This window comes from Emys orbicularis, chromosome 2 (genome assembly GCF_028017835.1).
Source record: "Emys orbicularis isolate rEmyOrb1 chromosome 2, rEmyOrb1.hap1, whole genome shotgun sequence".
Classification (NCBI taxonomy): Eukaryota; Metazoa; Chordata; order Testudines; family Emydidae; genus Emys; species Emys orbicularis.
The window spans coordinates 77,056,538-77,344,895 of record NC_088684.1 but is presented as its reverse complement, the minus strand read 5'-3'; the positions used below and the strand labels follow the sequence as shown (position 1 = coordinate 77,344,895).

General features: G+C 42.4%; 4 protein-coding genes across 4 annotated transcripts; 3 read left to right on the top strand and 1 right to left on the bottom strand.

Moving 5' to 3' along the window:
* Positions 1-87,073: 87,073 nt before the first annotated feature.
* On the top strand, positions 87,074-89,461 carry CATSPERD (cation channel sperm associated auxiliary subunit delta). The gene has a single exon (XM_065397692.1). It carries the CDS (start codon positions 87,074-87,076, stop codon positions 89,459-89,461), a length of 2,388 nt encoding a protein of 795 aa, XP_065253764.1.
* A 16,673-nt stretch (positions 89,462-106,134) lies between these two features.
* On the bottom strand, positions 106,135-214,837 carry TRAPPC8 (trafficking protein particle complex subunit 8). The gene is made up of 29 exons (XM_065398689.1): positions 214,681-214,837; positions 202,461-202,655; positions 188,998-189,087; positions 186,095-186,269; positions 184,657-184,810; positions 183,327-183,414; positions 177,951-178,207; positions 175,771-175,886; positions 173,482-173,632; positions 171,851-171,951; positions 170,945-171,050; positions 167,136-167,267; positions 160,673-160,897; positions 154,281-154,389; positions 149,620-149,814; positions 149,268-149,398; positions 147,744-147,815; positions 147,127-147,253; positions 144,009-144,166; positions 142,927-143,369; positions 139,829-139,973; positions 136,292-136,388; positions 135,296-135,364; positions 135,117-135,157; positions 126,404-126,583; positions 124,025-124,126; positions 111,277-111,422; positions 108,775-108,864; positions 106,135-107,244 (listed from the first exon to the last, which is right to left on the bottom strand). The coding sequence occupies exons 1-29, from the start codon at positions 214,835-214,837 to the stop codon at positions 107,010-107,012; spliced, it is 4,287 nt and encodes a 1,428-aa protein (XP_065254761.1). The 3' UTR covers positions 106,135-107,009.
* An 11,424-nt stretch (positions 214,838-226,261) lies between these two features.
* Positions 226,262-243,875, top strand: RNF125 (ring finger protein 125). The gene is made up of 6 exons (XM_065398311.1): positions 226,262-226,407; positions 232,132-232,285; positions 239,104-239,198; positions 239,733-239,823; positions 242,632-242,739; positions 243,783-243,875. The coding sequence occupies exons 1-6, from the start codon at positions 226,262-226,264 to the stop codon at positions 243,873-243,875; spliced, it is 687 nt and encodes a 228-aa protein (XP_065254383.1).
* Positions 243,876-262,439: 18,564 nt separating this feature from the next.
* RNF138 (ring finger protein 138) lies at positions 262,440-273,864 on the top strand. Its single transcript, XM_065398810.1, has 8 exons — positions 262,440-262,507; positions 263,182-263,308; positions 264,377-264,542; positions 265,933-266,048; positions 267,553-267,624; positions 268,109-268,214; positions 269,065-269,172; positions 270,929-273,864. The coding sequence occupies exons 2-8, from the start codon at positions 263,202-263,204 to the stop codon at positions 270,995-270,997; spliced, it is 744 nt and encodes a 247-aa protein (XP_065254882.1). The 5' UTR covers positions 262,440-262,507; positions 263,182-263,201; the 3' UTR covers positions 270,998-273,864.
* Positions 273,865-288,358: the final 14,494 nt, after the last annotated feature.

Below are 288,358 nucleotides of genomic sequence, written 5' to 3'. Positions count from 1 at the left end.
TCACCTGGTTGAAATAGGGGAATTTTTGTAAGGGAACAGTAAAAGGACCCCATTCATGCTAGGCTGTTTGCGATTGGCTAAAAGGGATCATCCCTGAGAATAGCCACACAGTGGGGAGGGGAGGGTGAAGGGATCATCCCAGAGAATAGCCACGCATAGGAGGAGGGGTGTGCTGCACATCCACCCCAAAACCAAAGCCCCTCCTTTTAAATGGCAAACCCAACCAGCATTGCTTGCTATGGGAAGGGAGGGTGCTTCAGTTTGAAACCATTCCCAACTGTTATGAAGGCGGAAGAAGCCAACCCCGCGTACCCTTTGGCTTACCATGGCTGCCTGGAAACTGAATTCTGTTGCCCAGCTGTGTGTGATGTGTCACCATACCTGGAGGCGCTCAATATAAAAGGCAAAATGCGACCTTGTACCTAAAGCACATGTGCTGTCTGCTGTGAATTGCTTGATTCACTGTGAAAGAGTCTCCCTTTTGTTCGCAGAAATCTTACATTTTACTCTCCCTTTTTATCTCCCTGCAGGTGCAAATGTTTCTATGCTCCCCCTATCATCTCCCTCCCTGAGGTTATCGCAAATTAGAAGGCGAAAAAAAACACACTCACGATAACATGTTTTCCTCCCGCACTGATAGGGCACAGCTGAATGCATGGAGGCATTCAGTGACAGAGGCCAGGAAAGCATTAAGTAAGAACGATCAGAAGACACAGGAGGCGATGCTGAGGCTAATGGGGGAGCAAACAGACATGATCAGGCATCTGGTGGAGCTGCAGGAAAGGCAACAAGAGCCCAGACCACCGCTGCATCCACTGTATAAGCGCCTGCCCTCCTCCCCAAGTTCCATATCCTCCTCACCCAGACGCCCAAGAATGCGGGGGGCTCCAGGCACCCAGCCACTCCACTCCAGAGGATGGCCCAAGCAACAGAAGGCTGTCATTCAAACAGTTTTGATTTGTAGTGTGGCTACAATAAGCAATGTGGCCTTGCCCTTCCCTCCTCCCCCACCCCACCTGGGCTACCTTGTCAGTTATCTCACTTTTTTAAATTAATAAATAAAGAATGCATGGTTTCAAAACAATAGTGACTTTATTTCCTTTGCCAGCTGTGATCAAAGGGGGCAGAAGGGTTGGCTTACAGGGAATTAAATCAACAAAGAGGGCAGGTTTGCATCAAGGAGAAACACACACAACTGTCACACTGTAGCCTGGCCAGTCATGAAACTGGTTTTCAAAGCCTCTCTGATGTGCAGTGCGCCTAGCTGCGTTCTTCTAATCGCCCTGGTGTCTGGCTGCTCAAAATCGGCTGCCAAGCGATTTGCCTCAACCTCCCACCCCACCATAAACGTCTCCCCCTTACTCTCACAGATATTATGGAGCACACAGCAAGTGCAATGACAATGGGAATATTGGTTGCGCTGAGGTCTAACCTTGTCAGCAAACAGTGCCAGCGAGCTTTTAAATGTCCAAAGGCACATTCTACCACCATTCTGAACTTGCTCAGCCTATAGTTGAACTGCTCCTTACTACTGTCCAGGCTGCCTGTGTACTGCTTCATGAGTCATGGGAACAAGGGGTAGGCTGGGTCCCCAAGGATAACTATTGGCATTTCAACATCCCCAACGGTAATTTTCTGGTCTGGGAAGTAAGTCCCTTCTTGCAGCTACTCGAACAGACAGGAGTTCCTAAAGATGCGAGCGTCATGCACCTTTCCCGGCCATCCCACGTTGATGTCCGTGAAACGTCCTTTGTGATCCACCAGTGCTTGCAGCACCATTGAGAACTACCCCTTGCGGTTTACGTACTGTTTGGCAAGGTGATCCGGTTCCAAGATAGGGATATGCGTTCCGTCTATCACCCCACCACAGTTAGGGAACCCCATTGCAGCAAAGCCATCCACTATGACCTGCACATTTCCCAGAATCACTACCCTTGTTAGCAGAAGGTGAGTGATTGCATTGGCTACTTGGATCACAGCAGCCCCCACAGTAGATTTGCCCACTTCAAATTGAATCCCGACTGACCGGTAGCAGTCAGGCATTGCAAACTTCCACAGGGCTATCGCCACTCACTTCTCAACTGTCAGGGCAGCTCTCGTCTTGGTATTCCTGTGCTTCAGGATGGGGGAAAGCAACTCACAAAGTTCTAGGAAAGTGGCCTTACGCATGCGAAAGTTTCGCAGCCACTGGGAATCATCCCATACATGCAACACTATGTGGTCCCACCAGTCTGTGCTTGTTTGCCGGGCCCAGAATTGGTGTTCCCATGTGTCAGCCTGCCCCACTGCCGCCATGATGTCCCAATTGCCACATCCTGTGCTTTCAGGAACGTCTGTGTCCATGTCCTCATCATAATCGTCTTCGTGCTGGCTGCTCCTAGCTAGGCTCTACACATACTGCAGGATAATGTGCGAGGTGTTTACAATGCTCACAACAGCAGCGCTGAGCTGAGCGGGTTCCATGCTTCCGTACTTTGGCATCTGCATGGGTAACCCAGGAAAAAAGGCGTGAAATGATTGCCTGCCGTTGCTTTCACGGAGGAAGGGAGGGAGGGAGGGGAGACTGACGACAATGTTTTTGTCCCATCAGGAATTGGGAGCTTAACCCAGAATTCCAATGGGCAGCGGAGACTGCGGGGACTGTGGGATAGCTACCCACAGTGCACCGCTCTGTGAGTCGATGCTAGCCATGGTATTGAGGATGCACTCCGCCGACTTAATGCGCTTAGGGAGACATACACAATTGCCTGTGTAAAATCGCTTTCTAAAAATCGACTTCTATAAAATCGACCTAATTTCGTAGTGTAGACATATCCTATGCCATTATCTAAATCATTGATGAAGATATTGAACAAAACCAGACCCAGAACTGATCCCTGCAGGACCCCACTCATTATGCCTTTACAGCATGACCGTGAACCATGATAACTACTCTCTGGGAATGGTTTTCCAACCAGTTATGCACCCACCTTATAGTAGCTCCATCTAGGTTGCATTTCCCAAGTTTGTTTATGAGAAGGTCATGTGAGACAGTATCAAAAGCTTTACTAAAGTCAAGATATACCACACCTACTGCTTCCCTCCTATCCACAAGGCTTGTTACCCTGTCAAAGAAAGCTATCAGGTTGGTTTAACACAATTTGTTCTTGACAAATCCATGCTGACTGTTACTTATTACCTCATTATGTTGTAGATGTTTGCAAATTGATTGCTTAATTATTTGCTCCATTATCTTTCCGGGTACAGAAGTTAAGCATTATGTTAAGTTAAGAATTATGTACCAAAAAAACTGCATTCAAAAATAAAACAATGTAAAACTTTAGAGCCTACAAGTCCACTCAGTCCTACTTCTTGGTCAGCCAATCACTCAGACAAACAAGGTTGGTTATAATTTGCAGGAGATAATGATGCCTGCTTCTTGTTTACAATGTCACCTGAAAGTGAAAACAGGCGTTCGCATCGCACTGTTGTAGCTGGCGTTGCAAGATTTTTATGTGCCAGATGCGCTAAAGATTCATATGTCCCTTCATACTTCAACCACCATTCCAGAATACATGCATCCATGCTGATGACGGGTTCTGCTCGATAACGACCCAAAGCAGTGTGGACTGATGCATGTTCATTTTCATCATCTGAGTCGGATACCACCAGGAGAAGGCTGATTTTTTTTTTTTTTTGGGTGGTTTGGGTTCTGTAGTTTCCGTATGAGAGTGTTGCTCTTTTAAAACTTTTAAAAACATGCTGCACTCCTCATCCCTCTCAGATTTTGGAAGGCACTTCAGATTCTTAAACCTTGGGTAGAGTGTTGTAGCTATTTTTAGAAATCTCACACCAGTACCTTCTTAGCATTTTGCCAAATTCTGTCAAATTTGTGAAACTGTTCTTAAAGCGAACATGTGCTGGGTCATCATCTGAGACTGCTATAACATGAAATATATGCAGAATGTGGGTAAAACAGAGCAGGAGACATACAATTCTCCCCCCAAGGAGTTCAGTCACAAATTTAATTGACGCTTTTCGTTTTTAAACGAACATCATCAGCATGGAAGCATGTCCTCTGGAATGGTGGCCAAAGCATGAAGGGGCATACGAATGTTTAGCATATCTGGCATGTAAATACCTTGCAACACAGGCTGCAAAAGTGCCATGTGAACACCTGTTCTCACTTTCAGGTGACATTGAAAATAAGAAGCAGGCAGCATTATCTCCCCTCAATGTAAACAAACTTGTTTGTCTTAGCAATTGGCAGAATAAGAAGTAGGACTGAGTGGACTTGTAGTCTCTAAAGTTTTACACTGTTTTGTTTTTGAGCGCAGTTATGTAACCAAAAAAAATCTGCATTTGTAAGTTACACTTTCACAATAAAGAGATTGCACTACAGTACTTGTATGAGGTGAATTGAAAAATACTATTTCTTTTGTTTATCATTTTTACAGTGCATATATTTGTAATAAAAAATAATAATATAAAGTGAGCACTGTGCACTTTGTATTCAGTGTTGTAATAGAAATCAATATTGAAAATGTAGAAAAACATCCAAAAATATTTAATAAATTTCAATTGGTATTCTATTGTGATAAGTGCAATTAATCGCAATTAAAAAAAATTAATCACGATCAATTTTTTGAGTTAATTGCATGAGTTAACTGCAATTAATTGACAGCCCTAAATTAAATTATATCAAATCAAAGTCAGGATCTTGTTTTTCTAAATAGCTATCAGTGGCCAATTCTCATAACATATTTTTAGAACAAGAGTGGTCTTAACTTTAACTTCCCAACATTCTTTGTTACATAGCTGTAGGCAGTGAGCCACACTCTACCCAAATGGCCTGCACTGGCGTAAATAGTACCAGGCTACATCTACACTACGGGGGGGGTCGATTTAAGATACGCAAATTCAGCTACGCGAATAGCGTAGCTGAATTTGACGTATCAGATCCGACTTACCCTGTTGTGAGGACGGCGGCAAAATCGACTGCCGCGGCTCCCAGTCGACGGCGCTTACTCCCACCTCCGCTGGTGGAGTAAGCGCGTCGAGACGCGATAAGTCGATCTCCAAGAGATCGATTTCTACCCGCCGATTCAGGCGGGTAGTGTAGACCTAGCCCCAGATTAGATATGCTATTTTCATTGTTTCACGTGGAGAAAAAAAAAAAAGACACCTCTCAGTCCACAGAGATTTTTATACCATGTCCACCAGCAAAGTAGTTGAGAGCTTTACAAAAGATGGAGGCTGCATTCAAAATCAGCCATGGGACTAATCTCCTCCCTACTTTTTTCCCTGGCAATCAGAGCTATGACTGCCTGCCTCCAACAGCAGTTAAAAACATGAATAACTTTCTGTGGTACCATAAATGGTAGCTGGGGCAGCTTTCCAGCTAGAATAATAGAGGATTCAGGGTTACTGCTTGAGCTGGCAACATTTTGACAAATGTTCATTTAAATTCAAAGGGAAATTTTGTTTAACCTTCTTTACGCTCCTTTTGTGTTTGCTTCCCCATGAATACTAAAGCACTGGAGTTTCTGTAGCATAAATACGCCCAAAAAGTGATTTAGAGAGCCACATCCTCAGATGATCAGTACAGCTTCACTGATTAACTTCAACACATTCACTTGCTCATAGGCACCAGCTGAGGGTCAGGCCATTAAAATACTTGTGAAAAGTAAGTTTTGAATTGCATATTTGATTGGTCAAAGCAAAGTTTGCAATTTATGCTACGTTGGTTAGTTACATCCAATCAGAGACAGACATAGGGCAGATTGCAAATATGTAAACAATATGCAAACCAAGAATTATTCACTGAAGACATTTACAAACAATTTCAAATAATGAATCATTTCATTATTTCGCAGTCTGTTCACTAACAGGGAAAAAAAAGAATTTCTCAAATAATTTGCTCCTTTCTATTGCCAACAATTTTCCTCTGAATGTTCAGATTAGTAGAAACTCTAATGTCCTGATTAGTCCCTGTATGTTGCTTAGGGATGGCAGCAGATTATGTTTGCAGTTGTTCAACTGAACATTGTAATTAATGTCAAAAAACAATTAATTTGACTCAGGGCCGAAAAATCTGATTTAGTTTGGGGAAATTAGATTCTGTTTGTCACTAAGGGAAAGGGTAATAATATAAACAGAGTTATATTGTCAAATAAATTATGATAATCTTTGTTGAACAAGGATATTCTAGAAGTAGTTTTGATTCCAACTAGCAAGAGGTTTTCCACTAATGACTGAATAATTAGCAGTATTTGCAAGTCAAAAAATACACAGTTGCTTTGCTTGATCACTGAAGCATCTCTGCCTGAAGAAAAGCAACTCCCAGGAGTTTTATATGCAGTATTCTCTAGGCTATATTATATGCAGTATTCTCTAGGCTATATCAGACACAAGATTTGAAGCCCTAATGTATGGAGGCAATGCCTATTTTGAAAATGTATTTTCTTTATCATCCTCACCATCTCCAGAAAGTAACACTAGAGTTCAAGCCATGGATCTCTGTCTTTCAAAGCTCTGTAGTCCTAGGAGACAGAATGTGTTTCAACTATGAAAAGACTATATGTACAGCTAAAGCTGAAACTGTGTGATCCATCATCAGTTTCAGAAATGGAAAGAGATGGAGGCAAGAGACAAGTAAATAAAAATCTAGGCTCTAGTGGGAGCTAGCAGATAGCTTATGGCAGAGACATCTGTGACTGACTCACTCTCTCCCATATGCTCACTGAGATAAATTTACCAAGCAAAGATTTTTAAACTGCAAATGTGCAGTTATAATATTGATGGAATTTTAAACCTGTTAGAAAAATATCAAATTTCATTTACTTTTTTTTCATTATGGCAGTATCGTAGTGTTATGCTGCAAGGTATTAATGTCAGCCATCAATCACAGACCTGGTAAAAGTCAATAGGTGTACTAAGCACCCTTCATTCAGGTAAATGAGAGAACAATTAAATGCCCCCTTTGTTTGGTGACAGCTGAAACCAAAGAAGCCACCACCCAAGGCAGGGGCCAGCTTGGCAAAGACCTGAGCATAACCTAAGTCATGAGACCTAAGGGATTTTCCTAGAGACTGATTGCAAATGCAGGGGCTGCTACCTTGATTGGCTGCAGGAGCATGACAGTCAGAGAGAGAGAAAGAGAGAGAACCAGAACGCAAGGAAAAAGCCAGCAGATAGTGGGAGTAGCAGTGGTGCCTGGCCCCGGGAAGGAAGCCAAGAGACAGAGCTTCTTTGGGGGCAAAGTGAGGGGTGCCAGAACAAGGGAGACTATGGGACCATGGCCCTCCCACTTTTTACTGGGCAAGCAATGGAGGACAGGGGGTGGGGCCTCAGAGGGAAGGGGCAGTGCAAGGGGACGGGACCACAGTTTGGGTGCCAGTGGCCCCTCCATTTTTATGGACTTTCTGCCGCTTGCACTTAGGCCATTCCCTAAGTGCAAGTCCGGTTTAACCGACCACAGAAAGATCACGGCAGTGGAGAGAGACCTTCAGGTGGACAAAGAGCAGCAATAGCAGCATTTACAACACTCGGCTCCCTATGTGGCTGCAGCAGGGGAATGGGGTGGCCGGCCAGGACTCCACTATACTCCTGTGATCATTGGCAACCATGGTGGCCCCTTCAGGCAAAAAGCTGCACCATTCAGAGGAGCCTGAAGACCACTCTTAGCTGTGTGGGAGATCATTTTGGTGCAGATTGGCCCAGGACTGGGAAACCACTGAAGCAACCTACAGCCACCCTTGCACACATATACCACCACCACCACCCCCCACACGGCACACAGAAGCTGCAACAAGAGCTCTTCAGCTGCAGCCGTGACTCTGAGCCTAGAGAGGAGCCTGACCTGTCACAACAGATCCCAACCCCTCCCTCTGTCCTTACAAGCTGAACTCTGATAGAGTTAAAACCTGGACAGGCTTAGGGGTGTCTTATCCCATAGAGGGCATGGTGCTGTGGTTAAGACATTGGATTGTGATTCAGGAGAACTGAACTCAATTCCCAACTCTGCCACAGACTTCCTGCGTGATCTTGGGCACGTCACTAAACTTTGTGCCTCAGTTTTCCCCAACAATAAAAAGGGGATAACAGTAGTAACTTTCCCCCGCCCTTTGTCTGTCTGGTCTATTTAGGTTGCACACTCTTTGTGCCAGAGGCTGTTTCTAACAAGGTGTTTGTACAGAGCCTAGAACAAGGGGGTCATGATCTCAGCTAGGGCCCCTAAATGCTACTGTAATATAATTAATAAATAAATGATCACAGTATGGAGTTTTTTCAGCCACATGAAGCTACTCTGTGAGGACTTAACTGTACCTGGAACAAGATAACATCAGCAGCATAGCATTGCTAATACATGTTCTACTGTATTCTATTCCAACTTGATTCCCATAAGGCCATGCAATTGGCAGCTCTTTGTGAGTGTCACAGGATTTGTACTCATCAACATCACAGTCAGGTTGTGACTTTTGAGCTGCAGCCTTCCTTGAGGGTGGCATGGAGGTTCTGCACTGCATTGGGTGCTGCTGAAGGAATTTTGGCTGACTTAGCCAGAATACTCTTCCACAGGACACAGCGTACACTCATATCCCCTCTGTGCCTGGCCACTAGCTATGGCTGTGACACTGCACCCCATAATCTTCACAGTGATATTATTAGAATATGAGTATGGCATAATTATAATGTATTTGATGCAAGATAAGTCATGTGAGATGTCATTGGAAAGGTTATGGTTAGCTGAATGATTATCCTATTTGTAGGCATGTATCATTTTTGTATCTGAAGTTATGAATATTGACTATGTATCTATTTCAAAATGTAGTTACAGCTGGGCAACACCCCCTAGGCAAAATGCTCTCAGTCTCGATAGCTGGCTGGGAAGGGCCCATTCAGCTTAATGAGCCATTAGAAGAAACAATAGGCCTTAGAAGCAGCTTAGCTCCCACCTGGGGAGCCTTACTGAGGATGCTACAGACAGCCTCCAAGTAATGGCTGCTGTGACACTACAGGACTGTAACCAGGTCACCTGGGGCTGGACTCCATCTTGGGATGTCAGTATTTTGACACTGACTGGCATGGGAACCAAGGTTTGAAACAAAAGCTATATAAGGCAGGGGTATGACATCAACTTGGTTCTTCACTCCCCACCCAGGAAGACTCGTGGAAACACCTAAGGAACAAAGACTGAACTGGGGGAAGTGCTGGACCCAGGCTAAAAGGATTTTTAGCCTGTGAATGGAACACCTGGGGATTCCAAGCTGTAAGAAAGTGCAACTTGCCCCTTAAGAATCTGCAGCCTGCTTGTATCATCACTTTGGATATGAATAGCAGATCCTCACCCTAGCTATTTAATATATTAAGCTTAGTCTGCATTTTTTGTTTATTTGCTGGGTAATCTGCTTTGATCGGTTTGCTATCCCTTAAAATCACTTAATATCTATCTTTTGTAGTTAATACAAAGCCAGTGTTTGGGAATCATAACTCAGGGGAGAAAGCTGTTGCATATTCCTCTCCACATTGAGGGAGGGGGCGAATTTTATGAGCTTGCGCTGTACAGTTCCCCGTGCAACGCAAGGCGGTATAATTTTGGGTTTATACTCCAGAGGGGGTGTGTGCCTAAGGATCTAGGAGGTGCCCTAGCTGAAGCCTTCCCATGCAGGGGCTGGTCAAAGAGCCTGCCTGCATGTAACTGCAGCTGGATGTGTCCCTACCTGTATGTATGCTGATGAGAGTGCAGGCTGAAGCCTGGAGGGCTTGGCAGCTTGTCACAACAGTACAGTGTAAAAGGGAGCCCAGGCTGGTGGGTCAGAGGGACTCAGTAGTACCCCAGTTCCAGGTGGCACCCGCGGTGGGAACCCATCACAATGGCAGATGTGGAAAAATGGTCCTGCACACCTTTGTCCCTTCCCTTTACAGTAGCTAGGGCCCACCTGGGCAAGAGCAGGGATCAGCACCTGCACTCTCCATCAGGATTGTGCCTTCCCACTTATGTCACTCCTCCTTGCATGGGTTTAGCTTCAGGCAGCCACTTGTCCTCCAAACACTGAAGGATAAATGCCGGCAGCAAGAAGAGAGTGGGAGGGAAGTGTGGCATAAGTCACACATGAAAAACAAAGGAAATAAAGTGGGCTTCATTGCAGGAGGAGGAGATGGAAGAGGAAGCCTTGAGGAACAGATATATGAAAGTGCATGTGGTGCCTGAAAAAGCTAGTATGTGAAATACATAGAGTGAAAATCCTGGTGTGTGGTGCGGGGAAAAGATCTAAAGGGTGTGTGTGACATTCCCCTGGTGTTACCTAGACTGGTGATCTGCTAGGTCACTCCAATCCTCAACTCTGGGAGCCAGCCTTACCCTGCTCTGCTGTAAGAACCCCCACTCCTGGGCTGTTGACGCACAGCCTCTAGCATGTAAGCTGCTCCCAGCTACATGAGTGAGCACTTTTGGCCAGCCGCTGCTTGGATTGTGCAACCGAATGACACTAGCCAATATCTCCAGTCCTAGACACAACCCTAGGAACCTCCGTCTTGCAGTGTCCAGTTATGCCCGCTGGATGCTGCAAGCTTATATGAGTTCGTCAATTTAACAAAGAAATTGATATGTACCAGGCTTATCCCAAGGGGAGTCTCTGACACACTTCAAACTAAACACACTGCTTCAGGTAGAACAAAAACAAATTTATTAACTATAAAAGATTTTAAAGTGATTATAAGTCAAAGCACAAGAAGTCAGATTTGGTCAACTGAAATAAAAACAAAAACACATTCTAAGCTGATCTTAACACTTTCAGTGCCCTTACAAACTTAGATGCTTCTCACCACAGGCTGGCTGGTTGCCCGTCAGCCAGGCTTTCCGCTTTGATCAGCACTTCAGTCGCTTGGTGGTGGTGTCTGTAGATGGAGGTGGAAAAGAGAGAGCATGGCAAACGTCTCTCCCTTTTATCATGTCCTTTCCTCCCTATTGGCTTTGCTCCCCCCCCCCTTCAAAGTCAGGTGAGCATTACCTCATTGTAGTCCCAAACTGACCAAGGAAAGGGAGGTGACTCACTCGAGAGTCCAACAGATCCTTTGTTGCTGCCTAGGCCAATGTCCTTTGTTCCTGTGAGGCTGGGCTGGGTTTGGTTTGTCCCATACATGCCCTGATGAGATGTTAACTACCCCTCTGCTCCTAGAGAGTTTTGCCTGGGCTTGTTTTAAGCCATGAGGACACATTTTCAGTCTCATAACTATATACATGAAATTACAACCTATAACATAACATCACTATAACAACAATGCTCAGTGCATCATGAGCCTTCCAAAGACACCCGACATGACAAACTTTGCATTGGATACCACACAATCATATTATAGGGATGAACATGGCGGTGCAAGGTGTTCCCCCGAGGTACAGAGTGTCACAGAGTGAAAGCCAGGAAGAAAAGCTCTGCATCCTTTTCCCTACTACCTCCCCCAAAGAGTTTGAAAAATAAACCCTGAACTTTCCACTGAAATTTAACATTCAAAGAGTATTTATTTGTGCCTAGTGGATCTGAGCGAAGACATTGTTATAACAATTTAAACAGTTGCTTCCCCTGCCCCATACAGTAAGACCCAGTAGTACTTTCCCCACACTCAAAATTGCACAATTTCATTGACTTATAGAGGGATCTGATTCCAAATCCTCTGTACCTTGACTGAGCCTCATTCCAAAATGAAGTTGTTTTTCCCCTTGGTTTTATGAAGTTGGGAGCCAAACAGTCTCTAAAGAGAGAGAGTTACTGACTGTAACTTCAATTCTACTCCCAATGATGTTAATGACAGAACTCCCTCAACTCCAGCAGCGTAGGATCAGATCTTATAGTGACTGTAAAAATTTATATACCTCATCACCCTGCTTGTGTACCCACCGGAATTACCACCGAAACATCTGTTTTCTCTTGAAAGACTCTGTACATTTCCCCCCATATTGTACAAGTTTTTCTAGCAGTTCAGGGGCCATTCAAATCAGAAGTGGGATCATTTCTGCTTCTCTCAAGACTAAACATGCCTAGTTTTTGTAACCTTTCCACATAGGGCAGGTTTTCTAAATCTTTTATCATTTTGTTGCTCTCCTCTGAACTTTCTCCAGTTTGTCCACATCTTTTTTTTAAAAAGTGTAGTGCTCAAAACACAGTACTCCAGCTGAGGCCTCACCAGTGCAGAGCAGAGCAATTATGTCTTGTGTTTTACCCATGACATTCATGTTAATACATTCCAGAATGATACTAGCCTTTTTTGCAACTGCGTCACACTGTTGGTTCAGATTCAATTTGTGATCCACTATAACCCCCTCATCCTTTTCATCAGTGCTACATCCTAGCCATTTTCCCCCATTTCATATTTGTACACGGATTTATTTTCTTCCCGCATGTAGTACTTTGCACTTGTCTCTATTGTATTTCATCTTGATTGATTGATTTTAGACCAATTCTCCAATTTATCAAGGACATTTGAATTCTAATCCTGACCTCCAAACTGCTAGCAACCCCTCCCAGCTGGGTGCCATCCACAAATTTTATAAGCGTACTCTCCACTCCATTATCCAAGTCATTAATAAAAATTCTGACTAGTACTGGACCCAAGACTGACCTCTTCGGGACCTCATTAGATACATCCCTCGAATCTGACAGTGAACCATTATTAAATCTTTGAGCATGATTTTTCTACCAGTTGTGCACCCACCTTATTGTAATTTCATCTAGACCACATGTCCCTAGTTGCTTACAAACAAAATGTTATAGATTCCCTTTCCTTGATATGTTGGGTGTTATAGTGTCTGTTATTGGGAGATTTTCCATTCAGGAAGGTGCTTTTGAAGGTTATTTACAGATTTTCATAGATATCAAATATGCAAAATAAAATCATCACAGAACAATGGTATACAGAAGCACTTCCTGTAGCTCTAGCCCTTGTATTCCGATTCCTCTTGTTATTTGGTTGTACCTAAAGAGTATTCCAGTAATGGACAATGTTTTAGGGAAGACTGTGATCTGCTTATTCACACTATTGAGCACAAAAGTAGTCCCACTGAAGTCAATGGGATTTCTCATATGAGAAACTGCTCACCAATTTAAGGAGGAGGTTCACTACCATCTGGCCCTTTAAAATCACTGGCATCTTCCAAGAGCCTTTAATTTCTGAATATTTTAGGGTAAGAGGCTCAAACACTTTTTCTCCCCCCTGTATAAACAGATTTTTAGCCAACACATTGCACAATGGACTTTTTTTTCCCCCCCACATAGCAGTGTTGCAGAGTGGAAGATTGAGATTGGGCATTTGACCAGTCCGAAAATAAATTGATCAGTTGACTGATCAAACATTGGTCAAATATTATCTAATGATGTCAAAAATGTTCAACTGTTTTAAAGCACTAATTTATTAGAACTGTAACAAAAAAAGAGTAAGACTTTATGGTCTCTAATAGGCTTAGCCTTAGATAAATACTTATGCCTAATTGCATAAAACAAGTGACTTTACTGAGATATTTTTAACTCAGAAAAATGCAAAACAAGTGACATATTGTTCTAAAAAACTAAATTATCTATTTTAGCAATATTAGGTAAGCATTTAAATGTGAACATTATTGAAGATGAAACCATTGCAAAAGAAAAGAAAAATGTAATTAAACAGAAACAAAACCATAGCAACTATAAAAGAAAAGTCAATTTTTAAATGTATTTATGCTAGGTAGGCAGCAGGCCAACTCTTCAAGCACCTTGCTTTTCATTATCTGTTGGGGGTAGGATAGATCTTCTTTTGGCTGGGGATACAGGTGTATGGAGGAATATGAAAGATTTTCCTTGAGAGAGGAAGAGTGAGAATTTATACATGGGCATTTAATGTGGGTTGTTTGCTTTGTTGAGCGTGGGGAAAGTGTTGGGGGGGGTTAACAGCTGTGATACTTTTGTTCTGGAGAGAGGTTTACTGACTGCACATCTTTGGTCTTTGTGTTGAGGGAGGAGGTTTAATGGAGTCCCTCCTCCACTCCCTTCCATTCTTCATCACTGAGCCTGCCAGTCCACAGGCTGCCCAACAGGATGGGATGGGACCAGTGCTTAATTTGTGACAGGGCTTGCCAGGGCTCAGCCCCTGCACCTCTAGTTTCAGCCGTTTATAGCCCCGGCACCTCAGGGCTTGGCGCATCAGTTAAGAAAGTAACAAACTGCTTAAGCCGCAGCACCCCTTTCATTACAAATTCCGCACTGGACAGGAGGCCTAGTCAGCACACACAGAGTAATCCCAGACTCTCTGCAGGACCTACTCACAACGCAGCACTATACTAGGTCTGCTACAAGAAATTATTGGCAAAATTTCTGGTCTTGATCCAAAGCCTGGACTGAATTCTAGAGTACCATAACTGAGTCATTCTCACTTTCCTGCTTTTTCTTTGGAAGACTGAGTCAGCTGGTTTTCTTTGAAAAATGGATCCCAAAACTATCAGATTAAATGAGAAAGGTGACCCAGTTCATATAGAAACAGGGTACAGAGAAGTAAGAGTGCAGCAAGGCCAATTCAAACAAATTTGGGGGCTTTGAAAGCCATTCAGTTTGGTCTCTTTTTGCACAGTTCACAATTCAGCATATGTCCCTCTCCCACCAACCTACCTCAAACAAATGAATTATCACAGCTAGAAGATTTAGATCCATAGGGTGGGAATGTATCCAGGATATTTCCTCCACGTGAGCATGTTATCTCCACAGAACTCATTTACCACAGAAAACAGCTTGTACCTTACGCTAAGTTCCATTGGAGCACGGGTGGCAAATATCCCACTGTCATTTCAACCTCAGACTGATAGAAAGAAGCCCCAGTGACTTGTGTGTCCCCTGCAGCTACAGGTTTGAACTTTCTGAAGGTACAGCACTTTCTGAACTTGCCTTGGGTACAAGTCACAAATACATGAAAACACTAAGGGTATGTCTACATTGCAATAAAACACTCTGGCTGGCCCGTGTCAGCTGACTCAGGCTCACGGGGCTCGGGCTGCAGGGCTATAAAATTGCAGTGTAGACACCTGGGCTTGGGCTGGAGGCTGGCTCTGGGACTTAGCTGGAACACCCACACAGCCCAAAACTTTGACTAGCCATTCAGGTCAAAAAGAGGCAACAGATGCATATAGCCAAGAGTGGTGCCCAAAGACATCGGGGAAGGCAAGGAAAGAGACAGGATAATCAGTAGCTTAGGCCCTGATCCTGCAGACATTTAACCTTCTCTAGATGACAGAAAATATTTTCAAAAGGCACCTAAGTGACTTAAGCCCTCAAGGGGGGCCCCATCTACTTTGGATCTGTACTATACAGAATTTACTCAAAACATCACTCTAGTAAATCTTCTCTTCACCACTGTATTGGCATTAGTGATGTGAATGATTTGCTCATTGCCTAGTTTACTCTCCTTTTCTGCTCACAGAGTAACCGCATGAGTAGATCACTTTCCTCAAAATTGTTATTCACATTTATTTGGTGAATATCTTTTCAATGGCCTACTCTATGAGCTGATTGCAATTGGTCACAATATGTTGTTTTCTGCAACCCTCAAGGAACCTTTTATTATGTTACGCATGAACCAGCCCATTTGAAATAGCTTTCTCTTGCTAGTAGGGCATTCCCATCCACTCACATGCTGTATACCCTGAACAGAAGCACTTTACTTCAGTTTGCCTGTCATCCTACAGCTTGGATATGGTCAGGCTTAAGTCCCATATGGGAATGATTAGGTTTTATTCTTCATTAGACTTTTTAATGGTGCATTGTTAGAGCTCTGTTATCTACGCCGATTGTATTACAGGCTGTAGCGGGAAGGTCTGATGACCGGCTGGCCTAATGGTCAGCTCATGGCCTTATGGTTTCTGCCTGTCTAGTCATCCAAGAGGGCCCCCAATGGTGACTTCAATCACCCCCTCATGCTCCGATTGCTCCCCCCAGAGCTCAGTCACTACAAAGGAGTGGGGCCAGCAAGGTAGGGGGACCCAGACCCACACACTCCACCAGGTCCCAACCCAGGGCCCTAGCGGTTTATCAAAGTGCCCAGCCCAGTTACTGAGCTACCCCAAATTATGTTTCCCCCGGGTCACTTCCTACCAATCTGGAGCTCCCTGGCCAAGCCAGCAACCATGCCCCCAGCTGACTCTCCTCAATCTCTTAGTGTCCAGTTCAGTCAGTCACTCTCTCTTCGGGCTTTCAACTTCCAAAGAAGGGGGTGGAATCCAAGTATCTGCTGCTCAATCTGCCTTCACAATGCAGTACCCACTCCTGTAGACCCCATCACACAGCCCAATCCTGGTTGCTGAACGTCCCACTCCACTGACTTACAGGGAAATTATAGGCGTTCGGGCCTTAAATCACAACACTTATTTTGCTGCCTAACTTCAGACACCTACTTTTGAAAACTTTGCCTTGAGAAACCATATTGTGTATCATGGCATATCTCCTTATGAAAAACTATGAGAGCAGAAGGAGATGACAGCAAATCATCAATTCAGCTATTTCACATTGCTAACTATATTCCTGTCACATAGTTTGGAGAATACAACATTCAGTAAACTCTAACTTGAGAAATAAAACAATCTGGACTCACATCTGACATACCACTACAGCAGACAGTTTATAAGGATACCTTTTCCTTTTTTTTTTTTTTTTTTTTTAATACAGCCTTCAACATTAAGTATCAATTGCAGTTGAACATGAGTAGAGACATGTTTGTGCTGATTCTACAGCTTTATTTATTGCGCATCTCTGTAATATCTTATATAGAAAAAGCCACTTGAGAGAAAGTGAAGTTTAAGTAAGGCCTTGTCTACATTAGCATTTTGTCGAGAAAAAGTTATGGCGATGACCAAAAAGCTCTATAATAACCTTGCTATTGCATGTTCACACTATGCTCCCTCTGGCAGCAGAGCACGTCCACATTTGGTGCTCTAGCGTCTACAGTCAGAGCAGTGCACTGTGGAAATCTATCCCATAGTGCTGCTTGCCACCTTCTGCTGTGGTCCATTCTTACAACCCACAAGCCCTAACAGCAGATCATAGGTGAGGGCTCAATGTCCGATGATGCATTGTTTTCTGTCCCAGCATTCTATGCTCTTCTGACTGCTGTTCACGGCATTTTTCAACAGCCCGTTTACTGTGCACCCGCCATTTCTGAGCAAAACAATGGGTCCTGCATTGCTCTGTTAACTGACATTAACACATCACGGATTTCAGTGCAATTAATCATGAGGTTCCTATCGGAAGAGGAGTTGGTTGCCTGACCTACTGTGTGCCATGGATAGAAGCAACACCAGATTACTTTTGGCATTCAAAGAGCAGCTGCACAAGGTGGGCCGTCGCTTTTGGGCTCATGAAACAAGCACTGAGTGGTGGGATTGCACCATTATGCAGGTATCAGATGATGAGCAATGGCTGCAGAACTTTCAGATGCAGAAAGCCACTTTCCAGAAAAGTTTGTGTGGAGCTCACCCCAGTTTTGCCAAGCATGGGCACCAAAATGAGAGCAGTCCTCTCGATGGAGAGCTGTATAGCGATTGCATTGTGGAAGCTAGTGACTCTTCACTTCTACCAGTCGGTCACGAATCAGTATGGAGTTGGAAAGTCGATGGTTGAGGCTGCACAAATGCAAGTGTGCAGGGCCGTTAATCGCATCCTGCTGCAAAGGACTGCGACTCTTGGCAACGTGCATGAAATAATGGATGGCTTTGCAGAAATGGATTTCCCTAACTGTAGAGGGGCAATAGATGGCACGCATATTCCTATTTTGGCACTGGACCACTTTGTAAGGGAGTACATCAATAGAAAGGGGTACTTCTCTATGGTATTGCAGGCACTTGTGGATCACTGTTAGCGTTTCACAGACATCAAGGCAGGGTGGTCTAGGAAGGTGCATGACACACACATCTTCAGAAACCCTGGTCTGTTCAGAAAGATACAATCAGGCACTTTCTTTCCAGACCAGAAGACTACAGTGGGGGATATTGAAATGCCACAGTGATTCTGGAAGACCCAGAATACCCCTTATTCCCATGGCTCATGAAGCCATACACAGGAGACCTGAACAGCAGCAAGGAGCACTTCAATCATAGGCTCAGTAGGTGCAGGATGACCATGGAATGTGTGTTTGGCAGATTAAAAGGTACGCTCAAGATGCCTTTATGGTTGGTTAGACCTCAGTGAGGAAAATAGTCCCATGGTCATTGCCACCTGTTGTACATTGCATAACATTTGTGAATCTCAGGTTTGCTCAGGGTTTGAGCACTGAGGCAGATAACTTGGTGGCTGATTTTGAGCAGCCTGACAAAATTAGAGCGTCACAACAAGGGGCAGTTTGAATCAAGGAGGTTTTGAGGCAACATTTTGAGAAGGAAAACCAGTAATGTATATTTCTATGCAGCAATCTGTCATGCTTCATTAAATTTAGTTTTGTGATGATTTGTGGGCTAGGTTTTCAGTGAGCAAATGATTTAACTGCCTGTATGTGTTATATTGCCTGCTGCTATCACAATTTGCAAGACATAATTAATCTTTATTTATCTTTCAGATACTTTGTTTTTATTACACACACACACACACACACACACACACACACACACACAGGCTTGGTGGGAAGGGAGGTTTCAGTGAAAGGCACACTTTCATAGCTGTGTGTAAATCTAGCGATCATTTTGGAAGCTGTCCGAAGGGATGGAGTGAATGGGAAACTGAGAAGTGCTAGAAACTTAAAAGAAAAGTGTGGGAGGAATTTGAGGGGGGCATGGAAAACAGCTGTACATGGGCTGTGGGGGTTGGGGGTGAGAACCCGTCTGTTCTGACTGCAGAATGATTAGGGACTTCCATGTCTGTTTGCTCCTCCCTTAATTTTATCATCTGCTCAGTGGCCTTTTGAACGATCTCCCTATTTTCTTTTCTGTCCTGCCTTTCCATTTCTCTCCAGTCCCTGAATTCTCTTTTCTCTGCATCAGAGAATTATCTCTTTAAAATTATATTATGCATATCAAGTTAGTTCAACAGGATCTATTTCCCATAAACCCAGGTTGATTGGCATTAATTACATTAGCCTTCTTTAGTTCTTCATCAATCAAGTCCTGTCCATTATCTTGCCTGGTATCAATGTGAGGCTGACGGGCCTATAATTACCCAGGTCATCCCATTTATCTTTTTTAAAACTTGGCACAACATTAGCTTTCTTCCAGTTTTCTGAAACTTCCCCAGTGCTCCAAGATTTATTGACAATCAACCTTAGTGAGCTTCCCAGACAGCTTTTTTAAATCAGAAGTTATCTGGACCTGCTGATTTAATAATGTGTAACTTCTGTTTAACATCCTTTAGAGATACACGTGGAATGGAAAGAGTGTTATCACCATATGATGGGACTGCACCACCTGTTTTTCCCCATATACAGAACAGAAATATTTATTGAACACTTCTGGCTTTTCTGTATTATTGATAATTCTACCATGTCCTTCTATACCATTGTCAGAATTTGTTTTGTTCCTAATATATTTTTAAAACATCTTTCTTATTTTCCTGAGCAATGCTGGCCGTAGATGTCGCCTTGTGTCCCTTGGCTTCCCTTATCAATTCTCTACAATTCCTAACTTTGTATATATATTCATTATTATTATTACCTTCCCCATATATATAAAATTTACAGCTGTCTTCATTTTCCCTCTAATCCAGCTTGTTTTTTTAGCCCACACAGCCTACTCCATGGAGATGCTGGCAGATTTACTAATGAAGCACTGGCAGAGAGATGATGCTAGTTGCCTAGTATTAGGATATTTCAGAAGCTTGACATAAAACATGGGTCTTCTGAATGTCTCAAAGTTCCATTTTATTCCTTAGTACTTCCTCAATTATGAACCTACATAAAAAGATTTTTCTAAGATAAGCCCGAGCCCAAGATTTTTTGTGTGAACACTTGAAATATTTTGGCCCAAATAACTACGTTCATGAGGTCTTTTGAACAAAACCTTCCTATTACAAAAACAAAAAAATGTGACTAAGCAATCACAGAAAAAGCCTCTTACACAGGCAGCTGTCTTGGAATTTCAACAGAAGTGTTAGAAAATAACTCAGGAATAAAAAAAAATAAAAATAATTAAAAAAAACACACAACAACAACAACAACAGATAGATGGACATTATAAGGACCATAACAATGATAATCACAAAAAAGTCTCCATAGCTAAAAGGTTGCCTAAAAATGCAGAATTAAGAGAAAATAATAAACCTATTCAGTAGCCCACAGCAATTCCACTGGATACTGCTGGGCTGCCTCATTATGCCTTCTTGCACAATACATTCCCAAAGGAGCTAAAACAGAAAGATGGATGAGATACATACACCTCCAAAGGAATATTGACAAGGGACTCTAGTGAGCCATTGAAATTACATTGGAAGAGACCTATTGGACTATACAGTCCATTCCATTCCTAACAGGATTCAAGTACATTTGAATGCTTTGTTCAGTCTAGTTTTAAATCAATGAAGTGAAAATGAGGTTTTCACTGCTTTCTTGGGGAGACTATTATACAGCTTAAAAAAAAAGTTCTTGTACAATTGTTTCTTGTACTTCCTAATTATGCAGCTTAGAGCACCATATACATTTTCTCAGTCCTTTACAAATATTTGTTGATGGTTATCACCTTAACCTTTTATTGCCATTTGGCCAAAGTATTCATATTTAGGGCCAAATACTTCCCTTCTAACTCATCTGAGCAGCTCCATGGACTTCAATAAATATATTTGTATGAACAACATGAGCAGGATTCAGCCATTATTTCTTTTGACCTTTCTTCACATCGAGAGAGATTTTGTGTAATTTCCATTGTCTCTCTTATTGGAAATAGATTATTTATTATTCAAATTATCTCTGCCTTTAGATAATTCCTCTGTGAATTAGCCTACCTGACATTCCCTGTGGGAAATCAGAAGCAGAGTGGGATAGAGTAACTCTAAAACAGTACAGATGGTAAAGAAGTAAGTAACATATCAACTATATCAGCAGCAGGTAGGTGTGAGTCTAAGCTACAAAATTTGGATGTGGATCCAGATATCAAATACTACAAAAATGTGAGAGCTTTTGGGTCTGGAATTTTGGTTTGGCTCATTACAGAGGTACAGTGCAGCTGCAAAATTCCTGTCCTGATAACGGTTGGGGCTCCAGACACCAAAGTTTAGGGGTATTTGGACCTGGGCATTGGGTTAGGGTTGTCATCTAGCAGCAGTGGAAGAATAAGCAGGTAGGGAATAGAGTGAAGTGACTGAGGTCACAGAGCATGGGGAATGAGTCTTAATGAAGAGACTAGAGACCCCATACCATGATCTCCCTCTCCCCCAATCAGGAAACTAGTCTCTTGTAGGCTCATGGCTAGAGAATGACAATTTTATTTCATAGCTTTTGAAGTCTGGACATTTGTTTTCATTCCACCTTGGAATAAAACCAAAAACCTTTCAAATGCTTTTGCTAAATGGAATGGTCTCAAAATGTCCACTTTCAGAATTAAAAAGTCAGGTATTTGAGTCTCTCCCTTCCAAAATGTAGAGAGTCCACCCTGGACCTCAGAAACCTCACTGAAATCTATGTGTCTCCATGAAATATTTTGTCTTAGATGAAACGGCATATTTCAACAATAAAAAGGCATCAAAAGTGTTCTGATCAGCACTACTCGTGACATACCCCATTTGTTTCGAGGTACTTAGGTTGGGGATAGCTTGCTAGAGTTCCCTACTTTGGGGGTTTCAGTTTGCTGTGGCCTAGATTTTGTGAGGATTCCTAATAATCTAGGATACAGGATGTGACAAAACCAATCCCTAAATATATCACCACCAATTTCCGCCCCAACCCCTAACCTCTCCATACCTGAATGGTTTAGAGGGTGGAAAAGGTTGGGCCTGAGACACTGAAACCAAATTGGCCCCTCAGAGGTTTAGAGTCCAGTTCAACACCAAAGCTTGCACTAAACTTGAAGGTAAGGGGCAGTTAGGAAAAGAAAATACCACAAGAGCTGTGTTCTTAACTGTGTTTTTCCAAGTGCAACATGTTGAAAGCTGAAGTCCTGCTAAGCCCTCTCTTCTCTCCTCCAATGAAGTATTTTCTTGTTACCCAGGCCTAGATTTTATACCAGACTCTTTGCTGCCCTTCATTCCACATAAAGAGGCACATGGCAGTCCTGTCTCTTCTTCCTCTACAACATTCATGAAGTGTACTCTTTCCTTTCTGCCCCCACTGCTAGAACCTTTGCTAGCCTGGGTTCTCTCCTCTTTCTGGTCCTCCTTTACGCAGAGCCCACAGCTGAAATCATCTTCCCGTCTAACCCTTTTGCAAATGCCAGTCTCCAAGAGCCCTCCCACACACACCGCACAAATCCCTCCATTCACTCAGTTTCCTTTTGCCTCCAGTTCAAAATTCTCACCTATAAGGCCCTACACGGCTCTGCCCTAGCTTATGTCTCAGCTCATTTCCTCCTACACCTTCTCTTGTATTCTAAATGTAAGCGGGGGAATGGTCCCGCTATTGTGGGGAACTTTCCTGGCTTCTGCACTACCCCGGTGAAGTGGGCTAGCGAAAGGATCCGAGTCCTCGCTCCCACTTCCTTTACCCAGAGGCCTCCCTGCCCTTGAGGACTCCCCTTCCACTCTCCTGTCTGGCAGAGTCCTCGTAAACCCCGACAAGGCTGGGCCCAGGATTCCTGGGGGGCTTGACCCCCAACCCTGCTGTGGTCACCTAGGACAGAGGCTAGGGTGTCCCCACTCCGCGGTACTCTCTCTGCACTGGGCACCTCCCTGACCCACTGATCATTTCATACAATTTAAAGCAAATACAAGTTGTTTAATTAGCAATTACTTTTAAAAAAGAATAAGGAAAAATGGGAAAGGTTAAAGGAAAACTCATCACCCCGCTCTGTGGCAGGGAACATCACAAACAGTGTCTCTGGAACGTCAGGGCAGGTCACAGTCTGTTCCTTGTAGGTCCCGGGCCTCCTTCTCAGGCCCTGGCTGTGCTGCAGAGACGCTGCGGGTTGGACACTTGCTCTGGCGGTGGCCACACGCTCTCAGGCTCTGGGTGGCAGGACCCTTCTTCCCAGCGTCGCCCCCGCCCTGTCGGGGTTACGATCCCCCTCCGAGTCTGGCCTGCAGAGCCTCTTGGCTGAGGCGTCTCCCTGTGCTGGGCCCACTGCCAGGGTCCCCCTCACTCTCCCCAGCTGCTCACCGCACCCGGCTCCGGACTGCTCCAGCCCCAGCTCCACTCTGCCTCAGCACGGCTGCTGCTGCTGCTCTGCCTTCAGCTCCCTGGGCTGCTTCTCTGGCCTCTCTGGCTCTGGTTGCTACAGCTCTCCTCCCATGGCAGGTCTGCTCTGCAGGCTGCTTCTGTGACTCTGCTCCCAGCTCTGACCTGCTTCCTGGCTGTTTGTCTGGCCCCTCTGGCTCTGGTTGCTGCAGCTCTCCTCCCAGGGCAGGTCTGCTCTCTCTGGGCTGTGCTCTGGCTTTGGGCTCTGCGCCCAGCAACTTAGCTCGGGCCCCTGCTCTCTCCTTAGCTTGGCCCCACTCTGTCTGACTCAAGCCATTCCAGTTCACACGGAGGACGGGACCCCCCTGGCCTCCTGATTCTCTGATTAGCCTGCCCGCCCTGTCAATCAGGCTGATCTGGAGCATTGGCCTCTCCCCATTGTTCCTGGGGACTGTCAGTCTCAGGCTCCTGATTTGCCATCGACCCTTCCCCTTTTAGTGCTGGGAGCTAGCCAACCAAAACACCCCCACTGAATGTTAGTAAGGGGGCAACAGTCCCCTTACATAAACTCTGCCCACTCCTCTCTCTGTAACACTGCCTTTCCCACCTTCTGCCACTCTGTACTCTGCCTTCCCATGCACACCTCCACCTGGACCATCCTCCTCCTGCTTGCAAACTGAGACACTCCTCCTCCCCCAAATCCATCCTCAGAACTTGTTTCTCTTGGCTCTCTGTCAAGAATCTCTGCTCTGGCACCATCTGCTCCTTCTCCTGTGCTTGAGAATTTTAGAACTAAAATAAAAACCAATCAAAGAACAAAACAGAACCAAATAGGTGATCTGTATCCTTTGTAAAGAATGCTCTGCCAAGAAAAGCATTCACTATCCCCTTGTTTTCATTTTGTCATTTCTTATTATCCATCCAACTTGGACTAAGTGCCACAGGGCAGGGATCAGATCACAATTATGAATTAGCAGTTTAAATTGCAATAGTCCCCAAAGAATTCAATGCACAGTAGTGGAATATAAAACACTGTAATTCTACATTCAAGAGAATTGCACTACCTGTGAAATCTGCACAACCTATTTTCCTAGGCAATGACAACACAGAAAGCAAACATTCCAAAGAGAATCCTTTCTTGAAACAGATTATAATCAGTAGCATAGCTAGGGGGGGTGCAGCCGTTCCCCCTGAGCACATTTTCCAAAAGTGGCACCTTTCTGCGTAGCCAGCACTGGGCTCCGGACTCGGAGTCCGGAGACGGGTTTTGCATGCGGCCGCCGGCTGGCTCTCGGCTCCGCACCGTCCTCCCGCATCCCCAGCCCGGCTCACTTGCTAGCTCCGGGGCTGCAGGTGGCAGCGGCTGGTTGCCTGGCTCCCCGGCAGGAGGAGGAGGAGGTTCCCGCCCGCCTGCAGCTGCCCAGCTCGCTAAGCCGAGCCCCGCTTGGCGCACGCCGCCCAGGCAGGGGTGGGCTCTGCCGGGAAGGGAAGGGGCAGCAGCACAGCCCCCCAGCACGGCAGGGGAAGGGGGAGCTGAGGAGCAGCAGCCCCGTTGGCCCCCGGCAACCCCATGAAGAGCGAGGCGGCCGCGCGGCAGGGAAGGCAAATACCTCCTGAGCCGTCCTGGGTGAGCTCTCGCTTCTGGGCTGGTGATGCAGGAGGCCGAGACCTTCCCTCAGAGTCAGTATTGAACCAGCGCCGAAGCATGATGCTCAGGGGACACTGTGCCGCCATCTCTCAGAGGAAGCTTAAAGCCAACGTCCTGACCATGTGTGATCACTAAAGAGTCCACTTCCTCACTGCTTAACCCTCCTGTCCTGGCCAGCGTGGGCAATTGCATCCTGCTGAGCCATCTTGCCCCTGCAGTTGTGACAGGAGGAGACATTTTTTCACTTTGTCGCCTCTGTCACACCATTGTGGTGCAAATTGGCTGCCAAGTTCCACCCCAGAAGCAGCTGCATTTAAGGCTGGGATGAATGGTCTCTCTGTCTGTACGGATGTATTCTATAAAGCACAACGCATGAAGTGCATCAATGGCAAGTACTGGTATCCTGCTGGCAAGATAGCCAGGGCACCATGACACTGTGTTGCATTGTTTGCATCTTTAGTTGTGATGATGCCTCACTGCAGGACACTATTGTGTGTCCTGGGGCACAGTCATTGTGTGACACCATCACAATGCACTACATTAACATGCAGCTCTTTAATGGCTCATGCTCATGGGACACGGGACATTTACAACAGTAGAATCATAGGACTGGAAGGGACCTCGGGAGGTCTTCTAGTCCAGTCCCCTGCACTCGTGGCAGGACTAATTATTATCTAGACCATTCCTGACGGGTGTTCGTCACTGGAGATTTTTAGTAAAGGTTAGACAGTGATTCCACAACCTCCCTAGGCAATTTACTCCAGTGCTTAACCACCCTGACAGTTAGGAATTTTTTCCTAATATCCAACCTAAACCTCACTTGCTGCAATGTAAGCCCATTGCTTCTTGTCCTATCCTCAGAGGTTAAGAAGAACAATTTTTCTCTCTCCTCCTTGTTACAACCTTTTATGTACTTGAAAAATGTTATCATGTCCCCTCTCAGTCTTCTCTTCTCCAGACTAAACAAACCCAATTTTTTCAATCTTCCCTCATAGGTCATGTTTTCTAGATCTTGAATCATTTTTGTTGCTCTTCTCTGGACTTTCTCCAATTTGTCCACATCTTTCCTGAAATGCGGCACCCAGAACTGGACACAATACTCCAGCTGAGGCCTAATCAGCCTATTACTGTCCTGAGACCTCCAGATGAAGCGGCAATCCAACTGTATGGAAGCAGGAGACATGCATTCAATTCCGAGCTCTGCCAGTGACTCCCTGGGTGACTTTGAACAAGTCACTTAGTCTGACTGTGCCTCTGTTCTCCATCTGTAGGTAAGTCTACATTGGAGCTGGAGGCGTCATGCTGAGCTGGAGGAGACATACTGGTGCTAGCTCGGATCAAACTAGAGTGCTAAAAATAGAAGTGTAACAGCATGAGCACCAGGAGGGGCTAGTCACCTGAGTGCTTATCAAGGGTCTCAGGTGGGATCACACTCAGGATGGTGAGCCCCTTGCACCACTGTGGCACCGTTTCTATTTTTAGCACACTAGCTTGATCAGCGCTAGCACGGGTATGTCTACACAAGCTGGAAATTACACCTCCCTTTTTCAGAGTAAACATACCCCAAATCATGGGGATATTTCCTTTCGTCCACCCTCTAAACTCTTTGTACTCTATATGTACAGCTTATAGCACAGCGGGACCCTGACTTCACGTGAGGCTTCTAGGCCCTACTGGACTTGTTATTAATAATAATTAATATGCCACCAAGAAATAAGAGAACCATTGGCTGGAAACCAAGCATGCAGAACTACAGTAGGCACCTGTCACTTGGAAGTTAACACGGCTTCCAAGCTTTCAGTTTTCTCACATCAGGACATCCAAGGAGACCTCGATAGAACAGCACAAAAGCCACAATCTGGTGGGCAGAACTCCTGGTGGCTCTGAAGCCCAGCTGGTGCCAGTGGAGAAGGTGGAGAAGGAAGGAAAAGGGGGGGGGGAAGAGAGGGAATGTTTTTTTCGCGTGGTCTCTCTTCAGCGGTGTCTTTTCTGTGCGAGCAGCGGCAGCCCGGGGAATGACTCTGCCGCAGCCGAGCCGCCGCTCTGCTCTGGGGGCAAGGGGTGACAATTACAAACTACTGTATTCTGTGATTTACTTTCTAGAATCTAAAGTATATCTAAGTATAATCTAAAGTTCTCCTGTGAAATGCTGGCTGTGCAAACCTTCCATGGCTGGATCATTCTTGTGTTTTTATTTTATGTACAAATAAATATGTATAACAAATTTAAAAGTATGTAATTAGTAATTTGATATGTTGGGTGGCGCCTTTTTTTAATGTGTTCGCTCCCCTTGATGTTAGAACCTGGCTACACCACTGACTATAATCCAACAGAATTGAAACACAAGTTGGGATGAGACAGCCATATTGCTTGTAGAGTAGTATCTATTGTCCTTCCTTAGCCAAAAGAATAACTCAGGTCTTTTGACAGACCACCACCTCTCATCTCAATAACCATTTTTACTGTGACTGTAGCAGCTTTCTTCCCTAGAGTTGTAAGAAATACTCTTAGACTTCCCTAGTACCTTCTATTGCTGGCCTACCAAGTATGAAGCCAAAGGTATATCTAGACTAGAGTTTTCACAAGTCAGCTTACATTAACTAATACCTCTGCAAATGCTAATCTTGGCTTTGCCTACACTAAAGACATAAAGGTCTGATATTAGCTAGCCGTAACTAACATGCTCTAAACACCTTCTAAATCTCTAGTCAAGACAAGGCAAGCTGTACTTTTGCACATGCTAACTCAACTAGTCTAGCACATGCTAAATTACAACTTGTCATGTCTTGACTAGAGATTTAGAAGGTGTTTAAAATCTATCTTTAAATACTACATCTAGACAAAGTCTCAGATGGTACATTCTTATAACTAGCTAGTTATAATTATTGTAAGGGTTCTTATTTGGTTAAGAAACACCCAAACCCATTCCTAAGTGTGAATTAAGACTTTTGTGGGTTCCCCACCACCACCAATTTTGGTCTAAAACTAAAGTTGAGATCTGTGACATCATGGCTTGAAAACCTCCCACAATTCCTCATGCTGGTTTTCAGATTTTTTTCCCCTATAGCAGAGAAGGTATAATTTGAATAGGACAGTGAAATGTGGGAATTGAGCTAACTCAGAATGAACCAGTTTTATTTAAGGTATTCTTTGTTTTCCTCAAAGGTGAATAAAAGTAAAGTGCATTGGGGAGTCTGTCAGTTTTGTACATATGAAACAGACAAAGATGAATTAAGTGTCATACAGCACATAACTATAAGTGAACTGATGTATTTTCAAACATTTAGATATGCTACTTAGAGAAATACCATATGCAGAATATAAAAATATATGTGTGACGGTTGGATCACAGAAACCCCCTTGGGAGCTGCCGCCTAATGTACCAAGACTACTTCTATTCCTGTTTTCCCTGCCAGCTCAGGACTCCAGCACCCTGTCTTGCTGAGCCGGACACTCCCGACTGCTCCAACACAGACCCAGGGTCTGAATTACTTGCCCCAGAGCTGCAGGCTTACCTGAAAACAGCTCACAGAAGTGTGCTTGTCTTTAGCACTCAGATGCCCAACTCCCAATGGGGTCTAAACCCAAATAAATCTGTTTTACCCTGTATAAATCTTATACAGGGTAAACTCATAAATTGTTCGCCCTCTATAACACTGATAGAGAGATATGCACAGTTGTTTGCTCCCCCAGGTATTAATATATACTCCGAGTTAATTAATAAGTAAAAAGTGATTTTATTAAATACAGAAAGTAGGATTTAAGTGGTTCCAAGTAGTAGCAGACAGAACAAAGTAAGTCACCAAGCAAAATAAAATAAAATGCGCAAATCTATGTCTAATCAAACTAAATACAGATAATTTCACCCTTAGAGATGCTTCAGTAAGTTTTTTCCTCAGACTGGACACCTTCCAGGCCTGGGCACACTTCTTTCCCCTGGTACAGCTCTTGTTCCAGCTCAGGTGATAGCTAGGGGATTCTTCATGATGGCTCCTCTCCCCCCTTGTTATCTTCCACCCCTTTATATATCTTTTGCATAAGGCGGGAACCCTTTGTCCCTCTGGGTTTCCACCCCCCCCCCCCACTGGAAAAGCACCAGGTTAAAGATGGATTCCAGTTCAGGTGACATGATCACATGTCACTGCAAGACTTCATTACCCACTTGCCAGCACACACATATACAGGAAGACTTACAGGTAAAACACAGGTTTCAGAGTAGCAGCCGTGTTAGTCTGTATCCGCAAAAAGAACAGGAGTACTTGTGGCACCTTAGAGACTAACAAATTTATTAGAGCATAAGCTTTCGTGGGCTACAGCCCACTTCTTCGGATGCATATAGAGTGAAACATATTGAGGAGATATATATACACACATACAGAGAGCATGAACAGGTGGGAGTTGTCTTACCAACTCTGAGAGGCCAATTAAGTAAGTGAAAAAAACTTTTGAAGTGATAATCAAGATAGCTCAGTACAGACAGTTTGATAAGAAGTGTGAGAATACTTATAAGGGGAGATAGATTCAATGTTTGTAATGGCTCAGCCATTCCCAGTCCTTATTCAATCCTGAGTTGATTGTATCTAGTTTGCATATCAATTCCAGCTCAGCAGTCTCTCGTTGGAGTCTGTTTTTGAAGTTTTTCTGTTGTAAGATAGCCACCCGCAGGTCTGTCATTGAATGACCAGACAGGTTAAAAGTGTTCTCCCACTGTTTTTTGAGTATTATGATTCCTGATGTCAGATTTGTGTCCATTAATTCTTTTGCGTAGAGACTGTCCGGTTTGGCCAATGTACATGGCAGAGGGGCATTGCTGGCACATGATGGCATATATCACATTGGTAGATGTGCAGGTGAACGAGCCCCTGATGGTATGGCTGATGTGATTAGGCCCTGTGATGATGTCACTTGAATAGATATGTGGACAGAGTTGGGATCGGGCTTTGTTACAAGGATAGGTTCCTGGGTCAGTGTTTTTGTTCAGGGATGTGTGGTTGCTGGTGAGTATTTGCTTTAGGTTGGGGGGTTGTCTGTAAGCGAGGACAGGTCTGTCTCCCAAGATCTGTGAGAGTAAAGGATCATCTTTCAGGATAGGTTGTAGATCTCTGATGATGCGCTGGAGAGGTTTTAGTTGGGGGCTGAAGGTGACAGCTAGTGGTGTTCTGTTATTTTCTTTGTTGGGCCTGTCTTGTAGGAGGTGACTTCTGGGTACTCGTCTGGCTCTGTCAATCTGTTTTTTCACTTCAGCAGGTGGGTATTGTAGTTTTAAGAATGCTTGATAGAGATCTTGTAGGTGCTTGTCTCTATCTGAGGGATTGGAGCAAATGCGGTTATATCTTAGAGCTTGGCTGTAGACAATGGATCATGTGGTGTGTCCTGGATGGAAGCTGGAGGCATGTAGGTAAGCGTAGCGGTCAGTAGGTTTCCGGTATAGGGTGGTATTTATGTGACCATCGCTTATTAGCACAGTAGTGTCCAGGAAATGGACCGCTTGTGTGGATTGATCTAGGCTGAGGTTGATGGTGGGATGGAAATTATTGAAATCATGGTGGAATTCCTCAAGGGCTTCTTTTCCATGGGTCCAGATGATGAAGATGTCATCAATATAGCGCAAGTAGAGTAGGGGCGTTAGGGAACGAGAGCTAAGGAAGCGTTGTTCTAAGTCAGCCATAAAAATGTTGGCATACTGTGGGGCCATGCGGGTACCCATAGCAGTGCCGCTGACTTGAAGGTATATATTGTCCCCAAATGTGAAATAGTTGTGGGTGAGGACAAAGTCACAAAGTTCAGCCACCAGGTTAGCTGTGACATTATCGGGGATACTGTTCCTGATAGCTTGTAGTCCATCTTTGTGTGGAATATTGGTGTAGAGGGCTTCTACGTCCATAGTGGCCAGGATGGTGTTTTCTGGAAGATCACCGATGGATTGTAATTTCCTCAGGAAGTCAGTGGTGTCTCGAAGATAGCTGGGAGTGCTGGTAGCGTAGGGTCTGAGGAGAGAGTCCACATAACCAGACAAGCCTGATGTTAGGGTGCCAATGCCTGAGATGATGGGGCGTCCAGGATTTCCAGGTTTATGGATCTTGGGTAGCAAATAGAATATCCCTGGTCGGGGTTCTAGGCATGTGTCTGTACAGATTTGTTCCTGTGCTTTGTCAGGGAGTTTTTTTAGCAGATGGTGTAGTTTCTTTAGGTAATCCTCAGTGGGATCAGAGGATAATGGCCTGTAGAATGTGGTGTTAGAGAGCTGTCTAGCAGCCTCTTGGTCATATTCCAATTTATTCATGATGACGACAGCACCTCCTTTGTCAGCCTTTTTGATTATGATGTCAGGGTTGTTTCTGAGGCTGTAGATGGCGTTGTGTTCAGCATGGCTGAGGTTATGGGGCAAGTGATGTTGCTTTTCCACAATTTCAGCCTTTGCACGTTGACGGAAGCAATCTATGTAGAAATCCAGTCTGTTGTTTCGACCGTCCGGAGGAGTCCACGCAGAATCCTTTTTTTTGTAGTGCTGGTAGGGGGGATTCTGTGGGTTAGTATGCTGTTCAGAGGTATGTTGGAAATATTCTTTGAGTCGGAGACGTCGAAAGTTGGATTCTAGGTCACCGCAGAACTGTATCATGTTCGTGGGTCTGGAGGGACAAAAGGAGAGGCCCCGAAATAGGACAGACTCTTCTGCTGGGCTAAGAGTATAGCTGGAAAGATTAACAATATTGCTGGGTGGGTTAAGGGAACTACTGTTGTGGCTCCTTGTGGCATGTAGCAGTTTAGATAGTTTAGTGTCCTTTTTCCTTTGTAGAGAGGCAAAGTTTGTCTTGTAAATGGCTTGTCTAGTTTTTGTAAAGTCTATCCATGAGGAAGTTTGTGTGGAAGGTTGGTTTTTTATGAGAGTATCCAGTTTTGAGAGCTCATTCTTAATCTTTCCCTGTTTGCTGTATAGGATGCTGATCAGGTGGTTTCGCAGTTTCTTTGAGAGTGTGTGACACAGTCTCTCAGCATAGTCTGTGTGATATGTAGATTGTAATGGATTTTTTACCTTTAGTCCTTTTAGTATGATGTCCATCTGCTTGCATTTGGAAAGGAAGATGATGTCTGTCTGTATCTGTACGAGTTTTTTCATGAAGTTGATGGATTTCCACTCCATACGGCTAAATGCAGTGCCTTGCATAATGACAGGTTTCAGAGTAGCAGCCGTGTTAGTCTGTATCCGCAAAAAGAACAGGAGTACTTGTGGCACCTTAGAGACTAACAAATTTATTAGAGCATAAGCTTTCGTGGGCTACAGCCCACTTCTTCGGATGCATATAGAGTGAAACATATTGAGGAGATATATATATACACACATACAGAGAGCATGAACAGGTGGGAGTTGTCTTACCAACTCTGAGAGGCCAATTAAGTAAGTGAAAAAAACTTTTGAAGTGATAATCAAGATAGCTCAGTACAGACAGTTTGATAAGAAGTGTGAGAATACTTACAAGGGGACTCCAACGAGAGACTGCTGAGCTGGAATTGATATGCAAACTAGATACGATCAACTCAGGATTGAATAAGGACTGGGAATGGCTGAGCCATTACAAACATTGAATCTATCTCCCCTTATAAGTATTCTCACACTTCTTATCAAACTGTCTGTACTGAGCTATCTTGATTATCACTTCAAAAGTTTTTTTCACTTTCCAACTCTGAGAGGCCAATTAAATAAGACAACTCCCACCTGTTCATGCTCTCTGTATGTGTGTATATATATCTCCTCAATATGTTTCACTCTATATGCATTCGAAGAAGTGGGCTGTAGCCCACGAAAGCTTATGCTCTAATAAATTTGTTAGTCTCTAAGGTGCCACAAGTACTCCTGTTCTTTTTTAGGTAAAACACAGCCATCTGCAGACAATGGTCCTGGTTAATGGGAGTCATCAAGATTCCAAACCACCATTAATGGCCCACACTTTGCATAATTACAATAGGCCCTCAGAGTTATATTTTATATTTCTAGTTTCAGATACAAGAGTGGTACATTTATACAAATAGGATGATCACACTCAGTAGATTATAAACTTTGTAATGATACCTTACAAGAGACCTTTTGCATGAAGCATATTCCAGTTACATTATATTCACTCATTAGCATGTTTTTATAAAACCATATAGACTGCACAACATCACAATATGAAAGTAACTAGACATAAGTGCTCCTATTCATGTAGCCCCATCCAACAGAATATCAGGTCTATTGCATGTAGACAAGGAAACAGCTGTTTAATTTTATACAAGTCTAATGTGGGGGCTGGGAATGTTCGGTATTCCCCACTCCTCACAGCATGATTGTCTAAACTAGGATAAAAGGTTTATTTATAAAATGTATTAGCTAACACATTAAAAAACTCTAGTCTAGACAGGGCAAGTTGTATCTCAGCATATGAGCGCTGTAGAAATAAATGCTACACTCCCCCAAGTCAGGATTAGCCTGTGTGTGTGGTGGGTCAGTTAATGTCTGACCTCATGTTGGCTTCTTTTGTTAATCTAGACAACAAAGAGCAAAAAGATACCATCTATCAGAATTATTTTTATTTTGGTTTAAGAAATCAAAACAAGAATAAAAATAGTAAGAGAGAAAAGTCTCCATGAAAGAACACACATCTTCTCTGACACGCTGTACTGAGCTCGGAGACCAAAATGGCTACTGAATTTTGCAGAGGAAGAGTACTAAGAAACTAGAATTACACAGAAAACAAAAAGGCATCACAATTACATAGCTACATACACCAAATATGAGGTGAAGGGCAAGGATTATGGATGTTTATGAAGGGTCAGGGAAAGAAGGCAGCTGCTGGGACCAGGAAGAGCAGCCAGGTGACTATGACTTCCAGGGCAGCACTGGAGAGTACAGGTGCACCAGGAAGTAGCAGTAAGACTCCTGGGTGGGAGGGAACAACATACTGCCTAGGAGCTTATTTATTTGTAAACAAACAACAGTAGTAGAGATATTGAGTTATCAATGCAAAAGGAGATGGTCTTGACAGAAAAGTGCATTTCCCTTAAGCCCATCACCACAAAGAGTTTGGTGAATAATTTAGTACAATTAGGCAAGCCAAAAAAGAATTTAAAAAGCAACTAGCAAAAGACACAAACTAAGAGCAAAAAAAATTAAGTACTTCAGAAGTAGGAAGCCTGCCAAATAATCGTTGTGGCCATTGGCTGATCAAGGTGCTAAAGGAGCACTCAAGGAAGACAGGGTCATTACAGAGAAGCTAGATGAATTCTTTGCATTGATTTCACGGCAGAGGATGTGACGGAGATCCCGACACCTGACTCATTCTTTTCAGATGACAAATCTGAGGAACTGTACCAGATAGAGGTGTCAATAAAGGAGGTTCTGGAACAAATTGATAAATTAAACAGTCATAACTCTCCAGGACCAGATGGTATTCACCCAAGAGTTCTAAAGGAACTCAAATATGACATTGCAGAACTATTAACCATGATATGTAACCCATCACTTAAAATCAGCCTCTCTACCAAATGACTGGAGAACATCAATTTTTTTTTTTAAAAAGGGTCCAGAAGCGATCCTGGCAATTACAGTCTAGTAAGCCTGACTTCAGTAGCAGGCAAATTGACTGAAATTATAGTAAAGAACAGAATAACCAGTCACATAGATGAATGTGATCATCAGCACCTGCCATCAAAATAAGTCAGTGGGCACTCGTCAAGGATAAGCGACAGAGTGAAGTTGACTATAGCTGTTTCACAGGTCATTAGAACAACCCCATTTAAAGAGATTGGCCATACAGTTGCCTGGTCTTGTTGAAAACCAGTTCAGAGATGGACCACAGATCAAAACCTGGTGACCAGATGGTTGGGTCCATAACAAGAGAGTGATTAACAGCTGTCGTCACTAACCACTTGTTGTGCCAAGCAGGTTCCACTATCATATCCTGTGGTGGCCTAAATGACCAGAAAGGGTATCTAGAAGACAGGTGAGCTGGCAGGTGGTTGAAGAGGTCTGCGTACAAAGACGGGTCACTATTCTCACGGACCTTAGCCAGCAGCAAGACAGAGGCTCTCTCACAGCGAATATGGGGCAGTTCTATGTTACCAAGTATCAACAGCCATGGCAACGGAGTTGCACCTGATGTCCCAATAACAAAAAAATTAAAAGGTTCTGATTCCACTATACAAAAAGCAAAGAGAAACAGAACATAAGGAAATTCATGGAGAGGGGTATTCAGGTGGATCTTCTGGCATTAAGTCATGTTGTTAAGTTAGGCCCAACCACCACCATAAAAACATTAGTGTTCAAATCCTGCTACTTCAGGCCATGTAAGTGTGAATAGACAGACTTGTCATTACCTCTAGAACTTTAGATATTCCATTTTCCTTATGTTCACTAGATGGCACTACAACAGCCGATTGTTTCTTTAAATATTTTAGCACCAAACCTTTTAACACAGGGAAAATACATAAATAAAAACCATCCCAAACCTTTGACCATCCATTGAAATTAATTTTCTTTTTTTAATTTTTGTTAGGGCAAAAAAAGAAAAGACCCCCTCACTTTCTGTGAAATGTGACATTTGACAAATATCTGATGGCCTTAGGCACCTACAGACAGACACAGTTCAACAAGATGGGGTCATAACTCACACAATGTTCTCTTCTTTCTTCATTGGCTGCAAGGACACCTCACACTGATGTACAGAGAAGTTTTGCAAAAACAAACAATAGGACACATGGGCTGACATTTCTTTAGCATCTCTTCTAGGATGATAATTCTCTCTAGCCCTTGCATAGACCTCTTCCAGGTAAAAAAAACCTGCAGAAGGGAAAAGCATACTTGAACTTTGGTGCTTTCTTCCTCCCAAATAACCATCACATCATGCCCTGGAGATCATGAAACAGGCTGGAGTGTGGTCTGGAATCCACAGTGACCTGAGATCTCCAGAGAATACTTTGTCATCCCAAAAGAACAAAGTTTAGCACTCTCTCTGCCCCAGCCCTGGCATCATGACTGTCTGGCTCAATTGCTGTGCTGCTGTTTGCTCTCCAAAGACAGGTGCACTCTGATCACTGTGTAAAGAATTGCGTGTTTTTGCCACACCAGAAGTGAAAAAATGCTATACAGAACAGCTATTCCTCAATTCCTCTGACCAGCCAGCCATACTCTCCATTAAACGCAGAGCTCCAGCTGCATAATGCCACCATTCCCTCCATGTTGGTAACTACATAGTAGTGGCAGCATGTTATACCACCTAACCCTGTGTACTCTGTACGTACCACTCTTTGCTCCATTGCTTGAGATTTTAGAGCCTCTGTTCTCCCCCATGTTGCATAATGGAAGGGAGCATAGAGCCCAACTATGATAATCTTTGGTTGTAATAAATCTATATGTAACAGCCACAACTATATACAAGTCTCACACACAGTTTAGGAGCTAGGATTAGAATCTTGATCCTTCAGCTCCAAAAGACAAGTCTCTACCACTTGAGCTACAAGATCTCTGAAATGGGTATTGTAGCAAATTGTATTAACATGGAGGTGTCTTGCCAACTGGGAATGTGGTGGTGGACATCCTAGAGATAGGATAAACAAATTGCTGGGTAGAAAAGCTGTTTTGATGGGAAGTTCAGCACAAGTCATACTTTTTGGATGGGAAAAAAAAATGTGAATCAATCAACAGATGCCAATATTGCTTGAACACCAGTCCTGTTTGGTAGGAATGCAGATCAGAAAGCCCCACCAACATGAGTTATGCAGCATACAGGGAAGCAGATGGGACAAAATCTCATGGAAACTGAATGAGGAATGCACAGCCAGAGCTGCAAACAGATGAAAACTCAAAGGGCATACATAAACTGTTGACTTCAGCACACAGCTCTGCCAACACCTTATGGCTTATATAGCCCAGTGGGTAGTTCATCAAAAAAGGAAAGTCTAGTGAGCAAAGCCAGTGAATTTATAATAAAGGGGAAACGGGTATAAAAAAAATTAGGCAAGTAGAAGAATTAATGCAAACCATAAAAACTCAGCTCTTTGTGGTTTATTTGTATGCAGTTGCACCTTATGGCTACTCTAAAAATCAAATCTTAGAATACTATATCAATAAGTTATTATCTCTAAGGACTTCAGAGAGCAATTTCTGCATCTCAAGTGATATCTTTTTGACAGTTCCTAATCTCCACAAAACACTGGCAAAGTGGCTTTAAGCCTGTTTGTCATCAGTGGCAACTGTCAGTACTCTAAATACATCATTTATTGATCCTAAACAGGGGACTATCAGTAGACCCTGAAGTACATGGCAGGAAGCTTGTTTGCAAACCTACAATAACTCAAATATTATACAAATACATTTTCAGCAATACATGAATAAGAATTACTAACCTAGTTTTCTGCACATTGGCCTGAAAATTTACCTTATGTTGCCAAAATCTTCATTGTAATAAACCAAATATTTCACCATCAAACCATAAAGTGGATGAAATTGCATCTATGTATGCACACCAAGCAGCCCATTAAATACTATGCATCTTAATTACATATACACAAGAGCATAATCCAGCTCTTTGTGGATGCAATTTAGGTGACTGGTTTTGAAAAAAAGTCATCCCGTAATATTATCGATAACTGGTTCAGTGAAATCCTGGGCCCCCATTGAAGTCAATGGGCATTTTGACATTGACTTCAATGGAGCCAGGATTTCATCCTTTGTGGATTTTTTCCCCTCAAGGTTCCCCAAGGCCTCCATTTCTCTAGACATTTCCTGCTTTTCCCCCCATTTCTTCCTTATGTCTTGATTGATTACAGAACTAAAAAGAGAAATGAAAAGATCAGAACTAATCAGTTTACTTTTCCTCAAGCCTTCCCTAATGTTCTCTCATGCATAAGGCCCAATCCAACTCCTGTTGAGGTCAGCAGGAAGATGACTTCAATGGAAACTAACCATATCCAGATTCTGTTGTCTTGAGTTCTGTTTTAATAGAATCTCTTTTAGATACATCCTGTTGAAAAAGTGTATTCATACATTTCTATACTGAAAGTATTTTATTGACTTTGAAAAGGGCTTCCTCTCTCCAGTATAAATATGAGCCAATATAAATGGTTGAGACCTTGGCTGCCATGACCCATGCAATCTAGGCTCAATTAAAAGGCCTTAAAACCAAAATTCACCCCTCAAGAGGCTCCATACTATACCCCCGCTTAAGGGCTGTTTTAAGAACTTAAGAGGAGCATAGTGCTGGCTCTGCACAGGACTCAATTTCGAGGACACAGCAGTGAAGGGTTAGAGCCTACACATACATGTAAAGGGTGTGGTTGAGCATTGTTAACACAGGACTGGAAGACAAAAACCTCCCAAATTCTAATCCTAGTACTGACTTCTGGTTCATCGTTTGGCAAACCACTCAAGACCCAATTAGATACTGTAGTAGGGAGTCTGGAGGAAAGCCACTGTGTAGTGCTCTAAATCTGTGGAGGAAAAATAAGCAATACTTCATATTCAATTTTAAAAAAAAATGAAGCCCCAATCACACACAGCTCTTGTAACTCAGTAGCAGAAAAGTTAAGGTCATCCACAGGAAAACTGAGCTGCTCATGGGTTGACCAAGCTTGCATGGGGCCTTATTTTCCAGGAGTACTGAAGACCTACAATTTCCCAATATTGCCGGTCCCAAACTTCAAAAATCATGAGTCAACCCCCACCCAAGTCATGTGGTTAGCCCAACAACAGTGTTGCCAACTCTCTCAAGCTTAATTAATTTGATTTTAATGCATGTGATTTTGGTCCCTGATGCAGGAGCTCTTGCTTGAGGATACATTTGAGACTAAGGCTCCATTGTGTTCAGCACTGTATAAAATGTTCCCCGTCCTAAAGAGCTTGCACATTCTAGTGCAAAGTATGGTGGTGAGCTTGTGATGTGTGTGGTGGAACCAGGACCCAAACTCCTCTTATATGGCAACCACCAAACATCCATTAGACAGGAACGACTTTTAATTCCTGCTGAGCTGGGCAGGATTCAAATTGGTCACCTACAGGTGACAGCCTCAATTGCTCATTAGCAGGGCTTGGAGGCATCAAGTTTCCCTATGTGCCAGAGTTACTCCTTAGTGAATGAGATTGCTTTCTTAAAATACAGGTTTATTAAAACAAGCTCTGACCTTTCTGGAGTTGACACAGGCAGGGTCTTGCAGCCTCTGGGCTCAGCAAAATCTCCCGCTGTTCTCTCAGTCTCAGACATAATCCACAGAAAGTGCCACATACTGTCTAACATTGCCAATCCCAGACATTCATAAATGAAAACCCAGGCCTTGAAAAAAAAAAAAAATATATATATATATATATATATGGTTCTTGTTATTTGTCTTCTAGACTTAGAGCCTTTGGGGTACACTCAGGTCATGTTTTCAGGCTTTTCTCCATGTCACGAGGGCTAGCAACTTACTGTTTTTTAAAAAGTGAAATTTGAGTCTCATGTAATCACCTGACTCCAGCAGCTGAGTCTTTCTTAAAGACCAAATATTGTGACTTTTTTATTTTTTGGAAGTTGCACAAGAGTTGGCACCACTGCTGTTCTTGATGACTACAAACACTGAAAATACAACAGCAAAACAATTATTAGCACAGCATCCACATTCATTTCTAAATACAATGTTGCAATGTAAAGTCATTCCAGCTATTACTCCTGAGATCTTGAACGAAATTTTATACATATACCTATTTCCCTGCCCGCCCCCTCCCAAGGCTCATCAGCAGGGTTTGAAACCACAACCTTCAAACAAACAGCAAAGATCATTTCTACTACTCTTGTGGTAGGTCTAAGTGGGGGAGAAAAAGCAAACTATTATGCTCTATGTGGAACAGACCATGGAGATAGAAAAACATACACGTCAGTGGATTATAAAAAGAGGTTGAGAGAGACAGCAGTAGAATGAGGAGCATCAGGATTCTTGGTTTCTGTTCTTGATGCTGGAAGAAGATTGCTGTCTGTAATCACTAGAAAAGCCACAAAGTCAAATGTAACAGTGCCCCTCATTGGGTCATCGGCACAGATTGTACGTGGGACCTCTTGATACAAAAGCATAAACCTCTCTGCTGGAGCTAACAAACCAGATTTCCTAGCACAGAAGTAGCAGAATCATAAATCTCTCTCTATGCTCTAGCTACCTGGCATTAGTACACAGGTTAAAGCGGCCTGTGATTTGGCCTGCTCCTTCCAAATGGCTGTGAGACAAAGTGGTTGAGACTTGGCACTGTTCTATTAGACAGCGGGGCTATTCCCAGCTCCGTGGGAAGTGATCTGAGAGCTTGCATGAGTTTTTCTATTTGTAATGATAGTTATTCTGCAAGATACCTGAATGGCTCATAATAAGGATTGTAAAAGGCACAGAACTATTAACCACAGTCAGTGGAAAAGCTGGGACTAGCCCTCAGTCTCTGGGTTGGCAGTTTAAACTATAAAGTCCTCCCCTTCCAACTCCAAGGCAAACAACTGTTCATACTGAAATACAGGTCTGTCTCATCTTATGCTGGGGTTACGTTCCACGGTCAGCGTGTAAAGCAAAACCCGCGTATAGTCAAAATTACATTGAGTGCAATGGCGGGCGGAATCGCCCGCACTACAGGAACAGTATTTAAATTGTTCTTTTTCTCTCTTTTTTTTTTTTTTTTTTTTTTGCCGACTGCGTAAAGCTGATTCACTCATGTTAAATGTGCGTAAGATGCGACAGACCTGTAGTCCTTTGCCCTCCTAGGGCTCAATAACCCTTCCCCCTTTCTAGGCAAAATAACCTTACCCTGCTGACACAGTACCTTAACCGCCCAGGACTCAACAAATCGAGTCCTTCCCTAGGGCCAGACTTAGTCCTCCTCTCTTGTCATTGCAGGCTGGGGTGGGGGAGATGAACTTTTTCCTGCCCTCCCCAAAAGTTGCAGCCTGGGGCCCCTAAATAAGGAGCAGCACCAACACTAGGCCTCCAGTCCACCACAAAGCCATATTGCCCCAGGCATTTTTCTCCTTGTTTCACTTCTTATATGGTCCTTCTATAGCCCACCTCCTCACAAACTTTTTCACATCCTTCTTTGGATAGTGCTTCTCTGGCTCTAATTGTGGAGAGCCCCACACCAGATCTGCTCTCTTCAGTGCAGCTGCAGGTCTCCCAGATCTCATTCCATACTGAGAAGAGGCTGCCCCTTATAACCTAGCTCCTCTCCCATCATGCATTGCCTGTAATTCCCAAGCCTACAGGGAAATACTACTTACAGAATTCCCTTGTTCTTTCCGGAATCCAAACCAGGCCATGCTTGCCCTGTATGATGTATACAATAAAGGGCCAGTTTGTGCCTTATTACAGCATATAATTGCCAATAGGTCAATATGCTTTGACAGGCAACTACTCTGAACCCTTTGTTCCAGTGCTGGAAATTGTATGCCTTGATGCACTGCAAATAGCAACTTATAACAGTAATTGCAGAAAACATAGGTGACTCAGGAGGTCCACCTGTTGCTCTACTATATGTAAAAACAGGTTGAATTTACTACCAGCCTCTCCCTGGGTATCATAACTTCTAGAGTGTATTGGAGTACAAGCCGCATTGCAATCAAACTAGCTGGAAGTGGCACAACAGTATTGTCATGGTTGTGCTGTCTCTCTGAGCACACTGTACTGTGGACATATGGGCATAGCTTTACGCATCCACTGCTTAGACACTCTCTTTCTGAGCCATTTCTCATGGAGATTACATCCTCCCATAGGAAAGTAAGTGTGCCCATGCGTGGCAGGTATCATAGGCTGGCGTAGGTTATGCCTCCCCAAACAGCCTGGTTTGCCCCTGCCCCCCAGGCTTCCCTCCTGCAGTTCCCAGCATTCTGTCCTGACCCAGGCTGGCTGGCTCTGGCTGGCCTGCCATGGGGACTGGGGGCGGCTTGCACTGGGGCTGTGCTGCCTGCCCAGCATAGGTGCTAGAACTAGAGGTGTGGAGGGTGCTGCCACACCCCCTGGCTTGAAGTGGTTTCCATTATAGACAGGGTTTACAGTTTGGTTCAATGGCTCTCAGCACCCCCACTATTAAAATTGTTTCAGCACAGCCTGCCACCCGGACCCAGCCACCTGGCGCTCCGGGAGCTCTGTGGGAAAGGGTGGAGAAGAGGAGATGGAGGGGCAGGACCTCAGGCACAAGGGGAGGGGCTGGGAGCTAGCCTTCCTCCAACAGCCGGGTCTCCAGCCACCCATGCATGTGCCCATGATGTCACAGGTAATTCTGCTTGGTGGGTTGTGGATGAATTATACCAACTATCTGCAGCTGGGGGCCTGCTATGCTCAGTTACAACTTGAAGGAACTTTTCCAGGATGGGGCAAGCACTGTGTAGAAACGTACAGTGCCATAGGATGGAGAAGAAAGGGGTTGGAGACAGAATGCACCTATTCTCTGCCCATGTCTGTCTCCTTTTGGTAGATGACATTGCAGAGATCACTTCAGTGCAGGGGCAACAGTGATGTCTCTGCAAGCCTATTAGTACACATGGAATAGCTCTTACTCCATGAAGACCAGATCTTCCAACAATGGAAGTGCTGCATAATACCCTTATTTACAGGATACTTGGGCACATTGTCAGGGTGACTAAGTATCAAATTGGGCTGTAGAGATAGACAAATATTAACAATTTCACTTCCACAGTATTTGTGCCCTTTCGACTCTTTTCCTCAAGAACAATTATCTGAGCAAAGTTTTGTTTGTACGACTGTTCACAAAAGAGCAAGTTTTGGGCTTGCAGCTGAGATTTATGTAATCACTAAATTAAACTTGTTTCTTAGCTAAGCTACATTTAGGTTACAACAGAAGCAGCTTATAAAGGTTTGGTCATTCAGTGAGGGACACAGGCGTGCGCACAGGGTGTGCTGGGTGTGCCCAGGCACACCCTAATGCAGGGGTGGGCAAATGGCTCCACTCCCCGGCGCGGCAAGCTGTGGGGTCCGCGCTCCCGGGCCGGAACGCCCGGCCGAGCGCAGCAAGCCACCGGCCCCTCCCCCGCCTTCCTCCCTCCCCTGGAGCCATGCTGCCGCACGCGCAGCGCTCTGCGGGCCAGGGCTCCGCACGTTCCCGCAGGGCAGTGTTTGGCTCCACGGGGAGGCTAGCAGCCTCATCTCATGGTAAGGGGTCGGGATCCCGGGGGGTGGTCGTGGTTAGGGGCGGGGGGTCTTTGGAGGGGGCAGTCAGGGAGCAGGGGGGATTGGATGGGCATGGGAGTCCCGGGGTCTCTCAGGGGGCGGGGGGTGGATAGGGGTCAGGGCAGTCAGGGGACAGGGAGCACGGAGGGTCCTGGGGGGGGTCTCTGGAGGGGGTGGTCAGGGGACAAGGAGCTGGGAGGGGTTGGATAAGTCAGGAGTTCTGGGGGGGCAGTCAGGAGGCAGGGGTGTGGAGAGGGGTTGGAGGAGGCAGGGACTGGGGGGGTTGTATGGGTTGGGAGTCCCGGGGGTCCTGTCAGGGGGCGGGGAGCAGTTGAATAGGTGTGGGAGTCCCGGGGGTCTGTCTGGGGGCGGGGGTGTGGATAAGGGTCAAGGCAGTCAGGGGACAGGTAGGGGGTAGGGTCCTAGGGGGGCAAGTCAGGGGACAAGGAGCAGGGAGGCTTAGGTAGGGGGTGGAGTCCTGGGGGGCAGTTAGGGGCAGGGGTCCCAGGAGGGGGTAGTCGGGGGGGGACAAGGAGCAGGGGGGGTTGGGGGTTCTGAGGGGGGGGAAGTCAGGGGACGGGAAGTAGGAGGGAGTGGATGGGGGCGGGACTAGGGCAGGGCAGGGGAGGGGCTAGGGCGGGGCTCCCTGGGTGTACACCCTAATGAAATAGGCTGTGCACGCCTATGGTGAGGGAACAAACAAAACAAAACAAAAAACTTCCCCCATCAATCCACAAATCAAATATCAAAATTTGTTATCAAAAAATCCAAGGAAGAATCCGAGCAAACAATTTCTTAGTTTGTCAGAGGCTGAAGTGTGTTTATGAAGAGGTACAAATAATTGCAAAGAGAACAAATCAGTACAAACCCCAAACATTCAAAAATCATGACGTCCATCCCTCCTTAAAATAGATAAACAAAACAAACATAAGATTGACTTAAAAGTCATGAGATTCTAAAATAATCAATTCTGGGCTCTCTCTTTGCCTTATTTTTTTTTTTTTTGAGACAGTTGGGGTCATGTTTTCAAGCCTTTCACCAAAACCACAAGAGCTAGAATTTATTGTTTGTTTGTTTTTTAAATGAGAACTGAGAGTCTCGTAATAATTTGAATCCAAGAGCTAGAGCATGAAGTAAAATACCAAATATTGGGAGACTCAGGAGAGCAGGCAATGCTGAGCACCTTCACAAGCAATCCACAAATAGAAAAAAAACCACCAGTCCAATGTTATTAATAAACTGTCTGTTGCAATGTTTTTAATCTGGCTCTATCATCTGCTTTAGTTTTCCCATTTGTAAAATAGAGATAATATTTTGTCTCGGGGTTGTCCTAAGAATTAAAGTGCATGGAAGATGAAAAGTGCTCCGATATTACTATTGTAAAATATGTCAGTAAGGGTATAGGGATGACACTTTACTCAATGTTTAGTCAGTAAAAACTGGTGGCAATGTCTGAATGGGAAAACCATGGAAATTACAGCCCGGGAGGTTCAGTGTTGGCATCTGTTACTGTACATAGATCTTTTGCAATACTACATATGTATTATTCATAGAGTGCTATAGGTATTCATTTTGCAAACCAGGAGTTTACAGACTAACTGCCTGACCCTACAAACACTTAACTTTACTGCTGCAAGTAGTTAACCCATGCAAGTTTACAAAATTGAGCCCCAAGTTGAGGATGACAAAAAAAGATTGAAGAATTCGTGTGGTAATAACAAAAGACCCAAATAAACACACACATCTCCCCTTGCAAATGTAGATCAGAAATGCTGAACGAAGTAATACAGATAACATGTTAAAGAAATTAATTCTATATCTCTTGAGATCTTCCTGGTCTCTCATGCTAGGTCTCTGTCCTCAAGTGGGCCTGGGCAATGGTGGGGGCGGGGGAGAATCTAAAACTATTAGGACAAGCCAGACTAGATGTGATTCAGGTGAGGAGGTGCTGTCCTTTGCTTCTGTAGTGTAAACAAACATTAGAGGGAAGAACAGGAGTACTTGTGGCACCTTAGAGACTAACAAATTTGAGCATAAGCTTTCATGGGCTACATCCCACTTCTTCGGATGCATAGAATGGAATATATATATATATATATATATATATATATATATATATATATATATATATATATACACACACACACACAAAGAGCATGAACAGGTGGGAGTTCTCTTACCAACTCTGAGAGGCCAATTAAGTAAGAGGGAAAAAAATATCTCCTCAATATATGTTCCATTCTATGCATCCGAAGAAGTGGGATGTAGCCCACGAAAGCTTATGCTCAAATAAATTTGTTAGTCTCTAAGGTGCCACAAGTACTCCTGTTCTTTTTGCGGATACAGACTAACACGGGCTGCTACTCTGAAACCTGTCATTAGAGGGAAGCGCTCTCAAAACCTCACATGCTGCAAACTAAGAGCAACCGCCAAGCTTAAGGTTAGAAATACAGTATGTGATCAAGCAAGAAAGAGCGCTCCGGGACCAAGTTCCGTGGTCCTTGGAGAAGTGCAAGAGAGACCAGGCACAACGCTCCTGATCTAGCCAGTAGCCTTTGGGTGCCCTGCAGCCTGCGGGGTGCCCTTTAATCTGTGGATCCCCTTAACCCATCCACTCCCCAGAGCCTCTCCCCTGTCTCGCAAGTACAGTCACAATCACTGCAATCCGCCGCTCAGGTCTCCCCGAGGAGAAGCGTGTCTGGATAAGCAGGACTGGTGCTTGCACCCCTTTGTCTGCACCCTCCCCTGCCCGGCTGGGAGGAACTAGACCCCCTTCGCCCTGCCACCAGGATCCCCGGACCCGCGGTAAATCTCCCAGCACAGCCGCTATTAGCTGCCCCCTCCCGTCGGTCCTCACCTCCTAGCCCGGCCAATGCGGAACTCCCGCTCCTGTTTCCACCCGTGTTGCTGCACTTGCTCGGCTGCCAGTGCCTGTTGCGGGGGTCCAGCTGCCCGGCCCCAGCCAGCTCCCAGCCGCCCGCCAGGCGCGCTCCGGCCGCCGAGGACCTACCTTGGCCGGAGCCCGGGGGAAGTTGGCTAGAGGCGCCACATCCTCTCCGCGGGCGCGCACGCGGCATGCGAAGGGGCCTGTCCCAGCCCTTGCCCCAGCGACGGAGCTAAGGCAGCGGCCGCCGTGCAGGGACACCGCCGGCAGCAGCGCACAAAGCCACTGAAGGACTTTCCGCTTCTTCCTCGGCTTCCCCGGCTCCTGCTGGCGCGGGAGGGATTGCCATGGCAATGGCAACCCCAGTACGTCCCGCTCCGTCTAGGGGACTCCTCTTATAGCAGAGCGACGTGCGCAGGCTGGGAGGATCTGGGGGGAGTTTTCCGGTCTGCCCCCCCACCGCCACCACCCTGGGCTGACACTCAGAAGCCCCCGCGGCTTGCAAGGCGGCAGCGGACGGTGCCTGTGCCCTGCCTGGCTTTTCAGGCTTCGCTTTGCGGGAGGCGAACGCTGCGTTCACCTGGATGCCGACGGATCCTGCGGCTTGTCGGGCTCCAGCCTCCGAAGTGCGACCGACAAAATACAGGGGCGAGAGCGGCTTCTACTGAGCCCGAAAAGATCCAGATCCTGGCTTCAAGAGCCTGGGCGAGCGCTAGTACCCAGATCTGATACCTGCAGCCTGGCAATTGGAGACTCCCTAACCCAAATCGTACCATTTAAGTAGGAAACGAGGGTGGCCGCTCTTCTTGCGCTGAAAAATATCTGGACCTTTCTGCATCCTGCTGCCACAATAGCACTAGAAACACACACAAAACCCAGATCCTGCCAAATATTAACCCTAATCCCACGAAGTGTATTGTATTTAGGGTGGGGGACGGGGGAGGAATACAGCTGCTCCAACTACCAAAAAAAAAAAAACCCACGCGCACACACCCCAAATTCTATTTGGAAACGGGCACAAGAGTTTCACAATTCCACATCCATCGACCCAGCCTCTGGCTCCTGCTGGATCCAGCTCGCGTGGTTGGTTTGTGGTTTGTTTTGATGTAAACCCAAAGACCAGGGCCGGCTCCAGGCACCAGCTTACCAAGCAGGTGCTTGGGGCGGCCACTTCAGAGAGGGACGGCACTTCCAGCTGTTCCGCGGCAATTTGCCGGCGTGCTGTCCCTCACTCCTGCTCGGAGGGAAGGACCTCCCAGCCGCATTGCTGCCGCAGATCGGGATCGCGGCTTTTTTTGTTTGTTTGTTTTTGTCTTTTTTGTTTGTTTGTTTGTTTGTTTGGCTGCTTGGGGCGGCCAAAACCCTGGAGCCGGCCCTGCCAAAGACCCTACCAACTAAACAGAGAAGAAGGGCGGTTGCTCCCATTCCAGATCTCAATGAATTCCTGCTCAATAGCACTGCAAAGACACCTGGAGCCTGTCATTTTTGGTCCGAAGGCTTCATATTGTATCAAAATAGATAACACTTGCTGCTGCTCTTATTTGAGCACAAAAATTCAGGCTCCAATATTGGTGCAAGAACGAACACATTTCTGGCACCTAGTTCTTGCTGGATCCAGCTATTTAGTTAATACAGTATAATGTAGAGGTTTATGGTAGTAACAGAAGTCAAATGTAGCTGCATTTACTTATAAACATCCGATCCCCATACTAGAGATATGCAGTGGCTCAAATTTTTTTTACTGGTGACCCCTTTCACACAGCAAGCCTCTGAGTGCGACCCCCTCTTATAAATTAAAAAGACCTTTTAATATCTTTAACACCATTATACATGCTGGAGGCAAAGTGGGATTTGGGGTGGAGGTTGACAGCTCACAACCCCCATGTAATAACCTCGCGACCCCCGGTTTGAGAACCCCAATGGAAGATGTGTTCTAACTACTCTAGACTGCTGTGGGGAAAAAGTCTCCAATGAGGAGTTCATTAGCTAAAACCATATAGAATGATCGGCTACCTTCCTTTCACTGCCAAATCTCAAGTTTATGGTCTGAAATATGAAAATATCTAGGAAGATCAAGATGCCGTACCTGGATTACTGTGGCTTCATAGAAACTCAGTGCATTGGGTACAGATGGATTTGATGTAAAGGGATGACTACATCTGCTGTCTAGCCACAAGGTGCACCAGGGATGTGTTTTGCCTGGACTACTGGGACAGGATGCACCAAGATCCAGCTTTTCCACTGCAGGAGGAACAGTTAGAAAACAAGCATATTTACGTTGCACAATTTGGGACTTGCGGCCAAAAATCAAGCTGGATCCAGATGCTGGCGCTGGGTTTTGTAGCGCTTATGCTGTATCAAGTGTGTGATGTACCACGGGCTGGAATGTTGGAGGTGCGATGGGAGCAGCTGCACCTGTTCTCTATTCATGCCATGGAAGTTGGAGGACGAGGACCACATTGTTGGATGAATTCAGTAGGATCCACGCGCCAACCAGAGCGGGGGTGTTGCAGCATGATGGGCCAGCAGACGTCAGGGGCGGCTTTTAAGACTTGTTCTCAGTTTATGCACTAGTTTCTGCCGACAAGATTTGGCTAGGTCTAGGTGCCAGATCCAAGTTTTTGCAAGCGCTCATGCTCGGGGAAGCTTCATGGTCTGGCATTGTTTAGTGCAGGAGCAGCTGCTAGGCTTGTGCTCTGTTTGATTAAACGGTTTGGGAAATAGGGACCAAAAATAGACAGGATCCAGGCCAGGTAGCCACAACTTTATTCTTTTTCACTGTTTTTGCAGGCAGTGCTGCCCAGGCTCCTGTGCGGTCTCATCCCCCGCAGCTTCCCTTCTCCTTGGGGCTGCCAAAGACACTGGTTGCGCCTAATGTTTAAGACCATTACAACAAGCAAAGGGGTTTTTCCGGGGGATTTCCCCCCCCCACACACACTTTATTGCAAGAGCGAGAGGAGAGGTGGGGGCGGGCTGCAATCGGAGTTACAGACAGGGTGATGCCTGGAGGCTCTTTTCCTTGCAAGTATCAGAGGGGTAGCCATGTTAGTCTGAATCTGTAAAAAGCAACAGAAGGTCCTGTGGCACCTTTAAGACTAACAGAAGTATTGGGACCATAAGCTTTTGTGGGTAAGAACCTCACTTCTTCAGATACAAGACATCTCTTGCATCTGAAGAAGTGAGGTTCTTACCCACGAAAGCTTATGCTCCCAATACTTCTGTTAGTCTTAAAGGTGCCACAGGACCCTCTGTTGCTTTTTCCTTGCAAGTGGCTTTCGGCCACAAGCCCAGGATCCGCGCCAGGTAGACCTGAGAGGGGGAGCCAGCGATCGGTTGAGGGGAGGAAGGGAATGGATAGAAAGCAGAGCCAGGCAAAAAGAAGGTCGCATTCAGGAATGTAACGTCCACCACATTCCCCCGAGCTTTGCCAATAAGGGGCCGCTCCAGCGGGGAGCTGCCGGGGGATGGGTTGTGTGAGAAGCAGACACTGGGGGGGGCGGGGGAGAGCAGGCGCATGAAGCGTTAACATGCCCGGGCCCAGACTCCGCCACGTGAGGAGCCGCACTGCTCCCTCCCCCCCCCCCCCCCCACCCGGAAACACCCCGCAGACCCCGGTTGTCTCCACGTGCCTCGCCCGCCCCCGGGAGGGATGACGGCAGAGACACCTCACTGCTCACGAGCCGCCTCGCGCTAGCGCTGCGCGAGCCTCGCACACACGCTCGGGGAACAGGGGCGGGTTTGAGAGCGGCACAAGGATGCAACCTGCTGGCTCTGGGCAGAACCACCTGCGGCTCGCTGCCTGCCCGGAGCAGCACCGCCGGCCAGAGCCAGGGTGCCTGGCCTCCTTGGGCTAGGCGAGGCTATGCCTCAGAGCCTGGAGGCTCAGCCTACACCTCCCCACCTCAGTTGCCTTTCCAGATATTAGAGAGCCAAGGTAGGAGAAGAGAGAAGAGAGAGAGCTTTTCTTGGACCAACTTATGGGGAGAGAGAGAGAATGAATAGCTTTCCAGCTATAGAGCTCTTCTGCAGGGCTGGGAAACTCCGGGTCACTGCTAAATACAAGGTTGGAACAGATTGTGACTACTTACACTGTGACTAAACATATTTCAAGGGACCATTCAAGGTGAAGTGGCCAGTTAACACCCCTCCAGACATAGAGCGGAAAGGAAGGAGAAGCATGGGAGGCTAGGGGCAGTGGGTTACACGCTGTTGCAACAACTATAGGTCCAGATATTAATACTTGGTTGCTGGTTCCAGCCCTGCCAGGTGCTGTGCCCTGCACGTGAGGCTTTCACTCAGAGAGAGATTTGGTGCAAGTGATGGGTAACTTCGTGTTTCCTCCAGGCCTTAGTGTTCCTTTCCCAACACAGAGCAGCAATTCTGGCAGTGTCCACACCTACAGAAGCGCTTCAGGGGCCAGTGTGTTGTTCCAATGCAGAGTCAGCCAGGGGAATATGAAAACTGCTTAACTGTTCACATTTCATAGCAAAGCCATGAGGTGTATTTTCATTTCACTTTCACTAAATTATTCACTTGTCATAAAGCATCAAGAGAAATGTGTTGGCCTCCAAAGTATGTGCAAGAGAACTGATTTTGAAAGGATGCCAAAGGTATTGTGGGGGAAAGAAAAACAAACAAACAAAAACAAAAAACGCCTACATACAACATCCTAAAATGAAGTCAGTTACAGTACAGTTGCCTTTATTCATTTGCTCTAAATCCCTAGGAAAAACAAATGTAAAAAGAAGAACCACACATTATTAAAGTGAGCTCAACAAATCATTGGTTGCTCTTTATCATTTGTTATGGTGAAAGGGAGAAAAGTGAACAGAAAAATTGTGTGAACAAGCTGTGTTTCAGCATGAAGTCAGTCATTTTCAAAAGGACAAATGGGAAGAAATAGAAGCAACACAAAAAAGAAAAACAAGTCCTCTGAACACACTTTCTAATGTTCATATATGATGGAATGAAAATTAATGTTTATATCATATCACCATTTTTAAGTGGTTTTAGGCACTAAAACTAATTAAACACTGTCTTTTACAAACACACACACACACACACACACACACACAGTAAAAATGAATTAAGAGTAGACAGCCTACATATTCTTAATGAAATTCAAATACATTGTATATATTGCAGTATTGCCAACAGATACCACCATTCATTCAAACACAAGATTCACACACAAGAAAATAAAGGTCACGATCTTGCAAACAGTTAAGCACATGCTTAACTTTACATTTGAGAGACAATGGGACTGCTCATGTGCATCAAGTTAAGTGTGTGTCTACACTAGAAACTTCAAAGCGGTGCAAGAACTGATCTGACTGAGAGCAAACTAAGGAGGGTTGGTCAGTAGAAACTGAGCCCCCTCTCCATCCGAGGAGTGACAACGAGTAAAGGGTTGCAGGATCAGAGATATAATTGGCAAGTCAAACACTGAACATGAACTACCACCCCTTATTAAACAAGTAGCCGTATGCCTTCAACATGGCTGCTCAGTTCTTAAAGAGCCACTAAGGCCTGGTCTACACTAGGAGTTTATGTCGAATTTAGCGCCGTTACATCGAATTAACTCTGCACCCATCCACACCACGAAGCTATTTAGTTCGACATAGAGGTCTCTTAAATTTGACTTCTGTACTCCTCCCCAACGAGGGGAGTAGCACTAAATTCGACATGGCCATGTCGAATTAGGCTAGGTGTGGATGGAAATCGACGCTAATAGCTCCGGGAGCTATCCCACAGTGCACCACTCTGTTGACGCTCTGGACAGCAGTCCGAGCTCGGATGCTCTGACCAGCCATACAGGAAAAGCCCCGGGAAAATTTGAATTCCTTTTCCTGTCTGGGCAGTTTGAATCTCATTTCCTGTTTGGACATCGTGGCGAGCTCAGCAGCACTGGCAACGATGCAGAGCTCTCCAGCAGAGATGGCCGTGCAATCTCAGAATAGAAAGAGGGCCCCAGCATGGACTGATCGGGAAGTGTTGGATCTGATCGCTGTGTGGGGCGATGAGTCCGTGCTTTCCGAGCTGCGCTCCAAAAGACGGAATGCAAAGATCTACGAGAAGATCTCTAAAGCCATGGCAGAGAGAGGATACAGCCGGGATGCAACGCAGTGCCGCGTGAAAATCAAGGAGCTGAGACAAGGCTACCAGAAGACCAAAGAGGCAAACAGACGCTCCGGATCCCAGCCCCAGACATCCCGTTTCTACGAGGCACTGCATTCCATCCTAGGTGCGGCCGCCACCACTACCCCACCACTGACTGTGGACTCTGAGGATGGGATATTGTCGACGGCCGCTTCCTCGGACATGTTAGCGGACGGGGAAGATGAGGAAGAAGATGAGGAGGACGAGGCAGTCGACAGCGCTTACAAGGCTGATTTCCCCGACAACCAGGATCTCTTCATCACCATTACAGAGATCCCCTACCAACCATCCCCAGCCGTTAACCCGGACACGGAATCAGGGGAAGGATCAGTCAGTAAGTGTTTAAAACATCTAGACATTTATTTTTTACAGAACAGGAATATTAACAATATTAACAATGGGTTTTGCATGATTACTTTGCCCTAGGCGCTTAACGGTTCAGTCCCTGGCAGTGCAACTACTAAAAAAAAAAATCTAACAATGTCCGGTTTAGCATGATTGTTCTGCCCAAGCCGCTCTACTGTTTAGTCCCTGCCAGTGCAGCTACAGTAAAATCCTGTCTATATGTCCGGGGATAGAGCAGAAATGGACATCCATGGACATCTCCACGAAGCTCTCCTGGAGGTAATTGGAAAGCCTTTGCATCAGGTTCCTGGGGAGAGCGGCCTTATTCGGTCCTCCGTAGTAGCAAACATTTCCGCGCCAGGAGACAAGCAAGTACTCCGGGATCATTGCCCTGCAGAGCATGGCGGCATACGGCCCTGGTCTTTGCAGGCTTTCCCGAAGCATCCTTTCTTTTTCCGTCTCTGAAATCCTCATCAGAGTGATGTCGCTCATGGTGACCTGCTTTGAATTAGGTAGGGGAATGTTAGTATTGGGACTGCTTGCCTGTTCCTTTACAGAACTGTAACCGGCGGTTTACAGCCACGCGGTGGAGGCGGGAGAGGGGCAGCATACAGGGATCTTTCCCTGGGACAGCCGTGAGGGGGTGGGGCAGGGGCAGAGTTCATGCTTGCCGGATTGCTGGCAGCAGGGACTGGCATTGCTTTCAATGTGAAAGGAGGCCAGTGCTACTATTAAAGTTTTAAGCAGCCACAAGTCTACGGCTTACCATGTCGGCCTGCTACACAAATTCCGGTGTCCTGCCCCGCTTCTCTGATGTGCACTGCAAGACCCCAGGCACTGAATGCGAAGGCCGAAAATTCTACCTTGTCCTGAGTGCGCATGTGATAGGTGCTGTGCATGGTCTTGTTCACAGAGAAAGACTATGTTCTTTGTTCACAACGAAATTTATCTTTCTGAGGAATTCACTCCCTTTTTCCCATTCCACAGCTGCGACTGTCTCCCAACCCAGCCTGGCATCACACTCCCAGAGGCTAGCGCAGATTAGGCGTAGGAAGAAGAGGACACGGGAGGACATGTTCTCGGAACTTATGGGCTGCTCCCGAGCCCAGGCAGCCCAGCAGACCCAGTGGAGGGAGAACTTGTCCCAAATGCACCGATCACACATGGAACGGGAGGAGAGGTGGCGGCAGGAAGACCAGCAGGCGACTCAAACGCTGCTTGGACTAATGAGGGAGCAAACGGACACGCTCCGGCGCCTTGTGGATGGGGGGGAGGGATAGCTCAGTGGTTTGAGCATTGGCCTGCTAAACCCAGGGTTGTGAGTTCAATCCTTGAGGGGGCCACTTAGGGATCTGGGGCAAAATCTGTACTTGGTCCTGCTAGTGAAGGCAGGGGGCTGGACTCGATGACCTTTCAAGGTCCTTTCCAGTTCTAGGAGATGGGATATCTCCATTAATTATAATTATTATTTATTATATTATGTTCTGCAGGACCGGAGGCAGGAGGACAGAGCCCCGCTGCAGTCTCTCTCTAACCGCCCTCCCCCACCACCAAGTCCCATACCCCCCTCACCCAAAGTCCAAAGAAGGAGGGGCGGCAGAGTCCGTGAAAACTCTCACTCCACCCCTGCAGACTGCTCTACTACTAGAAGGCTCTCATTCCCCAAAATTTGACAAGTCCTTTCCTTCCCGCCTCACCCAAGCCCCCGTCCAAGTTTCACCCCCCAGTTTCATGTGTAGTTGCTAATAAAAAATACGTTTCTGTTAATTACGGTTTCCATCATGTTCTTTTAGAGGAGAGTCTGTCTGAAGGGGGGAAGGGGGTTGGTAATTGGACAGGACAGTCACCTTTACCAGGGTACAGAGGCGGGGGCAGGTTCAGCAGCAGGGCACACACACATTGCAGTCACTAGTTACCCTGGTCAGTCTGGTAGGTGGTTTTAGTGTTCTGTGGTGGGTGGGGGGTGCTCTGTGACTTTGTGGCGGGGGAGGGCAGTTACAGATCTTATGCAGCGGTCCTTATCCTGGATCACAGAGCCACGCAGCAGGGGATCTGTAACCGTCCTCCCCCTGCCACAAAGTCACATAGCCCCCCCACACACAGAGTCCCGAACAGGAGGGGTGGCAGGCTCCGTTGAAACCACCAGTCCACCACTGCGGAGCCTGTCATTCCTGGAGTTTAGAAGCGTCATTTGCATCACTACACTACACCCGCTCCCCACCACAGTCTGCGTCCCAGTTTCAACACTTTCCCACGAAAACAGTAATAAAGAAAACGGTGTTCATTAACAAAATTCAAGTGATTTTATTTTTAAACGTGTGTTGTAAGGGGGGGAACGGGGTATGTAACTGGAGAGGATACTGAACATTTAGTGGGTAAAGAAACGGGGGCAGGTTCAGCTTCTCTGTACACAAACTGAAAAGTCACAGGTTACCCTGCTCACTCAGGAACCTAGCTTTCAAAGCCTCCCGGATGCACAGCGCGTCCCGCTGGGCTCTTCTAATCGCCCGGCTGTCTGGCTGGGCGTAATCAGCAGCCAGGCTATTTGCCTCAACCTCCCACCCCGCCATAAAGGTCTCCCCCTTGCTCTCACAGAGATTGTGGAGCACACAGCAAGCTGCAATAACAATGGGGATATTGGTTTCGCTGAGATCACAGCGAGTCAGTAAGCTTCTCCATCTCCCCTTGAGACGGCCAAAAGCACACTCCACCACCATTCTGCACTTGCTCAGCCGGTAGTTGAAGAGTTCTTTTTCAGTGTCCAGGGCGCCAGTATAGGGCTTCATGAGCCAGGGCATTAGCGGGTAGGCTGGGTCCCCGAGGATGACTATAGGCATCTCCACATCCCCAAGAGTTATTTTGTGGTCCGGGAAGTAAATACCTTCCTGCAGCCATCTAAACAGACCTGAGTTCCTGAAAACACGAGCGTCATGAACCTTGCCCGGCCATCCGACGTTGATGTTTGTAAAACGTCCCCTATGGTCCACCAGTGCTTGCAGCACCATTGAAAAGTAGCCCTTTCGGTTGATGTACTGGCTGGCCTGGTGGTCTGGTCCCAGGATAGGGATGTGAGTTCCATCTATAGCCCCACCGCAGTTTGGGAATCCCATCGCGGTGAAGCCATCTATGATGACCTGCGCGTTTCCCAGGGTCACTACCTTTGAGAGCAGTACCTCAACGATTGCGTTGGCTACTTGCATCACAACAACCCCCACTGTAGATTTGCCCACGCCAAAGTGGTTCGCGACTGACCGGTAGCTGTCTGGCGTTGCAAGCTTCCAGAGGGCTATGGCTACTCGCTTCTGGACAGTCAGGGCTGCTCGCATCCGGGTGTCATTGCGCTTCAGGGCAGGGGACAGCAACTCACAAAGTTCCATGAAAGTCCCCTTCCGCATGCGAAAGTTTCGCAGCCACTGTGATTCATCCCAGACCTGCAGCACTATGCGGTCCCACCAGTCCGTGCTTGTTTCCCGGGCCCAGAATCGCCGTTCCACAACATCAACATGACCCATTGCCACCGTGATGTCCTTGGCGCTGGGTCCCGTGCTTTCTGACAGGTCTGTGCTATTCTCAGACTTCAGGTCCTCACCGCGGTGCCATAGCCTCCTCGCCTGATTTCTCTGCATCTGCCTCTGGGAAAGGTGGATGATAAGCTGCGAGGTGTTGACAACGGCCACAACTGCAGCGATGGTCGCAGCGGGCTCCATGCTCGCAGTGCTGTGGCGTCCGCGCTGTCACTGACCAGAAAAGTGCGTGAACTGATTTCCCGCCGGCGCTTTCAGGGAGGGAGGGCGGTAGTGACGGACGGATGACGACAGTTACCCAAAAGCACCCTCGACACATTTTTTTCCCCAGAAGGCATTGGCGGCTCGACCCAGAATTCCAATGGGCAGCGGGGACTGCGGGAACTGTGGGATAGCTGCCCACAGTGCACCGCTTCCAATGTCGACGCTTTCCCCGTTAGTGTGGACTCACAAAGTCGAATTACTGTCCTTAGTGTGGACACACACGTTCAACTTTGCAATATCGATTCCACATATTCGATTTAAGTAAAATCGAACTACTCTCGTAGTGTAGACATACCCTAAGAGTATGAATGACAAGTGGCTGTGTGATTATTCTGGTTAGTTTTTGCTTTTAAAGATGTCGAATTATATTGATAGAGATGTTGAGGATGACAATTTTGGCTTCTGAATCTATTTCTGTTCTAAGCTTGATGTTTATTCCCCCATTAAAAAAGAAACAATTTGATGAAATCATTTTCTAATTATGTGTTCTTTAGACAATTATATACACTAGCTAAACAATCTAGCCAAATGTTTGTTTTCAAAGAGAACTATATATCAGTTGTCAAGCTTGTTCCTGTTTTCATTTAATTCAGTGATGACAAAAAAACACCAAACTTTTACTTCAATGAAGTTAATGTCAAATGTTAATTCAGTAATTATCACAAACCTATAACAAATTAGGTGGTAAGAAAGTGGGTCCCTCTTCCTACTGTGGAGATTATTGATGTTATTTCAACCTTTTCATAACTGGTGTATGTATTCATAGACTTAGTTTATTCTGGCCCTGGTGGCTTACTAGTCATATGGGATGTTCTCTTTACAAACATATACATAGACCATCATACAGGTCTCTAAATAAAACAAATACATGACCTAATAGCAGGAGGTCAATATTAGGTAGTCTACACCCATCTTCAAAAGCATTTTACTAGCCAAACTGAGAGAAATATCTATATTGTACCAACCAGGAAACAGTCTTCCATATTTTAAGTAAAATTACACAGATATTAAGACATTGCTTAACAGATGTTGTCAGGAAGCCATCATGTGGAGCAGCCAATGATTTCTGCACCTGCATATAAATTGTTAGGCCCTTTCCTTATGCCAGCCAGAGCTCTTCACTCTACAAGAACTCTCCTCCCTAGCCGAATTCTTGAGCTTGACTCTCACACCATGTTCCTTTCCTCTGCTCAGCTAGGCTTAAACACCAATGCCTCTTCCCATTCTATCTGCCCTCAGATGACTGGCTGAATAGGATGTGAACAGATAAAAAATTAAGCTTTTTGTATTCCTTCTACCAAGCCATCTTTAAGTAGGCAACACTTAGAATTCAGAAACTGCCAATCATTCAGGAAATTTTAAAGCTAGAATATTGCATGGATAGCAAATTACTCCAAAACTATGGACCGTGCCTACTTTAGCAAGGAGATCTGAAAACAAAAGTTTGAGTCACAAACGAATGGACTATCAGTACACCTAAGTGTATTTAAATGAAAGCACCAAATACCAGATAATTGGTACTTGGTCCACTTGGTGCCCTAAAAATCTACTGGTTGAATAGTCAGTATCCCAAAGATTTACAGATCCCTGGCTTTTGGAGTCTGAGAACCATAGGCATAGTTCCCTCTATTGTTACGCATTGTGGGGCCCAGTATTGGTCAGTTTGCCACCAACTACATTACAGTTGAGACAAACTGTCCATCTAGGGTACTTGTGGCTCCCTTTGCAGTAGGGTCTGAGCACCTCACAAATCTTTAATGTATTTATTCTCAACATCCTTGAGATGTAGGGAAGTGCTATCATTCCCATTTTACAGATGCGGGAAACTGACCGAGAGACCAAGTGAATTGCCCAAAGTCACACAGGAAGCCTGGGGGAGAGCAGGGGACTGAAGCCGTGTCCCAAACTAGGACATTAACTACTGGACCATCTGTACCCAAGAACCCCATAATGCCAACTGGTAAGGAAGTTACAAGAATATCTTGATTCTGGGGTATGCATTCTGGTTCAGCAAAGAATGTCATATAAGGTCTTAAATGAAAGCTGGGGTCACATTGGACATTTATAACAATATTAATGAAATTTATGTACAGGTATTATGTAAGGAGCTGTAATTATACAACACACACACATACACCAAAAATATGTTTAAGGCTATATCAAGGCATTAATCACCAGCAGAGGTGAAAAGATATTTTCCTCCAGACAGGCAATCAGAAGTCTAGATTTCTATCAGCACATAAATTAAGCATTGTAAAGTAACAATGGATGTCCATTTACACACAGGCAGATGTTTACAAAGAAATGTAAAGTCAACAAGGAAGCAGTACTCAAAAAAAAACCCTAGCCATGTGTGGTTATCCTGTCTGAAGGCAGACAATGAACTTTGGGAGGTATATATAGGAGTCAGTGCTTAATTTGTAGTGAAAGAGGTGCCAGGGCTCAAGCAATCTTTTTACATTCATAACTGATGCAGCAAGCCCAGAGGTACCAGGGCTATGAACTGCCAAAACTAGAGGTGGCAGGTTTAAGCCCCGGCAAGTCCTGGCACAAATTAAGGACTGGTAGGAGGTGAAGAAGACACCCCCTCATCCTGCACATAGGAAGTAAAGAGACAATGTATTTACATTCATGAAGAGAAGATCCCAGCCAACCTTGGTTGAAAACGCTGCAAAGGACTTTAAACAAGACGATAACCTGTTAGTTAAGTCCAGTCTCTAGAAAGCATGTTTTTAATGTGTTTTATATACAACCTTTTGTTTCCAATACCCTTACTCATTATCACTTGAATCTTGTATACTAGACTTATCCATGTTTTCACTATAAATAGATCGCAACGCAGTGATTTTATGCAAAGTGCTGGTCCTGAGCTGACTCTTACAAGCTGATGTGTACTGTTCCTTTGGGGAGAGCAGAGCTGTTATTCTGTGGGTGTTCAGTGGAGACGGGGCTGGACACTACAAAGGGATTCAGGGATTGGGGTGTATCTTTTGTTAGCCTGTGTGACGCATGGCTAGAAAGGGTTAAACATCCTGCAAAATAAATAACCCTCAAAAAGACAAGTAGGGAGATAATGTTTGTTTATTTACATATGTATGAGTAGGGTCCACAATGTAATCAACAGTCCCTGTCTATGCTGTATTTGGATATCATTTAACTGAATTGTAACATGGGATCTCTCAGGATATCTCGGTATTCATCTCTCTCTTTGAAATGTACTGTGAATGGTGGAGGAAAAAGCAAATGGCCTTATGTTAATTCATATAGCTAAGTACCGGTGATGAATTTCCTTCAGTCATCCTAATTACCCTTTGTTCCCTGAGGAAATCCCAACTTGTCAAAGAGGACATGAAATTGTATAGAAGATCCTTGGGTCCTGATTCTGTCATCTCAGATCTGCTTAGACTTCATCAGGGGAAGTTTGAGTCACAAGACTGAGGTCCCAGTTATTCTGGTACACCCTGAATATGAGATTTGAACATTGGACTATGACCTATGAACTGAATTCTAAAGGAACTCTTCGCAACTACAAAGCTCACCATCTCTGCTATGAATCTGCACCTCAATTAATTGAGCGCATGTCTGTATGTATATTGATCTTTTAACCATACTCTTTTGTGTTTTTTAATAAGTTTTAGTTTAGTTAATAAGAATTGGCTGTAGCATGTATTTGGGTAATATCTGAAACATTCATTAACCTCATTCATTAAAAAGTGTCCGATCCTTTGGGATTGGTAGAACCTTCTCTTTTATATGATGAAATAAGATTCACAGAAATTATCATATTTGACATGGGTACCCGGATGGAGGCCAGAGGCTGGATCACTTTAAGGGAACTGTGTTGTTTGGACTTCTGAGTAACCAGTAAAGGTAATAAAGAAGCTGTTATATGCTGGGTTAGTGAATTTAAGTATTGGAATATCCACCAGCTTTTGGGGGGTTGGCTGCCCCATTATTTGCAGTTCACCCTAATCGAGTGACCACAGCTGGCTCCCCACTGGGACCCCGGGTCAGTCTGCAAGACAAAATAATGGCTGGCAGAGGGCAGAGACGAGTGCTTGAGTGGCTAATGGGCTGCTGGTGTCAGGGAGCAAACACCCATCTAAGCACAAGCAAGACACTGCCCTGGTGACAAGGTGACTCTTAGCCCTGGGTACCCTGAGACCATCACACCATCCTTCCTCTCTACTCTCTCCACACCAGCTACCTGCAGCTGAGCCAGCTTCCTCAGCTGAGCAGCCAGAGGATCAGCTTGACTAGAGGTTACAGTCTCACGTCTAAATAGCTGAAGGGCAGAGCGCTCCAGTGGACTAGATACAGGATTGAGAACACTACATCCTGCACTCTAACCCTGGCTTTGATACGGACACTTTTTGTGGGATCAATCAAGTTATTTAACCTTCCTGTCCTCCTTTCCTCAGCTGTAAAATGGGGGAGAGTAGTATTTACACACTTTACAGCCCTATTCTAAAAATTCACTAGGATGTACAGTCACGCCCAATCTAGCCACCAAGAAAATGCTGAGATGCTGGTGGCCCACAAATCCTCAGCTTAATTGGATAACTGTCCTTTTCCATTTTTTTTCTAAATGTGGGTAACTATGCATAGAGTCCAGAGTAAGTAGCCTGGGCTCCATATCGGAACTACCATACTGAATCAGACCTAGAGTCCCCCTAGGTCAGTGTCCTGTTTCTGGCAGATGCTTCAGAGGAAGGAGTAAGAATCTCATGGTAGGCAGATGTGGGATAATCTGCCCTCCCACATTAAATCTCATCCTTATTTCTCAGATATGGAGATTAGCTTCAACCCTGAAGCACTACATAGCTAGCAGGCCTATATGGGGCCCTAAAGGTTACATATACTACACAAAAAAAGTGTCTGAGTGGGTTAGTTAAGTTTGGGGAAGATCACAAGAATCAGATCACTAATCCACATCAGAAGCATCAGGCCATCCTTATGGAGAGTAGCATGATCATAGTGGACAGGAGTGGATACAATTTGGTTGAAGGCAGCAAAGAGATTTGTTTTACAAATGCAACCAAAAATTCTAAGTTCCCCACCAGATCTGGCCTAAGGTAGGAAAACACCAATTTTTGCCAGAGTCTGCCACACGTGATTTGATTTTCTTGTAGACAAAAGAGTATTTTTCTTGAAGTCTGTGGACATTATGTAACTTTTTCCTATTGACGTAACATAGGGTTTCATTTTCTTACACATCTCAGCTCCACTTAGAGTGTATATGGGGAAAAAAGTCAAACTACCCTATTCAGATGCTGTTCAGCATTCAGTAATGTGATATGATAGGCTACAAATGAATTCTTGGCTCATGTGCCTTGGCACCTATTTATTGTGTTTTCTACGTGAAATGCTAGAAAGCCTTTAAAGAGAAACATTGCAGGTGCCTCATGGTTGTTTCTATTGTTGACCCTTGTGGTGTTACTCTCACTCACATTTCCTGATGTCCCATGAAGATCAGGGCCGGCTCTAGGTTTTTTGCCGCCCCAAGCAAAAAAATTTTTGGCTGCCCCCCCAGCCCACCAGTGCCCCCCCCACCCGCACCCCCTGCTGCCCCAGCACTGGGCTCTCTCTTCCCCCCCTGCACCCCTTGCCACCCCAGCACTGGGCTCCATCCCAAACGTGGGATCCGCTACCAGCACACGGCGGCCAAGCCCTGGCCCAGCCGTGACTGTCCCCATGCGGGTGGAGCTGCTGGGCGGCGCGGAGAGGGAGTACTTCCAGGTGGCAGTGCAGCTGCGGGGCAGAGCGGAGAACACGGCCCCTCCCTGGGCTTCGCGGCGCTGCTGGTGGCCAAGGTGGATCAGTTTGTGCTCACCGCCCTCACCCCTGACATGCTGGCAGCCGAGGACCTGGAGAGCCCCCCGGACCTGCTGCTCTTCAGCCTCACCGCGCCCTGGCCCAGCCCCGGCGGGCGGGAAGGCGAGGATCTCCGGCTGCAGGGTTACCTGCTCAGCACCGACGAGCCCAGCCGGCCGCTCACCTCCTCACACACTCCGGGAGCCCCTCTCACCGCCGCCGCAGCCCGGGCTCGGCTCCAGGGTTCCCCGCTTCCCTCCCTCCCCGGCTCCTCACACACTCTGGGCAGGGCTGCCCAGAGAATTCAGGGGGCCTGGGGCAAAGCAATTTCGGGGGCCCCTTCCATAAAAAAAAGTTGCAATACTATAGTAAAAAATAATTTTTGAATCTATTTCACTAGTTAATTTGTAATAATTTGAAAATACACTAAATACATTATTTAAAAACATTAAATGCTTTAATGGTATGTATACATTTGCAATTACATAATGGGCTGTTGCTGGGTGATGGTGATGGTTGGTGCCAATGGGCTGTCACTGCCTGGGGGTGGTGCTGCTGTTGCCCAGGGCTGGGTGGGGAGCTGGGCTCTGGGTTGGGGGGTACCCGGCTCACAGGGGCTGGGCTCAGGGCTGTGGGGAGATGGGGTCGGGGGGTGTCCGGCTCAGAGGGGCTGGGCTCGGCCCTGGGGGTCAGGGCTGTGGGGGGGGGATGGGGATGGGGTCGGGGGGTGTCCGGCTCAGAGGGACTGGGCTCGGAGCTGGGGGTCAGGGTTGTGGGGGATGGGGTCAGGGGTGCCCTGGCCCCTTACCATGCCGCTTACCCCTCTCCCAAACATCGCTGTAGCTGCCTGGTGTCTCCAGCGGGGCCTGAGTTCCCGCCGCTCGGCCGCAGCTTGCAGCCCCGCCCCCTTACCGGCTGAGATGCCGGGGGATGGGGGAAGACTGAGGCGGGGGGAGCCTTGGACATACTCATGGGGGCCCCTGTGGGGCCCGGGGCCAATTGCCCCACTTGCCCCCCCCGGGCGGCCCTGACTCTAGGAGCCCCTCTTGCCGCCACCGCAGCCTGGGCTCAGCTCCAGGGGGCGCCGCTTCTCTCCCTCCGCGCTCCTCACACACTCCGGGAGCCCCTCTCGCGGCCGCTGCAGCCCGGGCTGCAGCGGCCGCGAGAGGGGCTCCCGGAGTGGGGGGGGGAAGGGAAGCGGCGCCCGGGATGCAGGGAGGGAGATGGGGTCCTGCTGCCGCTGCTGCGCCGAGTCTCCCCAGGGCAGCGCTGTACAGGGCGCCGCCGGGCTGGGCAGGGGGTGCGGATCCCAGCTCGTGCTGGCAGCAGGGCGAGTGGCTGAGCCAGGGCCGGCTCCCGGCAATGCCGCCCCAAGCAAAAAAATAAAAAATTAAAATAAAAAAGGGGGGCCGGAGTGCCGCCTCTTAGAAAGTGCCGCCCCAAGCACGTGCTTGGAGGGCTGGTGCCTAGAGCCGGCCCTGGCTGCCATCAAGTAGGTGTTGGATCTATAGACAACCAAAGGCCTTGTTAAATCAGGTGTGTGCGCTAAGCACTCTGATCAGACTAAAAGGAGAGAGCAGTTTAAATGCCACTATATAGTGATGGCTTCTGTTGTTTCCAGCCACAGGCCAAAGCATTGGGATACATGGCAAGGTCTGGTCAGAAGCTAAGCTATGTGGACGGAAGGGATTAGCTGGGACTGGTGGCAAACACAGGGGCTAGGGCAGTGTTTTCCCCAGGAATTGAAATTAAGGGGCGGGGGGTATTTGAATTTAGGGGGGGGAAGGGGTCAGACCGTGAGGGTGAAGGTGGGCTCTATGGCACCATAGTAAAAACTGAAAAATGTTTCATGACCATTTTATTAGATTTAACTCGTTTTAAAAATCACACACATTAAAGTTGGCTACTCAAGCCTTCTATGAAGCACTACATCTACATCCTTCTTGGTTTCTTGTTATAATTTTGCACAACTCTGTTAAACTTCTTGAATGCAGTGAGTTCATCTTTGGTGGCTTCTCATGTGTCCGGTACTTCCATTCCTTCAATTGATATGCTCATTAGATCATTCAGATGATCAGGCAAAGGGCAAGTTCTTTCAGAACACAAAATTCTATTCAATGAGGCAAAAGAACGCTCACCTGTAGCTGTTGTGAATGGGAGTAGCAAGAGATGAATTCCTACTTCTTTCATCCCAGAAAACAGCATAAAGATTGGGTCAAGCCACTAGTGATGATAAAAAAAGAAGTTAAAGTCAAATCTTCATTCATTCATCGTATGATATTCCACTCTGTGTTCAAATTCTCTATTCTGTCCTGAGCACATGGCAGCCCCATTGCTGGTAGTGCCTCACTCCACTCAGTTGTCAGTGTTTTATAGGACAGGGACCTGTAAAAGCTACGTAGAGGTTGAATAGAATTTATAAGTCGCTGTTGTAGATTTTTTAAGAATCAAGTCTGTACTTTTTCAGTGGTCTTAAACACTTAAGGATTCAATATAAATGCCTTCATTAGTCAACTTCTGGACTGAAGTCTTTGCTTCTTTCAGTACTTTTTCAATGGATAGCTCTCTGATTGATCCAAATGTAGCTTCTATTGCTGGACAAAGATCTACTACTGTTGTAGCAGATGCCTGGATGGCATTGTTTAATGACCCAAGTGGTTTCAACAGTAGACTTACAAGAGAGAAAGAGAAAGGCAATAGTCTTCTGTGAACGTAGTAGAGAAAGTAATCCACCAGCCTCACTACTTAGATCCATCCCATCTTGGTAGATACTTTCCAAAGCCAGTAATAACGGCTGGAGTAATTTTAAGACAACAGCCAAGGATCGCTCATGAGAAAGCCAGAGGGTTTTCCAAGATTGGACTAATTTGAACTTCAGTCCCAGTGTATCTTTTATATTTTCCAAGATATTCAGTCTTTTTGGACTCTTGCTGAAAAAAGAATATAATGAAGACATTAAATTTATAGCTTTTTAATGTCTTTTGAGGAGTCTGCAGCTCGTACTAGCGCTAGTTGGAGTAAATGGCCTCTGCAGTGTGTATAGGAGAGATTAGGGTTACACTTTTCTCTGAGCAAAGCTTGTACTCCACCATGTCTTCCAGAGAAGTTTGCAGCTCCATCAAATGCACAAGCAGCCATTTATTTGGGGTCCAATTGACAAGCATTTAACTCTTCTAAGATGTGGGTTGTCACAGATACAGCCAATGTGTCTTCTATAACTTGAAGATCTAGAAATGCCTCTACTGGCCTACCGCTGACATCAAGATAATGTACACAATGACTTAATACTTGATGCCCATTTCCATCAGTGCATTTATCAGCCATGTATGCAAATTTTTTTTGTGGAGAGAGAATTCTTCACTTTTTCAACTGTTGAGTCTTTCACTGTTGCACCACATGCTTCTAGCCAGTCAGTTGAGTTTCTTGCAGAAAGATAGCATTTGCTGGGCTTGTTCAGAACCAGTGTTCAACTTCAGGATGAACAAGTGAGAATGCACTTAATATTGGCCTCCAGTTTGTAGTGTGTGGTATCTCTTGCATAAATAGAAAGTATGATGCCACAGCCATGTTTGTTCGCATGAACTGTGTTGTGTCTCAAGCATTCTTAACATCCTCATTAACACTCACCGGTGTTGTCCTTGGTCAGCAGAGACTCAGAGTTCAGAGGTGCTTTCACATGAGTTCACCTCCCAGGTGGGGGGCAAGAAGGCACCTTGCTAGTTCCTCCAGCTGCTCACTGTTTGCTCTGGCCACTGTTCATTGTGCCACCGTTCACTCCATCATTCTGTTGCCAATGGCCCTGCGCCATCACCTTCTGCTGCCACCTGCCACTGTGACCTCTGCGAGTTGGTCTCTTGAGGTTCCACCCAGCTCTCAGTGATTTCAGCTGAGCTCTCAGTGGGGGAACCTCACTGCTAGTGCAGACTGGGCCGTCTCTTCCACAGAAACACTGTCCCACAGCAGGTCTAAGCACTTAGACCTGATTTAAGCTGTAGTGGTCACTTAACCATAAATAGTCTTTTGTTTTGAGCCTAATCAGCTCTGTCTTTAAACAGTGGAGAGGGGCAGGTCAAATAGTACTTGTGACTCTGGCAGACCATCAAGCAAAAACACCTGTCCCCACCCTCTCTCTTGATGCCCTCAATCAGCACAGGCTAAGTACAGTTCTACTGCCCTTTACTCATACAATCAGAACAACATTACATTACCCCCCACCCCACATTCAAGTGATGTGTAACCCAACCCCAGCCAAAAATCTATCACTTGGGCAATGCAGCTCTGTTTGCTGGATACCTAGGTAGATTAGGTGTGAATGTAAATACAATCTGGTCCTAAAGTCTTTTCCCCCAGCCTTTAGCTCATCTCTAGCCGTCAGGGAGAGCTCATTTAGACTTTGCTTACAAATCATAATTTGAAATTATTATGTTGGCCAGTGTCCCTGAAATGACTGCACTGACATTGTCATAAAAAACAACAGCTGTATAAGGGAGCTAGTCTATGTTTATACTTTTCAAATCTATTATACTTTTTCAGATACATGTATTTTATCATACACTGTATATGCTTTTAAAGTGTGTATTAATGTTTCAATTTCAATTCAAATTTCCAAACAATCACTAAACTGGCAACACTGCATGTAACTAGTTCACATAACTGGGGGAGGTGTTGAGGAAATTCGGGGGGGGGGGGGGTGTAGGGAAATCCCTGGGCTAGGGGGTTATTTGGTAAGCTATGTGTGAGAAAGAAAAAGCTAGCCAAAAGTGAGAGGCAGTGCTGAGCATGACCCTGAGAAGAAGCCAAGAGACAGAGTTTCTTGGGTACAGAACTGACTGGAAAGGGAGGTTTGGTAATTTGAGCAAGGAAACTGTTTCTACTGTATTCAAGGAAGCAGGACTTTGTGTATATTCTTTGTAAAAATACACCTGACTCATCATTCGTTTCTCCTCCTAGCAAAAGGAAATCCTGGAAGGCCCCAAATACTGGCCAACCACTTGGACCCAAAAGGAGCATCTATATTGACCTTTAGAAATCAGTGTTCTCCTCTGTCCTCCTTGCTTTTCAGAGATTTGTGTCACAAAATTCAGCCTGACTGTCCATGATCTGCAGGATAGAGTTGCTAGGATACCAGATGTAATTATAGCTATATGATGCTGCCAGTTAGAGTACTGAGGCTTTGAGTTTTGTTTCTTGAATCAACTTAGATTGTATTTTCCATCATGAAGCTTGAAATGAAAAGCTGATTTAACAAAAGGTTTTTAGTTTGTGTTTTCCCCCCACCTAAACATTTTGCCGGCTTTGCAAACAAAATTATGTGAACTTAGATCTACCAGATCCACAGACAAACACCATGTAAGTTTCTGCACAAACTCAGTAGAAATATTTACATTTTATCATGGTCAATTCACATTTTGTTGGTACACTCTTTGATATGGATTTCCATATCAGACATCATTGCTTTGGGTTACCGAATGCAATTTTGTTCTGTAATGGAAAGATAAATAACTTAATCTATTTGGTCTACCTGGGTATTAAATAACCCTTTCATCATAGCAACATCTTTAAAAAAAAAATGTAAGTAGAGTTAACATATTTTGGACAAATTCTGCATTCAGATAAGTCACTTAGGCCTGGTCTACACTAGGCTTTTATGTCGAATTTAGCGCCGTTACATCGAATTAACCCTGCACCCGTCCACACCACGAAGCTATTTAGTTCGACATAGAGCTCTCTTAAATTCGACTTCTGTACTCCTCCAAAACGAGAGGAGTAGCGCTAAATTCGAAATGGCCATATCGAATTAGGCTAGGTGTGGATGGAAATCGACGGTAATAGCTCCGGGAGCTATCCCAAAGTGCACCACTCTGTTGACGCTCTGGACAGCAGTCCGAGCTCGGCTGCTCTGACCAGCCACACAGGAAAAGCCCCGGGAAAATTTGAATTCCTTTTCCTGTCTGGGCAGTTTGAATCTCATTTCCTGTTTGGACATCGTGGCGAGCTCAGCAGCACTGGCAACGATGCAGAGCTCTCCAGCAGAGATGGCCGTGCAATCTAATAGAAGGAGGGCCCCAGCATGGACTGATAGGGAAGTCTTGGATCTTATCGCTGTGTGGGGCGATGAGTCCGTGCTTTCAGAGCTGCGCTCCAAAAGACGGAATGCAAAGATCTACGAGAAGATCTCTAAAGCCATGGCAGAGAGAGGATACAGCCGGGATGCAACGCAGTGCCGCGTGAAAATCAAGGAGCTGAGACAAGGCTACCAAAAAACCAAAGAGGCAAACGGACGCTCCGGATCCCATCCCCACACATCCCGTTTCTACGAGGCACTGCATTCCATCCTAGGTGCGTCCGCCACCACTACCCCACCACTGACCGTGGACTCTGAGGATGGGATATTGTCCGCGGCAGGTTCCTCGTCGGACATGTTAGCGAACGGGGAAGATGAAGAAGGAGATGAGGAGGACGAGGCAGTCGACAGAGCTGGCACCGCTGATTTCCCCGACAGCCAGGAGCTCTTCATCACCCTTACCGAGATCCCCTACCAACCGTCCCCATCCCTTACCCCGGAGACAGAATCAGGGGAAGGATCAAGCAGTAAGTGCTTTAAATATCTAAACATTTATTTTTACAAGAACTGAAATATTTATAATATTAACAATGGCTTTTTCCTAAAATGCTTAAACATGTAAACAATAATCTGCAAAAAAACTGGAATATTTACAATAGTAACAAAGGGTTTTTCATGATTTGTCTGCCTTAGGCTCTTCACAATTTAGTCCCAAGTATTTAAAAAAATTTTTTACAATGTCCGGTAAGTCATGATTCTGCTGCCCAAGACGCTCCACTCTTTAGTCCCAGTGCACCTACGCGAAAATCCGGTCAATATGGCCGGGGATAGAGGCGAAATCCTCATAGGAGAACTCCTCGTAGGTCTCATGAAGTTACATTTCCAGCCTGTTCATCAGGTTCCTGGGTAGGGCGATCTTATTGGGCCCTCCGTGGTAGGACACGTTTCCGCGCCACGACACCATCAGGTACTCTGGTATCATTGCCCTGCAGAGCATGGCGGCAAACGGCCCTGGTTTCTGAAGGCTCTCTCGAAGCATCCTTTCCCTCTGGGACTCCGAGATCCTCAGCAGGGTGATGTCGCTCATGACGCCCTGCTTTGAATTAGGGAGGGGAATGTTAGTATTGGGACTGCTTTACAGCCACGCGGTGGAGGGAGAGGGGCAGCATACAGGGATCTTTCCCTGGGACAGCCGCGAGGGGGTGGGACAGGGGCATAGTTCATGCTGTCCTGATTGCTGGCAGCAGAGAGACTGGCATTGCTTTCAATGTGAAAGGAGGCCAGTGCTACTAGTACAGTGTTAAGCAGCCAGAAGTCTATGGCTTACCATGATTGCACGCTACAGAAGTTCAGGTGTCCTGCCACGCTTCTCAGATAACTGCAAGACCACTGCAAGACCCCAGGCACTGAAGGCGAGGGCCGAAAATTCGACCTTGTCCTGAGTGCGCATGTGAGAGGTGCAGTGCATGGTCTTGTTCACAGAGAAAGACTAGGTTCTTTGTACACAACTTCATTTATCTGTCTCAGGAATTCACTCCATTTTTCCCATTCACACAGACACATCTGCGACTGTCTCCCAACCCAGCCTGTCAGCACACTCCCAGAGGCTAGCGCAGATTAGGAGGAGGAAGAAGAAGACGCGGGAGGACATGTTCTCAGAACTAATGAGCTGCTCCCGAGCCCAGGCAGCCCAGCAGACACAGTGGAGGGAGAACTTGTCACAAATGCACCGAGCAGTCATGGAACGGGAGGAGAGGTGGCGTCAGGAGGACCAGCAGGCTACTGAAAAGCTGCTTGGACTAATGAGGGAGCAAACGGACACGCTCCGGCGCCTTGTGGATCTTCTGCAAGACCGGAGGCAGGAGGACAGAGCCCCGCTGCAGTCTCTCTCTAACCGCACTCCCCCGCCACCAAGTCCCACACCCCCCTCACCCAAAGTACAAAGAAGGAGGGGCGGCAAGGGCCGTTAAAACTTTCAGTCAACCCCTGCAGACTGCTCTAGCACTACAAGGCTCTCATTCCCCAAAATTTCAAAAGTCCTTTCCTACACACCTCACAGAAGCCCCCGTGCAAGTTTCAACCCCCACGTTTCCTGTGTGGTTCATAATAAAATATTCGTTTCTGTTAATTACTGTTGCCATGATTTTCTTTTGGAGGACAGTCTGTCTGAAGGAGGGGAAGGGGCTTGGTAATTGGACAGGACAGTCACCTTTACCAGGGTACAGAGGCGGGGTAAGGTCCAGCATCAGGACACATACCCAGTGCAGTGACTAGTGACCCTGGTCAATCTGGGAGGTGGTTTTCATGTTCGGGGGGGGGGGGGGTTGCTCTGTGACTTTGTGGCGGGGGAGGGCAGTTACAGATCAAATGCATCACAGAGCCGCGCAGCAGGGGAGCTGTAACCCTCCTCCCCCTGCCAGACAGTCACATAGCCGACACATACACGCTGTCCCGCCCAGGAGGGCTGGCAGGCTCTGTTGAAACAACCAGTCCACCACTGCGGAACCTGTCATTCCTGGAGTTTAGAAGCATCATTTGCATCACAACACTAAACCCGCACCCCGCCACAGTCTGCGTCCCAGGTTTAAAACATTCCCGCGAAAACAGTAATAAAGACAACGGTGTTCATTAACAAAACAGAACAGATTTTATTTTTTGGGAAGGGGGTATGTAACTGGAGAGGATAGTCAACGGTAACTGGGTAAAGAAACGGTGGCAAGTTCAGCTTCTGTGTCCACAAACTTAAAATTCACTGGTGACCCTGCTCAGTCTGGAAACTGTCTTTCAAAGCCTCCCGGATGCACAGTGCGTCCCGCTGGGCTCTTCTAATCTCCCGGCTGTCTGGCTGGGAGTAATCAGCAGCAAGGCGATTTGCCTCAACCTCCCACCCCGCCATAAAGGTCTCCCCCTTGCTCTCACAGAGATTGTGGAGCACACAGCAAGCTGCAATAACAATGGGGATATTGGTTTCGCTGAGATCACAGCGAGTCAGTAAGCTTCTCCATCTCCCCTTGAGATGGCCAAAAGCACACTCCACCACCATTCTGCACTTGCTCAGCCGGTAGTTGAACAGTTCTTTTTCTGTGTCCAGGGCGCCAGTATAGGGCTTCATGAGCCAGGGCATTAGCGGGTATGCTGGGTCCCCGAGGATCACTGTAGGCATCTCCACATCCCCAAGAGTTATTTTGTGGTCCGGGAAGTAAATACCTTCCTGCAGCCATCTAAACAGACCAGAGTTCCTGAACACGCGAGCGTCATGAACCTTGCCCGGCCATCCAACGTTGATGTTAGTAAAACGTCCCTTATGGTCCACCAGTGCTTGCAGCACCATCGAAAAGTAGCCCTTTCGGTTGATGTACTGGCTGGCCTGGTGGTCCGGTCCCAGGATAGGGATGTGAGTCCCATCTATAGCCCCACCGCAGTTTGGGAATCCCATCGCGGCGAAGCCATCTATGATGGCCTGCGCGTTTCCCAGGGTCACTACCTTTGACAGCAGTACCTTCACGATTGCCTTGGCTACTTGCATGACAACAACCCCCACGGTAGATTTGCCCACGCCAAACTGGTTCGCGACTGACCGGTAGCTGTCCGGCGTTGCAAGCTTCCAGAGGGCTATGGCCACTCGCTTCTGGACAGTCAGGGCTGCTCGCATCCGGGTGTCATTGCGCTTCAGGGCAGGGGACAGCAACTCACAAAGTTCAAGGAAAGTCCCCTTCCGCATGCGAAAGTTTCGCAGCCACTGGGATTCATCCCAGACCTGAAGCACTATGCGGTCCCACCAGTCCGTGCTTGTTTCACGGGCCCAGAATCGCCGTTCCACAGTATCCACAAGACCCATTGCCACCGTGATGTCCTCGGCACTGGGTGTCGTGGTTTCAGACAGGCGTGTGCTACTCTCGGAGTTCAGGTCCTCACCCCGCTGCCGTAGCCTCCTCGCCTCATTTCTCTCTATCTGCCTCTGGGAAAGGTCGATGATGAGCTGCGATGCGTTGACAACGGCCACAACTGCAGCGATGGTCGCAGCGGGATCCATGCTCGCAGTGCTGTGGCGTCCGCGCTGTCACTGAACAGAAAAGTGCGCGAACTGATTTCCCGCCGGCGCTTTCAGGGAGGGAGGGAGGGCGGTAGTGACGGACGGATGAGGACAGTTACCCAGAAGCACCCTCGACAAATTTTTTTACCCAGAAGGCAATGGCGGCTCGACCCAGAATTCCAATGGGCAGCGGGGACTGCGGGAACTGTGGGATAGCTGCCCACAGTGCACCGCTTCCAATGTCGACGCTTGCCCCGTTAGTGTGGGCTGACAAAGTCGAATTACTGTCCTTAGTGTGGACACACACGTTCGACTTTGTAATATCGATTCCACATATTCGATTTAACTAAAATCGAACTACTCTCGTAGTGTAGACATACCCTTAGTGTTTGTTTGGTTTCTTTGTTAGAATGGCAGTGGGAGAAGCTGATAAAACATGTAGTTGAGAAGCCATGGGATTCTTTCATCGTCTGAACAGTTGTTTAGGGACAGATTTTAAAGGTATTTAGGTGCCTAAAGATGCAAATGGGTACCTAGTGGAATTTTCAAAACAACTCAGAAAGTTAGGCACCTCCCTAATTCGCCACATCTATGGACGCACAAATTCTGTAACTGTCCATAAAACCAAACACTTTGGGTACTTAGAACCTTCCAGAAAACTTTCAACACGTATTTTTCTTGAAGAATCACCCTCTTGTTTTAGAGGACACTTCCAGAAGTCTACCAATCAGTGTTTGATATTTACTCAGACTATAAATAGTAGCAAGGAAATGCATAATTATAGTCACAAGAAAGAAAAAAAAAGAAAAAGAAAAAAAACTCCATTACTACAATGAGGTATGGAACAACAACAGCCCACAACAAAATGGCAGGATGTTCCTGCAATGCCACAGAATAAGAGAGACGAGGTTGTTCCTAAAACCAAGGTGTATATTACACATTAAGACAAAGATTAACAAACATTTCCCAAAATGACAAGTCTCAAGAATTTCTGCAATATAAAAATTGATTAAAATATACCCAAGTAGAAAAACCTCTCAACATCCTTGCCAATATATTCCACAGACTTTGCCTCACCAGGCCATCATCAGTCCAGCAATACCAACTCCTTCATTGATGCTGTCCACCCTACAGCTACCTGAGAGAGGGAAACCTGTATTACAAAGGCCACAGCCTCCTCTCCTTTCCCAGCTTGGTTTGCTATGGGGAGAGGGATGGACAGGCCTTCCCTTCCCCCACTCTTAACAGAGTGGCTCCATCATTCACACATTGTTAATTCCCAGAACCCGCTTCCTAGTCTTTTCCTCCCCTGAAAAACAAACAGTCTGCTACCACTAAGGAAAATAGGAGTCCTGACCCACTCTTCTCTCGGAATGCTAGTCTCAGGGCTCTAATAAATCATATACAGGAGAATAAGTCTAGCTTGCTATTAAGCATTGACTTCAAGACCCTTTCCTTATTCCCCAGTAAAAGCTTGTCTTAGCATAGGAAGAGATTGCAGCTCATATTAGACAGTCAAGACCAATGAGTTATGTATGCCATGCAAGAAAACAACAACAACAAAAACCCAACAGTGATTTTGGCTTCCTTGTAGTAAAAATATGTTGGTTTTAAAAAAATTCTGTAAGGTTCAGTTTTGCCAAAAACCCATAAACTTGGCAGCATAATGCCAAGAATTCAAAGTGTGGTGCCAATAATTTTCTTCTGAGTAGTTCTGCTGATATCAGGAAAAATAAGTTTCTTACCCTTTCTTTGCCACACTCTAGTCATAATAAATTCCTGGTATTGGGGTAATGCTAGAGTTACTAGAACTGTTCTAATAAACATAGTTGATAAAGAATATTTAAATTGGGGAAGATTTAAAAAAAGGTATTCAGAATATTTGCAGAGTAGATAATTGGGAGTCAAACTGAGTAAGGGAGTTCTGTAAACAAAAATTTATTCCCCTTCCATAGATTCCAGGATACCCAATTATTTTATATGAATGAATTAAGACATTTTCCATAACGTCAACTTTTTGATGAACAGCAATGTTATCTTCAATAAAACCCTCGCTAGAGATGAGTACATTCTATTTGCGACTGGCCTTTCATTCATCTTCTCTCCTCAATCTCTCTTATTTTTCCATCAGTGAAGTTCCTTTGTGCCAGATCAGGTTCTCTGATGAAACCAGATCCAAGCTGAATTCTAATTAGTTACATTTAGATTGATTGGCCTCCTCACAGAGCAGAAAGGCAACAGGTTATCATTCTAAGGATTTAAAAGAAGAAAAAAAAATCCCTCAGATACAGAAAGAAAATCCTAGAGAGGGATGCAGTGGGAAATCCACCCTCAAACATAAACAAGGAAAGAAGATTATGAATACACAATTAGTAATTAACAATCAGTAAATATAAACAGCTGTGGACAGTTTTAAAAGCATTGGTTAAGCTAAAGAGGTTATCAGAGAGCAAGAACATCTGTCATATCTCTCTCTCATTTCTAGATTTCTAAACCTTTCCCTTGCTTATCCAGACATCAGTGATGCACAGAAAATTTTATAATGAGAGGTACCAGCTGTTCCAGACAAGTTTTAGCCCAGGGCTAGAATAATTTGCTGCTTACACTCTTACCTACAGGGTTTTTTTTTTTTTATAATTACCACTGTCACTTTTATAAATACCACTTTTGAATCACCACTCTGAAGTAAGAGGATATCAGAAGAAATAATCATTGTCTGGTTCTGGGATATCATGTTTGCAAGGCAACACTTCTACTAAAGATGTCACACTTTGCTGGATACAGGAGTGATTTGGAAGTGTGTGGGGGGTGGGTGGGATGAACAGCAGGTTTTTCTAGTCATCACAGGTTAAATTCTCTGTTGGCATAAGTCCACTGAAGTCAATGGTGTTACATCCACAGAAAAAATGTGTTCACACATCTTTAGAGTCACTTTTTCTTCCTATTCTAATCAATGCTAAATATACCAAATAGAGCCTTTAGCATGAGAAATCTGAATTTGTCTGGTATTGGACAGTGTCTAAATGGGATACTGCAGAACGCTATATAAATACATAGTAATTAAAGGTTACACAAGTGTCATAGGGTTCATTACTCACCACTGTGGCACTTCCTTGGGGCCCACAGGGGGTGGGGTGGGGGGAATTAGTTCATGACATTCTGACACCTTCAGTTTTTTACCCCTTAGTGTGTCTCTCTCGAGTCAGGTTACTCTCTTTTCATAGCTTATGCCTCTGGCCAGATCACTATAGTCCTCCCCTCCTGGAATATCAAATTCCTACTGGACAAAAACTGTCTCAGGCAGTCTTCTGCTCCACTGCCCCATCTGTGTCACTTTCCCAGTAGCTAGCAGGGGAACCTGGGCCAAACCACTACTTCAGCTTCTAGCCCAGGGGCCCTATGCCCAGCAACCATGGTCTTTTCAAGCTCTGACCTAGTTGCTGTTTCCCTGGGCTATTTCCTACCTTGTCTTTCTATCTTCTGGCCTCTCTCTGGGCTACCTTTGGAGCTTCCTGTGGCTATTTCACCTCCTCTTGGGTTCTTGCCAAAGGCTATATTCCAAGGCAGGATCCCAGGCTTACACCACAGCTCCCACTGGTCTGTTGCTAACTTTTTTCTTTCCCTTTCTCTCTCCCTCTCTCTCATGATTACAAAGTTCTTTGCTACAGCCTTCTCCTACCAACTTCCTCTCTTTATGCCAAGCAAACTATCTCCCCACACTGGGCTTCATCAGCCATTAGGCCTTATCAGTCCTGACTCTCCTGCAGGTGCAGCCTGTCACAGGGTTAATTGGCCCTTTTTACCTAGTAAGGCCTTGTGTGGGATAGACACCCCATCAGAACAAATAATTTACAGATTTAAAGTAAAATGATAAATTATTTTGGATTTAGGGGGGAAAAAAGATGCAACAAATAGATGAGCTCAGGGACATGTCTTAGAGTAGTCATTTTAATTCCTGGGTTAGTTTGTCACACGGAAAGTGACCTCATAGTCACAGGCACTGACTTTTATTTTTCCCGGTGGGTGCTCCACCCCTGCTCTGCCCTGAGGCCCCGCCCTCACCCAACTCCTTCCCCCAAGGCCCTCACCTCACTCCATCTCTTCCTGCCCCCACTCTGTTCCCTCCCACAAGCGCCTCCCGCCAGTCACCAAACAGCTGATCGGTGGAGCAGCCAAACAGCTGTGGCTGGTGGGTGCTGAGCACCCACTTTTTTTTTTTCTGTGGGTACTTCAGCCCTGGAGCACCCGTGGAGTTGGTGTCTATGCTTATAGTGCAAATATAGTAAAGCAGCAGTCCTGCTCATAACATTAAGCCAGATGGAAGAATTCCACAGACCTTGGACAGAGTAGACAAATTTTTCATGGTCATCAAGGAGGCCTTGTTTTGTTCTAATACACACTGTAAACAATTTACTGAAGAGCCTTCACTGGCCAAGTTACATGCCTTGTAAAGTCAGAGCCCATGTATAGATCAATGGTTGGGTTTAACATGGTTCTTCCATTGGTTAATCTACCACAGAGTCATTGATGTATGGACCCCTGTGCACAAAAGCCAGCATGAAAAAAATTATAATTAAGTGTATTACAAGTACTGTCAAAAGCTGGTTCACTCCTTGATTGTTCCTGACAGTATTCTGGTATTATCATACAGTTATTACTTGACTATCATAAACTCTATCTTCTTTTTTCTATTGTATTTTTAAAAATCAGAGTAAAGACAAGCAGGGATGAATGCATAAGCTAACGTACAGAGCAGCGTTTCTCAAACTGGGGGTCCTGACCCAAAAGGGGGGGGGGGTCGCAAGACTATTGTATCGGACGGGGGGTTGCAAGAGCGGTGACTGCTGACCAGGCACCCAGTTCTGAAAGCAGTGCTGCCACCACCAGCAGCGCAGAAGTAAGGGTGGCATGGTATGGAGGGGGGTTGTTACAGCCTGAAATATTTTCAAAGGGGGTCCAGGCAAAAAACGTTTGAGAATCATTGGTATAGAGCTGCATGTACAGACAGATTCAAGTTATTTTATAAAAACAATGAGAAGTCCTTGTGGCACCTTAGAGACTAACAAATTGTGTTAGTCTCTAAGGTGCCACAAGGACTCTTCATTGTTTTTGCTGATACAGAGTAACACGTCTACCCCTCTGAAGTTATTTTATGTTGTTTGCGTAGACTTGGCAGAATTTGATTTTTTTGTATAACTTCAACAGATATCAATGTTTCTTCGTAAACATTTTTTCAGTTTTTAACCATTAAAATTTTTGCAGTTGTGCAAAATTGTGAGGTTTAAGCATTTTTTCAACTTTGATTTTAATTTTCACAGTTGCAGGAAATTATGGTGGTATCAGACAATATTAATTTATGACAGTAGACACTGAGATTAAAAAGTTAGTTTTATAATAATTAAAACACAAATCCATATCACATGTCAAAATATACAAAGTAAATAATCTTAAATCCAACTCTCATAACTTCTCAAGCATCTTTTTTCTTACTTTGCCTGTCTGAAATTTCAATTATCGATGGAAACATTTTTTCTTCGGGTTGTGTGTGTATGGTGAAATCGATGTTTACCAATAAAAATAAAATCCTTCCAAGCATGTTATGTTCAATTTAATAGCGAGACATCTTACCATAGACCTGCAGAACTAATGAACATATTTCCTCAAAACCGTATGAATATTACGATTTTTTTTTATCTTGCTTTCTTTTTTAAAGTTCTCTCTTATAACTTTGCAACTCCATGCAGATAATGGAACAAAGAAGCATAGTCTCATCACACAGAGGCATTTTCAGGATTTTATTACACTGAATTTCATCTCAACTACCTTCCTCCTCAACATATATTTTGTACTTTGGATTAAAAAATGAATATTCTTTTGGCACCCTTCTTTTGTGATTAAAGTTGAAACTATAGGCTAATGGCAAATCAAAACCATAGACGAGTTAGCTGTCATTAATATTACTGTATTATTTTGAGGCACTGACTCACATAACTGCCATAAATGAAAAACGATGTAAAGAGAAATGTAGAGATGAGTGGGAAAATGCTAGGGATGGATGGAGGAAGGAAGTCCATGTCTCGTTTTACTGTGCCAAATCCTGTAGACCTTACTCACTTTTTACTCAGGCAAATTTATTATATTAAATGCTAAGCTGATGTATTATTGTGGGCCAGGATTGTATGTAATCTCTCTAGGAGGAAAATGTGATGTGAGGCTCAGGAGTTCAAAGGACTATATTGAAATTGTGCCAGACAAGAATGGACTTTTGGGACAATAAGTGTGAAGTGAATTTCCAGGATCTTTGGAAATGGTACATTGGTTAAGGCATGTTGTGAAGCTGCTGAGTAGGGAACATCATGATGAATTAACACTATCATCATTAAGTATCCGTAGCTGGCTAAACACACCGGGCAGGCGTAATGACCTGTTTAACAAAAGGAATTGCCTAGGGCTGTCCAGTGGTTTCTTTAAACCGTTAATTCAGAGCATTCTCCATGAGGAAAGCCATATATTTGCTGGCTATGGGGATTTACTATTTAAGTGCTAGGTCTGAATGAAGATTATGGTCCAGATTCTGATCTTTCCATTTACCATCATGTGGAAGGGGAGTGCAGCCCTCCAAAGAAGTGTGTTCTTTTCTGGACCACTGGTCCATCTCTGTCTCTGGAGGCTGAGCTTGGTTGGAGAACAGCTGGCAGCGGGGCTGCTTATAGTTGTGGGGGACCAAGATCCACAGGAGCAAAAGCCTTCTCCCAAGATTCTCACCCTGCCCAGGCTCTGTCTTTCCAGAAGCTTGGCAAATGCCATCCAGCTGCCCACACCCTTTTGGTGGCTATTCAAGACAGAGAGGCGGAGCAACAGCTGTTTCAGGACAGCAGTAATTCATTATTAGTTTTGCATTGTAAATGTTCTAAGAGAGGTTTAAGAGAGGAAAATGTGCTGCTCCTCTGCTCCTGCCATTAGAGCCAACCAGCCACATAAAGGAGGGAGGTGGCACTGCGGTGAAGGATTTTTCTATCACGTAGCTGCCTTTCTGCCCTTATCCTGTTGCATATATGCTCCTGCGCACTGGGCAGCAAAGGAAAGAATACATCATTGTGTAAAGTCATCCAGAGCAAGGAGCGCAGACATCCTGTTTTAAATAGAAGATTCTGAGTACTAAGCCACTCTTATAATAGTCTTTTTGATAATCTTTTCTCATTTGAATTTTAACACCCTCAGAAAGAACGTTGCGAAAACAAATTCAGGCCAGTTGTTCAGAAAAGCTAAAGCTTTTGCTTACCAGTGTTCATCAACTACAAATTAAACAAATGCAAAAGAAGGTCTAATCCTGTAAGATGCTGAGAGTGGATTCAGATGCTGGTCTGGATTTGGAAACACTTATTTTAAATACTGTTTTTGTATGATTGTGAACTTGACATGAAACTGGAAACTTCTCACGGTTTTAAATGGTTGCTATTATTGGAGAGTGATGGGAAGGCAACAGCAAATATAAACGTCTCCTATACTACTATCTTCAATACCCCTATAGCTCAGAAGGCATTTGTGTCTGAAAGATACAACTATCTATGTAGCAATGTAATTGCAGAAATCAGTTAGAAACTTAGGATACGACTCTCAGCAGTGCAAATTTACAGCAGCTGAGAATCTGGCCCATTCTAGTTTTCAATCTGTTATATATGTTAATGCCATTGTTTAGGTGTATTGCTCCCTTTCTACAACTTCATACTGTTTCTTAAAGAAACGAGTTCTTTCTTTAACTATGTTAAATACAACTAAAAAGACTTGCTGCAAATGAGTTATAATCATTACATATGCCATGTGTTTCAGTAAACAGAGTATTGTAAGCATAACTTAATGCTTCTCTGAGTATTTACAATCACTCAGATTTATTCAGCTCTACCATGCTATTCACGTGTTTGAAAGGTTATCTCAACACGACATTTAAAGTATGTATCTAGATTAGCTCATTCAGTAAATGAAAATCTACAGCTGAGATTTATTAGTCAGGCATGAAATATGCTAAAAGGGTCTAGGCAATGGATTGCCGTGGGAGGATAACTCCTCTGTTCTAGTATGAAAAAGTAAAACCCATTGGATACCATCACACAATCATTAACATCAATTGAATTTAGATATAACATTGCAGTAGTTTATAATCAGCCTCTTTGTCATATTATAGTTGTTCAACTGGGGTATCAACTAATACTAATCTAATAAGGGGAGCTCAACATCCAAGTTATGTATTAGAAATTAATAAGTTTATTCTTGTAAAATTGTATAAACACATTATAATTAAATCTTTATTTAAATGTTTCATCAAGAAAGAAATTTTGGTATAAACTCTGGTATGGGTCTGATCACTACTTCATGGTGAAAAAAAGAGAAAAAGATGTAGAAAACAGTGCTGTGATTTTCCCTCTCTTGTTCCCTAATGTATAGCTCCCGGAAATACTGCTGTCCCTGAAAATAATTTGATATCACAAGTAGCGAGCAGTTGGAAAATATATTAGCACATTGAGATTTCTAGTGGAAGCAATGTATATTATAGGTTTAACTCTAGCTAGCATTCCAAAGAACTTGGCAATGTACATATGAGAAATAATTGAATTTCTCTCAATGAATTTCCTCAGTGACACTTATAGCAGACACTTCTGTTTTTAAAATATTCAAAAATAATCTTTCATCTAAATCCTACTGGGTAAACTCCAGATTGATTGGCACAGTGGCAAGTGGAGAAGAGAAATGTCTAGCAGTCAGTGTCTGAGATAGCTATAGTAAATCTGAGAAGTTTTATCTTAGATACATGGGCTAGATTAATCTTTGTCTCAGGAAGAGCTTTATCATAGTGGAGGCTGTATTAGAGGAAAAGCTTTGTGACTATAGCTTTTTAGTAGCATCCCTGGGCCTACATTTCAAAACCTTCTTTGGAAAGAATACATTTTGGGTGGAATCCGGGCCCCACTGAAGTTTTTGTGTTTGGTGAGTCGTACTTCCTTGAATATTCTCATAGACAGAGATTGCATTATCATTCTTTTCGGTCTTTTCAAATAATTTCAGTGAAGCAAAATCATGTCCAAATTTTCACCAGAAAGACAATGAAACCTTTAATTTCATGGTTTAATCAATATCAGAGAGTGAAAGCTCATACTTTTATTTATTACTGAGATTTTACAATGCATATATATATTTTTAACAGAAATAAGATAAATCAAAAAAGCATACGAGTCCAACAGTGGCATGAATAAATAGTAGCAGATAATGGTCCACCCACATTGGCACCTTGCCAGAGAGCACATTCCAGAGAGAAAGGGCTGTTTTCACTCTCTTTTGTTTACCAGGACAGAGTTTGGTTGGTGCAAACAGATGGTTCCATGTTTTGCCCTTGGGGATGACAGCTGAGTGACCAGCTTTCTGACAGCAGATGTAACACACATTCACCATTGGACTACACAGACCTCCAGAACCACAGAGGTATTTAGAGTAAGAAACTGTTGGTGGCGCAGCGGGGCTGGCAGGTTTTCAACCTGGCTCCGCTCAGCTCCCAGGAAGTGAAGACATGTCCCTCTGGCTCCTAGGCATAGGGGCGGCCAGGGGGCTCTGTGTGCTGCCCTCACCCTGAGCGCCGGCTCCGCAGCTCTCATTGGCCAGGAACCACAGCCAATGTCAGCTGCAGGGGTGGCACCTGCGGGTGGGGGAAGCGCGCTGAGCCGCCATGGACGCCCCCTCCCCTAAGAGCCAGAGGGACATGCCGGCTGCTTCCTGGGAGCCGCCTGACATAAGCACCGCCCGGAGGCTGAACCCCAAACTCCCTCCTGCACCCCAACCCCCTGCCCTAGCACTAATCCCCCTCCCACACCTCAATTTCCTCCCAGATCCCACACCCTCTCCTGTGCCCCAACTCCCTGCCCCAGCCCTGAGCCCCCCCCTGCACCCAAATTCCCTTCCGGAGTCCACGCCCCAAACCCCTGCCCCAACCCTGAGCCCCCTCCTGCACTGCAAACCCCTTGGTCCCAGCCCACAACCCGCTCCTGCAGCTCAAACCCTTTATCCCCAGCCCCATCCCAGAGTCCACACCCCCACCCAGAGCCCTCATCCCCCCCACGCACCTCAACCTCCTGCCCCAGCCCTATGAAAATGATCGAATGAGCAAGGATGGGAGAGAGCAAGAGATGGAGGAAGGAGGGATGGAGCAAGCAGGAGGCAGGGCCTTCGAGAAGGGGTGGGTGGGGCCTCATGGAAGGGGCGGGGCAAAGGTGTTCAGTTTTCTGCAATTAGAAAGTTGGCAACCCTAACAGGATGGTAGCAATATTCAAGAATAATGAATTGGCTTAACTGGAACAAGCAAGAGAGCAGCCATATGTCTGTTCATCAGTGCACAAATACAAATTTTCTAAAACTAAGGGTTGGATTCACAAAAGGACCTAGGCACTTAGTTGGCACTTTAACAACTAAATCCCAGATTCAGGCCCCACTGGGATTCACAAGGCCCCCACTCAGCTGCCGTTGAGCCCTTAAGGCATCTAACCTCACCTGGCACCTGTATTTTAGCAGTAAAAGTTGCTGAGCTATGTTTCTGTTTCTGACTATGCACATTGCAGCCCCTATAGATAAACTTACATTAAATGCTGAGGTGGGGGAGGACTTCTTCCTTCATAACTTCTAGCCTAGTGGTTAGGGTACTTAGCTGGGATGTGGCCAACACCAGATTCTCCCCCGTCCCCCCCTTCCCCTGAGGGGGGGAAAGGCTTTCATAGAATCATAGGACTGGAAGGGACCTCAAGAGGTCATCTAGTCCCATCCCCTGTACTCATGGCAGGACTAAGTATTAACTAGATCTTTGAACTGGGATCAGCCAGTTCTGAGGCGAGGGCCCTAACCACTGGGCTATGGAATAATCTGATGTAGGGAATTCCTCACTCTCTCCTTTTGAAGCTGTTCCACTGTGGAGAAATAATCAAAAAAAAGTTACTGGTGCAGGGGGACTGGTTCCTGGGTCTTCCACCTCCCAGGGCAGTGTGCTAACTACCAGGCTACAGAGTCATTCTCATAATTGCTTTCTCTCTCAATGGCCCAAAGACTCTGTAGCCATAAACATTTGTTTTGGGGTGATCTTAAGACTTTACTTCCTCTATTGACAATAACAAAGACAGCAACAATGTTGATGCTCTTGAGACAGTTTTACGAAGCTTAGTGAAAAATCACATCTGACTACTTGATTGCGTCCTCCACAAACTGTTTCATACAAGTACAAGAGCATCTTGCTATACAAATGAACAGGAAAGCAAGAGTCTAACAAAGAAAAACTCTTTTCAGGTAAGCATGGGGGCACTTTAAGAGCAGACAAGCAGACTCCCAGAAGAATAAAATGTGCACCCTTGACTTATATAAAATAATAGGAGGCTCTTGCTCTTCAACTATGTATGCCAGCAAAAAAGGATAACAATACATAAGACACAACAGCCCATAAAACACACACACTGACAGCCACTGTATACAAAACAGACTTTCTGCTCCTTCTTCCCCTCCCCTCTCCTGTAAGAATGGTGTTAAATGCTCCCCCTCCCCCGTCCTGTACCCAAAAACTCCTCAGTTCCTAAGAGGGCTGGGGGACAGTTCTGCCTCCTTCTTGCACTAACCCTGATTGGTTGCTCAACCCCAGGAGGAAGGGAAGTGGGGCAGGCTTTCCCTCAATCTGAACTGAAATTTACCTGAGTGCTGGGGCTTCTTACATCATAGTGAGATTTGGTACCTGCTGGAGCCAATCATGTTACTTGTAATGAAACCATGGGAGCTAGTGGCAATCTTTACTGAAGACAGCTTCATTGTCACCTACAAGAAGTGAAAAAAAAGGGACAGGGCGGCCTCTGGCTTCAATCCCATTGCTAGGAGCAGGCCTCGGTGGCCATTTTAGATAAAGGGAAAACTTCATCAAATAGAAGGCAGAGCTTAGAAAATCATGAGACTTATTAAAAAAAATAAAAAACACCCACCAAATATAGTGGCACTTGTGATAAAATTGTGATTGCTGGCTACAGTGTCTTCTCATTCCCACCCCTTACTTCCAGTTGTCTGGAAGATCTTGATATACATTAAGTTACATGATTGTGTTGGCTAACATTATTCAACCTCCTCTCCTGTGAGACATTATTCAAGCCATGTGAATTCCTTAGAAAATACATGCTGATTCATCAGACATTATGATTGGGGTTTTGTAGCAGGGATGCTTAACCCTACAGCCATTTCAGACATCTAGATGCAAGTGCTAAATCTTCAGTTTTTCTTTCAAAAATATTTCAATGTTACTGTTAAAATTATATTTCACCAGTAACCCTCCTCTCCCCAACCATTAATACAGCTGGCTCAAAGAGCCCAAGAGAGCATCATGAAGCCATTTTATTTCCAGTAATAAAATCAGCAATAATCCAGTAGTAAAATCAAAAGTGACAGGGGAAATACACCAACAAATCTAACAGTAAGAGCCACTCAGTCCAAAGAGGGATCTTAACATGGCAGTTGGTGAGCCGCACTGCTAAGGTACACACACATCAGAGGGACAAAGTCTCACAATGGGATCAGCTTCAAAAGGTGTGACACTGTATAAAAGAGAGGTGACCATGTTTACAATGATGTATCACCCCTGTTGCACAATTGTGATAAATCTTGTACAAAGTATGTCATGTTAAGGTATCATTGGAAAAGCTATAGTCTGCTAAAGTATGATTATCCTGTTTATATGCATGTATCATCATTATATATGAAGTTATGAAATTTTGAGTTGTTTCTGAAACCTGTTGTATTTCTGGGTAACACCCCCAAGACCAGGGTTTAAATTCAGCCTCAGCTCTCTGGAGCCGAGCGCTGGTAAATTTTTTAAAACCTGCAGGAGCACCGTCACCTCCTGCAGGCTGAAACCCCAAGCCCCAGTGCACCCCATGGGGCTGAAGCCCTGAGCCTCCATGCCCCCCCCTCCGCAGGGCTAAAGCTCAAGCCATGGCACCCCTCCCCAAGCTAAATCCCTGAGCCCTGGTGCCTCCCCCAAGGGCTAAAGCCCCAACCCCCCGCCCACCAGGGCCGGTTCCAGGTTTTCTGCTGCCCCGGCAGTTCGGCAGCGGATCCTTCACCCCCTCTCTTCCTCGTCGGCGGAAGCTCAAAGAGGAAGAGAGGGAATGAGGGACCCGCCACCGAATTCCCACTGAAGACCCGGACGTGCCGCCCCAATAGCGGACATAAGAACATAAGAAAGGCCGTACTGGGTCAGGCCAAAGGTCCATCTAGCCCAGTATCTGTCTACCGACAGTGGCCAATACCAGGTGCCCCAGAGGGAGTGAACCTAACAGGCAATGATCAAGTGATCTCTCTCCTGCCATCCATCTCCATCCTCTGACGAACAGAGGCTAGGGACACCATTCTTACCCATCCTGGCTAATAGACGGAGTGACGCCCCTTTGTATTGGCCGCCCCAAGCACCTGCTTTCTTAGCTGGTGCCGGCCCTGCCCCCCCCCCCCCCACCCCACAGCTGAAGCCAGGAGTGCCAAAGGGATGTGGAAGTGGCGGGGGAGGGCTCCTGGACATAATCTCTGAGAATTTAAACCCTGCACAAAACAGATTGGCTAGCCAGTCTGCTTGATGGCCCATTAAGCACAATCAGCTCTTCCAGGGACCCCTCCTGAGGTCTCTTCAGGCAGCACCTAGGCAATGAATGCCTCATGGCTCAGCAAGGCACATGCGACCCAGTACTCCATGTTTGCACCAGTAACTTTCCAGGCACCTGGACTAAGGGTATCAATTGCAGACTGTGCCATCATTCTCAGACTTCATTCGTGCTCCATGTCTCTGGACTATGATTTCTAGCAAAGGGAAGCTTTGAATAAAAGGATTGATGACACCCCACCCCCCATCTTTTGTGTGACCCAGAGAGATTTATTGCAAGCTAGCAGAATTACCATCACTGCTAATATCCTGACCTACAGACTCTGAAACCAATTGTAAGGTGTATGATTCCTTGAACCAATTAATAACTCTCTTCTTTTCTTTTTTATTAAACAATGTTTAGTTTAGGCTGCAGCATGGTATTTGGTAAGATCTGAACTATAGATTGACCTGGGGTGTGTGGCTGGTTCTCTGGAACTGGAAAAACCTTACATGTGGTGCTTTTGGTTTTAATAACCTTACGTCACAAAGGTCCAGTTGTCTGGGTAGTGATGGGGCTGGATTGCCTATAGGTGACTGTTTTGGCTCCTTGTTAACTAGTTTAGTGATGCAGTAGGTCACTTTTGTTACTGGCTTGGTGACCTCTAATGATAGAATAAACCACCAGTTTTGGGGTGTCTGCCTTGTTTCCTACAGTCTGTCCTGAATTTGGCATTTTCAGATGTGACCCAAACCAGGCACGGTGCCAAAGGGATTAGAGAAGCACAGTTGAGGTGAATGCAGTGCTACTAGCCTCTGGGGGTCATTGCTCATTAGGGTCATTATGGGTTGTTGCCCCTTGGGAAGGAATGAGACTCAAGAAATTACTGGTGGGGGGCATTGTCCATAGTTGCTGTGATTCTATGATCATGAGCACCAGTGACAAGTACCAAACCCTATAGAAAATTAACATTAGGCACAACTGACTACTAGGGCTGTTGCCCAATGGGGTGGAGCAAATGTGAGGTAAATCTAGCAGAAGGGGCCAGTGTTGGTAGTGTAGAATCAGCCACAAAACTGCAAGCCTCAGACATCATTTACACATGACAGAGACTGTATAGGAAACACTCAGAACAACAGCCACACACAACCCATAGCCCAGCCGAGCCACCAACTGCCTCTCGGAACTTCCTTGTATTTTACAGCAGGGAGGGAGCAGAGCCAGGAGCCATTTTGAGCTGTTGTCCACAAGGAGCATGAGGTATCAACCTCCAGCCTAAGTTGGTAGGAGGAGATATTCTGATAACACAACAAATGCCCCACTCCTATCCAGTCTCACTAACTGAACTCTGGCTGTGGCTGTGTTTTGCAATGGGAAGCATTGCTTCCTGGTCATGCACTAATGAGAGGCTAGTGTACTCAGGTCGGTCCTTCAGTGCCCGGGACAAGGTGTCAGGCACTGTCCTGAGTTTCACCCGCACTGAACCTTCCCTTCTACAGTACCCATGTAATGATGGTGACCCTTGGGGACGCCCCAGTCCAGCCCTGTACCTGGGACAAAAGGTTTTCCTCAGCACAGATGGATTTGAAACCAGCCTCCTGCCACTGACCATCCCTTCTGAGCTACAGACCCCAAATGCCTCAGTCAGTGCTGCAGCCTTTGTGAAGAAGGATCAGTTAGTAATGGTGATAAATGGATGGGTCTATCTCTACTTCTTCATAGCTGGGGAGGAGGAATGGCTTCCAGTACAGGGGATCGATTCCTTGGTCACTGAGCTCTCCAACACCCACTGCTGCTACCCAGGGCAGGACCCAGCCTGCCAGGACATCAGTCTGACTATTTTTGCCTATGAGACTGGGCATTCAGCCTCCGAAAGAGACATCTTCCTGTCAGAGAATGGGGGCTACACGTTCACCGCTCTGAAGCTGAGCCCAGAACTGCAAGGGGTGCTGCTTGGTGTCTACAATTTTGTTTCCCTCTCCCAGACTGGGTTGCTCATCAACCGCACCCACAGTGATGGGGAAGGGAAAGGAGAAGGAGCCTATTTCTCATACACCGGGGGCAACATGAGCCACATGTACAGCCACATCTCCATGGGCTTCCACCTGAAGTCCACAGGGGGTCCTGATGTCCGGGGTATCCAGAACCCTTTCCTGTGGGGCTTCACTATCCTCTGGACCAAAGACACTCTGCTGATCTCCTCCAATAATGGCTTGCTTGTGGAGCCAGTGACTGTGCAGACAAAGGTGTTTTCCAGAACCTCCCCTCCTTTCCCTGGTGGTGGCCTCTGCCATGTGGCCACCAGCAACACTGAGATTGCAGTCCTGACCCGGGACCATCAGCTCTTCCATGGCAGCCTAGACATGGTCTCCACAACTATCGTGCAGGTTAGAGAGCGCAACAGCAGCGAGAAAGGCCTGTGCAATGCTGTGCTGATGTTTGACAAAGTAGGGATGCTCACCATGTTGAGCCCTGAACCTACCAATAATTCCTGGGCCTATAACTTCCAGAAATGCACCTTGAACATACAGTTGCTGCTCATGGAGCTTTGGCCACCTCTGCAAGACTGCCCAGTTGAGATCCTCAAGGGCCATTTCCACAACAAAATCCATTATATCGACATGCACCAGAAGCTGAACTTTAGTGCCACGTTTGTGCCAAAGCCGGGCACTGGGGCTTTTCCAATGGTGACTGTGAGCAACCCCCATGTGCTAGGGTTCCAGGCATATATAACAGAGGATGGGTACACATATGACGGGAACACCAAGTACAGCTTGCACATGCAGATGCTGCAGCAGTGCTTCTCTGGCATGGCAGAACCTCATTTCAGTGACACCTTCCTCTCTGGCGGGATGTCTACCCTTACTGTGGACATCCCCAACAAAGGCCCCAGCTGCATTGATATGCATCCTTTGTCTGCACTTATCAACGTAGGTTGCCCACCTACTAAACACATTAAAGTTTTTAAAAACACAACAGCATGCAGCAAAGGCCTGTTTAATCAAGGCACGCTGCAAGATAACTTCACTTATACTATCAGCCACAATTTATATGACCCCCATTTTCTTGCCACACCACAGTTAGGTCAAAGTGATCTTGAAGTTCTATACGAGTATAATAACCTGGGATGTCCTCTTCTGCTGTATTATGATACTCCTTGGCTGCCAATCCTTGAACTGTGGGAAAATGATGCATTTGTGGAGTATGTTGCTGCTGACTTTGTGGTGTTTGAAGTCAATGGAATGTATAATTATGATTATCTCTTGACAGCTGCTGAAGCCAATTGTATCTCTCAACCTCAGAATTGGACTGCTTTGATACAAAAGCAAGATTCTCCAAATCCACACACTGCATGGAGCAGAATGAACTATGAAAGCTGTAAGAACCACAATGGACCTAAATTAGTATCACTCTCAGCCAAGTATCAAATTCTTGGTCAAAATGAAAAGAACAAGATCATTTTTTCCCACTATAATGGCTTTTATATCTTTAAAGCCATTGTGGTGGACAAATTATATAGTTACTGTGAATTGTCTGCAACGGTCAGTGTATATGTCACTGGTGCCCTCCCAAAGTCTTACATATATGCTTGGACAATGCTGACAACTTTTCTGACTATCATTCTGATTGCAATTTTGATGGGATATTTCTTACATAAACTATCACTTATGAAAAAATCCCCAAAAGTTAAAGTATTTTGAGCATAATCATTTAGAAACCTAGTATGGTGTTCAGGGAAATTAATGGGGGTAGCGTTAAGAATTCTCATAGGCTAGTTTTTTATTAAATAAGCCCAATTGAGGCAGGCTGATTAAAATAAGGAATGCCTATGTATGAAAGAGGAAATGATAAAAGGAACTGTTGTATGTTTTCTAACTTTATAGATGTTGGAGGGGTGATGTTCGTACTCCAAGCTATTAGATCTTTAAAGGGTGGATGTTCCCTTAGATCTAGTTTAACATACTAATTTATCTTCCCCAATTCTTTTTCTCATTTTCATGCAGTAATCTTCCGTCTCTTGGCTTATGTGAACAATCCTTACTGCCTGCTATTTTATTGCTAATATATTGCTTTTAAGTGTGTCACCTTTTGTTGATGTAGTCAATTATATTAACCTATTCAAGAGCTGGATGTTCTAATCCAGCTGACCCTTTCCTCAAAAAAGAATAAGGATATCCTTGGAGCATGGCTAGTGCTTGTTCGATGGACAGTATGTCAATGGAAATCCAAGAGATTCCTCTGTTTCCTCTAGTTTGTATTCCTGTTGTGATTTTCCTCCTCTCCCACCATTTGCAATATTAATTTTAGTTTATATCCGATTCCATTTCATTTGCTGGATGGCAGAATACTGACATTTCTATTGGGTTCTAAAGAACTCTCCATCAAAACAGTGAAATACAATTATTTTCCAATATGAGAGAATTGAATGGATTCTGAAAACATTATTGAGGTTGAATAGCACTTGGCTTCAATGGGATTACTAGCCTGAGTATATACAATTTAACATGAATAAAGGTTGCAGAATGTGGCCCCTGGGTTTCCTGTTGTGTTATGTGGTCAACCAAGTATTACCTATTTAATGTATGTACCATGAAACTTTGTTGTGGTCCACTGCCATAATCAATTCATACTCTTCACCATTGAGATTCTCATCCCTCTTCCCCCCCGCACACACACACACACACACACTTACACTTGCAAGGACCTTTCAAATCTGTATTAATAGATTTTTAAAAAAAAAACTTCACTGGTAGGTACAATGTATGGGCTAACACGACAGTGGCATGCAACAGAAACAAACCAAAAACCACGACATTCATCATTTAAGAAACAAACTGGGTTTTTGTCTACACATTTCATATGGTCTTGACTATAGAAAAAGTATTTTGATGTTAATTAACATTTTAATATAGCAAAAGTATTTTAGACAACTGTCTTTACATCTTTGTGGTAAAATTGTTCATTTTTATTTGTTGTTAACTGAGGGCTCATTTGTGGATTTCTTGTATTTATTAGGCATAGAGCAAGTGAAGAAACAATATAGTTTCTTCAAATAAGGTGCTTTAGAAGTGTTATGCTTATAAAGAGAACTTTTGCTTTTTTTACCTGCATATTATATGGATGTTTAGATTTAAAAATAAAAAATTGTCAGTTTACAAAAATGGTAATAGTTTGTTCTGTGACTGTGGAATGCAAGTTGAATAGTTAAAAGTGAGTTCCCTCATGATTACCACTTCTGTAAAATCCATCCCTGTCATGGTTTCCATGCTGGGAATCTAGCTGTTTAGATCAACAACCTGGAAGAGACTCAGTGTGTTGGCAAGTGAAGGAAGGAAGGTGTTCTGTTGGGCTGAGTTTTCACCTGTTGTTGGAAAGGTAATCGAGAAAAAAAAAAAACACAAGAAAAAAGGACTCCACAGACTGCAAGAAGTGGCAAAATTGTGTCACAAAACTAAATCAATAGGATGCAGTAAGGGCAGGAATTAAGACCTCCCCTCCCAGAAGGCGAATATGATAATGAAAGCACAAAATACAACCTCTCTCTGGATTGATGAAAAAATGTTGACATATTTTGTGAGGTATCCCTTTAAATAAACTGGCAGAATCAAATGATTGCATAAGATTAATCAAACACATTTGATTATCCTTAAATGATGTAGAACCAAGCTTATTTTAATAACCAGCACAAACCTACTTACAAGTCCAAGATTTAATCACTTCTAAGTCAACGATAACCAATCAATAGCTACCTTGGAGGCAATTATGCATCAGCTATTGGATAACAGGTAAATGGATGTTTGATATTCTGGCAAACAGATTTTTAAACAATTTATTATGAATACAATTCTGATCTTCAGACTTGCCCTACTGGGCTCTCTCTTTCCTTTACCTCTCACATTCAGACTGTTGCTAAATTCTACATCTTTTTGGTGTACAACATTTTTTCAGAACCCATCCATTACTTTTCAACTCTACTGTCAAATCCCACAACTGTCCCTTGATAATCTCCACCTAGGATAGAGTAACCATCTTCTCAATAGTCACCTTGCTCCCCTCCAGTCTATTCAAAATGCCACCAAATTCATTTCCCTCACCCACTCCTCTGACTACATCAACCATCTTGACACATCTCTTTACTAGTTTTATATCCTTTTAATCATTTTAACCCCTTCATTTTTGCTTGCAAGGCTCCTCCCAACTCTGCCCTTGTCTACAACTCTCATTTTTCCTACCACTCCTCTGTTCAGGCCATGTGCTCTGCCACTTTTGCCTCCCTCCGTGCCGTTTTTTTGTTTTTTTTTCACTTTTCCCCTCCACAAGTACCTCTGTTTTCACCTCCCCTGCCCCAAACCTAGAATGTTCCCTTTGATCCTGTACACCTGACAACCTCCTGCTCTTTCAACTCCTTCCTCAAAAATCCTTCCCTTACCACATACTTTGAAAGCAAACTAAGAAATAACATGTTGCATATTGTGCACCACCTAACCCAGTGGTCCCCAACACAGTGCCCAGCAGGGGAGAGAAGCTGAGGCCCCGCGCCTGACGGGGACAGAGAACTCAGGCTGCGGGCGCTGGTGTTCTCTGTCCTCATGGCTTCTCTCCGGCTTCTCTCTGGATTCATATATTATGTAATATTAAATATGATGTTTTTCGTATTGTTTAATGTACAAATACAAAATAAGCCTTGAAAAATTGTTGGCACCCGCCACACTCTTCTGAAAACATGAATGTGCTACTGGCCACAAAAAGGTTGGGGACCACTGACCTAACCCATAACCTGACTCTATATTCTCTCCTCTATTCCCGATGGGTGATTATCTTCTCTGAGAGTCCTGTTTTGTGATCAGTTTAGGTCATAAGCTCTTTAGAAGGATCAAGGGCTGACCAATAGCTGAAGTAAACTGTCATAGCTCCACGATGGATTTGCCCCCAAAACCTTATTTGCTATATAAAACCCCCTGGTTACCACACAACAGTTTCTAGACAAATTCAAATGGCAAAATAATGTGTGGAATATTATCCCAATTCACTCTGCATGTGAATAAGAAAACTACAAACTCCAAAGCCAGGAAGAAGAAAAACCTCCTCTGAGGGACGTATGAGAGTATGCAATTATTGGACAAGCTGGCTGAACTATTGGGACCAGTGTAAAAGTTACAGGTAAACAGAAAGGAATTGGTAACCGTATAATGAAGGCCATTTAGCTCCATCCATTTTCAGTTACACTAACTTTCCTTAACATCGCAGCCATTCTGACCCACATTCAGTTGAACCTGTTTCATATTATTGGATATGTAAGGCTTAAAATATTCAGTAAAGATTCCAGAATCTTTCATCCAATTGCACCAAATGTTACTCTTGGTTATACTTTTTCGCTAAACATACTGTGCTACCCATGGAGGATTCTCACTCATGAGTCCTATGCTTCTTAGCACAAGACTGGCTGACCTGCCATAGCTCTCCCATTTTCTTACCCTTGAGGTCAGCGGTAGTGAAGTAGAGCATGCCCCAATATCTGTTAAATCTCATCTACTTTAACAGGAGCAGGTTAAGGCTAAGTGAAATTGTGGCCATACTACACAAACATAACAGGCAATGCCAAACTACAAATAAAAAATAAAGTAAGTATTCATAAGTATCTTCTCCAGGATCTAAAATTAGTTTCAAAATGTCTCTGAAGCCAATAATCTAAATAACTGAACCAAAGTGAAGTCTAAACAATTATTTTTGACTCACACTATTTTCACCACTCCCTACTGTGAAACAGAATTTTATTATAAATCCACTTCCCCAGGGGGGAATCCAAAGAATCAAGGAAATTTTTCATCAGTACACAATTCGATTACCATTATGATGATATGAGGATATAGTAATTATAGCATGGACATCCATTGTGTTCTAGTGTCAGATTTATAATAGCAACAACTTTGTACTTAACGTAAGATGACATTAAGTTCAAAAATAATATAAGCACTGTCACAAAAGAACAAAACATATGCTATGTTGTATTTGAGAAATTCATTAAGGACTGTATTGTAATGCATATACCCAGAGCAAAGTTAAGCTTAGGCATGCAACTTCCACTTTGGCATTTCTGGACTTTTGAGAGCTTAATTGTGCAACTTAACATTCTCACCAGTGTTTTGCATGGAATTTCCCAGGTTGCCGGGTTGTTTTTGTTTGCTTGGTGTGAGGTATTTTTTTTCCTTTTCTTTCTGGGTTGGTTGTTTCTGTTTCTTTGGGGGGGGAGGGAGAGGGTTGTTTTTCAAGAATAGAAAATCAAAAAAAATTACAAATTCAGCATTAGGGTTAATCTTAAATGAAATACAGATGTGTTAAGGTATGGTAATACACATTTCGGCACCCAAATAATCTTAACTCTGCCTGATAGTGACACCATACAATAACCATACAATTATGTTGGTATTTTAGTGTTTAAAGACCCAAAATGGATACTGCTGAAAATATACAAAAAAAATTAAAATTAAAAAAATAAAATGGTGCTTTTCCCCACTTGCAATATAACTACAGGCCATAGTTAAGGTCATTTAGATGCCTTGTGTTTTTCCATACCTTATTATATTTTAAATTTAAAAAATTAATTTTGCCTGGGTTTGTAATGCTTCTCTTGGAATAATTACAATGTTCTTATGGTTTTTTTACCCTTCAACCTTAACTGCAGCTTACCATAATACTTTTTGGAGTTTTTTGTTTCTCTGTATCTTGGAAAATATATACATAAGAAAGAGAAAGAACATCCATATTAGGAGTTCTCAGGACTTAGAAAACCTAACTTAACTAAGTGAAGACCTAAGTGATGCAAGTGTACCAAATTTGAAAGTCTAAGGCAACTTTAATTAAAATCATTGGAGAATTTTAAAAGCAAGGGAAAATAAGTAGGGCAGCAAGAAAAACTTTTAGTCGTAAACCAGTTGTAACAAAGGAACTAACAGCTTCTCTCTAAAGAGTAAACAGAACTTGCTTATCCTGTTACCAAACCCTTATGTTGCCTGTGTAAATTACTTAAGGGAGTTCTTCCCACAATCCCTCTATTTTAGATGCAACAGTAGGTTATTTGAAAAGAGATCACATTGGGGGAAAATCCCCTCTAACTGAATGATTCCTAGCATACAGAATCACAAGGATAGTGGATTACTATCAGTAGTGGTTTAACACTCCAAAATTATTTTTCCACATCTCAGAATGAGATTTTTTGTCTTTACAATTAGTTAATCCTTTTGTCCCTCTAACCAGAATGTCTAAAGCTTGGAAAGAAAAAGCTATTTTCTTTACACTTCATAAACAAATTGAGCCATTTAAAAGCTGCCCTACAGCAAAATTCACGAAAGCTCTGGATTTGCCATTTGACAGTGCATTTTAAACTAAAGCACCGACTTCAAAACTCAATACATTTTCACTTTGATCAAGTTTTAGTCTATTCTGAGGAAACTGGCCAAGGAATTTTGTTTACTCTCATTTCAGCATTACAGACCAGTGAATGTCAATCCAACTTCGAAAACCATGCTGTCTATCAATATGGGCCATTGGCTAGATTCCTATTATTCAGAAATATTTACTTAGGAATTTCCCTGAAGTATTTGATTTCTGGGCCTTTAACTCAATTCATTATGCCACACATGCTTGTTTGGTACTATCAAAAACTCAAGATAGCTTTGAAAGCAAACAAGAAATAACGGACACCAATCACTTTTTATTTCTCTTGGAATTTTCTCAAAATTTCAAGCAACATTTAACAAATTGTTTACTATTCTTTTATCTTAATCACACAGATTAAAATGAAGACCGAAGAATGTGTGAAAAGCTTTGTTTTTATAGGGATGCTATTGATGAAAGCTAGCTGCATTGAAATTCAGTTCTGTAACACTGAATACTATTAGCCATCTTCTGATCAAAATTCCTTTAAGCTGGCATCTATGTTCTTAAAAAGCCTAATTGATATGCATTGGGATGAAGAGTTCTCAGCTAAGAAAATAATTATTTCCCCACTGTTTGGTTTGCAGGATCCCACAAAGTTCGTGTTAGAACCTTTAGTGTGAATTCACACAAGTTTGCCGCTTTGCTCAGCTGACATTACTGTAAATTATCTGGTAAAGGAAGAGCTATATAAAGCCCTGTTATTTACCATAGTAACTGACTCTTTCCTATCTGATAATTTCCTATACAGATCTATGCACTTGGGAATTACACACACACAGGTTTGGAATCTTTAGTTAGCAGTATCTGTTGTATGTACAAAGAAGGGCTGAAGATGGTTGTGGTCCCAACCACCCGCAAAAATTTGACAACTTACACCAGTGTAACTGAAACAAAACCTAGCCTTAAGTGTCTGCTTAATTGTTACCTTCCTCCGTCTGGTGAGAGCTACTCATATCTATAATTATTAGACAGCACGCAAGTAAGAATTTCTACAGACTTATTCACTTAATAATTGATAAGGATTTCACCTGCACAGTCACAGATGCATCTGATGCAGATGAAGTTTTAACTCTGGATTTTGACAAATATTGACTTCCTAATTAAGTAAAAACTAGGACAACTAAATAGGTATTAAGCAATACTTTAATATATAACTTTCAAGTCCTCTTGGAATTTTTGTTATCTATTTTCATCATATCTATTCGGAGAAAATTTACAACTTGGCTGTAACAATTGACTGCAGGCTGATATCCAAAACACGGTCTCAAGTTAAAAGCAATTTTTAATATAAATCTCCAAGGAAAAAAGCCCAATGTATTTTTAGAGAGACCAGACGACTTTCTAATTTAAGATACTCTTACTGTAATTTAAACTTTTCCACAACTCCTCCCCACCCCAAAAAAACCCTTAGTTTTGTTGAATACTCAGAATTAATCCATTGACACATACCGGGCTGCAATCCAGATCAGTGAGGGGCTGTGTCACTCCTGCCCTGCAACCTTGGGGGCCTTACAATGCCTTGCTGAAGCAGCTCCTACCTGGGCCACTCACAATCAGCCTTCCAGCATGCAAGCCAGACCCTGAGTGTCTGTGTATAATTGCAGCCTGCCAGCCACTCTTGGTTACAGTCTGGCTCTCACTAGTCTTGGTTATACTGCAGGGTGACCCCAACACACACCCCAGTCTCAGATTTCCCCCAGAAATGTATGTCCTGTACTGTCCAGCCCTCTCCTAGGGTATGTCTACACTACGAGAGTAGTTCGATTTTACTTAAAATCGAATTAGTGGAACCGATATTACAAAGTCGAACGTGTGTATCCACACTAAGAACAGTAATTCGACTTTGTGAGTCCACACTAACGGGGCAAGCGTCGACATTGGAAGTGGTGCACTGCGGGCAGCTATCCCACAGTTCCCGCAGTCCCGCTGCCCATTGGAATTCTGGGTCGAGCCCCCAATGCCTGCTGGGGAAAAAAATGTGTCGAGGGTGGTTTTGGGTAACTGTCGTCATTCAACCGTCACTCCCGCCCTCCCTCCCTGAAAGCGCCGGGGGGCAATCAGTTCGCGCACTTTTCTGGTGAGTGACAGCGCGGACGCCACAGCACCACGAGCATGGAGCCCGCTGCGATCATCGCTGCAGTTATAGCCGTTGTCAACACCTCGCACCTTATCATCCACCTTTTTCAGAGGTAGATGCTGAGAAATCGGGCGAAGAGGCTACAGCAGCGTGGTGAGGACATTAAGTCTGAGAGTGGCACAGACCTCTCGCAAAGCACGGGACCCCGCGCCGTGGACATCATGGTGGCAATGGGTCATGTTGATGCTGTGGAACGGCGATTCTGGGCCCGGGAAACAAGCACGGACTGGTGGGACCGCATAGTGCTGCAGGTCTGGGATGAATCACAGTGGCTGCGAAACTTTCGCATGCGTAAGGAGACTTTCCTGGAACTTTGTGAGTTGCTGTCCCCTGCCCTGAAGCGAGAGGACACCCGGATGCGAGCAGCCCTGACTGTCCAGAAGCGAGTGGCCATAACCCTCTGGAAGCTTGCAACGCCAGACAGCTACCGGTCAGTCGCGAACCACTTTGGCGTGGGCAAATCTACCGTGGGGGTTGCTGTGATGCAAGTAGCCAACGCAATCATTGAGCTACTGCTCTCAAAGGTAGTGACCCTGGGAAACGTGCAGGTCATCATAGATGGCTTCGCCGCGATGGGATTCCCAAACTGTGGTGGGGCTATAGATGGAACTCACATCCCTATCCTGGGACCAGACCACCAGGCCAGCCAGTACATTAACAGAAAGGGCTACTTTTCAATGGTGCTGCAAGCACTGGTGGACCATAGGGGACGTTTTACCAACATCAACGTCGGATGGCCGGGCAAGGTTCATGACGCTCGTGTTTTCAGGAACTCTGGCCTGTTTAGACGGCTGCAGGAAGGTATTTACTTCCCGGACCACAAAATAACTCTTGGGGATGTGGAGATGCCTATAGTGATCCTCGGGGACCCAGCCTACCCACTAATGCCCTGGCTCATGAAACCCTATACAGGCGCCCTGGACAGTGAAAAAGAACTCTTCAACTACCAGCTGAGCAAGTGCAGAATGGTGGTGGAGTGTGCTTTTGGCCGTCTCAAGGGGAGATGGAGAACCTTACTGACTCGCTGTGATCTCAGCGAAACCAATATCCCCATTGTTATTGCAGCTTGCTGTGTGCTCCACAATCTCTGTGAGAGCAAGGGGGAGACGTTTATGGCGGGGTGGGAGGTTGAGGCACATCGCCTGGCTGCTGATTACGCCCAGCCAGACAGCCGGGCGATTAGAAGAGCCCAGCGGGACGCGCTGTGCATCCGGGAGGCTTTGAAAGCTAGGTTCCTCAGTGAGCAGGGTAACCTGTGACTATTAAGTTTGTTTAAAGAGAAGCTGAACCTGCCCCCGTTTCTTTACCCACTTAATGTTGACTATCCTCTCCAGTTACATACCCCCTTCACCCCGTTGTCCCCCTTCCAACACACCTTTAAAAATAAAATAAATGGAACTTTGTTCATTAACGCCGTTTTCTTTATTAAGGGTTTCGTGGTAAAGGGTTGAAACTGGGACGCAGACTGTGGTGGGGAGCGGGTGTAGTGATGGAAAGGACGCTTCTAAACTCAAGGAATGACAGGCTCCTGCTCCTAGAGCGGTCCGCAGTGGTGGACTGGTTGTTCCAACGGAGCCTGCCACCCCTCCTTTTCGGGACTCTGTGTGTGGGGGCTATGTGACTTTGTGGCGGGGGAGGACGGTTACAGATCCCCTGCTGCGTGGCTCTGTCATCCAGGCTAAGGACCGCTGCATAAGATCTGTAACCGCCCTTCCCCGCCACAAACTCACATAGCCCCCACACACAGAACATGAAAACCACCTCCCAGACTGACCAGGGTGCCTAGTGAATGCAATGTGTGTGTGACCTGCTGCTGAACCTGCCCCCGTGTCTGTACCCTGGTAAAGGTGACTGTCCTCTCCAATTACCAACCCCCTTTCCCCCCTTCAAACACACTCTCCTCTAAAAGAACCTGACGGAAACAGTAATTAACAGAAATGTATTTTTTATTAACAACTACACAGTTAGGGGATGACACTGGGATGGGGGCTTGGGTGAGGTGCTTTTGGAGTGAAGGAAAGGACTTATCAGAACTTTGGGAGTGAGAGCCGTCTGGTACTTGAGCAGTCTGCAGGGGTGGAGTGACTGTTTTCACGGCCCCTGCCGCCCCTCCTTCTTGGGACTCTGGGTGAGGGGGGGATGGGACTTTGTGGCGGGGGAGGGCAATTAGAGATAGACTGCAGCGGGGCTCTGTCCTCCTGCCTCCGGTCCTGCAGAACATCTACAAGGCGCCGGAGCATGTCCGTTTGCTCCCTCATTAGTCCAAGCAGTGTTTGAGTCACCTGCTGGTCTTCCTGCCGCCACCTGTCCTCCCGTTCGCTGTGTGATCGCTGGTATTGCGACATGTTCTCCCACCACTGGGTCTGCTGTGCCGCCTCGGCTCGGGAGCAGCCCATAAGTTCGGAGAACATCTCGTCCCGTGTCCTTCTCTTTCGGCACCTAATCTGCACCAGCCTCTGGGAGGGGGATGCCGGGGTAGGTCGGGAGACACTCGCAGCTGTGGGATGGGAAAAAGGGTGTGAATTCCTCACAAAGATACATCTTTGTGAACAATGCACATAGTCTCTCTCTGTGAACAAGACCATGCACAGCACCTATCACATGCGCACTCAGGACAAGGTCGAATTTTCGGCCTTCCCATTCAGTGCCTGGGGTCTTGCAGTGCAGATCAGACAAGCGGGACAGGACAGCGGAATTTGGGTAACAGGCTGACGTGGTAAGCCGTAGACTTTTGGCTGCTGAAAGCTTAATTTATAGCAGTGCCCTCCTTTCACGTTCAAAGCAATGCCCCTAGCGTTGGCCAGTTCCTGCTGCCGGCAATCCGGCCAGCATGAACTCTGCCCCTGTCCCACCCCCCTCGCGGCTGTCCCCGGGAAAGATCCCTGTATACTGCCCCTGTCCCGCCTCCACCGCGTGGCTGTAAACCGCCGGTTACAGTTATGTAAAGGAACAGGCAATCAGTCCCAATACTAACATTCCCCTAATTTAAAGCAGGTCACCATGAGTGATATCACTCTGATGAGGATTTCGGACACCGAGAAAGACCGCATGCTGCGTGAATGCCAGCAAAAACCAGGGCCGTATGCGGCCATGCTGTGCGAGGCACTGATCCCGGAGTACTTGCTGCTAGCCTGGTGCGGAAAAATTTCCTACCATGGAGGACGCAATAAGGCCGCTCTCCCCAGGAACCTAATGAAAAAGGCTTTCAAATTACCTCCAGGAGAGCTTCGTGGAGATGTCCCAGGAGGATTACTGCTCTATCCCCGGACATATTGACAGAATTTTCCAGTAGCTGCACTGGCAAGGACTAAAAAGTAGAGCGCCTAGGGCAAAGTAATCATGCAAAACCGGACTTTTTGAGATACTTTTGCAGTAGTTGCACTGGCAAGGACTAAAAAGTAAAGCGCCTAGGGCAAAGTAATCATGAAAAACCCATTGTTAATATTCCATTCCTGTTCTGATCAAAATAAATGTTTACATGTTTAAAACACTTACCGACTGATCCTTCCCCTGATTCAGGGTCAGGGTTAACGCCTTGGGTGGGTTGGTAAGGGATCTCCGTGAGGGTGATGAAGAGATCCTGGCTGTCGGGGAAATCAGCCTTGTAAGTGCTGTCGACTGCCTCGTCCTCCTCATCTCCTTCCTCATCTTCCCTGTCCGCAAACATGTCCGAGGAAGCGGCCGTCGACAATACCCCATCGTCAGAGTCCACGGTCAGTGGCGGGGTAGTGGTGGCGGCCGCACCTAGAACGGAATTCAGTGCCTCGTAGAAACAGCATGTCTGGGGCTGGGATCCGGACAGTCCGTTTGCCGCTTTGGTCTTCTGGTAGCCTTGTCTCAGGTCCTTGATTTTCACGCGGCACTGCGTTGCATCCCGGCTGTATCCTCTCTCCGTCATGGCTTTGGAGATCTTCTCGTAGATCTTCGCATTCCGTTTTTTCGATCGCAGCTCCGAAAGCACGGACTCATCGCCCCACACAGCGATCAGATCCAAGACTTCCTGATCAGTCCATGCTGGGGCCCTCTTTCTATTCTGCGATTGCATGGTCACCTCTGCTGGAGAGCTCTGCATCGTTGCCAGTGCTGCTGAGCTCGCCACGATGTCCAAACAGGAAATGAGATTCAAACTGCCCAGACAGGAAAAGGAATTCAAATTTTCCCAGGGCTTTTCCTGTGTGGCTGGTCAGAGCATCTGAGCTCGGACTGCTGTCCAGAGCGTCAACAGAGTGGTGCACTGTGGGATAGCTCCCGGAGCTATTAGCGTCGAATTCCATCCACACCTAGCCTAATTCGACATGGCCATGTCGAATTTAGCGCTACTCCCCTCGTCGGGGAGGAGTACAGAAATTGATTTAAAGAGACCTCTATGTCGAACTAAATAGCTTCGTTGTGTGGACGGGTGCACGGTTAATTCGATTTAACGCTGCTAAATTCGACATAACCTCCTAGTGTAGACCAGGCCCTAGATAGTACAAATATTTAAAGTCCATTAATCCTTAAAGGGAATAATATGTCATCTTATTATCTCAAATAGTTATTCAGACACTTCAATTTAAACACGCTGGATTAGATAAAACAGTTTATTAACTACAGAGCAATTTGAAGTAAGTACAAGTAACTAGGCAGAAGAGTAAAAAATGATTACAAGAAAAATAAAAGATAAGACGTTCACTAATACTTAAACTATATCAGATTCAAGCAATGTTTCTCACCACATGCTTTCAACAGTCTTACTGACCAAACCTTATAGGTCAGCACCCCTTCCCCAGAGTTTAACAAATGCTTCCTTTGTCCTTCAAGTGCCATGAATGTGATGGGCAGGGGGAGAGAGAGCTGACCCTTGGGTTGTTTATCCCTCCTTTTTATAGTTTCAGTCCCCCTCTTGATAAACATGTCCAGCTGGGCACTAGGCGACAAGGTCTATGTGGAAGGATGTTCCCTGCTGGCTTTTTCTCACCTGTTTGAGCTGTCTGTGTTTCCCTTCCTGCTTGATGACTGTTTACTGCTTAAATGCAAATTAAGCAGCACACACATTCCTTTATTTAGGATAGAACTGTTTGCCAACTTCCGTTTGGGCAGGGCTGTGGGGTTTGGAACATGTGTTAACTCCATGCAGGGGAATGTTATAACCTTACATACAATGCTGCCACACATTTTATCAGGACGATACTGATGAGCTAATTATGACTTTTCAAATGATACCTTACAAGACATGCCTTGTACAAAATTATTACAATAGTACGTAGGCTGTGAACACAGGGTATATTCTGTCACATCCATGCACACGGCCACCTCGCTTCTCAAACTCTGTGGGTATTTCTACACTGCAATTAAAAACCCATGGCTGATCAAAGAAAGAGAAAAGTGGTAGCCCAAAAAAGAGGTTAAGTTTACAGATGAACAGGCAAAAATGTTATTCTGCAACTGGCACGGCTGCGGAACCTAAAAGTTACCATCTCTGCAACAATACCCACTGCTTATACTGAAATATAGTTTCCTAATGAGCACTGCCAACATTTAAGAACTGCCTTTGTCAGCAGCTGCTTGCACTCGCATTGCATTCTCTGGCAATTCATTAATGTATCAGGACAACGGTGATCCCCCCGAACCCCCAGTTTGTATCCTGTAATAACTTTTCTATTCAATTGTGTAACCTTAGCATGATTTATTTTTTAATTTTAGAAGAAAGCTGCAACTCTTCTGCTTAACATGGCAGTCTGAAAATGAACAGTATTGCCATAAACTGTGAAATCTACCGGCAGATAAAGTTCAATTTAAATTAGCATTTGAACTTTAATAATTTAATCATCATGTGGGTCCTCACTGGTGGACATCTACAGAACAGAGGCAAACAATTTTCATAATCTAAAGTACCGGGATCCCATACTGCTAGAAACATAAGTATTGCTTTTGAGCAAGGCTGTTGTCATGAGCAGTTAGCTCAGAATTAAAATCTTTTGTCCTTTTCGGTTAAAATATTGCAAAAAGTGCTTCTCAATAGGACCTTTCATACAGCTGTGCTGAGCAAAAACAATCAGCACATTTCCTTTTAACTATGTAGTAATATACTGAAAAAAATTTCTCTCCGCTAATGATGAGGTCCTAGCCCTATAAATCAGATCTATGAGTAAATATTGCAGAGCTTAATATTTGTCAGCTTTTCCATCTAAAGACCCAGCATTCATTCAAAAGATATATTCATTGGACTCCTAGATAGAGTGAGAACATGGAAGTATCAATGTTGATGCATCATGTTCCAATGGCAGCTGCAAGTCTGTCTACACTACAGAAGTTTAGTATGCTAGCCATTGTTTAGACTCCTAGCATACCATTAACTCACCACATATAACATGCTCCCAGCAGTGCATGGGAGTTCACACTGGCAAGTGCTGGCTTATTAACCTGAGGGGTTCCAAGAGTCCTCTGACTACGGTCCCACAGTACACCACTCATTGTATACGTGGCCTGTCTAGCAGAGTTTCTGTACCCAGCTGAGCAGGGTCAAGTTTGCCATAAGCCCCCTTACCCTGTACAATAGCACTGGGTCCTATTTCTTGCCAATTCTTTGCAATCAATCAGTGTGTTTAAAGAAAGCAGATTTCAAAACATGTGTCTGAAGAGCATCATGTGCCAACTGGCCCAAGGCTGACATCTGCACACTTATGAGTATATGGGGTGAGAACGATTCAGTTATAGCTAAACCCTAATTTGAAACACCCTGGCCTCTGACTGGATATCCAAATGCCTTGTTGAACATGGTATTAGTCACTTCAGTAAACAGTGCCAGGAGAAAATAAGAGGACTGAAGATGCTATGTAACAAGGCTAGGATGCCAATAGCCACCTCATTGGCAGGGAGGAAACCCTACCCATTTTTTAATGAACTGGAGCATATTCTTGGGTTTTCCCCAGCCACAGAGCCCCGGATGCTACTGGATAGCATCCATCTGGCAAATTACAAAGAAAACAATGACACATATAGTGTAACCCAGTTGGAGAGTCTTGCATGTATGGGGTTGGACGGAGAGTCTTCTGCATTTATGTAGGTACCTTCATTATTGGAAGACTGGTGGATGCAGCCTCACATGAGGGCAGAAGTGTAGACTTTCCCCTACCTCCTTAAGATCCTTTCCTTCCCAACTCTGCTTCCACAATCAATGGCAGCTCCCTCCTTCTTGCACTTGGTTTGGCTCCACTTGACTGACATTTGGTGGCCCTTTCCATAAAGCCCTCCATGTTCCACTGCGTGACCTTCATTCCAAGTAAGGGCAGAAATCCCTAGCACATGGCAGCTACTTGAGCTTTGCCATCCCATTGGATTCAGAGAGTTGTGCCAAGAACCAGGGGACTCAGAGCAGTACACTGATGTCACAGGGTAGCTGGTCCCTATTGGCCAGGATGGGCAGGAATGTTGTCCCTAGCCTCTGTTTGCCAGAAGTTGGGATTGGGTGACAGGGCATGGATCACTTGATGATAACCTCTCTGTACATTCCCTTTGGGGCACCTGCCATTGGCCACTGTCAGAGGACAGGATACTGGGCTTGATGGACCTTTGGTTTGATCCAGTATGGCTGTTCTTATGTTCTTCTTAAGTGTCCAGCATGTCCAGTTCTCCTCTACCAAAAGTTGAAGCTAGCCAAATTCAGATTGAAAATAAGGTCTAAATTTTTAATGGTGAGAGTAATTAAACATTGAAACAATGTACCCAGGGCCATGGTGGAATCTCCATCACTGGAAATTTTTAAATCAAGATGCGCTGTTTTTCTAAAAGATATACCCAAGGAATTATTTTGCAGAAGGTCTATGGCCTGTGTCATACAGGTCAGACCAGATGATCACAATGGTCCCTTCTGGCCTTAGAATCTATGAACATGTGCTTCCAGTTTAGCCAACTGGGGAGGCGGGGGAGCACCTGGGGCTTTAAAAGATCAGGGAAAATCTGAGGAGAGACCTGGTTAGTCAGGGCTGCCTGAAACCACAGACTGGAGGAGCAAAGAAAACAGGCTGGTGAAAGCCACTTCTGAGAGACAATCTGCAAAGTGCAGAAAGCTCTGCAAGCCCTCCCTGGGAAGAGTGAGGGATTGGCCTAGAGGCTGGCGAACAGGCTAGTTTGCTGATGGTCCTTAGCCAGAGAACCTGTGGAGGGAAGGTGAGAAGGGCTAAAGGCTACAAGCCAGCAGATGACCTACCCTGCAGATCTTCCTGAGCCAGAGAGTCAATACCATGAGGCTGAAAAGGGATGTGAGCTGTTGGACTGTGTCTGAATAGGTGAGTCATGAAACTGGTCACTCTCAGGGGGAAGGGCCTGGAGAGTGGGACCCTGGAACAAAACCAGAAAGAACTGGGAAATGAGTGCTGGTGATCTCCAAGGTGGGTGTCTCTGAATGATGTCCCTGGAGATTTCTATGCACCTTCACGTTTACTGTAAGTTTGCTGATAATGGTTTTACTACAAGGATTTTAGGGAAATAAATTATGCCCAGAGATGAAACTTTGTATTGAAAAGAGACTGATCCTTTCATGGTAAAACAGAAGAGGAAACAAAGGTAGGTGCATATTTGTACCGTGGCCTGTTGCAAGAGGACACTCCAAGCAGGGTTCTGACAAACAGCAACTGCAACTTTTGACTAGAACTCTGTATGCATATGTGGGCTGGAACTGCACCTAAACCAGCATGTCTAGTGTGGATGCATTGCACCACTGTTATTTACACTAGCAAACAGCTTCTAATTAAGGCAATCTTTGTTGACAGGCTACTGCTGTAGATAAGATGCGAGAAAAGTATGCAACGGAAGTCTATACAGTGAATATGGTGTATGTTTTATTCTATTTACAGTACATTTGTTATAAATATAATACATTTCTTGAAAAGCTTAATTAACTTGAGTAGATTTTTTTAAAACAGATCAACTCAGTTGTTATAGTTACATAATAAAGTGAATGACAATTTAAATGACAATCTCATGGTTGTGTAATAGTGCATTCTGTATCGAGATGAATGAGAAAACACTCAAATTGGTTTCAAAATTATTTTCAGAACATCTTCGGTGAAGTTGTGTGTAAGCCATAAGGCTCACTGGCTATCAGAACATGAGGACACAATAACAAAGCCCCAAACTAATTTTAAAAACTGAAAAGCGAAAAAAAAAACCCAAACAAAAAAACCCCCAGCATAAATTGTATTTAACAACCTATCAAACTTCACAGTAAGGCTGGCATTTCTGATGAATAATGGCTTAAGTCAGGAAAAAAGACAACAAGGGTTGTCTTCTGAACTGTCTTTTAATATAGCCACAAAATATATTTAAAACATCATGCTGGAAGTTGTAACAGCAGTCAAGCTGCTTTTTTATTATTATTATTATTTGGACAGAGCCTGGGATACACAAGTTAATTCAAACGGTTTTATAAGGGGTATTTTAGTTCAGTGTTATGAGTATAAATTACCAGAGATGCAAGAGACATTAAAAAGGATATATGCATTTTCTGTCCAACGTGCTTTGCCTTAAGAAACAAAATGGCAAGTAGTCTGAATATTTTGCTATTGTCTCCTACACAATCTTTTGTAACAAGTTAGATGTTGGGGTAACACATTCCAAAACTGGAATAAATGTCAATCCGCAGAATAAGAAAAATCAGATTCTTTTGGTTTTTAGTATGATCTTTTAGTAAGTGGTCAAATGTTACTGATGATGATCAGTGCTGGCATGGAGTTCTGCTGACTTGTTTCAAACAAAGTAACTTGGTCGGCTAACTTGGCAAATACTCTGTGAGTTCCAAGATTATAGACTCCTGTACGAACAAAGCAAGCTTTCAACTGCAAGCTGTAGACCTCCTGGCTTTTAAGCTGAAGTTTGTACTGTGTTTGCCCAAGCCACGTGAAAGAACCATGGATTTCTAGTGCTTCTGGACTGAAAGAGAGAGGGGGGGGGGGGAATAAAAAAATCAGATATCTACTTTTGATCCTCTTATGCTTAAGTGTCTACCAAACATGCACCCATTCAAAATGACAGTCCTACGAAAAATTTTGCTTCACTGTGTAATATGTTTCCTGTATTAAGTGGCATGCAAATGCACTGTCTCTCTGGTGTTTTGGCTGTCTGATGTTTTTGAAAAGTGACCAGATGAGCTGACTAGTGCTCAGCTCTACATTAATTCTATTAACTCATTGATATATTAGTTCTTTACAAATTGTTTAATTGGGATTTCCTGGTGGACTACTGTCCTTACTATCTTCTATCTGTCAACATTTGTATTAAAAGCCTGGCACGCTGAGTTTCATACCCATCTGGTTAAATACACCGGACAACCCCTTGGCACTGGGCAAATGCATTCTGATTACATTGAGTTTTGCTAATTCTGTCCCAATTATTGCCCTTCAAAACCCATCTCTGAGAAACTTCTAAGAATGCCTAATTGGGACCGTTACTGAGAATACTATTCAGCTATTTAATTACACTAAGTCAAGTTTGATGACAATCAGGCACGTTGAATATTTTTTGGTATTCAACCACTTACACAGACTGTGGAATAAAATATTCCAAGAGAATAAATTATATACAGAATTCAACCAGCTCTACTATAGGTAGTGCATCAAAGGTATCTGATGTTTGCCTCTTTTTATACAACTTTTATTTTAAAAATCTCATTATTTGTTTTTAAATGTTTTTCCCCAATGTTACTGATAATTTCGAACACAGATGAATTGCTATATTTCCAAGTAAAAACTATAGTCACGTGCAGCAGTGGATAAAATCTAAGAACTTGTGATAAGTGCTGTTAAAGAAGTTATACTTTTTGTTAGGATGAGAAGTAATTTGTCGAATTTTGTATTGCTTATCCTAGAATATGATTTCTACACAGTAATTCTAACAAACGTAGCAATTATCTACACATTTTAAAAACAAATGCACTCTTACTGTACAACATTTTAAAATAATTTTAGATGAAACTATATTTTAGTATTTCAAAAGATAACTTTTGTTACCGTTGAGAAACTGTGTCAAACAAAATTAATTTTTTAATGAAAACAGCATCTGTTGTTGATGTTCCTCTCATTTTGCAGATACCTTCATTGTAGGAAACATTTCCCCAAAACAAGGAGATTTAAACAGCAAAAAATAAATATTGTTGTCTCACTTTTCTTTATAATCCAGTCATTACTCCCAGCCCGCTTGGCAATACAATCAATTTCTGTTTTACTTCCAAATGAACATGGGTTTTTGAAAAATACTCACATTGATTTAATTATGCTCCCATTGAGATGATGAGACACCAATGGGAACACAGGGAGGATGAAAGTCCTATCCTAAATATTTGATACATTTAATACACACTTGATAAAATGATGTTAATAAAATCAGATTAAGAGATCTCAGTAGCAATAAGTGTTCACAAGAAATATCAAATTGGTTTTAATTTAACATTTAGAAGTTTACTACCTTGTTGTTTTATGCCGCAAGTCAATTATTACATCAACATCAGCCTCAGAACAATTGGAAAGTAGAAGAGTGACAGGTACTAAACAAAGGCTGCAAGAGAAAATTTGTTTTACAATGCAAGATTTATACACATCACTGGTCAGTCTTCAGAATTACAAAATGTAACAAATCTATTTAAAACAAATTCTTATGTCCTTAATTACTCAATCATATAAACATTAAAATACATAGCGGTATTTTGTATGACATTATTACAGTCTAATATCAGCTCTTACATGCTGTCAGATAATCATTTTGACTTCTGAAAAAGGAAATTAATTGAAGTATATTTATGATTGTGACCTCAGAGAAAAAAATTATAAGTCAGTGTTGAAACGATCTCCTCAGTTTGTCTAAATGAGACCTGGTAAAGCAATAGTTCATAGCATAGCTTGATTTTTGCAAGCTTTCTATAAAAATCATGTACAACAAGGTGCATTAATAAAAAATTTTAGAATGTGAAAGAACATTTGACCCAACATGCTGGTCTAAATTTTGACTTGCTACAATATCCTCTTTACACTTTCTCTCCATATACTTCTATGCCCTTCTGCATATTGTTGACTAAAAGGGCTATTTAAACTATTTGCTTTAGTGGCCTGAAGAAATACAGGCATTTTAGCCAGGGTAGGCGTACAATGCTCAGCTAAAGCTGAAGAAGTACGGACATTCGAGTCCAACTTATTGCACGTTGTTTTTTAAAATGTAGGCATTGCTTTGTATTTAATATCCTGAAGAATACTACCCGAATACACTTATTAACACTAATGCTTTTATACAGAACACTCCTTCCAGAAGGATCCCACAGCACCTTTATACACAAACTTTTCAGGGTCGTGCCCCCCCTTACTCCTGTCTGCTCCCCCTGGCCCCCGGGAAGGGTAAGGGAGCCGAGGCTGGGTCAGGAATGGAGCTGTGGCCGGGGATGGGGCCAGGAGCAGAGCCGGGGAGCTGGGGTGGGGCCGGGATCACAACTGGGGGCGGGCTGGAGCAGAGTTGGAGGAGTGGGACTGGGTGGTGGCTCCCTCCCCAACCCCCGTATGGGGACTGGCTTGGGTCCCGCCGCACCTCCGAACGTTCCTCCGCAACCCCCTAGAGGGTCGCGCCCCATAGTTTGGGGACCATGAACTAGCGGTATCACTTCACCACTGAAATGCATCACTGGGATTGCTTAGCAGTAAACACTTTAAGACAGGAAGTAAAGACTGCCTTCAAGATTGACCACTGCAGGGGGAATTTAGGTAGTAAGCACATAACCCAAATTGGAATATGACCAGAATTAGACCCCTATTTGAATAAGTGGAGGCTCTCATAATTAAAACAATTTTTGCACATCATTCCACTTATGCTAGTTAGTTTCACTTCAATATCTATTGTAGTAGTATAAGAATGTAATAGTTAAGTTGTCAAAGCACAACAAGGAAATGTATACATTCTAAAAACGAAAGATTTTTTGCTAACAATTATTATCAAATTTTGTAAATAAAATTTCAAAGCAATATAAATTTGAAACCTAAACTAGTTCCCTTTATTTTTGTAGTGTAATGCTTACCAAAAAATTGACAAGACTGTCAATTCAATAAGACATGCATAACCACAAAGTAGAAGCTACAGGAACACAATTATCAAAATGAAAAAGCTTTTGTACAAGTGCTTTAGTTCATTGTTACTACACTAAGTCTCCAATTTCAGCCATGTTAAACATCCTTTTCCTGCAATAGTTTATACCTAACCCATGTTAACATTTAGAAAATTTGGATATGCTACTGACATAATAAATAAAAATTAATAACTTGAGCAAGAAGTTTTTATCTGTTCATTCAAATATTGTCATTTTGCAGCATATAGTATTCATTTTCAACGCACTTAATGATTGTTTATGCTGTGATTTTCTCAGGCTGTGAAGACAAAGATATTATAGATTTCTTCATCATTACTTTCATTAGTTACTTAATGAGTTATCTAACTTAACATTCCTATTCATTTTTAAAGCTAAATTATCTATAGCAGGGGTAGTCAACAGGCAGACCACGGGCCAAATTCGGACTACCAGATGCGTTTGAATGGACCCCAAAACCTTTCAATTTTATCATTATTGTTTTTTTATTATTATTTTCTCTGGAGTCTGGATCTTGACCAAGAAATCTGGATCTTGATAAAAAGTAATTGACCTTTCTGATCTATAGTACTTCATTTTCATTTCATGTGTCCCATCTTCAACTGCTAGAAAATGCTATTGTGTTGCAATTTTACCAATACATTTACAAAAAAAAACATTTTTTTGCTTTATAGCCTGTGTTTGTGTTGAATTTTTCCTTGCTCATGGCAATTTTTCCTTGTTTTATCACTTTATTTCATCCTTCCACAGAGCAAAATCTAAAAAGGATTTTTATTAAAGAAATGGGAAAAAAATAGTTTCCTAAAGGAATCTTGAAACATTTTAAAAGCTAACATTAATCAAACCTTTTCTGATGAAATGAGTGATTAAAGGACTCTGGATAATGAAGACTAGTCTTGATAAGGTTAGAAAGCTGTTCTGGTGTTGGTCTTGTGGGTAGTGAAGTGTTTTCTGGTCGAAAAAACTTTAAGAGAACCATTTCTGGTGATTCCTAGAACACACAAATATTCAGACAACTTCATTTAAAATACTCTTATAAATACACTAACACGACACACTGTACAACAAGGGATTAACCAGACAGATGTTAACTTGAAGGTACCATTTTCTCTTAAGAACTAGCTTCCAACAGATTACACTATTGTCTCACAATGTTTACAGGAGGCAATTAAGGAAATTACTGTGTCTTACTGTTTTAGGTGCACCACTTCCTCAATTCTTATGATGGGGGTGCTATATCACAGGCAAACTATTAAATTTCCTTCTCCCAAAACTGCTTTTTTAAACCAATGTGTTAAGAGTTCTGCAAATATGTATTACTGGTAAGATAAAAATAGAACAATGTTTAGACTGCACCAAGTTCATCTTGGGTTTTCACAAAAACCCAAGCAGATACAGTGAAAAGTCTACCATGGGGAGGTTGCCACCAAGGAACTGTAGGTAGCCAGGAAAACCCCAAAAGTGGGTGGCACTGGGTGGGAAGGGAACATGTGTTAATACAGTACATCTCTAAAGCTGGAGCCTAGTAAGCTCCTTCAAAAATGAAAACTACCTTCCCCTCCAAAGAGTGGAAAGCCCAAGGGAAGGCAGGTGGTGAAGTACAACCTCCAGGAGAGAGGGGATTAGATGATGTGGAAAAATGCAACTTCAGTGCATCACCCTGACTGCATCTGGTCCAGAATCTAGATCGGGGTCGGCAACCTTTCAGAAGCGGTGTGCCGAGTCTTCATTTATTCGTTTAATTTAAGGTTTCACGTGCCAGTAATACATTTTAATGCTTTTTAGAAGGTCTCTCTCTATAAGTCTATATATTATATAACTAAACTATTGTTGTATTGTAAAATAAACAAGGTTTTGAAAATGTTTAAGAAGCTTCATTTAAAATTAAATTAAAATGTTGATCTTACGCCACCGGCCCGCTCAGCCCGCTGCTGGTCTGGGGTTCCGTTCACCTAGGCCGGCAGCAGGCTGAGCGGGCCTGCGGCCGGGACCCCGGCTGGCAAGGGGCCGGCAGCCAGAACCCCAGACTAGCAGCGGGCTGTGCGGGGCCGGCGGCCAGGAACCCAGACCGGCAGTGGGCTGAGCGGCTCAGCCCGCTGCCACTCAGGGGTTCCATCCGCCGGCTCCTGCCAGCTGGGATCCCGGCTGCCGTACCCGCTCAGTCCGCTGCCGGTTTGGGGTCCCGGCCCTGACGACATACAGTGGGTACCTACCTTCTCCTTGGTTTTGGCCCATTCTCTTCCTCTCTCTCTGCACTGAGCTGAGAGTGGGAGTGCACTGAGCACAGGGCTGGGGGTTGGGGTGTAGGGTCTGGCCGGGAGCTAGAATGAGGGGAGGGGGCTCAGGGTTGGGGCAGGAGGTTTGGGTGTGGAGTGCTTACCTGGGCAGCTCCCATTTGGTGCGAGGGATGCAGGTGGGAATGTGGGGGGGGGGGGTGTGCAGGAGCTCCCGTTTGGTGCTCAGGGTGGGGGTGGGGATGTGGAGGGTGCAAGAGTCAGGATGTGGGGGGGTGCATGGGAGGCGTGCAAGAGTCAGGGCAGAGGGCTGCGGGCATGTGAGGGGGTGCAGGTGTCAGGGCCTGGGGGGCCTGGGTATGTGTGGGGGTGCAGGTGTCAGGGCCTGGGGGGCCTGGGTATGTGTGGGGGTGCCAGAGTGAGGGCTGGGGTTGTGGGGGGGGGTAAAGGAGTCAAGCAGAGGGCTGGGTGTGTGTGAGGGGGGCACAGGGGCCTGGGGGGGGGGGTGCGGGGCTGCAGGGCTCAGGGCAGAGGGCTGGGTGTGTGGGGTGGGGTCATGGGGTGCTCACGGCAGAGGGCTGGAGGGGATATGCCCTGCTTCCACATCCCCCCCTTCCCCAAGGCCCTGCTCCCGCTTCTTCTCTGCCTCTGCGGGGAGCAGCGAGCACACTGACTCCGCTCCTCCCCCACCCCCTCCCTTGAAAGGGCCATCAGCTGATCGGCCGGCAGGGAGGGAGGAGGGGCAGGAACCCAGCACACTGTGGGAAGACGCAGGGGAGCCAGCAGGACCAAGCTTCTGCCCCCTGCCCCCACAGGAGGGGGCAGAGGGTGGAGAAGAGCGGGCCGGGCCAGGCAGGATTTTTAATGGCACGCGGCTGCCTGCCGGGACCCTGGCAGGCACCAGCGTGTCATTAAAGATCAGCTCGCGTGCTGTCTTTGGCACATGTACCATAGGTTGTCGACCCCTGATCTAGATGATATGGTACTTGTTCAACACCATCCAGTCTGTTATCTACTCCAATCAAAAAGTTACTTAGGAGGGGTTAGCTTTCCTCATTCACTTATGAACCGTTGATGCAGAGTCAATAATTAGTGACATAAAATGCATTCACAGTAATGAACGTCAGCAGCTGCTAAGTATAAGGAGTTGATTGATGAATCCCATTTCTGCACTACACTTAGAAACAGTTATAGTATTCTTAGCTTATTGCTGCGCTTGTGTCAACAACTTATATTACAATATTTTCTTAAAATACTGAAGACAAAACACTACGAGAAACACATTGAGATTGTGACTTGAGTCAATAAAAGATAGCAGGGAAAATCCCGGCCCCCACTGAAGTCAATGGGAGCTTTGCCACTGACTTCAATGGTGTTAGAATTTCAATCAGGAAATTTAAATAATTATTAATTATTTGCATTATAGTAGCATCCCCAGGTCTGGTTGTACTAGGCATAGGTCATCAGATGACAGCATATGCTTGAAAAAATTTAAGATTATGCCCTTTAAACCAAAACTAATTCATTGCACTCAGACCAGCAACCTAAATGCTCAAGAAGCAAGAAGAATACTCTTATTAACAATGGAATATAGTTGGAAACTATCTTTTTAATTCAGTTGGCATTTCTGGTCCTGCTGTAATGGAATCCATCTTGCTGAAAGGTGACACCATGTGTAACTCTAGCTATATTTAGAGACTATACGACTCCATGGAGGGTGGGGACGGAAGGTTCGAAGATTTATCTAATTGGGGAATATTCAATATTATCTTGGATAGCATATATCAACACCCTAGAAATTGCTCTTCCCCCTAAAGTCAGTTACCTGTTCCAAGTCCTCCCAATCAGAATTCCCGAGTATTTTTTTAAAACCCTACAAAAAACAAATATCAAAATTTATCTGAACAGACAGACAAAAATCAATAGGATAAGTTACAGAAAAGCAGGTAGACAAAGTAAGTCTGGCATCATTACATTTCATTATTTGATTAATTTAACATGTTTGAAACCCTTAGTTCAAAGCAACATTACCTTGGTGCTGAAGGACTGGCAACAGATTGAAATTGGACAATTTAACACCCCAGATTTAAGATTAGTCTTTTGGTTCCTAAATAAGACATCACTTTGACAACCCTCTTTGTACCCAGAGGATGAAGTACTGGCTACGCTGAAGTCATGGCAAAACTCCCATTGACTTCAATAGGGCCTGGATTCCACCCATAGTTTTTATATTTGGGCGGAAAGGCTTTCAAAACACAAGCACTCAGAGTCTCACTGAGTTTCCTTTTTAAGCAACCTGGAGAGTTTAGGAAAATCTAGATAAGAAACCAGACAATTAGAGACACAAGGTGGGTGAGGTAATATCTTTTACGAGACCAACTTCTGTTAGTCCAATTAAAAGATATTACCTCACCCACCTTGTCTTTCTAATATCTTGGGACAAACAAGTCTACAAACAACACTGCATAAACCACACAATTGTCAGCTTGTAAGAAAAAGTGGCACCTTAAAGACTAACAGATTTATTTGGGCATAAGCTTTCGTGGGTAAAAAAAAAACCCACTTCTTCAGATGCATGGAGTGAAAATTACAGATGCAGGCATAAACATACTGGCACATGAAGAGAAGGGAGTTATGTTACAAGTGGAGAACCAGTGTTGACAAGGCCAATTCAGTCACCGTGGATGTGGTCCACTCCCAATAATTGATGAGGAGGTGTCAATACCGAGAGAGGAAAAATTGCTTTTGTACTGAGCCAGTCCCAGTCCCTATTCAAACCCAAATTAATGGTGTTAAGTTTGCAAATGAATTGTAGCTCTGCAGTTTCCCTCTGAAGTCTGTTTTTGAAGTTTTTTTGTTGAAGGATGGCTACTTTTAAATCTGTTATTGAATGTCCAGGGAGACTGAAGTGTTCGCCTACTGGCTTTTGTATGTTACCATTGCTGATGTCTGATTTGTGTCCATTTATGTAGAGACTGTCTGGTTTGGCCAATGTACATGGCAGACGAGCACCGCTGACACAATGGCATATATCACATTAGTAGATGTGCAGGTGAATGAGCCCCTGATGGTGTGACTGATGTGGTTGGGTCCTCTGATGGTGTTGCTAGAGTAGATATGGGGACAGAGTAGGCAACAGGGTTTGTTACAAGTTAGTGTTTCTGTTGTGTGGTGTGTAGCTGCTGGTGAGTATTTGCTTCAGGTTGGGGGGCTGTCTGTAAGCGAGGACTGGGCTGCCTCCCAAGGTCTGTGAGAGTTAGGGATCATTTTCCAGGATAGGTTATAGATAGCTGATGATGTGTTGGAGTGGTTTTAACTGGGGGCTCTATGTGATGGCCAATGGTGTTCTGTTATTTTCCTTGTTGGGCCTGTCCTATGGTAGGTGACTTCTGGGTACCCGGCTTGCTCTGTCAATCTGTTCCCTCACTTCCCCAGGTGGGTATTGTTGTTTTAAGAATGCTTGATAAAGATCTTGTAGGTGTTTGTCTCTGAGGGATTGGAGCAAGTGTGGTTGTATCTTAGGGCTTGGCTGTAGACGATGGATCGTGTGATGTGTCCTGGATGGAAACTGGTTCTCCACTTGTAAGGTAACTCCCTTCTCTTCATGTGCCAGTATATTTATCCCTGTATCTGTAATTTTCACTCCATGCATCTCAAGAAGTGGGGTTTTTTACCCATGAAAGCTTATGTCCAAATAAATCTGTTAGTCTTTAAGGTGCCACCAGACTCCTCATTGTTTTTGTGGATACAGACTAACACAGCTACCCCTCTGATACTTGGAACGAATATCAATAATTCTGTTAAAACAACGAGAACCTTTGTATAAACTCAAAAACCATCTTCAAAACAAAATATTATGGCTAAAATATACTCTAGTGCTAATTGCACTAGCTTTCTCATATAATCCCATTCATGTAAATTTGATAAAAACGGATTCATACCCAGATTAAATAAATTCTGGCTACTGACTTAAAAAAACCTCACAAATGTTTTGAACTTTAAATCGTAACTGTCCACTCCAGAACTAGTGCGTAAGCATCTTCTGAAGAGGCAGGCAGAATGGGTTTTTACCATAAATGATATGAATGGTGGGAGTCAAAAAAGATGTGGAGAATCAGGATCATTTGACTTTTTCTAAATTACAGTTTTTGAAAATGAGTCGTTCAATATTACAAGCCAGCACTAAAGGAACCAATTACATTAGCTCCCACAATTACCCTCCTAAAAACCAATGGAAATGGGAACATTCAAATATAAAACAACTACTATTCCTCCTATTAACTGTGAGAATAACTGCTGCATCAGAATGATGAAGCTAAGAAACCCCTTTGTTAGGCAAATGAATCACAAAAATTGGGAAATCTCATCCATGAATGTTAGCCTGAAAAAGGATTCATATAATTAACATTGGAAACATTGTTACCATTCAACTTCAGATTAACTGAAAAACACATTTTTAATTTTACTGAGAAAAAATGTAAAGATCTTTGCTAATACCTGATCTCCGTTGCTTGTATTTCAAATGAGTTTACCCTCACCTGTACTACTAATGACCATGTACCTTGTGCTGGTTTCTTCAGCGAGGTTTTAGAATGTTTTTTGCAACCACACTACAATCTCCATCCTGCATTAAATATTGACTTATACGAAGACTAAGAATTAATGTGTTCAAACCAAGTTTTAATTGTTAAGTCAGTATTAAAGCAGACTTGGTACACTTGTAAAGGTCTCCCAAGTGTCACAAGGTGCTGCTTTTCAACAAGATGGGTGCCAAAAGGAGGTAGAATCTTTTTTTAAAAACACATTCACCTTCAACTATTTAAATCAGTTTGAAGTTTTTGTTCAATGAACATGATCTCAAGAGGTGTTGGGCACCTTCAAGTCTATAGATTTCAATGGCAATGCCTCCCAGTCACTTGGCGATGTCTATATGCTATTTACACCTTTTCCAGATAATGTTAAAAATACTTGTTTTTAAAATTAACTGATGTATTTAGCAAAAAGAATACTCAAGATAAGTTTACACAAGTCTCGTGCAGTTCCAAGGAGAAAAATACATGCTCTTAGCGGAGTTTGAAAGATTGAGATAAATAGGAAGGCTGCAAGGGCTGCAAAAAGAAGGCTCTTGAGCCAACTGACTACAGCTGTCCAGTGGGACAGAGGAAGCAAGAGCTAGGGAGGAAAGGAAAAAATCCCAGATTTTAAGTGATGTAAAGTGCCAGTGAGAACAAAAATAAAGGGATCTGGAGAAACTGGAAATATCGGGAGAATCTGATTAGAATCAGTGAGCTCTCATTTCAAACCTCAGATTAAAGCTATTCCTCCCCTGATCCCTTGGCCTACTTTTTTACTCTCCTGTGTTAACTTTAAGTACTATTCATACGAAATAAAGGCTCTGTGAAAGGTGTTCTACAAGATTGCATTGTGTACTTTGCTCAATCCTAATTTAAAATTAATACTTTTTACATTATTTATCTGGAAGAGTAAACAACACAGACAGGATTGGTGTGTCAAATTCAGCTGTATGCCTTCAGTGTGAGATTATGAGAGCGAATGGACTCTGAAAAGTGCATTTTTTTAAACTATTAAAAACCAAACTCAGAGGAACCCATTTTACTGGTGTGCCCATGTTGTAAAGAACCCTCTAATAAACACCGGTATAATAGTATACTAATACCCACAATATAAAAATGGCAACCTCAAAGTATGTGTCTCGAAATGGGTACTAGAGGGGGAGATCTCCTGCGTTCTTTCCATAGCGACTGATGATGTAAACCAAAAGTGTTGATTTGTAACATCTTCTTTCTTATAAATTATGTTTAGCCTGAATACCCCATCATCGATACCCAATTTCATCCTCTAATTTCCTATCCCATATATGAAGCTTCACTGGCACAAGCTACCTCCTCCCTCTGATAACTTACGAATAGTCACTTCATAGCTACCAGCTTTTGCCCTAAGGTTCCCTTCTCTAACCAAATTTCTCCAACCCAGTCTTTGGTCTTGTTTAGACTTGGATTTAAAGGGGTGATATTAGCATGTGTTAGCTAACATGTGCTGACACATTTTAAGAGTCTACTATAGATAAGGCACACTACCTTTAACTTGTGCTAACCTGGCAGAATTAAAGCCTAGTGGAGAGCTAAGAACCACATCTTTAAATCCAAGCCTAGGCAAGGCCACAGTCTGAGATACCACCTGTATTCAAGCGTATGGCAGAGGCTTGAAATGCTAAACCTTTGGATCGTTATCGTGCAGAACCAGTCATCAGCATGGAAGCATGTCTTCTGGAATGGTGGCAAAAGCATGAATGTGCGTATGAATGTTTAGCATATCTGGCACGTAAATACCTTGCAATGCTGGCTACAAAAGAGCCATGTGAATACCTATTCTCACTTTCAGGTGACATTGTAAATAAGAAGCAGGCAGCTCCTGTAAATGTAAACAAATTTGTTTGTCTTCGCAATTGGCTGAACAAGTAGTAGGATTAAATGGCCTTGTAGGCGCTAAAGTTTTACATTGTTTGTTTTTGAGTGCAGTTATGTTGCAAAAAAAAAATAAAAAAAAATCTACATTTGTAAGTTGCACTTTCACAAAAAAGACTGCATTACAGTATTAATATGAGGTGAACTGAAAAATATTTCTCTCTTTTATAGTGCAAATATTTGTAATAAAAATAATATAAATTGAGCACTGTACACTTTGTATTCTGTGTTGTAACTGAAATCAATATATTTGAAAATGTAGAAAAACATTCAAAAATATTTATAATAAATTTAAATTGGTATTATATTAACTGTGTGAATAAAACTGATTAATCGTGATTAATTTTTTAATCAAGTTAATTTTTTAATTAATTGCTTGAATTGACTACAATTGAGAGCCCTACTTTTAATTAAAATTGCAACATTATCCAGCCCAATCCCCTTCCAGTCTATTTTTTTCTTTTTGGCCTTGAGATTCCTTTAGCTTTAATTTCTACCCATGTGATCAAGAGAAAAACGCTTAGACAAACAGTAGGAATATTATAATATGGAGAAGTGGCTGAACTTGAATGTGGAAAATTAAAAAGTAAAGGATTTCAGGTTACTGTAGGCTGGGAAACAAAGGGGGAGGACGATGAAGCTGTTGAAAACTGAAGTGAGCCAGGGCAATTATAGATTGGGAGTAGCCGCATTTTGAGCTTTGGCTAGCTAAAGCTAAATGGTCACTGCAGATGAAGACGACAGGTAAGACTCCAAGTGCTAAAAAGAGCTTCACTATGGTAGTGTTAGAGGCAGTGGAAAGGAAGGTTCCTACAAATACCCAACTAATTTTCACTGAATTGCAGTAATTCCTATCCTATAATGAGTATCTTCATAGATGGACCTTTGTCCAAAAATGTTACATATTCGTGGGCATAGCTGGTTCAGTATTAGGATGCCTAAGGTAACAGTAGAGCATGAACACTTTTAATATATATATATATATATATATATTAAAAATATATATAAAAAAATAAAGTGTGTGTACAAATGCTAGGTTTATTGCCAAAGCTTGTAATTTTGTAGGCCAGACAGCTTTTACCATAACATCTCTATTCACATATTTGGCTGTATTAGTAGTTTGCTTGAATTGATTCCGTTTTATAAATAAAAACCCAATCCTCAGTTTATATTCATAAGTTCCTATTTCTAATTTCTGCTTCATATTATTGCTAGAAACTGTATTATATCACTTAGTTCTTTAAGAACTCAGTCACACCTGGCCTAGTTTCCTTTTTTTTCCACCCCCGCCTCTCTTTTTTGGGCTGCTCAAAGGAATAAGCTATATTTGGCATTCTTTGATTCTAATTTTATCTCAAGAGCAGTTTCTCATGTGTAGACTTGGAGGAGTGGGGAAAGCCAAGGGGATAAACAGATTCAAAACTGTCTGTTCATCAAAGAGACTGCTACACTACTGCACGTGAATCAAGTTTTTAAAAAGCAATGTTGCTTAGCAACATTAGATGCGTCAGAGCACAGCACATGGATGTAGCAGCACTATCAGTTATAATTTCTATTTATAACTTATTAGAACAAAATATTACGACTAAGATGTGCCAAAACAGATAGCTGATCCATCTAGTGCAATATTCTGCATCCAACAGTAACCAAAACCTAATGTAGAATATGAAAGTGAAAATCCCGTCTCCTCGTAATGCATATATAGACAGTGGTAAAATACTGTACATATAGGGGGGGAAATCTTTGATTTCCACAGGGAACAAACTATGCCCTGAAGCATATGATTTTATTACTCTTGTGCTAGCTAGGATAGCGAAGAGTGATTTAGAATTCCTAATTTTATGGTCAAAAGTTTAGAGAAGGAAATGTATCCATTTGATGTTACAAGTGCAATTTAATCAGTCAGGTAATATGCAATTATTCGTACTGGAATTTGATCAAGTCCAGGATAACACTAAGTTTTTTAGAGTTCTGCTGGAATTATTATGGACTCCATGTTGTCAGCATCTTGGTTTTACAGTCTCCTTGAAAATTACTGTGGTTCAGTCAGTTGTGGATGATAATCTCCTGCTGGCAACTGCTGGAAAGGCAATTATATGTTCTCAGTTTAGCAGCACTGGGTAATTGAAAAAACCCCAACACAAACCACAAATAAAATGGCACCATGACTGCTTTACTGTAGCTCAATTCCTCTGAGACCCCCTAGAACTATGGCTGAATAATTTCTCCCTGAGCAGCATGGTTCTACCTTGTAATCTCTTCTGTTCAGTTACAGACAGTGAGGCCTATAGTTAAGGTTGCCCCAACACTTATAAGCCATTGGTTTCAGGTGCGAACTTAAGTCAAAATAGCTTAAATTTGATAGTTTTCCATGCCAGGTGTCTGCTCAGGGCTGAATTTTTTGGGGGTAAGATTCAGTAAAAAATGGTTCAGCCATTTCTCAAAACAAAGCTACTTTTCAGCATGGCAGAGGTTTGTTTTAGTAGTCACAAAATCCACTGTATAAATCAGTTTCATGGTATGAGGATTACACAAGAATGAAAGACGTTATAATGTGTACAATTTTAGATAAAAATAGTGAAATAGCTATATAATAGCATTTTTTAAAGTGCTGACCGGTTACAAGACACTAATGACAAAAATATAAGCATTTTGATATGAAATGGTTAAGAACTCGGAAGCCTGCGCCTCTTAAGTATAAATGGAATTTAGATACCACAGAGGAAAGATGCTCTTATAGGTGAGGCACTGGACTGGAACCCAGGGAGACCTGGTTTCAACTTCCACATCTGTCACAGACTTGCTACGAGACACAAGGCAAGCCACTTACTCTAGGCCTCATTTTCCCCATCTATAAAACGGAGTTAATACATCCCATAGAAGGGTTGAGGACAAATTCATTACAGCTTCAGATGCTGCACTGACAGGGGCTATGTACATATCTAGATAGATACCCATATCTGCCTTCAGATGCAATTAGGGGGGAAAAAAAGTTATTGTCCTAGCAAGCTAACGGTATAAATATAGTCAAGTTTGCGATACATTTTTGCAGAAGAGTTCACAGGAAATACATACAATACAGATTTAAGGGAAAACAGAATTAAGATAGCTAACACGTAAACAAAAATGGGCAGGATAGTATTACTTAACTTTTAGTTACTGAGACTCACCTACCTTTACCTTGCACATTACTTGTTTTAAATTCTTCTTCACATTCACAAATACATTGGACTATTCATGTGTTCAGTATTACACTTTGAGTTATTACAGTTTTGTACACTACTAATTCTTATGATTACCAATGCTGCACATACACACACACACACACACAGATATTCACTGTTTGTTGCAGACCCAAATTATTCATTTTCTTCTATAGCTGCTTTTGGGATATCAGTGAGAACAGATATTTTAAAAGTTAATTACAATGGTAGAAAGATTTTATTGATTGATCTCTCACAATTCAGTTTGTCGATTTCTCAAGTTATTTCCTCTGATAATTCTATTAATTTTTATAACTCTGCTAAGTTTCACAGGGAAAGCTACACTAGTGCACAAAATACATCAGAATACAAAATATTCAAATGTTTTTATTTAATCCCTTAGTGCAGCAAAACTCAAGATCCTTATTTTGGAGTCAACTTATTTTATTTTATCCCAAGTTGATTGGGGTTTTTTTGTGCCAGAGAGAACTCACTCAAGTTTCACTACTACTATATTACCAGGTAATATTGTATTAAGAGGCAATAGAGAAGTCAGCATGTTAGTATAAGAATTGTACTAACTTAATATTGTATTAAGAGCTCTGAATGTAATTCATCCAGTTTGATTTTAATCCTGCAACAAAACTAAGGAAGTAATTTGTTTAAGACAATTATGCAGTTACATCTCATCTACATGGGTCATGGGCTTACTGCCTTTTTTCCTTTAACATGAACTTAAGTTAACCATTTTGAGGTCCAGCAATTAATGCTACTAAAAATTAAGTAAAGCCAATAAGTGTTAAAACACTGAACTTTAGCTCTTAATAGATTTGTCTGAATATCCTATATTATGTTTGTTTAATTAGGCTTCTACATACTAAAAAGCTTGCACATTCAACGACACTCTTCCATGTACTTGACATTCCCATTATCAGCAGATCATTGAAGTACACTAACAACTTCCAAGACATTATTCAGATCTAATATGTAAACATGTATTTAGAGAATCCTCAGTGCCTATATCAAAGTATAATCAGGAACTATGCCATACGACAGTATCTAAAATTAAAATTTTATTCATGTCTTTTCCAAACACACTCTTCTGTTGCTTACACTTTTATATGTTAAAAACACTTAGCCAATATTACACGTTAACTCCCTTTAACATTTATTGTGTTACACTGCAGCTGCAGAAAACCTCTAAGACAGTGGTTCTCAGCCCGTGGTCTGCAGACCACTTGTGGTCCAATCAGCACACCACTGCGGTCCATGTGACATTCTCAGAGCCATACAGGTGGTATATAATATTGTGTGGATGTGACCCACATAACGCAGAGAGCTGCATATGCAGCCCAAAATGGTAAATAGGTTGAGAACCACTGCTCTAAGACCTTAGATGTATTTAAGTCTTCCATTGAAAATTTTGTTTTTATAGTTGTGTCATTTAACAGACTTGAAAGTACATTGCCAAAATTAGTCTAAAATTAGCAGATTCCTTTTAACTTACAAGATGTATACTTACAAGAGCTGTACAAAATAAATACTACAGAAGCCTTTACAATGTAATCTCATTAATTTATTTAGATACACACATTTTGGAAACCTACCGAACACTTTGGAAAGGCTTTTGTAAAGCAAGAGGTTTTTAATACAAAAAAGTATTAGGATTACCTGCTTTTGAGGAAAGGAAAAAGCCTCCTTCCCTACTGTATGAAGAACAACATGATGCTGGCCTTCTAAAATAAGCTGCTTGTTGTCTTCCACAACATATGCCTAAATACAAAGATAACAGACATTTAATATTTCTTAATTTGCTGCAAACCTCAAAAGGTTATCAAATAACACTTCTCTTTTATAATACAAACTTTAGAAGTGATAATGATCTTACATTTATACCACCGTTTATTTAGAAATATTCCAAAGTACACCATAATCTTTACCAACAGATTTACAAAATTATGAATAAAGGAATCACTTCAACTTTCAGTAAAGTGCAATTACTGTGCAGTAGAAAGCTAAGGAGCTAATTAATAAATTCCATCTAGAACAGTCCTCTGTGTTGCCTTAATGTTTCTAATTCAAGGAACTGTGAAGAGTTGGGTATGCAGTGTATTTCAGAAAAAATAATTAACAATAAAATTCACTTTAAACAAAATCTCAGATGAATTATGTAAAATCTTAGGATACATTGTAGATACACTTATTTAAATCAGTTTTGCTCCACTCTGGCATTGTGGTATATTTTTAGAATTTTTTCCAACACTACTAAAGATTACCAAGTGAGTTAGTGCTTAGTTAATATTGCAGCATAAATTCCTGGTTTAATTGTAGAATTCAGTACAGCCCTGCTGCATGAGTCACAGAACTGTTCAGCCCAGTTTAAGTTCACAGAGCTGTCTAATGCTTGATGCCTTGTTCACAATCAGCAAAGCCTTACAAATTTGTTGTATTACATATTTTAAGGGAGATTTTATGCAAGTCTCCTGGCAGCTTCTAAGCTGCTATCATGGGTGGGAGGAAAATGTATTTTCCACTGTTTACACCAAGGTCCTATTCTGCAGCCTCAGAGTGCAAGACTCCCACTGAAGTCAGATCTTAGATGAACACATTGTGAACTTCAGGGGAAGTCAGTCACTTATTTCATTTCAAATAAAGGGAATTTTGAATCTTACTGTTTTTGCAATTACTCTTCATTTGGAACACCACGCATGTCAGCAGTTACAAGAGGCAACATTTTTTTAGTGTAGACAACTCCCTCTATAGGAACTCTTCACAACTCTCATTATGAATCAACGTCTCTTACTACTACCTTGGGAGGGACATTTATTCTCCCACTGTACAGAGGGGTAACAGTTTGCAGAAGCTCACTTGAGATAGAGCTGGTTCTAGACCTCAGGTCTAATATAATGAAGACAAGTCTTATCTATTTTGTCTTTCAAAAACAACACTCCTAGAAAAGGTTATCAAATAACACTTCTCTTTTATAATACAAACTTTAGAAGTGATAATTATCTTACACACGAACAGTGAGTAGGTGCTGTTTATCTGTAAATGGCTAGACCGTATAAAGGTTTTTATGGCTCTGCTATTGCTTCTGTAGTAACAGGTCATGTTTTTGTAGCTCAAATGGTAGAGGTGGTAGTTTTTACATCCAGAGGCATCAGGTTCAGTCCCTGAAGACAATCCCTAATGGGGGCATTGTTACGTATAGCTATACTGTTTGTAACCACAATCTGCCCCTAGAGCTAGGAAGAGAAACCCTAAAGCAGGAATCCAGCAGTGTTCTACTGCTGTCTAACATATCTTGCATGTATGGGCTAGTCCACTGAGGAAAACAGCAGGCTTTCACCCTCAACAATTTCTCCCATAACCGAAGTGCAAAAAGTCTGGTGCTTCGTGGAGATGAAAAAAATATACAAAAGTTAGCATGCAGACTCCTGAACAAATGCTGGAATTTTATATTGCCAAACACAGTATTTAGATTTACTGTAATTTGTTATGTTGATACATTTTTAGTGTTTATACTTGGTAATTGGAGCCACCCCTTTAAAAAGTGAGTGGGAGCATTACTTCAAATAAACCCTCTAAGAATGTGAGCAAAGTGTGGGAGAGTCTACCTGTGTGTCCAGAGAGTTAAAGACGCTGGCTGTGTAAGGTTCAAAGGGGTCAGAACTTGATTTACTATCTTTGCAAAAAAAAGCCTCATTCACCATGAGGAAACATAGGCACATATGGAGGGGACAGGATCTCTCAAGTATTAAGCCAATCACATTTAAACCTAGACATGTTTCAAAAAATGGTTCCTGATTACTCATTATTATAGTAATAACTTTCAGTACTGTCCCAACTGTGGTTTCAATTAACTTAATTTCCTGTTTTCAGACAAACTAAAGTTTAATGAAAACAAAACCTAACATTTGTCTGGAAAATTAGGTGTACATCTCAAGAACACTACGTCAGATATAAACAATCTCATTTGCTCTCATTTTCTACTAATCATGTTTCATAATCACGCTATTATATGGATAAATGAAAACAGACCATACATACCTTCCAGAGAACAACAATATTCAAATCCACCTCACTACATTTTTGTATCAATCTGACTGCCTCATCAAATGACTGTTTTGCAGCTCCTTGAAACATATTTGATTGTGCGTGTGTTCTTTTTAATTTAGAAGATAAGCTTCGGAAAAAAAAGTCTGCACACGGACTAGCTGAACTGATTATCTGTAAGAAAACAACACATTTTGCTTTCAGTACATGTAATAAACGGATTCAAGTTTATTCTATGAAGGTGGAATTTCCTCCATTGTGGAGCTTCTCGGTACTAACTCCCTGGTAAGCAAAACAGTCATGCATGTGGGCTTTTGCACACCTTCTGTGCCACAGAAGTTAACTCCATACCAGCTCTAAATAAGCCAGCATAGAAGAGAGGAATGGAGATGGTCCAGTTCTATCCCATGACCAAGGGGGAACTGAGGGGCTGTGGCCACTCTTCCAAATGATAGACTGCCCTATTGAACTGATTATGGTTTGGGACTCCCCAACAGGCTTTAACTACCTGCTAACTCATGTAAACATTACAACTGCCCTGCCTTTTACCTCAAGTTAACCAACTCTAGTTAGCTAACCAGAATTAAGAACATCCCTTTTGTTGTAGTGCATACCCATATTTTACCCTTATTACATTATTTCAGACATTTTTATGGGAAGTTCTAGCACTCCTATGATTTGGAGCAAAACATGATTTTTGACAAGGATGTGCTGTTTGCTATCCCCAGAACAATCTGGCCAAGTTATAAGCCTGAATATCACAGTTCACTCATGCTCATTAGAGGTTTGTTAGTTTGGCAACTAATTTCTCCAAAGATTCGATCAGCAATGAACATGCTCCATCCCCACAGATCTTCTATGTGGTGACTAGACTGTGCACACATCATCCCCACAGAATGAATGAGCAGGCTCAATGTCTGGGCAGCAGGAGCTGAGCAGGACACCAATTGTTTCTGGGGGCCAGACACCAGAACGGAGACCAGAGACACTCCTGTGCTCTCAATGCTATCGCTGCTGGAACCCAAACAGTCCAGATAAGAAAAGTAGCCTGACTGGCATGCAGAAATGTTAGGTGAAAGACTGGGAAAGGAGACAGAGGATTTGTAGCCACTGGACAACACATCCCTCTCAAACCTTGAATTGAACCCAGGATTCTACTGTTATCTGCAAATCACTGTGAAACCCACTGGTAAAATCTCGGTCTCATCCCTCTCTAGTGGCTGGTCCATATAGAGCAGTGTTTCTCAATGACCGGTCCATGGATCTCCGTGACACAGTTAAGGAAGGCAGCAAGCTGGTTAAAAAGGTTGAGAAACACTGATACAGTGGAAGACAAACTACTAACTACTCCTATTTGTTACTTCATTGCTTAAGAGAGACAGGCTTGGGTTGTAGTGCTAAAGGTTCCAGCCCTGCTGATGACTCGAGGGCATCAAAATGGTTAAAATGTTGCATTTGATGTTTTCCTTAAGGTTTCCCAATTCTGCAGTCCTGACTACATGAAAATCTCAACTTTCATTTAAAAAAAACATTTAGCCCTCATTGTTAGAGAAGAGTTTGAAATTATGTCCCAAGTACACATTAAAAACTTAGAAACCAGAAGCAAAGAAAACCAAAAAATTGGGCCTCCTGATTTTTTATTCCCCCCCCCCCCCCCTCGAGGCCAGACTCATTTTTGAGCTCTTGGTGATAGCAATACTATGGTTCCAATGATGAAAACAGGATACAACTTCCTACGTGTTTAAAATAGCAAACTTAAAAAAACCAAAACACCATTAAAAATATTAAGGCTGCAAAGTCTATATATGGGGTAATAACATCTCGAATTTCATTCTGCAGACCCAATCAATTTAACCAAGAAAACCACTTTCATTGCCCTTAACGATACCCAAATTGAGGCTTGAACTTTGATGGAGAGAGTGGCCAAAACCCTGGTCTGGGTCATTATGAGGGGAATCTTAAGTTGTTGGATAGAATACACACACACATATATATACATATCTATCTATCTTATATATATACACACATATATATACACACATACACATACACACACACACACACACACACGATCCATCACTTACTCCAGAACGTTTTCAACCAAATTTCAGAGAATGAAATAGCAGCTAAGGAGTCTGTCCTTGGGAGAAGACGGGACAAGGAGGTGGTGGCAATATTTGGTATGCCTTCCTACTCCTTCATCCCCACCCTTCAGAGGTCTGTCAAAATGCCCCAACTATATTACCTTGTGCAATGGCAGATTACTCACACCATGGAAGAGGAATGATCCCCCTGGGCTTGGGGAAGTAATGGTCTATGGGAGAACGGTCTTTCTAGAATGTTTTCCTGTAAAGGAGACTGATGAGACTCAGGGACTATACTAAATTTGAAACAACACAGACAGAAGAAATACTGCCCTGCCATTTTTGCGGGCCTTACTTTATGAAACTGCCCAGGATTTTTACACTTTAATACTTGTATTCACATAACTGAAAGCCCGGATTAAAGACTGCCATTTAAACCCACGCCAACAATGGACAAGATACACAAACAATTGAGTAAATATCACAGAGACTATCTTACTGCTGCTTATACCTCCTGGTCCCCCTACTCCATTGTGGTGATCAGATGTAACCGCAATTCTATTGCCACTCAGCCACCCAAGCTCATGCTGGGACAAGGCATAGTTCCAGCCTGGTGGGAATGGTCAGTCTCCTGAATTTTATAGAGAGTGTCATTTGGCGCATGATAGCAAGGCAGGCACAGGAGAATTTGACAGAAAAGCCACCTTTCAGAGAACTGTAAATACCTGCATACTGAGCAGATCAGTGCTAAAATGGGGGGAAATTAGCAAGGCTTTGCATTTGGGGCATTTTTGTCCCTGTCTCATGAGACTTCAGCCATTCAAGTAAATACAAAGGAACCTGAACACATGGCATGCTGTGTCTCAAACACAGAAGAGAGCTGAAGTCCACAGGAAATTGGCAAAACAAACAGTTAAAATCTTCAGCCACTGATTGGATCTGCTATGCTTGAGCAGCAGGGAGCAAGCCCAACCATTAGGAATTTGAGGCTCAGAAAAACAATGTAGAATAAAAAAATGTTGGAAGCGATGCCTTTTTAAAAAGTAATGACTTGGACCAATTCATTCTGATTAAGATCTACTGTCTTCCACAAACACTTAGCTAAAAGTAATTTAGTGTTTTTCTGACTGTGAAAATATCCCAACATTACTGTATTTTCATAAATTCCTTACAAACAAGTTCAAACAATACCATTCATACCACCAATGTCAGGGCTACAAAGTGCCATGGATCTGTGACACATACATTTAAACACAACCCTGTCACATCTGTGCAGTGAGCTATATTGCAAGCGAGTTGCAATTGTGGCTCATGGCCAAAAGAAGCCACTATAGTGCCTGTTGAGTAAGTAGCCTCTGCCTTGTGGCCTCTTTCTCCTCCCCTCCTCCACAGAGAGTCCAGGGGGAGAACAGCCTGGAAGGGTATAACAAAGCAGTGACAGAAAATTATTGGGATCCCAAACTGGTCCCAGGCTCCTCCCTCCCCAGCCAGCATCGAGATAGCTTATCAGACACTTACATCCACCAGCCTCTGAAATCCTCCAACAGAGCCCCTCCTCAGCTACCTCCCAGTTACCCCTCTCCCCAACTACTCCCCATCAAACCCCTCTTTTACATTTTCCCCCTTAAATTTCCCCACACTCCCAGCTGTCCCCCATCTTCTCCCCCAAGCTGTCCCCCGGGGCAGAATCACAAAACTCCCCCAGTAACTCCCCAGCCTGAACCTCCATCTGCAGTTGCCCTCTCCCCTAGCCCAATACTTCTGCTTGTCACTCAGGTACATAATCTTGCCTCACCTTAGGCTCTGATCTCTCTCTAGGACCTGACTTCCACATTATGTCTAACTCTTGCTGATTCTTTCTGCATAAGACTTGAGAAATAAGACTTAAGACATGCCTTTCCTCTCCATCCATCCAGCTAAAATCCCTATCCGGGGTCTCATTTCACATCTCAATTATGGCAACACACTGTTCTCTGGCCTGGACAAGTGCAATCTTGTCCCGAGGATATCTATTCAATGCTTCTGCAAAGATAATTTTCCTTGCATGTTGCTTTCTTCATGTCACCCCTCTCTTTGCATCCCTCCACTGGCTCCCCTTTTCTCTATCACATCCAACAGCTGCTTGTCTTCACTTTTAAAGCTCTACACAACCTATCACAACTCTACGTATCATATCTCATTCACTATCAAGGTCAACTCCCACCTTCAGTCGGACCATGATGCCAATCATCCATTTGCTAAATTTTCAAATAAGAACCTTCATTAGGGTTACCATATGTCCGGGTTTCGGGTCTTTAAATAGCCATCCGGGGGGAATTTGTAAATAGCTAAAAATGTCCAGGATTTCCCCCCGGACGGCTATTTAAAGACCCAAAAGGGCTGACAGGGCAGCCGCGCTGGGGGAACCGCGGCAAGCCGGCGCCGCCACTCACCTTTCCTCCCTGGGCCAGCGCGCAGCTGAGAGATCCCGGCGCGGCAGTGTGAGCCCACGGGGCCCGCCACCCGGCCGGCAGGAGCCTGCAGAGCGCAGTCCTGCCCCTGCCCCCGGCACAGAGAGGCAGCGAGGAGGTCTCGCTCCGCTGCATGCTGCAGCAGGGCGGGCCTTGTAGACTCGGGCAGAGAGGCCCCCCCCGCCCCTGCCCCCCTCCCCTTGACCTGACCCAACCGTAGGAAGGAGCCAGAGGGACTGGGAGGGACCTGCCTGCTGGATGCTTCCTGAGAACCGCTCCAGGTAAGCACTGCTGAGCTCACCTGGCCCCCTGGCAGGTCCTTCTGGGGGGGCTCCCCTCAGACCCACTGCCCTCAGCCCCCACCCTGACCTGTTCCCTCAGCCTCCCCCGCAGTCCCCCCTGTGCCCCCCACCCTCAATCTACTGCCCTCAGCCCCCCTGACCCTGTTCCCTCTGCCTCCCCCACAGTCCTTCCCCTCCCCCCAATCATCTCACCCTGCATGGATGTGGAAATCTGTCCCAGATTCCAGGCTGTCGTTAGCCCCTGGGGCAAAAGATCAGCAGAGGTTTCCAAAGGGAAGTTTGCAGCCTTTGCTCAGACCCAAACATTTTCACTTAAAAAAAAAAAAAAATACGCAAACCCATCCTGACACCCATCTGCTCTGTCCAGATTTGCTGTTATCCCTGTTGAGGCCAAAGTGGTTTGAAAAATTAAAAATCCATGACACCATTGTGTTGCTTCCCCGTGTTGCTCGTTAATCTGATGGACCTGCCGATAATGAATAAAGATGAATGCCCTGGGAGCAATGTGTCAGGCAGACAGTTTGTCAAGTAGGAAAGTGAATGCTGAAGCCCTCACAAAATGCAGAGGCTTTTCTTAACCTGAGAACTGAAAAAGAGCCAGATACCCTGCATGGGTTTGAAAGTGACAAGAGCCTAGCGACTGACCAGAGCCGCCAGATTTGAAGTGATGAGGAGGGTCTGTGTCATGAAGTCTGCATTTCCACTGAGGACTCTTCCATCGCCAGGGTAGCGCTGGTGCAGGTCTGCCACCGGGCACAGCAATGCTAAGAGGTGCCAGTGTAGACCCAACCCACTGCCCTCAGCCCCCACCCTGACCCTGTTCCCTCAGCCTCCCCTGCAGTTCCCCCTGTACCTCCCACCCCGAACCCACTGCCCTCAGTCCCTGCCCCCGTTCCAACAGCCTCCCCCACAGTCCCCCTGCTCCCCCCAACCCACTGCCCTCAGCCTTGCCCTACCCCAAATCTCTTCTTCAGCCTCCCCCGTGATCCCACCCCCATCGCTCCCTGTTATCCCCACCCCCTCAACTTCCCCCCATTCCAGTCCTGCTCCCCTGTCTCATCCCCTCCAGACCCTGTCCCTCTCCCCAACCCCCCGACCCTCCCCAGCCCCATTGTCTCCCCCGCCCCACCCCACTCTACACAGCTCTCTCTGCCCTGTCCCATTCATGCTCCCCTCAGCCCCTACCCTACTCCCCCCATCCCAGTCCTGTCCCATCCCCCTCAGCCCCCCCCAGTCCCAGTCCTGTCCCCCTCAGTTCCTCCACTCTGCTTCCCCCGGTCCATCCCCACACACCCACCGATTCCCTCGACCTCCCTCCCCCCAATCCCACTGCCTGGACGTCACATGGAACTGCACAAAACTTAGTGGTGATGCAGAAGCTATATCTTGTGCAGTTTTGAACTCATTTTCCTTTCTAGCATACCTGGGATAGTAGCATTAGTTTGCCAAATTTCTAAAAAGCAACAATTTAAGTGCATGTGCTTGTCTTCCATGAATGCTCATCTATACATTGAGAACTGACTAAATGTTAAGTTAATTTTTACTTATTATAGCAGAATAACTGATATCTAAGATTGTAAATACAATTAGATGCTTGTGTTTTACCTGCTGTGAATGACAAGTAAATGGTACAAAATTCTGTTCCAGAATATACACTGCAAGCCCTACATTCTTTGATTGTGAAAGACTGTGAGAGTCTTAATAGTTTAAGTCTTATGATTAAGTATTTTAAACCTACAAAAATGCCATTGAACTGGAACAGTTTGCTACAGATGAAAGCCAAGCCTACCCACGTTCCTAAGAGAATAAAAAACTTTCAACTATATCAGCATGTTTTCAAAGAGAAATCTCAGTGTTCCCTGTAACAGTTCAGTTGAAAATATTAAAATGCAGAGAAACTGACTAACCCTTATTTCAAGATCAGAATCAGCATCTTGTTTCATCTGTGTTCAGATGCAATCAAAGATGATCTACTAAATTAGCAGACACCAAGAGAAAGTGCTACTTCAGGATCAGGTGATACAGATTAAGCTGGGTGTTATCTGATGGGCAGAGAAAATTACTAACTGGAATTATAATGTGTAAGTAAAGAAAAAAAGCAAAGGCACTTTATGAGTTTCCCCACTGGTGATCATATGAAATTACAAAAGAACAACTTTATGTCTACCAGTGCTCTCATCTTGAAGTTTCAAAGTCACATTTACAGTTACTTCTATAGAATGTGCTGCCTTTCAACTACATACAAAGTCAAACAAATCTTATTTTATATACACATGCAAATATTAACTGCTCTATGAAGTCTCAGTATGAACTGTTATTGGTTTTGACACAGATACTCTAAAGCTTTGTATCAGTGTTCAATCTTGTTTCTACTGAAGTCATCATCAAGACCTCCACCAACTTCAGTGGGAGCAAATTAGGCTCGTCTATGGTCAATTTGACTGAAGGCATCAGATATACTCTTAGCTCAGTAAAATCAGACACAGAAAGGGTCAGATATACTGTGCATTTAAAGCAAGATTAAACCAATGTTACACACACACACACACACACACACACAATCACATAGGGTATTTTTGCATCTAACAAGCAATATCAGTGAAATCTCAACTTGGGGAAGTGTCAGGTATACAAGCTAGTAAAAAAAAAAAATGTAAGAAGGCACAACAGTTTAAAAATTTAGTTATAGTGGTCACATTTGAAGCAAAAGTCTATGCTGAAAAGTGATTTTGAAGACAGACATTACCTTCTCTATACTGCACCTAACATAGCAAGCCCCAATCATCATCCGGACAATACCATATTGTAAATACACCTCTACCCCAATAAAACGCTGTCCTCAGGAGCCAAAAAAAAAATCTTACCGCATTATAGGTGAAGCCGCATTATATCGAACTTGCTTTGATCCGCCGGAGTGCGCAGCCCCGCCCCGCCCCCCAGAGCGCTGCTTTACCGCATTATATCGGGTCGCATTATATCGGGGTAGAGGTGTACATAAAACTAGCACCTTTAACTCAACAGGCCTACTCTCCATTTGCATTCAGAGTCAGCGGGCTACTTCAGTCACAGTTCCCCCCCACCCCCCCCTCTGCTATAAGCATTCAATGGCTATGAAAGAATATGGATTCTTCCAAATATACCTACACAATCCCATTGAAAACAAAAAGTTCCATAGGTATGTCTGACTGTGAAGTCTTTATTATTAGTGATTATGCACAAGACAAATGACTTTTTGGTGATAGGTGGGGTTTGTAGGACTGGCAATTAGGGAAGAGGTCTACTTGCAACACAACAAGCATATCTGGAATTCACTGAGACACTCATGGAACCCCTCCTCCCCCACCCATATACTTTTTACAGTAACATGTGAGAGCAGAACAAATGTTAAAAACCATCAACAAATTTAATAGTTATTTTTATTATTTCTATTACAGTAACATCTAGAGGCCACAACAGATTAGGTTTTCCCTATCCTAGGTACTGAACTGCTTATGATCTAAACAGAAAAAACTGAAAGGGTAGGAAGGGAAAGAGGTGAAGTGAACTGCTCAGTGCCACAAAGCAGTGGCAGGGCCAGAAATAGAACTTAGGTCTCCAGATTATCCACGACCCTATCCATTGGATCATGCTCCCATATTGTCTATGTCCATATTGTTTATTACGTCTATGTACACTGAGGAAGCAAGGAGAAAGACTTCAGGGTACAAGAATTTGTGTTTTTAAAATACTAGCACAAACATGAAGATAATTGTATGCCACATACGGAGGTATTTCTTGGGCAATAAAGGCTTTGATTGGGTCATATGCACAAGACAGGTATTTAACATTGAAAGAATATTGACAAAGTATTAAGTTGTATCAATTTACATACCTGCTCATTTCCAAAGACAATGTCTGCAAATGTGTAATTTTCTAAAGGACAGAAAGAGAGGAAGTGTCACTTCATCTGCATGCAAAGTCACAACATGAGCACTTAAGTTTCACGGAAGTCACAAACACTTTTGAAAATCCCACCCAAACCCAACGTCCAATAAAGTTAAGTGAACCTACCTCCAGAGTTTTTGCATCTTACTGCTTTAAAGCATAGCTTTCCTCTCTCTCTACTGGCAAGCTTATAATCTGAAAGAAAGATGTTGAAAAAAATGTAATTCCCATTGACCTAGATAATTATATGGTCTCTACCACCGTAGCACCTCAGGACCTCCCAAAACCAGTCTTTGCAATCTGTAAGCCTGATGCACATAGGAGACTAAGTATTTAGAAACTGCTCATGAACCAATATTGTACAAGTTACTTGTCTCAAAAACTGACTATAATAGAATTTACTTAACTTGGATTCTATATCTTATTTGCTAATAGATACAAAGAATCCATCTTGCTATAATTATCTGGTATACAGATAATAATATGAGTCAGTGAATGAAAGACTTCCATTTGCACCTCCAATTATTTCTAACTTAGAGTAGAACATGTTGGAGTAGAGAAAGAAGGAGCAGGTATGGGAAAGGAAACAATTACAGCATAGTAGTGTCTGACTGGTCTGGCCATCAATTCTAGTGCAACAGGAAGCCCAGGTGTTTGGACTCATGTTCAAATAAGCAAAGAGCCAATTTTACAGGTATGGATAAAGTAAATTTGTGTAAACTGAAGTAGATTAAATTAAAAATACATAAAGGAAATAGATAACCGAATAAGTTAAGTATCATTCTACCGCTATAAAAATAAACAGATGTAATATAACAGAGGAAGCAAGGCGATGGAAATCGGCAGAACCTGAGAAGTAAACTCCACTCCAAACAGTTAGGTTGAACTCTCAGTATACAGATGGATTTTTAGTTTATTGGTAGAGCAGAAATGTCTTTTAATGATAATGACAAATTAGTTTCTGAAATGGTAAAAAACAGAATTACAAGAAATTAAAAAAAAAAAGACAAGAGAAAACATAAGTAGATTTAAACAGTATAATTTGATGACTTCTCGCATAAGATTAACTGTTCTTTGCCAAAACAGAACAGTGACTAACTTATACCTGATAAAAATACAAACCTTTGTCTTCAGAGAGATTTACAGCTTTCTGTAACTTCCAGTGTTTGCTGTTACTTGATACTTGTACTATATGAAATTCTTTAACACCAGCTTCACTCTAAATAAGAATGAGAAAGTTAATTATGCCAATCTAAACCAACTGACAAAAGGAGCAAATTTTTATTCTAGAAATGAAGAGCCCTATTTCAAAATCTATGAGATCTGGCATCTTTGGGAAAGCCCTAATCCATATTATTTGTAATACAGGTAATATCCAGAGGCCACAATAGATTGGAGTCCCTTTGTGCTAGGCATTGTACAAAGACAACAAGAAAGTCCCTGCCCTGACGAGCCTTGAAATTAAATAATCAGTCAAGAGTAAGGGTACGTCTATACTTACTTCCTGGTCTGGATGTAAGCGATCGATCTTCTGGGATCGATTTATCGCGTCTTGTCTAGACGCGATAAATCGATCCCGGAAGTGCTTGCCGTCGACGCCGGTACTCCAGCTCAGCGAGTGGAGTACGCGGCATCGACGGGGGAGCCTGCCTGCAGCGTCTGGACCCGCGGTAAGTTCGAACTAAGGTACTTCGAATTCAGCTACGTTATTAACGTAGCTGAATTTGCGTACCTTAGTTCGAAGTGGGGGGTTAGTGTAGACCAGGCCAAAGAATGGAAGAGAAACAGAGGCATGGAGAGGTGAAGTGTCACACAGCAGGACAGCAGCAGAGTTTGAATAGAACCCAGGCCTTCTGATTCTCAGTCCAGTTTTCTATCCACTAGGACACTTTGGGCTGGTCTACACTGTGTGTGTGTGTGGGGGGGGGGGGGGGGGGGGGGAAGGGAGAAAAGGTGTCGATGTAAGATACGCAACTTCAGCTACGGGAATAGCGTACCTGAAGTCAACATATCTTATTTCGACTTACCTCGGGTCCTCTCGGCGCGGGATCGACAGCAGCGGCTCCCCCGTCGACTCCGCTACCGCCGCTCGCCCTGGTGGAGTTCCGGAGTCGACGGGAGCGCGTTCGGGGATCGATATATCGCGTCTAGACGAGACGTGATATATCGATCCCCGATGTATCGCATCTAGACGAGACATGATATATCGATCCCCGATAGATAGATTACTACCCGCCAATTCGGCGGGTAGTCTGGACGTACCCTTTGACTCTATCCATATCATTATGTCTAAAATTACTCAGGTAAATATTCCACATCACGTGGGCCAGAAGCACAAAACCTATGTTTTAAATCAACTTTAAGACTTAATGTTGCCTAACTCCTCCTGTTTTTCTTAACATTTCCAAGAATGATAAAAACATTCTGCACAATTCAGTTGCATCTAAAACACTAATTAAAAATGTTTTATCTGAGGCTGTGGAAGCCTACTGAAGTCAGAATTCCTGCCTCACACATCCCCTCATTGACAACTGCTCAAAAAACATTAACTTTAAAAACCAGCCAAAAGAACAGCAACACAATGTGCCTGTGCATATGAAATATTGCAGGGATACTCAAACTGGGGGTCAGGACCCCTCAGGGGGTTGCAAGGTTATTACATGGGGGGTTGCGACCTGTCAGCCTCCACCCCAAGCCCCACTTTGCCTCCAGCATTTATAATTGTGATAAATATATAAAAAAGTGTTTTTAATTTATTGGGGGGGGGAGTCGCACTCAGAGGCTTGCTATGTGAAAGGGGTCACCAGTACAAAAGTTTGAGAACCACTGAAATATTGGCTCAGTTCAGTGATTCAACTAGCACCCAACTGTTTAAAAAAATCATCGGTAAGGATTCAGTTATATTATTCTGCTGTTTAGTGCAGACACTGTAGCTTCACCATTCTGGAGCATGGAAACTCCTAAATATGCATAATTCCACTATAGGCTATGCCAATAATTTCTAGTGAAATTGAATGGTCTAGTGGTCTGAACTCAGAAATGGAAGCCAGGAGCCTGGTTTCTAGTTGTACCTGACAAACTCCTTAAAAAGCTTTAGACAAGTCATTTAACCTTTCTGCCTCACTTTATCAGCATAAAAATCTCTCTCTCGTTCAAAGGAATGTTGTGATAAATGTTTAATCTGTTTTTAAAAAGTTACCTACCAGTATCAATTTCTAGTGCTACCCAAATATTATTACAAATTAAGAAATATTCAAGTTACAATATCAATAGGTTTAATGAGCCAAAGATAATAGTGAAAAGCTCATTAAATTTAGCATTACGTGTGGAATTCCCTCCGACAGCCAGGTTAGAGAACTACTGAACATTTTTCTTTGATCTGGTCTTCCAGCCAGCTCTGCTGTGGCAGCCAATCATGGCTACGCTGGTGACACCACATTACTAGAAGAACTCTGCCAGATTACACAGCTGGCCTCAAAGTAATAAGTCCCTCCCCTCCTCCCCCGCCCCTATTGTTAGAATTTAAACACTATATTCTATATTAGTTTACAATAGTTTATATCTTGGTGGTAGAACATCTTCAAAAAAATGAAGCAAAAAAGGCACTTATTGACTCCTAAGATCAGGATTTCAGAATGAATAGAATGCAACCTGCAATTGGTTCATACCCTGGATTGTACTCAGCTGGTTGAGGGGCAATAAAGCAGCAAAATTCTGCAAGCCCTAGGACCTAGTAAGGGTACAAAGCAAAAGAGCAGCTATCCCGGACTCCTACCTGCTGCCCCCCTTCCTCTTTATAACTAATACCAGCACAGCACCAGAAACAGTGTTACAATGAACAAGAGTTAAATGCAATACGTTCAGTGAGAAGCACGCTTACAAGTGCCCATATAACAGACCTACAATGACAGAGCCTCACACAAAAAACCCATCTGTCATTTCTTATGACCCAATCTCTAAACCTTGGGCTTGTAACAAGTATATTTGGGTTTTTGGGTGTAGTGTGGAAAGATTGCGAACCAGCGCTACAGATCATGCCAAGCTACTGCACCAGCAGCACCCATTACTTCAATTAGGGGGACCTACCAGGTTGAGAGTTTGGCTAGTAGGTGTAAGCAAGAGTCAAAGACTCAGATTCCAAGTTCATAATGTTGAACTGAATCATTTTTTCATTTGCAGCTAGCAACAAAACTTGTGTGATAGAATGAAAGGCTTAGATATGCCATTCAGAGCTAGTTGTCCATGCTTTGCAACTGGATGGGCATCAAGAATGCTTCAAATGTAACTTACAATGCATACCCTTTCAAGTCAAATAAAAACTGACACCTATCATAGTTCCTAAAATATATTTGGGGGGAGGGAGGAATTACAGTGGAACTTGTCTACACTGAACTTTGATTTAGTGAAATTCCACTTGTAGTTGAAGAGTTCTAAATTGTTTCAATGCATTTTATTGAGCAAGTTTCACTTAGAACTTCATGTTTATATAAATCTGTTTTGCAAAATAGTTTGTCTTAATTAGCACATTAAAGAGAAACTTGCCTATCAGCAGACCAAGCATATGCTTACAGAAACACATCCGGACATGCAGCCATGAGAGTAAACCCTGGTAAAAGAGTATAAAGACAAAATAAAATCCCCTTTTCTAAACAAACTTACAGTATTGATGTTTTCCACATCCACAAACACCAGCATATTGTCCCCTCTGCCTTCATCCTCAAGGGCATTACTTCTGCAGACAGTAGCTCGAACATTCAAAGATCGGCTGGTACAAATAACTGCAGTGTGTCTTAATACTCTATGACTAGAAAGAAAGTATCAGGTTCTAAATTGCAATACTGGTTTATCAGAGAAATTCTCATTAACAAGTATGCTTTTACATTTAAAGGCAGATGTAATCAGGCCATAAATTTGTTTCCAGCTCCCGCTGAGAAGACATCCTTTGCTATATAGCATCTCCCACTCCAAGATAAAAGATATAGCAAATTGACACTCATGTTTGTAGGTGTTTGAAAACCTGTACTACTGATTAGGCTCAAAGTTCTGGAGAATGTAAATACAAGAACCACAACACTGACACAGGTTCAGATATAGCCAGATGCAGGGGAAAAAAAAAAAAAAAAAAGTTTATGGCTGCTGGTCCTAAATTTTAAAAGTGTTCGTCTAGTGAGTACTCCAGTGCTGATAAACAAAATATGTTAATTCCTTTAGTGCCCAAAGTTCCCATATATCAGTCTGTATTTTGAAAAGTACAACTTTCAATTAGCTAGTCACACACCCATATGCTGAGTATGTGAGCACTTTAAAGTGTGATTTTAGTCCCAAAAAGACTAAAAATGGCACCACATTCAAAAACATCTGATACCTGTGCGCATCCAGAATCTTAACTACTTACTCCAGCAAAAAAGGCTTATTTCTAATCCTGTTGGCAGTGCAAGAGCAAGTCAACTATTGTGAGCTTTATATTTTTCTAGCTAGCAAGTATCTGACAAAAGATACAACTTGACCAATTTTCTGAAGGTCAGCAGGCCTGCCTGTAGTCTGCAATACACCAGAAAGTGAGTTCTGCAGACCTTTTACTGAGACACTCTGCACTTGGAAGAGGACAGGAGGCCTGTGAAATTCACAGAGCACAAGTATAATATGCTCATAGCAAAGTCAATCAGTATTTGATGGTATGTATCTAGTTACATTATATGCTCTAAGGACACAACCCACTTAAGCCTGTAGGATGGGTATTTATAGGGAGCTAAACGACAAAGAATTCTTCAGTCCAGTTTACAGAACTCACTTCTCTTAGACTTGAGAGAGATGAGGTGGGAGAGGCAATATCTTTTATTAGACCAACTTCTGTTGGTGAGAGAGACAAACTTTTGAGCTCCACAGAGCTCTTCTCCTGTTAGATTTGGCAAGTAAACTGAACCGTAGCTAGGTGCTTTTTATGGACTACATCACTATAATATACAAGTAGCTTCCTCATTAATTCATCCTCAACATCTATTTGAGATAGTGAAGTATTCTCACTTTACAGATGGGGAACTGTGAAAAAGACTAAGTAAGTTGTCCAAGGTCACATAGGAAGTATTGGTACAACTAGGAACAGAACTCAGATCTCCCAAGTCCCAGTGACTTAATCTAGGTAAAGCTAGAGGTTGAGAAGATGCAGCAAGCCAAGAATACGAACAACATCCCTGCACTGATTTGAAACTGTAAGAACCAGCCAGGACATAAATTATGAAGGGGGAAAAAAATGAAAGGCAGAGAAGAAAGAGGGATTGAAAACACTGAATTCTCCACTCTGATCTATGAGCAGATAGAAATTAAAACGTTAGGTGAATGTATTGGTTCACTAGTGTCTCCTGAAGGCTCACTCCTCCACTGTCTGGACAACTGACGCTTGATCAACTGATAGGCTCTAAAGAACCATGCTGTTTACAAAAGACTGAGCCCCTATCTGCTGCTACTCCTAAACTGTATTAGCCAGGACAGGGACTGAACCTAAGAAGCAGTACAAGTCTCTCTGTAGAACCATAGGAGCAAGGCACAATAAGGAAGGGCATGTTATGGGAACAGCTGATGCATCTTGTACACTCTTTGGAAGCTTGGGAGTGGACACTGGATGCAAATGTGGTTCACCTCTGTTATAAGGGAAAAAAGGAAGAAGGAATCTGTGGATATTTGGGAATCTGGAGGGGTGAGGCAGCCAAGCATTGTGTTGGTGGCTCCTTGTGGCGGATATCCAATGCAGGAACTCTGTATGGAATGGATACGGTTATCAGGTAATATGGATTGGAAAAGGATTTAAAGGAAAGCACTCCTTATAGGAGCTGCGGAAGAGGGTTTGGCGCCCCCACGTCTTGAACAGCAGGGAGCTGACCCCCTCCTCCCTGCACTGTACAATTTGTTTCCAGATATTCCCAGCTATTAAAAGGAAATAAAGGTGCAGCCTAATTAACCCACATCCATGGCCTCCTGTCATTCTTTCAGTGTGGACAATCTCTTCTTGCCTATGTCAACCGGATTAGCTGCTATTTTGTAAGTGGTAACAAGAAGAGGAAAAAAAAGAAAAAGAAAGAGTCATAGAAAAACACCACAAATGGTAAGGCCACCTTCTCTCCAGATGAGTAGCAAAACAAGTATCTTGAGTAAGAAAGTGAAAAGATATTACTCTGATTTTGTATTTGTAAAAAGGCTATTTGTTTTTGAATACTGGTTGAAGAAATTAATAAGTTGCAACTGCTGGCCAAGTTCTGAGCGGAAAGCAAACTTCCTTGAGGCTCTGATGTGGACAGAGCTTCCCTTTTACAGTATCCAATAGCAACCACTCCACTCTCTCTTCCCCTAGGAAAGTAAGACAACCCACGAGCAAGAACTAAATATGCTTCCATGGCGAAAGCCTGACTTCACATACATTGTCCTTTGCTAAGAATTCATGGAGATTTCTTTCATTCATGAGTGTAGTACTTTGCATATATTTTGGACTGAGCAATTTTTCAAACAGTTTGACAATTTAACCAGAAAGTTAATCTAGCAAGCGGTGAGTTCAGTGTAATATACATAGCCACTGATGTTTATGCTTTGCTATACTACTACAGCAAAGTTAGGCACCAATTAGACACCACTTTCATTTTTATGGCACTTAAGTCCAGAAATATTTAACATATCTAAATACATTTAGTGTCAAGTAGTTTACTAGGCGAGACCTAATTTAGTTTGAAAAAGCTAGTTTAAAAAAAAAAAAAAAAAAAAACACTTACCACATTTTTGAGTGTTTTTTAATACTTTCATAGTAAAACAAAAAGTTTATTTCATGAACCCCTTCTTCATCTGGTCCATGTAACCACATTGGCAGCTGGATTGAAGCCCCAGGGAGGAGGACAGAGTCAGGAAGTGGGACATGTATCACCTCTGGCTGACTTCCTGTGCCAAGCCCAAAGTTTACAGAAGAAGCTGATGACATCAGTGCTGTGCATACAGAGGTAGAATCTGTCACAACAGTCTTGTAAGCACTACAGTTTTCAGAAGCTGATGGACTCAGTGGTGTTAGAACAGCAGTATTTCCACCAAAAGTAAAAAATTCTGGATGTTTTGATACAACCTTCAGTGCAGTAAGAGGACACTTGCTCACATTCACAAATTCTACATATGCTTTTCTGATTTCTCCACAGAGCAGCCCTGTAGGAAAATTTATAAAGAATACCTGCATTGGGGGGGGGAAAATTATAAGGTTAACAATTTAATAGTAACAGATTTCTGAAAATAACTTGAAGAAGCCACCACAGTATTTATAAACTAAAATTCTAATTTGTCAATGTTAAATTTAACAGTAAAGGGAATCATACTGAACCCTAGCAAATGAAGGAATTTTTCTATTTCATTTTTGCTTTCACTGACCCCCTTTTATACTCAGGAAATAAGGCCCTACTTTGGGAAATTAGGTTTTGCAACTGGAGATAGGAAAACCAAAATGCTAATTTGCCAGCTATATTTTTTTTCTTACAGCTTTTACTAATAAAGTTTTCTTAACTCAAATTCTGGCAGAAGTGTATATACTTCAACAGGGGCACAAATTTGTGATGATACCTGTAACTCTCTGAGGTTTCACCTGAATTAGATACAAACTTGGTACTTGGAAAAACTGGTACAGTTGTAAAAGAATGACTTACATAATCCACTACATTTGCCCCTTTATAAGATTGCGATCTTTTGACCTAACATCCAAAATGGCAATGCTATAAATAAAGTTAAACCAAAAGTAAAAAATATTACTATTTTATAAAGGTATAGTTGAACGTTTGACTATGTGCTCAAATTATTAGCAGGGGAGAATATAAAATACCTCCAACAAGGGCATTTCCTCAGTTATAATAGGATCTAAACGTCGATCTGGTCCATATTTAATGGATGTTTTTTCTTCTTTTGTATTATTAAGTCGAGGGCCCTGAATTTCTAAGTCCTGTCGTCCTCGTACAGACATCCCATTATAGACCAATTTTCCTGAAATAACAACCAGCAGTGTGAAACCATGAAGTTACATAAGCAAAATAGTTTGTTATTTTTTCAGCCTCAAATCCTTTCAATTTCATGGCTTTCTAAAAAAGAAGGTAAAATGAAAAACAGTAAATGGTTTTCAAGTATAAGTGTGAACATAATGATTATTAATAGTGCCCTACCAAATTCACGGCCATGAAAAACACATCATGGACTGTGAAATCTGGTCTTTTGTGTACTTTTATTCTATACTATAGAGATTTCACAGGGGAGATCAGCATTTCTCAAACTGGGAGTCCCGATCCAAAAAGGGGGTCAAGGGAAGTTGCAAGGTTATTGTAGGGGGGTCACGGTATTGCCACCCTTACTTCTGCGCTGCCTTCAGAACTGGGTGGCCGGAAAGCAGCGGCTGCTGGGCAGGCACCCAGTTCTGAAAGGCAGCACTGCCAGGAGCAGTGCAAAAGTAAGGGTGGCAATGGGCATCCGGAGAATGGTGGCTGCTAGCTGAGGGCCCAGCTCTGAAAGCAGCAGTACAGAAATAAGGGAAGCAATATCATACCATGTCACCCTTACTCCTGCGCTGCTACTGGTGGTGGCGCTGCCTTCAGAGCTGGGCTCCCGGCTGGCAGCTGCTGTTCTCTGACCACCCACCTCTGAAGGCAGCACTGCCGGCAGCAGCAGCAGCAGCAACGCAGAAGTAAGGGTGGCAATACCACGACCCCCCCTATAATAATCTTGTGATACCTCCACATTCCCCTTTTGGGTCAGGACCCCTACAGTTACAACACAGTGAAATTTCAGATTTAAATATCTGAAATCATGAAATTTATTCTTTTAAAATCCTGTGACTGTAAAATTCACCAAAATGGACTGTGAATTTAGTAGGGCCCTAATTATTAAAGATTAAATGGCACCCTTAGAGACTAGTATTCATGGAACAGGAACTGCACTGTCAGTGCAATCTGCACCTGCATAGAAGCCATGCCTCAACTGTTTTGGAAGGACCAAAAGAAGATAGTTCAATTTTTACCTAATCAAGTCTTATCCTCGCAGAAATGTCAGAAAACCCAATTAGATGGGTCTTCTGACAGTTCTTAACTAGGGACTGGATTGAGACCAATCACACAGGCATAGATAGTAAAATATTTTTGTTTCACTCCTAACCTTAATTGAACTTCTGTATAAAGTTAGAGAACAAAATCTTTCCTGGAAGATGGTTTAGAAGGAAGAAGAGGGAAAGATACAGACCTATTTTGAAACGAAGTTAAAAAATTTATGAAAGCAAGTTCAGAATGTGCCCCCCTTCACCCACACTGGTCAAAGAAAATTAAAAAGGAGTGTAAAACATGATAGATAGAGCTCACTAAATGTGGTCATTTTGAAAGACTAAAAGTAAGAGACACTAACCAGGGGGGATCATAAGTAGAGCCATCCAGCTTACTCTATACTAGGGGTCGGCAACCTATGGCACGTGAGCCGATTTTGAGTGGCACGCAGCTCCCTGCCGCGGTCCCGGCCCCCAGCCCCACTCAGCCCCCCTGCCCACTGCTCTCCCCTGCCGGGGCAGGAGGCAGAAGTTTGGTTCTGCGGCAGCCAAGCTTCCCCCCTCCCCCGCTTCTTCCCCCAGCATGGTGCTTTCCTGCCTCTCCTCCTCTCCTTCCCTGCGCCAATCAGCTGATGGCCCTGGGGAGGGGGAGGGGGAAGAGCGGCAGCGTGCACACAGCTCCGTAGAGGACGCAGGGAGAGATAGGGTCGGAGCCTGGGGGAAGGGGGTGGAACAGGGCATATCCCTTCCAGCCCCCTGCCATGAGCCGCTCAGGGCAGGGGGCTGGGAGCACCCCCACGAGCCCAGCACCCCAGCCTTCTGCCCAGCACCCCCCCATCCCAACACACCCCCAGCCTTCTGCCCTGCACGCCCCACACACCCCCAGCCCTCTGCCCTGACCCTTGAACCACCCTCCACCCCCAGCCCTCTGCCCTGACCCTTGAACCCCCCCCCACACACACACACACATACACCCCAGCCTTCTGCCCTGAACCCACTCCCCTAGCCCTCTGCCCTGACCCCTGAAACACCCTCCCCCCCCCCCCCCAGGTCTGGGGTCCTGGCCGCAGCCCTGATCAGCCCGCTGCTGGCCTAGGTGAACAGAACCCCAGGCTGGCAGCGAGCTGAGCAGGCTGGTGGCGTAAGATCAGCATTTTAATTTAATTTTAAATGACGCTTAAACATTTTGAAAACCTTGTTTACTTTACATACAATAGTTTAGTTATATAATATAGACTTATAGAAAGAGAGCTTCTAAAACGTTAAAATGTATTACCGGCACGCAAAAACTTAAATTAGAGTGAATAAATGAAGACTCGGCACACCACTTCTGAAAGGTTGCCGACCCCTGCTCTATACAAAGTATGTATCTAAAGGAATAGCATGCTTTAGGAAAGGAGAAAGGGATGACAACTGAAACATTTAAGAAGTCCTTGGCTGAAGTAATTTTTAATGTCATATCAAATCTGATTAAATTATAGCTTGACAACAAACTATGCCTGAGAACTTCAAGTGGCATTGAGATAGGAGGAGACAGCTAGAAGAGAAGTAAATGGAGAGGGACTCTAGAGAAGAAGAAAGTTGCAAAGGCTAAAGAAGGCAAAACATAGTAAATGTGAATTTGTTTGGACTTAGATTTGATTTTTAATGTTCCTGTTTTTTTTCCTTAAACCCAGGATACAAATGCTGAAGGGAAAGTAGTTTAGGCAACGGTAAACCTCTACTTCCCTTCCATCCTCTTTCTACGTGCTGCTTCAGTCTGCCACTTGTGTCCACTTACTTCATCAGTCTCTCCTTCTTTCTTTAGACAGGCCCCCTCCACCACCACCAGCTGCCACTGTTTACCTGGCAGACTTCAGTTCTATTCTGTGGTACAAACTAATATTCTCTGCCATTTCTCAGGGGAATGCCATATCCTTACCTGCTTGCAATCCAATAGAAGGATCAATCCCATCTAACATCATAGTACCCTGAATAGTGCCAAGATTGTAAACGACTCCCAGAATATGTAGCTCCCCTGTTTGATGGGGAAAGAGCTTTAGTCTTGCCTGTGGAGATATGTTAAATTTTGTTGTTGTTGCTACTAAGAAAATTTTTTTTACATTCAATGTCCCATTTTTACAAAAATTCATAGCAACATTATATAATCATGTATCAGTTGCAACTGTATATTACACAAATTAAATCAGAAAAGTGTTAATTGTAACTAACTCAATATCTACAAGATTTTTGTTTTTACATTTTTGCAGAATAGTTAATTTCTCTACTGATGTGCAAATGATCAAGCACATAGGGAAAAAAATCTCTTCAGAAAGAAAAATTTCTAATCTGGAATTAGCCTGTTAGAGATCTTAAAAACAAAGGATAATACTGATGTACCAAGTACTGCAGTAAAAGGAAATTATTCCAAATAGAACTACCTTCTGTCTGATAGAATATCTAAACTTGTCTTTCATTTCTAAGAAAAAAATTGTATCTAAATATACAATATTGGATAATGTGCATTCAAAGTGTAAATATAAACATTTACCTACTTACCATTTTTGTCTCTTCGCTATTAATTAAGAACTCTGCTATTACTTCAGCTCCTATCATGTCATTTCCACATGCCTGGGGAGGCAGGGAGGGAAAAAGGCAATTGGTTGAAGAGCTGTTTTTATTTCCTTATTAACAATGTTCTTCTGAACTAAATTGCTACAAATACTAGTTCTTGCAACAGTGTGTTGTTTTAGGGCACTTCAAACAAGCAAAAGCATGCACAATTTGAAACAGTAAACAGGGACCTGCAGAAATGCGACCAGCGCCAGCAGACTCCCTTTATTGCCACTTTTAAGGTAGATAGGTAATTTTTAAGCACTGACCAAGGTAATTTTTAAGCACTGATCAACCTTCCAGGCCTAGTGAGCCACTTCATTAATGAACAGAGTTCCAAAGCCCAATTCTGTTGTTTACATCATGACAGTGCATCGGAGATTCATCGTATGTTGTGAGATGATCAGCTCTAAACTATGGATTTCATTGAGGATTACAGAACGTTATATAGGCTTGCACCACTCACACAGCAAATAAAAGGGAGTCTTCTGAAGGAGAAAGTTAGCCAAACCACAAGTATGAAGTTGCCTCTTTCTATGGTTGGCTAGAAATAAACCAGTCATTAATACTGAGGGACTACAGTATTATGTAAAAAACAGTAGTCAGTTGAGAGATTAAGAAAGTGGTCTAAACAACACCTTTTCACAGGAAATCAACTTGATATGAAAGAAATGTACTAAACGTTTCAGAATAACAAACTTTATGATAGACCTCTTTGAATAACAAGGGTCATTATAAGAGGAAATTCTGCCAACAAGAGACATTATCCAAAGTGCCATGATAAGTATAGGTTATTTTAAATAGCAAAGGGTTGATTATGAAGCTACTAAAATAATAATGAAAGGTATCAGAAAATATCCCTGTTACGTAAAAGACTACATGAAACAATTTATGTTAAAAAGAGCCAATGAGAACTGAAAATCTAAGCAAACTAACTCAAATGTAACATAAGGAATCAACTGGTAACAGAGTTATATCACTTGATTATAAACATAGCTGATATTTATTATAAATATGCAGATTAAGTGATCCTACCTAATTAGTAAGAAAAAATAGGTATTGATGCAAAGGTTAAGAATGCATAAAAAGTTTCACCCTGCTGCTGTTATACCAAGCTTCAACTATCTGAGAACAGATGACTCAAATGACTTTAAAGGGTGTGTAATTTAAATAATCTTATTAAAAATCAGAGATTAGAAATACTTTACATAGTATCTGTGCTTCAAACTTTTACACTATTTACCATCAAAAGACTAAGCATTTGCCAGCTTTTAACAGTCCCTCCCCCCAAAAAAAACAGTTACAGCAGAAAATAACTGTAGTAACTCATATGGTATTTGCGGACAAATGTTGCCTTTTTAATAAAAAGCAGCATCTCAATATTATGTCACAGAAGAGTAAGTTTAAGAATAAAATTGTTTAAATTGTAAAAAATAGTTCGGCAACAGTTAAACATTCTTAATTACTCACCAACTCTTTTGTTGCTCCATTATGCTTTGCACTGAAATCTTTAGGTTGGAATTTCCAAAGCAACGATAAATCAGTCAACAAAAGTGGAACCTTCAATGGGTTTCTAAAGGCTACTTCCACTGTTACTGGTTCTATTAAGAAAAAGCTATTATGTACTTTACATAGGAGTACGTATTTCAATAAGTGATTACAGGCTATATATTCCTAATATGAGCTGAAACTCAATAGTCACCTCAAACAAGCCATATCACAAAAAGTAGCTTTGTTAGTTCCACAACAGCAATGGAAAACTTCCTGCAGATTACATTTAAAGACTTATGATTTTTAAAGAATCCATACGCTATAAATTTACCTTCTACTACAGCAAGTGGAAACTTGGAGTTATCTGAATAGCTGTTCAAACAATACTGCGTCGGTTGAAAGTTTGAAGGTATTATTCCTTTGTTAACCACAGCCACAACCTGTTCTTCAAGCTCCTTCCATTGGTGAGAAGATTCACAATCATATTCCTGATCAAGACTTATATGTGTGGCTGCCTGCTTTTCACCTAGTAGAGAACAAATAAAATTAAGTGGCATAAGAGAGTGGTGCACAACAGTTACAACATAAAGAGCTGTATTGGCAGCTTACCAGGGACCCAAGGTTCATAATCAAGTTTTATATCTGATTCATTTGATAACACTTCCCAAGTAGGTCATGTGAGATACTTTATTCACGTGCACTTGTGAAGTACAATACACTCACAAAATGTATTCACATTTTCTCAAGCCATTTGATTTTAAAACGTAGGTGCAGATAATCTTCAAGAGTTTCACACAATCTTTTTTAAATACACACACTTAAGTGTGCAAGCGGAATAAAAGCTAAACTAATTTACGACAGCAAAAGTTCAGTTTATAAACTAAAAATAGACTAAAAGTCTACACTAAAATACAGAAAAAGATATATTAATTTGCACTCAGCATTTTATCTGAGAATCTCAAAACACTTCAGACATTTTACCTGAGGAGGCAGGTAAGTATTATGGCTATTTGGCACACAGATAAACAGAACCAGTTGAAGATTATGATCAGTGTTTCCCAACGTGTATAGTGCAGGCAGACCTCTCAACTGTTCACCAGAGTCTTAGCTTTTACTTTTAAAAAGTGAAATCTGTTATGGTTGTGAAGAAAATCTTCAAAAGGTGAAGCATGTAACTAATGCAGCAACGGTTGCTTGGGCCTGAATCAATAGCTTTGAGATGCTGACTACCCAAATAATTGTAATGGGAGCTAACTCAAATGCCAATGACAGTTAATGCAGATATAAAGAATTCCATTGCGCAATAAAACATGTAAGAAACACAAGGAAGTATATTATTAAGATCTACACTAATGTTTCCCAAAGTTGGTTTAGTGATGACCTAATGGGGGTGGGAGGACATGGAAGATTTATACATTAATGTGTAGGCCTTCAACCACAAATAGCAGAGGGTGGAGAAAATGCTTTCAGAACATGTGGAAATACTCCAATAGCAGATCTGAGGGTCAACCTTGGCAAGTGTTGTACCTTCCAACCCACACCTCTTGGAAATTTATTAAAGCAAATTGGCTCTCAGAATAAAACACCTGATGCCAATCTAGACCAGCACATACTCTTACTCATTATATGCATCTAAAAATTGGCTTGTGATAAACCCCGTTACAAAGAAGATACTCTGGTTATAAAATTTTGTATAACTGAATTTTAATATTTTTAAAAGTTCAGAATGCTACATAACACCTAATCCAAAAAGTGATTACCCTGTTAACTAAAATAATTTTATCGTTGCTATTAACTGTCAAATATAGATATTTCTATCCTTGCTCAGTAACTTAGTACAGATCATTCAATTATTCATAAAAACCGTGCTCATGTTAACACTCCTCTACGTTACTGCAAAATATAGACCTTTTTTGGATCTCCTTATGTTCTCTTACTTTTCAGGCTAATTTATTCTTTAACATTACTACTATTTCACCTGAACACTACCACATAGCATATATAAAAGCATCAAGACAGTTTCTTTTACACATTTCCTCAGTTAAAGTTGTTTTCATTAAGACTTTTATATGGATCCAAGCCATTTAAGAAATAACAATCACACTCATCTTTTTCAATGTGTCTCTGGGTGCTCTTTTCCTAGCCTACTTAACATATTTCCTCCAAGGAACATAAATACACAGTAAAATTTAGTCATTACTACTCTACTATAAATACATTACATTTTGTTCAGACACAATCACTACATTAAGCATGTTTCACTTATTTACAAAAAAGAATCAAGTAAAATAATTTATACAGCTGTGTAGAAGGCTAGGCAAAGCTCTTTTTTTCCTTCTGTAAATTTTATGCCAATAAGTCAATTCCGAAAGAAAATCCTCTAGAACTATTAAATGGAGGTTTCCTAACATTTAAACTTTAAAATTCCCTCAAGTGACAGGAAATATGTTCTCCCTTAGTATATGTACATAACTCACTAACATTGGAAAGTTATGTACACTAAAGAGTGAAAAGTACTTGGACATTATGCATTTATCTTTCAAACTTTTTTCAGTTTTTGGTGTAACTGTGTGGTGGGTGGTTGGCAAAAAAGTTTCAGTAACGGCACCTTTAACTGCCAAATATATAAACTCCACAGGCCTGTTGACCGTGTCTGGAGTATGATTTAAAGTGTGATGTTAGCACTGTTAGTTAACACGTGGCTAATGTGTTTTAAAAGTCTAGTATAGACAAGGCATGTAGACGTGCTCAACTAGTTAAAGGCTACTGTTTCAGTGGGACTTGCGCTGTCATTTGGACACTTTTGAAAATCCTATCCATAAGAGCAAAGTTTTATATGCAACGTGTATAAAAAAAGATCCAGCCCAGGACTTCTTTTGTATGTATGATTGTGTGTGCAAAACTTACTGAAGAAAAGCAAAGTCAAATTATTTCTGAAACTTCTAGATCCATAGCTGTTCTTGCCTAATGAAGGACTGCTCTGTACAGTCCAAGTCCAGCTCCTTTGAAAGCTCTCTCGCACACTCAAGAGCCTCCCCATATTGGTCAACAGTTCCATACTTTCAGTGAACGGAAGATCACAGATCACAGTGGATCAGCATTTCACTGGCTGAGACTAACAAAGCCTGGCACTAGACAGATGTAGAAGTGTTCAGACTGCCTCGGAGGGACATTGCAGGATCAACTTTCCCTTTTGGAAATTAAAAAGGACAATACAAGGGGTCAGTCAGAGTTCTCTTTTGTTGGTGTCACCGAAAAGAGCCATTTGACTGGGTTGATTTGACTGGATGTCTAAAACAGTGGGACTTTTCAGTTCCCACAAACTCTAGGTCCATCACTCCAGCCAATCAGAAGCTTGAAAGTCATCAGCTGGGAGAACGAGAGTACACCAACAAACTAATTTAGCAGGTTACCCCTTCTGGAATTTCTTACAATCGCCTGTAATTGTCTGCTGTGCCCACATTGATCAATAAGGTTAAGGATCTAAGTGCTCTATGAATATAAGATGGCAAAGGGGGATCCTAAGATAGAACTTTAAAGGGACCCAGGAAGGAACCCACAGACTGAGCGATCAAAGCTAAGAGGACCAATATCCTAAGGATTATGGATACAGAACTGGAGAAATATGCTTCAGGTAACCTAATAATTTATACTGATTTATCTGCATTCCATTAAAAACGGTGCACCTACCCTTTATGAAATCCTTGACACATTTTAGAAATAACTCTAGTTACCCCTTACATTATTATTATTAATAATACTGAATAGCTGAAGACAGGAGTCAGAATGTACAAAGGCCCTCAAAGAAATACAAATCTCTGGTTTGGGCAAATTCCCCAGCTGCCAATTCTGCTTCTGATGGCATCAGAACCTTTTGCTCCTGACATAACTATTTGGCTTGGAAATAGTTGTGGCATACTGGAGAATAAGGAGCAGATGATTAAGTATTAGTAACAAAACTTTTCATTTTATTTGTAAATATCCTTTAAAAAAAAAATATGTTCATTTCCAAGTTTCCATAAAGGTGTAATTATTTAAGGACCCATTTCATGTTTATATGGACTCACATTGGAATACCCAGTAGCTACTCCCAAGCTACTAAAAGCAATCAAAATAGAGGGTAATTGGTAGGGCCTTTCCAATTCCACAGCCGTGAAAAATGTGTCTCAGACCATAAAATAAGCCTTTCCCCGTGAAATCTGATCTCCCATTGGCTACTGGCAGTGCCCCAGCTAAGGGGGGCTCCTAGCTGCAAGTCCCTGCTGGGCTGGGAAGGGACAGGACTTGTCCTTCCCTTGCATGGCCATGCTGGGGTGTGTGAGAGAGATCACACCCACCTCCGAGTGCATCTCCCTGCTGCAGGTAGCTCCCTGCCCAGCACTGGAGATTCCTGCAGCTGGAAGAGACTTGTGGAGGTGGGTCCGATATCCCCCAGCTACTGGAAGCGCCCCAGCCAGGGAGCTCCTAGCTGAGAATCCCTGCTGGGCTGGGGTGAGACAGGACTTGTCCTTCCCTTGCATGGCAGCTGGGGGGAGAGCAGGGGAGATCAGACTCACTTCCGGGTACCTTTTGGGTTGGGCCCCCCATGAAATTTCAGATGTGAACAGCTGAAAATATGAAATTGACCAATTTTTTAAACGCCCGACCATGAAATTGATCAAAATGGACTGTAAATTTGGTAAGGCACTAGAAATGGGTACTGATTGTACCTCAGGGATAAGGTCCTAACTTCGGAGGTAAAAGCATTTCAAATCAAGATTCTCCCGATTGAGGGAAATTTAATATAATTTAGTAATCAGCAACAAGATAAACAAGTTTGACCTATGAAACTAGCTTATGAGATAAATAAAGCTGAGATGACTTAAAGAAGGGAAAAGAATAAAACTGATTAGGCTGAAGAAATATTGAAGTTTCTTGTAGGTTACCTTATTCATATCTCTTTTGGTCCATCATAAAACAGTTGTATCAAACAATCACTGAAAATTCACTAACCTTCTGCTGGTCGTCTATCATGTCCAAAGAATACTCGTGTTGCAGAATTGTTAATATATGGTAAAGGAAGTTGTGGTAAAGGGCCATCAGGTGATAGCTGAGTTACATTCTGGAATGAGAAGAGGGGATTTTTTTCTTAAATGCATTGCCCCTACATAAATATGCTTTCTACAATCCATGTTCAAAAACTGGAGACCAACTTACTAGTTCAGTTGGTATGCATTGATAAAAAGCAAAAAAATTAAATCTACTGTATTTATGCTATGCTTTATCCATTTCTTTGCACAAACTGCCAAAATAGTTCAAAAAACCTCAATAATTAAACAGTGAAAAGAAAGGAGTGGACATAGCTCCCTATTTTAAGAGTGGGGAATCTATGAAAAGATTCGTAAATAAAAGAATCAACATTTTAGTTCACCACTCTAATCTTAACTTTGTCAACAGGTTTCTGATAAACACATTAAGTTGTAAAGCTCTGTCCTTTGTTTCAATATTTAGTAACAACGTACATTGGTTCTGTATTACTGGGTAATTTTAATGATACCCATCTTTATACTGTACTCTGACTATCTGTGATATGTAAGCTCACATTCTTTATTTTAATTAGCAATAATTGGATATCTATTGTACTTTCCATCCTTTTTTATATTTTAAATTAAGAGACTATTTCTCAAATTAATCTTTCCTACTAAACAAAGAAAAGGTTGTTGTTGCATACAAGTTACAAAATCCCAATCATACGCAAAGACACCAAGATCCAGCTCACTGAATTTAATCTTCTCTTCACAGGTAGTAGGGACAAGAGTAAATCTAACAGCCCTCTAAGTAGGCCCCTTCAAAATAGGTTGCTATAGTGCAGAGATGTTTTGGAAAAACAAAACCATGTATGTATGTATGATATATTTCTAAAATCCAGGTTAAGGTGGAACCATTCCTAATTAAGTCTCCAGGTATATTACTGATTTTGAATCTGCAAAGCTTTCAAATATTAATTTAATATTTGTAAGCTTACTGCAATAATATAGCTGGAAATTCAAAAGCAATTATAAGCAAAACATGTGGACATCAGCTTCTCTCCTATGTGCTTTTTTGGAGGATTTTAGGTCAACGGTTGCAAAGAATTCATTAATTCAGGATCCTGGGTAAAGAAGATACTAATTTTAAAATATTTAAGGTATAAAGTGTTCATTTCTAATACTAAAGTCTACATATACAATTTGCTAACTTGTTCTTTTTTAAAATAAGCTTTTCAAGTTGACATTTAATTTGTGTGCAGAAAGTGGTACTGTGTGCACTGTACATTCATTCTGTGGTTACTCCTGGGGGAATTCTGCGCCAAAAAATTTAAAATTCTGCGCACAATATTTGAAAATTCTGCATATTTTATTTGTTAAAATAACACAATATAATCATGCCAGTTTCAATTATTTTGGTAATTTATTTCAAAATACCTGTCAGCAAGTATGTCTGTAACAATACAGACACACAAAAAAAGATTCTGGTAATTTTTTTGACAATTTGTTCGTTTATTTCTTACCAGGCATATTAATACAGAACTTTGAGTAATTCATTTAAACTACAATACAGAAACATATTTCCTGCACCTGTCAGAAGCAGTGCAAAGGCTTGGGGGAGTCAGGGGTAACAGAGGAGCTGAGGATGAGAGAAGGAGCCTTGAGTGAACTTTGTGGTTGTTGGATGTGTGTGGGAGAAGCACGGAAGAGGGTGGGGTTGTTGTTTTTTTGGGGGGGAGGGATTGTTAGGGAGTTGGGGAGCCTCCCCCATGCAGACCCTGGCTGACCCCAAGCCTCTCCCATTCAGTCAGGCACATCTGCCCCAACCCCCCACCCTCATGTATCCCTGCCCCCCATGTGGCCCTGCAGCACTACTCCCATTCAGCCCCTGGCTTAATGCCGTCACCCCTCTAGCTCCTGAGCCCACACCCCCAACCTATCCCCCTCACTAGTCATTCTGAACTGGAGTTTGTGCAACCCCCCCCCCGCAACTAGCAGACCGGTGTGCCCCACTCTGTTCGTCCTAACCTACCCCTGCAGGCAGGGTGCTGTGATGAACTTCTACTCCTGGGGGAATTCTGGGCCACTGCGCACAATATTACTTTTCCCCAAAGAAAATACATTCTGCCCAAGAAGTGCTGCAGTTCTGCCTTTTGCCCACCGGAGGCCACTGTGGCGCCAGAAGAGCCTGCAGCCAGCTGCATTCATGCTGCTGGCTGTTCTGGCACCACAGCAGCCTTTAGTGCAGGGGTCAGCAACGTTCGGCACACGGCTCGCCAGGGTAAGCACCCTGGCAGGCCGGGCCAGTTTATTTATCTGCTGACGCGGCAGGTTCGGCCGATCGCGGCCCCCACTGGCTGCGGTTCGCCGTCCTGGGCCAATGGGGGCGGCGAGAAGCCACGGCCAGCACATCGCTCGCCAGCGCCACTTCTCGCCGCCCCCATTGGCCCGGGACGGCGAACCGCGGCCAGTGGGGGCTGCGAGCGGCCGAACCTGCCGCGTCAGCAGGTAAATAAACTGGCCCGGCCTGCCAGGGTGCTTACCCTGGCGAGCCGCGTGCCAAACGTTGCCGACCCCTGCTTTAGTGGGTGAAAGGTGGAACTGAAGTATTTCTTGGGCAGAATGTATTTTGAGCGGAAAAAAAATTCTGTGACCAGAGATGAATTCTGCACATGCACAATAGCGCAGAATTCCCCCAGGAGTATATGGTGTACTATGTTTCAGAGTCAGGTACACTCTACTATCAAGTAGATGCAATACATCATCATCTTAGAATTACTTTAACCCATTGCTGGCTGGAAATTTGAGTCTAGATTCCCCTAAAGCATACATTAATTTAATCCATGGTGATTTTCTGCAGTTGGGGCATTCTTTTAAGCATATTGCCACTGAATTAGAAGTAAATGCTAAGTAGATTTGGAGATAAAAACCCATTCACTACCATGAACTCTATTCGCTACCCTCTCTGACAGATGTTTGAAATACCCAAGGATACACACATTAGTATTACTTTTATAACTGGTCAGGTACTTTTTAAAAATTTGATGGGATGAGAGTTAAGTAAGGTTGCCAATTAACTTTAATGGTTACCAGGGTGGATAAAAATAAATGATTAAAAATAAAATCAATAAATTTGGATTTTTTTGATAAAATGCTTTTTGAGGAAAAAAGCTATGTAAACAAAGTTTTAATTAAGATACTTTATAGCTCAAAGATATCATCATGGAATATGGATTATAAATTCTAATTCTACAGTATGAGACAATAAATTCATGTAATGTTTAAGAAAAGTTTTGTAAATGACTTCCAATAGTTCATGGGATTAGGGACCCAATATTATGGGGCTCCAGGGGCTTCTGTATAGAAAGATTAACCTAAATAATCTATCTACCCAATGGGACTCAGTGCTCAGTCTAGAAGCAACCAGAGATGCTTAGTTTTGCAGTTCTCAAACTGAGGATTTGTGTCTCCAGAGATAACAGGCTTGTTAACAGCAAAAATGTTTTTAAATAAATAAATAAATAAATAAATATTGAGGTGAAAAATAACAGACCTCAACCCTACTGTCCCTCTGCAAATTTGTGTACAGTGTCAATCCCTTACCCCTCTCTAAAAGTGCAAAGTTTCAAAAATTTCAATGAATAGAAGATTGTTGGTGGCGCAATAGATTTGGACAAGGAGAAGAAGTCTGGAGATAAATGTGAGAAGGGAGGGACAGGCAATAGAAACAAAAGTGAAACTGTTTGAGCAGCATATTCCAGAAGTCTTGAGGTCTTTCTGAGTGTAGCCTTCATTGATTTGAGATCTACCATAACATTCTCTCACTAGAAGAGAAAACCTATAATGGCAGCAGGCCATAAAAGAGACCGAGTTTGGGAATATTTTAATGAAGTTCCTCTACCTGTGGGTAAGACAGGCATGCGTGCAAAATGCAAACAGTGTAACAAAGAAATGCAAGGCCTGGTTGCCCGAATGAGAAGTGTTCCTTCTCAGGAGGAAGCTGCTTTGAAGATGATGAAAGGAACATGTCTGAACACGCAGGATCTTCAGGTTGGTAAACGTTTTTATTTCATACTTCTTTCTTAAGAACTGCCTGTCTTCCTTCTGGACTATTCTTGAATTCTCATGTTTGAGCAAAAAAATATAGTTGTTACTCTATGGTACTATCATTTTAGATGCAGTTGTGATAAAAAAATAAATAACTGAAATTGGCAGATCTTCCTTTTACAATTTCACCTTTAAAGTAGTACTGAGTGTCAATAAATGCAATGAGTAATACTAAATGAGCAGTATGGTAATAATAATTAAATAACTGCATTGACTTATTTTGTTTAGGAGAATCCATCCTCAATATACAGGATTCTGAAGATTATCCACCTTCAAGACACCATCATTTTCTATAGTTTCAGCATTATCAGCCAATGATAAGTGTTTCAGTCACATCATGTATGTCACATAGCCACAGTATATCACCTGCAGCAAAAAGAAAAAAATCTCTATCATCCAGAAACAACCATAGATAAGTTTGTGATAAGAATCATCAGATTACAAAAAGAGGTAATTGATGAAAAAATTCCCCAGTTTGTTTATGCAACAAACTTTCCTTTCTGTATGATTTTTCTGTATGATTGAGAACGCACACTTCATTAACATGGTTCAGTCATTAAGGCCAGGATGCAGTCCACCCAACAGAGCAGATGTCGCAGGCAAATTGCTGGATAAAGTGTATGAAAGAGAAATTGAGCAGTGTGCAAAAGGTCTAGAGGGTAAAATTGTTACCCTGAGTCTTGTCCACAATGATCCGGTTGTATGTGCTTGTGTGACAACAGAAGAAGAAGGGAATGTCTTCCTTACACACACAGCAGAATACTTACAAGAAGTAGCAGTAAAATCTATAACAAACTGTGGGGAAAAAATTCAAATGTCTAGTACGCAGCTTGGTCACAGACAATGCTGCAAATGTATCCAAGATGAGAAGAAATTTAGAAGAGAGTCCCAAGCGAATAAAATACGGTTGCAGTGCTCATTTGATGCACCTCCTAGCCAAAGACTTCACTGTTCCAGAAATAAAGGCAAATGTTGTTGAAATTGCAAAAAATACTTCCATAACAACCACTTTGCAGCAGCTGCTCTGAAAAAGGTGGGAGGAACCAAGCTAACTCTCCCACAAGGTGTGTGATGGAACTCAGTAGTGGACTGTTTTGAGCACTATATCAAGAATTGGCCTAATCTGATAACAGTTTGTGAACAAAATCGTGAAAAAATAGATAGCTCTGTCACAGCCAAAGTTCTCAACATTGGACTTAAGAGAAACGTTGAACACATGCCGAGTACCCAGAAGCCTATTTCTGTAGCCTTGAACAAAATACGGGGAAACAGCTGTTTTATTACGGACGCTGTTGAAATTTGGAAGGAACTGAGTGAGATCTTAAAAAGAGAAATATGTAATGACAGAGTTAAATTACAAGCATTAAAAAACAAATGGAGCAACACTATCTCCAGCTCATTTTCTTGCAAATATTCTCAATACTCGGTACCAGGGTCAAACCTTAACTGCTGAATAAGAGGAGTTGGCTATGATATGGACATTCAGCAACCATCCCTCCATAATGCCAACTATAATAAACTTCAGAGCTAAGGGTGAACCATTCAAGAAATATATGTTTGCTAATGATGTTTTAAAGAAAGTCACACCAGTGAGCTGGTGGAAGTCACTTAAGCACTTGGATTCAGAGACTGTTGAAGAGATAATCTCACTTTTAACAGCAGTAGCTTCTTCTGATGGTGTAGAAAGAATATTTTCTTTTGGACTAATTCATTCCAAATTGAGAAATCGTTTGGGACCTGAAAAAGCAGGAAAGTTCATTTTTCTTGTCCAGATTACAAACAGGAAAATGAAGGTAAGGACGACTGAGTTAGCTGCAGAAGCCAATATTTCCATTTCCCATGTTGACCTGGCTGACATAGTCGAAGCCTGAGCAATGTAGCTTTGTGGGGGCCTCTGTGGATTGGGGTCCCAGGCAACTGCCCTGCTTGCTATCCCCCAACGCCGGCCCTGGCTTTTAAGTATGCAGAAAAGCAGTAGTTGTAGCACAGGTGGGCCGTGGAGTTTGTGTTGCATGTGGGGGGAGGGGGAACCTCAGAACAAAAGTTTAGAACCCCTGCTGTAATATGCATAAGATTGGTGCAATGAAAGTAAATATAGTATTTTAATTATTCAAATACATAGTAAAATTCAGCTTGGAAACTGAAGAATTACATTAGCATTTACAATATCTTTTCGATTCTAAGTCACTGAATTCTGTTTTTATGTAAGACGATTATTAGTTAACAGAATTTAAACTAATCTTTAAGAATAAAAAAAAATGTACATCTTACCTTGTAAACATAAAGGTATTCTCTGAGGAAGGTCCCTTGTTGAGCAGCAGGTTGTTTGCTGTCATTGATCAAAATATGCCGGAAGGCAGACACAGCATTATCAAGCTGACGAAGTGTAAAAGACTGACGACCAATTGTGAAGTTAATATGATCCTCTGCAAGAGACCAACCTTTCCCTTTGTAAACTTGCATGGCTTGACAATAACAACGCAAGGCATGTTTCTTCTGCAAGAAAATGAAATTGAAACTGTTCCTCAAATATTATTACTCTGACTGAACCAATTCAATTTTAACATTAGCAGATAGAGTCAAATAGAGAAATCATTTACATCAACCAAGATTTTAGTTCAACAATTTTTTTTAATTGTTATTGAAGGTGGGAGAGCAATGCAAGCAAGGGGGTACAACACAATATCCAGTCAGCATTAACCCAGAGGTGAATGGAAAGATTGTTGCTATAAAACACAGTACTGTTATGACAACTGGGCCTACAAACTGTAAAAAGTGAGAGTGTAAATTCATAACATGTCACAATAATGTATAACAACAAATGTGAATGGGAAAAGATGCAAGAAAACCAGACAGAGAAACTGGATTAGTCTAAACCAAAGAGGCCATATTGATATAATCCAAGGACTGTTGAAATTATGTTTGTTAGACAGATGACGTAGAGCCAAAAGTTAATAAACTAAAATTGGTGTGTTGGATATCAGGCCTAATTGTCGAAAAAAAATATGAGGGGATGGGGTATTCCACCCATAGCTCCCTTTATGAGTCCTTAAAAAAAAAAAAAAAAGATTGGGGGGTGGGGGGGGAAGAGAAGAACTCTTGAAAGAACAAAAAGATCAGAGGAGAAGAGATGAAGGCTACTGGAGCAAATGTCACCATGATGGCTGCCATCCCCACTATTTCCTGGGACCCCAGACTTCCATCATCCTGATCCTGAGAAGTGTCCTGACTAGAACAGACCAGAGAGAGGGAGCCAGATGATTTCACCAGCCCCAGCTGAATCCCCAACACCTCCTGGGATTAAAGGACTTCAATAGCAGCTCATCTCAATTAACTTCTTCCCGCCAAAGGACAGTTATTGCCACCTTTAGTAGCATCTAAGAGACTGTCAAACAAGGGGGTGTTTTCCTTTAAAAACCCAGTCCAGCGAAAAGGAAAGAACAAGGGATGTTGTTAAAATGAAAGCCTTAATACTTTACCTTTCAAATGCTTGAACTGATTCTCCTTCTTTACTAGATCTTTAATAAAATGTTTTAAAAGGTTTTTAATTATGTGTTTGCCATGGTATTAAGCAGACTGGGGTCTCTGTGTACCAAACCCTGGGCCTCATTTAACAATGTTTAATGTTGGACAATGACTGGTTTATAGTAACCCCTCTGGCCTTTTCCATCTAAATTAGCACAGCAGTACTCACTATTAAATCTAAACTCTAATACAATAAATTTTAAAATATTCAGTAATGGCTACTATCTTGAAGCATGCAAGCACTCAGAAGTGCTAAAATACTGAAACCAATACTCCAGGAATTGTACATATGCCTAAAGGTCAAGTAAACGTGTCTCCTCTCTCATGACCCTAAGTGCCTCACAACTAATATATTTATCCTCTCAATACCCCTGTGATGTATTATCTCCATTTTACAAGTGGGAAATGAGGCTCAGAGGGCCGAAGGCCTTGTCTGCACTTGAAAAGTATATATACACACACACCTGGTAAAGCTATGCTGGCAAACCCCCTAGTGGAGACGCAGCTTATATACCAAACCAAATAAGATAGAATGACCAAAGGACTTTTTTGCTAGTATAACTGCATCTACACTACAGCTTTTGCCAGCTGTGTAATTTTTTTCACACCTCTAACAGACCTAGCTACACCAGTAATACTATTTTCTAGGGTATGTCTACACTACCCGCCGGATCGGTGGGCAGCAATCGATCCAGTGGGGATTGATTTATCGCATCTAGTCTAGATGAGATAAATCGACTCCCGAGCGCTCTCCCGTCGATTCCTGTACTCCAGCTCAGTGAGAAGCGCAGGCAGAGTCGACGGGGGACCGGCAGCAGTCGACTCACCGCAGCGAAGACACTACGGTAAGTCAATCTAAGTACGTCGACTTCAGTTACGTTATTCATGTAGCTGAAGTTGCATCACTTAGATCGATTCTCCTCCCCCCAGTGTAGACCAGTTCCCAGTAACTTGCCCACAGTCACAAAGGAAGGCTATGGCAGAGCAAGAATTCAACCCAGGTCTCCCAAGCTTTCCCACTGGAATTCCTCTCTGTATGCAAGAAAAATTTTCAAGTGCCCTAAAATACACACCTAGATACACTGGGATGCGAAAGAAAGAATATGAGCCTTAAAGATGAACTACAATGCTAAAATATAAACTGAGGTAAACTAAATTGTAACACCCTTAAATAACAAGGCTATCAGTGGAATTCAGCACTCCAATAAGCTAACCAACCTTTCTGAAATTCTCCCCAGGGCATAATTCTGGGATATCTTATGTTAACTAAAATGTGACAATGAAAAAACTGTGAAACATTGGTATTGTAAGCCATTAATTTCTGTCACCATACTGCAGACTTCCGGCTTCTACATGATCCCACATCAAAGTCAGGAAATCCCACATACTATGGACCTATTCTTTAGGATTGATTCAACTGCCAATTAAGATTCAGAGTAGATAACAAAAAACACAACTGATCAATGTCTCTAATGATCTTAAATCATGAACACGTCTTTAAAGTAGTGATCATCAATTTGTGGCCATTTCTTGGCTGCATCAACACAAATTGTTACACCCTGCTTTTCACCTAATAGGCCAGTACCACAAATGGGATTTAAAAATTAATTTTTTTTAATGTTTTACTTTACAGACATGAAAGCTGAGATACTTCCATTAGGCTCAGAGTTCCTGGGGACGTCACTACAAAACATGACACTACCATTAACACTAGGGGCTTGATTCTTATCCCACACTAGCTTTCAGTTCAGTGGAGTGACTTCAGATTTATACCAGTGAGAGAGCAGAAGTAAGGCTACTGCAAAATTCAATGTGAATGTCACTGCAGCCACTACAACACTAATGAAACGGTCACTCCAAATTTTATTGGTTTAGTTGTCCTTCACTATTTTGTATAAATTCTTATCTTAGAGAAATGACAGTTTTATTAAATTTCCTAAACAGATATGGAGAGTTCTGATTAATTTGTGCTTTTATTTGCAGTCCAAGCATCTGACAACTTCCTGTGAAGTTGATTACAATAAGTATATTTTGCTGGCTATTGTAAATGACATGGAAGTCCAAATGATGCAGTTTCATTAGCTCTGATAGCACATACAGCAATCAGCCAAAAATAAATGTTTCAGGTTGGGCTGGTTTCCATTACACTGCAAATAAAGTTAGGTTAAGCATACATACTTGAATATATAAAATGTAAAAATCTTGAAATACCAATACATGTCAAAGCACAAATTTAGACCTGCAGCTCCATCTTCAGACCAACAGAAAAATACAGCCACTATACACCCTTTGGAAAAAGCTACACAACTATGTGCTGAGCTAGACTGATTCCCAAATTTTACCACTTTCTTCCAGTAGAACTGTGGGAACTGATCCCTAGCAATAAAAAGGTGAACACAATCCCCACAGAAAGAAGACCAATGGCCTTCCAGCAGCTCTACCAATTTAGAGAATTGGCAGCTCTTTAGATAACAACTTCTGCTGGAGGGGCTCCTATGAAGTCCTAGTCACAAACTGAATCCTAGCTTTCCATAACAGAAGTCCCAAAAGAGGATGATGCTACTGTACAGAGTGAATCAACCAATATTTTAAGCTTATTCCAAAATCTGTTCAAGAGACAAGGTCAACTTAACTTTGTAATACTAATCGGTTTAAAATATATCAAGTTTGATAGCACATCTTTAAATAGTTTGCCCTGGAACTGATTATTTTTAAGAAGGGGTTTTTCTACTCCCCTATTGAAGTTTATAAAGGTTTTTTCCCCTGCTAGAGAGAGTACAAGAAAGGGCTCAAGAGCACCTCCTACCTAAATTGCTAGTACATGACACTGAAAGAGCAACTGAACAGCAACCAAAATGCACACTGGTTATACATAGTGTGCAAGTACATAAAGTGAATAAGGTATGGAGAGGGGAAAAGTATTATAGTTATAAATCAAACAAATGTGATTTTTCAAGTTGGCATCTTTAAAATGTTGATTATTTAATTAAAGTAAACTTAAGAGCTGGTGCACTAAAAACTAAGAACTATAGATAATATTGCACATAACAAGTATGATTGCATAAAGTCATGCAAAAATGACAGTAATAACCCCATTTACCTGACATTTTAACTACGATAGTTTGGACTGAAATAATAGGACTGATTTTTTAATATATTTAGGGAGGGGAAATTGTACTGGCGTATGGAGGAATCCTAACAAGCCATGCTGTTGTCCGTTTAGAACTGTAGTAGTTGGTATACTGTGCAGCTGGAGGGCCTATCTGTTCTCTCCACAGAAGCTTATGCATCGATCTGCCATTAGGTGTGGAGCAGCAAACCTCTATTGGAGAGTCAGATCCTAGAAAATATAAAGCCCAAGCAAGCTTGAGTCACACTGATTAGAGAAATAGAAAAGCTGTGGGTTTCATTAAGCTCAGCCAAAAAAAAAAAAGGGGTCATACAGGCGGTCACATAAAGAGCATTTCAGGTGTTAGAACTACTGAGATTTAAAAAAAAAAAAAAAAAAAACACTATTGTGGTAACAGTCTGGTCCTATTGCTAATCAACACAGAGGGGAAAACCTACAATAGGAAGAGAACCTTGCTATGAAAGAAAGAAAGAAAGAAAGAAAGAAAGAAAGAAAGAAAGAAAGAAAGAAAGAAAGAAAGAAAGAAAGAAAGAAAGATTCTGAGAGTCGCTCAAACCCACATTGAAAGATATTTCAAACATACGGTTTTATATTACAAAGGTGGAGGGTAGTCAAGACTACTTTCCTTCATATCTTCAGCTGAAGCAGGACCAAAAACAAGTTAAAGATATGCAGAGAAGAGGGGAAACAGTTTCATTTTGTATTTATACATACATATACCAAGTGCAGAAACAGCTGCTGCTCTTAATATTGTATTGAGACAAATTTTTCCCTCCTCATTTAAGATGACCCTACCACTATCAAGTATTTTGTACATTTTTCATTAGTTTAAACAAACAGAACGGAGCAGCTTTTTAAAAAAAAATTCTAACGAGTACTGAGTTCAGGGCTCCATTTTCCTTTCAACAGTTCACTACAATAACAAAACCAAGAGCTAACATTCTAGGTTCTAAGTGTTCAACAATCAGTCACTACATGGAGGAGCAGAACCCCAAACTCTAGTCTTGGCAAATAATATGAAGGAGGAGTTCATCTTCAAACTTTGGTTTTAAATACAGTTTTAAGACTTGTGAAAAGAAATTATATATACACACCTCTACCCCGATATAACGCTGTCCTCGGGAGCCAAAAAACTTACCGTGTTATATTGAACTTGCTTTGATCTGCCGGAGCGCGCAGCCCCGCCCCCCCCGGAGCGCTGCTTTACCACGTTCTATCCGAATTCGTGTTATATCGGGTCACGTTATATTGGGGTAGAGGTGTATATATTTTTTTACATTTTTTAAAAACAATTTCAGTTTACCTTTAAAGCCCTAATCCTACAACTGGCTGCATGCAGGCAGAGCCGGAGCCTGCATGCAGCCCCGTTGGACTTCAATGAGGCTCCACGTGTATCCATCTGCACAGAGCCAGTTGCAGGATTGGGGTTTCCACAATAATGTTTCAACTTTAAGAAGTCAAATGTATTATATTAACCTAAGCTTAAGGTAAATACAATTACAAGAAGCTGGAATTGAAAAAATACATGTTAAAGTGCAAATGGTATAAAATTGCACCTGTGAATTTAACTAATTGCCAATTAGTTCCACAGATTTAAAAGAGGAAGTATTATCTAGTGGTTAAAACACAGGCCACAGTCAAGGTAACTGGGTTTCCATTCCTAGCTCTTTTATTAACTGCCATGATACAGTAAATCTTTAACCTCTGTGACTCAGTTTCTCCATCTGTGAAATAGGAACAGTCTTAATTCATTGTTTAAGAAGCATCTGAAGATCAGATGGAAAGCGCTACAGAAATGAGGATTACTATTTAAATTTCATTCAGGGTAATGATCAACATCACTTTAGACATGGATGTAAGAGACCACTTTGTTCAAGGCAGGAATTAATTTGATAATCAAGAAGGGCAATGAGATCAATATTATATGATTTTTCTGATAGAGAATATCATCCACAGTGGACTACAAAGTCACAAGTTATTTTTACCCAAAAGCATGACATGGAATTTGCTGTTTTTAACACAGTTCAGATTAAATACAACCTACAGTCCATATTTTTTCAGAATATGAAATACACTTACCTGTCCTGCTTTGCTATACCTATGGCCAGCCAATATCATATGAAAGGCAAACTTTCTAACCATCGGACTTTTCATGTTTATAAAGCAATGTGCAGCCTGCTCCAACAGAAGGGCACTGCGAAGGTCAGAATCCTATTTAAAGGGGAAAAAATCATTAATCTCAAATTTGAAATATACAAATGAAACTTCAGTAATAACAAAGTGTAGCTATACTCACTAATACAAACTCTTATAAGAGATAAGGCTCAGCTGAAGAAGACTTTTAAACAGTAAAGACATAAAAATCACATTACTGCTCAGTGGAAGACTTATCATAGGCAACATGTTCCAGCCTGTTGATCCAGCCGCACTTTGATCCCTCCTGCAAGCATTTACAATGTGATCAGGTTCCCTGTCCTACACACCTATGCGGGCACACACACAGTTTTGAAGACAGGCCATTATGAAAAAATGGTATCCTGATCATTGTTTTCTGTATTTTACTTGCAGAATGGGAGTGTACAAGATGGAGCCATTAAAATTTTAATCTATTGGTTTTCTGAATCTTATGACACAATCAAATACAGGGAGTCGTCGGATTTGCGTCGGACGCCAATTACGACACTTTTCAATTGACTCCCCATTTCACCCCTACGACGCTTGATTTGCATAAAGTTCACTTGAAATCACTTCCTGGTTGCATTATACTGATATGGAGCTGGAATGGGTTGCTTCTGATTGGCTTCGAGGCAGCGGGGTAGCTTGTTGCTGGGTACGGTTGCTGCTTGCTTTTGATTGGCTGAGCCCGGTGCTGGGAGCCAATCAGAAAGCTTGAACAGTAATAGGCTGAGCCTCGGCATGTGTGCCCTTCTCCCTGGCTTCCTGAGCTTGTGTTGCTGGCATTCTGAGCAGCATATGAGAGTTTACATGTTTATTGGAATGCTGTTTACAAAATACTGTGTACAGTAAATACATTGATGTTGCAACATTAGTCATCTATAATTCATTTAGTACAAAAATCTGGGTTATTGTGGTGAAAATAGTGCATCAAGCCTTGGTTCAGGAACCAATCCCCCCTTCATACCATCGATTTCTAAGGGAAAAGCAGTTTCGACTTACAACATATCAACTTACAACGCAATTCTGAGGAACGAATTGTGTCGCAAGTCCGAGGACTCCCTGTATTCTTCAAGAGAACCACTGGCAGACCCAATTCCTGAATCCCACTCTGGAAGTAAAATAAAAGTTTACTGTAATCCGAAACAGCACCATATCTTTTTTTATTAGTACTGTCCTTGCTTCCAGAGCCAAGGAATAACTGTATACAACAGTGGACGTGGCCCCATCACAAATGCTTATAGAAGGAATCAAAATGGAACTGGATCAAGGCCAAAGAATGCTACCTATAATAAATAAGGAAGTTGAGAAGCCTTCCTTATACAGATATAATGGAGTTATTTTCATCCCTATATTTGTTATAGATATTATACCTGTTAAATAGATTTAAATTATACACATGAAAAACTGTTTTATTAAGAAATACTAAAATTGTTCTCTTCATCTGAGCCTCATGTTTATAAAGTTATTTCAGGGTGAGTACAGCTATGCTTTAGAGACCCTCTTCAAAACTACACAAATCCACTAGCATGGGTAAATTCTACCTTATATGCAGCCTGTTACTTTATCAGTGACCTAGAAAATACTGAAACAGATTGATATACAAAGGATTGACAGAACATGTTTATTTCAACACTCCCAAAGCCTTCAGCTACTCAGGCAGAAATTTCTAACACTTACCATTCCCATCCAAGTGAGCTGCTGCCATTTTTTCCCCCAGAAAAATTAAAAACAAGAATGTCAGCTTTAATACATTTTATTTTAACATAAGAACAAGTATAGATATACAAGATGCAATTGTGGCACTGAATTTATCTGGAAAAGTTTGCAGTAAGTTTCCCAACCCATTTGTTTAAGGTCATTAGTTCCACTTCATTTTGACACCTGAGTTGTCATTGTTTTTAAAGCTAGCAAGAAAATCAGGTATCTGATAAACAGCACCCATTGCATATTGTGGGTACAGTCATAAATCATATACCCAAGAGCACACAATTACATTAACTGAATTTCACCTAATTGGATGCATGAAATGGAGTCAAACAGATAATTTGTGTGGCAAAACCAACCAATCCCAGAAAGATTAGTGATTTGGGAATTACAAAATGATTCTGACCACCACATATATTAAAATCAATGAGGCTATTACTAAATGGAGTAGTTCTCTACCTTGTTATTTTAAAATACACATGGACATTTTTTCTTATTACATTAGATACACAAGTCTACTTTTTAAAAATATTTTTCTGGGCTGTCACTAGGCTTTATCATAACTAGAGTAACTACATCCATCACAGAGATCTTGTGCAACTGAAAACATCCAAGACTATCATTCATGATATGAAAGAAAGACAATAAACCTTCAGCACAGTCAGCAGCACTCAATTTCCTTATGCAAATTTCAATGTCTACTTGTCATTACATCTTCCCCATTATTTAAGTTAAGATAGTAAAAAAAATCAAGAGGTATGAATGAATAGATGTTCTATTAGCTATTAAGGAAATACAGAATTACCAACACAATTTGTTGTTAAATAAGCACTGAGGACAAATTTAGAGAAACTTGTCCAAAGTCTGAACTGAAAAGTATGTACAATCAAAATGCTAGTGTGTGGTATGGCCATTTCATGCCACAGTGCCAGTGCAACCTGGCCATGGGGACAGCATAGCCAGCCACAGGTAAATCAACCCAGGTGTCCAGATAGCAAGTATGAAAAAAATCAGGACACCTTTTTCCAGGGGGAGGAGGGGAGATATTTGTCTATATAACATAAAGCTCCTAATATCAGGACAATAATACCGGGACATCTAGTCACCCTAGTTCAGGGGTTGTGGGGAAGACACAATATCCTCCAGCAGCACAGAAGACACTATGACTATGTCAAACCTCCACCCTGCTGTCAAAGCTAGGTTAGTGAGCATGGCAAGGATGCCACAACACGACTTTTGGGGTCATTGGCAGCCAACAAGTTTCTCTAACTTACAACCAAGAATCAGAGCAGGCAAGCACAAGGGTGAACTGCACACCACCTTTGTACTTCTTTATCTTGAGCTGTGCCATGTGCACACAGTGAGGTAGACTACTTCCCATCTTACAGTTTATCAAGCTTCTACAGCTAAGAGAAAGACTTATCAGAACTGAAAGTGACACTGAATACTTAGCTAAAATGACCCTAACAAGTAATTACTGAAGATACCCTAAGTGAAACAGAACTTTATTTCTTTAGTTTTACAGCCTCTACTGACACCATGCCACCCACCTACAACACGAAGACAGATGGCTTGCGAATAACATGCTAACATTTTATAGTGCTGCTTTTTAAAGTCTAATCCCTCTCAAATACTAACAGAGGTCAAGCATAAGGAATAGATTATGAAGATAGGGACTAACAAATGTATGATTCAGTCAGGCTTTTTTTTTTTTTTTTTAAATAAAAAATAATGTACATCACTTCAAGTGAAAGAGGAAGGTTGAACACAGGGTATACTAGGTACATTTATGTAACAAGTTGCACAAAAGCATATAAAAATGACTTTCCTTGGTTTACAGTTGAGCTATACCCCAACACTCAAACTTTATTCCAGCTAGCTTCTGCCCCTGGAAATCTCCACCTTTGAAAGGAACCCATGTACAAGAAGTCTATTTGGTTTTAAAAATTAGCACTATTATTTAAAGCTATTTACTGTGGGGAAAACAAAGATTAAGTTTTCTCTACCTCACTGGTTAAACGTATCAGAAGAGCAGCAGCGTCTGAATATTTGCTCTGGCTTTTTAAAATTTCAGCACTAAGCAGCACACATCTCTCAGCCAGCACCATGTTCCTAAGAGGACAAGAAATTAATTACGTGCATTATAACAACAATTTTGGAGTAAATTGTAGAAAACCTTTAAATCTGCCTGACAAACCTTTAAATCTGGCCGTGTAGTACCTGACTAGCATATATTATTTTGTTATATGTTTGAATGCATGTATCTGTTTCTTCACAGAATCATAGAATATCAGGGTTGGAAGAGACCTCAGGAGGTCATCTAGTCCAACCCCCTGCTCAAAACAGGACCAATCCCCAGACAGATTTTTACCCCGGTTTCTTAAATGGCCCCCTCAAGGATTGAACTCACAACCCTGGGTTTAGCAGGCCAATGCACAAACCACTGAGCTATCACTATTTTAATCTGATAAAATAATTCCCTGTGACAAAAAAATGTTTTAATCTAGATAATATTAAATCAAAGCTGTTACAATACTTTTTCCTTAGGAAAACATCCCTGTAAAGTTCTTAAAATAAACTTTTGCAAAGCAACAAAGTGGTCTAATGGACTGAATACAAGTCTGAGAACCAGAGGCACAAGTTTTAATTACATCTCTGCCAATAACTTGTATTCTGCCAAGAACAAAGTGTTCCTCCATCCCACAACCATACAGGTAAATAGGTTAACTAAAGTCTGAATAAATTCTAACTATCAGAGTTTTACTTCCTTGGTGTAGCTGTTATATACCTGCTAGAACACAGGGTAGGCAAGTGATGTTAAATTTGCACCACTGTGTAGTGAAAGCAAACTTAGGCCATAGTACTGAATATCATCATTCACTGGATGAAATGGAAGGTAAGCCATCACCTACTTGCAGATATCCCTATATGTTTGAATTGCTGTATCCATATAATGAGCAGGGTACGGTCTAGGCGCCCCAGGCTGAAGAAAAGCTGATACTGCTGCCATTTCCTGCAGGATTTAAAAAAAAAAAAAATGTAATTTAATGCTGCCAAAATGATATTTTCGAACATCAGCCATAAAGAATCTTTACCTGAACTGACTCACAGGTTTTGGGAGATTGGATGTTTAAACAATAACACCCTAATTTACAGTAAGGTGGCAGTGAACTTCATTTGCTGGTTTATTTGCCACCCGCCATACCACTTAGGGCTGTGATCTCTAAAGAGTTATAAATTGAACAGGCACAATCCTTCTTACTACGCTGGGAAACTTCCAAGGAAGATTTAGATGCTGCAGGAAATGGGGCTGATGATTCAGTAGACAGTATCCTTCCCTCCAAGTCAGCACTGAATCACTACTGTAGCATAGATCCAAGTGTCACTATCCTACTGGAGATGCGCTCTTCCCCACAATACAGCGGTTCTCTCCATTTGTGGTACTTAAGTCTTTGTTTTTTTGTAAACACAAAATTGGAGGTTAATGTCAGCATCTTGGGGAAATTCCAGTTATGTTAGGTTCTTCCTACACAACCACCTCCTCTACAATTCCAGTTGTTTTAACTCCCACCTTGCACCTCTCCCAAAATATGTTCATTTCCATGGGAACTGAACAGACTCCTATGTATAGTTTGTAAATATACACTTTTAACAGTTTGGAACCCTTGCAGTTGAAAGAAAGGTGCCATGTAAATTTAAGCTACTTTATATTACTGAAATGTTTGAGGTTATCTAAGTGAACTTTTCAAGTACAACTTATTATATGTATGTACGCATGCTACAAGTAAACCTATTAACAAACACTTATGCTTGCTGGAAATTAGTGACTCAAATTAGGCAACAGCTTTAAAAAAAACAGCAAGTGTGAGCACAAAGAAAAAAAATTTTTTTTAGTAATCCCATTAGTTACTAAATATTTAGGTCTGTATTCTTCTATTTTAGGAGCATGAATTTACGCATGAAGCTAAAAGGCAGCAACAGAAATTGCCTAAGGGATTTATATAGGCATTAACAGAGTAAAGCCCTCAAGAGTCTTAATAGGAAATGCCAGTATATTTGCTATACTAGTACATTGATAGTAATAATATATTTACTAAAAGCGCCAGATCACTAAATATTCTGTCAATTTGAAATCTTACAATCAAAGTAAAAAATACTACAATATTTAATCTTTTTTATCCATTTCAAAATAATTGAAAGAACTACTTTGCACATTACCATAAGAGAACTATTTAAATTTAACCTATACCAAAAGGAGGCTCTCCCTCATAAGTGTTTCAAGCTTTTTCCTACACATTTAAGTAGCAACAGTAACTATTCTCTACACAGAACTATGACAAATATTAAGGAGTGTGATGTGATTTTGTTAGATATTGGCATCCACAAAAAACTTGGCTATGTTTTCATATTTGGAGCCAATAAGATTTTTTTTTTTTAATTGTAGTTTCTTTTTGCTGTATATTGTTATCTAGAAGAAGTGTTAATGTTAAACAGATTACTATAAGCAATGCACAGAATGGTTATATTGCTGTAATGTACCAACCAGTGCTCCAGCTGCATAAAGCATTGCTTGATCATTCAAAAAGTCTTTCTTTGCTGTATGATAGCAGCTATACGCCAGTTCATAGTGTTGGACCAAGAAACACAAATCTGCCATTTTCCTGATTTGAAGCTCTGGTGCTTCTGGGGGATACCTATAAATACACAAAAAACAAACAATTTGTAACAAAAATACCATTTACATTTTAAGTGCCAATTTTCAAGACACAAACAAGATAGAGGCCAGTATAAAAAGAAAAACTGAAACATTAAAGGAAGAGTCATTCCCTGCCACTCATCCCAGCCTAGGAGGAACGAGTTGGCTGGATGTTTATATTAATTCCATGTTTGCACATTTTAGTGCACCTACTCAAACACAGTGAAGCCACCATCCTTCTGGCTGTGGACTGTATGAGACTTCCTTCAAACCTATCATTCACCAGCTGAAAGGGCCTGGTCCACACCTGAAACTTAGATCGACCTAGCTATGCCACTCTGAGCTGTGAAAAACGTTGCACTGTGTTCGAAAGTTAGGTCAACCTAATCCCCACTTGTAGACGCACCTAGGTTGATGGAAGAATTCTGTTAGACTAACTATCACCTCTCAAGGGGATAGATTTACTACAGCAATGGAAAAACCTTTTCCGTTGCTGTAGCAAGTGTATATGCTGCAGATGTGCTACTGTAGCACTTGTAGAGCAGACACAGCTTAGGTCAACAGCCAGGCCAAGGAAGTTTCTTTTATACTATGAAGTTGGCCTAAACAATGCAAAATGTTAAGTAGCTGCAATTGCAATTAGTCACCAAGATACATTAGCATTGTAATTCCAAATGGCTTTATTCTGGACCAGCAACAATAAAGGGAATGGCAGCTCCCTGTAATTCCCCACTGTCCAATTAAAGTAGTAAGGCTGCACACCAATGACTCCATAGCCTTTCCTCCCCTACACCTGTCCTAACTATGGGGTGCCATGAAAACCAAATACGTCTACTACTCCAGCTGTTGACCAAAGCTCAAAGAGGTGACATCAGAGAGTCCAGTCTCTCTTCTGCGCTGTGCCTAACACCATTCCCACTCTTATCAGTTTAGCCTGCATCAGTACATTTACAGGCCCACGTTAAACCAATAGCCAGTTAGAAAAAAAATGCATTTGGCCATGCCAGTTTTTAAACCAGTGCAAATTCTACTATGAATAGAGGCATATGAAAGAGCAGTCCTGAGCAGCATCCACACACAGCATGGTGGTAAGAATTCCGGTATATTCACAGCTCCTTTCCCAGTTTCAGGTCACAGGCATTACTGGACAGCAAGACTTTACACCTCTCATAATTGTCTATGGCTAATATGTTTGGTCCTCTGGTAAAACTTCCAAGTTCCTGTGTGAATGTGTTAGAGAGACCAATATATTTTGGGGAGGGAGAATTAAGAGGAGAAAATCTGGGAGAAGGTAGAGAACCCAACCTGGCACTGGGTTCTCTCTTTTTATACCTTGGCTAGTTGGCATCCAGTAACAGCTTCAAGCTCCGTGGCTAGGGACAGGTGTTTACAGGGCAATGCTTGTCCCTAAATTTCCGCTTGTGAGGATTATCTGCCCTCATGCATTAGTTTCATGTTATAGTGCTCAAAAAAGTTGCTTTGGTTTACCTTCTCTCTCTTTTAAGTCCAAAAGGCTGTGTGGACATTCATTTCAGCCCAAGCCAGGCTTATTTTGGTTTAGCTTCCATGTTGATTAGGAACAGGTTTAAGATAAAATGGAATAAGACACTTACACTAAAATAACTATGTCTACAAATGGGTTTACACCATTTTAACTAAAACTATTTAAAAACTGATTTAAGTTAAACTAGTGCAATTTTTTGACAAGGCCATTGCTAATCTAATTTCTCTTAAGATGTGTTCCTGCCTCCTTGTCCATGGACATTTTTTTGTAAAAGCATTTGAAATAAGGAAAGTGTAAAGGCTGTGTTAGTAAAGCTGATTTGTTCAAAAACAAAACTTCTTTCACCCTCTGTATTAATTCAGGTTCGGAAAAAAGTTTAAGACCAAATAAAATTCTGCTATGCTTTGTTTTGCCCAAGTTCATAAATTTTTAGTAAATATATCAGCAATTTTGCTAAATTTTGTTGATGAAAGCTATCTACAGTACATTCATGTTACCAAATTTTTGGTCAAGTCAGCTTTAAACTAAGACCATTCTGAAGATATAACCTGTAATTAGGGAGCTTCCCCAAATCAAAATGTTTAGTATTTTCACTAAAACTTACAAAACGGAAGATTAATAGTTTTACTTACAACAAGCCAGATGTATTTTTCAGCTCATTTATGCTTTTCTCTGGAACTTTACTGCCACTAAACCATTTTTTTGTTGCAGAAAATAGTGATCGACTCAAACCTTTCCTGGATATTAACTGGAGGAGAAAATTACAACAAAACAATGATGTTACTGAATTAACTGCAACATAAAGCATGAATTCCTTTAACAGAAACAGTAAAAATTGTCAGTACGCTTTACCATGGCCAATCTGGTGGTGAGGAGAAAGATTCATTCCCCGACCAATGAGAAAGGAGCGACTACCTTAACGCCCTCTGAAGATCATGATTAAAACCCTGTATTTCAACTACTTTCATGGTTGGGAATAGGGGTGCTGCTCAGCCTGCCGCAGTGAAAAGATGGCTTTCATTGCCCAGACATGGGCTCAAATAGCCCTCCCTCCCTGCTTCCAGTCACCTGGAGAGGGGATGGGTCAGCGTCCCCACGCTGACCTGGAATAGGGCTGCCTCCATGTTGCAGGTAACAGGTTGGCTTTCTAGTCGCCCTTAACGGGGGCAACACACCTTCTCCGCTAAACCTGCCAAAGGTCCCCACCACATAATGTGCAGTGAGGTCATTCTGTGTATCATGAACTAACTCTTGAGCTTAATCACAGGACTTAAAGGGTTACAGAGGGCAAAAGAAGGGTTTGGAGAGGAGCAATATTTCTAAAGAAATTAAACTTAAAGACTAATACAATGGCATGGTTTAGCACTGAGACATCAGGAGTTACAAAGGTAAGTTACAAAGGCACACTCCAACTCCTTGTGCAGATGCATTATGACTTTTAGCTACTTGTGAAGTAGTTTGTGCTCATGTAACAGTATCCTAGGTTATGTGGGAGGAATCTTCAAGTACTTGTGGTCCTTATCGCAGGTATCTAAAAAACAAAAATGCAACCCTTTCTTCCTTCTCAGGAAGCAACATAAGTAACTTGATTACTGTGCGTATAGACCTTAATCTATTTGGTATTCATATGGTCTTCATCACCATAATATCTTTGCTCCTTTGAGAGAAAGAATTGTAAAGAGGAGGTGTGCATTTCGTTCTCAAGGCAGCGAGATCTAGTCACTTTGATTTCTGAGAGTAACTTTCAAGCTCTAGGTTCAGCTCCTGTGGAAGTTCTGCCTCCTGCACGTGAGCTGCCTCCTGTTGTTCAACACTTCCCATGTGCTATCATGGGAAGTAATGGATGCTGAGGGAGAAGCAACTTCTCAAGTAGCTAGATCCAATCCCATGGAGACATTTGAATATCAGGAGAAGAGAGCAAGCACTTGAAAAATGTGGTTACTGTAATTTATCTTAATAAGCAAGAAAGCTGCTGCACTTTGTCAGTTGTACATATCCCTCTATTTCTGAGAGAGGCGGAATCACTACTAGGTAAGAGTTGAAAGGAAGCCTGGAAACCTCTGCCCTGATCAAAGCAAACAGGAAGGGGCACAATATTCTGGCCAGTCACAGATGAAAGTAAATGGTTTTTGGTCATCATTGCTATTGAGCATTCGTTTGCATTGAGAAGTCAAAGTATCTCAAGGCTGAGGAAAAAAAAATACCTCAGTGTCTTAAAGTACCTCCTGGCTGAGGCATATGCCCTTGATAGTGGAGAAGTTACTGGCTTTGCTAAAGTAACTAAATTAGATTACAGCTATGCTATCACCACAGTTGCTGGTGTACAAATAACTGTTTTGGCATGATTTTACACCATGCCACACGTTGAGTCACGGTTAAAATTTACAGGACTTAGTTTCAGTTCAAGTTGGATGAGGGGAAATAATGTCTCTGTGATGCACTGCACAGTCCAAAATCAGATAAAGTGTTTTTAACCTAAAGAGTTAAACAGACTATTGGAAGTTATAGGTTAAAATATTTAAAAGCCTACTTTTATTATTTTTTCAAACATGCAAGTACCAAACCCTGACATTACTATGAAAACAATGTGTTTTCATATTCATGTTTTAGTTATACACACCAACCACTAATAAATCAAATTTGATGGGGACATAAGACTGAATAATCAAAAATTTTTAAAAATAATTCAGATATGGAGGGACATAATCCTATTTTAGATAAAAAGTCTTTTGGATATTCAGATCCATGCTACAAAAGATTCAGCGCACCACCTTTATTAAGTAGGCAAAAATTGTTTTACTGAGCGACTTACCTGATCATTAAGCTGTCGAATTGTTTTCTCTATATGCGGCAAAAGCCCCCTAAATGTGAACTCCTGTATGAATTGTCTAATTCGATCATGATCTGTGAGCGTTAAACATGCACCATGAGGCATCCCAGAACTTGTCTTCTTTGATTCATGCAGTGATGAAGTAGTCTTTATGTAATCAGTGCCATCAAAACTGCTACTAGTATCACTGAGATGATCCAGCTGAAGAGGGTGAGCCTTAAAGTTATTTGATAAACCATCTACTGAAAAATAAAAGGTTTTATTTCACTAGTTGTGCATTCAGTTATTTCCTGAAAACAAAAATTTAGATTAAGTAATCTTTACAAGCTTATGTTATAGCCTGTTACACATACTCTAACTTCCCCTATCCAAAGCTTTGTTAAATGCATGTGTATGATTAGTTATTCACATAATTAGTTGTGCCAACTTGTAAATGAAAGCTGTTCTCCTAAAACTGTGGATTGACCAGATGGTGCAATGTGCTCTATTGACAAAGACCTAGAACCCTCTTGAAAGCTCTGGCCAAGATGGGAGAGGAGGAGCAAAGTGATTTAAGAACATTAGAATGTCCACACTGGGTCAGACCATCTAGCCCAGTATCCTGTCTTCTGACAGTGGTCAGTGTCAGATGCTTCAGAAGGAATGAACAGAACAAGTCAATTATCGAATGATCCATCCCCTGTAATCTAGTCCCAGCTTTCAGAAGTCAGAGGTTTAGGGACATCTTTGGGTTGCGTGCCTGACCATCTTGGCTAATAGTCATTGATGGACCTAACCTCCCTGAACTTATCTAATTTTTTTTAAAAACTCAGTTATACTCTTGGCCTTCACAACATCCCCTAGAAACAAGTTCCACAGGTTGACTGTGCATTATGTTGGGTTATTTTAAACCTGCTGCCTATTAATTTCATCGGATGACCCCTAGTTCTTGTGCAATGTGAGGGAGTACATAAGAGTAAACTTCCACATTCACTTTCTCCATACTATTCATGATTTTATAGACCGCTATCATATGCCCCTTTGGTTGTCTCTATCATATGGTCCTTTAGTCACCTCTCTTCTATGCTGAGAAGTCCCTAATCTCTCCTCAAATGGAAGCCACTCCACACCCCTAATCATTTTGTTGCCCTTCTCTACACCTTTTTCAATTCTAATGTCTTTTTTGAGATATGTGCAGTTCAGTCTCCCTATTATTCAAGGTGTGAGTGAGCCATGGATTTATATAGTGGCATTATGATATTTTCTGTCTTATTTATCTCTTTCTTAATGGTTCCTAACATCGTTAACTTTTTTGACCACCACTGCACACTGAGCAGATGTTTTCAGAGAACTATCCCCAATGACACAAAGATCTCTTTCTTGAATGGTAACAGCTAATTTAGACTTCATTTTATGTGGATACTTGGGATTATGTTTTCCAATCTGCATCACTTTGCACTTATCATCATTGAATTTTATCTGCCATTTTGTCACCCAGTCTCGTGATGATCCCTTTGCAATGCTTTGCTATCAGCTTTGGAATTAACTATCTTGAGTAATTTTCTATCATCTGCAAATGCTTCCACCTCACTTTTCAGTCCCTTATCCCGTGACTTTTTACTTTGTTCAAAAGCCTTTGGTGAGGGACCTTGTCGAAGACTCTCAAAATATCCAGGTACACTATACTGACCACATACTTTTTGACTCCCTCAGAGAATTTTAGTAGTTTGGTGAGGCATGATTTCCCTTTGTAAAAGTCGTGTTTACTCTTCCCCAACCTATCGTATTCATCTAGTAGCAGGCATCCTTCAGTCTCGAGAGACCATGGATATGCGCCCCTGAGAGGTAAAGAATTTACTCCGTTGGTTTTACTGCAGCCACAAATGTGGCTGAAGAGACCCACAATCTCTGCCACATCTGTCACATTTAAAGGCGATGTTTCGAGCCTTTGGGCTCTGCCTTCTGCAAGCTCTTTTCTCCACTGCTTAGCTGGACTGTTTCCTCTCATAACTCTGGAGACCTTTGGTAAGCTCTTGTTTCCAAAGGCTGCGGTCTTGTGTGATCTTCCCATTTGTCCACATCCACGTCCATTTCTTTGAGGTCTCCCTTGCAGACAGCCTTGAAACACAATGTTGGGCATCCTTTGGGTCTTTTTCCAGATGACAATTCGCCATAGAGGAAATCCTTTGGGATGTGCCATTCACTCATTCGGCACACATGCCCAAGCCAGTGGAGGAGTCTCTGTTTGAGGAGTGTTTGCATGCTGGGTATGCTGGCCTGTTTGAGCACCTCAGTGTTGGTCACTCTGTCCCTCCAAGAGATTCCAAAGATTCAACAAAGGCAACGCATATGAAAGCTGTTGAGCCTCTTTTCCTGATGAGAATAACATCCACGTCTAGCTCCCATACAAAAGTGTGCTGATAACACATGCACGATAGACAGATCTTTGTGTGTTCTGTCAATCTGTGGCTCTGCCATACCCTCTTGTTCAGTATAGACATTGTTGCGGTGACTTTTCCAAAGTAGATGTTGAGTTCCATTTCAAGTGAAAGGTTGACTGTGATAATGGAACTCATTCACCACTTCAAAGTTCATAATTGTTGATCTTGATGGACGGTGCTTCCTCTACTCCTTGGCACATTATGTTAGTCTTTTTTAGGTTTATAGTAAGCCCAAAGTCTTGGCAAGCTTTGGAAAAACTGTCCATTAGGCTTTGAAGATGAGCTTCCGTGTGGGTTGTCACTGCTGCGTCATTGGCAAAGAGGAGGTGTTGGATAAGGACCTCTTAAGTCTTTGTTTTAGATCTGAGACTTGCAAGATTGAACAGCTTTCCATCCGATCTTGTGTGCAAGTAGACCCCCTCAGTTGAGGAACCAAAAGCTTGTTTCAGTAGCAGGGAGAAAATCCCAAACAGAGTTGGGACAAGTACGCAACCTTGCTTAACTCTGCTACGAATCTGGAAAGCCTCAGAGACTGAGCCATTGTATTGGACTGTGCCGTACATGTTTTCATCTATGTGTCTGATAATTCTGTTCTTTACTATAGTTTGAACCAATTTGCCTGGTACAGCCTATAATTGCCAGGATAGCCGCTGGAGACACTTTTTTAAATCACTGTTACATTAGCCATCCTCCAGTCATCTGGTACAGAAGCTGATTTAAGTGATAGGTTACATACCACAGTTAGTAGTTCTACAATTTCATATTTGAGTTCCTTCAGAACTCTTGGGTGAATGCCATGTGGTCCTGGTGACTTATGACTCTTTTAATGTATCAATTTGTTCCAAAACCTCCTTTACTGGCATCTCAATCTGGGACAGTTCCAAGCCAGTCTGTTTAGGTAACAAAACTGAGGGTATGTGAATCTTCATGTCCTCTGCAGTGAAGACTTATGCAAAGAATTAATTTAGCTTCTCCCCAATAACCTTGTTTTCTTTCCTTTAGCATCTTGATCGTTCAGTGGCCCCAGTGATTGTTTGGCAGACTTCCTGCTCCTGATGTACTTAATTTTTTTGATGTTAGTTTGTGTGGTGTTTGCTAGTTGCTCTTCAAATTATTTTTTGGTCAGCTTAATTAAAAACTTTTACACTTGACCTGGCAGAATTTATGCTTTCTATTTTCTTCACTAGGATTTGACTCCAATTTTTAAAAGATGCTTTTTTTTTTTTTTTTTGCCTCTAAGCACCTCTTGTACTCTGTTTGGCCATAGTGGCATTTTTTTGGTCCTTTTGTTTGTTTTTGTTAACTTGGGGTATACATTTAGTCTGAGCCTGTGTTATGGGGTTTTTAAATAGTCCCCATGCAGTTTGCAGGCATTTCAACCTTGTGACTGTTCCTTTTAATTTTGTTTAACTAGCTTCCTCATTTTTTGTAGTTCCGCTTTTTGAAGTTAAATGCTACTGTGGTGGGTTTCTTTGGCACTTTTCCCCCTACAAGGATGTTAAATGTAATTACATTATGGTTGCTATTACTAAGCGGTTCAGCTAATGACCTCTTGGACAAGATCTTGTGTGCCACTTAGGACTAACTCAAGAATTGCCTCTTCCCTTGTGAGTTCCAGGACTGATTTCTCCAAGAAGCAGTCATTTATGGTGTCTAGAAATTTTATCTTTGCATCCTGTCCTGAGGTGACATGTTCCTGGTCAATATGGAGATAGTTGATATCCCCTATTATTATTATTGGTGTTCCTGTTTTTGTAGCCTCTCCTCTCCCTGAGCATTTCACAATTACCATCACCATCTTGGTAAGGTGGTGGGCAGTATATTCCTACTGCTATTTTTTTTTATTATTCAAGCATGGAATATCTATCCAGAGACACTCTATAATACAGTTTGATTCATTTCAGATTTTTACTATATTTGACTGTTTTCTTTCACCTAGTGCCAATCCCCCACCAGCATGACCTACTCTGTCATGCCTATAGATTTTGTACCCTGGTATTATGTTCCATTGATTATCATCATTCCACCAAGTTTCTGTGACGCTTATTATATTGATACCCTCTAATACCAAGCACTTGAGTTCACCCAGCTCAGTATTTAGACTTCTCACATTTGTATACAATCACTTATAAAAATCTGTCAATATTTAGTTGTCTGGCTTCATGTGACCTAATTGAATGAGACTCATTTTGTGAACTTCTATCCTCTTTTTTACTAGGATATAGAGTACCCACTTCAATAAATTCTCCCTAAGGGATGTCTCTGTCCAAACTGTGTGCTTCTCCACGTGTCAGCTTTCCCCATTAGGCTAGGGGAAACTCTTGTTAAAAACTCCAATACAACCTTTTTAATTTTACCTGCCAGCCATCTAGTTCCATTTTGGTTTAGGTGGAGTCCGTCCCTCCCATTCTTGAGCTCCACAACTTCCTGAAACAGTGTGTTCCAGTTTAATTTCATATTGTATGAAAAAAGTATTTTATCGGTTTTAAATTTCTCACCTTTTAATTTCACTAAATGCCCCCTTGTTGTGTTATGAGACAAGGAGAGCAGAAGTTCTCAATCTATCTTTTCCAGACTAGGCATTATTGTATATAATTTCATGTCCCCTCTTACTTGTCTCCTTTCTAAGGTAAACAATCCCAAACTTTTCACTCTTCTGATGTGAGTTTTTTCCCCAATGCTCTTTGTCATTCAACACTTCTGACATCCCTCTAGATCTGCAATGTTCTTTTTGAGATGGGGTGACCAGTAAGGCATGCAGTAGTCCAGATGAGGCCACACCACCAAAGGCATAATATATTCTTTACCATCCCATTCCTTGTGCAATTTAACGTTTTGTTTGTTTTATACTGAGACAAGACAAATGACATTTATATTTTACTTTACATGTCTATATTAACATTACAATTTTGAACAAAAATTAAAGTTACAAAAATACCTTGGATGTCATTATCTAAGCCATCTGATATTAAGTGGTCAGCATTCTTATTTGAAATTACAGTATATGGACCATCATCATAAGATTCCTACCAGGAAAAACAGAGCATTAGCACAGCCAGTTTTTAAAAAGCTGTTGGCAAATCATTAGCAATTCCTGTCAATTCTTCTCACAGAAGTTTGATTCTTCAGATATTACATTTTAGGAAGCAGTGTCAAACCATATTTTAAATGGATGCTCCTCTTACAAGTTAGCTTTTCAACAGCTAACTCTTAAAGCTTTGAGAAATTGCCTGGAAGTATGAAACAAAAGTCAGAGAATCAGGGGCAGATGAGAGATTCAGAAAAGGTCAATTCATGACAGCTGGACCTCTCCAAGTTAGCTCATTAGAAAATCGTCAGATATTTTAGAGATGTTATATCAAATAGAGCAGAGGAGGTAGAAACAACTTCAGCCTTCAGTGGCAGAGTGGCTTTGACAACAGTTCCGTTAAATTTCAGGTGCCACCATATATTTAGCAGGAATGGGGGAGGGACTCCCCAATACACTTTAGTCAAAGACTTTCTATCAGTGAAGATAGAGCAGGGAAAGAGGTGTCACATCCCCAAAGGAGAGGAGCTGTTTTCAGTGCAGGGATCCCTCTGCATCATAGGTTCTTTGGCTGTAAAGATCTACTTCTCAACAAACTTGTGATGAAGAGGATGCTAAATACTTCAGAGACTGACATGCACCGCTATTAAAGTCCTGACATCAAAGGCAGATAGACCCTATCAGACTGGTTGCAAGACCTCATCACTAAAGAAGCACTTACTTGTTTCCTCTTGGCCTCTTTTTGTTCACTCATTTCCTAAAACACTTTCAAAATCTTCAACTGAGGGGAAGAAAGTTAGCCTGAGGAAGCTTCGAGAAAGCAAGAATGTGTAAAGTGCTTACGCTGTTAACTACCTGGAGCTGGAGGGCAAGAATAACTGGATAAATTCACAAAGTGTAGAGGTTATTTCTCTTGGTGCTCAAGGATTCTACTATTCCAATAATCGATTTTATATATTTAAAGTGGTACATAAGCAAAAGTCCTCTAAATGAAGATTGACCTAGTGCCCTCAGAAACAAAAATACTGTGTGTGTGTCGGGGGGGGAGGGGGGTGTGAGGAGGAGACGGACAATCTTATGCTATTGTGTTTGGGAATACCTTGGTGAATGATCCATCATGGCACAATTCCACAGGAATAGCACTACTAATACAGAGCCATGACAATTGCAGAAACAAAGTTAGCCAACATGATTACAATAGTCATTACAGTGTAGGTTTCAAACATTTTTGAACACATACCTGGTTTTGGATACTGTTTTTCTGGAGATACTGACTCCAAGGATCTGGTATTTGTTCATCTGCTCCCCTGTTAGATCCTCGAGAATTTATTTTAAGTAAATAGCAACCCTGAGTTCCATATCTCTGTTTCATTTCTTCATATACTGAGTCAGCTCTGAAACAGAACATCTCAAATATAGTCAGTTTGTCTCAAACTGGAAGTAGCTTTCTTGAAGCACTTTCTTAAAAACAGTGTTCACAGATGTCCTGTCAGACAAGAGTTGTAGAAAAGAAATGTAGTTTGCAAGTTTTCTACTGTATTGCTTGCAAATCTCACATCAGCATCTACAAAACTCTTCCCAACACTGTGTCTGCTACTTTCCCAGGCACGCTTTGTATAGCCGTTCTCAGCAGAGACAGAGAGGAAGCCAACACAGCAGAACTCCAGTGCAAAAACACTTTACCCCTGGAAGGTGTGCAAAGGGAAACTGACTAGATCTAACTGCTACTATTTGGCAGTAACTGCTTATTCTCTACTAAGAAGGAGGTGGGAGAAAGGAAGGCAACAAGAAAAGTTAGAAGCTAGAGAAGAGATCAGAAAGGAAAGCGATATGACAGTAACAGACTAAAACAAGCAGAGGAGAAAAAAGTATCAAGGAAGGGATAAACTGATAGGATTAAGATAACAGTAGTCCTAATGATGGCATTTCTATTGACCTGTAGAAAAATTTAGGAGAAAACTACCAAATGTATTATAGTAACCCACTGGATTACCACATGAAACAATTTGTTTATGATAAAGCATTTAGGAATCCATAGCTGAAAAACAAGAGGACAGAGATGGGCTCATACCACCCTAACAATGGTAACGTCTCCTTATTTCCTAGCACCATTGTAGCCAACACCTTTAATCACTCTAAATTTGAGACACTGTTCTAACTAATTAGACATTTTTCTTTCTTAAACATGCTAGAAATAATATATAATAGGGTAAGTGGTATTAAAGTCTGAGATGCCCAAGATATTTACAGTATAATCTAGCAATCTACAAAGATTTTAATTTTTAAAGCTACCTTAATTGATGCTAACGTGTATATTGGGGGAGTGGTGATTTGTTTTTTCCAAACAAAAAAATTTTACACGTTGCAATACGAGATGCAGATGATTTTAAGATAATTCACTTTAGAAAGAAATTAAAGACACTAGATATTACCTACTTCATAAAACTGGAATTAGTTTTGTGTATTTCACATGCACATACAAAAAGAAGTTTGAGAGAAAATATTAAATAAGTAAATCTGCCTGGACCAGTCTCCATACTGGTTAATTATATTAAAATAGGCAACAATTTTTTTTACATGTGTGCACATGCACACGTTAATTTCCAGAGTCAGCATTTCAGCAAAACAAGCTTTTCTGAATGTTCAGTAAAATCACAAGGTAAAAGACAAAAACCCACCTTTGTTCCTCTCCTGCACTTACATCATGTAGCAATACATAATATTTGAGTGTGTTTGGTATAAACCATTTTGGATATGCATATTCACTGCTGTGCTGAATTCTATGCTGCTCTTGTGACAGCTTCAGAAATTGCTCCACAGGTTCAGGCTCACCAGAAGAAACTACAAGCATACCTGAATTCACATTAAGGATATGATCTTATCACAAATACCATCAATTCATGGTATCATAGCCTGCTTGCTTCACTACATTTAAGGTTACATCTATATTAATGGCTATATAATTATCCATTTTTGATTGCTGCAAAAGTGTATTTGCAGCAGAAATTTGGCCAAGCAATTTGAACAAGTGGATATTTATAACTTTAAAAAAAGTCAGCTGAATCAATGGTACATTATAATCCTGGATAATACGTATTCCTGCCATGAATGCAGGGAACTTGACTAGATGACTTCTCAAGGTCCCTTCCAGTTCTATGATTCTATAATTATAAACGGGGGGAGGGGAGGGGAGAATTGGTAGGAGCTTAATTTAAACTTGTCGAACTCGTGACTTTTTTGTAATGGCATCCAGGTGCCACTTATTAATATAACTATGTAAAGAAAATGACCTAATCACTGGTATTTTGGGGGAAAGAACCAGTTCACAAGTAAACCCAACAACAAGTGATTAAGGTGAACATGTGTTTGTCCACATGCATGACACAGTAATAACTGAACTATATTCCAAAGAAATACATAATTTGTCTTAGAGGTAGGAATGAGAAAGAAAGAGAGAAGCTTGGTTAGTTTTAAAAAAAGATTGCCCGAGAGAGCGTCCCAATGCTAGTCTTAGTAAACATGCCAAGGAATCCTGAATTATTTTTTAATAAAGTACCCTAAATTTAGTTGCCTAAACATATCATCTGATTTTCAGAAGTGCTGTATTTTAGGAGCCTAACTTTCTACTCTTAATTTTGAAAATATTTCCTTCAGTTTCCAATATTATTAATCCAGCATTACATTGGCAAATTCAAACAGAATATCTGAACTTTCAAGTTTAAACAAGGCCTACACATAACCATAAAGTCCAAGTTAAAGATAGGACACAATATTATCAATACCAATGCCGTCTATGTGGGGCTGTTTGAGAAAAAACAAGATTTTATTTGTGGCATTTTTAAAGAATCATGCAACATGTCTACAGCTTTGAACATAAGAACATAAGAAAGGCCGTACTGGGTCAGACCAAAGGTCCATCTAGCCCAGTATCTGTCTACCGACAGTGGCCAATGCCAGGTGCCCCAGAGGGAGTGAACCTAACAGGCAATGATCAAGTGATCTCTCTCCTGCCATCCATCTCCATCCTCTGACGAACAGAGGCTAGGGACACCATTCTTACCCATCCTGGCTAATAGCCATTTATGGACTTAGCCACCATGAATTTATCCAGTCCCCTTTTAAACATTGTTATAGTCCTAGCCTTCACAACCTCCTCAGGTAAGGAGTTCCACAAGTTGACTGTGCGCTGCGTGAAGAAGAACTTCTTGCCTTTTGTCACAGACACATACTAAAGAATAATTTCTACAGTAATTAAAACCTCTTTACTAGGACAGGTGCAGACTTTTTAAAACCACCTACAGACTTTTAAAAAGTGATATCAGAAATCATCATAGAATCCTCACTGTGCATCCTGTTAACTCCCATTCAAACCAAAAGTAAAGATGAAAAAGATTTTGGAGTTTATCCCATGAAGTATGAAATCTGTTTAATAGCTCAACATAAAATCAAACTGGACAGTGGGGTAATACCCTAAACTTTTGTAGCGTCTCAGTTCTATGAAGATATATTGGCAATCTTACTTAAAACATATAGCTTGGAGAAGGAAAGGAGTTACTAGATATTTGTAATAGTATGTCAAGAGGAAAGTTTAGTGCTTTACTAACTAGGTTAGTTGTATATGTATGTTAGTATTTGGAGGACATGAAAAAAGGTGTCATCCAGGAAGAGTACAAAACTTAGACAAAAGCCATCAACTTCACAATAAGCTAGACAAGAAAGTTGTTAGTTGCTGTAGTTCAGTTAACCTTCCAAGTGTTAAGTTACCTTATGCAGTACTGTCTTCCAGCTACAGAATGAAAATGGCCAGCATTGCTAGTTTTTACCGCTGCTGTTCAGAACCCTGTAAACAACAGTGATATGGACACAATCAGGTCAATATCACTGCTGCTGTTTACAAAACACATCAGTGTACTAGTTTTCACTGAGGAGAGAGACTCAAAACTAGAAACTGGATCAGGATAGAGTAACAGAGTCAAAACCCACTGTTGTAGCAGCAGGGAGCTCTGGAACTGGAAAAAACACAAAATAACCCAAAAAACACTTCTTGCCCTTACCAGCGTGAGGGACTTTTGGGGAGGGACTGTGGCTTCAGATACCTATCACCAGAATTTTGTATGACAATAGAATTGTGAAGCAGGACTCAGGGATAACTCCCCAATAGAAATCTCAGAACCCTCACCTTCCTCAGCTGTGGGGTGAGAAGAGCAGAGTGCATCTGAACTAGCCATTTCCACTTGAGAGTGGAACAGGACTTTCCCATCTTTTGTACTGTGAATAACAGATTTGATTATCTGGTTATATAGACCAAGAGCACTTATTTACAGTAATAATTTATAACTCCTACATAATGCAGGCATTGTCTTCCTTTAGCAAGTGTGTGTAATTATATGTGCTAGAGGGATTGAGGAAGAGGAATTTATACAGAAGTAAAAGCATAGCGGCAATATCAATAGCTTTAAAGTTACACTCAAAACCCCCAAATTCCTTATATACTATGTTTCTGTAATGAAGAGTCAGCTGTAACATTCTGCCTCATTTAATTTTAGAGAGCCATAGTCCATATTTAAGACTCAAAGGATACATGCGACATAGTGGTTTAGGAATTCATGATCTGATGCAGGCATGGACTGAAGAAAGCTCTCTCTGTAAGACTCAAACCATGGAGTAGTAGCTGAAAGATACAAACAAAGTTTATAAAAGTCTTAATGAGACTGGAAAATATACAGGAAGAATGAAATAACTTGGCAAATTCTAACAATTAATAGAGGCTAGATATGAATATGCAACTGTCCTCTTCTGATTTGTTTTTAAACCCTATTTAACTCTAGATCTCATTTAATTTATTGAAGAAGCAAAAATTAAGATTGCAGAGACTTTTTCCAGTTAGGTTGTCAACCTTAGAACAGGGGTCATGGGGCATTAAGGAAAAGTGGGTTTAATCTGCATCCTCACCACTTTTTTGAAGTATTTTTAAACATTAACATCTTCCATATTTTCGGGTCATGTGGACTCAGCCAAGACTACAATAACCCCTCTTCAGCATCACTTATAGTCAAGATTCTGATTCCCTTAGCACAAGTGGTCAGATGTGCCTAAATTAGAATGTAGTACATCTGCTATAGCCATCTTCCATATAATTGGAAACCAAACTGATTTTGGAATATATATATAGAGAGGGGAACTAGGATTACTGAATCCTTGTCTAAAGTCTTTTCAAATATTGTGACTGCAATTTAGGTATCCCTCAAAACTTCTACAAAGAGACAGCCTAGTTCACAGAGCATGGACCTGGAAGCCAAGAATTCTTGAATTCTAAATCTAGCTCTACCATTCACTGTGAGGTGTTGAACATGTCAATTAACCTCTTTGGTTCAGTTTCCCCATTTTACTGCAAGAATAATACTTGCTTGTCTCCCAGGAGTGGGGAGTAAATATTTCTCCAGGGCTGAAAATATGGAGCAGTATAGTGGTAATCTATTTCTGACATTATTACGCAGTACAATAAATTCTAAAAGGGAAACCAGAGCAAAGAAACAAAAGTTGCAATTTATAAGTCAGAAAAAAACAAAGCTGACCCAGGAATAAGGAAATACGTTGACAGTGAAAGATCATGAAAATAGAAAAATTGTTACATTTTAGTTAAGTTGGCTAGAACTGAGAAAAATCTCATTTCCAGCTACAGCTTCAAGTGTATGGTTCCAGTAATTTACAAAGTTTTGGAATACTCCCAATTTCACATATTAAGTAAGACTTTATACAAAGACAATGACACAAAGTGAATCCTTTAAAAAGTTTGAGAATTCAGTGTTTCTCAAACTTTTCCACCTCTCATAATCACACACAAATTTAGGGACTTTCCCCACTCATATCTAGGCATAGATGAAAGGATGGTTGCCACTTCCCCGGACTTTTTCACAAATCCCAGATTGAGAACTCATGCCTTATGTACAAAAAGAATAATCACGTTTATTTCCATGGAGATAGATTATTATCCTTGTTTAAATTCTAACAAATACCTACAAGTACTGTAGTAAAAAGGAATTTCCTACATTCCATAAATGAAAAGTTAAAAAGAACTAAAGAGTGATCTTCAATCAGATTATGTCAGAATACCAGATCAATTTTTCAAACAGTTATTAAATCTCAAACAAATTACCGATACTTTAATTGAGAACACTTTCTCTAAAGTGACTTGAACTCAAATATGAAAAAAGCCCATAGGAAACAAATCATACTTATTTTAGTGAACAGTGATTCAAAACAGGATAAATATTTTCTCTCATTGCCATGGGATGTTGTGATCACTTGAAATATAACTGGTTTCAAAAAAGACCTATAAAAGTTCACAGAGGATAGGTCCGTCAATGGCTATTGGCCAAGATGGTCAGAGGTGCAACCCCATGCTTGGGACAACTCTAAACCTCTGACTGCCAGAAGGGGAAGAGAGGGTGAATCATTCCAGTTGCCCTATTCTGTACCCTTCACCTGAAGCTCTGGTACTGGGCACTGTCAGAGACAGGATACTAGGCTAGATGGACCATTGGCCTGACCCAGTATGGCTGTTATGTTTTCTTTGTAAATATTACTAGTATTTCATAGAGAACATTATATTTGCCATAGAGGTGCACAGAGTATCTTATTTCCTCACAGTGAATAAATTATTCTGCAAGCTTCTTTCTCCCCACTTCCAGTAAGTATATGCTGAGATGTCCATGATCCATTAGCTTTTCCAGTGATATCAATATAGCTGAAGTTCTTTTCATAACTATGTTATGTCAGGAAACAGGATAGGAAAGAAGCTGGTAGTGAGGAACCGTCAAATGTTAAAGAGTCTCATTTAAATACAACACATGATGGCAAGCAACTCAATATTGACAAAAGGTACCAAGGGTTATATACTAATGCCAGAAGCCTAAATACTAAGATGGGTGAACTAGAGTGCTCGGCATTAAATGAGGATATTGATAGAAGCAGCATTGTGGAAACTTGGTGGAATGAGGAAAATCAACAGGGTGCGGTAATATCAAGGAACAAAATATAGAGGAATGACAGTACGTCTTGCTGGTGGGAGAGTTGCACCATATGCCAAGGAAATCAAAGTCAATTAAAATAAAAATCTTGAGAATTAAACTGTACCATAGAATCTCTATGAATAGAAATTCCATGCTTAAACAACCAACGTAGAGCAGTAAGAATATACTACCAACCTCCTGACCAGGACGGTGACGGTGACTGAAAAGCTTAGCAAGATTACAAAGGCTATAAAGACAGAAAAAGCTATTATAATGGAGGATTTCACCCTATCCTCATATTGACTGGGTATCTATCACCTCAGGAAGGAATGCAGAGATAAACTTCCTAGACACCATTAGTGACTGCTTCTTGGAGCAGCTAGTCCTGGAACCCAGAAAAGAAGAGGCAATTCTTAATTAAGTTCTAGGTGGGGCACAGGATCTGGTCCAAGAAGTGAATACAGCTGAACCACTCAGTATAGTCATCATAAGGTAATTAAATTTAACACTTAATATCAGGGGGAAAGATACCAAAGAAACCCACCACAGTGCATTTTATCTTCAAAAAAGGAACCAAACAAAAATGAGGAAGCTAGTTAAATGGAAATTAAAAGGAACAGTCACAAGGGCGAAATGCCTGCAAACTGCATGGGGACTATTTGAAAACAGCATAACAGAGGCTTAAACTAACCGTATACCCCAAATAAAAAACAGTAAGAACCAAAAAAAGTGCCACCGTGGTTGACCAGCAAAGTAAAAGAGGCAGTTAGAGGTCTCCTTTAGAAATTGGAAGTCAGATCCTAGTGATCAAAATAGTAAGCAGCATAAACTCTGCCAAGTCAAGTGTAAAACTATAATTAAGCAGGCCAAGAAAGAATTTGAAGAGCACCTAGCTAAAGACAAAAACTAACAGCAACTTAAAAAAAAACCACCACATCAGAAGCAGGAAAACTGCCGAGCAGTCAACTGGAGCCACTGGAAAAAAATCAAGATGTTAAAAGGAGCTCTTAAGAAAGACAAGACACTTGCAGAGATGCAAAGAATTCATTTAGCTTCGGTCTTCACTGTTGAGGATGTTGGAGAGATCCCCACACCCATGCATTCTTGTTAGCTGATAAATCTAAGGAACTGTCCCAGATTGAGGTGTCAATAGAGGAGGTGCTGGAACAAATTAATAAAACTAAACAGTAATAAGTCACCAGGACCAGATGGTATTTACCCAAGAGTTCAGAAGGAACTCAAATATGAAATTGAAGAACTACTAACTGTGGTATGTAACCACTCTCTTAAAATCAGCCTCTGTATCAGATAACTGGAGAATAGCTAATTTAACATCAAAAAGGCTCCCGAGGCAATCCTGGCAATTACAGGCCAGTAAGCCTAATTTCAGTACCAGGCAAATTGGTTGAAACTATAGGAAAGAAAAACAACAGATGCATAGATAAACATGATATGTGGGGGGTATCAAGCTTTTTGTAAAGAGAAATTATGTCTCACCAATCTATTTCTTTGAGGGTGTCAAAAAGCAGTGGAAAAGGGTGACCCAGTGGATATAATGTACTTGGACTTTCAGAAAGCCTTTGACAAGGTCCCTTACCAGAAGGTCTTAAGTAAACTAAGCAGTCATGCAATAAGTGGTAAGGTCATCTTATGGATCAATAACTGGTTAAAAGATAGGAAACAAAAGGGTAGGAATAAATAGTCAGTTTTGACAGTGGAGAAAAGTAAATAGCAGAATCCCCCAAGGATCTGTACTAGGACCAGTACGGTTCACCATATTCATAAATGATCTGGAAAAAGGGGCAAACAGTGAGGTGACAAAATTTGCAGAAAATACCAAATTATTCAAGATAGTTAAGTCCAAAGCTGACAGCAAAGATTTACAAAAGGATCACACTAAACTGGGTGCCTGGATAACACAATGGCAGACAAAATTCAACATTGATATGTGCAAAGTAATGCACATTGGAAAAAATAATCCCAACTATCCACACAAAATGATGGGGTCTAAATTAGCTGTTACCACTCAAGAAAGAGATCTTGGAGTCATCAGGAATAGATCTTTGAAAACATCCACTCAATGTGCATCAGCAGTCGAAAAAGCTAACAATGTTAGAAACCATTAGGAATGGGATCACTAAAACAGAAAATAATAATATGTCGCTACATAAATCCATGGCTCGCCCACACCTTGAATACTGCATGCAGTTCAACTCGCCCCATCTCAAAAAAAAGGTATATTAGAATTGTAAAAGATGCAGAGAAGAGCAACAAAAATGATTAGAGGTATGGAACATCTTCCATATGAGAGATTAAAGAGATTGGGACTGTTCATTTTTACAAAAGAGAACACTAAGGGAGCATATGATCGAGGTCCATAAAATCATGGATGGTATAGAGAAAGTGAATAGGGAAGTGTTATTGATTCTTTCACATTACACAAGAACTAAGGGTCATCCAACTATACTAATACGCAGCAGGGTTAAAAACAAACAAAGAAGTACTTCTTTCCACAACACAGTCCACCTGTGGAACTTTATGCCAGGGGATGATGTGAAGGCCAAGAGTATAACTGAGTTCAAAAAACAATTAGATAAATTCATGGAGGATAGGTCCATCAATGACTATTAGCCAAGATGGTCAGAGACGCAACCCCATGCTCTGGGTGTCCCTAAACCTCTGACTGCCAGAAGTCAGGATTGGATAACAGGATGGATCACTCGAAATTGCTTTGTTCTGTTCACTCCCCCCTGAAGCATCTGTACTGGCCACAGTCAGAAAACAGGATATTGGGCTAGATCTACCACTGGTCTGACCCAGTATGGTAATTCTTACGTTCTTAACAGAAATACATATGTAGTATCTCAGATTTTGATAATCTAAATGTGAATTTTTAAAAAGCAGATTGAGTGTTGCCCAGGTGCCTAGCAAACAAGACCATGCCTCTGTGCTTACATCTTGTTGTTAGTGTTTGCCACCACTGGTGAACAGGAGACCAGGAAGATCACTAGTGTATTCAGTATGCTAACAAACAATAAATTACTCTAGAATTACATTCTTTTAGCCAGCCTAGGTGGCCTTTTAAAAAAAATTTCAATTGTATTCATATCCTTCCAGCAATATACTTTTGGCACATCTATTAAAAATTAATGAAATTCCTGGAAGACCCAAGGCCACTGAGATAGTAAGACTAAAGCCCTGATCCTATAATTGACAGTGCATAGATGAACTGTTGTGCCCCCTCTAGTCAATAGGGATCTGCACAACATAGGTAGATTGCTATATGCAGTCAACTGCAGGATTGGGACCAAGCTCTGTAAAGATGTATGGTGCTGCAACTGGTTCAAGTTTTATCAGCTTCAAGGAAGAGTGATAATTTTGCAAGGCATTTGCCAAAGTTGGGTCAATAAAGGAATCCCAACTTAATTGCCAAGATGAATACAACTCTATTCTGACTTATGCACTTGATATTAGTTTCTCACAGTTTTACCAGAGGTGGCAGGAGCACAGAGATAAATACAGACTACATATGTAGCTCCATCCAAAGCTCTCATATGAATCAGTCAGAGAATCAAAAGGTTATCACGTTGACTAACCACCAGTCCTGATATATAGACCATTACTTATTGGGTAAAGAACCAAAAGAATTAGAAAGTTTTAATGAGGCTGCAGTATTGTCTCAATTTAATACAAAACCAGCTGAACTGTGGTTTTTTTCATCACTGGGGATAAAGGAAGATACGTATATTTCTATGGTAATTTGAGTTATATACAATTAAGTACAATATGTTCAGTGTACCTAGAATTCCTCCTTTACTTTCAAATGGCAGTGGAGTGAAGAATAGTCCTTCCATCATTATCCAGCTCCCAAAAAGTAACCCGTGTAATGTTATTGACAACACAGCCATATTCTACCTCCTTCTCTCTTCAACCCACCCACCCTCCTCCTTGGGGCCTGGAACGAAAGTGATAAGAAACTGTATATAATAAACAACTTGTAAAGCATTTTATCAACCTTTCAAATGAACATTATATTCACGTACCTTTATGCCACCTCAACCAATTAAGGTAGCTTTATTTTTAATTACAAAAAAACCTGTTAACATACTGTACTAATTTCAAGCTACTATGGTTTAGCCTGAAGTCTAACAATATGCCTTATACCTATTTGTTGTACATGTTAAACCGGGAACCTTCAAATTGTACCACAATGTAGAAAACTATGTACATGTAATTTAAGTAGCCATCTGTAATATACAGATTTCTTATTAAAATCTAGATATTTGCACACAGTTTATGGTTTGAGGAAAAACTGGTATATGAAGCCAGATAATATTTTAGATTTCACCTCAGGTTAAACATAGTTTGTTATTAAAAGAAAAGATGAGGAAACGCTGGTTCTTGCATGACTCGTTTCCTTTCCATACTTCGTATACACACACACACACACACACACACACACACACAGATAAATTCCACAATTCTAATATAGTTTTGTAGTATACAAACCAACTCAGGTATAAATAGACTTAAAGGACAAGAGTGTCTGTGTATCACATTTCATTTCAAATTGTACTTTGAGTTTCAAGAGCCTTCAGTTCTCAAGTACAGTGTAGCAGGTACTGGTGTCACAAGCATAATGGAAAGGGAAGACACTTGACAGCATCTCAGGCTATATCTACACTACAGGGGGGGGTCGATTTAAGATACGCAAATTCAGCTACGCTAATAGCGTAGCTGAATTCGACGTATCAGATCCGACTTACCCTGTTGTGAGGACAGCGGCAAAATTGACTGCCGCGGCTCCCAGTCGACGGCGCTTACTCCCACCTCCGCTGGTGGAGTAAGCGCGTCGATTCGGGGATCGATTGTCGCGTCCTGACGAAACGCGATAAGTCGATCCCCAAGAGATCGATTTCTACCCGCCGATTCAGGCGGGTAGTGTAGACCAGGCCTCAGATTAGGACACTGCCACTCATAACTGAATTCTCTCCCATTACCCCAGGAAACAGTGGACAAAGCAAGGATATTCCAGCTGTTTAATCACAATATACCGTATGCACTAATACACAAAGCGCTGAGCATCACAAAGCATTTACAAAGCCATGATAACTGGAGTAGTAAATACCACAAATCTCTCTCTAAAACCAAATACGGCAAGGAAGTTATTGATTTTTTTAAACTGATTTTATGTAGAACGCTAGCCATGGTTTTAGAAAAAACGGACATTGCATCTGTCTAGATGTACGCAATACTGCCCAGTGTTGCATTTAAAATGCAGCACCAACCCTGTCCAATCCTCACTACAGTGCATGAGGTTTAGAGTACCAGTAATAAGCACACCTGAAAATTTAATTAAGGTAGCAAATACTGCTCAACAGCAAACATTTTCCATATGGAAATAAGTCATTTACTTTCTATTAGAAGCCACAGAAATGAGAGGTTTCAGAGTAGCAGCCGTGTTAGTTTGTATCCGCAAAAAGAACAGGAGTACTTGTGGCACCTTAGAGACTAACAAATTTATTAGAGCATAAGCTTTCGTGGGCTACAACCCACTTCTTCGGATGCATATAGAGTGAAACATATATTGAGGAGATATATATACACACATACAGAGAGCATGAACAGGTGGGAGTTGTCTTACCAACTCTGAGAGGCCAATTAAGTAAGAGAAAAAAAACTTTTGAAGTGATAATCAAGATAGCTCAGTACAGACAGTTTGATAAGAAGCAAGTGTGAAAATACTTACAAGGGGAGATAGATTCAATGTTTGTAATGGCTCAGCCATTCCCAGTCTTTATTTAATCCTGAGTTGATTGTGTCTAGTTTGCATATCAATTCCAGCTCAGCAGTCTCTCGTTGGAGTCTGTTTTGTAGTCACCTCCTACAAGACAGGGCCAACAAAGAAAATAACAGAACACCACCAGCTGTCACCTTCAGCCCCCAACTAAAACCTCTCCAGCGCATCATCAGAGATCTACAACCTATCCTGAAAGATGATCCTTTACTCTCACAGATCTTGGGAGACAGACCTGTCCTCGCTTACAGACAACCCCCCAACCTAAAGCAAATACTCACCAGCAACCACACATCACTGAACAAAAACACTGACCCAGGAACCTATCCTTGTAACAAAGCCCGATGCCAACTCTGTCCACATATCTATTCAAGTGACATCATCATAGGGCCTAATCACATCAGCCATACCATCAGGGGCTCGTTCACCTGCACATCTACCAATGTGATATATGCCATCATGTGCCAGCAATGCCCCTCTGCCATGTACATTGGCCAAACCGGACAGTCTCTACGCAAAAGAATTAATGGACACAAATCTGACATCAGGAATCATAATACTCAAAAACCAGTGGGAGAACACTTTAAACTGTCTGGCCATTCTATGACAGACCTGCGGGTGGCTATCTTAAAACAGAAAAACTTCAAAAACAGACTCCAACGAGAGACTGCTGAGCTGGAATTGATATGCAAACTAGACACAATCAACTCAGGATTAAATAAAGACTGGGAATGGCTGAGCCATTACAAACATTGAATCTATCTCCCCTTGTAAGTATTTTCACACTTGCTTCTTATCAAACTGTCTGTACTGAGCTATCTTGATTATCACTTCAAAAGTTTTTTTTCTCTTACTTAATTGGCCTCTCAGAGTTGGTAAGACAACTCCCACCTGTTCATGCTCTCTGTATGTGTGTATATATATCTCCTCAATATATGTTTCACTCTATATGCATCCGAAGAAGTGGGTTGTAGCCCACAAAAGCTTATGCTCTAATAAATTTGTTAGTCTCTAAGGTGCCACAAGTACTCCTGTTCTTTTTACAGAAATGAGAGTTTAATTTATCCAAGTCTTACATACAGTTTGCTCATTGAGTAAAAGGAAAGTGCATATATCAAAAAGTACATATGCGTGATGTTCTGGCACATTCAGGAGAAGGCATTTAGCACCCTCTGAAAAGGAAACTTCAATAGCAAACCTGATTTTTTAAATTGCAGGTGTAACTTCATTGTGTACAATCTTTAAGCTAAATATTTAAGATCACAGATCTAGTTATTTTTATAGATTATAATGAAGGCAACGATTTTTTCATGGAGGTCACGGAATCCGTGACTTCCAGTGACCTCCATGAATTCAGCCATGTCAGCCAGGAGCTGCAGGGTCCCGGGGTAGCGGTCCCGCCCCCCGGAGCTCCCGGCCACCACAAGCGGTGTGGCCATAGCTCCTGGCCACCTTGGGCAGTGGGGCTCCCCCGCAGCTCCTGGCCACTGCATATGGTGGGGGCCCCCGGAGCTCCTGGCTACCGTGGGAGACCTGGGAGCCACCGCAGGGGTACCCCAAAGCTCTGAGCCACCGAGGGCAGCTGGGCCCCCAGAGTTCCGAGCCACCTTCAAAGCTCCCGGCCGGCGTGGATGGAGGGGGGTACCCTAGAGCTCCAAGCCCCCAAAGGCAGTGGGGGCCCCCAGAGCTTCGAAGGGAACCCCGCAGCTGCCCAACCTCTGCAGACTGTGTGGAGACCCTGCAGCTGGGCTCCCCATTTTGTCAGGGATATTTTTAGTAAGAGTCATGGACAGGTCACAGGCTTCCGTGAATTTTTCTTTATTGCCCGTGACCTGTCCATGACTTTTACTAAAAATATCCCTGACAAAACCTTAGCCTTAGTTATAACAGCATGTCATGTTATAAATTAGCAAACTAAGTAAAAGCCACCTCATTTCTTTGCAACAACAATTATTAACTGAGACAGAAGAGCTCTTATAAAGTTTTGTACTCTTGAGAATGAATCAAATCCACACAGAAAACTTCAATAGGATAAAGGAACTTTTACTGTAGATCAATATTAGTATTAAGGTTATAAAATGAGCAATACTACTATTCACATAGAATAATTGAGAAGAATAAAAGAGGGAAGTATTTTCATTTGAAATACTAGAACAATCTGACAATGTACAATTCCATGTGGCCAAACAAAGGGGGGGGGGGGGGAGGGACCAATTTTTGTGTATCAGAAATCTATCTGTTCACTCTGCACTTAGTTTGACCCTATGGAATGACCACAAATAATTCGTTAATTAGCAGCAAGAGTAGAAATACGGATAATAAAAGAAGAAAAATCATACAACCATCACCAACAATTTTTATTTTTGGGAAAAAATGAGGAATACACACATCTATGCCAAAGAAAGTGCTGAACAGCTACAGCAGGATGGTAAGGAAAGGTGGACGAGGCACACGGAAAAGGAATAGATAAAGGGCAATTTGGCAAACCCGCACCAATCACAAAAAAAAAATACCTGAATAAAACGTGGATGTATTCAGTTCCATCAGTGTGTCTTTCCAATTATTGTACCAAGGAACACTAGCTTTAACTGAGCGATCTGATAGAGAAAACATGATATTATTAAGCTAACCAGTGTCAGGTGCATATATACTATCTGCTCTTAGGTTTTGGTAATGTGAAAGAGTAAAGTACTGTACCACATCCGCCATCAGGGCCTGAAACAATTTGTCTCCTGAAAACTAAGTATTTCATACTACAAAAAAGTTAGACATTTCACCATATGCTATCAGAGATCTTCATTTCTTGTGCACCCCAAACTCCCATTGATTTCAATGGACATTGGGGTTTGCACGTGAAGAATCAGAACCATACATTAAAAGGATTAAACATTTCTATTTGTCAGTTTTTCCAGAGAGAGGAGACTATAACCTTAACCAGCTAATCCTTTGCCAAATTTCTCAGATTATGAAGACGACAGCTGTAACAGAAAAGGGATTAAGTAAGAGTAATGAACAGAACTAGTTACAAGTCAGCTGAATTGTATAATGCATCACAGTTCTCCAGGATAAAGTTTCTTAATTTTTAAGCTGTAATGCAGCTGATGGTCATTTCCTTGTTCTTTGCTATTAATAAAAAGAGTTTAAAAACACCACATAATTGAAATTTCATACCTTGTGGTAAACTGATAAAGAACAGTTTCATCTACTACAAATAAGAACAGTGACTTAATTAAAAAAAGAGGCTAAAGTACTTTATGGTTATCACACCAAAAATAGTTACTATGGCCATGATAAGTAGTTTCACAGGTTTGCAATTAAACTCACAGCAATATTAAAAAAAACAACATTCATATTACTTGTTGAGGGAGGAGGTTGTGGAACACCACTTTGAGTACTTTTCTTAACAGCTTTCAGCACAGAGATCAGGGAGTCTGTCATGCCCTAACACAATACGACAGAGTTACATTGGCCAGCAAGAGCAGATATATCCTGGCAGTATACTGCTAGTTCCCCAGAGTGCCCTAAAACAGAAGAGCACAAAAGCACAGAAAACTAATAAAATTCAGTTTAAAGATAGTATTCTAGGGGAGGCAGACTCATGCATCCAGAATATATGGCTCTCCCTATATATTGTCAGGGGGCTTCCTGACAAGGATGATTAGAAACAAGAAACCAAGTTTTGACAGGAAGCACAGAGGCAGGTCGGTGTGTGGGTGTGGGTGTGGGTCTTAGTTATGAAACAGGTATTCAAAATCGTTGATCACTGGACCCAGGTCACTATTTACAGCATTACAGGAAAACCAGATATTCCAATGTTGCATTCAAATATACACAGCCTGAAAACCTGCAGTGTTTGGAAGAAGATTATGGGAGACTTCCTCATGAATAATGCACTATGGTACATGCAAGATGGGAATTCCATATGTATCTAAATCTCCATATTTCTGAAGATTTTCACTATGTAAGGAAGACTTAAGCAACATCTTTCATAGGCAGCTAGAGACATGGAAACTGTGAAAGTGTCTCTACAAACTAATTGTTTCTGCAAGAAACTACCCCTGAACACTGAAATTTAAGAGATTAATCACCAACATTTCATGTCATGTTACAGGGTTTAGTTCTTTAAAACTGAAAGACACCCTACAATATTAATGCTGATTTTCAGATATTCTAAAGAAACACACCACAATAACAAGCAGATATCAGAAGCTATTAATGGCTCACTAAGGTCCTAAATCCAGCAAAGGACTTCAGTGTATGCTGAACTTTTTAAGCACACAAGTAGTTCAATAGGATATTCATACTAACATGCTTGCAGTTAAGCAAATGCTTTCCTGGATTATGGCCTTAACTTGGAGGAGTTCAGAATTGCCAATCACATCTCATGATATTTGGTATTTTCCTTAATGCTTCAGTTCCTGAAGTTTTGGGCAATGATATAAAAAGTTTAAACTTTCATTTAAAACTGTTTCTAACCATCAGAGCTGCAGCGAAGAATTTACACATGTCAATCTTAAAGGCTCAAAAACAAGAAGGCAAGCAAATATTCCCCCTGCTTCCCAAAGTTTATTTTTAAAATCATGATTTTAAGAGCTTGGGGTTGGCAATCTAGTGAGGATGAGTATAGAAAAAAAAGTTAGGTACAGCTTCAAAATATGACAGTACTATGGTGGCAGTGTTATGGACTTATTTTCACAGATTTAGATGCCCCACATCAAGTACACTATATGCTTACAATTACTCAGTAAAAAAATTAATTTTCTATAATACAACAGTGCATAATGCCTTCAATATTTGATTTCAGAATGTAGTTGGCAGCTTTATAAACTTGAAAGGTGTCAATAAAATCTGATGGAAGAGTATTTGCCCAAAATAATTGGAAGATTTTTTTTTTATATAGATAAAACTTTTCTTTGTCACCATTAACAATTCACAACGTAATTAATATATTAAATCTGATCAACAAGTGTTTTCTGCATTACATTAACATTTGGAATCAAGTTACATATGATGAAACAAGTTATTGAGTAAAAATTCTAATGTGTACTACCGAAGTACTTTAAATAAGCATCACAATATTAATAATTTAGCAGTAGTACTCAATCGTCAAGGAAACTGTATTAAGTAAAAATAAGCTACCACTGCAAATGTTTTGAAAATGTACAAAACTCCAATTTAAGACACAGTGGAAAAATATAAAAAAAAAAAATACACAGAATAAATCTTGTTACATACCACTAATGTTGAGATCATAATCTCCTGCAGTAATCACATTAGTTACTAATCCTTCAGCCGGTTGACTGACAGATACAACATCATTTAGAAGTTTCCGAATGCCTCCTGGCTGAGGTGAGTGGGTAATAATGTTGTTGACAGCAATTTTCAAGTTTTTAATTACGTGAAGCTGGTTGTTAGGATCTCTCATGTGAACTAAAAAAAAAAAAAAAAAAAAAAAGAAAATGATTTTCTTAAACTGAACATTTTGTTGCAACACTTGTATTTTAGTTCTGGATGTATCAACATTTCTTTGACAAAAGATATTCAAAATTTAAAGAGAACTTACATAACTAAAAAGATTGTTCTTGGGTTAAATTACAATTTTCTCCATGCCACCCTAGTTTCATGCTGGAATAAGGTAGTCCTTAATACCAAAGTATTAAATGAAAATATATAGGCTAGGACCCCAAGCCTTAAATGGACTTAGACCCGTGTCTGACTCTTTAGTTGGCTAAGTCCACCATTTAGGCACCATTGACACTTTCAAAGCCACTGTTCAGCTATTATCTAAATCCATAGATGCTTAAGCCCCCACCAGTCCGATACTAGCACTTATACCACCCCACAGTTAACAAGCCAAAACTCTGGTGGCCCCAAAGTTGGATTCTCAAACTAAACAATCTCAAAAGTGTGCTCTAAATATGCCTAACACTGTTGCCTGCCAGCCCCCACTTCAGGAAGCCCAGATGCAGGCCATCAATAGATGGAAAAGCAGCAGAGACCTGCACAAAAGACACGGGAGGGCACAGAAAAATGTAGAGCAAACACAAGAGTGGAATCAAGCATGAGTAGGAGACAGACATATGGTTTCAGCTGCAAGGATATGGAATACTGGATCAGTTGACCTGGCTTCGGTACCTAACTCTACGAGAGGGTTCACAGTTGAGGATCCCAAGTGGAAGGAGTTGCCTATCTCAGGCCCATCAGACAGGTGCACCAAGTCAGCCGCTCCTCAGCATTACTCCTGGCTAGCTCAAGAAGCTCCCCATTCAACTGTCCATCTTCTGAAAATCCCTTAATCAGGCACTGAGCTCTCCCCAGGCATTATATGGAAAAGATAGGCACTTTAGCTTCAAGCTAAAAATTCCACTTAGAAACAGGCCACCTAGGGGTTAGGTGTTGTATTTGACTGTTGCTCTGCTCGTCATTACATTTAAGGACCTGGATTCAGCCACCTCAATTCATTTTATTCCCACAACTCAAAGAAAACATTGGGCACGTGCATGTCAGTTGTAATGAGCGAGCACAATAGTTACACAGAAGCCAATAGTCAATAACCCAAGTTACAAAAGAATCCTCAATAAAAGCCAACCAAAAAGGCTCTGAGAGGCTTGTTATGGAGCTCTCAGAATTATTTCAGTGGAAGCTCTAATAGCAAGCCATCAGAGGTGACTATCCAGAGAGTTGTTTCACAAAACTAGTATTTTCACAAACCAGAACAAAATAATTCAGAGATAAGACTATCACACTTCTGTTGTTATGCCTACAAACTCTCACAGCCTCTAATTACTGTCTCCTGTTACATACCAGACATGCTGCAATACCTTGACAATAGGATAGACAATCAGCTTACCTTCAATGGCTGAAGATTAACTATGACAAAGTAATGTTCATTTTGAATGTCTTTATGAACTAATTAGATGTCTTTTAACCAAAGCCCAGAAACTTGGCTGTCTTAGCTGGATTTTAAAGAGAAGCATAGCAAACTCCCAAGAAGTTTCACTCAACGGTTTGTCAAAAATACTAAGATGACAAACTGCCAGTGTCAAAAATACCACCAACTATTTTTTAATCATGTAGTTTGATAAAGTCAGGATTTTTCTCAAATGATTCTTGACAGGAATAGATTTCTTATAAATGCTGTGACAAACCATGGCATATTCGTCAGTTTCCCATTAGTTTTTTTATTTAAAGCCAAGATCCATTATTTAACCAAAATTAAATTTTGACCATCAAAATTGCAACAGTAAAAATATATTAACATTAGATTTTTACATTGCTCCTTTGTAAAATATAGATTCTGTTCAATATCCAGTTTTAATTCCAACTTCCTATGCAGCTTTAACAAATGCATGGGCTATGGTTCTGAATCTAACAATTTTAGTTCTCAAATTGCACAAAACCTACTTCATAAATAAAATAAACCAAGTCATTTTTAAATCGCTTAAATTGTGTTCCCCTGAAAGATTTTGCATAGATGCAAAAAAGTCATTTTCAGATTTTTTTTTAATTTCCAAGAATCAAACATGGTTAAAAGCAAGATTTGTAAACTGGCAGTCAAAAACAATGTCTAAATGTCTTAATTAAAACCTTTCTGTGGGAGATTCTACTGTTGTAACTAGATTTCTTAAACAATTAAGAGAATCTAGGATGTTATGTGCTGCCTTAATCCCTAACAGAATAAGAAAAATGTCAAGAGCTCCCAGGAAATTTTGGTCATGGAATGACTTAGTAATAGGTCAGTTGACAACTGACAGAGAAATCAAAGGGGCTATATGTCAAAGAAAATAAGATAGTTACTGATTAGCAAGCCATTCCATGCTAAACTGACATACTACAAACAAGAGAATAGTTAATCAAAAAAGGTGTTAGACGTTAAAAGTCTATGTTCACTAGATAACTATCCTACTATTTAAAGAAAAAATGGGTAGAAGGGAAAGAAAGTTGTAGATAAATTTTAAGTGTCCACGTGAAAAAGTTACATTTTAAGCAATGTGGTTTATGAAAGCAGAAGTTCATGCTACCAGCACAGGTGGGTTTATGCTATCTTTTCCATGTGTGACAACTTGAGATTAAAGAGTCTCTTCCCATTAAAGCTAACCCCCCCTCACTTTAGGACAGCCAGAAAAGAAAAAAAAAAAGTTACTAGATGTGAACTAGAGTTCATCATGACCAAGAAGAATGGTTCTTGAACTCTTGTCTATTCTTAACTTGAGGCCATTAGCAACACTCAAATCCATTAAGACCGCAGAATGGAGAGGAGAGCCACTATATTATGCATTCACAGTAGGCACCATCTCAAGAAAGTGAACAAGAGTGAAGGTAATTGCCATCAATCCTATATTTACCAGTTTCAATTACAAGAGCTAGAATAGTGGTTCTCAAACTTTTGCACTGGTGACTCCTTTCATGTAGCAAGCCTCTCTGTGTGACCCCCCCCCTTATTTTAATTAAAACCACTTTGTACATATTTAACACCATTATAAATGCAGGAGGCGAGGCAAAGCACGGTTTGGGATGGAGGCTGACAGCTTGTGACCCCTCAAGTAATAACCTTATGACCCCCTAAGGGGTCCCAACCCCCAAAGCTAGAATATAGCTGTTACAATTCCCTCCCATCACCCCAAAGGCATTATCATATGCAGGAACTTCAAAAAACCTGCTGTGAAGAAAACATGGGGTTTTGTGTGTCATTTTTAAAAGCAAATAATTGTTCATGATTTTTCAGAATGCCTCACACAATCATCTTTAGTTGTCAAGTAGGACAGAGACAAGGACACATTCACCAGCACTCTGTACTCTACATTGGATCCAGCACTGGCTTGGAAGCCAATTTAAAGTTTGGCTCCTCAGTCCCTTCCATTAAACCCTAAATTGGCTGAGGCCTGGTAATCTCAGAGACCAGCTCTCTGAACCCTACTTTGGAGATGCAATCAACAGAAATAGGCTGATTGAACCTAGGGTATACATCATAGGACCCAAGTGCAGAGCTCTGTCTGTGGAATCATTGAGGAACTCACTCCCTAAAGCCAAGTCTTGGCATCTTAAGGACACATTGCATAGGAACACAGGAACTGCCACAAAGGATCAGATCTGTGGTCCATTTACCCCAGTATCCTGTCTCCAACAGCGGTCAGCATCAGATACTCCAAAAGACAGTGCAAGAACACTGGCAATAAGCAATACGTGGAGTAAGCTGCCCCCATGAAGGCCTTGCCCTAATCATTAAAGATTGGTTTAAACCATGAAACATTTTATATTCCTTCCCAAGTGTTCCCAAGTTAATGGACTGCCCCTGCACCACTTGGAGTCTGATCCTTCCAGTTATATGTTGATAATGGAAGACAGCTATTCTTCCTTTGTGGGCATTCCTTGAACAAGAAATTCCATGTTCAGAGTACAGTGCGCTACAATGCAAGTGCTTTAGAAATGTGACAATCCATTATATTTTCCACACTTAGTGAAGTTAATTTGGAGGAGGGGGAGCAGGCACAGGGGAGAAATGGGTATACAGTTATCAAAAGAGTCTTCCTCTTTTAGTTAGCTCAACTCTGTTCACGCCAGAACCAAAGTGTCTCCTTTAAGGAGAACTTGGCAAAATTCCCAGGAGTTGGAGAATATATACACAATGGCTGCACTTTAAACATTTCTTCTGTTTTCAAATGCAGTGTAGTTGTAGCCGTTTCTGTCCCAGGATATTAGAGGGATAAGGTAGGTGAGATAATATCTTTTCTTGGACCAACTTCTGTTGATGAGAGAGACAAGCTTTCAAGCTACACAGAGCTCTCTGTAATGCTGGGACTACCTTTCCCAGACTTGAAGAAGAGCTCTCTGTGGGGGGAGGGATAGCTCAGTGGTTTGAGCATTGGCCTGCTAAACCCAGGGTTGTGAGTTCAATCCTTGAGGGGGCCACTTGGGGATCTGGGGCAAAATCAGTACTTGGTCCTGCTAGTGAAGGCAGGGGGCTGGACTCGATGACCTTTCAAGGTCCCTTCCAGTTCTAGGAGATGGGATATCTCCATTTAAACAAGAAAAGATTATCTCACCCACCTTGTCTCGCCTGTTTTTAAAGGTATTATTAGTACCAGCAAAGCAACAGAATCTTTCAAAATGGAAGAAACTAAGTAACACCTTTTCGCTGGTCTCTTAGAACTTACAGTGCCATTTATCTAAACGATACACCTTCATTTGCTTTACAAAACAAGTCTGTGTTGATCATTACCAAAACACACAGAAACATTACCAAAACACATTTTGTAGCTGTTATCCATGCCTCTTATAAGGTTCTTTAACAATAAGCCTGAGAGCAACAAATATAAAGCCATGGCATGTTTTCAATTTCTTATCGCAGGAAGATTTTTTAAAAAGTCACACTTTCATTAAATCTTCTAGTTATTGCAGAATGTTAGGGGTTTTTTTAAGGTAATGTGATAACTGGGGCAACAAAATCAATTCCTTCATGTAAAACTTGTCCATGGGATCAAACCCTAAATTAGGATTTTTAAGGACTTTTCCAAGATTTTGAGCATTTGTAAAAAACGCTTTGAACCCACGCTTAAGATTTTCTACCATCGCAAATCTGACTATTTCTCAGAGCCTATTTTCTGATAGGCCTGTTGTTATGGGTTATGTTAATTATAGACAAAAATCCATACTACAAATTTACCGTATATTAAATAAGTGACTATATATGTTGTAGAGATTTCACATTAGAGTAGTTAATCCTCAGCAGGTGGTTAATTGGGGTGCCAGAGTCCAGAATAAAGACAGTACAAGACAAAGTAAAACTAAATTAGTAGTATCTAAATCTGTCATTTCTTTGTATAAAAGTTATTTGTATTGCAGTAGCACCTCAAGAATCTCAAACAGTATTGGTCCTCACTGTAAAAGAGCTTTATACACATACAAAGAGAGAGCTCTTGTGCAAAAATACCAGAAATTCAAAATAATGGACCTGAGAGATTTAAGATTCCCTTTTAGATTTCCCTCTCTAATTCAGCAGTTTAGAACCATCAAACATATAAGACTTATTCTGCATAATTTTATCTTATAAGTAAAGCCATACTTCTATGAAAGGTATTATTTGTATTACATGGATCAGGGTCCCATTGTGCTAGGCACAGTACAAACAGATAACATGATGATAGCTACCTGCTCCAAAGAGTTTACTATCTAAGATGTCACTGTTCTAGGTGACTTTTTGATTATCAGGTAATAATCAGAGGTCAATTAAATTAAATAAAAATAAAAGGTCAATTAAAACTTCCGCTCAGAATGTAGAAGTGTTCAACAACCCATACATTGAGATGACACATGGCATGAAATAGCTAATAACTTTCATATTAATTCCTGAAATACTATATTCAGCTCTGGTTACTCTTGCTCAAAAAAAGATACAGCAGAAATCAGGGGTTCAGAGACAGCCACCAGCAACAATCAGAGGCATGAAAAAGCTTCCAAATGAAGATTGAAGAAATTACAACAGTTCAGTTAGGAAACAATTATGAGGGAACACGATAGAGGTATACAAAATATTGAATCGGATACTGAAAATAATTTGAGGACTCCTACAGTTATTTACTCTTTTCCATAATAAAATGGGATATTTGATGAAATTCAAAGGTGACAAATTTAAACTTCATTAAAGAAAACCTTTTTTTTTTTTTTTTATAAAGACAATGAATAATTAACTTGTGCTCATGAGTTCCACAAATCATCACTGAAACCAATAGCTTTGCAAGATTCAAAAGAGGAATAGACATTTATATATACAAGAGTATAAATTACACAGGATACAAAAAGTTAAGGGATTAATTCTTCCTGTCTCTGACAAGTGCTAATTTGATGGACACTAGGAAGAAACTTTCCCTATAGCAAAATTATTCCCTAGTTGTCCACTACAAGTTTTCCTGAAACTCTCTCTTAAGTACCTAGTACAGGCTGATGTCAGAAACAGCATATGGCACTAGAACAGGGGTAGGCAACCTTTCAGAAGTGGTGTGCCGAGTCTTCATTTATTCACTCTAATTTAAGGTTTCGCGTGCCAGTAATACATTTTAACGTTTTTTAGAAAGTCTCTCTCTATAAGTCTATATTATATAACTAAACTATTGTTATATGTAAAGTAAACAAGGTTTTCAAAATGTTTAAGAAGCTTCATTTAAAATTAAATTAAAATGCTGATCTTACACCACCAGCCTACTCAGCCCGCTGCCAGCCTGAGGTTCTGTTCACCTATGCTGGCAGCAGGCTGAGCGGGGCCTGCGGCCGGGACGCCGGCTGGCAAGGGGCCGGCAGCCGGGACCCAGACCTGGGGGGGGTTCAGGGGTCAGGGCAGAGGGATGGGGTGTGTGGCGGTGCAGGGCAGAAGGCTGGGGGTGGGGTGGAGTTCAGGGGTCAGGGCAGAGGGCTGGGGGTGTGTGGAGGTGCAAGGCAGAAGGCTGGGTGTGTGGGGGGGGATTCAGGGCAGAGGGCTGGGGTGCTCGGCTCGTGGCGGTGCTCCCAGCCCCCTGCCCTAAGCGGCTCATGGCAGGGGGCTGGAAGGGATATGCCCTGTTCCACCCCCTTCCCCAAGGTCCCGTCCCTACCTCTTCTCTGCCTCCTCTATGGAGCAGGGAGCACGCTGCCGCTCGGCTCTGCTCCGCTCCCCCTCCCCAGGGCGATCAGCTGATCGGCGCAGGAAAGCACCACGCTGGGGGAAGAAGCTGGGGGGGGGGGGGGAAGCTTGGCTGCCGCAGGACCAAGCTTCTGCCTCCTGCCCCAGCAGGGGAGAGCAGTGGGCGGGGGGGCTGAGTGGGGCTGAGGGCCGGGACCTCGGCAGCGTGCCACTCAAAATCGGCATGCGTGCCATAGGTTGCCGACCCCTGCACTAGAAGAACCACTAATCTGGTCCAGTATGGCAATTCATATCTTCCTATTATATAAGGGCTTGTCCACAGGGGAAAGCTGTTGCAAAATAAGCTATAGTGTGAATCCAAAGCACAACAGCTATTCCACATTAACTCCCCAAGTTGACACCTCTTATTCCACACTAAGAGTGCCTTTGTGCGGTTTTAAACGAATTCAGAATAAGAATGTTCACACAGGTAGCTACTGAGGAATAGCTATTGTGGGCTATTTCCCCATCTAGACAAGCCCTTGTAAAGTAGGAATACACTTTTTCAGTAAATAAATTAATCTTAAAAAGAATCAAGCTACAAATTGGCTGCATCAATTTAACTGCCAATAAGGGTGTGTCTAGACTGCAGCTGGGAACAAGCCTCTCAACAATAGCAGACAGGCTCCCTCATGCTGCGGTGCTAAAACTAGCAGTGTGGACATTGAGGCAATGGCTCAGGATAGCCACTTGAGCTAGGACCAAGAAGATAGCATAGATACAGGAGGCATAGCTATGCCATAGCATAGACAGAACTTTCCATTTGGCCACAGCTAAGTACCTGATAACACATTTTCTGCTCCCTGATTTGCAGTTGCCTCTTGCTCTCCAGCTTTCCCCACAAGAGGGAGTTAACTATAGTGTGTACTCCCTGTATTTTCCATGCAACTAAAGCAGGAGTCAACTTGCAGCCAGAGTGTGTGGTCTGCTGAATTAAGATACAGCAGCCAAAGCCCAGAGAGCCAAGCCACAGGAAGTGGCCTCAAGCTCTTCACTTCCCTGACACACACAGGAAGTTTAGAACCAGGCAGCCTGGACAATGGAGCCAAGGTGCCTGGAGAAAACATCCTCATCCTCAAAAGTCATCAAATAAGTCTTCAACTATGAGCCATAGTTGTATGTGTTTTGACGGAGGATTGAAGATATTTTATTCGGATAAAAATAAATTAACATTGCTTTGGAATTTAGTTCCACCTTGCCATGGAGTAAATAGGGCTGTTTATATAGACACCAACAAAAGTAGCAGGTAGTAACTGAAGTCACAAACACAGCATCTTTACGTCACTGACTACAGAATAAGTTAATAGCTGTCATTTAGAAAAATATGGAACATTTACAACTGGTACAAGAGGGAACCAAAATCATGTCAAACCAGCACTGCTTCCTTCCTTGACTGGCCTACTGGATGAGGGAAGCAGTAGATGTGATACATCTTCATTTTAGTAAGCCTTTTGACACAGGCCTACGTGACAGTCTCATAAGCAAACTAGGGAAATGTGATCTAGATTAAATTACTATAATGTGGATGTATAACTGGTTGAAAGACTGTACTCAAAACAGTAGCTATCAATGGTTCGCTGTCAAACTGGGAGGACGTATCTAGTGGGGTCTTGGAGTAGTCTGTCCTGGGTCCACTATTATTCAACAACTTCATCAATGACTTGGATAACGGAATGGAGAGTATGCTTATAAAACCTGCAGATGATACCAAGTTGGGAGGAGTTGCAAGCACTTAAGGAGGCCAGGATCAGAATTCAAAATAACTGAAATTGGAAAATTGGTCTAAAATCAACAAGAAGAAATTCAAAAAAGTACAAAGTACTACACTTAAGAAGAAAAAAATCAAATAGATACAAAATGGAGAATAGTTGGCAAAGCAAAATAGGAAATGGGGGGGGGGGAGGATAGCTCAGTGGTTTGAGCATTGGCCTGCTAAACCCAGGATTGTGAGTTCAATCCTTGAGGGGGCCACTTAGGGATCTGGGGCAAAATTATTACTTGGTCCTGCTAGTGAAGGCAGGGGGCTGGACTCGATGACCTTTCAAGGTCCCTTCCAGTTCTAGGAGATAGGATATCTCCATTTAAAAAAAAAAAAAAAAAAAAAGGTAGGGGCTAAAGGGCATTACAAGTTGACTATAAGCCAACCATGTGATGCTACTGTCAATATGGCTAATATCCTGGGATCTATTAACAGGATGCAGAAAGTTAAGAAATTAAATCTTTCTGCCTCTGACAAGTGTAACCAGATAGACATTGGGAAGAAACTTCTCCTATAGCAAAGTTTTTCCCTAGTTGTCTACTACAACTTTTCCTGAAACTTTCCTGTCATATTTAAAACACAGGAGGTAACTGTCCCACACAGTCCTATGTCTGGTTTTGTGCACAACGCTTTAAGAAAGATGCAGACAAACTGGAGAGAGTCCAAAAAGACAGCAACGAAAAATGATAAAAGGTTTAGGAAGCCTAACCTATGAGGAAAGGTTAAAAAACTGTGCATGTTTAGTCTAGAGAAAAGACGACTGAGGGAAAACCTGATAATCTTCAACTATGGCTCCATCTACATTTGGAGCTTGGGGTGTGATTCTGAGCTTGATTAGATATGCTCATGCTAGCTCTCATCAAGCTAGCGTGCTAAAAACAGTAGTGTAGACACTGTAGAATGGACAGTGGCAGGCAGCAAGACAGGCTAGTTACCCTGAGTACAAATCCATCTGGACCTTTGCGTACAATTTTGGGGAAGCTAGCCCTCCTTGCTGCTCGCCATTGCCACTTTGGCTACACTACTATTTTTAGCAAGATAGCTAAAAAAGAGCTATCATGAGCACGCCTACCTGAGCTAAGAATCACAGCCCCCAGCTCCAAGTATAGATGCCTATGCTAAGGGCTATTATAAAGGGGACAACGATCAATTGTTCTCCATGCCCACTGAAGACAGGACAAGTAGTATCAGCCTAATCTGCAGCAAGGGAGAGTTAGAAAGTTCTTCCCTCTATCTAATTTAACCAAATACTGGAATAGGGTTCCAAGGGAGGTTCTGGAATTCCCATCTTAGAGATTTTAAAAACAGGTTAGATAAACCCCTGCCAGGAATGGTCTAGGTTTACTTGGGCCTGCCTCAGCCTGGGGGAACTAGACTAGATGATCTCTTGAGGTCCGTTCCAGTCCTACATTTCTATGACCTGTGTGACCCCACAGATTGCTTATACAGGGATGGAGGTTGATCCTTAAACCGCACATATTTCTTTTGGCTTTCTTAAGCAACAATCTGAGTATTCAATTAAACCTGGAAAGTTGGCATGATTTTTATTTTAATGAAAGGTTGGCAAGAATTGTATCTATAATAAAAATGTTAACACATTTGAATACACAGTTTGGTCTTGAAATACAGAGCAAGAAGTACTAGAAATTATGTGATATGTATCAGACAGTTTTGTCATTATGTGTCCTTTAAAAAGAGACGTTAATAAAATTACGTCCACTAAATATGCAGAATAGACTAGGATGTCTCAAACCCAAGAGCAAATAAGGTCCAGCATGATCATTTAGTTTAGAAAGATTAAATGTAAATTTATCTCATACAAGTTTGACTTTCAATTTTGCCTATTGGCAATTGTGAGAAATTCAGAGGATAGCAGTGGGTTGGAGGAGGCCTACATTTGCTGCTCCTCTCCTTTAAAAAGTGCGCACTTTTTAACCTACAACTATTACAACACCTAGAATGGCTACAACTAAAGGACAGTAGAAAAAAAATATATTTTGCACATTGTGTTTACTATGCACATTGTTTGTCATCTTCCAGTCAACCAGATTCCTCTGTAGTTTGAGAGTTTTTCCATATTGCAACAAAAAGAGGGAGGAAATATTTCTGAAAGCAGAAAAATATAGTTGCAAACAAAGACTGGCAGGTGAATTCAGGGCAGGTGTAACGCATGGAACTACTTTTAACATTTTAAATTGTTTAGATTTCAAGTTGGTAGAATCCACTGAAATGCTTTATAAAGTAACTCAGATGCAATTCAAGAAGTATTTTGAGGAACTTGACTTGCTTGAACTTCTGTAATTTTTTCCCCACCATAAGAAACTGACATAAAACTCAGTTCAGTTGATGCTGCTTAGAAAACAAACCAATATTAAATGCTACAGAGCTACCTGTAATTCTCCTCATGAGCTGAACTTTAAAAAGACATTCAATTTAAAATCATTGTTCCTTTAAAACGGGCCTTGCCAGAAGTTTGCAGGCATATACTGCAGTAAGTGGGATGTCAAACGTTCTGGGGAAAACCTGAACAAGCGAGATTTCACTACACTGGTATTTAAAACAAAGAACTTCACGGGTTAATAACCCCCCCCGCGAAAAGAGAGTCACTTCTAAGCTGTGTGTACTGCTACGCCCCGGAGCAGCCCCACATCCAAGAGGTCTCCTCCCCCCACCTTCCAGGTCAGATAAGACTGACTGGGAATCGTCCCTCAAAAGCGAGTCGCCCCTTCCCCCGGCGTGACACGGTAGCGGGGCTCGGGGATACCTGCCCCGATCTGCATCTGTTCCTCGGCAACCGCTCGGGCCAAGGACTGGGAGGGGCTCGCATCTCCTGGCTCCGGCCCGGGGGCGCACGGCGGCGTGGCGAGCAGGACAAGTACCATTCAGCCGGGCCCGCGGCAGCAGGCCGGGGTGGGAGCAGGACGCCCCCAATACCCTCCCCACCCCCGGCCCTAGGGTGGGTGCAAGTGACAGCTCCCCTGCCCCGCCCCGCCCCGGCGGCTGCCATGTAAACAAGCCCCGTCCCACCCGTTGCCGGCACAGACCTTCCGAGGTGAGGCGGCAGAAGGGCTTCACCAGCTCGGAGAAGCCCAGGTTGTTCTTGCGGGTGAGTCTCTCCGCCTCCTCGCTGCACAGCGCGGCCACCAAGGGCACAAACGAGTCCTGGATGAACTCCTGCACCGACTGCACGCACTGGGCCATCTTCCCGCCGCAGGCCCCGCGCCGCTCCGCAGCCGCTCTCCCGCCCGACCGCCGCCGCCTCCTGCTCCCTCAGCCCCGAACCGGCTAACGCGCTCCGGCTGGGACAGGGCCGCACGCACCCCCAGCGCCACCAAATCTACCCCGCCGGCTCCTCAGCGCTCGCCCAGAGCCGCCATATTGAGCCTGAACCGAGACTACAGCCCGATCCCGGCAGCCTCCGCGACCGCTCACGTGATGAGGTGGAAGGTAGGGGCGGGGCCGTCGGCTGAGCGGAAGGCCGGGGTCGGAAGTGGAACGGTGAGGGCCCCGCGCGCAAAGCGAAACTTCTCGCCGCTGTGGGGCCACGCGTCACAGTCAGACGCTGCGCGCGTTCGTTCTCGGGGTGCCAGCATGAGCGCGGCTGAGTGCTCGTGCGCGCCCTCCTCTGTCACCCCGGCAGGGAGCTCCCCGTCCCCCACCGACCCCGGAGGGTGCGTTACCTCCTTATACAGCGCTCGGCCCCGGGTGCACCGTGTCCAGCCCCAACCAGCCGGGGCGGGCACAGTGCCCACCCAAATGCACAGCTTCTAACGTGCCAGGGGGCACCTGCCCAGCCAAATGTGCAAACCCCAACCTGCTGGGGGACATCATGTTCAGCCAAAGGCACAGCCCTCAACCACCCAGGGGACTGCATGCAGGGCTGGCTTAACCTTTTGTAGGCCCGGTGCCAAACAGATTTGTGGGCTCCCATGGGGGCAGTGGAGTGTGACATGGGGAGATTGGTCTCCGTAGCAAGGGGCAGCCCCGCTCCACCCAGCCCAGTGCAAGGGCACTATTTACAAATCGGCAGTTGCCAGATGCACAATGGCCTGCCCAGCCCTGTGCTGCCAGCATGCTCCTTCCCCTCAGGGGTGGGCCCATGCTGTGCCACACATCTCCCCCCCCCCAACACCAGAACACCCCCATGATTCCCTATGGCCAGGGCCACCCCAGACCCTGCCACAAATGCACAGTGCCCTGCACACCACCACCTCTGCCCAAAGCCCCACAGCAATTGCCCAGCATCCCACACAGAACCCCCATTCCCTAGTGCCCCAGCACACACACATCTTTCCCACCCTCACAGCCCAGCACCCCCACTCAGGCCCTCCAGAGATCCACTCCTGGCCACACTCACTGGCCCTCCGCGAGGCGACTGTCTGCCGGGCTGCGCCACCAGTGCAGCTAGGGCTGGTCCCAGGGAGGTGAATTGCTCCTGCCCCTCAGGAGTGCCACGATCATCCAGGCCAGGGACTGCCCTGGCTGGGCTCCCTCAGGACCCACTTGCCTGAGGGACTCAGCCAAGCCCCTCACACTGTCATCCCCAACAAACTGGCCAAGACTGGCCAGGCTTCTGCACCTATGCCAGGCGGCTCAGCTCCACGGAGACAGGTGGGGCCCCACAGGTGATAGGAAGCAGAGACTGCCTGGAGCTGGAGATGTACTGGGGTCCGTCCAGGAGACAGAGAGAAGCCGGTGGGTGTGGCTAAGGGGTGGAGAGGAGCTCTCCGCTGGCCAGCAGGCAGGCTGAGAGGAGCAAGTGGTGGGCGGAAGGCAGGGGGAGGAGAGCCAGTGGACTCGCGGGGTCTCAGGGCACAGTGCAAGCAGAGCAGGCCGAGGCCCCTTCTGAGCATAGCCCGGCTCCATGGCGCCATTGTAAACCTAGCACTGACTCCATGCCCAGCCAAACACACTGACCCCAGCTCCCAGGGTTCAGGCAAACAGCCAGTTGTGTACAGTTCCTGTGCCAAGGAACATAATTCCCAAGACGCATACAGCCCCAACGTGATTCATGCTACGCCAAGCGTCACACAGTACCCAGCCCCCACGGGACAGCACACCGAGAGTAAACCAGGAAATCCCACAGAATATGTAGCTTTAAGAGGACACCACACTGAACCAAACAGAACATCACAGAGATGATTGGCTCCAGAGGCACAATGCAAAATTAACCACTGTGACCCACAATGCTGACTGCGAGAGCTTAGTGAAATTAGTCAGCTGATGCTTTTTTGGCAAATGATGTACATTTGGCGACATCAAAACATTTTGCAAATTTGTGTTGATTTTGTCAACTGGTTTCAGTTAGAAAAACCTCAAAACCTAAAGATTTTGATAGTTTGGTTTAAAACAACTTTTTGTTTCAAAATTTCCTTGAATTTTATTTTTAAAAAATCAAAAATGTTTTTAAATGGTCAACATCAAAACAAAACATTTCAGTTTTGTCTAAACAAAACTTTTCAGTCAAACGGAAACATTTTTTTTAAACTGTTCAATTTGCAGGGGGGGAGGGGGGGGGAATAATTAAAAATTGTTTTCTGTTTGACCTGAATTGCCAGAGAACCAAAACTTCTGTTACTCACCTGGCTTTATTAAGAGCTTCAGAAACAAAGACTCACAGGGGAGGTTTTCTCTTTTGTGGGAGGGGGTACTCCATGGTAGTGATGCCAACTCTCATGATTTTATTGCAAGGCACATGATATTTCATGTTTTTCATAAACCACACTACTGGAGTCATATGATTACATGAGAATCTCAGCTTCCAAAGGCCATATCTACACTATGGACGCTACAGCGGCATAGCTATGGTGCTGTAGCTATGCCAGTGTAACCCCATTGTGTAAACACAGACTACAGCAACAGAAGGGGTTTTTCCTTCACTGTAGGAACTCCACCTCACTGAGTGATTGTAGTTAGGCCGACAGAAGCATTCTTCTGTTAACCTAGCTACAGCTACACCAGAGGTTGGCATAGCTACAATGCTCAGGGGTGTGGATTTTTCACTTCCCTGGCTTCTGTAGCTATTTCAATCCAAGTTTTAAATATAGACCAGGCACGAGTGGCAGAAGGTCCCTAAAAGTCAGGGGGTCAACAGTGGCCAAACCATGGCCCCACTACCCCGCCCCTTCCCTCCGAGGCCCTGTCCCCGCACTGCCCATTCTCCTGAGGGCCTGCCCTCGTGCCGCCCCTTCTCCCCAAGCTTCCGCCCTTGAACCGCCTCTCCCCCCAGGGCCCCGTTCCCACACCGCCTCTCCCACCAAGACCTCGTCCCCCGCTCCCCCTTCCCCCATTGCTCGCCCTTACGGAGAGTAAAAAGTTGGGGGGCCATAGCCCCTTGGTGTCCCCCGTTCTGGCGCCCCTGAGACCATGCCTAAATTTCACAGCAGCGACCTTACTTTCCACAGCAGTGTTCCTTTGTTTCCATCTTCCCTCACCCACAGTCCCTCAAAAACACACAGGTGTGGCTCATAGGTGAAAACACTGATTGACATCAATATTTTGGTGATTGTTTCCAACCATGGTTATTTTTGAGGATGGGATTATTTTTCTGCTCACCAGGCAGCACTACTCCACTTCTTGAGCCTCAGCTCTTGTAGCCAGCTACAGCACTTATCTCCCTGATTCCCCAAGGCTCAACAGTTGTGCTGTTCTCCAGGCTACCTGGTTTGTACATTATCACTACACAGCCTACATTTCTTTCTTCTCCCCTACCTGGTTGGAAGCTGGACTCCAGTTCTTGATCTCTGGGTGGCAAACTTTTTGCTGTCTACCTCCATGGAATAGTGCAGGGAACATGCACTTTATCCAGTTTACTCTCACTGTGACTGTGGGGATAGCTGCAAGCAAGAGGCAGCTGTGAGCAGGACCCAGCAGGGCAAGGAGATAGAAAACAAAATTTCTGACACCTGACTGTAGCAAAATAGTGAATTCCATGGCAGAAATGCTGAATTCCATTAAATCTTGAGAAACTACCATATTCTATAGCCATAGAAGCGTGGATCCACAGGAACCTGATTGAAATGAATAACCTCTCAGAACTATTGTTTCAAGCTCTCTGAACACACAGGTAGAGGACACTGTATTGGTTTACATTTGATTCATGTTTTGGGGGTTTTCTATGGCTGTGTCTACACTACACAGCCTATGCCACCATAGCCCCCTAGAATAGACACAGATAAAAACACTGATATAAGGAGTTTTTCTGACAATGCAGGAACCTCACCTCCCCAAACAATGTTAGCCATGTCAACAGAAGCACTCCTCTGTTGGCACAGCTGCACCTACACTGGGAGTTTTGTTGTCATAGCTGTATCAGTCAGGGGTGTGGTTTATTTCACACCCCTAACCTACATAGCATAGTTTTTAGTATAGGCCAAGCCTTTTTAACCATAAGAGCTAGAAACATAATTTAAAAACAAAATGAAATCCCAGATACTGGAGATTCCACAGTGAGTGAATTGTGTAACAAATTCTATGGCCACAGATCTATGGAACGCCAGGAGCCCTGGTTAGGCTTACTACAGGTTCTGCGCGAGCAATCCATGGTGGTATATATTGAATACCACATAATTATCTAATATATTGAAGTATTAATTTAATTATATTGTAATACAGAACAATGCATCACATTCTGCACAAGGCTTATTTTTTACCTTTTTTAGACTAATCTTATTTTTTGCAGTATTTATTCTTCATTACTCATAAATAAGATTTTGAAAAAAGCCAAGAGAATGTTAATTTTTTATGAGGTGTGTCTTAATAGAAAAATCAAATACAACTCAACTTTATTAATTACCAGTACAGAGTATCTAATTGTCTTCCCCAACAAATTCAAGTACAGAGTATCTAATTGTCTTCCCCAACAAAATCCCCCTCCATGTTCTCTGAACCTTTTCCCGCACTCCAGGTTTCACTGCAACTCCACCTCCTGCCTCAACTCAATTCTGCACCTTCTCCTCTGGGTGAAGGACTACCAGAGTTCTTAGGTAAATTGGAACATTAAGAAAAACTATGAGATCACTGCATTATGTATTAAGAGCTCACTCCTGCAAGATGATGGGGCTAGAGTGCTCAGCATCTTGCAGGACTGATGGACCTGGCCCAAAGCCATTGAAGACAATGGAAAAATACTCTTTGACTTCACTGGGCTTGGATCAGGCTGTAAGGCTCAGATCCTGCAAAGATTTAGGGCTCGTCTACACTTGGAAATGTACTGAAATAGTTATTCTGGAACAATTTTTCTGGAATACTTATTTCAATATAAGCCCTGATCTTATCCCAGACACCCAAATTTTCACCTCTGTGGTGTGGTCTCCTGGCTTGTCTTAGAATGAGACAAGGGCTTTATTATGCTCTGGAGTTTTTGTTTCAAGCATTCACTTGTCTGCCTTTCTAATGGAAGTCAGATAGCCCAATCTTCAATGCACAGATTTGCTTCAGGGTGTTGTATCCCAGATTCACTGTCCCTTAACATGGTGCAGTCAAAAAGGATTAAGATAAAACCACTTTTATTTACAGGGCCAAAAGGGCACTGGATAGGACACATGCTATTATTATTAATTATTTGTATTGTACAAAGAAACAATCTCTGCTTTGAAGAGCTTACAGTTTACAAGTGGGTGTGATAAATAGTAGGAGGAAAGGATAAAAAGGTAGGGTAAGGGTAATAGTAATAAGTTAACATAGTTCCACAGCCCAGCTATAAAAAATAATGGCTCTGAATCATTTAAATTATGTTATTTATTATTATTATTAGGGAAGAGATGGGGTGAGAAAAATGGCAGGAAGGAGGAGGAAAAAAAGAAAGGGGAAGTGGGACATTGAGGGAGGAAGCTTGAGAGAGTAAATAAGAGTGAGAGGACAGATGGAAGGAAAGAAAGAAGCAGAAGGAAGAGATAGTGAGGCTGGCAGCCCAGAGAATGAGGGAGAGGGTTGTGGGAGATCAAAGCAAACAACCAACCAGCAGACAGAAAATCATGTCCAAAGTTCAAATTGTAAAAAGCAGGATACTGACATCATCGTGTCTTAAGGCACCTCACTCTTTACGCCACTTTTGCTCCCAGCAATCGCCCACCAGACCCTTGCTCCTGGAATTGACTCTGACCCTAGAAGTGTTGTGATTCTTTTCCCAGCCCATGCAGCCAGGCAATGGGGAGTGTGCTGGGGCCTGACGCCCTTGAAGAAGTTCTTCCACAGCTCCAGAATGTTGCGCTTACTGTTGGACATGTTGATTGCAGAGGAAAATAAAATAAACTTAATCAAACTTGCAAACACTGGAATCTGCAAATGAACCCAATAGGTTCATTTGCAATTATTCATATATGAGCAGAAGTCAATTTATACATATACATGTTAGTGGTTACACCAGGTGCTTGGAAATTTACACCATAGACTCCCTATTGCCTGGGATCCTAAAAGCCAAAGTTGAGCTTTGGTTCATTTCAAGCTCCTGGAAGTGCACAATCACAGAGGGGTTGTCTTGACTAAGAAAAGTGGTCACACTTAAACAAATTCTATGTAATATAGTACAAGACCATTTTGCAAACAAATTTTGTCACCTACATGCAGCTATAGTCAGAAACTAGGGAGCTCTTGAGATCCCATAGCTGTGTTTTTGTTTTAAACACCTGGCTCCACTGCAGTCAAAGGCAAACTCACATTGATTTTATCCCTGATGCTCTTGAATTCCAATTACTGTTTCTACAGTAGATGGTGCTATTGACTATTGGCATCCGGATTGCCAACAGCTCTAATTCCTGAATATACACACAGTGTGAAGCTTATTGTTTAAAAAATCTGAGTCAGTTTAAAAATACTAAATGGCAGTCTTTGCACCAAAGAGTTTATGGATGAAAAGATAGGATATAAGAGGTGGATGGCACAAACAGGCAGGTGGGGGAGAGGACAGGATAAAATATAATAGGGTTTTTAGCAGAGTAGCCATGTGCACAAATCTTAGCCAACCAACTTGTCCAACTATTATCAAGTGGCAGTTTTTTGTAACCATTATGGCAGGGGTGAGTTTTAAGAACAATATTGCAGCAGGAACACGAAAACCTAGGAAGGAGAGCGCATGGACATGTAAAATCCTGATGTGATGATCAGTTCCAGCCTAGCACTCTTAAAAGCAAGTTATGCACACTGCAACCCTATTTGGTACAGACAGACAATAGAGGAAAGTTTAGAAGTAATCATTTGCTCAAGTTGCATGAAATTAATAAGAACCATATGGATTAAATTTCTGATCTAAAACCAGATTACACCACCTCTTACAGCACCTAGGTTTTTGTTCCCAGAGTCAATGGAAAAAACAAAAGATTCTAACAATACTTCTGTTATCCATGCTAGCCATCTTGTTAAATCCCCTGAAATATTGAATGTATAAATATTTGCTATTAAGTTAATATTTTAGTAATATTTTTGGAGTTAAATGGCAATGTGCTGGAATACTTGGTTAGAGCAACTTTTAAATGTATTTTAATAGTAAATTTGATCATTTTATTTTCTTATATAAAAAGAGGGTTAACATTATTGGAGGTTTCTAGCTGTTATTATTTTGGAAAAATAAACAGCAGATGCACTTCTCTTTAGCAACAGCATAAGAACAGGGCCGCCCAGAGGTGGGGGCAAAAGGGGCAGTTTTCCCCAGGCCCCCATTTGAGAGGCCAACCAAAGCAAGTAGGGCTGGTTGCAGCGCCACTCAGGCTTGGCCCTACCACCTCTTCATTATGGTTGCGGGGTCTAATTTGAGTGATGCTGCGACCTGGTGCACAGGGTCGCAGACAGTGCCACTCAGATATGGTGCTGTAAGCCTGTGCACCAGGTCCAACACCCAAAGTAAAGAGCTGGGCCCAACTCCGCAGGACAGGAGTTGCCGCTGCAGGGGGAATTTGAGGTGGGCTTGTTCCCCCAAACCCTCATCCTCCTCAGGTCCTCCCTTTAGTGTTTTTGCACCCGTGGTGTTTGAGGGAGCGGATTGTTTGTTTTCGGTTGGTTGGTTGGTTGGTTTTGAAGGGTGGCGGGCCTTAGTTTCAGATTTTGCCCCAGGCATCCAAAAACCTCTGTGAGGCCCTGAATAAGAGTAGAGTCTATTCTACGTAGATCTCCCTAGCTCACTAAGAATTATTTTCTTAGGTTATAGTCACACAAACAAAACATTACCTGGTACAAAAACATTACAATAATTATTTTTCAGGCTATTAATATTAAAAATGTCTTGAAAAAATGGAATCTGAGTTCTTTATTTCTCTCCAGATATTGCTCAGAGGAGTAAAGTTAATCTAGAATTTCCTGTCTTCTGCATGATTAAAATCTCAGCTTTAACATTGCACTGACATACTTTTTTTAAACCAAATTCAAATAATTCAAAAAAGTCCAAACAGAATTTTACTAAACATTTTAAGGGATTCATTCCTTGGCTCACAAGTGAGACATTTCATTGCAAAAGGTATTTTAGTACATTATAAGTGACTGAAAACAGGCAACAGAAATGCCATCTTAAACTTTAATACAGCATAACAATAGCAATGGTATAATAGACAGCATACATCTACTGTACCACATGCCAAACAAAAAAATTAAAATAACAAATAAACAAGATAAACTAGGAAACTTGTTTATATTGCATTCTAGCAGATTTGAAAAGTTACAGTATAAACTTACCATTTTTGCCACTCAGATTTTAATGATGCGAATTTGCAGTGCTGCTGGAAAAGTAACATTTATCTCCCCAAACTACCATAAATATATCCGTGCCAGCAAAAAACAGTATTCAAGATATGCTTTTTCCTACCAATGTCATGATCCAACATTCCCTTAAAAAAACAATTCACAATAATCAGTAATACTGAGCAAGAATCTTAAAATTGTTGCCAAAGAGGAAACCAATTAACTTTGCCAATATACAAATATTTCTGAATCATAATTGAATTACTAGCCCTTGAAATGCCCATCTGTGCCTGTATAATGCGCACTTCTGTAGAACTATAAAAACACTTTAAATCCATGATGATCAAGGAGAGTGTCAGCTGGTTGCTGTGGAACATGTAGAATGGCTTAATGACATCTTAAATACAACAGATACACAGTCTAAGCACCTTTTTATTGGGGACTGACCCCAGGATCCATTAAAGGTTGGACACTGAAGTTGGAAGGTAACTGGGAGAAAGTACTCTGACTTTTGACAGGAGTGTTTGGGGGAAACTGGAACAGTCCAAATAGCCTTTTAAAAGGTTGGAGAATTAATAGTCCTCTCACCCCTACTACTTCCTAAAGGGGGGTGGGGGAGCTAGCCAGTGGGGTTTCCACAAATTATCTCAGTAGACAGCCAGAGGATGTCTCCTCCCAGGTGATCCAAAAGATTGTAAAACAGCTGGTAAGACACTATAAAGCAGGTTACAACTTTGTTTAATTAGAACTATTACACTTTGCTTACTCTATTTATTGTCAAGTCTTTTTCCTGTACACAAAAAGTATTTTTTAATTCTGTAATATATTTCCCTCCTGATTTTCCACTTGTTTTGTTAAGCTCATAGGGCTAAATTCTGATCCTAGTTACACCAGAAGTGAATTATCTTAATATACCATTCCTGGATACTTGCTATTACTGTAGGTCATCTATATGGATACAATCCATAGCTGGGAGAGGGAAGTGGGGTGTGAATGAAGAGGAGCACGGCCAGAGCATTCCAGGCTCCATCCCCTTCCAGCCAGCATAAATACCTTTGGGGGGCCATTACCACTAGTAATGGAGCAGTCCAAATAATTCTGTCTTGTGCTAGAGGATCAAACCAAGCTCTGGAAGTCCTGGTTCCCAGATCAAAGAAGCAAAAATATGGCATATAAGCACTTCTTCCCCCAATCCTTGTATCATGTGCCAGCTGCAGCGCAGCCAAACCTATCAGGGCCAAGTATTTCTCTAATTTTTTTTTTAAAGCTTTAAAGTATGCCCCTACCTAGATCAGGTCAGAAATTTTCTAACAGAACATTTTTCTTTCGGAAAATGATTTGTCAAAAATCAAAATATTCCCCAGGAATACGCCAATTTTGATCAAATTTAGTTTTAAAAAAATTGAAACAAACCTTTTTGGAAGGGAACATTTTGATTTTATGTTTTGAAATGACCTTTTGTTTAGAAATTTATTTTATAATACATTGTAAATTGTAATATGAAATACAAAACATACAACAAATAAAATTACAAAAATTAAAAATAAGTCCACACTGAAACAAAACACTTTTATCAAAAAAGGTTTTTTGAACATTTTGTTTTGTGGGAAGTTGAGAAATTTCTGCTTTTCGTTCCATTTCACAACAAACGTTGTTGTTTTTCAAAGTGTTGGACTCTCCTACAGAATGGAAATTCCAGTTGCCAACCAGCTCTATACCTACCATTTCACTCAAGTCCCCACACTCTCTTGAGCCAGGATTGTCTCTCCCTTTTGAAATGGAGCACGCTCTGGGAAAGGAAAACCTAGAATTATTCAACTGAAGGTAGAGTTGTCACATTCTTTGAATGAGCAATGATTCTGTCCCCAAAACTCCCAGATGCCTTGACACACATGCAGATTCCGGCGGGTCCAGAGAAGACCAGTAACACAAGAGAGGAAGGGCTGAAGGGTAAGACTCAAAATTTTTTGACTAACAATATAATATTTGGCCATGGGTGAGTTTTTAAAGCAGAGCAAGAAATACAAACCCAGAAAAAGCTCTATGAATGAGCTCAGAAACAAACAATATGAATGAAGTAGTCAAGTAATAAAAACCTAACATAACCTATGGCCAAACATTTCCTCTTTAAAGGAAAACACTAGTAAAAATTACAGATAAGACATATATGGCATTTACAAGACTCCATTCTCTGTATAATTCAAAGTAAGATATCAAGGGCTGCCTGATCCTGCAAATGCTTATGCAGTGGAGTAGTCCTTTTGAAGTAAATGGGCTGTTCAAGAAGGCAGCATACTTCTTTTAGATGGGTCTGGAGATAATTGGAAGAGGGTGGGGATTGGTCTGATTTTTATGGCCCTAGTGATTGGCCACTTGTAACATTTAATTTGGTTTTGTGTAACTGCTCCTCATTGTTTTATGTTGAGTGCATTGTTTGTGTATATATAAATAACTACTTACTATATGTTTGCTATAATATTTGTAGTTGTCACTTTTAAATTACATTTGCAGTTATTCATTATTATTAATCAAGTTTTTTATAGTAACGCTTAGGGTAGTGTTGCCAGCAGGGCCGGCTCCAGGGTATTGGCCTCCCCAAGCAGCCAAAAAAAAAAAAAAAAAAAAAGCCGCGATCGTGATCTGCGGCGACAATTCGGTGGGAGGTCCTTCGCTCCGAGCGGGAGTGAGGGACCGTCCGCCGAATTGCCGCCGAATAGCTGGACGTGCCGCCCCTCTCCGGAGCGGCCGCCCCAAGCACCTGCTTGCCAGGCTGGTGCCTGGAGCCGGCCCTGGTTGCGAGGTGTCCAGTTTTGGAGCAGAACGCCCAGTCGAAAAGGAACCCTGGAGGCTCCAGTCAGCACTGCTGACTGGGCCATTAAAAGTCCAGTCGGCGGCACAGCAGGGCTAAGGCAGGCTCCCTGCCTGCCCTGGTTCTGTGTGGCTCCCAGAAGCGGTAGCATGTCCCTGCAGGCTCTAGACCGGGAACTGCAGCCAATGGGAGCTGCGGGGACGGTGCCTGTGGGTCCTCCACCTAGGAGCCACTGGGACATGCCACCGCTTCAGGGAGCCGCGCAGAGCCTGGGCAGGCAGGGAGCCTTCCTAAGGTAAGCGCCACCTGGCCAGAGCCTGCACTGCCTCCCACACCCCAACCCCCTGCCCACCCCGAGACCTCTCCTGCACCCAAACTCCCTCCCAGAGCCTGCACCCCAACTCCCTGCCCCAGCGCTGAGCCCCCTCCTGCACCCTAAACCTCTCATCCCTGGCCCCATCCCAGAGCCTGCACCCCCCAGCTGGAGCCCATGCCCCCTCCCACACCCCAGCCCTGAGCCCCCTCCCGCACGCCGAACCCTTCAGCCCCAGCCCGGAGTCCCCTCCTGCCCCCCAAGCTCCTCATCCCCAGCCTCACCCCAGAGCCCTCACCCCTTCCTGGAGCTCTCACCCCCTCATTTCTGGCCTCACCCCAGAGCCTGCACCCCCCAGCCAAAGCCCTCACCCCCTCCCGCACCCCAATCCCCTGCCCCAACCCGAAGAAAGTGAGTGAGGGAGAGCGAACGACGGAGGGAGGGGGGCTGGAGTGAGCGGGAGCAGTGCTCAGGGAAGGGTAGGGTAAGGGTGTTTGGTTTTATGAGATTAGAAAGTTGGCAACCCCAGTTTAGGGGCCAGCCTGCTAAATAAAAATATAACTGGGTGAAGTAGTTTAAAAAAATAACACTTCAGTCCATTTATCCCCCAGCTTTCTCCCCTTCAAAAAAAAAACCCTAAACTAAACAGAACCACTATTAAAAAAAACAAAAAAACAAGGGCTGTCAAGCCGTTAATCGTGCTGTTAAACAATGGAATATCATTTATTTAAATATTTTTGGATGTTTTCTACATTTTCAAATATTGATTTCAGGTACAACACAGAATACAAAGTGTACAGTGCTCACTTTATATTATTTTTATTACAAAACTTTAGCGTCTACAAGTCCACTCAGTCCTACTTCAGCCAATAGCTCAGACAAAACAAGTTTGGTTACAATTTGCAGCGGATAATGCTGCCCACTTGTTTACAATGTCACCTGAAAGTGAGAATAGGCATTTGCGTGGCACTGTTGTAGCCCGTGTCGCAAGATATTTACGTGCCAGATGTGCCAATATGTCCCTTCATGCTTCAATCACCATTCCAGAGGACATGCGTCCATGCTGATGATGGGTTCTGCTCGATAATTATTTAAAGCAGAGCGGACTGACGCATGTTCATTTTCATCATCTGAGTCAGATGCCACCAGCAGAAGGTTGATTTTTTTTGTGTGTGTGGTGGTTCAGGTTCTGTAGTTTCCACGTCGGAGTGTTGCTCTTTTAAGACTTCTGAAAGCATTCTTCACACCTCGTCCATCTCAGATTTTGGAGAGCACGTCAGATTCTTAAACCTTGGGTTGAGTGCTGTAGCTGTTTTTAGAAATCTCACATTGGTACCTTCTTTGCGTTTTGTCAAATCTGCTGTGAAGTGTTCTTAAAACGAACATGTGCTGGTTCATCATCCCAGTCTGTTATAACATAAAATATATGGCAGAGTGCGGGTAAAACAGAGCAGGGGACATACAATTCTCCCCCAAGGAGCTCAGTCACAAATTTATTTAATTATTTTTTAAATGAGCATCATCTGCATGGAAGCATGTCCTCTGGAATGGTGGCCGAAGCATGAAGGGGCATACGACTGTTTAGCATATCTGGCACGTAAATACCTTGCAATGCCGGCTACAAAAGTGCCATGCAAACGCCTGTTCTCACTTTCTGGTGACATTATAAATAAGAAGCAGGCAGCAGTATCTCCCATAAATGTAAACAAACTTGTTTATCGTAGCGATTGGCTGGACAAGAACTAGGACCGAGTGGACTTGTAGTCTCAAATTTTACATTTTGTTTTTGAATGCAGTTACGTAACAAACAAAAAAATCAACATTTGTAAGTTACACTTTCACAATAAAGAGATTGTACTACAGTACTTGTATGAGGTGAATTGAAAAATACTATTTCTTGTTTATCATTTTTTTACAGTGCAAATATTTGTAATAAAAATAATATAAAGTGAGCACTGTACACTTTGTGTTCTGTGTTGTAACAGAAATCAATGTATTTGAAAATGTAGAAAACATCCAAAAATATTTAATAAATTTCAATTGGTATTCTATTGTTTAACAGTGCGATTAATCACAATAAATTTTTTTAATTGCGATTAATTTTTTTTTGAGTTAATCGCGTGAGTTAACTGCGATTAATCGACAACCCTAAAAAAACCAAAACCTCATCAGTCCTTGGGGGGGAAAAAGGTGGAGAGAGAGCGTAAGTAACCATGGGTAACTCTATTAACTTCAGTAGAGTTACATCACAGATCTGTTTGGCCCAATCTCTTTAGACTTCAGATGAGTATTTTTAGGTCTTGTCTTCATTGCAAAGATAACTCAAGTTAGGACTCAAGTCCTGCCCCTAAATCAAGTCCCGACCAAAAAGAAAACCCCTTAATTTCAACCTGGTGCTGCTTTTAACTCAAGTTGGCTGGCCTAGTAGAAGGTACAGGCTAAAGCTCAAGTTAGCACAACTCATCACACTACGCAGGCTAAGTCTACTCATTTTATGCCACTGTCCTCCCAATACCTTCCTACAATTCCTCCCCATGTGCCCCTGAGAGACAAGTTCTTGCACAAGATTTCAATCAGTCAATCATCCAGAAGCTGTATTTGGAGAGCAGAGGAATAGGGCCCTCAACAAGATTCAAGGACAACATCCTGAGAAGCTCAGAGCTTATTTCTTCTACCCCCATCCTGGCTGTTTTGTGGTACACCTCTACCTCGATATAACGCGACCCGATATAGCACAAATTCGGATATAACGCGGTAAAGCAGTGCTCCGGGGGGGTGGGGCTGCGCACTCCGGCGAATCAAAGCAAGTTCGATATAATGCGGTTTCACCTATAATGCGGTAAGATTTTTTGGCTCCCGAGGACAGCGTTATATAGGGGTAGAGGTGTGTTTATGTATTTACATTTGTATTGAGCAAATAAAACTCACCAACTGTTTTAATGGTAGGACTTCAGCTATAGAGTAGTTTGTTATAGCCTGAAATGTATCCAAATTGTTTCCTGGTTAGTCAGTAGAGGGAAGAAGTCTGCCCAGTAACAGAATATTATCTGTATACAATAAATTCTTGTGTTTCTATCTGTCCTGATATGCTATATCACCCTTCCCCAATGGCGATTTGATAGGTAGGGTGGACAAAGAGCAATCCGGTTTTATGCCATGTGACGTTAATAGGGGAGGGGCCCTGACAACTCACCTGAACCATGATCATGGATGTTTATAGAAGACTATTCCGTTTGTTAGAGAAACAGAAACACCTTTTAAACCCTGTCTAACATACAAAAATAATCCAGATTAAAACCTGGCTGTGAAACATGGCTGAGGTCAAATCATGTTAGAACATGGTTTATTCTTGGATAGAAAACATGTTAGGCCTGATGTACCACTCCCTTGTGCTTTGTGTAGTTGTTGGCATTTTGCACCTACTCTGCAAAGTGCAACCATCAGTCTGAGAAGTCTGATTTGGTAGTATTACTTTGCACAGGTGTAAATTACTATACAAGGGGCAAGGGAGTGAAGATTCAGAACCACTATAACTGTGTTACAGAATTGTTTTAGCCTAGGTGGGGATGTCTACATTTTGGACATTTTCCAAAGATTTCCCAGTGTTGCTAACACCAGCTGAGCTCCAGCACTGTTAGCAACATTTGGAGCTCTAGGTCCAAATCCTCAGGATCAGTGCTACTGCACCTGGCAAGAAAGAAAAAAATATAATACAATTTTCCTGCATTCTTAGTCAAATGTGGTGAGGGGGGTTTAGTGCAGCTAGGTCCTTAGACCTTTTTAAATGTATGGTTTGAGTAAAGGACAATTATGAAAAACTCATTATTCTCAGCCAGTTTTCACATGGTTAATTTACATACTGCAGACCCATTGATTAGATTGCTAATTAGATTGATTAGAGGACACGTCAATCTCTCTGTACATTCAATAACAGATTTGCAAATGAATTGAAGCTCTGCAGTTTCTCTTTGAAGTCTTTTTTTGTTGAAGGACGGCTGCTGGACCATATCCAGCTGCTCTGCCTGCAAAACTAGCCAGAGATCATAACTACATACTCCTGCTCCAAACAGGGCATATCCGTAGCCTTATGTTCTACAGTGATGTGTGTTCTATCACCTTGCAAGGATGAGGAACCCAGTGAGCCAAACTTTACTCCACCTAGGTCCGCCAGGGATAATGGTAACTAATGCCCCTGACGCCTGTCCCGTCTGTGATGAGATGAAATCGTTGCTGCATGTCCACCTTCAATGTGCGAGATTGCAGCCCCTCTTTTGGCTCCTTCAGAACCTCCTGCTGAGTTTCTGTTTGCACTTTACTCCACATCTATTCTGCTATGCACTCCCTATCTGTGACCCCAAGAAGTCATATGACTTCCTAGTCAACCTCCTCCTAGCACTGACCATGATGGCCATACCTGTCAAGGAGGAGGACACTCAACCGAGAGGTTCTTTGCAACTGTAGGGCCTACTTCCATTCCCTTGTCATTTCACTGCTCTCAGCAGAGTGTCTCTGGGCAGCATCCACTGACTCCTTGGACTCCTTTATGAAGCAGTGGATGCTGTCTAGGGTTCTCTGCTTATTGTCCCCATCTGGTACCCTTGTTTTGAACTTTTGACCCCCACTCCTATTTGTGTTTTATCATTTGTTGTCTCGTGGAATCTTGTTTTCTGGGCTCTGTGGCCCCTCCCACAATTTAGGAGGTGGGCCTCTTGTCTAGGTGGACTTAGGCCCATCCTCCCAAAATTCACATTAGCCCTCAAACCTTCCTCACACCCCAATCCACCCCATATCCCTCTTGCATTTGTTCTCTTTCTACTGAATACCATACTCTTAGATGTACTATGATTTATCACATTGAAATTCAAAAGCATCTAATTGCCTCCATAGTTCATTGTGCATTTGTGACCTTATAGCCACTTCATTTACATAAAGTAACCTAAGCATTATCTTCCTGTCCAGGTTTTTAAGTAATTTACATAGATGTTAAAAAGGGTTGCAGACAAGTTAACCCCTTGTTATCCTGAACCCTTAACTATTCTTATTTTAGCCTAGATTCTGCTGTCTGAATAAACCTCCCCTACTCTCATTGCTTCAAAGGTATTACAGCTTCTGCCATAATTTACTTCTATTCACAATATCAAGTGCAGGAGAAATCTGCCAAACAAACCTACAGCTTATTGTTCTGAAGCCAATATACAGCTCTTAAATACTCTTAGTGAACACACAAGTGCACAGTGATGCTGCAAAAGCAGGGTTATTGTGGGTTTATAGTCAGACCAGGGCCCTGACATTCTACCAACCCCCAGGCAATTATTCCTGCCAGGGGCAGCATTAATATGTGGGACATGGGCTGATCAGGTCAAGGGGCAACATGCTAAAATGTGGCATTTTTACTGCCTGCACTTACAGGAGTCACCCTTGCTACCATCAGTGTTGCTGTACTAATGGAACATTATGGATAAAAATTTTCCTATTGTAGAAACTCCAATGACCTGTACATTACTTTATCAACAAAGCTGTAGAGTAGGATGCTGCGAGCAAACACACCTATTAACTGACTAGAACTGCAATAGAAACTGATCATCATGCCATATTATATTAGTGATGACATATATACACATACCCAACTGGAATGTTACCATAATTATGATTTATTTGCACTACTTTAATGGAAAGTGTTCTATTTGTTTTAATTTCTTTATGCAGATTCTGTCACTCCTGTATTGTTACAAGTTTAAGGAATAATACATGGACATCTCCTTATTGCTGGGCTTATCTTCCTTCGGAAGGAATTCCAGCTACTGATATTGCCAAGAAGATGAAAAGTGTATACCAAAACTGCACAGAGTGTGACACACAGGTTTGCAAGCCTAACATTCATTACTGATTAACTCTAAAGATATTCTGTGCACAAGAAGTGATAAGATTAAGGCCTCTTTTCTAGGCTGTGTCTACAGTTAAACTGCTACAGTAGCACACTGCAATTGGTGCTTCAGAGTAGCCATACACTGCAGCAATGAGAGGGGTTCTCCCAGCGCAGTCGTTGAGACGGTAGCTACGTCAATGGAAATGTTTTGCCATTGACCTAGTGCTGTGAACACTGGGGCTCAGGTCCCTTGAACTACGTCACTCTGGGGTGTGGATTTTCACACCCCTGAACGATGTAGCTGGGTTGACCTAATTTTTTAGCATAGACCTGGCCTCAGGGCAAGCAGAATATTTTGCTGTAGCGATGCCAGTCAATTTCCTCATATAAACAAACTCTAAAATAAACTCAGTCAGACCAATTGGACCTACTTATCCCAGGTCCAGATTTGCCAGGGTTTACCTTAGACTGTGGCCTTGTTTAGACTAGAGAAAAAGTGCTTTTTTAAATTGAGTTAGCTCAGCTGCAAGACCTTACGCTATAACAGGGGTCTTGTGGAAGCAGAAAAAGAACTGACAGAAAGGAACTGCAATGCATGACAGTTCGTTAGCAGTCTGCCGGGGCAGTGGAACGCCAGAATGGAATTCTGAAAAATAAACTGGCCAAGATTTGTGCTGAAACAAACTTAAAGTGGCCAGATGCCCTTCCTCTGGCACTAATGAGTATGAGAGCCACTCCCAATCGAAAGACTGGACTCAGCCCTCATGAGATTTTGACAGGGCGCCCGATGCGACTACTAACTGCGCCCCCACTGACCCTAGCTCAGATGGACATTCATTTAATGGATGACACAATGCTTAAGTATTGTCAGGCACTAATGAAATGTGTTAAGTCTTTTTATACACAGGTGAAAGAAGCACTACCCAAGGATCCTGTGCAACCATGCCACTCACTGGAACCAGGAGACTGGGTCTACATAAAGGTCCATCAGCGAAAGACTGCCCTGGCTCCACGCTGGAAAGGCCCTTTCCAAGTCCTGTTAACCACCAACACCGCTGTGAAGTGCCAAGGACTGCCTATCTGGACCCATGCTTCTCACTGCAAAAAGACCCCTCCACCTGGAGAGGATTCTCCAGCTGCTGATCAGCCTATTTCTCCTGCTAGCTCTGCTGTGCCTTCTGGACAGCAGGGAAGGAGGACAAGGTGAAGTGCTAGTAACCTCTCCCTTGTCCACAGACAGATCTACAATGCCTTTGAATTTTTTTAAAGGAATCACACCAGTACAGGGTGAAGTGCTAGTAACCTCTCCCCTGTACTATGTTGAATCACAACTGCTTTTGAAGAAGAAAAGAAGAAACACTCGCTCTGCTGAAACCACCAAAGTCCAGGGATTCCTGACTACAAGAGACATTAAGAACTGGCCCTGGTGGAAGAGACGGAGCATTGTTTATTGGCAAGGAGGGAATTGTGGGGATCGTTCTTGGGAATGCGGGGTCCAGTGGTGGGGTGGATTTTTTCCAGGGGCAGGACTTTGTGCTTATGGACAGGTACCTTCAGGATGCACTGCCTTTCCTAATTGGCTTTCAGAAGATGAATATCAAAAACGCCTTGCCACCACTAAGACTACACCCACTAGTCCCTTGACCCCTGCCACCACCACTGTGACTTATCCAGATACAAACAGTACTGTATATTCCAATGAAACCCATTGGCCAAGGCTTTCACATCTTAGTGATTTACTGAAATTTTGTTCAGAGAAATTATTCTTTAAAGTTTAGGATAATGTATATGAGCAAACAATTGAATGGAAAACAAATGGATCAGTAGAGATAGAAATACATGATATCACTACCAGCGAACCCCAAGAATTAATAATTGCAATTGATGGGTTCTATAGTGAAGTAGATATGATGGTTGTTCCTGGAACTTGTACTGTGTTAAATGAGAGAGGCCCTTATTGTTATTTGGTCACCCAATTAGTGAATAATCAGACAAATACCCAGAGTTTGTTCTGCCACTGGAAATTTTACCTGCATAGAAATTATTCCAGTGACTAATAATGTGACTTGTACCTTATTGCAATACACCCCCTCTTATGCCATTAATATTAATGCCTCCTGGAAGTACATAAAGGTGTTCAACCAACAGATGTGGTATAGTACTACACCAAAGAGAGATGTAGTAGGATATCGGTGGACTGTGATTAACACTACATTAGGGACTGTTAAATTTTCATTGCCCTTATCCAGTTTCCAGATTACCTCTACATACCCAAATTGTTCACAGGGGGCTGCCATTAGATTAGCACAACAGAGGGCTTGGGTTATTTCTTCTAGAAAGAAGAGAGACTTGACCGGATCCCTGTGGGATGGGGCCAATAGTGCAGCTGCAGTTTGGAATATTTTTAAGAACCAAGAACATGATGAGAAATTGGGCCAACTAGAGAAGGCCATTGGCCTTGTTTCTGGAGCACAACTAACCCAGGTACAGGCTGGAGTTGGTGAGTTACATGTTATCTCCGCCCTTAGTTCTATGACCCAGAAGTTGCTGACAGAGATGGTATTGAATATCACTGAGGCTGGGAAGGCATTGCAGTGGGATCTAGCATGTTCAGAGATTCAGGATTTCCTGAATGACCAGCTGATGGCCATTCGGAATGATCTAGAACATCAGGCTTGGCCCACTGCCCTTACAGACACATCAGGAGTACCATCTGATCTGTGGCCATGGAGACATACTTGGAAACTTTCTGGGTGGAAGTGCGGACGTTCTCAATGCTCCTTCCAAGCATATGGACCGGTTCAGGGGGTATGGGCTCCCATATACCATATCCTGCCAGGTCCATGGGGAGGATGCATGTGGGATTGGGTAATTCACCGAGACATCTGGGAAATTAGACCACCTGGTATGCCCAATCGATTTTTAGTCAGTGCTCCTAGGATTACACCAGACATTTGGATGGGGTTAGGAAGTCAATGGACATTTTGGCCATTAGAACCCCCACAGCTTCAGTGTATACGTAAACTGAAGCCAGGAGACGTTGTCACTGTTTATGACTACGTTTGCTGGGAGGGTAGGGGACAAGGAACTACCCTGACAGGACACTTACTTTTTCAAGCTAATGATAGCGGTGTGTATGTTAATGACACCACATTACAAGTCATGCATTTTAATCTCACTACCACTGCAGGCAATCATATTATTTACTGGCCTGCAGATAGAGTTTTCCAAGTAGCCCTTAGGTTCCAGATACCCTCTAATTGGACTAGTTTAGTACCTGATAGATTTCAGAATTTGTTTTCACTGTTACCAGAGATTCAGAAAATCTCTGAAGTACAAGGGCAAATTCACATGCTCCAAAATATATATCAAGTTGAAAAGTATGCCTTTCATACTGCTTATAGAGTATCCACTTTATGTACTAAGTATGATGTATTGTGTTTTATGACTAAGACTGTACAACAACCCCATCATATTATTGCTATGGGAATGTTATTGCTTGTGTTGCTATTAGTTAGTTTAGGATTATGTTATTGTTGTTGTAAAGGACGTAATAATAGTAATACCTTTCATGTTCATGCTAATCATGCATTGTCATTACATCCAATCAGAACCCCTAAGATTGAAGCATCTGATGTAGAATCTGAAGTCCAGGACTTGATGCAAATAGAGATTTAAGAATGTTTGTTGTACTAGAAGTACAAAAGGGGGGGTTGTGGAAGCAGAAAAAGAACTGACAGAAAGGAACTGCAATGCATGACAGTTCGTTAGCAAGAGTCAGGCTAACTGTAACCCTAATAACGCGAGATTTGTAGAAGCGAGGATTGTGTGAGGCGGGTGGGAAAGAACTGTGTGAGAAGTTGTTGCGACCTTGTGTAGATAAGGTATAGAAAATATTGTATGTAGGCTAGAGTCAAAACAAGTGAGAAAAATAAGATATCAAGATGGCCTATGTATAAACAAAATGCAGCTGTCCTCGTTATTATCTGTAATGAAAGGTATAAATGCTTGCTGTAATTGGTTACCTGAGAGAGAGACCTGCTTAGCTCTCTCCCTCTGCACAATTGTGAGAGTTAATAAAGCATCTGACTTGCTGTACCCAAACAAAAGAGTGAGAACTCTGTTTTTCTCCGACAGTCTCAAACACGCGGCCCGTGGGGTTCTTTCGTGTGGCCCGCCAAGCTCCCCGCGCTCCCCCCCCCGCCTACCCCGTGTTGCCGCAAGCCCCGCGCTGCTCCCTGAAGCAGCTGAACTACTGTATGTCCCTGCAGCCCTGAGCAGGGGGGTGGGAGGCAAGTAGAGGGCTCTGTGCTCTTGCAGCTCCCATTGGCCGGGAACTGGGAACTGCGGCCAATGGGAGCTTTGGGGGAGGTACCTGGAGGAGCAGCAAGAGCAGCACATGGAGCCATTTCTCCCCCCCAGGGACTCTGGCTGCTTCCTGGAGCGGAGCAGGGACAGGGCAGACAGGCAGGGAGCCTGCCCTGGCCGTGGGGCGCGGCGCTGCCACCACGCTCTAGGTAAGCGGCGCCGGGCTGGAGCCCGTACCCCGCACCCCTTCTGCACCCCAACCCCCTGCCCGGAGCCCCCTGCCACATCCCACACCCCTCTTGCACCCCAACTCCCTCCCCTGACCCCCCTGCCACACCCTGCACCCCTCACCCCTCCTGCACTCCAACCCCCTGCCACACCCTGCACACCTCTTGCACTCCCTGCCCTGAGCCCCCGTTGCACCCCTCACCCCTCCTGCACTCCCTGCCCTGAGCCCCCGCTGCACCCCTCACCCCTCCTGCACCCCACACCCCAATTCCCTGCCGTACCCTGCACACCTCCTGCACCTCAACTCCCTGCCCTGAGCCCCCTCCTACACCCCCTGGGGTGAGGACTTCGGGGAAGGGGTTGGAATGGGGGCAGGGAAGGGGCGAGAAGAGGTGAGGCGGGGCGGGGCGGGGCCTCATGGAAGAGGTGGAGTGGAGGCGGGGCCGGGGGCAACGAGGGGGGGTGTCAGTGATGCGGCCCTCGGGCCAATGCACTAGTCCTCATGCAGCCCTCGAGGTCATCTGAGTTTGAGACCCCTGCGCTATAACAACCTGCTAGAATCAAACTAAAGGTGGTTAAATTGCATCTTTAGTTATTAGAGTTACTGGTGTTTTCCCATCAAGTTAAACTACCTCAATTGAGCTAACAACTGAAAAAACAAAAACAAAAAACCCCACCTTTTTTTCTTAATTTAGGCAAGGCATTTGTGTTATCATTTACCCCTGTGCAAATTTGCTTGTAAAATGCTACCATTGTCCACATGTGTAAATCACTAAACAAATTGCAAAGCTGTAGAGAATTAGACCCATCATTTCTAACTTTGCAGGGCAGAGCAAGAGAGTGAATTAGCAGGTCTGGACAAGGAAGACAGTTGATTGGTACTTTACTCATATACATTAATTTGAAAGTTTATACAAAACCAAAACATTTTTTCACTTTGTTCACAACTTTTCACTGCTTACTTGTCCCCTTCTCATTCTGCATAATGAATACCCCACCCTGTTTTGATTTTAAGTATAGGCCAGAACAGCATCTCCTTCCTCGTTCTTCTTTCTCAGTGTCTTACTTCCTTTTGTCTTGTCAGCTGCAAAATAAAACCTAATTCTTCTATATCAGCTGTAAGCTGAACATATTGCAGCGGAATGCCAAAATGAAGGGATGAATTTAGGAAGGGCTGTTGTTATCTGATTAGTTAGACAGATTACAAACAGCATGAGAAACATATCAGGAATGTTATATTATAATAGTGTGATTTTTAATTTTTATTTTTGCCTTGTGTTTTGTATTTCAGAAAACTATTTCACTGGTAATGGATAGTTTAAGACAGTGCCTTAATATTACTACATGTGCATTTTTGTATTTTTTTTTATTTGAGACATATTAGAGGCAACAAAAATATAATTGATATGTCAAGGAGTACAAGGCTCTTGTTGTTTTTCTTTGTAGAAAATACTTAAAGGGCCCGGTTCACAAGATTTACTGTAACACGGTCCTGAAGTAAAGTGAATGGGCCAGATCTCAGTTACATCAGTGTAAGACCCAAATCCCAGCCCCAATGAAGCCAATGAGAGTATTGCTACTGACTTCATCAGGACTAGGATTTGGTCCTCAGTCTAGTAAAAGTATAGTTGATTTTAGTGGAGTCAGTCAAGATTTGCACCAGTGTAACAGAGCAGAATGTGATCAAATAGGTCTTTTTACCTGCATAAGACCCGGTGGGTAGGGCCCACTATCTCCAACAGTTCATTTCACGATCTAAAGTGTTAGTCTGAAAACCAGGACAAAAGCCTCAAACTGCTAGATATCTAGTTCTAATTAATTTTACACTCAAAACGTGCACTTTTTGGTTAGGTAATGTATTAAAATAATGTGCTCAGTCAGTAAGATCTTGTAACTCCTGAGAAGTTGGGCTAATAATATAAATTATGATGTATCCTTAATTAAAGTTCTACCAGTCTAATGAAAATAGCTCTTAAGCAAACTGGCCTCTAAGTTTTCAGGCTTGGTTTACAATAGGTTGATACAGCTATGGTACTCAGTGGGGTGAAAAATCCAAGGGAAGAGAAAAAACCCTTCCATCGCTGTAGTCTGCATCTACACTACAGGGTTATAGCAGGATAGCTACAGCATCATAGCTATGCTGCTGTAGTGCAGATAATGTAAACCTGGCCTCAGAATGGCAAAGATAATAAGCTATGCCAAGTGAACAAGACCACCGGGTATATGACATGTCTGTTGGGCTAAAGAATAACAGGTTGCTTTTTAACATTGCCTAGGTATGTCTGAGTGAAATGAGAGTTCATTTAAGGACTTGTGAGCAATATGTAGAAAAATATGGACCTCTACAAGAGCTCGGAGACACAGTAACAAGGTACAGCCCTTTGATGATCATAATGTGACCACTGTGCTGTTGAGTTTACTATGTATTGGTGTTGGGATAAAATAGTACGAAGTACAGCTAGTCAATTAAAAAAAGAAAAAGGTCAAAATTTGGAAGTTGTTTCCATTTCACAGGGTTTGACATGTAGCCATTTTCAGTTTTTTCACAATTTGTCACTTTTTTATCAAAATGGTCATCAGTTTTTTTGTATATTGAAACCAGTAATGATTTTGAGAATGTTTTCAATAAAAAACAAATATGAAATGTGACACTTTGCAAAAATAAAAAAAATCAAGTCAACAGCTTTTTCGTTAACATTTTTATTTTTGAAAAAAGGCCTTTTTTTAAAATCACATTCTTTCTTTGAAAAATTTCAACCATCGTATAGCATAAAGCTAAGAATCAACATTTTTAAATATTTAGGGTAATTAAAATCCTCATTACTTTTTGGAAAACAAAATCTACCCGTGTTTTTTTATAAACAAAGAAAGTCATTCATAATCATACCATCTTTGTAATTCCCAGATATGCCTGTCCGTTTTGCCAGTGTGAGTTGCATGAAGATGATCTAATGGACCATTGTCTCACTTATCATAGAACAGAAAGGAGAGCAGTGGTAACTATCTTGCAGTCAGTTATATGTGCAAATGTGTACTTTATTGAACTTACATATTAAATTGATTGATTGATTCTGTTTGGCTGTAGATACTAGTAGACATGACAACAGGCAAAAAAAAGCGTTAATTACAAACTTGGCTTGGATGACACAGTAATTAAAAAAATAAGTTGCCTGCACCCAATCTGTACCAGTGATTCCACCCCAGCTAGCACGGGTGCTAGAAAATGGTATCAAAAGTTCTACGCTAGAAATACACCCAATATGTCATGATGGCTCCAAAGGATAGTTTATAGTTAGCCCTTTGGACTAATGGCATGCATTTTCAAAATGCCACGCCACCAACATTTTTACAAGATTCAGTGATTCTTCCACTTTTAAAATTCTGTATTCACCATTTCTCTCCATGGACCCAACAGCCGCGCCTAACATCCCAGACTTCACTTTCTGTGCAGTATTTTCTGTCTATCTTGATAGTCCTCTTGCCTAGCACAAAACGATCTATGGATCATTATTTGAGAACTACTCCAATGATTCATAAGAGCTACAAAGGACTCACAGGACAAGGACAAATTATTCCAGTTGTACAAACAAAAACACATAGCATGGCCCCAAGCCTAGGGCTCCATGAGGCATAAGGGTCTGACTGTGGGGATCAAATTACAGGATCAAGACCTCTATATAGGCCTGATCTTGACAAGTTCTGTGCACGACTCTCATTGACTTCACTGGGAGTTGAATTTGCTTAAGACCTGATCCTGAGGGATGCCAAGTCAAAAAGTTAACAAATTGAATTACTGATATATGACACAACCATCCCTCATCACTAACAAAACAAAGGACAACATTCTCTTCTCCCTTATGGTGCAGGTTAGTTCTCAATCTGCTTATCTACTATCATATTGATCTTAACATTTTAGTAGGTCTGTGTACATCGGGGTGGGCAAACTTTTTGGCCCGAGGGCCACATCTAGGTTTGAAAATTGTATGACCGGCCATGAATGCTCATGGTTCCCGGCCAATGGGAGCTGCAGGGGCAGTGCTTGGGGCAGGGGCAGCGTGCGGAGCCCTCAGGCTGCCCCTACGTGTAGAAGCCGGAGTGGGGACATGCCACTGCTTCCGGGAGCTGCGCGGAGCCCCGGCGCATGCGGAGCAGGGCAAGCCCCGGACCCCGCTCCCCGTTGGGAGCTCAAGGGCCAGATTAAAACGTCTAAAGGGCCGGATGCGGCCCCTGGGCCATAATTTACCCACCCCTGGTGTCTGTAGTACTGAGAGTACAAATTAAGGGAAGAATAATTAAGGTTACAGTTAAAGATTGGGTTCACCATTAAGAGTTACTACCCTAGCAGACCATATTTTGCCAAATTTTAGTTGTGTGGTTTTAAATTAGGTTCAGCATTTATTTGTTCAAGTCCACTGATTGTTCAGCACATATAGAAGCCAACCTGGTAATCGCCAAACAAAAATGTTATATTTTTTAGCATAAATATGTTTATTTATAGTACTTAGAGCAAATGCATAAACAGTAGCTGTGTGTAGTTATGGGGCAGAATAAGGCCCTTAAAACTTAGTTAACCCTCATGTGTTAAAAGATCTCACTCCACAATTAAACAAGTTTATCCCTTATAGACCAGTAAATAATATACATTACACAGCATTTCATTAAAATAGTCTAACATCTTCCTTGAAAACCTCACACAAATATACAAACTATAGTTTAATTTAAATAATGTTTAGATTATAGAACAAACCCCAAAAAGAGTCAAGAAATTTCTCTGTCACACTGATGTCATAGCAACATGATCTATAAATGTGACTATCTGGTACAGCAAGCGGATAGACACTGTTTACTGCATAATTTGCTACCAGAATCCTGCCACATAGCAAAGAGTTCTCCAGGGCAGGTTGGGGAAATACTCCATAGGGCAATGGTTGCAGCTAGAAGACTGGCCTCTCCCCTTAATCTTGAAACCCTAGAAGGATAGGACTGGAAGGGACCTCAGTATGTCATCTAGTCCAGTCCCCTGCACTCAAGGCAGGACTAAGTAATAACTAGACCATCCACCCTCCATGGGATGTATTGTGTGGGTTGGCACATTAGATATCTGTTTCTGAGCGTGCTCAGTTGAGGTTCATGGAGAGATTCTAGTCTGCTGTTTCTACCTCCTCTTTCATACCAGAAGAGCACAGAGCAGGATTTAGCTCTAAAAGTATTAATCAATAAGTTAGCCTTTTACACTTTGCTATAAGCATGTTATTCAAATGCTGTTTTAAGTGTGTACTAATATTTTTATGATATTATTTGAACTAAATGTTGTAACAATTACAATGGTTAGCTATATTGCAGAGGACCAAAAATTATGAAGGAACTAAAATCTCCTTCCAAAACAATGATGGCATTTTTGTTTTAAGTAGTACAGTAAACCACCACATATGTAAGTGGGAGCCCCATTATTTTCAGTGGAAGAGTAAATCATGTGGCACATAGGTTGGGAGCACAACAAATAACATTTCATTTAACAGTCTTGGGTTAGCCAGTACCAGGGAAGGAGTTAAGCATGAGATGAGGGCAGACAGACATCCCCATGGGTATCTACTGAACAGAAAACACGCAACTGGGATTAACCTAATTTTACTGCTGGACTGCGGGTGTATTGCGTCTGGCAGTAAATATATTTATGTCACTCAGAGAATGCCATTTAGCTATTACTGTTCCAGATATTTCACTCTCCCCTTAACACTGATATTTCCTTCTGCAATGTCTTTGTAATGAAAACTCAATAGTTATAGTTTTTCCCCTGCTTACAGTACTGTCTAATTTGTCGTTTAATACCTGGTGGAGATCCAAGCTATTTTAGCAGGAATTTTATACGGCATCTTCAACTCAGACACACATTCAACCATGAAGACTACATAGTGAGTAAATAATCATTTTTATAAGCTACTGTCCTGACTTCTTTACATATCTCCCTCCGTACCTCTGACAATCAATATGTCCTGTGAGGGTATGCATTAGATTGCCAGAATGTCATGCTTAGGGCATGTTGTGATGTTACGAAGATGTAACAGATATGAGTGGGGGCAACAGACTCTAATGGTAAGAACACAAGACAGAGTTGGGAGACATGGATTCTTTTCCCAGTTCTGCTACTAAGTCATGGTGTGACTTTTGGCAATACTTAGCCTCTCTCTGTTCCTCAACTTACCCCACTGGCTTCAATGGATTGAGCTATTAAACAACAGCTACTTACACTTTCCTAACTCAATAAAATTTAGACTATACATCACAAGAGTCAAAACACTATTAAAAATTCCAAAAACATTTTTCAGTGGTTTCCTTTATCGCCTTGACTGACGTCCATTCAGACACCATCCTGAAAAAAGAGATGAATCTAATACTTTCTAAAGTGAGGGCAGACCCCTGCCAGACTTGAGAGAACCACGTGCCATCAATAAAGTGTTAATCTATACTATGTGCATATAAGAGCAATACACCTGGGTTGGGTAATATTTTATTGATGGCTCATGTATTTTTTTATCTTGTTTGCAATAGAGTGCTGAGATATGCAACATTTTGTTATTTGTATATATAATTATATAATATGCATCTCTATGTCTGGGGCCTGTAATAAATAACATAGAAGTTACTGGTGTTTGCATATCATATTTTACTTGTCTGTCTCCTCTGGAATTCTTCCTTTTATAATTAAATTTGTTTCATAGTAAAGATTTCTCCCACTATAAACTGTCAGTGCTTAAAATTGAGTAGTATAAAATAAGTCCCCAATCCCGCAAACTACTTATGTATGTGCTTAACTTTAAGCATGCATATAGTTCCATTGAAATCAATGTTTAGTTGGGTCATGGTCTAAGCAAGCTCTCAAGAATAGAAGTAGCTTGTTAAAGCGGTATTTGTTTTTATCTGCATGCCTAAATATCTCTTTCTTTTCTTATTCCGGGATATAAACATAGTAGAAGAAGCCCTTATTGAAAACATTCTACACCAGTCATTTTTAGAATATATGCAAGTGAATCATCCAAACAGCACATAATTCTACTGAAAAGGGTGGGATAGATGTTCAACAGATTACATTGTTCATTCAAATTCAGTTTTTACAGTTACCGGGACATTGTCAGATTTTAGACCTAAACGGGTTGACTTAAAAAATAGTTTTGTTTTTAAATTAAATTCCAACTCCATCACAGAAAAATGTAAAAGATCACACTGCCATATTGCTGGGTTTTGAACACCTAAAATGCAATAGTCACTGTCTGCCTGTACTACCTTATTGCTCATTGACAAACACCTTTACCTTTATACAAAGGAAAGGCAATGACTGGAGCAGAGAGCAGCTTGTGATTGCACATTCCACGAGCAGGCCAGAGTCTCCATGATACTGCTGATGATGTTGCAATGCTTGGGACAGACAGCAAACAAGGCACAGCCTTTTTTGGATTCTGTAGCCTATCAGACTGGGGGGGCACTCAGCGCTTCTGGCCTGCACCAGGGTGGTGGGGCTAGGGTCTTCTCTGCCCAGCAGGGATGGGGTCCCAGGGCTTCAGCCCTGCAGGGCATGCCTGCCGGGGCTCAGGACATCAGCAGGTGCCTCCTGTGGGGCAGGAGCCCTGGCAATCGCATCCTGGCTCTCAAACTTCTGAAGTTTGTCGTATGCGGCTCCGAGGGTCAGTATGTTTGGCCACCCCTGTTCTAAAGTGACCAGAAGATAGGGCTATAGAATTGTTTCAAAATGTACCTCCAACAGAGAAGTAAGCACACAAACTTCTGTGTGTAATTCTACACATTTTCATTGTTGATTTAATTTCACAAATATGTTTTATCGTGAGGAATAAAAAGTTGGCAGGGCCATTGATTTCATCTTAAAAAAAATAGTCTGATTTAAAAGGCTTTCCTTCAAATAAATGTTCTTCATAAACCTCTGCTGTCTGATTTCTTTTTACATGTTGTCTATGACAGTGGCAAAAATGACATGAGATTTACAAGGTTGGTGCCACACTATATATTGCTCTATGGCATACTACCTGTCAACATCAAGGTCACAGCTTTATTAAAGGATTAAGATTTACAATAACATTAACAACATGAACACCTTCACATAAACCTCCCTGTAGTTTACTTCTTTGAGGTCAACAGCCCACTTTCTTCCCCTTCCAGAAGCTGCTAATCAATAATTACTGCAGTCCACTGAATAAAGTTCAAATGGACTAGCACTTTCTTTTTATCATATTTTGCTTTCTATAGTATCTAACCCTCTTTACCAACAGTAATTAATTTAGCTTCATAACATCCCTATGAAGTAAGTAAAAATTATTCCCTATTTACAGATGTGGAAACTGAAGCACAAGAGAAGTTAAGTGTCTTGCTTAAAGCAACACAAGAAAGCTGCAGCAGAGCCTGAAATACCACAGATCTCCCTGACTCCCAGTCACTTGCTTTAACCACAAGGCCATGATGACTTTCAACCTGTGCTGGATATGAACAGGATTTGTAAGATTCACCCCTTTTCCAATCCTCAAAACAAAGTGTGGAAAAACTGTCCTGTCTACACTGCAGCTGCTATCACTAGTAGCATCAGGGAAGCTGCATCAACGCAAAAATAAAAAAAAGGCTTCAAATTTTCCCAGTGTGCATGTACCCAAAAAGGTAGTAGCAGAGCTGGGAACAGAACTCAGGAGTCAAAGCATTGCCATGTAATCATCAGAAATAAAACACTAATCATTACAATCATTTTGTCTGAGGAAACATGCAGTACGTAATTATAATAATGAAATCTCTATTTAGCCGGTGTTAGCATATTACAGAGTCAGCCTCTTTACAACACCCAAGTCGTGTTTCTGGTGATTTTATTAAACTGAGTGAAAGTACTGACTGCTCATATTTATCAAACCAGGTGTGTACATCAAACCTTAATATTCAAAACCATTGGATAGGTATGCTGGGATTTTTGCAGTACTTCGTAAGAGTATTGGCTAAACAGTAACCACATAACTAAGTATCTGTTTGTCCTTGTCTGTTTTGCTGGATACATAACATGCATCAATATTTCTATAACAAACTCCCATCGTTTTTGGAATGATTCCTCTAATTTTGGGCTATTTTTCTTTTTTCCAATGAGAAGCTATCAGCAGCCTAGCAGCTACTAGCAGATGACAGATTAATTCTTCATTTCTTTGAGTCTGAACACTTCTGTTAGGAAGCCCAGAAGGATTAGTCAAGGGTCATTTGGTAATAAATATCCAATAATTTGTAATATTTAGTTACTAATCACATCCCAATACTCTCTAACTGGACATATCCGCCATATATGCATGAAAATCTCTATATATTTTTAACCTGACTGATGTGAGGTACCATTGAAAGAGTATCATAAAGACATTTTTATTTACCATAATACAAACTGAGGTTGCTCATCTTTTCCAAATCAATCTGTCATTCAAATCTTTTCCCCCCACCATGTCATATATGGACACTTCTTTGTTAGGAATGTTGACTACAAAGACAGAAATAAATTAGTTTCTTTTTTTCCCCAAATCCACCAGAAGTCAGCACGTCTACTAAAGTTTCTCTATAAAACAACTTTTCTATAATGTTGATAAACATAATGCCTACCTTGAAAATACTTGTACTATGGGAGAGCAGGTGAGTTATAGTTTTGATTTCTAAGAAGTTAGAAAAAAGTTTCTTCGGTGAACAGCTGGCCAGCCATACGTATTATATGGCTCACAGAACCCTTAAAACGCTGATCTGTGATTTGATTTAAAATCTGGATTATTTGCATTGGGTTTCAATGGTGAAGAAAAATATTGCATTTCGAGTTCTATCCTAAACCACAGAGTAGTCTTTGCTAAAGGATGTATATAAATTGCTGAAGAGTGTGATTTTTTATTAAACTGGTAACCTAGCAATATTTACATTGCTACCATTTTCTTACTCAGTAAAGACCCAGTGTTTAGCTGAATTAGAGCACCCCAATCCATTAATATTTTGGGTTGATAGTACCATATATTTGGAACAGCTAGTCCACCCTGTTTAGTGCGTCTGTACAAAGTATCTGCACTCACTGTTTTTTTTTTATTACAAATAAATTCAAACAGTCTCTATTCCTGCTAGAGTTTTGTCTAGGATGATTATAGGAATATTGTGAAACAAGAAAGATATCCTTGGCAGAATAGTCATTTTGACTGTTTTTCCTAACCAATACATTGTATACTTTCCCCACACCCCAAATCTTTTTTCATTTGCTGAAACAGCGATTTGACATTTAAATCATATAGCTCTCATAGGATGTTTGAGAGTTGAATTCACCAGTATTTTATAGAATTTGTTGCCCATTTGTACCCCAATGTTTTATGGAGGAATAGGTTCTCTAAATTGGGCACATTTATAACTAGTATTTAAAATCTGGCATAATTCACTTTAAACCAGACCAAAGATTTCTTTAGACTCTAATTTTAGAGAAATGTTCAGGTTAGATAAAACATTATGTCATCAGTGTTTTTTTCTGATGTATTCCTGCAAGTTTTATTCTTGAGATAAATTCACTAGTTCTATCCTCTGCAAACAGTTCCATGGCCAATGTGAAGAGTAAAGGAGGCAATGAACATCCCTGCCTAGTTCCCATGTATAATTCAAACAGGAAAGAATTAACCTCATTGGCTTGCACAACTGCTTCTGGGCTGGTATAAAGAGCTGTTTGTGACGGGTTCCCCCCAGGGTGCCAACTGGAACTGGGGTACCACTGAGCCCCCGACCCACCAGCCTGGGCTCCCTTTACACTGTACAGCTGTGTCCAGCCTGCACTTTCACCAGCACACAAACAGGTAGGGACACACTGAGCTGCAGTTACATGCAGACGCTGTGATCAGCTCTGCATGGGAAGGCTCCAGCTAAGGAACCATTTTTTCTCTTTAGTGATAGGGGAGGCTAGTGCACGTTCTCTGGGGGTATGTCTTAACTGCAGAGTTAGCACAGGTTCCAACTGGGTGTTACCTTAATCCTCCTGTCCCCACACAAAAACCTCTGACCACGTCTGGTGGTGCTTTCAGCCTGAACGAGCTAGTGTAACTGGAGCTATAGGCTAAAGCCTGAGAGAGGCTTTCAGTCAGGCTGGTAACCTTCCCACTTTGCAATGAGGACACAGGCTGAGCAACTAGAGTACTGACAGTTCTCCAATGCCTTCCCATCATTCCCCCAGGTTCCCCGGGATAGACAGGTTCTCCCACAATTCAGTAGGAAAGAACCATAGAGCTGCTCATCTTACTGCAGTACAAAGAACCATGGGATACACTCTCAGAAGTCCTAGTGGCACACATAAATGAGTGCACCACTAGCCCAGTAACTCAAGGGCACAGTAACTCAAGTAGGGCTTTGCAGTGTGGTTGCTCACTTTTGGGAGCCAAGTGCTTAGCCTCAGGCACCAATTACCTGAGATAACTCTGAAGCGAAGACATACCCTAGAGATGCTGCCAGGCTCGCTACTACCAGCATCTTCATGTCAGGTCAGAAAACAGAGAGAGCTGCTTTGGCATGTGTGGGAGGAGGGTAAAAGAGCAGAAATCAACAGTCCTTGGAGACTGAAACCCACATATCCCTAGAGTGGGCACAGCCTGGGAAACAGCTGGGAGAGTCTTCCCACTGACTCCTGGCCAATGTATCTCAGCACGGCCTGAAAGGAACCTGTAGGAACAAGAAGAGAGTTCAGCCTCTCTGGGCCATTCAGCCCTTAATCTATCTACTGAGGCTTATAATGAAGGGGACAGTTAGGCCCATCTGTGGTTATTTGTGTGATGCAGACACTGTTTGACTGGGAACCAGGCTGAGCTCTCCATCTTCTTTAGCTCCCCCAACTCCCCACCTAGGATATGTGACACACACAAAATGTTTAATCAGCTCTCAGAAATCATTAACTGTACATCCAATGGACAGAGACACTCAGGAAGCATCTTTGCTCTTGTTTCTGGCCCTGAGATCTCTGGATACATCTTCTTTTCAGTGGAACAGCAGGTGTCCAGAGAAAAGGCAACACCTGGGGGATCCACAATGTAGAGACCAGAACAATCTTCACTCTCAGGGAGGCTTGTCTACATAGGGAAATTATTCTGGAATAAGGTCGTATGTGAATTTAAAGTCCTATTCCTATTCCAGAATAACTCTTCATGTGGATTTGGGAATAACAGTGCAAACTGGGCTAAACTAAACCAGAAAAAGGCACTCATATTCCAGAATAAGAATGTCCACACAGTGAGCTATTCCAGAACAGCTATCTGGTCAATCTCACCATGTAAACAGGCCCTCATACATCTCCTCCCCACACACTACATCAATGCAGTCTAGAGCTCAATCAGGGTTTCTCTGTCTGGTTTCACAGATCTTTAGAAAGAGTTTCCATCTCCCCTTGGGTCTGGGACTTGGCTCTTCTCCTTCAGAGCCTGGCCTTGGTCTTCTACTTGTCCTTTCTCTTACTGGAGGTCCATGCTTTGGGCTGCCTCCTCCCCAGCAGGGAGAAGAGTTGTTGATCTCCCCCATGGGGCTGTCAGGACGGCAGATTGGCTCTGGGTGTTCAGGCCAAGCTGCCTGCTCCACCATCCAAAAAAATTCACTTCATCCTATCCAGAGGAAGGAGAAGTCACAAGTCTGGGTTCAGTGTAGCCTCTTCCTAATGGGCTCACAGATCCCCACAGCTGTGGAACATTCCACTTCTCATCTCACGGACATGGTCACACTAATGGGAACAAAGAACCAGGAAACCTCACACACAGACATGACAGCATGTCACATAGTAACTAACTAAATGGTACCAAGCATGAGAATCAAGTATCAGAGGGGTAGCCGTGTTAGTCTGAATCTGTAAAAAGCAACAGAGGGTCCTGTGGCACCTTTAAGACTAGAATGAGAATGTATACCATTGATTGAAACTCAACAATTAAATAATACTCTTCAATGTTCTAGCACCTTTGAAACAAGACTCTGAAAGCACTTTATTAATGTGATATTACGGGTGGAGGGGAGGGGAGTGTGGTCTAGTGGTTACAGCAAGAGATCAGGAATCAGGACTCCTGGTTTCTATTCTCAGTCCTGGGAGGGAAGCATGAACATCTCCTTCCTAAACTGGGAAGATGTCATTTTATTTTAACATCTGTATCCTCAAATGGATGATTACTGACATATAGTACTTTTATAGTGCATGACATGTTCAAAGGCCTTTACAAACAGCATAATCTACCTGAGAGATGCTCATGAAACAGCATAATCTACCTGGGAGGTGGGTGTGTATCACAAATCCCATTTTACAGGGAAGCAAACTGAGGAGGCATGGATGGGGAAGTGGATTTACCCCCCGGCCACACAACAAGCCAGGGACAGAACTGAGAATAGAATCCAGGTGTCCTGACTTCCAGTCCTGTGTTCTATCCCATAGACCAGGATACAGAAAGAGGGTGGAAGAGTCCTTCTAAACACTAGACAGATTCTGTGAAATAGATACCATCAATGTAAAGAAATGTACTTGCACCATATTATATTAATCTATGTTATTCACACCACCCATTAATTAATAAATAATATTATAAGTGAAATCAGTTTTTAAATACATTTTATTTCTATTGTGCTCTTTGGGTACATCTATACTTACCTCCGGGTCCGGCGGTAAGCAATCGATCTTCTGGGATCGATTTATCACGTCTTGTCTAGACGCGATAATTTGATCCTGGAAGTGCTCGCCGTCGACGCCGGTACTCCTGCTCCGCGACAGGAGTACGCGGAGTCGATGGGGGAGCCTGCCTGCCGCGTCTGGACCCGCGGTAAGTTCGAACTAAGGTACTTCGACTTCAGCTACGTTATTAACGTAGCTGAAGTTGCGTATCTTAGTTCGAAGTGGGGGGTTAGTGTGGACCAGGCCTTTGTTCAACTTAGTCAGTTTCAGTATTATTTTATCATCAGTTTCACATTCAAGTTCTCTATGCTACAATATTAGGGTCCAAACCTTGAAGGGAAATATGTATTGATTTAAAATTCATCTGTTTGCATTGGACTTCTTAAAATTTAGAAACATTTCAATTGTCTTACAAAAGTGGGGTTTTTTTTTTTTTTTTTACAAAAATTAAATATTGGGGAAAACTAAAGTTGGCAATGTCCCATTACCATCTTCATTACCAAGTTGAAAGGAAAGGGGAAATGGGATGTTAATGAAATTTGCAGGTGATGCAACACTGGGAGGAACTGTAAATACCAGTGAGGACAGGGAAATAATTTAAAAGGATGTAAAAAGTTTAGAAAGATGGACAAGGCACCATAAAACTAGACGTAATCTGGACAAATACAAAGTATTATATCTGGGGAAAGAAATCCAAAACACATGCACAGGGAGAAACCTGGGAAGTAGGCTGAGAGAGACTAAGGCTAGGTCTACACTGCAGCGGGGTTCCGACCTAAGATACGCAACTTCAGCTACGTGAATACCGTAGCTGAAGTTGCGTATTTTAGGTCGGCTTACCTAGCGGTGAGGACGCGGGAAAGTCGACCGCTGCCGCCAACTCCGCTGCCGCCTCCTGCCGAGGTGGATTTCCGGAGTCGACGGCAGAGCGATCAGGGATCGATTTTACCGCGTCTTCACTAGACGCGGTAAGTCGATCCCCGAAAAACCGATTGCTACCCGCCGGATCGGCGGGTAGTGAAGACAAAGCCTGAGGCTTTGTCTACACTACGCACCTTTTAGCCACACAGCTGTGACACTACAGCCGTGCCGCTAAAGGGCGCGCAGTGTAGCTGCTGTTTGTTGGCAGGAGAGAGCTCTCCCACTGACAAAAAACTTCCACCCCCAACAAGCGACAGCAGCTTTGTCGGCACAAAGCGCTGTTCACACCGGCGCTTTTCATCGGTAAAACTTTTGTCATGCGGGGGGTAGTTTTGTTTTGTTTTTTAACACCCCTGAACAAAGTTCCAGTGTAGACAAAGCCTTAGGGGATGAGTAGACAAGAAATTAGCTATGAGCTTGCAATGCGAAGTGCCAGAAAATAAAAAGCCAATAAGATTTAGAGCTGCCTATGTAGAGGTATAAAACCATTGAGCATATAGTCACTCTTTATTTGGTTTCTGATACTCCTACTCAGCTTCCATACCAGGAAGATAACAAGCTGGTTACAATTCAGATATGAACCAAAAATGTAAAGGCAGAGCAATTATGACACCTCCAGAACAAACAGCAGAAAGCAATCAAGAAAAGAGCAATTATTTAACCACACTATCCAGGCAATTAATATATACTTCTATTGTGGCAGCACCTAGAAGTTCCAATCTGAGGGACCCATTGTTATAGGTGCTTTAGATGCATTCAATAAGATAGCCCACAAAAATAGCATCATAATAAATTTGAAACTATCTATGGACTTCACTATGTTGTCCACTGTAACTACATGGGAGCAGCAGAGACTGATCTCAGATCTTCTTACTCCCAAACTATTTGTCTTGAACAACAGAAGAGTGTTCTTCAGTGGTTAGCAGTACAGGACCTATCACATACAAAGGCCTGGTCTACACTACACCTTTAATTCGGATTTAGTGGCTTTAATTCGAATTAACTCTGGAACCGTCCACACAACGAAGCCATTTAATTCGAATTAAAGGGCCCTTTAATTCGATTTCTGTACTCCACCCCGACGAGCGGAGTAGCGCCAAAATCGAATTTGTCAATTCGAATTAGCGTTAGTGTGGCCGCAATTCGATGTTATTGGCCTCCAGGAGCTATCCCACAGTGCACCATTGTGACCGCTCTGGCCAGCAATCTGAACTCGCATGCACTGGCCAGGTGGACAGGAAAAGCCCCGGGAACATTTGAATTTCATTTCCTGTTTGCACAGCGTGGAGAGCACAGGTGACCACAGAGAGCTCATCAGCACAGGTAACCATGCAGGCTGATAATCGAAAAAGAGCACCAGCATGGACCGTACAGGAGGTACTGGATTTGATCTCTATATGGGGAGAGGATTCAGTGCTAGCTGAACTGCGTTCGAAAAGACGAAATGCCAAAACTTATGAAAAAATTTCCAAGGGCATGATGGAGAGAGGCCACAATAGGGACACAGATCAGTGCCGCGTGAAAGTCAAGGAGCTCAGACAAGCCTATCAAAAAGCAAAGGAGGCAAACGGTCGCTCCGGGTCAGAGCCGCGGACATGCCGCTTCTACGCTGAGCTAAATGCATTTCTAGGGGGGGCCGCCACCACTACCCCACCTCTGACTGTGGATTCCGAGCTGGGGATAATCTCATCAGGGACACCTGATGATTCCGCGGAAGGGGAAGAGGAGGAGGAGGAGGACGAGCTGGCAGAGAGCACCCAGCTCTCCGTTCTCCCCAACAGCCAGGAACTGTTTCTCACCCTGACTGAAGTACCCTCCCAAGCCTCCCAAGCCAGCACCCAAGACCATGACCCCATGGAAGGGACCTCAGGTGAGTTTACCTTTTAAAATAGAAAACATGGTTTAAAAGCAAGCATTTTTAATGATTAATTTGCCCTGAGCACTTGGGATGCATTCGCAGCCAGTACAGCTACTGGAAAAGTCTGTTAACATGTCTGGGGATGGAGCGGAAATCCTCCAGGGACATCTCCATGAAGCTCTCCTGGAGGTACTCCAAAAGCCTTGCCACAAGGTTTCTGGGCAGTGCAGCCTTATTCCGTCCTCCATGGTAGGACACTTGACCACGCCATGCTAGTAGCAAGTAATCTGGTATCATTGCCTGACAGAGCCTGGCAGCGTATGGTCCCGGTGTTTGCTGGCATTCAAGCAACATCCGTTCTTTATCTTGCTGTGTAATCCTCAGGAGAGTGATATCGCTTAGGGTAACCTGGTTGAAATAAGGGAATTTAATTAAGGGGACTGAGGTGGCCGTTCCTACTGGGCTGTTTGCCTGTGGCTGAAAAGAAATCCTTCCCTGCATTTAGCCAAGTGCAAGGGGGGGGGGGAGGATTGGCCCAGAGCTTTTCGCGTTTTGCTAGCAGGGATCTTCCCTGATACCAGCCAGGCGGTGGGGGGAGGGATAAAGCACTCATCCCAGAGAATTCATGGCGGGTGGGGGGGGGGTGTTAGTTTGGTTCCTGCAGGGATCTTCCCTGATACCAGCCACGCGGTGGGGGGAGGGAGAAAGCACTCATCCCAGAGAATTCATGGCGGGTGGGGGGGGGGGGTGTTAGTTTGGTTCCTGCAGGGATGTTCCCTGATACCAGCCACGCGGTGGGGGGAGGGATAAAGCACTCATCCCAGAGAATTCATGGCGGGTGGGGGGGGGGTGTTAGTTTGGTTCCTGCTGGGATCTTCCCTGATACCAGCCAGGCGGTGGGGGGAGGGATAAAGCACTCATCCCAGAGAATTCATGGCGGGTGTGGGGGGGGGGGTGTTAGTTTGGTTCCTGCAGGGATCTTCCCTGATACCAGCCAGGCGGTGGGGGGAGGGATAAAGCACTCATCCCAGAGAATTGGATGGGGGGGGGGGTGTTAACCTTCAGCAGCAGAAAACAAGCTAACAGGAAAACTGCAGCACAACGGGCTTTGCTTGGTATGTGGGAAAGCAGGGCGCAGAAGCCTAAAGACAGTGGCTTACCATGGCAGCATGCAAGGTGAATTCTGTTGCCCCGACCTGCGTCTGTGATCTCTAGCAGCAAAGCCACAGGCACTCAATATTAAGAGGCAAAATGCGACCTTGCACAGAAATCACATGTGCTATGTAATGTGAATAGTATACACCGTGAAAGAGTATAAGCATTGTTCTGAAAAATGTATCTTTTAAAAAAATTCTCTCCTTTTTTCACTCCCTCCAGCAGGTGCAAATGTTTCAAGCCTCCCTCCTCCTTCCCGAAGGCTATCCCAGATAAGGCGTCGTAAAAAAAAAACGAGAGAAGAGATGTTTTCCGAAATCATGCAATCCACCAGGAATGAAAGAGCTCATCTGAATGAGTGGAAGGAGACGGTTTGCAAGTATAGGAAAGAAGCCAGTGACCGTGAGGACAGGAGGGACCAACGTGAGGACATGAGGGACCAACGTGAGGACAGAAGGGACCAACGTGAGGAGAGGAGAGACGCTCGAGATGAGAGGTGGCGGCAGGAAGATCAGAGGAGTCGGGAAGCAACGCTGGGGCTGCTGCGTGAGCAAACAGACATGCTCCGGCGTCTGGTGGAGCTTCAGGAACGGCTGCTGGAGAACCGAGTGCCGCTACAGCCCCTGTATAACCCCCCTACCTCCTCACCATGTTCCATAGCCTCCACACCCAGACGTGTAAGAACACGGGGGGGGAGGCTCCGTACACCCTCCCATTCCACCCCAGTGGACAGCCCAAGCAAAAGGCTGCCATTTTTTAAACCTTTTTTTACTGGGCTTTTCCTTCCCGCTGATCCTCCTCCCAAACCCCACTCAGGTTCTGTGCCGCTACAGCCCCTGTATAACCCCCCTACCTCCTCACCATTTTCCATAGCCTCCCCACCCAGATGTGTAAGAACACGGGGGGGGAGGCTCCGTACACCCTCCCATTCCACCCCAGTGGACAGCCCAAGCAAAAGGCTGCCATTTTCTTAACCTTTTTTTACTGGGCTTTTCCTTCCCGCTGATCCTCCTCCCAAACCCCACTCAGGTTCTGTGCCGCTACAGCCCCTGTATAACCCCCCTACCTCCTCACCATTTTCCATAGCCTCCCCACCCAGATGTGTAAGAACACGGGGGGGGAGGCTCCGTACACCCTCCCATTCCACCCCAGTGGACAGCCCAAGCAAAAGGCTGCCATTTTCTTAACCTTTTTTTACTGGGCTTTTCCTTCCCGCTGATCCTCCTCCCAAACCCCACTCAGGTTCTGTGCCGCTACAGCCCCTGTATAACCCCCCTACCTCCTCACCATTTTCCATAGCCTCCCCACCCAGATGTGTAAGAACACGGGGGGGGAGGCTCCGTACACCCTCCCATTCCACCCCAGTGGACAGCCCAAGCAAAAGGCTGCCATTTTCTTAACCTTTTTTTACTGGGCTTTTCCTTCCCGCTGATCCTCCTCCCAAACCCCACTCAGGTTCTCTCCCTCTTTTTATAATCAATTCATAAAGAATAAATGATTTTTAAACAATGGTGACTTTATTTCCTTTGAAAGCAAGCTGGGGGAAGGGGGAGGGTGGGTTCCTTACAGAGAATGAGTCAATAAAGGGGGCGGGTTTTCAGGAAGGATAAACAAACATAAATTTCACACTGTAGCCTGGCCAGTCATGAAACTGGTTTTCAAAGCTTCCCTAATGCGCAGCGCTTCATCGTGTGCTCTTCTAATCGCCCTGGTGTCTGGCTGCGAGTAATCAGCAGGCAGGCGATTTGCCTCAGCCTCCCACCCTGCCATAAAGGTCTCCCCCTTGCTCTCACAGAGATTGTGAAGCACACAGCAAGCAGTAATAACAATGGGGATATTGGTTTGGCTGAGGTCTGAGCGAGTCAATAAGGATCGCCAGCGACCTTTTAAACGGCCAAATGCACATTCTACCACCATTCTGCACTTGCTCAGCCTGTAGTTGAACAACTCCTGACTCCTGTCCAGGCTGCCTGTGTATGGCTTCATGAGCCATGGCATTAAGGGGTAGGCTGGGTCCCCAAGAATAACAATTGGCATTTCAACATCCCCCACGGTTATTTTCTGGTCCGGAAAGTAAGTCCCTTGCTGCAGCCGTTTAAACAGATTGGTGTTCCTGAAGACGCGAGCGTCATGAACCCTTCCCGGCCAGCCCACATGGATGTTGGTGAAACGTCCCTTGTGATCCACAAGTGCTTGCAGCACCATTGAGAAGTACCCCTTGCGGTTTATGTACTGGGTACCCTGGTGCTCCGGTGCCAAGATAGGAATATGGGTTCCATCTATTGCCCCACCACAGTTAGGGAATCCCATTGCAGCAAAGCCATCCACTATGACCTGCACATTTCCCAGAGTCACTACCTTTCGTAGCAGCACCTCCGTGATTGCTTTGGCTACTTGCATCACAGCAGCCCCCACAGTAGATTTGCCCACTCCAAATTGATTCCCGACTGACCGGTAGCTGTCTGGCGTTGCAAGCTTCCACAGGGCTATCGCCACTCGCTTCTCAACTGTGAGGGCTGCTCTCATCTTGGTATTCTGGCGCTTCAGGGCAGGGGAAAGCAAGTCACAAAGTTCCATGAAAGTGCCCTTACGCATGCGAAAGTTTCTCAGCCACTGGGAATCGTCCCACACCTGCAACACTATGCGGTCCCACCAGTCTGTGCTTGTTTCCCGGGCCCAGAATCGGCGTTCAAAGCCTATAACCTGGCCCATTAACATCATAATCTCCAAAGCACCGGGGCCCGCGGTCTCAGAGAATTCTGTGTCCGTGTCCATGTCCTCATCAGGCTGGTCGCTGCGCTGCAATCGCCGCCTCCTCCTCCTCCTCGCCTCTTTTTTCTGGTCCTGTGTAAGCATAAACTCCACGAGAAAGCGCGAGGTGTTTATAATGTTCAAGACTGCGTTCTGGAGCACAACGGGATCCATGCTTGATGCAGAATGGAGTCTGCAGAGTTCACTCAGGAAAAAAGGCGCGAAATGGTTGTCTGCCGTTGCTTTCAGGGAGGGAGGGGGAGGCTGTACCCAGAACTACCTGCGACAATGTTTTTTGCCCCATCATGCACTGGGGTCTCAACCCAGAATTCCAAGGGGGGTGGAGACTGCGGGAACTATGGGATAGCTATGTAAAAGCTACCCACAATGCAACGCTCTGGAAATCGATGCTACTATGGTAGCTTGGACGCACACCACCGAATTAATGGTGCCTAGTGTGGCCGAATACATTCGAATTTATAAAATCGGTTTCCTAAATTCGAATTATATAAATTCGAATTAATCCTGTAGTGTAGACATACCCAAAGTAACAATTCTGATTCCATTCAGAAGAGGGCAGTGGTCTGTCTGTGTGTCTCTCTCTCACTCTCATACACACACAAGCCAGTTCCATACAGTAGCAAGTTTTGTGTGTGTCTCCTTACCCTCCACCCCTACTTCTCCCATTTCTTTATTCCCAATTTCTCTTTCTTCCATCTCTGAATCATTCTCTCCATCTCTACACCATTTTCTCTCCCCCTCTTTCTTCATTTTTGTTTTGTTTCTCTCTGGGTCTCTCTCTGAAAAGCAGCCTCTCCCTTTCATTCTGATCCCTCTCATAGTCACCCCCTATTCTGCTGCCCAAAGGGGCAGCTTTAGAGTTCATGGTTTCAATAGCTCCCACAGAAATCATGAAACCAAGGGTGCAAAAACAGGGGCAGGGGTGTTCGGTTTTGTGTGATTAGAAAGTTGGCAATGGTGTAGGACTGATGAATGAAATTGTTTTTATTGTTCACTTTATTAATGCAACTTCATAAGTAAAGTTTTATGAATGAAATAATATTCATTCATAAAACCGGTTACCCCAATAACTGGCTAAATAACAATTAAGATGCCTGTTAAGAGCCATAGCTGTTCAGTCAGCTGCCTCTGTACGTTTCACTATCAATCCAATTCCTGCTTAAATCACTGAGACTTGCACTGTTTCACTAGTGTAACTTCTGTTCACCATTTACAATACTTGTCTATATTGTAACTTCTGTTCACTATTTGCCATATTGTAATTCAAACCCCATTTTAAAATGCTTACTCCATTTTGTAAGGGCTTGCTGCAACCTTCATTTTTGCAAACCCTGGTGTAATCTTATTAGTTTAGTTTAAATGTGTGAATGAGGTATGTATGAATGATGGAATCAACCTCCAGCCCCAGCCTGTCCTGATTAAATAGAGTTCAAACACCAACGGCTGAAGATGCAGACAAGAGCCCTAATGAAGTAAGAAGAATCCACCCTAAAAAGAAAAGGTACAATAGAAGGAAGATCAAAGCCCGGTCCCAGTCACGTCTGCAATTGACGGGTGATCAATCACCAAACCCAGAGGCAGCGTGACACAGCAAGACCTATAGACTCTGGATTCAAACTAAAGCCTACAAAAAGGATGGGTGAGATGGAAAACTTTGGGAGAAGGGTAACATTCTGCTGCCAACATGGAAGGTATCGGTGCATGCCCAACAGAGACCCAGCTCGTCCTTGTGCCCGGCTTTCCTGGCCAGTTAGCCGCCACAAGCTACGAACCCAAGCTGCAAACTCAAGCAGGACTGGTAACTATGCAGCAGCTGCAGAACATCTGATGGATGTGTGTGTGTGTGAATGTGTGTGTAAGTGTATAGGTATTAGGTACAATGTGTGTGTATAAGAAATAAGTAGTAACAGAAATAAGTAGCCAAACAACGTTATTTACTGTTATCTTTTATAGTATTATTATATTTACAATAAATGTGGCATCTTTGCCTTATCCCTCTTAATAAGATACTGCTAGTTTTTATTGGTACAACAATGGCAACCCTAGTAGAAGATCCGACTCTTGGCTTCTTCCCAAGGTTAGGCTCACAACTGCTTCTTCGGCTTTCTCCTTCACACGGAAGATCATTAAACAGTTGCAACCCATACTCAATGGGGACCCTATCCTGAAAGAAATCTTTCCTGAACCTCCACTTCTGGCCTTCAAATAACTCCCCAACTTCTCCAAACTCATAATCAGAAGCAAGATCCCCACAGACTAGGACACACCAACTCAAAGCAGCACCAACCCTGCCAGAACAACAGATGCAAAACCTGCAGACATATCTCCACTGCTACAATGATCAATTTCCCTTACAACACACCTTTCACGATCCAGGGGTCCTGCACATGCCTATCACAACATGTTATACCTCATCCAGTGCACTAAATGCCCCAATAACAACTATGTGGGTGAAAACAGACAATCACTACGCTCTCGAATGAACTCACACAGGAAAATGATAAAAGACAAAAACACCCTATCACCTGTGGGTGACACTTTTCACAAAGCGATCACTCTGTGTCTGACCTATCAGTTCTCATCCTCAAAGGAAACCTGCACGACACTTTAAAAGATGAGCCTGGGATCTTAAATTCATTACTTCGCTAGATTCTAAAAAATCATGGACTGAATAGAGACACTGGATTTATGGCTTATTTCAACAATCTGTAAACCACTAACCCCCTCTTTTGTCCTATGACTATAAAGGTGTTAACAGGCCACTCTATTTTGAATGGCTCCTTAGATTAGAATATATGCTAACTACTTATGCTAAACAAACCATTCCAGAAGCTTTGGAGCTGTGTGTGGCTCCAAAGCTTGTCCCTCTCACCAACAGAAGTTGGTTTAGTAAAAGAGAATATCTCACCCACCTTGTCTCTCCTACAAAACACAGACACAAACTCAAACCCTTAGCCCCTGCCTGCATTTTCAATCAGCAAACTCTGACAAGGCCTCACCATGTGGCCCATCACTTTGGGCAGTAACCAGGAGCGCCGCCAGCTTTTCTGCCGCCCTAGGCGGCGGAAGGTCCCGCCCCGAAATACCACCGCGGTCACTGCCCCCCAAATTGTAGTGCCCTAGACGACCGCCTAGGTCGCCATGGGTTGCGCTGGCCCTGGCAGTAACCATTGTTTCCAGCTCTTAAGTAACATAAAAGGTATTTTACTGCTCCTCCCACTAAGCCTGAAAGAATGGTGATTAGCACACCCATCAGCTTTAACCAGGTCTTTGATAGTCTCTGGATCAAAGATTGCCATCAAGTGTATTATTAGCACCTTTGGCTTTCTGCATAACAATATTAATAACTGGAGTTAGACCTGAATCAGGACTCCATACCCAACATCCCCTGATCTGATCCTGAAGGATGGACCTCAGCTCCAGCTCAGTTTCCTCCAATAGATTTACCTCCACCCACCCCAAAAACTACAGGCCCCGCCTGAGTCTTTGAATAAGGGGCTACAGCAGGGGTTCTCAAACTGGGGGTCACAAGGTTATTACATGGGGGTTCGCGAGCTGTCAGCCTCCATCCCAAACCCCGCTTTGCCTCCAACATTTATAATAGTGTTAAATATATAAAAAAGTGTTTTTCATTTGTAAGAGGGGTCGCATTCAGTGGCTTGCTATGTGAAAGGGGTCACCAGTACAAAAGTTTGAGAATCACTGGGCTACAGGCTTCGATCTTGCTTGACCTAACAGTAATGCTTCTCTGCCTCCGGACTTCTCTGTCTGTGACCCAGTGGCAGCTGTTCGCTGACTTCTTCTCTCCGCCCGGGAGTTTCTCCTCCATCAGGGTCCCAGCAGAACCACTCTCCATCCCAACTCCTCCCTGCTGCTACTCCAGGCCATCTCTCTCTGATCTAGGCCCTTACCTGAAGGCAGGTCAGGTCTGTGTCCTTAGCCCCAAAGCTCTTGCACAGAGCTCTGCCCATGCGCCCAGCCCTGAAAATTATGGGTCCACAGGAGTGACATTGTGACAACTCCTCCTGCAGGCACCAACATCCCCTGTCTCACACAATTAGTTTGTGAGAATTGGCAATACTACAACCCTGCCTTCCCCTGGCTGTTTGGAGGGGACTCCCCTTGCTCACCACTATCTCTATGCTGAGGCAGCTGCCATCAACCCATGCATCTCCCACCCCATCTGTATCCTCTGCAACTCCTTACTCTTCTCATCCACCTTTCACAGTGCCACTGCTGCTCCTCCCAGTCCCTGTGTCCATCTAGCCCCCTGAACCACAGACTAACAGCCCTTTTGCCTTGTTTAAATCTCTTTGAGAAGAGTGGGAAGTGGCAGCCACCTTTATTAAGGGCACCCCCACTTCCACATGCAGATAGCATGTAAGGAAATGACAGCCATCATCCTGGCTTCATCCCCATTGACTGTAAAAGGAGATGGTGGCCATTTTGAATAAGGGGAAAATTGTGTGTTGGCACCTTTCATCATGAGACAGGTAAAACCACACCCCACAATTGCTAGTCACAATATAATCATGGCCATTGGCAATAATGTTATTCCCTGATGTCGCTGCCTGCACAGTGTACTCATCAAGTGAATACACAGCCCCTCTGTCTGGCAACAGACACTGTCACACTCTAAGATAACTAGCCAGATTTCCCCAGAACACACTGCTGCAAATGTAACTGGAAAGCACAGCAATTGGGAATGATGGTTGGACACTTTGAAGAAGGCAGCTCTGTGGACACTTCTGCCAGGAGCTGCAAGTTAACTTAGGACAAATATCTGCTTGCTGGGGCAAATATTTGGAGAGTGCCCCGATTAACCTTTACAAAAAGGCTCAAGTCAGTTACTCACCCAACACCTGAGCACTGCCATACCCCTAGGGGTTTGCACCAATGCAGCTACAATAGAGGCTGAAATCAGAGCTAATTCCCCATTGAAGAAGTACAATTGCTGCCCACTCCGCCCACTTTGCTTGACCCGGGGCAATGGACAAATCCATCGGGAAGGACAATGGTCTAGGAAAAGCCACACAGCAGAAAACAAAAGAGGGAGGGAGCTGCGGGCACCTCTGCTACCAGGCTGGGCTGGCCCCCGTGCGAACGCCACGCAAGTCACTCCCACGGGACGCGGGGGCTGCTCGCCCCGGGCGTGAGAGGCGTTCGGTGCAAGCGGCGGGGCTGGCTGGGGGCTGAACGGGCCGGGCGCCCAGGGCCCCGGAACTGCTGTCACAGGCTGGGCCCCTCCTTGGCCGACGCAAAGGGGAAGCTCAGGGCCTGACAGCGGCGGAGGGGCTCGAGCAAAGGGGTGGGAACGCGGGCGCGGCAGGGCCCGTGGCGGGCTCCCGGGGGCTCTGGATAGCGGGGTGGTGGCGGGAAGGGGGCTGTCCCGCTAGGGCCATCCAGCAGGCCACAGCGGGGCGGGGGGGGCGCTTGTTTCATAACAATCCCGCCGGGCCTAGCCGCAGGTAATCGCCATGGAAACCCGGCCCACCTCGCCCCGGGCCAGCTGCTGCGGCTGAGAGACCCTGAGCCACTGGAGCGGCGGCCCCGCCCAGGGGGCCCCCGCCAGGTACCGCGGGCAGCGCTCTCGGCACCAGAGGGGGGAGGGCGCTTCCGCTGCCATTCGGGCCCGGTAGAGAGACGGAAACAGACAGGGCCGGGAGGGGGGGGGGACAGACCGATCCCCTCCCGGTGCCAGGGCCCTCGTTGCGACAGGGACCGGCCTGCCAGCCCCCTTCCCGCAGCTCCCTTTCCCCATTGGCCACCACCGCCTTCCTGCAGCTCCGGCCTTGGTTAGTAGGAGCACCCTCTGCTGCCCCAGCTGCCTGCATCAGCGCCCCCTCGAAGTAAGCTGGCGAGGGACGCTGCCAACCAGAGGGCACGGGCCTGTTCCTCCACCAGCCCTTCATCCCCACAAGGGGGAAATCGGTTAAGACCTAAGTCTCCTTAAGTGACTGATTTCCCCCCTTACTCCCACAGAGCGGTCAAGACTCACTGCCATGGCCGAGGAACCTGCCACTATTTGTTTCAATGAAGAGGATTTTTACTGTCCCGTATGCCAGGAGGTGTTCAAAACGCCTGTGAGGACAGTAACCTGCCAACACATGTAGGTATATGTTGCCCCTGACCTTCCCCTCTATGAGTGCTTGTCCTCTAGCCTCCTGAGAAGCTGTTATTCCTTTTGTCCCCCCCCAGCTTTCCAACACTTGGCCTGGGAGCAGCGTCTAGTGCAGTATGATACATACAGTAAAACTTTACAGACCTTTTTAAAGCTTTTCCAGTCCACTGTGCTGATAATAAACCTCTATCCAATGCTGAATGTAGATTGTGTATGAGGTGTTTCAGAGCTTTTATCATCCTTATTTCATTTGTAATGAAAGAACAATCAGGTGAAAAATATTTTTTTTAAAATCCCTTGCCTGTATTACTAATGTTATGTTACATATTTAGAAGTGAAAGAATTTTACAAATCTTATTAAATGTTTACCTTTAATTTCTTATCCATTGGCTATTCTCTCAGATTGGAAAAGGAAAGAGTGTAATCACTTTCATTTTCTAGCTGTCATTCACAATGCTGCAAAAAGTGTATGTTACTTCTGAGAAATGTTTAATTACAAACTAGAAAGTGTTCTTTTTAAAATCAGCACAGACACTTAAAAGAATGCTGTTTATATATGGAAGGTAAGGGGGACTGCACAAACCAACAAACTGGAATTTATGGGGGCAGTTGCGTGAGTGAAGGGCTGCAGTATTGGGCTATATTACGATTGGTCTAGAAATAAACATGAACATCTGATAATTTCCTCAATGTCACATGTTCAATATCTCATTAATGATCTTTCAAGTTACACAACTCAAGTGTACTGGAATTAGAAAGTACAATCTCTGTATAACATGAATTGCCAAACATCCCATAACTTGAGATCAGTAGTATGTTTCTATAATAACTTTACCTGTTTTGATCTGTATTGTTTTTATGAAGACTTATAGATACAGACTTCAGCCAGTGATCCTTATCCTGCAGAACTTACTGCTGGTTCAAGGCCTGACTCTACTATTTTTATAATAAATAATAATATAGCTACTCAACTATCCTTGGTGCTAAAGCAGAAAATATTGACCTACCCAACTTTTTTTTTTTTACTAATTTGTGTTTGTGTTAACTTTGAATTAGCTTCTGCAGGAAATGTTTCCTGACAGCAATCAGAGAAAGTGGAACGCATTGTCCTCTATGCCGTGGAACTGTGACTAAAAAAGAAAGATCATGTCCCAAAAGGGCTCTAGATGTTGAAAACAACATGAAGAAGCTTTCTGGGTGTTGTAGATGCTGTGAAAAACAGGTGGAGTAAACATAAAAGTTACTTATTACAAGTGAATAAACTTTCCTTCCTGGGGACCTGATCCTTCATGCTGCTATGTGTCATTAATGCCCAGTAGTTAAAGACTTGCAGCATTGAGCACCAAGTGAGGCAGGAGTGCATACACATGCATCTGAAGTAGAAGTTGGTCCTTAGCTATGAAACAAAGTTTGAAATCAGAGCAAAGTGGCTGCTGAAATAAAGTTGCTTTTCAAGAAAGATTTAATTTTTTTTTTGTAAAGTGCCAAACTGATAGTGCTCCATAAGTTAGAATAACTGAGAGGAATGAATGAAAACTCTAAAACAGGCCAAGAGAACACGAATAACTATGACAATGAGAAATGGGGAGAACTAGAAAATAAACTAAAGAGCTCATAATGTGCTATATTTTTTTAAAGTGCTCACATTTGCAGCAGAAGAGCACAAAATTAAAAAATGCAAACAGCAATACAAATGCCAGTAAACACTACCATATTATTTAATCTCTCTACTTTCCCTTTGGTAAAGAGATCACTAATGTTCAGAACACTATGGGTGGAATCCTGGCCCCATTGAGGTCAATAGGAGTCTTGCTTAAATGGAGGCAGGATTTCACCTAATAGATTTTGTTTATGAAGCATTTGAATCCAAAAAGTCTTAATACTACCCTTCCTCACTCTTGGGTCTCAGAGGATTGTGTGAGCTCCTCCATTAGTACTGAGTTTGGTGCTTTGTTACTCATGATCTCTGTTTAAAATGAAATAAGGTGAGGGAATCATTTAAACATTCAGGTTTATAAACTATAAAACCAAATGCCATTTACACTCAGTTGCAAACTGGTAGACTGGAAATAACAAAGTGGCTTACATGTGTCATTGAGCATACTAGCTGTGAAAGATAATGTGTTCTTAGAACCTTTGGACATGTTTCTGTCTGTAGCTGTCCTGCTCTCACTTCCTTCTGTGAAGCTCTTCATTGTGCTCAAGGGAGCCAGTACTCCTGCTTGACAATAGGAATCCCTGAAAATGTTAGTTTGAGGTGTAACTGACTGCATAAATGGCAAGAGGGCTAGGATCACAAAGTAATACATTATTGCTGAAAGGGAAGGGTGTATTTAAAACAAATGAATACCCCATAGTGCCTTTTCCTTTTGTATCAAGAGTTGAATATAATGCCTAATACATTATTAAGTGTTCAATGCATAGATGGAGTGGATACAGAATGTAGTTGTTAAAGTTGCATTAGAAGAGGAATTAGAATTTAATATATTGTTATACAGGGGTGTTCTGTTTTCCTTTCTTACATGCATTGTTTTATCAGAAGTACCGTCATTCTTTTCCCAGATGTTCTAGTTACACTGTAAAATCTAAATGGTTTGAAATTTCATTTACAGGTTAGGTTTTCTCGCATGAGACACCATTATAAAACATGTAAGAAGTATCAGGATGAATATGGTGTTCCTTCTATTGTTCCAAACTTTCAGATTTCCCAAGATTCAACAGGGAACAGGTAATTAATGTATTTCATGTATGATTCAGATAGTTTTTCTAGGGCACATTTTCTTTTTGTAAACAGTGTTGTCTAAGTTCTTGTGCTTCAAAAATGAATATTTCTCTAGAAACACCCTTTAGATCCTGTTCTTTATTCTTCAATCTGTGGCATTTAGAAAAGTGCTCTACAGCATGTTTTGGAATGACTTCCAGAAGCCTTCCCTAAAGGTGAGAGTACCTCCGACTGGTTTTTTTTTTTTTTTTTTTGCCTTAACAGCAATTGAGTAAGTGGCTTTATAGGAGGTCTGATTGCTCTTAGGTTTAGAGAAGTTTTATTTTTCCCTTATTCTTATTACTATTTAAATGGATAGATGGTCGCTTAGCCTCCTCTTGTTTCAAAATATTGCTGTCTTTTGTTTAGGATTTTGTCTTCAGATTTGACTCATCTTGAGTTAATCTTCTTGAAAGTGAATAATAGCCCTTTGGCATCTTTACATGTTGATTTATAAATCATATAACCAGATGCCATTTACCCTCTCTCAGTTGCAAGCCATAAGGCTAAAGAACCTGTTTTGCCAATACCGGAGTAAAAACTAAGCCAGGCATTCAGAATTCACATTTAGTTTAATAGATACTTACACATACTGCGTACCTTCGTTTATCACCATCTATTTTCAGTAGTTCGACCAGTTGGGGAAAAAAATCCATTTGAGTTTCAAATGAATCTGTGGTAAAGAACGAGGAATATGTGGAAGTGGGCTCAAATGTGGGCATTTTCCATAACTATCACACCATGCTGCTGTGAAGTGGTTGAGTTGGAAAAATATTCTGGAAGTTGTCATGTTACTGCACACCAAATTACACACTCAGAATTCCCATGTCTAACACTATAAGACGTACATAGTCGAGCAATTTGGCCTTGCTTAGTTAAAGATACATGGTCAAAACCTGCATTTAAAGAAAGTAGCATTCTTGCATATAACACACGGTATGAAGTACCTAGTGTGCACAAACTGCAGAAACTCATTTCTACAGTTTCAAATTATGGAGGATTAATGCCTTTAACTACTGTTATAGAGTATCATCCTGAGCAAACAGCTGTCTAATTCCTTTTAGAAAACAGCCCCTGTCTTCTGTTTACACAGTCCATACTGCCATTGGAGCTATTTGTCCTCTTCCCATTCCCCTCCCTGCCCCAAAAATTCAGTCTTGCTGTTGAATGGATAAGCATATACTAAACACTATTTTCATACTAAATTACTTTGCATTCTATTAAAGTTCATCATGCTAACCAAGTGAAAAATAACATCTTGATGCAAAAGAAAAGTTCTGAGCAGGGGTGATATTTAATTATTTGTCATGTTATATATGCTTACCATATGTTCTACCTATATGATCAGTTTACAATTAATGGGACTCAATGGATTTTTTTTTTTTTAAATAGAAAAAAAACTATATTTCTGGTATCTAGGTATTCAAACACAAATTAAACTTGTATACTTTATCTAACGTTTTATATAAAGTAATAGGAGTGATACATCTACATTTGATAACGGAGAGATGGCTAATCTTCAGACACTTCAGGGAGATGCAAGGTAGGCTTCTTCAATTCAATATTGTAAAAGTGATTAAGTTGTCCATATTTAGTTCTAGATATATTTCCAGTAGGGAGAAGACAATTCAAACTTCTTACGAGAGTCTGACAAACTTCTTTTTAAAAAAAAAAAAAAAATTTTTTTTAAATCCTTGGATTCATGTACATGCAAGTTTATCAATTAGAATCTGGTGTTCTTGTTGCTTCTTCCTACTTGAAGAATCTCCAGGATGCATTGTATGGCCTCAATAAAAAAGACAAAAGAATTGTCTAAACTCCCTAACGTAATAGAATACATATTGACACACAAATATACAGTTTTGCTTGAAATTTACAATTTAGCAAAGTGGCATCAGAATTTCTTTATTTTGACTACTAACAAAAAAGCTATGACAACGTCAGCAGATGTTCTGTTATCTCCCTCTGATATCTCTTAAATTCTGTTTTAATAGATCCATATAATACTGTATAACTTCCATTTTCAGTGCACATCCCACATTCAAATGCCCCCTGTGTCAGGAAACCAACTTTACCCGGCAACACCTACTGGATCATTGTAACAATAGACACCTTTATCAGATAGTTCCTGTAGTAAGTATATATATTTTCAATGTAAGCATCTTAAACTCCCCTTATTTTAGTTATTTAGAGTAATAGTTTATTTCTATGGGCTCTTACAGTTCCAAACAAGCATTATGCTCTAAGAAAAGAATTGCATTGATGACACTGTAGTTAAGTTGAAGAAGGGGTTTTCATTCAAAAACATTTCCCTATTAACTATAACTTTTCTTACTTCACTTCAGTCATAAGGCATTTGTTTTTTCTTTGTCATATTAGTTTCAGTTGCTGTGTTGAGTTGAAATGTAAACTGTTTTGTTTTTTGAGCTTGATGCTTTTATTTTCTGGTCCCTTAACTAGAACTGCTGTTACTTATAGAAACATTGTCAATTTAAAAATCTTATTTGTCTTGTAACTTACTATTATTACATATGAAACCTAACATTTCTAAAACCAAAAGATAAAGAGGGAAAGATATTTTTATTTTACTCTGTGTAGTCAGTTTCACTGTTTCCTCTTGCACCCTAGTTGTGTGCAAGACCAACACAAACATCAGTGGAGCAGAAGGGAGAATAATTTTTTTAAAATACAGGAAATTTTTATTTAAAAAGCAAATTGGCAGGAGGACTTACAGGCAGATGTAGTAACAAATTACTTTTAACCTCTTTTAAAAAACTTCAAGTTGACAGTCTCAAATGTTAGTCATATTATTCTGGAAAATTGTAAGTTGTGTAACATTCAAAATGTTGTTTATGTAAAACTCTAGTACATTCACTTTTGAGGTGGATAAGTATCAGATTAAGATTTTACAAAGAATACACAATATAATGATGTCTTATTATTGGCTAATACTTTTTTTTTTTTAATAATTTTTCAAATTTAGATTTGTCCAATTTGTGTGTCTCTTCCATGGGCAGATCCCAGTCAGGTTACTAGAAATCTTGTTAGCCATCTAAATCTAAGACACCAGTTTGACTATGGAGAATTTGTGGTAAGCATTTTTCCTTTTTTCTTGCTCTTCAAAGAAATGGGAAACCTTTTTTTCTCTGAAGGAAAGTACTAAATTAGCCTCTGTGGCCGCAGAGCCCACAGAAGATTTGCAACTTTTACATGTTTAGCTGCTGTGGAACCTGCTACTTAGAGGTAGTTCTGCCACTTCTAAACTGTTGTCTACACTATAAACAGTAACTGCCATTGACAGTGGGTATTGGCAACAGATGCTGCTAAATCATGCTGATCACCCATCTAGTGTAGACAAGGTTGTTGCATAAAGCAAATTTCAGCCTTGCACAGCTGCCCAAGACTACCCCTATTCCCAAGGGAAGTGTGACAGACTCCAGACTGCCACCTTTATGGTGTCTGTTGCTTTGCCAACCAAAAGAGAACAATCAGAGGCCTTGGAAATATGGATTTAGGGTGCACCTTTGATGTCCTAGAGGTATATTGGCTGACTGAAAACCCTCTCATAAGAATTATATGGTAGAGAATCCCTCTTCCTAGCTAACCAGCCCACAATAAAATCAGGGAGAGGAGATTGATTGGGTTCATTCGGCTGAAGAGTTCTACTCCTCTGCTTTCATCTCTCTTTGGTATCTGTGTAAGATATAGTACTGAGTGTTTAGCCAACTTTCTTGATCAGGGTGGATTTGATTTAAATCAAATGGATTTAAATCAGGAAGTCAGGAAGACTCAATTTAATCATGGATTTCTACATAAAAGTGCATTCTTGTTGGTTGTTATAACCTTAATACATATTCTTCACAACTCAGAAATAGATGAGACCCAAACTGGATCTCTTTTACGGTCTGCTGCTGTTATAGGTTTTCCCTTCTAGTGAGAGAATGGTATGGTAGATCTCAAATCAATGAAGGCTACACTCAGAAAGACCTCAAGACTCCTGGAATACGCTGCTCAAATAGTTTCACTTTTGTTTCTACTGTCTGTCCCTCCCTTCTCACATTTATCTCCAGACTTCTCCTTATCCAGATCTATTCCGCCCCCAACAAACTTCTATTCATTGAACTTTTTGAAACTTTGCACTTTTAGAGAGACATAAGGGACTGACTCTGTGTACACAAATTTACAGAGGGACAATAGGGTTGAGGTCTTGTTATTTCTCACCTCTATATATTATTTATTTATTTAAAAACATTTTTGCTGTTAAGCAACATGTTATCTCTGGAGACACAGTCCACAGTTTGAGAACTGCAAAAGTAAGCATCTCTGATGGTTGCTTCTAGGCTGAGCACTGAGTCCCATTGGGTAGATAGAAAGATTAACCTAAATAATCTATACAGAAGTCCCTGGAACCCCATAAGATTGGGTCCCTAATCCATGAACCATTGGAACTCATTTACAAAACTTTTCTTAAACATTACATGAATATACTGTCTCATACTATAGAATTAGAATTTATAATCCCTATTCCATGATGAGATATCTTTGAGCTATAATGTAACTTAATTAAAACTATGTTTACATAGGTTTTTTCCTCAAAAAGCATTTTATCAAAAAAATCCAATTTAAATAAAAAAAAAACAGATTTTTTTTGTTTTGTTTAAATTCATTGATTTTTATCCACCCTGTTCTTGAGGCATATATTGTAACACAAGAGATTCTCTATCTAGGTGCCATTTACAATAACATATGTGGGCAACAAATAATACAAAGAACCGGATGGAGTTGAACAGTTTGATAAGTGTGTACAGCGTTTCTCAGTTTTTGATCAAATGTCTTATTGTGTTTAGAATCTTCAGCTTGATGAAGAAACCCAGTACCAAAATGCTGTTGAAGAATCTTGTCACGTGACTATTTAAAGTGTAGGTCCTCTGCATCTTACTGCACTCTGAGGGAAAAGCTACATGAATCCAATCAGTAATCTGAAATGTATATTAATAAAAAGGGAATTCAGTATCTGTTTTTTTTAGGTTAAATAACTTTTCCAAGAACAAGAGTTTTTAAAATGCTTTTTGATTAGACAAAAATGGAGTAAATTTTATTACTAGATTTTTTTAATTCTACATAATTGATCGTACAGCTATTGGAAAGGTGTTAAGTCATTTTACTGAGTAGAGTTCTTTTACTTTAAGTAGGGACCTTGGTGGAGCTATTCACTGGTGTCTTTTGATTTCTGTGTACATTTTCATGGTTTTGTTGATCTTGCAGTTATATTTTTGTTAATGCCAAATTCGGGGCGGAGGGTGGGAATCAGATGCAAAGATGCTGTATTGCACTTTGCTTTTTATAGTCAGGGTTTCATTTGCAAAATTATATCCTCGGGAGAATATTTGTGTGTAACTTTTGTTTAAAGCTGAAGTGATATTTTTACTACCATAATTTCTAATAATAAAAGTGAGAATGGCCAATTTGGAAAGTTGAAATAGTTGTTTTCAATAGTGCAGCATTTTAAAGCAGATTGGTTTCACTTACATCACTAAGAAGGAATGCTATATCATGGCCTGAGGGAAATTATTTCTATTTTGTTATTTCTCTGGTGTGTCACTGAAATAGGACATTTTGCTTCCTGGGCGGAGAGGCTATGAGCTCTTCCCACACACCCTGCAAACTGGTGGGGAGAGGAAGTGCTTTGTGTCACTTGACAGTGTGCCTTGTGAATGATTTAAAGATAACATGCAAAGGAAAAAAAAGTGTGTCTTTTTGATAAAAAGGCCAGAGTGTTTTGCCTTTATACATTATTTTTCTTGTTAGTTACATTAGAAATCCAGGTTGTGTCTACCATGAAAAACAGGGAAGACATTAAACTTGAAAACTGGTAGGATTAGGACATAATTGGTATCAAGGCATTGATATATGTTTTGTCAGTCATTGTTTAAAACTTTAACATGTGTTGTAAACCTGAATAAGCAGTTGAGAGGGAAAAAAATCTTGCTAAGAAGATTCACTACCTCCATACCTTACACTAAGGGCTGCAAAAGTTCCTATTCTAGTTCTCCCTTCCTGCAAGATGACCTCCAACAAAAACAGGGAAGGCAAGACTTGATATTCCCACAATTTTAAAAACACAAACTTTTATTTTTAAGTTTGGACCTTTATAAATAAGAACCAAAAAGCCCTATTTTGTTCCCTTGCATGTCCCTTAAGAAATGGCTTTATCAGGTGTATGGAGAATTCCCAAGCTTGGGAGAAATAGGATGTTTCCAAATACTGTAGTCAATTGGGACACATTGTTTTTCCCCTAACCCATATCCCTAACTGTCATTATTGTACATCGGTGTTGTGTACATAAAAAAGAGAATATCCAATAATTTTGCTGTGCAGTTAGTGATCTGAGTAATGGTATTGTCTAAGCACAAGCAACAGTACAAATGGCATTCAGGTGCCTAAGTCATTTGTGCCTTTGGAAAACCTCCCCCTAAATAGGTATGTGATGCTATTTCCAAACGAAGTAATCTGGAGAATGCAATGCATTTTCCTTAAGTGCTTCATATTCCAGATCTATCCAGACTGGAATGTATGTAAAGAACAGAACCTACAGTGTAAGGATTTTCGAAGTTGAAACCTAATTCTGTGGTCCATTCATGGAGGGGGAGGGGGAGAGAGGGCGGTATATAGAGCTATAATGCTGGATATATACTAATTATTTGAAATGTTTATTCTCTATTTGAAAGTGTAAACAGATAGTATACTATCTCTCCTGCTGGCTTAAATTGCCAAAAATGTAGAGGAATAGGCTATTTCCCAGATCCCCTAAAGTTCTAGCCTGTTTACAATATCTTAAAATGTGAGGGAGGGGGGTTAAATTTCAAGGTATTCCACTGCTAAAAAGTTTGTAATTTTTAAAAAAAATAAAAGTTCAGAACATGCTAACTCTTCTACTGTGAACACTTCTTATAGAATTTGTTTATTTTTCAAAGTTCAGTTATGAATACATTTGTTCTCAGAGTCAACAAAATACTAATATAGTGGTGATGGCAATAAATGCCTAGAGCCAATACAGATTATTTTGAATCATTCTGAGATCAACACCTGATTGACTCTGAACAAGCCATTTCAGCTACCTGAACATGTCTTGAGAACTCTAGTTTAAATTACTTATGTTTTAAAACACTAACTCAGAGACACAAATCCTTCTACTGTTACAGCAATAATTAATAATTCACATTTGATGTGATTGTTGAAATAAAATTTTAGTAGAGTTTAAATGTTTTGAGACTTGAATTCATATTTTAAAAATAACAACCTTTTGCAGTATGTTACAAGGAATTTAATCTTTGAACAGTAATTTTCATTTATTGCATTCAATTTTGCGTATTTAAATGCAGTATAAAAATCCTTAATGCCTGGGATGTTTTCCCTATTTTGCATATGGTAAACTGTATATTGGCAAATCTTCCTTGTTTAAGTTTTTATATTTTTACTATGGTGAGACATCCTCCAACTACATTTTTTAGATAACTGATGAATGACAAGAAGATAAGCAGTTTGGTCAGATATTATACTGCCGTTGTCATTCTCTTTCCCACTCTGCATCTCAAATGTACCCATGAGGAGGCTGTATATTGGTAATGGGTGATGATTGCAGTAAAGTGTGCAAATTTTATTGGAAGTGTGCGGTTGAGAAACCCTTTTATTAACACATTCTGATGTACTGATGTTGAAGACAGGTGTCTGATGCTTGAATTGTACCTTCTTGGTTTTCTATTAAAACACTTTATTTTCTCTGTGTCTTCACTCTCTAACAAGGAGGATCTTGTCATAAGGCTGGGAATTAGAACCAGTTCCCTTGACTCTACTTCGTCCTTTGAGATTCTAATTCAGGAACTCTATACATACTTCTGGTGGCATCACAGTTTAAATGATGATAAATATTTAAGCATGCACATTACTAATAACCTGTCCTGTGAGCTAATTGGTTTGACTGTATGATACGTTCTGAGCTGGTCACTATCAGTATAGTGATAGAGGCCTTAGGTTCTTCATTCAACTTTGGGGCTAGAAGCACAAGACTGGTTTGGGCAGTGCAGAGAGGTAGATGCTTCCAAGTCTATTTGCAGATTAAACTACAGCTGTCCCCTGGGTCATCACTGGGAAAAGCAGAATGTATTAAAGGGAGGGGTAGGAGTTGCCTTGCAGCCATTAACGAAGATGGCAAATCTGGTTGCTGAAGAGATATCTTAAGGGCTTGTTTACAGATGGAGTTGTTCCATATTAATTTTTCCTGATTAACTCCACATATGGACACTTATTCCAGAATAAGAGTGTCCACTCATGGAGTTGATCAGGAGTAACTGTGTGTGTAGACAAGCCGTATATCTACTTAAACAAGGCAACATTTTGTAAGGGACGATATGTGAAGACGTTATGGTTGATTGCATTGCTGGACCATGCCCTTCTCACCCAGGTCACTCTCACCAATATCTTTGAGTTGGAAAATACTTGTGTTCCTCCTCCTCATGTTGTACCTCACTTCTCCTAAGTACACATGCCCAATGAAACTCGGTACAGAACTTCCCTTTTGCCACAAAACACTGAAACATGCTTAATTCTCACTGAAGACCATGGGACTTAAACATATGCATCAGTGTTTTGTTGAACCGAGCCAGAAATGAATAATTAACTCCAGTCTTTTTACTATATTTTAACTAGAAGAAGTCCTAACAACCAAAATTAATTTATGGACAGTCCCAGGATACCTCCAAGTAACTTGTCTGTTTTGCCAAAGGTTTGTTTACGCAACATTACAGTTTTTTTTTATTCTGTTAATCATAGAACATACAAAATAAATGTAGTTAAACTTTTCTAGAATTAAATAGCATTGATAGAGAATAATTCCTTTATTGTTACATAGCTAAACTGTCCTTTCCTGTGCCACTGGTACTAGCAGATTGCTAAATACACTCTCTCCTGGAATGCTTTACCAATCAGGAGGATATGGAGGAGTATTGCAGCCATAATGCAATTTTATGGACCAGCTGGCGTTTACCTTCTGGATGTTTTTTAGGTTCTACATATGCCAGATTTGTATAACAGGTATGCACAGCTACATCCATATCTAGTCAAAGCCCCTACACCTTTTCACTGGATCTTACAACTGGAAAAGACCTTTTACACTAGTCTATCCCTCAAATGCATTCTTGATATTTGTGTCAGTCCTCATGAATGCCCTGATGATGTATGTTCATTTGAAAAACATATATACACGACAACCCCCAGCACCCCCTTTGTTGTGAGACTGCTTGCGAAGACAGGCCTTAAATATTGTTAAAATGTGCAGCTGCCCTACAAGTGTGTGATTGACATTGAAATCATGTCAAGTATCAGGGGGTAGCCGTGTTAGTCTGTATCTACAAAAACAACAAGGAGTCTGGTGGCACCTTAAAGACTAATAGATTTATTTGGGCATAAGCTTTCGTGGGTAAAAACCTCACTTCTTCGGATGTTTTACCCACGAAAGCTTATACCCAAATAAATCTGTTAGTCTTTAAGGTGCCACCAGACTCCTTGTTGTTATTGAAATCATTGATATTAGGATTTCTTTATCTTCTGAAGTTCATTCGAGAAAGCAGGGCTGTACCCTATCTTGAGCTACCTCAAAAATACATCCTTATAGTGGGAAAGGCCAACTCTCACCTTTTACTTTTCAAAATTAAAGCCTTAAGCAACTTAGAGCATTTACCATCACCAGTTCTCCTTTGGATGGCCACTCCCAGATTTTTGTGGACACATTCACCAGTAAGGACTAGTAAAAAAAATGTTTAATCTGGATAAATATTAATTTTTCTCTTTCCTGCTAGACTGGGGGGTATCAAACTCGTTTTCAGGAGTGGGCCTAATTCTATTTTTAATTATTGTCAAGAATATAAATTTTGGATACCATACTCCCTGGCACATCATCTTTATAGCAGTAGGGATATATTACAGACCACCTGACCAGGATGGTGATAGTGACTGTGAAATGCTCAGGGAGATTAGAGAGACTATTAAAATAAAAAAACTTAATAATGGGGAATTTTAACTATCCCCATATTGACTGGGTACATATCACCTCAGGAAGGGATGCAGAGATAAAGTTTCTTGACACCTTAAATGACTGCTTCTTGGAGCAGCTAGTCCTGGAACCCACAAGAGGAGAGGCAATTCCTAGTCCTAAGTGGAGCACAGGATCAGGTCCAAGAGGTGAATATAGTTGGACTGCTTGGTAATAGTGACCATAATATAATTAAATTTAACATCCCTGTGGCGGGGAAAACACCACAGCGGCCCAACACTAGCATTTAATTTCAGAAAGGGGAACTACACAAAAATGAGGTTAGTTAAACAGAAATTAAAAGGTACAGCACAAAAAGTGAAATCCCTGCCAGTTGCATGGAAACTTTTTAAAGACACCATAAGAGAGGCTCAACTTAAATGTATACCCCAAATTAAAAAATATAGAGAACCAAAAAAGCCACCATGGCTAAGCAAAGTAAAAGAAGCAGTGAGAGGCAAAAAGGCATCCTTTAAAAAGTGGAAGTTATCCTAATGAGGAAACTAGAAAGGAGCATAAACTCTGGCAAATGAAGTGTAAAAATATAATTAGGAAGGCCAAAAAAGAATTTGAATAACAGCTAGCCAAAGACTCAAAAAGTAATAGCTAATTTTTTTTTAGTACATCAGAAGCAGGAAGCCTGCTAAACAACCAGCGGGGCCACTGGGCGATCAAGATGCTAAAGGAGCACTAAATGATGATAAGGCCACCGTGGAGAAACTAAAGGAATTCTTTGCATCGGTCTTCACGGTTGAGGATGTGAGGGAGATTCCCAAACCTGAGCCATTCTTTTTACGTGACAAATCTGAGGAACTGTCCCAGATGGAGGTGTCATTAGAGGAGGTTTTGGAACAAATTGATAAACTAAACAGTAATAAGTCACCAGGACCAGATGGTATTCACCCAAGAGTTCTGAAGGAACTCAAATGTGAAATTGCAGGAGTACTAACTGTCATCTGTAACCTATCATTTAAATCAGCTTCTGTACCAAATGACTGGAGGATAGCTAATGTGATGCCAATTTTTAAAAAGGGCTCCAGAGGTGACCCTGGCAATTACAGCCGGTAAGCCTGACTTCAGTACCGGGCAAACTGTTTGAAACTATAGTAAAGAACAAAAGTGTCAGACACATAGATGAACATAATTTGTTGGGAAATAGTCAACATGGTTTTTGTAAAGGGAAATCATGCCTCATCAATCTACTAGAATTTTTTGAGGGGGTCAACAAGCATGTGGACAAGGGGGAGCCAGTGGATATAGTGTATTTAGATTTTCAGAAAACCTTTGACAAGGTCCCTCAGCAAAGGCTCTTAAGCAAAGTAAGCTGTCATGGGATAAGAGGGAAGGTTCTCTCATGGATTGGTAACTGGTTAAAAGATAGGAAACAAAGGGTAGGAATAAATGGTCAGTTTTCAGAATGGAGAGAGGTAAATAGTGGTGTCCCCCAGAGGACTGTACTGGGACCAGTCCTATTCAACATATTCATAAATTATATAGAAAAAGGGGTAAACAGTGAAGTGGCAAAATTTGCAGATGATAACTATCTTCAGTAGTTTTGTAAGTCCCCGGCAGACTGCGAAGAGCTACAAAAGGATCTCACAAAACTGGGTGACTGGGCAACAAAATTGCAGATGAAATTAAATGTGGATAAATGCAAAGTAATGCACATTGGAAAGCATAATCCCAACTATACATATAAAATGATGGGGTCTAAATTATCTGTTACCACTCAAGAAAGAGATCTTGGCGTCATTGTGAATAGTTCTCTGAAAATATCCACTCAATGTGCAGCGGCAGTCAAAAAAGCCAACAGACTGTTAGGCATCATTAAGAAAGGGTTAGATAATATGACAGAAAATATCATATTGCCGCTATATAATCCATGGTACGCCCACATCTTGAATACTGCATGCAGATGTGGTCGCCCCATCTCAAAAAATATATATTGGACTTGGAAAAGGTTCAGAAAAGGGCAACAAAAATTATTAGAGGTATGGAACGGCTGCCGTATGAGGTGAGATTAATAAGACTGGGACTTTTCATCTTGGAAAAGAGATGACTAAGGGGGGATATTATAGAGGTCTATAAAATCATGACTGGTGTGGAGAAAGTAAATAAGGAAGTGTTATTTACTCCTCATAACACAAGAACTAGGGACCACCAAATGAAATTAATAGGCAGCAGGTTTAAAACAAACAAAAGTAAGTATTTTTTCACACAGTGCACAGTCAACTTGTGGAACTCCTTGCCAGAGGATGTGAAGGCCAAGACTATAACAGGGTTCAAAAAAGAACTAGATAAATTCATGGAGGATAGGTCCATCAGTGGCTATTAGCCAGAATAGGCAGGGATGGTGTCCCTAGCCTCTATTTGCCAGAAGCTGAGAATGGACAACAGGGGATGGATCACTTGCTGATTACCTGTTCTGTTCATTCCCTCTGGGGCACCTGGCATTGGCCACTGTCAGAAGACAGGCTACTGGGCTAGCTGGACCTTTGGTCTGACCCAGTATGGCCGTTCTTATGTTCCATGAATATCAATGGGAGGTTTGCACAAAGATCAAGAATGGAATATTGCCTTTATGTATCTATTAATCTTTGGTTATTTGTTAGTCACATTCAACATCACTAAGTGGGAAAAGCGTACTCCCCATTAGGATCCTTATTTATGCCCTTTGTTTCCTATCTTCTGTTTCTCATGCTTGTTTTCGTGTGTCTTCCTTTTCCCCCCTCCACATTTCCTTTCCCACAGCAAATCCCCATTCCCCACATCCATAGACTTCACTCTCACCCACTTCCCTACTGCTAAAGTGATCAGCAGTTAAATAGCTAAATTTACATTAAAAATGTCATCACTAGCCTTAAGAGTCAACACCACTACTATAGTGTTGTGGACAGGCGAGTTTACACCCCTCAGTTCTTGCTTGAGACTGATTGCAGATTCATGAAGTGAGCACTGCATCAGTAACACTTGGTTTACATTAGCAAAGTTTTCTTTGCAATTATAGCTAGAATTTTTTTTAAAATGAAAGCTTAATTTCAGCAGAATTTGAATGTGCTAGGCTACATAAATACATATAGGCTACATAAATACATCAAGGAAGGCCAGAAGTCTGACACTAGGCTTTTTATTTCTATAGGTGTCGATAAAAAATGTAAATTAGCAAGAAGGTTAATTAGATGGGTCTTTTCAACACGAACTTTGATTCTGTTCTGGCAGTAGCAGCATCTAAGGGGGTAACTGCATTTTTTTTTTTGTTTGTTTAACTCTAGAAAATCTTTTGTAAAGTCTTTTTATCCAGGCCTTTTTTCCCCCCTGAAAAAACTTTCCTAGTCTATCATTAAACCACAACAAGGCACTAATTATTTTTAATTGTCTAAATCCAAAAACAAAGTGCATGGAAAGGTTTCACCTTTGAATTAAATGTTTTTATATTTGTTCCATTTAGAGATGATAATTCATTGAGCAGTTATCCTATTCCTGGGTGGGACATCTGTATTGAAATATTTCACTCTAAAAATGTATCTGCAGTAATAGACTTGTTGTAACTGTTCCAAGTCTACATTAATTGGGTTACTGATTTGCTATTAGTTAAAGGCTGACACGTCCAGAATTTCTCTTTTTACTTTATTACGTTTGGCAAAGAGATTAATAGCTCTGTGTTCTCTAAAGGCTCCAACATGGAAGAGGCAGAGTGCTCAACTCCCATTAACTGGAACAGAAAATAAATTAAAAAACCATGTCAGGCCAAATTTAAACATTAAAGGGGGAAGAGGTACAAATCCAACTTTCCCCCACCCTTTGGAGGTCACCTTTAAAATTAAAATGATGATGTACAAATAAGAACCACACGGGAGCATGTGAGGATAATTACATTATACAGTAGTGAAGAGAAGTGGGCATAGCTGAATTTTGTTGAATTTAGATTTCTTTCCTTATAAACTGCAAACACCTCAGCCACACATAGCTTATTTGTTAAGGAGAAATCCTCTGGACAGCTCACAGCCTGAGTACATAGGTGATGCAGGGAGAAAATCTGAAATCAGAAGGAGAATCCTTCCCTTGGGGAGCCCAAAGCTATAGCACCTGCTCACATTGGCACTGTCTTGACGCAGGGCTGGCTGTGCACTGCCTGCTGATAGTGCCAAGTGACTGATATAGCAGCCAGGGATTTCTGGGGCACAAGCCTTTTCCCCTTTTCTCAAGCCATGTCTCCTACTCTGGCAGCTGGGACAGGAGTGGCAGAACAGCTGTTATGCTGGATCTGTACCTTTGGGAGATGCCCTTTATTGGAATAACCTTGGTGGCCAGCATCCACTTTGTGCCAGCAGAGGAGCCTAAAGAAGCTGTACTACACCACAGTGCAAAATCTGCCCAACAGAGGAGCTTTACTTCAAAAAAAATACTAGTGTAGAAGTATGTCAGACATGGGCCGAATTCCAGTTGAAAAAAAATCATTTGAAATAATTATCAAAACATATGAAAAAGCATTTTTTACAGTCATTCCTAAAGGTAACATGTATGTATGTGTGATTGAAAGAGAGAGAGAATTTGGGGGTGGGGGAGAGAGGATGATGGGAGATGAAATGCCGCAGGCCCAAGCTCGTGCTCTGTGCCCATTTAACTATGGCTGAGCAGTGGGAGAAAACAGAAGGCTGATTGCATTAGTTCTTGATAACCCTGAATCATAACATGGTACCATGTTTGCTCTAAGCACACCTTCCAAATCACAACCTGCAGGTGAGTTAGGCAAAGGAATGCTTATCTTCCCCCAATTCATGGATTGTGCTGCAGCTTAGGTATGAGAGAGGCATCAGGATGCCTAGAGGCCGGCAGTGGTGTGCTTGCTCAGAGGCAGAAAAGTAGAGGCTTAGGGAACTTTTACCCTGAAAAACTTAGGCACTGAGTGACTTTAGGTGCCAAAAGGGGTAGGTGGCAGTCAAGCGGAGGTTTTGTGGCTCACAGTGGTGCTTAAAACCTTTGAAGATCTGGGCCTAAGTGACTAAGTTTTTCTGGAAGCTGGTGGTAAAGCAGAACATGAACCCTGGCCTCACACATTTCAAGCTGACATCCTAATCACATGGCCCCACTCAGCAGTCAATGCACAATCATCCATCACCCTTGTCCTTTAAGCAACATTCCCCTCACCAAACTACCCGTGCATCTGTCCTTATATCCAGAATAGCTACAAACAAAAAAAGATAGGTCAAAAACAAGGCAAAGCTGGCTCTTTCATTTTCAGTCATTTCACAGCTCTCAGTAGTTAGCTCAAGTTACATTTGGGGATTAAATTTCTGTAGTTTATGGTGACAGTATTTGCAAACAACGCAAGCAACATTTTGCCATTTCCTCCTGCTTATCTGTTCCCCTCCCACATTTATCCTGTATGCCCCTGTTACTGTCTCTTTCCCCATCTGTAGAGTATTATCCCTCACCCATAAGTCCAGCCCCTTTCTTGTTCTTTATCTCCCCAAATAGCTTCAAGTCCTTCAAATATTTTTTGTGCCTCTGCTTATATTTCCATCTTTGTCCTTTGAGGTTTTCTGTTTTTCCTTCCTCCCCCGCACTTTGTCCACTCTTCCCCACTCATTTTTATGTCTTGTATTGTGGATATAGACATTTTTATATCTTGTATAGCAGCTGATTCAGAAAATCTTCCAAGATGGTGTGGGTATATGATGGAGCAGGAACCCTGACAGAGTCAACGTCACCTGCTGTAGGGAAATCCTCAGTCTGTTGAAAGGATAATAGCCTTGACATTATTAATAATTGTTCGTGCTACCATATCACCTAGAGGTCCAGGCCCCAGAGTGTTTGGCACTGTACAAACATACATCAAAGTGATGGTCCCTACCGAGGAGAGCTTACGTTGCTCTCCCAACATGGCTCCCCCTCTGCAACTGTGGGGAGTGAGATTGAAGGGTTACTAGAATAGGCCTATATCACCCTCCACTTTCTGCTGGGTTTTACCCCTCTCTCCTTGTCTTAGTAAGGAGAGGAGAGCATTTGGGCTTATGAAAAAGAAAAAAAAAAGAGGCATCTAATTGGCTGCCAAAGGATCAGAGTTTGCAGCATCTCTCATAGCTGCCCAGGACTCATTAAGCAGTTTTGCCTCATTCAAGTTGTCACTCCTATCCAAGAGAACAAATTGCAAGGAGAAGAACTAAGATAAATGCCTAAGCTTTTAGTTAATGTAATTATTTTTTCAAATGTACAAGTACTACAGACTGGGAAAACTGAAGACGTTCATGGCCTAGACAGACCCCAACAAGAATCTCCTCCTCAAGCCAATGACTCTGAACCCTATTTATGGACACCACCTGCAGATTAGTGGGGAGATAGTGTATTTTCCATTGTGTTGAGTTGTACTATTACATTCCTCTGAGTTCCTGGCATGAGCAAAGAAAGGGTCCAGGCTACTTTTGGCTGTCTTATGCAGCACTGATTGAGGAAGAAAGTGACAATATCCCAGACTGTCTGTCAGACTGAATGAGAGACAAGGTGGGTGAGGTAATATCTTAGGGTATGTCTTCACTACCCGCCGGATCGGCGGGTAGCAATCGATCTATGGGGGATCGATTTATCGCATCTCGTCTAGATGCGATAAATCGATCCCCGAACGCGCTCCCCATCGACTCCAGAACTCCACCAGGGCAAGAGGTGGAAGCGGAGTCGACGGGGGAGCCGCGGCCATCGATCCCGTGCCGTGAGGACGGGAGGTAAGTCGATCTAAGATACGTCAACTTCAGCTACGCTATTCTCGTAGCTGAAGTTGCGTATCTTAGATCGATTCCCCCCCCCCCCCCCCAGTGTAGACCAGCCCTTATATAGGACCAACTTCTGTTGGTAAGAGAGACAAACTTTTGAGTTTATACAGAGCTCTTCTTCAGGTCTGGGAAGTGTACTGAGTGTCACAGATACATACAAGGTAGAAAAGATTTTTTTAGCAAAAGTAGTTTACATGAATTTCAAAGGATTACTTAAGGTGAAGTGGTCTGTTAACACCTTTCCCATCATAGGGGGAAAATTGAATTGCAGATTGAATAGCATTGTTTTGTACAGTCTAAAATACATTAGATACATAGTATATGGGAATACCAAGATGTCTTTTGTTAATGCCTCTCCAATATTACTTTAAGAATCCTCAGTTTATGTGCTTGTGATTTGTGTTTAAACTATATCTTATCCTGCTACATTAGCCACAAAACAGTAACGCGTGCACACACCCCCACACCCCTCTTTGTTAATTTACAATTAAGTTTGCTCAAGTATATTTCCTACCAATGCAATCACTAAAACTCAAGGAAGTCACTGGTTAAATCAATATCAACCACCACACTGATGACAATGCACATGCTTTACCACTCAATGTAATCAGCTCTATAACAAATTCACTTTCAGTTCCACTCACAGTGCACTCATCCAGTTCCTCATAGTCACATTTCAGAGGCAGAACTTGTTTCCATCCCTCCAACAGAGATACTTTTAAAGTGTATATGGTGTTACTTCTACCTTAAAGTTGTTTTTTTTTAAATCGGAGGTTAGATTTCAGGTGATGTCAACCATGGAATACAGAGAAGGATTATCCCAATGTGGACCATTGCCTTAAAAAAATAGTTTGGCACATAGTGCTGTATATCCTATGAATTAGGTGACTATTATTCTATTCACATTTTAAAGGAGATAAGAATTAAGTGACGTGCCTGAAGTCACAAAGCAAGTTAGTTTCAGAGCTGGAGGCTCATTGCCCAGGTGTGTGATCATATAATAGAACCCATTATAACACTTAGAATTTAAATAATATAATTTTTGTCTTCAAAGTCCAGTATGAACATTAAGTATTTACTCATCACCTTAATGCTTGCTTCACCTTGTCCTGTTTGCCGGGGTCGGTGGTGCAGACCCATACAGCATGTGTGATTGGCACAACTTTTATGAACCAGCTGGCCAGGCCTCGCATTCTTGTTATTTTGGAAATCAGTCTTCCCTCTCCTGAATGGGCCACCTGCCAGACCTGAATCTAAACAGTAATTAATTCATGTACGCTCTTCATGAGGGACAGAGTTACTGTTGCTCTAAGACAGGGGTTCTCAAACTGGGGGTCAGGACCCCTCAGGGGGTTGCGAGGTTATTACATGGGGGATCACGAGCTGTCAACCTCCACCCCAAACCCCGCTTTGCCTCCAGCAGTTATAATGGTGTTAAATATATAAAAAAGTGTTTTTAATTTATAAGGGGGGTCGCACTCAGAGGTTTGCTATGTGAAAGGGGTCACCAGTAAAAAAGTTTGAGAGCCACTGCTCTAAGATCTTTCACTCAATGTCCTGAAATTTTGTGATTAATAGATTGCTTTTTCATGTAGTTCCCTGTGATGTGACTGGTTTTATGATGATAATTTAGGTATGCATATAAGTGTTCACATGTGCCTCTATTTTCATTTTCTTGTTCACGGTCACATTTACTAGTTCCTTGAATACAGCAGTTTAATTGAGTTAAAGTGGGAGTAACTGACTGATGAGAGTTATTGGCTGCCCTGGTTATTTCTCTGGCAAAATATCCAGCCTATTCTATAAAGGAGTACTGCAAAAGGGAAAGTTGGTTGTTTTCTTTTCCTCTAAGATCTGTGCTGGATAGACCTCAGGGCTGCTGAGAGAGGGCAATAAAAAAGGAGAGCACTTTTCTTTTGGAGAAAAGAAGGGGTATAAATGTAGTAAATTATTATAAGCAATAACAGCACTTGACCTCTGGTAGGTAATTTTGTATAACCACTCAGCTGTTTCTTAGTTAGGGATCTGTTTAATTAGCTGCTTTATAGCTTTACTCATGTTTAGTTTTGTCTCTGTTGAGGGCCTCGCTTGGCAGTCTGCCCAAGTGGCACACCAAGAAGCTGCCTGTATTATGGGGATGGTATTTGCTATTGCGTCGATAGTGGCAAAATACATCCTGCTGAGAAGATGGAAGTCTGAAGCAAGTCCTACATATGCAGACTGGTTGGGTGCAATGTCAAACCCAGCATTGATTAACTTGATTTGGGATAAATAATTGGGGAAAACCAACTATATAGAACACATGGAAATGCTACAAACTCTACTAAATAGAATTCCTTCCTTCCATATGGCTCGGTACCTCTTCTTCCCCCTTCCCAGCACATTATGGACTCTTTTTTAGGTCACTTACCTACCTGGGGGCTGCTCCTTACAGCACTGCAGACATGACAGGTGGGCTGTCATGCAGTATCTGCTTGCAGTAGTGGTGATAAGCAAGACATCCTACTGTCTCCAGCTGTAGAATGGTTGGGGATTGGTTCTTTTTGCTGGTAAGGCAGTTGGGGAATGGATCCCCTTTATTTCTTGAGGGAAGTTGGTCTTCCTTGACTGCTAGATGTCTCTTGTAGCCAGCCAGAGAGAGCAAGAGAGAGAGTGTATAGAAAGGGGTTGTCTCATACAGGTGTTTGAGTGGGAAGGAAAATAGGTCTCCAGAGTCACACCCAATACCAGCTGTTTAGACTCAGGAGCTGACATTACAAAGGCCTAGTCAACGCTACAGAGTTAGTTGACGGAAGGCAGCTTACATTGACCTATATTAGCACACATACAGCACTCATTACAAGGTTCATAGCACGGTGCAAAAAAAGAGTGCCAGGTACAGCATACACACATTACTGTAGTTCATTGTTAAAATGCTCCTTCAAAGCTTCCCTGAGCCGAATAGTTCCCTGTTGAGCTCTTCTTATAGCCGTAGTATCTGGCTGCTCAAAATCAGCGGACAGCCGATCCACCTCCACGCTCCAACCCTGCAGAAACTTTTCCCCCTTTGCTTCACAGATATTATGAAGTTCAAAGCAGGCCAGCTGTGACCATGGGGATATTTTCTTCACTGTAGTTGTGATGCATGACCAGAAAGGGTTAAGCAGCTTGCAGGCTAAATAACCCAGAGCCAACCTTTAAAGCATGTTAGAAAGTATGTGAATGGTAATTAGGGCCATTCAATGCTAGATAGACTAGAACTTTGAAATGCAAACCTATGTTGTTAGAAGTGATACTAATCGTGTGTATCTTAGATGCTAGCCATGTAAACAGACAGTTCCTGTCTGTCACTATAACTATTAATTCAGAGATTAAAAAGGGAATATTAACATTTAGATGAATCTTGGGTGAAATAATGTCATTGTCTATATGTCTCTTTGACATTTGTGATAGGCTGCCTAAAGGATAAATTGCCCTATGTTAATTTGTGTAACTAATTACTGGTGGTGCATAGGAAACAGAAGGTTACATCAAAAGCCTCTAGTTCACCCAGGACTGTATGGTCAAGTGGCTGCTAGAACACTATATAAAAGACCCTTGGATCCTGATCCTGTCATCTCAGATTTTCTTGAAGTTTCATGCAGGGGAAGCCTAAGCCATAAGGACTGAGATCCCAGTTCTGACTGGACCACCCTGGATACAAACATTGGACTATAGCCTATGGACTATTTCTGAAAGAACTCTTTGCATCTACAAAGCTCTCCATCTCTGCTATGAATCTGAATCTCAAGATTGACTCATGTCTGTATGTATACTATCCTTCTTCGAGTGCTGTCCCTGTAGGTGCTCCACTCCAGGTGATGGTGCATCCCGGCGCCGTTGATCGGAGATCTTTGGTAGCAGTGCCTGGTCAGGACGCATGCGCTCAGCTGCTGTCTCGCAGCATTGTTAGGGTCTGCCTGAGCGTGCGCATCCCGTACCCCCCTCAATTCCTTCTCAACTGTCCTCGGCTGAAGACGGGACTCGGGACATAAGAACATACATAAGAACGGCCGTAGTGGTTCAGACCAAAGGTCCATCTAGCCCAGTATCCTGTCTACCGACAGTGGCCAATGCCAGATGCCCCAGAGGGAGTGAACCTAACAGGTAATGATCAAGTGATCTCTCTCCTGCCATCCATCTCCACCCTCTGACAAACAGAGGCTAGAGACACCATTCCTTACCCATCCTAGCTAATAGCCATTAATGGACTTAACCACCATGAATTTATCCAGTTCTCTTTTAAACACTGTTATAGTCCTAGCCTTCACAACCTCCTCAGGCAAGGAGTTCCACAAGTTGACTGTGTGCTGTGTGAAGAAGAAGTTCCTTTTATTTGTTTCAAACCTGCTGCCCATTAATTTCATTTGGTGGCCCCTAGTTCTGATATTATGGGAACAAGTAAATAACTTTTCCTTATTTACTTTCTCCACATCACTCATGATTTTAATAACCTCTATCATATCCCCCCTTAGTCTCCTCTTTTCCAAGCTGAAAAGTCCTAGCCTCTTGAATCTCTCCTCATATGGGACGTGTTCCAAACCCCTAATCATTTTAGTTGCCCTTCTCTGAACCTTTTCTAATGCCAGTATATCTATTTTGAGATGAGGAGACCACATCTGTACGCAGTATTCAAGATGTGGGCGTACCATCGATTTATATAAGGGCAATAAGATATTCTCCGTCTTATTCTCTATCCCCTTTTTAATGATTCCTAACATCCTGTTTGCTTTTTTGACTGCCGCTGCACACTGCGTGGACGTCTTCAAAGAACCATCCACGATGACTCCAAGATCTTTTTCCTGATTCGTTGTAGCTAAATTAGCCCCCATCATATTGTATGTATAATTGGGGTTATTTTTTCCAGTGTGCGTTACTTTACATTTATCCACATTAAATTTCATTTGCCATTTTGTCGCCCAATCACTTAGTTTTGTGAGATCTTTTTGAAGTTCTTCACAGTCTGCTTTGGTCTTAACTAACTTGAGCAGTTTAGTATCATCTGCAAACTTTGCCACCTCACTTTTTACCCCTTTCTCCTGATCATTTATGAATAAGTTGAATAGGATTGGTCCTAGGACTGACCCTGGGGGAACATCACTAGTTACCCCTCTCCATTCTGAGAATTTACCATTTATTCCTACCCTTTGTTCCCTGTCTTTTAACCAGTTCTCAATCCATGAAAGGACCTTCCCTTTTATCCCATGACAACTTAATTTATGTAAGAGCCTTTGGTGAAGGACCTTGTCAAAGGCTTTCTGGAAATCTAAGTACACTATGTCCACTGAATCCCCCTTGTCCACATGTTTGTTGACACCTTCAAAGCACTCTAATAGATTAGTAAGACACGATTTCCCTTTACAGAAACCATGTTGACTTTTGCCCAACAATTTGTGTTCTTCTAT

Coding starts and splice junctions, on each gene's coding strand:
- RNF125 (XM_065398311.1), top strand. CDS start 226,262: ATGTCCCTGCAGGCTCTAGACCGGGAACTGCAGCCAATGGGAGCTGCG. Junction 232,286..239,103: donor GCACAGAGTGTGACACACAG/GTTTGCAAGCCT, acceptor AACATTGCCTAG/GTATGTCTGAGTGAAATGAG. Junction 239,824..242,631: donor GAACAGAAAGGAGAGCAGTG/GTAACTATCTTG, acceptor CCCTGCTTACAG/TACTGTCTAATTTGTCGTTT.
- CATSPERD (XM_065397692.1), top strand. CDS start 87,074: ATGCCCCACTCCTATCCAGTCTCACTAACTGAACTCTGGCTGTGGCTG.
- RNF138 (XM_065398810.1), top strand. CDS start 263,202: ATGGCCGAGGAACCTGCCACTATTTGTTTCAATGAAGAGGATTTTTAC. Junction 266,049..267,552: donor CAAGATTCAACAGGGAACAG/GTAATTAATGTA, acceptor TTTTATATAAAG/TAATAGGAGTGATACATCTA. Junction 268,215..269,064: donor TTTATCAGATAGTTCCTGTA/GTAAGTATATAT, acceptor TTTCAAATTTAG/ATTTGTCCAATTTGTGTGTC.
- TRAPPC8 (XM_065398689.1), bottom strand. CDS start 214,837: ATGGCCCAGTGCGTGCAGTCGGTGCAGGAGTTCATCCAGGACTCGTTT. Junction 171,051..171,850: donor ACATATAGGGATATCTGCAA/GTAGGTGATGGC, acceptor TTGTCCTCTTAG/GAACATGGTGCTGGCTGAGA. Junction 160,898..167,135: donor GGTATAGCAAAGCAGGACAG/GTAAGTGTATTT, acceptor ATTTTCTTGCAG/AAGAAACATGCCTTGCGTTG.